Source organism: Caloenas nicobarica, chromosome Z (genome assembly GCF_036013445.1).
Source record: "Caloenas nicobarica isolate bCalNic1 chromosome Z, bCalNic1.hap1, whole genome shotgun sequence".
NCBI lineage: Eukaryota > Metazoa > Chordata > Aves > Columbiformes > Columbidae > Caloenas > Caloenas nicobarica.
The window spans coordinates 67,202,133-67,490,490 of NC_088284.1; the positions used below are offsets into that span (position 1 = coordinate 67,202,133).

General features: G+C 39.8%; 2 protein-coding genes across 3 annotated transcripts in view; one reads left to right on the forward strand and one right to left on the reverse strand.

Moving 5' to 3' along the window:
* Window positions 1-63,154: 63,154 nt before the first annotated feature.
* On the reverse strand, window positions 63,155-183,191 carry MLLT3 (MLLT3 super elongation complex subunit). Its single transcript, XM_065656563.1, has 12 exons — window positions 182,960-183,191; window positions 182,243-182,423; window positions 122,277-122,359; window positions 117,663-117,806; window positions 106,084-106,203; window positions 97,969-98,580; window positions 80,955-81,033; window positions 76,486-76,618; window positions 74,875-74,974; window positions 71,657-71,728; window positions 70,305-70,376; window positions 63,155-63,345 (listed from the first exon to the last, which is right to left on the reverse strand). The coding sequence occupies exons 1-12, from the start codon at window positions 182,969-182,971 to the stop codon at window positions 63,214-63,216; spliced, it is 1,740 nt and encodes a 579-aa protein (XP_065512635.1). The 5' UTR covers window positions 182,972-183,191; the 3' UTR covers window positions 63,155-63,213.
* Window positions 183,192-202,999: 19,808 nt separating this feature from the next.
* FOCAD (focadhesin) overlaps window positions 203,000-288,358 on the forward strand; it is a 109,449-nt gene continuing 24,090 nt past the window's right edge. The window contains exons 1-28 of one of the 2 annotated variants that reach the window (XM_065657889.1): window positions 203,000-203,078; window positions 207,712-207,791; window positions 212,216-212,290; window positions 213,881-214,035; window positions 220,209-220,313; window positions 228,819-228,920; window positions 230,863-231,067; window positions 233,235-233,441; window positions 233,887-233,974; window positions 234,647-234,849; window positions 235,805-236,062; window positions 246,430-246,534; window positions 246,947-247,048; window positions 247,575-247,705; window positions 248,977-249,103; window positions 258,377-258,511; window positions 258,905-258,955; window positions 259,629-259,712; window positions 261,158-261,290; window positions 265,325-265,513; window positions 265,761-265,882; window positions 275,067-275,159; window positions 277,370-277,458; window positions 279,612-279,653; window positions 282,035-282,143; window positions 282,616-282,732; window positions 284,546-284,784; window positions 286,431-286,520. In XM_065657889.1, the coding sequence (XP_065513961.1) occupies window positions 207,735-207,791; window positions 212,216-212,290; window positions 213,881-214,035; window positions 220,209-220,313; window positions 228,819-228,920; window positions 230,863-231,067; window positions 233,235-233,441; window positions 233,887-233,974; window positions 234,647-234,849; window positions 235,805-236,062; window positions 246,430-246,534; window positions 246,947-247,048; window positions 247,575-247,705; window positions 248,977-249,103; window positions 258,377-258,511; window positions 258,905-258,955; window positions 259,629-259,712; window positions 261,158-261,290; window positions 265,325-265,513; window positions 265,761-265,882; window positions 275,067-275,159; window positions 277,370-277,458; window positions 279,612-279,653; window positions 282,035-282,143; window positions 282,616-282,732; window positions 284,546-284,784; window positions 286,431-286,520 (3,413 nt within the window). In that variant the 5' untranslated portion in view covers window positions 203,000-203,078; window positions 207,712-207,734. The remainder of the gene's footprint in view (window positions 203,079-207,711; window positions 207,792-212,215; window positions 212,291-213,880; window positions 214,036-220,208; window positions 220,314-228,818; window positions 228,921-230,862; window positions 231,068-233,234; window positions 233,442-233,886; window positions 233,975-234,646; window positions 234,850-235,804; window positions 236,063-246,429; window positions 246,535-246,946; window positions 247,049-247,574; window positions 247,706-248,976; window positions 249,104-258,376; window positions 258,512-258,904; window positions 258,956-259,628; window positions 259,713-261,157; window positions 261,291-265,324; window positions 265,514-265,760; window positions 265,883-275,066; window positions 275,160-277,369; window positions 277,459-279,611; window positions 279,654-282,034; window positions 282,144-282,615; window positions 282,733-284,545; window positions 284,785-286,430; window positions 286,521-288,358) is intronic. The other variant, XM_065657891.1, reaches the window with a different exon arrangement.

Below are 288,358 nucleotides of genomic sequence, written 5' to 3' on the forward strand. Positions count from 1 at the left end.
AGATGACACCAGCCACCATCTTAGCAGTGAGCTCATCATGGGCAGCTGAGAACTCCAGCTACCTAGAAAGCCAAGGGCATAAAATGGCCTCTTAAGTGATGAGACAATCTACCACCTGCTCTGGGTAAGAAAGCATGGGACAGGAAGAAAATAGGAGTGGCTGCAAAGGAAAGATTGTAAGGAAATTATTTTGTGCATGTTGTAGCTGTGGCACTTAGAGTCTCCCAAGGACACCATAAACCTGCAGATGCAGACAGACCTCTGATTCCACCTGCGTGTCCCCAGGCTGCAGGCACTGGTGTACAGACATTTCTGAGTGGCACCCGGTCATGTTGCTTTCCCAGAGAGGATATGGCAGCTGTCCTCACCGTACTACGGTGTTTAGACTGAAAGCCCTGTCACGCAAGGATTTTGCTGATACAGCACAGGCTGTACAAAGTTATTCAAATCAGACTATTAACATTTTCCATGGACTTCTCTAGCAAACATGCATATATATGCACTTACCTATAAAAACAAAAAAATCACAAGTTAGCCAGAGATACAGATTCATAATAATGACAGGCAGCACACTAATGGAGAGCTAAGTTAGCTGCCTCTAGTAAGACTCAGCAGGTCTCTCTGAAAAATGAATTATTGTTGCTTTAGTGGGTGTTTGTGAGAAAAGCAATGCCATTTATTCCCCACATGTAATAATTTTGGATATTTGTTACGGTTTCATGTTATGAGAATGGCTGCTCTGAAATACCCAGCTGATGTATCTTACAAATTCCTAGTGAAACTAATGGTCCAGACAACAAATAAATCTACTTTTTGTTTGCACTAGGAATAATTTCATCTGATTTGTTGTTTCTTTGCTTTCCCGGGGATGGATGAACACATGCCTGCCAATGGGAAGTAGTGAATGAATTCTGTGTTCTACTTTGCTTGCACTCACAACTTTTGCTTTATCTCATCCCATATGTTTTCTCACTTTTACCCTTCTGATTTTCTTCTCCATCCCACTGGGGAAGTGTGGGTGAGCAGTTGAGTGGGGGTCAGCTGCCAGCTGACAGAACCATGCCCTGCAATGGGTATTCCTTCCTCTGACCCAGAAAGGGCCTATATATCTGGACACAGTTAAGGTAACATGGTGATTTAATTGCCTGAATCCATCTCCAATTCAGGTATACATAGACATGTGGGGCTTAGTGATGCAATTGTACTGCACCTGCACCTATTTGTTTTGGCACCTTCCCAGCATACACAGAAAAAATATGATAATCCAGTCTCTAAAATCTGTCTGTAAAAGAAACACAAAGCAATTAGACACAGAAGACTATTTCTGTTGAACCTCCAGAACATGTAGAACAGACTTTTTATTCACCAGCCAACTATGCTAAATTCAAAAAGTGGGAAACAGAAAAAATCCAGACTTCTGTAATTTGCAGTTATGCTCAGGAAAGGTATTTATTACAAAAACTAGAGGTCAGAAGGTTTAAAGGACCATGGATTTAAAAAATGTCCACTGCAGTTCTGTCTAGCCCAACACATCTTACAAATACATTCCATCCCTCACTAAAGCTATGTAAGTCTCAGTGATTGTTAGAAACTTCAGTAAATGTGTCAACCGCATACATAATCCAACAACTAAGAAATCTGGAAAATAAGGAATTGTCTAAAGGGATAGAAAAACATTTATCTTACATTTTTTTAGATTCCCCTTTCAGAACACAGAAAACTTTCCACTTCCAAAGGATGTTATCGAACATTTTTATATTGAAAATGAAATTTTGATTAGGCTGAAGACGTGGCTGCATGTTTCAGGAAACACTTCAATAACATTTTTATTGTTATAGTCAGTAAATAGTTTGCCGAAAACACTACAAAGTTGTTGAGGAGAAAGGAGAAATACCAAAACACAATTAATTTGTAGTTTTCAAAAAAAGGAAATCAGCACAGTCTCTGCTGCTAGCTGAGTACAAATGAACGTGTTAAAAGTAGGTGCATTTGTTGCATTAAAAACAACTTTTGACAGTTTAAGTCACAAAAGCAGAAAGGGTACTAAGACTGCTGTGGTTGCCAACAAAAAAAGAACAAAAGCACAAAGTATGCTGTCATGCCAGCTCTTTATTAGTCTCCTATTTGTCTTATTATCTGAATGTGCTTTTACATTTCTGTTGTTTTTCAGAGCCATCATCAAGCGAGACTAGCTAAACTCAGCTAATACAAGAACTATTCTGTCCTCAAATAACACATGAGGAAAGATGTAGACTTAAAAAGCTGTATTTGCAAGAGGAAATACAAAAGATAAAAATTCTGGAAAATAAGAGATCATTAACAAGTTATTAGTAAGTTAAAAGACTCTGCTCCCAAATTGCTGATACCAGCTATAATGTGACATCAGTCTGTAAGACAGTGGAAGGCAGTACGTCTGGCACAGTTTGAATAATAATATATCTCCAGTTATTCAAAGTTCCTATATGGATATTTAAGATTTTGGTGTAACTACTTTCTAGAAAAGTGACTCGAGATGAAGTTCTTACTGATTTTTTCCTCTCGTATAATAGTGTTTCGTTCTCGTGTGCATACGAAGAGGAAAAAGAGCTTAATAGAGCTATTCAGTCAAAAGCACAGAGCATAGGATTAGGCTTCCCCAAATGCTATATTGTCTATTTTAGAATCATTTCTTTTCATGCAAATTCAACAAAATATTTCTCTCTCATCCTTTCATTGCCTTTCTCTCCTTGTCTACTAACCTGATCCTTCATTTAGCACATTCAAGTTGTACCAGTAGAAATGTTTGAGGAAGCTCAGTGTAAATTTGTCTTGCTGTCTCCACATAATAGACCCCAGGCAGGTAGCAGAAGTCAACCTTTGGTGTCTACAGAAGTCCAAGTACAGGTCCCTAAAAAGCATCCTGTCTTGAAGAGACAAATTGTTCTTTGGGGCAATAAATTCTTCCATTTGAGACTGAGAAGCAATTGGAAGATAAACAACTGTTATTGACACTACTTAATAAAGCTGAGACTAACCATCTTCATTTTACTTATGCAGCTAAAAGAGCTAGAGAATTTAGCCCAAATGTCTTCTGAAAACATATTCTGGAACAACTCAAAGCACCCCACAGAAAATTCACTTTGAATTTGAGGTCTTGCCCAGTGACCATCGACAATATATATTAAATCTCTACAATTTCAGCTGCACATGCAGAGAAGTAGAAAAAGTGCCAGAGATCCATTCTTTCATTAAAAGCAGCACATGGAGTTGCTTGCCACCACATTTTGTAAGAAGAAATGCAGAGTCATCAATGGAACCTGCAGTAATTTTGATATATCCACCTACATTCAGAATTTTGAGGAGGCTAGCACTGAGTGGTATTGTGAAGTACAGTTTCATATGGATTTGCTGGAAAAAAATTGAAAATGTAATAATTAGAGAGAAGGTAATTTCTGCTCAGCCATATTTTTCAGGTTATCAGTAATTTCACTGTGGGATAGTTTTAGAAGACAAGTACTTCCATGTGTCATATTAGGCTCATTTCTTTTGCCTTTATCTGAAATTTCTGACCTTTAGTTACCTAAATAAATGAGAAGGAGGCCTCAGAGAGAGTAGGAAATAAAACATATAGATTACAAAAATGATGCCTATTGATGAGTCTTCAAAGATTGAAGAATATTTGAGAGGTATTATAAGAAAACTCAGGAAAATCTGAGTATTTAGTCCTTAAAGTTCTTAAACTAGAAGATTTTGCAATGCATAGCCCCCTTATTCTGAACTTTAAGGTTCATTTCTTTTTTTAAAATACCTTACTGTTTGGGACTTGCTTTTGCTTTTCAATGCCATCTTTGTACTCTCAGATCTTGGTTATTCTGTGAAGGTCAAAACTACCATACCAACAATGAAGATGTCATCTGTTGTAATGAAGTAAATCAACAGTTTCAGGCTTCTGGATCTTGGCAACAAAGCTAATCAGTCATAGCAATCCAGGGGAAAAAAAAATCCTAGGGCAAAAATGTTTGAAAAAATAGTGCTTTCAATGAAAAGGAAAAAAAAAAGGTAAAAATACAAAAGTCAATGCCCTCCCATGAGACCTTCAGGACTTCTCATTTGTGCTGGTTTATGGGGAAGCTTTAAAAAGTAATGTTAGATCTATTTCTACCATGAAATTCATTTGACATTATGAATCTTATGGATTGTTTGAGCTACCCATTTTGAAAGATCTCATCAAAAGGAAAGCTTTTAAAGGCTTTACATTTAGCATAGCATGGTACTTCCTTTGGATAGCTAACAATGGGCTTGACCAGAGTCCTGAAGAGTTTAAATACTGCATAGTCTCCTTAGCACCCAAAGCTAAAACCTTTTATCTTCCCAAGTAAAGCTGCTACAGAATTCAGCTTTTGGTACAAGTGACATACTCCTAAAAACTCCTGTTCAGTTTTTGATGCATGTCCTGTGCCCAGTTTTCCCATGAATTTGTGCTTCAAGAAGAATTGATTGACCAGCAAAAGGAGAAAGTATAGAGTTCTTTAAAAGACTATCAAAATTAGCAGTCCTGTCCAGTGGAGCCTCTGTGGGTCTGGAGACGGTTAAGGTCAGAAGAGCTATGGTTTAGAATTAGTGATGGTTGCAAAAGGAGAACTCTAAAACTAACTGGGAGGAATTACAGCTTAATTACAGGCCCTGCTGTGCAGCAGTGATACAGGTTAATTCATTTCACAGCCATGCAGCTTCCCATGAGATCTTCTGATGGCTCACAGCTGCGCTAAACCACAGTATATCCAGCACCAGATCTCATGCAGGGAATGAAATTGACTTATATGTCACTAGTCACTGTGGGCATCATCTTACACTGCTTTAACTCCAATTTTTTTTTTAGTGTGTTTACCCCACTTTACATAAAGGGAGGACAGAATTGGACCCCACCTTTGTCAGGGTCAGTCTCATCCGTGCACATGAACATGATAACATGGAGGAGACACAAGACAAGGATAAACGCCTAGAGCAGCCTCTCTTGAATCACAGCGTGACTGACACAGTGTGGGATAGCAAGGCATTTAGTCTAGAAAGACATGGGAAATCCAGTCCGCCCTCATTTGGTATATTACACTGGCCAACAACTTTCATCATCCTAATTATATGATTCAGACGTACATACACAGAGGAGCAGAAAGCTTTGTTCAACACATGATGCTCGTAAATAGTTTACCTCACCCTTGCTTTTATAACTTGGTTACAGCTCTTGAATACATACCTAGATTGAACTTGTGTGCCTTGCAAATCCTACAAGTGTTATGAATAGGTCAAGCAGCTAGAGAGAGAAGAGTTGGAATATACAGTTTCTGCTCCAGAAGAATGATCATACAAATGGTCTTCCAGTGTATGTATTTGACATTGCTGGTCCAGAAGGGTAGGACAGACTGCAGTGTCCAAATGCAGTGTGCTACCATCCTCTGTCTCCTCAATCTGCTGAGCATCTCCACTGAAGGAAGAAACACAATTTACTGGTAGCACACAACAACCAATAAGCTTGTGGAAGGATGAAGAAAAACTGAATTGATGTTTCTTGATAAATAGGAGAATAAATAAAAAACCAAATAAATATGACAATAAATAATATCTAGGTAGATACTCAAAAATGTTTTCAGAAAGGAAAAGCTATTTGCTCTCTTGTGATTTGGGGAATTTGTATGATATTACACTTCATTGGTTGCCTACTAGACTCTCATTTTGTTTTACTGGGAACTAAAAATACATTTCAAGGAAGACTACAGCACAATCTAGAGCACAAGTCAGCCCTAAAGCTGTGGACTTGGCTTGTAAATTCACATGACAGAAAATAATATTTATAGAATTTTTGTGTCACGACAGCACTGAGGCATGACACTTCTTGTAGAAAGAGTAGTACTTCAATCTTTTGACCAAATCAACATCATTAATTTTTTTTTTTCACATTTCAATGAATAGTTCCCTTTCTTCCTAAAGCATTCTTGAAATTTAACATTTCCCTGTCAGGCTGGAATAACATATAGACAAATTTCTCAAAGATTCCAGTAAAAAAATTGCCAAGGAAGAAATGCAGTTTTTCACATCTAAACTTTCTGTTCATTCTTAGAAGATAAAGCAAACTCTATGTCATTTCCAATCTAAGGGGAAAAAAAAATATATGAGTTTCACAACTCCCCTCTCACCTCAGATCATAATTTGCTCACAGCTGTCTCAGTTTGTGATAAGGCACATATCTGCAGATGGTCTTTGAATCTCACATTTTCCTCCTAGAAAACACAGTTCCTATGGTATGTTTTTCCAATACTGAACCTAAAATTGTAGCTGGAAATCTACAGACACACCAGAAAACAGATTCTTTGTGACAATGTGATGAGTAGAAAGGGGTAGCAGGGGCAGAATGACATTTCAATTGAGGCATTGTAGAAAAATATGAAGATTTGGGCAAAAGCAGTTCCCATCATTCTTGGTAAACATATTAGCATGTCTGTTTCTTCATATGTTTTAAACATAAATCTCTATGATAGGCACACAATTCTAGTGGAAACTAGTAATTTTCATCTGAAAAATACTTAAGCTGAGCTTTTGGCCCTGCATTTAATGGAAAAACAAAAATTTCCTCTTTGAGAAACCATAAGTTTTTTGTCAAAGCTGTGAGAGCAAATAGTGTGTCATTAGTCTAAATTTCACAATATCACTACACACTTTCCCAAGGTGTACCATGTACATAACAACAAAAGCATGGAACTTGCATTTGTATATAAAAAGCAGATCATACTCACTGATTATGTGTGTTTGTGTATGAATTTCTGACACTGCAAACATATACAGGCACCTTATTTAGTTTTAATCTAGCCAGACAGAATTTACATAGAATAACAAAGACATGTACATGTACTGACCAACTTCAAAGCTAAGTGGTTCTTACATTGCTGAAAAAAACTATCAGTGGAGTGTTCTAGCTATGGCACAGAAGGCATACTTAACATGTTGCTTATTAGCACGATAGCAACTGTGACCTTAACCCTGCTTCTAGTATGTCTAAAAAATCCCAGAAATCTAAGACAAAATAGGAATATTTTCAACAGAAATTCCTATAATTTAGACACTTCTGTTCTACTGAATTCAACTGCAACATTATACCATAACTATTTGTCATTTAGACTAACATCTTATAAAACCTAAGACAAGGTACATGCGGTTCACAATCAGACAATGGTGCTCTCAGCATTGAATTTTTCTTTATATGAGGCACTTACTCTTCTTCTTGTAGTTGTAATACCTAAAAACGGACGAGATTCATTCATGAATTCCCTTCAACCCTCAACACTTTGGATCTATTTGTGGAGAGCAGTGAAATAGTATCATAGACAATAGAAATCCCTTCAACGATACCCACTGAAATCTGTTGATGTCCAAATACAGGGTTCTTAGCAAGCATGCAACCCAGAAGTTCCAAGATGACCCATGCTCACATTACAGTTTCATTCTTTCTAAGTAGGGATAGCTATTAGAGACTTGAGGGTTGTGGTTGTATCTATCATTTTTCTGCTTTTTTCAGCAGTATAACAAATGGTCCATAGTATGGGATAAATGAGAAAGAGTAAATTACCCGCCTGGACACCTTCCTGTGTAACCTCACCTAGGTGTTCCTGCCCTGGCAGGAGGATTGGACTAGATGATCTTTCGAGGTCACTTCCAATCCCTAACATTCTGCGATTCTGTGATTCTGTAAATTCTTCCGTGAGCAAAACTTGATGTGACCATTTTCAGCCATTTTGCTTTCACACTTTCAAACAAATCCCGTCTTCACAAATTGAGGGCCCCTTTCTCCACTTAAATTGACAGACTTTTGAGATTAAGGAGCCACAAAGTTATCAGGTGTCCTCTCTTCTCTTTGCACTATTGTTTATCTCACTTATTTTTAGTGCTAATTCTTCGTTCATCTGAAATGCATTAAAGCCAACCCTTTGAAAAGACAAGAGCAGTGAAACAGGGTGGCATTCACAGCTAAATAGATCAACTAATGTGATAATGCTTAAAAGTTCATTCACAAAGAGTCTTCCAAAGGCTGAACTTCTGTGGAAGGTGGCAGCACATTTCCCAAAACAGATGAAGAGGCAGAACCAGGAGAGTTTTTCATTCCTAAGCTTCTACCACAGCTCTCCATGTGCCTCTTTTATCCACTTCTGTATTTTCAGGAGTCAACCTCTACTCCCCAGCTTTGCAGCAGTCTCAGCTGTGAGCTTGTCAGCTTCTCCCACAGGGAGCATTTTTCCAGAACTGTCCACATCTCCACAACTTTTTCCTCAAATCCTGCCACTAAATCCATTTTCATATACTGTAAAAAGAAGGATCTAGCTTGTAGCTGTCATGAATTGCGCTTTCTAGCTGCCTGTTAGCAACGAACGACACACAAGCAGCATTTAAATTTGCAACATGGTTTCTCACTTTCCCTCTCTTGTTCCTTTTCTTTGTCTCCCAGTAAACTTTGGTTCAGCAAAGCCCTGAAACTTGCAGTTGACTTTAAACTCTGGTTTTAATCCTCACTCAAGTGGCCTCCTCCCCACCACAGACACCCACGTGTGTGAATAAACAACAAAACATGTGTTCTGCTGAATTAAGACCTTGCGCCGTTAGTTTTCTGGGGAAGCACCACAGTTCCCATGCATTTGCAAAGTACTTACGACTTAAGCTTGTATGGATACTATAAGGTGCTAATCAGTGAAAGGCAATCAAAGTGAGAGCAGCTGCCAGCTTTCATAATTTGGCAGCCACATGGAAGTATGGAAATCCAATAATGTCTTTATATGTTGAAGAGATTTGCTGGGGAGTCATAGAGACTAATGTGACACATTTGAATGTATATTGGTATATGGCAGAGAGAACGTCCCACGGAAGTCTACCATGTTCCAAACACCAGGGGTTTTATGGTCCCAGCTCATTGTTGAACTTGAAAATCTGTCTCCAAAGGAAGGCAACCATTATGCTTCCAAGGTGAACAAGGTAGCAGTGGCATGGAAATATCTAGATGCACTACTAAGATACCTCAGCCTTCTTTAGAGGACAGATGAGTCCACTAGGGCTGCCAATTTTACCTTACTAATTGAGAGACTCCTTATCACTGTGGCTATGTGTAGGGATCATACAGGTACTTAAAGCAGAGATGGTCACAGCTAGCTGTCAGTAAAATTTGTCTAATGAGCTGATAGTTCCTGAGTTATCTATGTTGATGTCTCCCTCTGTATGTATTTCCCATTAAGTTAATGGATTTGCATGTGCTTGCTGATGTGAGCAAAAGCTGAGGTTCAATTTTAAGGACCTCATTACATATTTTTAAGGCAGCATGTTCCACGTTTCCCATCCTAGGTACAAATACACAGATAGTACCAGATGTTGTCCATTGGGCAGAAAGAAACTAAGCTCCAAGCTGACAGCTGTAGCTGATGAGGTCATCAATACAGTTTAGAGATGGAAAGAGTTCACTGGAAAAAAAATCGTGTCACTTTTTCTCTTGTTTGAAGTCACTGAGCTTCAGGGTTCAGTGGAATTGTGGCTTTGACTTTATTCTTCTGTAGGCGGGTGGCTGCCTGCCAGTGGCAGCTGCATATGGGATCATTTGCATTGCATGCGGAGTCTCTTGTTTAAAGGGAAGCTCTTCCTTCCCTTAGATCATCTGCTTCTTTAGAGTCAGGGCCACTGTTTCACACAGATTGTATTCTTCCTTTAATCTTTTCTCCCTGCTCTGTATTCTTTAACATGTATCCCAAAGCCAGGTCTAGCAGACTCATCTGGGATAGCTGAAAAGGTCAGTCTATGGACAAAGAGGCAATGATTTGATATTCCTGTGGTTACATACTTATATCAGAGGATTTTTGCTGTGCACATATGCTCTTTTACATCACCACGCTACAAACAGGAGTCTAAAAAACTGTCATTTGCTGCAGTAAGTGCACAAAATGGATATTAAACCTGTCTTGGGAACAGTGTTATATATTTGCACCTCATGCAGACAGTGGGATACCCCTCCCAGAGCCCTACATCAAACAACTGAGTGACTTTCATCTCCAAGCGCAATGCAACTCCTTTCTTTTGCACCTGACAAATCAGGGACAATCAACTATTTTAATGGATTTTGTGGGGGACTAAAGAGTGGAGGAGAGAGAAAAACAGTTCCCCTAAAATGACCTTATAAAAGCTGTTACTAACATATTAGCAATTTGGCTTCGTACCCTGCAAACAAGAGAGTGCCCAAAAGTAAAGTAAGATGAAGTGACTATGATATAGCTCAGGCACTCAAGTCCAAACTTGCTGGATGATTGCCTTTTTCAGAGTTGAAGCATACGTTGTAAATGCACTTCTTTCAGTATTTAGGGTGCAAGTTGTCTTTCTATCCCCTTTTGTTTCCTCCACCTCCTCTTACTTCCCTCACAGAACTTTCAATATGCAAGAGTAGGTGCTTTCCTGTTGTCTGACATAGGTTTAAGACTTGTGGTGCATGGCCTCTCTAGTTAAAGACAACCAGCAAGACCCACAGACAAGTAGCTGCTGCCTCTGAATCATGGTCTGTAAAGTAATTTTGCCTTCAAAAGGGAAGAATCTCATAAGCTATAAAAAAACCCCACAAGTGGACAGACCTAATTAAATTGCAATGGCATTTTAATACGCAGCATCTCATAAAGCAGAGCAGACGTGGTTTTAGTAAGATCATTCTTATTGTAATTTGCTGAGCTCATGAGCAAAAGAGGGGAAAAAATAGACTTTTAAAAAGTCTTGTTAGCCTCCCCTCTGTTTTGAAACTCCTTTGCACCCTCCCAAAAGAAAGGAAAAAAAAAAAGAAAAAGAAACAAGAAGAACAAGCATGAGAACATGCTAGACAGTTCGCAAGTTCACTATGTCTTTGCTGGATATACACACATCAGTGACTGACTAGAAAGGGGAAAAGAAGAAAAAAAAAAAAAGGCAAGAGGAAGCATGTCCAGGCGTCTAATCTTTGGGAAGCTAGCCAGACTTCATTTATAGCCAGCTAATTCAGATTTGCCAGCTGAGACTCCCTCTCTGTGTCTGTAAGCTGGTCCAGACATGGTGAGTCAGGGAGTCACTGTGAATTGCTGTGCAATACCAGGCAGAACAAAGTACTGTTAGTGGTGGTTGCAACTCAAACACATATCAAAACTTACTTTTTGATCATGATTTGTTTTAAAAGCAATTTCTGTGTGTCACAGAAAGAAAGAAGAGAGGGTCTGATTACTGCCTGTTTTGTAGGTGGTTTTTTCTCTTTGTTAACAGGAGCTCTGTTAAACCCCTAGTGTATAGTAACTGTAGATTCCACTTGGTTCATTCCCTTTGAAGTCAGTTTGCTTTTGTTCTTTACCTAACTCTATGCCATTTTCCACAAGCTAATTTGTATGCAACCCTGGTCAGAACCTGCCACCCAGAATTCTGTATGAGAGTTGGGGAGTTTACCAGCAGGGAGAATGAATTTACTGTAGGGATAGAGATGGATTTTGTGAACTAGTGTGGCTGGAAAGTTGGGGGTAGAAAGAGAGAGAGAGACACAGAAAGAGAGGAAGGGGAGAAGGAGGAAAGGAGATAAAGAGGAAAGAGAGAGAGAGAAAGAGAGAGAGAGAGAGAGAGAAAGAGAGAGAGAAAGAGAGAGAAAGAGAGAAAGAAAGAAAGAGAGAAAAAGAGACAAAGAAAGAAAAAGAGAGAAAGAGAAAGAGAGAAGAAGAGAGGGAAGGAAGGAAGGAAGGAAGGAAGGAAGGAAGGAAGGAAGGAAGGAAGGAAGGAAGGAAGGAAGGAAGGAAGGAAGGAAGAAAAAGAGAAAAAGAGAAAAAGAGAAAAAAAGAGAAAAAGAGAAAAAGAGAAAAAGAAAGAAGCCCCACGTTGTCAGCTTTGCCAGGTGATTGCAGACACAAACACAGGAGAGCTGAATGTGTTTGGGGAAAGCCTGACAGTAGCATATCACTAATATGGTGGCAGAGCAAAGGCAGAGGGGAAGCAACAAAGTAAAACACCGCCTAAAAACCACTCTTGCCTTAAATGTTCTGTGATTCTGTGATGTTCTGTACTTCTCAAAATGTTCTGTACTTTTCACGCTATGGTATCCACCAACAGGAAATCAAAAAGCCTTGCAGAATCCTGAAACACTCAGGGACTTGGAAAAGCAAAACAACAAAAAAAGTAAGCTATGGCTCGAGACTAGGAACAAAATGTGACCTAGAAATCTGTCTGCATTATGTTGTTAATGAGAGTTATGTTCCCTCTGCTTTGCTGTCACATTTTTGCATTACCTGCAGTCCATAATCTGGATTCAAAATTGATTTGGTGGGGACAGTAGAAAAGTTTCCATGAATACTAGCTATTACTCCTACATCAAGGTCACCTATGGCATTTTGCCAAAAAGCTACCAAAAAAAAAAAAAAAAAAAGAACTTGCCTCTAGGATGATCACTGTGGATTTTGTTTTGAAATCACCTAGAAAAATCTAATTTAGTCTTAAACAGAAGAATGGACTTTTATAAAGAAAGACTAAAAACAGTCAGAGTTATAAACAGTGGAAAATATTTTGGAAGGGAATTTAAAAATCATACTTTAAAGCTCAAGTCAATATTTATTAGGGGCCAACATGCAACCTAATACAGTGGCAGGGAAGGAACGGGGCAGCTTAGTCCACATCTGCTTGCTGTTATTTTCCACCACTGTCTTTGAACAGTTTAATCAATGTGAGAGAGAGGAGTCTGGAATAGATGGACCTGAAGTCTGATCTGTTCAGACAATGCCTGTGTTTTATTAGGTTTATTTTGTTCAGCAGCAGCACTGTTTCTGGCATTGTACCATTCCCAAATACAGAGAACACTGACTAAGCAGAATCATCATGAGCTTGAACTGATGCTGATGGGAAAGCGCAGCACTCTGCACAGCTCATCATTTCTCACATAACAATGCCATGAAAGCTTCTGCCCTCAGCTGGCCCAGTGCACAGGATTAACATGGCCTCCTCACAGCTTCTCTGAGCAAGAAGCACATTTCCCAAGGCTGCTCTTGAGAACACACCACCCCATCTTGTTCTATTTAGCGGTTCATCCTTGGCAACAGAGATGTTAGGCAATTCTGGAGTTGGTTGCTGCATTTCCCCATAAGTAGGTAGGAAATTCCCCCAAGGGTTTAATGATGGTAAGGTTTCTGCTCTGTCGTATGGTCATGTAGAGACCTCCCTGCAGCTCTCGCCTATCCCCCCCCAGCTCAAGCTCAACACACAGAGACTCGCGTGGAAACAGCTCAATTTACCAGCAGACTCTCCTCATCCTGCACCACCTATTGTGCATGCACTGCATATGCAGCCACAACTCTCGTTCCTCCTTATTGAGCCTTCCACGCATGTCACTAAGCTCTCTAAATCAGCCCATTGCACCCTGTTGCTCAGGTCCGGAAAACATGGCTGAGAAGGGGTGTCCAGACTGTGGAACAGCTTCACTGCACCCTAACTGAATAGCCATTTCCCAGCCAAAACCAGAGTCTGACTGTGGCAGCAGTCTTCTCCAAGAATATGGCTTCCCAGTAGACACTTCTCGTCAGAAAATCCATCAGGGAGGAGCACACCTGCCGCTGTCCTGAGGGCTCAGCCGCAGCGTTTGGGATGGCCACAGAGACCGCAATGCCAGTTGCCCACCAGCTTGGCCATTGGCACCAACAGCACCTGCGTGCAGGCAGCTTGGCCTTGCCCACTGGTGATGCCTGAACACCTGCCTGCTGATAGGAAGTAGTGAACAAATTTGTTGTTTTGATTTGCTTATGTATGAGGCTTTTGCTTCACTTATTAAACCACCTTTATCTCAACCCAAGAGTTTTCTTACTTCTACCCTTCAGATTCTCTCTCTCATCCCACCAGGGGGGAGTGAGGGAGTGGCTGCATGGTGCTTAGCTGCCGGCTGGGGCTAAACCACAACACTCCCCAGACAAGCAAGCAAAATGCTGTGCACTGACTCAGTGCAGCAGGAGAAGGCAGGGAAGTGTTTGCTTGCACTGCACTTCAGGTGGTCTATGTCTACCTTCACGTAAGGCTCCGAAACATTGTCTAAAATGCTAACATACGAAGATGACACACAGACCGTGTGGAAATATCTCTATAAGTCATCCACATTGTCTTCAGTTAGAGCCATTAAGAATGTTTGTACATCTGTAAATCATGGTAAAATGACCTTTACTCCCCACAGTACTTATTAGAAATACGTTGCTTAGCTTACATAAATGAGGTTATGCATTGAATGATATTTTTGGAAATGAGTTAGAGTTAAGTTTCATATTGGCAAAATCAAATCTAAAATGTTATTTCAAGAGTTATTTCAAGATACTGCTCTGTGTGTGCCATGCCACAGCCTCTTCTATTTCTAACCATTATACATATCTGCAATAAACCGAAGTGACTAATGCATAATAATATTAATTCAATCTTTCACTGTTTTGAACTGTCATCTATAAGACAACAGTTTCCCCATGGTCATTGTCATATGAAGTTGTTACAATAAGTTATATGCACATACACAGAGTTTTTAACTGCAGCCTATTTGCAAGTTGTTTTTTTCATATATTTAAAGATTTTTCTTGAGGCTGGACTTGCAGGCCGTACAACACACATTCCAGTCTGAACAAAGCAGCTCTCGACATCACACAGCATGCTGATACAAAGTGGGTTACGTGGCTGAATTCAGCAGGATGGGCTGTGTTGGTGGAGGGTCCAGCCACTCGCCTCGTGTACCAGGCCAGGAAGGGCGGTCTTGCAGCAACACGTGCCCAGCCAAGGTGGGTTCCCGAAATTGTTTGCAGTTTCTTGGCCTGGTTCATTAGCGGAGAGGTAGCACTGCTCAGCTGATATGCACATTGGCCCTCGCTGTTTGAAAGCTGGTGCTCAACAGTGCAGTTTGGAATACACCTGTAAGAAATGGTGGCTCTTATCATATGGTGTGAGTGTGTGTGAGAGACAGTGGTTCTTAATATACAGCATAAGTGTGGAAGGCTAAGATATTGTGAATTATTGTCTCAGAGCTTGCTTGCTGAAATAATACGCCCAAGGCCTTCTTGTTCTGAAGAAAGAAGGCAGAAAAATGTTTGCTCATGCTGCTTGCTTAATTAGGCCTGCTGTAAATGCTTAAATACAGTGAGTTAAAGCAGAAAATACATGATCAGTCTGAATTGCTAAAACTCAAGGAATGCTTGAAGCTTGTGTAAGCTCAAGTGAAGCTCTAGTGATGTCAGCCGCCAACATCTGTGACCAGGCCTGCAGCGTGCTCCGGAAATGACCGCCACCAACGGCCATAAAACACCCGGGTTATGACTTGTGAGTGTCGCCATCCACCACCAGGACCAAAGCCTGTCACCTGGGACCAGTGGATCTGAGACCCGAACGCTGCCAGCTGCCAGCAACCGGGACCTGGACTCTGATACCAGCACGACCCGAGACCTGCAAACTGCCAGCGCTACCAGGGCCTGAAACCTGAGAGCTGCCCGACAGAATACAGTGTTTGGATCCCTGGCAGTGACTAACTCTTGCTTATCTTCTTGCATACTTGCTTAACTTTCCTCCTAATTTCCCTCCTCCGCTTACTCTGTTGCTCTAGCTTTAGGAGTAAAAACAAAATAGATCGTTTAGTGGCATCTGACCTCGTTTTTGTCTTAATCGCACTCTTGGGATCATTTTGAAACCTTCCTGAGTCTGAAACCAGACCAGGATCCCACATTACTGCAGGCCCACTGTAGCAGCCTGAGCTTTGCAGCAGGGATGCAGCGGTGCTCACAGTTGCTGCTCTCCCTTGGGCTTCCTCCTGCCCTAGCAGCACCCTCTCAGACCTGCACTTGCAGATAACTCCAGTCTCAGTATTGTGAGCTAGATCAGGGAAATGATGGCTTGAAATAAAACCTGAAACAAAAGATTTCTTAGTTTCAAATCCAGGGAAGGTGCCTGATTGCACTGATAGAGCTGAGGGAGCAGTCGCTAGTAGGAAAGAGGAAATCTTTGTGTTAATATTGCCCCTCTCTACCATCAAGCTACAGCCTCAGTCACTTTCAGTGTTACGCAGAAGTCCCTGGTCAGGTGGTCAGCATGGTTTTGCTAGTTAATCTTTTTTCAGCTGCTCAGTTGCTGGCAAAACACAGCCAGTCTCCAGCTTCTTATTGCGACTGACTGCATTTGGTAGTGGTGTTGTGCTTCACATTCAAGGTTTCAAACAATGGCACTCCTGCACTGGGAAGCATGCAGGTATCCTGTGATGTGGAGGGCACCAGAGTCTGGGCAGGTCCTGAGCACATCTATGACTGGAGAGCTTCACTGCTTGCAGATGTGTGGGCAGAAAACCAAATACAAAAGGTCAAAGCCGGAAGAAATTCTGTTTTGGAATATGTTCAGCTGGTTTATAAATATCTGCCAAATGTGTACCTGACCTATGTTTGTTCTTTGAAAGACCACTATTAATATCAAGCATCTGATGACAACGAAGTAGTGAAAGACTGTGAAAAATATTTATTTAGTCTCCTTCAGTTTTTATTCATTTATAGCAAGGCTAACACTAGAGGTAGCTCACAGCAACAGCTGATCAATTAACTGACAAATTGCTCAAGAGATTTGGAAGGGGTCTATTAGTCCAAAGCCAGTGTACACCAGAACTAGACAAACATTCCCGTATGCCTCTTCCCTTCTAGAAGCAAGTGAGTTTGTTATGGAGGTGAGCCGAAAAGTATCCTGGACAGTGCCAAATATTTTCCAGAGTAAGAAACTGCTGAGAAGAAAGCTCCTTTCTACTGCTGAATATCTGAGGCCACAAGGGAACATGGGTAAATGTAACCGTACTAAAAGAAAGCAGATGTGGAAGAGAGATATTTGGGCCAGAGTTGCCCGATGGGTGCATGATGCCATGTGGAACTGGAGTACCTCCTTCTTTAGGCAAAGTATGGTAAGAAACTACAAAAGAAATCGATTGCAAGTCCAGATTGTTATCTCATTAGTCAACACTCAGGGAGAGAGGTGAGGAAGAAAGAGTTGCTGCAAGTTAGAATTGCTCCAGATTTCAGTTGGCACAAGGAGGACGTACATTATCCATTTGCTAGATTCCAACACACGTGAACACTATTTATCTGAAATTGTGAGTGGATCAGACAACAAATCATTCACAGCACTAACTGGCTTCCTCCTTGGTGGTCTCTCTACAAAAGCCATGGAGTCTCCAAAGACAACCTTATTGTTTCACCACCAATGGGGTTCAAAAGTGCCACTCACAAGCAATTTTGGTCACCTCAGCCTGCCCTTGCCTTGAGTTTGGATTAATTACCGCAGCCCACTGTGCCATGCCTCTTGGTGCCCATGAACCTGGGCTGCTGTCAGGCTAGACGCTTGGAAATGCCACCAGTGCCACCTCTCTCCAGAGGCTGTGAGGAAGCAGTGTTTACTGTATCTTTCACCCTAGCAATCACCATTTCCTGAGTGTTCCTCCTTCCAGCTGGCCACAGCATTACAGCCCCAGTGTGCCAGCTTCATGCATGCCCTTAAGATGCACAGTCATCTGGTGACCCAGCCTGATGCCACAGGTGCTGTCTGTCACAAACTGCCTGCATAAGGCTGCTCAGTAAAATCCTCTGCCTTTTTATTAAAAATACCTAGATTATAAGTTGCATTAGAAATTTAATAATTTTTTTTATTTTTTTTTTTAGAAAGGGAAATGTTTTGTACATATTTTTTATGGTCCATATGATGACACAAAGCCTGTTATTGTGAGAACACCCAGCATCTCTTTGGACACTGTAAATAAAGATGTGAAGTTACAGATGATTATGGGTATGTCGGCCCCAGGTCTTCCCACCAGGTAAGTCATGGCTCTTTGTAGTGAATACTGACATTTGTCCTCTCAATAGCTAATAAACAAGAATTCATGGCAACAGAAAGATAATTACAAGCCAAAGTAATTATATTGTGTAGGTAAAAATATCTAAACCAAATAAAAGCACTGTCATTAATACAAGAACAGTAAATGCAATTCAGCCATCAATAACTTTCTGATTGTACCCTTTTGGGATGACTAGTTACAGGACAAGATAACAGCTCCCTGTGTTAGGCAGTCACAGACCTGAGTCAGCATCAGTTTATGGGAATCAGGTTTTTAAGCACAGAGGTATGGCCTTGCAAGACAGCTGGAAACGTTTAGGCACATACATGGAGAAGTAACTTGCTTGGACAACAGTGAAATATGTACTTAGGCACCCTAGTCTAGCACATAATAGTTCTTTAAGTCAGATGCTAGTGTGCTATTTTGATCTCCTCAGACATCTTCTGAAGAAGTTCACTATTCTTTGCAAGGTAATGAGTTTTAGAGTTAAATGCAGTTTCACTTTACTCATGCCTGACTTTAGAGATCCTCAGATAAGACATTAGTCATAAACTACCCGGAAGCAGCATGAACTTATGAGGACAGGGTTGGTCTGATACTCGGAAAGCTCTTGAGGCACTGTTGATGCTCTGCCATGGGCCTGGCAGGAGGCCTTGAACAGAACAGTTTCACTTCCCTGTGCCTGCTTGTCTCTGGTGGTAGCTGGAGATCAAAAGTACTACACAACACTAGAAAGGTACTATTTCCAACAATTTCTTGTGCAGCAGGGTTTCCCAATGCTCCTTTTTTGTCAGTTTAGAAGAATAAGGCAACTCTTCTGAATAGAAAAGGTCGACATCTAAAAGCCTCTGAAACAAACAGTGATGCCAGAGGTTGGTTTTCTTTGAAGAACAAACAGAAGCAATGAAAACGTAGCACTAAAGTGGTAACTTCCAGCAAATAGGCAAAAAGAGCAGAAAAAGCACGTCTTCTCCCTACACAGGACATTAAAAAACATAACAAAAAGAATCAGATCTAACTCATAGTGATGAGAACTTTTGCTTAAGGTGGCTATTATTGGCACTTCTCACTGCCCAGGCAGAACGGCAGCAGTCAGTCTCACACAAAGGAGACTTCGGGTTGCTGAAATGCATTAGGAAGACATAAGCCTTGCTTTTACGTACTGCAAGTAGAGATACTACCCCTGAAGAGTCCTCGTAGTCCTTCTGTCACCACTTTGCTGGGATTTGTGAACTATGAACTGAAGTGTTCTGGGCAACCTGCAGTCTGGATCTTTGGGTTTGTTTGGCTCCGGAAATCTAGGCTGAGCTTTCCCTCCTAAAGCTTTCATTAAAAAAAAAAAAAAAAAAAAAAATCATGAATTCTTAAAGAGGTAGCCTGGGAGGAAATTTTTTTAAAGGCACAACAGGAGGGTCTCACATATATTTTCCTTATTCATATTGCCTCACTTTACCATCTTTTGAACAACCAACAGAGATGCCACAACCAAGGCAACCTGTCTTCCTTCCCTTATCCCTCTTTCTCCTGTCTGGAAGCCCCTTCTCTCATAGTTCCTTTCGTGCTGGCTCAAGGGGGCACAAGGAGAGTAGAATGAAAGGATCTGAGAAAAAAGTCAACAAATGGCCCTGGAGAGCAGTGGAGACAGAAAGAAAATTCCTCTGACTCACAGTAAGGCAGTCTGAGCAAGGTTAATGAGTAAGGAAACACGGCAAGCCAAGGAAAAAGCAGCTGCAGCAAGGGGAAGAACAAACATGCACTCAGCAGTCTTCTCTTCCCCACCAGCTGGAAAGGCTGGGCAGATATTTCTCCCTCCTTCCCCTGTCTCAACTACTGCCTCTTTCATTCATTTCATATTGCTCCAGCTAATGTTCAGCTCCTGCTTTAGCCTTTCCAAACTGTTTTACAAGGGCATTTGGGCTGCTGATGTTAGAACTGGGATATTTTCAGCTCCTTCTGATGGTTAAGGGCTGACAAAGAGTGCTTCGGAAAAGAACGATGAAACAGAACAAACCAACCAAGGTTGTTTCATATGGAAAAATACTAGGCCTCAGAAACAGAAATATTTTGTGGACATGCCTTCGTTTTTAAAATCTTTCTTCTTGAAGACTTTCCCAGTTCAAGACCGATTTTTGTGTAGAAGCTCGTGGAATAGCTTTAAGACAGGATTCTAACTCTATAAAGCCCTGTCTGTGGTTAGCACATTGAACACATGTCTATATACTGTGAACATGTCCTTGGCCTTTAGCCTTCTCTCTTTCATTTCTTCCAGAAAATTTTCATTATGAATCTGGTTGACATTTTTGAAGAAAGGGAATTGCAGTTCTTTTACCAGTGCTTGTTCTGTTTCAGCATCAAGGACACTAGACTTACAAATCATCATCTGGACATGCAAGTTGCCCACCAGATAGGCATGTCATTGTTCATTGTTGTCAGGAAAAGGAGAAGGCCACATACAGGGAGTACTGGTGTGATCAGAAGAAAGTGCAGGCATTAGAAGTCTACTAGCTTATCCTCATTCCCCAATCTCCTGTCCATTCTCACTTCTTGTTCTACACGGAAACTAAAGTTGTTGTGCTGACTCTAGGTTAGACTGTAGATTTCCTCCTTTCATTTGCTTGACTACCTGCAGTCCCATATGCTTGCTTAGCTGAAGGTATACTAATCTGTGGTGGCCTCTGCACCTAGCCTTGTCCTGAAGTCTTGAAGACAGGCGAAGTTGAAGTGGAGAAGACTGGCCACCAGTGTTTGGTGTGAACAGAAGTTGATGGCAACTGTGAAGGGTTTGCAAGGAGGGGTGCATCCAGCAACCTTAAACAACACGTGCAAGGGTCGATGACATTTGACTGTAATTGAACACCATCAGTTTCTGTACAGTTTTAAGCACACATGCTGGACAGCCTATTTTGGAGACACTCCATGCTATATCTTTTCATACTATCTGCACTGAAGCTTAGAAAGTTACGGTGGGAAATGTTTTATGTCATTGTACCTGGAGGTAAATGCCTACAGCCAGGTCTCTTTGCTGTTGATCATCAGAGAGACAGATTTGCTGAAGCAACACAAAGGAACTGAACTGTATTTTGAGGTGACAGGCTCTGTAAATGTTGAATAATACGTGAGCACGATGATGTGTGCTGCAAATGCCATCACTTTTAGGCTGTTGGTGTTGTAACCTCCATCTCCTCTGGCCACCAGTAAACCCTTGCCCACCAAACCCAGCTTTTTCCAAAAGGAACCGTTTTCTTTGAGCAACAGCTGAATAGAGTCTGGCTGAGCTTTCTGCCAAAGGGGCTGTGAAAAATAAAACTGATGAAGACACAAAAGGATTGCACTTGAGAGACAAGGCTAAATGCCGACAGTGTGTGAGTGTACACCATTCCTGGTGATATGTGTTACTGGGTGTTCCATGTAAGTGCACTGATTTTATAACAAATTTATTTACAAGTAACTGAAATCTAGGCCTGCAAATCCTTTTGGAGACACGTGTTAAGGAATGCTGCACTCAACTATGAATCTTAACGTGAAGGTGGTTTTTAGGTACCCAGTTGCAACCCCTGTCCTCACATATCTTCTGGCAGATTTAGATGCCTCCTTAAAAGCCTGTTGCGGACCAGACTTTCAGTAGTATTGGTCTCCAGATACAGCTGAAGTCAGTAGGTTTGGTAGGACTGTAACATTTTGTAAAGCCTATGTTCTGTAAGAACACCTGTCTGCAAGAAACGCCACTTATCTGCTTCCTTACACAAACCGATGTCCTCAGGACTTGCATGCATATTCTTTTTAAATGGCAGTGGCCTTAATTCTCCTTTATTTTGATGACTAAGCATGTTACAACATCCAGAAACAATCAAGAATACACAAAATGGCTACAAGCAGGAGGAGACCAATTTGGGAGTTTGCAGTGAAAGTAACAAAAGGAACTCTAAAGTCCCAGCTGCACAGTGACCCCACTCATTGCCAAAAAGCCACAGGTGTATAACAGACCAGCAGGTGGATAAATGTGAGTGGATAGAAGGAAAAAAAGGGTGTGAGTGGCAAGCTGGGTATCCATAGCATGTGTGAGCAAATATATTTTAATGTGTATCGTACACATTCAGCTAATGGATCTGCATAAGCTGTATTTTGAGAGATGTAATTAGGAGAATATTTATTACTAAATTGTTGTATGAAGGGCTGTAATGGGAAGAAGGGAACAAGAAGCCCAAAGAGCTGTTCTGAAGCAGACTTGAGAAATGTCTCTGTATGTGCGAAGATAACATTTCAATAAAAGGGTACTGCAATCAAATATACTTTGTCTTTGAAATGGCTCAACCTGCCACTGCCCCTTATCTTAAACAAAAGCTTTCGGACCCAGTAAGCAAATGCCTTAAAAACAAGGATTATCCACAGAGGCAAATTCAGATGTCGGTTGCAAAGTTCCACTTTCTGTATCCAACCTCATCTACAGTGAAGCATGAATCACAAAAACCTATGATCGCTTCAAGTACACACCTGCAGTTGGTTGCCATAGTTTTCCCTTCATGCAGAAAGCTTTCCCCGCTCTCCTCCTCCCCCTTCCCCACTTTTCAGGCTCTGCCATACAAAATACAGCCACTCTCAGAAAGCCCAAGGTTTTGGTGCACTGGAGAGATGTTCCTCATCTGTTCAGAAGACTTACCAGATTGTCATAAACAATGTGGCTGTGCCAACCAGGCAAAAGCCTACTCTCGGAGGTTATTTTTAGATCAGCTACAGTACTTTTGATCAGTCGCACCCCCCTGTTTCTTCACCTCCCCTAAAAGCTTTTCCTTTTGGGCCATATGTTAGGAAATATCTCAAGTCACATCTTTCCTCCACAATATCAAGTGCTGACACGTGAAGAGCCACCCGAAGTGCTGTGTTGTATCAAAGGAGCCATCCTGAAGCTGCACTCCAAATGGCTACAGAGGAAGCATCCTGGTGCTAATTAAAAACAGCATTTAGGAAAAGCGAAAGTAAACATTATCTAACATCTCTCTCCATCATCTGCAAAAACATTCGTTACTTGCTTCATTTGTTTTGCTTTTTACTGTCAGGCCATTACTATCATGTGGTCTGGTTATTGTTACAATATATATGCAAGGTACTTTTTTTGCTAGGCTGACTGGGTATTATTTTACTTTTTTTTCAGTCACACATCACACAAACCACTGTTTTTTCAGTCAATTTTTTCTCTATTGTCTGAAAAGAAAGAGCTCCAGTGAGTGCAGATTTTAACATCTTCTAACCCTTTCTTAATCTTATGAGGCGAAATCTTAATTTTAATAGCATCCCTTCCAGTTTCCCAATGTACACAGACTCTACTTATTTACAGCTCAACGTTACTTTCTGTCAAACATTTAAATTCTTCTGAATTAAAAAAACCCCAACAACAACAAAAACCCCCCACAAAACAAACAAAACCAAACTAAACGAACAAACAAACAAAAAAACCTCACAAAACTAAAGAGCAGACTCTCAGCTAGAATAAATCAACCTAACTTCACTCTCTTCTGCATACTGACATCAGTTCCACCAGCAGGAATCCAGTCCTCAAACATTAAAAAATGTCATTCTCCCCTTTCCCCATTATATTCCAAAAGAGAACAAATAAACCATTCTGTAACTGTAAGGGTATCATCACAAAGGCACTTACAAGACTCATGCTGCTTACAAAACCTTTCCTTTCATTCTGCAAGAAACTCACAGTCTAGTCATTACTTACTATTATTTTTTAAATAAGGAAGTCAGGCTATGCAAAAGTTCATTAAAAATGCAACCAAAACAGAAGAGCAACAGCAGCAGCACTGGGGCTATAGAAATAAGAGGATTTAGACTTGCATTACACCCTTGAGGAAAGTTTTGCACTGAATTAATTCTTAAAAAAAAAAAAAAAAAAAAAGGAAAAAAGAAAAAAGAAAAAAAGAAGAAAGAAAGAAAATAAAAAGAAGGGGAGAACAAGAAGAAAAGAGAACTGAACAAACGGGAGTTTTGGTGGTGGTGGTAGTTTAATGACTTCCCTTTTCGGTGCTCTTTGACTGCTTTCCAGTCGCACCCCTCCTGGGCCCATTTCTGTGGCAGGCTGGGCTTGGCCAGGTGCCAGGGTGACAATCAGCGCCTGAGCAGCCTCTTCAGCCAGAGATTATTCCTTGGGTTCCTTTGTTTTATTAGTGGGGAGGTAGGGGGGCCGCAGGGGTGATTTCTAAACTGAAACAGGATGTCCCGCTGGTGTCCCAGGCTGTGAAAGGCTCCGTTTCATCAGCCGTGCCAGCAACGCAAGATGGCTTAAGTTAATCCAGTGAGACTAGGCTGCAGATTTCTTCTTTAGATTTTTTCCTTTAAGACTCAAAACCCTCAGAGGGATGCCGCCTTAACAGACCGCTCTAGGGAGGTGGTTCATCAGGATAATAAGCCAACTAGAAACTATAACATTAAAACACGTATCTGAATATACCTATTATCCACAGACAGAGATTTACAAACTAATTGTGGTTCAGTCCCCCACACAATTATATAAAATGCTTCATGCAAGTTAGTGATTGTGCAGGTATGCAAAATCACGCAGAAACAGGTCTTAGTCAAATAGTTCTCAGATTCAGGTTTTTAGTATTTCTAATGCCTTGTGCAGTAAATGACACGTCAGGGGGTTAAAAATCATGTAATATTTAGTTTGTCAGAATTAGTCCAGCATCTATTGTTTTTGAACAGTATCACCTCGAATGATGGCATGGTCATTATGCATGAACAGCGGTTGCCAAGTATATTTGTATTGTCCATGGTTTTTGTTAGAGAAAGCAGAGAACAGTGCACTGCATTAGCAAACATTCTATATGCAACATTGTCAAGCTCTTACACATCTTTACAGAAAGCCTTTTCAAATAAATAAGTAATATTTTTCCATATATCTTGCTGATATAAAAAAATCTGATATAAGCAAAAGATATCTTAGGCCCTGTTAGGTAATTATGGTGTCTCTCCTTATCAGTAATTATTTGTAAGCATAGTGTCACCTTTTACAGTTCACCTCTGTTTGCTGAGCTACATTATTAGATGGGCAGTAAAAGCTTAGAAAGATTCATACTTCACAGTCTCCCAGCCATTCTCCAATCCCTCACCAGGAGGAAGAGCAGAACACCAAGCAGAGATTCAACCACTTGCACAGAACTGGCCACACGGAGTCCATAGCAAAACTGATGTTGAGTACCAGCCTTCCTCAGACCCAAATCAGCAGCCACCATCCTGCCCTGGACTATTCTGGATATGCACCCCGAGAGTGACAGCATGTCAAAGAAAGTACACCCTGATAACACACAGGTTCTGCATGCCGCTCCTACAGCCCACCATAACCCATCAGAAGTTTTGTGGTACTGATAATCATCATGCAGCCAGTCAGTTATTGTTATGTGAAACTGCAAGTCCAACATCTGAGAGAGACATAAACTTCAAAAGTAAAATGACGCTTTTCCTGAAGACTTCGCTAAAATCAATGAGTGCTGTCTTGTTTCCTATACTGCCCAGTGGATTTCAAATTGGCTACTACAAGGAAGAGAAAAATGAATGCATGATTTATGTCCATACTTTGTAGAGATTATTGAAGAAATTCAACAACATGGATCAACATAGAATTCTCCGTAGGAAAAGAAAAAAAAAAAAAAAAGAAAAAGAAAAACAACAAACAAAAAACCCCACCAAGTAAGCAATGACTTGACCTCTCTACCCTTACCTCCTGGAAAGTCTGAAAAACAAAAATGAGAATAAAATATAAGGTTCATCATTCCAGAGAGGCTTTATGGGCAGGCTTTGGCCAGTTCCGAAACATGTTGCAAAATGCAGCATGCAGATCCTAATTTCTTGCTTGAAACCTTGCATGCTGCCTACAGTTATTGTAAGACTAGATATTTTCCCCTGCACACACTCACAGAACAGCTGTATTTCACAGTCACAGTTAGGTGAGCAGGCAGGAACAATAATTTCACAGCAAAAGGAGCCTTCTATTAGTCATTAGTTCCTCCCATTCACAGAAAGGAACTCACTGTGTTTTGCGTGCCCATGTGATGTTGGCTGTTCTGGATTTTTCTGCTTCAGCACTAACACAATTGAAAACACTTTAACAGGAATAATTTTTTACCAAATGTATAGCTACTGTAGTTGCCATGAAGACATTGTTAAAGTGTGATTGGGAGAGGAGGGTAGAGATATTGGTACAAATTATGTGAGAGATGGCCCAAGAGGCAGTGCCTGTATTAGAGCATAAGCTGCCCTCAGCCCAGACGTGCTGGTCTCTGAAATCCAGACCTGCTTCCAAGGTAGCTGAACAGCATCACACCCTGTCATAAGGATCTCACACTGAAAAGCTTGGTGAAGAAGAGAAAAAACAAACAGCATCGACGTGAATATCTGCATATTTGAACCACTCTGAGATATTCTTCTTGCTTGACAACAAGGAAGCCATGTGTACCTGCCAGGCAGATGCTTCAGGAGATACCTACAGCTGGGTGTTGGACCAAGAAGAGACCAGAATGAGGCAGCTTCCATGTTCCTTATGGTTTCTTTACACTCTTGTTTTCACACTTCACCAGTTACAGTCTTTTGACCTCCGTTTTTATTTTTGTTTTTAAAAGAGCGCTACAGCCATTAGATGCAATGGCTATAGTTAATTAAACAGCTTGGAAACATACATATATTCCCTTTTCCGCTTGGGAGACTAATGAGGATTTAAGGCAGCACAGAAGAGACCCACTTTCCTTTCACAGTCAGAGTGAAATGAACTGCTTGTCTCAGGATGAAAACTCAAAAGTCATCTCCCTAGGTTCAAGACGCAGCTGACTGCGAAATCTAGGTAGTTAATATCAAGTGTACACAGGCTTCTGACCATGCTATGCTCACTGAGCATGAAATTCTGAGGAATGAAGAATGAGAGATGACGAAAATATTCAGGAAACACACAGCTGGATGTCGCAAACTTTTTTCACCTTCATTGCCATGCAATATATCTGCTATTTATTTCCAGATATCAAGAAATATAATAGATAAACAATTATTGCCTTTATAACCCTACAAATATGGTGATGACCACCCCACTGAGCTGTGGCTACACTCGGAGCTGAAAAGGAAACTTGGATATATTCATGTTTGGCAATGCCACGTTTAGCATCGTTCCCTGTATCCCTGTGGGAAGGCACCACTTCAACCACTAGTAATCACAGAATCACAGAATCACAGAAAGTTAGGGACTGGAAGGGACCTCAAAAGATCATCTAGTCCATACAAAATGCCATTACCATCCTTTCCCTCTTTGGTGGGACTAATTTTCTGTTCGAGAGTAACATGGATGCTCATGCAAGCACAGACGTTTATATGAGCACCAATTTTAGTGGCTGGGTGAAACTGCACACACAGAGTACTTGGGTGAGAGCACACACAAAACCTCTGCTCTGAAAGGCACTGCCTACAGGAGGATAAGAAGTAGGCACTATAGTCAGTCATTCCCAGCATTTGCCTGTAACAACTGACAGTACCCATAGAATAGGTAGGTACAATAGTTTTAAAAATTCTTATGGAAGTGAGCTGCAAATTGCCCATGTGCCCTGGCACACTGGAGTTCCCTGCTATATCTGCATCCGTCATCGGGTATGCCTGTGTCACATACTTCTTGTCCTAGAGCTTTCCAGGTGCTAGTACAGCTTTGCCTCCCTTCCCACCACCACCCACACCGGGCACTCCGTTCTCTGCAGGCTTTTACATATAAGAAATAACTCAGTTTAAATTAATGGAGAAGAAGTCAGTTCCTATACACATCTACACCAACAAAAGACATTGAAAATATCCTGTCTTTCTGTGCTGAGGACACTGACAATCCACAGTGGAAGAACACAGCACAGATTTATTCTTTTCCTTATGATCAACTCATTTTAAAAGTTATTTCAATTCTTAGACCTCAGCAGCCAAGAAAAGAGAGCTCTGCTGTATAATGGAATTTCTTTTGCAGGAATGTGATTATACAGACCAGAACAAATATGCTGACCTATGGGTGTAGAAAAGATAGTTCTGGCTACTAAAAATGGAGCAGAAGTTACTGTGCATTTTAACTTAATATTTTTTGGGACTAATTGGTCTCAAAAGCAGATAGGTTAATTACATGTTATGATATACTGGGATTTTTTTTAAGTTGTTGCAATTCTATCAGTTCAGAATTTGTTCCCATGAATTTGAAGAACCTGATGAAGTTAAACAAGGGCAAGTGTAGGGTCCTGCACCTGTGGAGAAACAACCCCAGGCACCAGTACAGGTCAGGGGAGGACCTGCTGGAAAGCAGCACTGCAAAGAAGGACTTGGGAGTTCTGGTGAACAACAGATGAGGCCAAATCTGGAGTGCTGTGGCCAGTTCTGGGCTCCCCAGTTTAAGAAGGATAAGGAATTACCAGAGGGAGTCCAGCAGTGGGCTACGAATATGATTAGGGGTCTGGAGTACCTTTCTTATGAGGAGAGACTGAGAGAGCTGGGTCTGTTCAGCCTGAAGAAGAGAAGCTGAGAGGGGATCTCATCAATGTTTATAAATATTTCAAGGGCAGATGTCAAGAGGATGGGACCAGACTCCTTTCAGTGGTGCCAAATGAGAGGATGAGGGGCAACGGGCACAGGCTGAAACGTAGGAGGTTCTATCTGAACATGAGGAGAAAATTCTTTACTTTGAGGGTGCCAGAGCACTGGAATAGGCTGCCCAGAGGGGTTGTGGAGTCTCTTTCTCTGGAGACATTCTAGACCCGCCTGGACACATCCCTGTGCGATCTGCTCTGGGTGAACCTGCTTTAGCAGGTGGGTTGGACTAGGTGATCTCCAGAGGTCCCTTCCAACCACAACCATTCTATGATTCTGTATGTATATATGTGTGCATGTCTGAAGATGATTGCAAGCACATCTTTCTCCATTTGTTGCCTAGGATGAGATACAGAGCCCTACAGTAGAGGTTACTATTGGTCTCTGATTTTGACTCAGCTGAAACCCAGCCATGTCAGCCACATCATTTGTAAGAATGTCCCCAGCTCTTGGGTCTTCTTCCTCCCTTGAATTTGAGAAAGCCTCTGGCAAACTTCATTTTCAGCTGGCACCTCCTGCTGTCAGTTAAGCCTGTGCTCCACTGATAGCAGAACGAAATGGCAGTAGGAGTTTAGGGCTCCAAGCTCGGTTTGAGCATTGCAGCTGATTTTAAGATACCTCAGAGACTGTGTGCAGTGAAGGTAGTGGACACTGGTTCTCCACTTCAGGTACCCTGGGGAGAAGGTCCTATTTCAGTGTCCTTGCCTACCGGTCTTTGCTCCCACTTCTTTACAATGTCAACTGCAGCGATGACACGTTGCATCCAACGCAGCCTGCATGCCACTGCTAGTTTGTCATGGCTTTGCAGTGGGCTTTGTAGGCAGCACTCACACTGTGTGTGGGGTGGGAGCAAGGGAAAGACTGAAGAGGAAACGTGAGCTCTCTCCTGTCTTTCGGGATCAGAAAGATCAGATAAGCCAACATTCATGTTGGACAGATATCAGTGCAATGAACTGCATTGAATAGTCTACTCTCACGTCATAGCGAGGAAGGAGACTGTCTGGTGGTGCTGTTCAGTGTGCTTTTCCACAGGTGGGAACACTCACTTTTACAGTCTTACCTGCAACAACAGAAAACAATGGTACACACATCCCATTTTCCCCAGGGAGACCACGATGTCTGAACCAGCTCCAAGCCAGCCATGCCTTAAGTGACAGCATTTGTCACTGCTTCCCACAGGGTGCCTAGAATCAAAGCTAACTACACACTGAGGGTGACAAGGCCTGCACATTTGGAATTGTTGTCTTGTTTGGTTTGGGGTTTTGTTGCTGGGTTGCTTTTTTTTTTCTCCCTTTGGTTCATTTTCAGAGCTCCCCGCATTTCCCAGTGATGGAGCAGAACTGCTGTTGTGTCGGCAGCTGCAGCATGTCTTCCTTCAGCAGTCACTGTGCTGTACCGAAAAACAGCAATGGAAACACCAGTGCTGCTTTGCATAGTAAGTATTGGTGAAGAGAAAATGCAGAGTGCTACTCTGCTAAAGGTGGAGAGAAGTCACAATCAATCTACCAAGCTAATTGTCTTTTCTCAGCTGTGTCACTGCAAAGACTATGTATGTTGAATTCTGCTCATTTGACCCCCAGCTAATTCCATTGGCTTAACAGAGCTAACTCATTAAAATTGTTAAGAGATTTATAGAGACTGATGTTAACCACACTGGTTACAAAGGGATTTGTAAACTTTGTTACCTCAGACATGGCTCTGATTTCTCAGTAATATTATCTCAGATGCTGCTGTTTGAGAAAGTTTGGAAAATGCCTTTTAAAATCACAACTGCTACATGCTTCATAATATGTTTCCATTATATTCCTTAATGCACAGGTGGCATTTACCTACTTCCATATTTCCTGTAGTCACCAACTACTTTGAATTCTGAATATATCAATGACACAACAATCCCTTATTAGCCAGCCTGAACACCCACAAAGCTTTTTCTTTCAACTGCTCTACTGGCCTCTTCTGAAGGATCTTGCTAATGTTTTGTTTCCCTCTCCTGTTGTTGTGCAAGGCTTAAGCTGCTGATTCTAAGGTGGAACCAGGTCTGATGGATGAGGATTTTGTCCTCCCTCCCTAGGAAAAAAATACATGTGAACAAACAAGAACACTCCTCCTAGCTAGAGAGAAGAACATTCCTGTAAAATGCTGCAACTTTTGCCCATAGCCAATGCCTTTCCTTTTCCTCACCACTACCTTAAAGCTCTCATTAGAATTGCTGTAGCAATAAGAATGCAGCAGTCAGATTGCATATGGCCGGAAAAGACACACAACTATCACAGCTACTGCTACAATACTGCGTGTGACACTGGCAAAATGCAGGCGCTCTGCTGCTGCCACACGCAACTGCACTAGTCTGCAGTGAGGTAGAACCCAAGTGGCTGCAGATGAACGGAAAGGATCCCTTTTATTGCCAAAGGCTCAAAATTATCATCTTTCAAGCATGAAGTGGCCTGATACCAGTTGGTACCTCATGAAAATACTTTGTGATATTTAAAAAGACGAGAGAGCGCTAAGGGATGCTTGCAAGGATGATGACTTTCTGTGTTTGAGTCAATGAAAAAGAGAAGAGGAATAACAAGCCTCTATAACTATTTTAAAGGCAAAAAAACCTTGAGATGGATGATTCCAGGGCTTGTTGACTTTTGGGGTTTATTTTGGTTGGCTTGTTTTTTGTTTTGTTTCGTGTGGGTTTGTTTGTTTGTTTGTTTTCCTTTTTTCTTTAATATGATGACTCTCATTCATTTCTTGGGTTTAGGAAGTGGTAAAGATGGCACTGGAAGGCCTAGTCATGAAACCTGCGTTCTGGTTCCTTTTCTGCCACTGACTTTTCACATGACCTGGAGCAAATAATTCTAAATTTGCCTTTTTCTGTACTCAAGAGGGTCGGTTACCAGTCCACCCTCACAGATAATAAATAACTTCAAGATAAAGGGCCTCCCAAGCTTTTAAGATGTTCCTCTGTAATGCAGTAAGGACCAATATTATGGAGGCAAAGTCATGCTTAACCAATCTGATAGCCTTCTGCAAGGTGACTGGCTCAGTGAATGAGGTAGATCAGTACATCTTGTTTACTGATGACTTTAGTAACGCTTTTGACACAGCGATGCCCAGAGAAAAGGCAAAGAGCAATGGGCACAAGCTGAATGCCAGGAAATTCCACCTAAACACCAGAAAATGCTTTGTTGTGATGAGGTGGGTCATGCCCTGAGCCGGGCTTCCCAGTGAGGCTGTGAAGTCTCCATCCCTGAAGATTCTCAAAATGTGACTAGACAACGACCTGTGCAACCTGCTGTGGTTAAACCTGCTCTGAGCAGGGCAGCATGATCTAGATGATCTTAAGAGATCCCTTCCAATCTCAGCTACTCTGTGACTCTGTATATGCTGAGATTAGCCTCACAACGTAGTAACAGAGATGTCCTCCAGTGGTCAGTGGTAAATTTTCTGAAAATTTGTAACAGAAAACTTACAGAAGCAAAAGTCATTTTTGTTGTTGTTCTGGTCTATGGTTTGTGTTTGTTTGATTGTGTTTTTCTGTTTGTGGTAGGGGTTTTTTTGTTTGGTTTTTGGTTTTGTTTTCGTGTTGTTTGTTTTTTTTTTTTTTTTCCAGATGCTTAAAAATGGACCTAAAAAAGGGTGTTTTTTGTAAATGATGAAACAAAAAGAAAATTGCCAAACCTCTGATAGCTAGTACAATTGCATTATTTCTATCACAGATATTCATGTATCATGTACAGGCCTCTGTCTTCCCCTGATGTTGCTTGCTGAGGCTGACTCATCTACACAACTGTGACATTGCCACCTCCAGCTGCCAGGGACATGGGATGATTCTGCCCTTTGGTCATGAAAAGTGCCCATATGTTTTCCCCACTACATAGAACTTGCATGATATAGCTCTCATTTCAAGAGAAAGACAAAAGACTATGCTAAGCAGACTGTTTCTGTTCAGGTGCACCAGCACTAAAATAGGTCCATAATTTCTTGCAGGAAATTTTTCAACATTATTTCAAAAAACAGTAGCCAGTTTAATGGCTCCTCAAGACAAATCTCTCTCAGTATGCCTGTTCCTGTCAGGATGTGGCTGAAGAGGTGTATCCCACATGGATTAAAAACAGTCATCTTCCTTTTCCAGTTGCAAAATACCTAGAAATCAAGATACCGGAGCAAAGGGATTTCCAGCTGTGGCTCACTTCTTAAGTTAGACTATGTTAGTAGGATCTCATGGAAGAGATGAAAGAATTGAGGTGAGTTGAAATAATTCACTTTCTTTGTGTTCTCTTGCTTAATCAGTCAAAATTTAGAGATACTAATTCTTCACTGAAATATGGGAAATCAAAGTATTTCAGTCATGACTGCAAGAGAAGCTCTAAATTCACCCTGAGAGACAAAATAGTACCCTGTTTCTACATGGATTCTTTATTTATTGTTACTACATTGTAGGTATTTGCTTTGGCATAACAACAAAAAAATAAAACATTCCACATTGCTATTGCGATATTTTCAAGGAACATCTATTTGTCCCTGTTCTCTGCAATGACGAGAAAGGTAATGTAATGCATTCTCTGATACAGCAGAAAGTTGGGTTACGACAATCAACTAAGACTTTCTAGCCCTGTTGCATTTGTAGCTTAGGGTAGCTCCATGCAGAAATAAAAGGCAGAGATGTTGTTGTTGGGTTTTTTTCGTGTAACTTTTGACAGTGATGCAGTATAAGAATGACATGCAACATTTAAGTAGTTAAAACTAGTATCAACACTTAGATGTGCTGTGTTTTAAGATAAGCACCTTAAATTAGATTTCAGCTAGGTAAAAATCCCAAGTATACCCATCTGTTGCTGAGGCACACAGCTGTTTCAGTTATTAAGTAAAGCTTCTTGTCTGTTATTTCAAAGAGACAGCTTACAACATATTTTACACTTCGGTTTATTCTGATCATAGCAAAAGTTTAGCCCAAAGGCACCTGCATTTGTAAAATGGTCTGCACAAATTTGTGTGTGCTTCAGCACTGGTCCAGAAGACAGAACCAACCAGGGCAGCTTACCATTCCATTAACAAAACGAAGACATAGGTTCTCAAGGCTGTCTCAACCTTTTCTACTGAGGTTTACCAAGGCCTTTCCAGATTAAGGAGGCAGAACATAATATCAAGGTCAAGACATCTACCCCCACACCAGGAGGCTGGGACTGCAAAAACAGTGGCAACAAAGCAGAAGAAAATTCTTCAGCTAAATTAACAGATGTGACATATAAAAAACTTCACAATTATTAGATTACAGTGTGAAGATGAGTATGATATTAGGGATCCTTTTTTTGAAAGCCAAACACTGCTGGTTAACACTATCAAAATGTTTTGAGTTTAAATAAGGAATCTGGGTGTTTGACTGCCCCCTCTGCATGAATATTCTACCATGAGGGCTGCAGTTGTTTCAGATTTTCTACTTACACCAAGTGGAATTGATGCCAGACAGCAGGTTTGCTTGTACAGCTGAGCTGAGTTTACAGCCCTTCTCACTTTTATGGACCCAAAGAGTTGACTGACTTGCATGCTTCATCCACTTGAAATACAACCAGGGCAGAGTGTGGAGAGGAAAACTGTTGCCAAAGTCAGAAATGATTAGATTTTCATCAGTTCATTTCAGTAAAGCAAATAGTGTTCCCAGACTGTTTTCAATGGACTGCTGTCAGCTCTTTAAAAACATTTATTCAGTTCATCGTGCTGCTTATGCAATAGGTCATGAGTGTTACTAAGTGCAATGCTGATAGCTGGGCAGCTAAAACTAATCAAATTGCTTTTTATAAATTGCTGAATTTCTACATCTGTTTCACAGGAGTTACAGGAACTACATTATCGATGTCACCTTTAATCATATGGCTACTTTTTGAGAAAGACTTAGGTTATAGGAAAAAGCTCATCAAACAAAACCAGCCAGAACTTTTAGCATGAGTCCTGAGGAGTGTTCCAGAGATCACAATGTTGAAGTCTGACCTCTTGAATTTTTAATATTATTTTAAGAAATAATAATAATCATAATCAGTTTTCATAAGGTAACTATAAAACAAAGGTCATACTTTTTTTTAGTTTTAGTAAGGATAACATTGATATGCTCTGAACTGTGATGTCTTTACTTTTAACAAACTAACTCTAGTTTCTAATTTTTCATTGAAAAATCTCAGCTTCTTAAAACAGCAATTATATTCAAAAGATATTGTAAAAACATTGCTACTTATTAAATCCAAATTTGAACACAGTATGCCAACACAGTAGTTTTTTGATCTAAGATTTTCTTCACTGCAGTTCCATTGAAATCCCAGAAGTCATTCTGTGGAAGCTGTAGGCTGCAGTAAAATCAGAACAAGCATAACCAGCATGAGAACCAGAACTCTGTGTGCAGCTGCCAGCCAGTGGCAGCAAGCAGCCTCACAAGGTCTGATGCAGCTCATGACCAAGTCATACTAATCCTACCCGTGTCTTGCTCTGACTCTCTTACTGTCACCAGTTGGTAGGTAATTTATGCAGTCTGGTCTAGTAGTCTCAAAATGCCTTACCAGTTTCTTCCCTTTCCCAAGGCACAGGAGACATCTGAGTAAATGCCAGTAAGAATTCCACTCATTTGCCATTGTCTGGGCAACAGCCAAATTAATGTGCTTTGGCTTAGGATTTTTGAGTAATTTCATCCAGCATTTGAATGTGACCAAGTTCTGATATAGAGGATTTCAGCAGCTGAACAGTGCACAGCATCATGGAAGAACATAGCATATTATTCCCCCTTGAAGTACGATAGGAAATTGTATAGGCAGAACATAGATTATCTGAGACTAGTACTTGACAGAAAGGTCTAAATGCAGCCTTCAGTTATGACAGATGTCTAAGACTAGGTTTCACTGCACATCTCAGCAAATGAAAAAAATAAGTTTACACAGATTGTATATGACAGGAAACCAAGAAGTAAATAAAGCAGCACTTGCTTTTGGCCCATGGTTAAACTGTAGCTGTTTGGCATAGCTCTTTCTAAGGATTATTGCTGCACAAGGATTATACTCTTACATGCAAAAGAGGATGTCCAATTTATTGCTGGATTGTACTGTCTAGGGTATTAGAGGGAAAGGTTTTGATTTGTGGGGTCTGTGTGGGCTGGATGAGCAGCAGAAGACAAGCAAGGGAAGCTTTGCAGAGCCTCTTGCCGGGAAGAGAGGGTATCCAGCAAGGGTCAAAAATGTCACAGGGTGGAGATGATCCATGCTGGGCTTACATATGGACTTTTCCAGTATGTCTAAAGAGACTCAATCTGAATTGCCATCTGGAAAAGCATGTTTGCAGATGATTTTTATAGGAAAAGATATTCAAGGATAACTAAAGGTATGGTGGCTTATCATGCCTGGCCATTTCTACTTGTCATTGGATGGTATCTGATGCATTCTCCCAGTGGCAGCAGCAGCATATACTACCAATCCTATTAAACATATACGGACAGAAATTCACATAGTACAATGTATTTTGCAGGTTGCTGCTGTGCCAAAGAAAGCACTGCACTCATACTAAAGAAAATAGCAGGCAGTGCACTCATTTATAGAAGCACTTTCAGCCAACATAGTCTGTACCTAAGCAGGAAGCAAATGGCAATGGCATAACTTCACAAGTCACCATTAAAAGAGATAAGATTTCAGGAAAAACTTCACGAGCTAAATTGACAAAGATTTTAAAATTATCAAAGGCCTTTCTGAAAATAGCCAAGTTTAGCATTTGTACTTGTTTCATCAATAAGCTTGTGCTTGTTTTTGAAACAGGCTGTATTTATATAAAGTTGCAGAGCACTCATGAAGTCATAGCATTTCACCACGCCTTACTGTCTTTTGTAGAGGACACAGAGTACTCTTGCTTTTCATTTTCACCTTCTAAAACAGATCAACACAACTCAAGAAGTTGAAAGACAGCTCTGTGCTTTGCCAGCAGATGCGGTATTGTGTTCTCTGTTAGATTCAGTTCAGGATTAACTGGATAAAATTTTCATTCCCTGTTCACCAGGAGATCAGCCTCGGAAATTTATAACTCCTTCTGGTTCTGCAAATGGACTGGCAAACCATTCAGCTAGCATTCAAGACCTCTGCTGAGGACAGGGCACTAACCGAAATAGTGAGAGTCATTTATAGACACCACATAGTGTTACCATGTTGAAGAAATAAGCATCACTTTAAACTTGTGAAATGTGTCTGTCTGTACTATAGCAACAGACAATCATCTGGATAGTCATACGGAAAGTAGCTTACCACACAGAAAACATACAAAAAATAGAAATCTTTAATAATGACAAAAAAAGACTCTATCCAAACACTTTTAATTAGTGCCCTCAAATAAAATAAAATTGTTACACAGGCCTTAGATGTTTTAAGGCCAGGGCATCATTTTCGTCTTTGCATTGCAGACTAAATCATAGAATCACAGAAAATACTGAAGAAGTGTGGCTTAAGACGTATTTTTTAACACAGAGCTTGTGGCACAATGTCTGCAAGATACTTAGGATAAGAATACAATAGAAACAGTGTTCATTTGTATTTATTCCTTTAGAAACACAATCAAACTTTAAAGAACTGGTTTTATGATAACAAAAAAGAAATATTTGAAGAATACTGTCTCTCCCAAATTTTGATCTACATTTTTACTACTGTTTGATTATAACATCCACTTGGCCTGCTGAATCCATACTTTATACTTACCATAAGATAGCAGCTCAGTGAATGATAACCCCAAGGATGTCTTCAATGGCAAGTTAAACACTCTGTCAAGGCTATCTTTAAAGCATTTACAGTAGCAGGCTACTGCCTACTAACCTTGATTTATTATATTCTGTTTCATAGCATGAAATTACAAACATTCAGACTGTTCCCACATTTCAGTAAATGTTTATGGGTTTCTTTCTTTCCAAACAGAAAAAGTCTATCAGGGAATGGATTTATCAGGAGGCAGTGAGATCATGAGCCAAGTATTGAGAGAACTTCTCATAGCAGACACTCTTCACACTCTGATTTGCTGGAGATACTTCACAGGGAACAAGTCCCTGGCTTCGCTCCTTGTCACTGCTACCTGTCCACGTGGTCTTCAGTCTGCTATTTTTACAGACACATCAGCTATGTAAAGCTTGATTTTCAGAGATACTGAAAACTTACTAGAGCAACCAATATCAAATGTTCTCTAAGTTCACAAATAATATTGGAAGATTTAGCTCTAGCACAATAGACAGTTACACCTTTACAGTTGCTTGTACCTGTTTAAAACTGAGCTAATGAAATCTATGCCTTGAGCTGAACACTACTTTGCACTCTATCCAAAAGTGCTGGAAAGCCATGAAAATGCTGTAGTTTAACTGAGCTTATGACCAAATTCTTTGTGGCCAATAGTTGTAGTAAAACCACCGAAACTATTCACAAGGGTCTTATTAATCACATAATTCCATGTTTCTTTGCTGAACATTTTCTGTGTTTTTTCTAGGTGAGTTTTTCACAGGCTTTTAAATTTTGTTGCGGGCTGAGGATGATGATTGCCAAGCAACTGTCTAACTGTACCACATGCTCCTCAATGTGCAATTACTTCACAAGATATGATATACTCCATGATAGTCTCAGCTAAATTTTATTATATGGCTATAAAACAGTTCCATGGATGAATTTGTTACTCTTGGGTTATGTATGTATCAGTGCAAAAACACCCACCTAACCTGGTTAGCTCTTGTTTCTATGTGCCATGCTGTCATGACATCATATGACAAACCATAGAAGCGATGTACCATTTAACCATTTTCCTCCTGGGTCTTTGCAGTCTTGGTGTCTGAAAGATGCATCACTTCCCTGTGTACTTAACTGAGTATCATGGCCTTTCTGACAGTATAGGAGCATAAAACCTGCCACACTAGATCACAGTAGCGTTCTGCTTGTAGCAAAAATGTCATGAAGCAAATTTTCTTTCTTTTTTAATGCTCCTTCCAGAATTACAGAATCACAGAATATTAGGAATTGGAAGGGACCTCAAAAGACCACCTAATCCAATCCCCCTGCCGGAGCAGGAACACCCAGATGAGGTTACACAAGAAGGTGTCCAGGCGGGTTTTGAATGTCTCCAGAGAAGGAGAATCCACAACCTCCCTGGGCAGCCTGTTCCAGTGTCCTGTCACCCTGACTGTGAAGAAGTTTCTTCTCAAATTTAAGTGGAACCTCTTGTGTTCCAGCTTGAACCCATTACCCCTTGTCTTACCATTGGTTGTCACTGAGAAGAGCCTGGCTCCATCCTCATTACATCCACCCTTTATATATTTATAAACATTAACAAGGTCACCCCTCAGTCTCCTCTTCTCCAAGCTAAAGAGACCCACCTCCCTCAGCCTTTCCTCATAAGGGAGATGCTCCACTCCCTTAATCATCTTTGTTGCCCTGCGCTGGACTCTCTCCAGCAGGTCCCTGTCCTTCTGGAACTGAGGGGCCCAGAACTGGACACAATATTCCAGATGAGGTCTCACCAGGGCAGAGTAGAGGGGAAGGAGAACCTCTCTCGACCTACTAACCACCCCCCTTCTAATCCACCCCAGGATGCCATTGGCCTTCTTGGCCACAAGGGCACAGTGCTGGCTCATGGTCATCCTGCTGTCCACCAGGAACCCCAGGGCCCTTTCCCCTACACTGCTCTCTAATAGGTCATTCCCCAACTTATACTGGAACCTGGGGTTGTTCCTACCCAGATGCAAGACTCTACACTTGCCCTTGTTATATTTCATTAAATTTTTCCCCGCTCAACTCTCCAGCCTGTCCAGGTCTCGCTGGATGGCAGCACAGCCTTCTGGCGTGTCAGCCACTCCTCCCAGCTTGGTGTCATCAGCAAACTTGCTGACAGTGCACTCTATTCCCTCATCCCAGTCGCTGATGAATATATTGAATAATACTGGCCCCAGAACTGACCCCTGAGGCACTCCACTAGATACAGGCCTCCAACCAGACTCTGTCCCATTGACCTCGACTCTCTGGCTTCTTTCCTTCTTTCCTTCTTTCCTTTCCTGGTGACACTATTAAAACTGTAAAAGCGCTAATAAAATAAACTACATAAATATTTTTTTTAAATATTACACAGAATCTGAGCAAGTTTCCCCAGCATGTCTGCAGCATACAACTCATTTGACATGAAATGTGTTATTTGATGAAATCGCAGAACAAACTAGAGGCTAGCTAAGAAACTTGCGCATTATCAGGGTCTTATGCAAGCTTACATTGTGCCTTTTTACCAGCCCTACAGAAAAAACGTTCAAACCATCGTGCCACCTGTGTAAATACTCTGCCTCACTTCCAGCACATGTAACGTCTGAGATCGTGCTGGGGGGACAAGGAATCATCTGCGAAAAGGTGGCATTTCTGGGACCCTGCTCAGGGAAGCAGAAGCAGCCGAAGGACGACACCTCTGCAGGTGGCCATGGGGAGGCTGTGAGGGCTGGTTGAGTGTGGGGAGCTCCCGGAGGATTGGGGGAAATGCCCCAGGAAAGACTCGGACTGCAGGTCAGACACAGGAGAGGCTTTCTGCAGGACAAATCCATTTCGCTCTTACAAAACAACCACAGTCTGTGTCAGAGAGAAAGAGAGAGACCTTTTCCAACAGCGTAGCGTGGGCACAGGTTTGTGTAACATACACCACAGTGTGCAGTCAGATGGCTTGTGGAAACCCTCCTGGTTTTCAGCACCAAGGGAAAATCATGTATTTCTGAAGCTGTACATTCTGCAGCCTCCAGCTGAGCTTTTGTCTGGCTGACTGACCAATGCTCTTCTGCATTGCCAGTTACAGTTGGCCAGATCCATAAGTGCTCCCACTACTCACTCAGTAGTGCAAACTCTCACTGACAAAAGAAATTTGAGTTCCCCTTGAAACATCTTCTCCTATCATGCCCTGCAGCCTCTGTATCAGTAGCTAACATTTGTGACTCCTGAGACACCCATGAAGCATCTCTTTAGATCTTAGCCACTAACGCTAGAAACATTTGCTTTTAACTCTGAAACAAGAACTGCGTCTGAATACATGGGATTTAAAACTAAGACACACAATTCCCATATCTTTGTGTCAAAAGCTCCATGACTAGTTTAAAAAAAAAAATCTTTAGAAGACAGACTTTAATTAATATTTTATCTTTAGGATCCCCATCTCCTCCTATCCTCCTATTCTAGACATGTAGAACATTCATAAATCAAAGAAGGTGAACACACCCACCAAGGAGGTTTACTTAAAAATAAAAAAAAGTGAATTTTCATAAAGGCAATTGACTCTACATTTCTTTGGGAAAAAAACCTGTTCAGATGTCCGCAATATTCTCCTCCACTTCCATTAAATACAAGGTAGCTGAGAATAAGTCAAGTGGGATTTAAAATCTGAGCAATGTTATTCACTGTGTAGATGTCTACTTTATACAATTACTAGCATTATGATCCATAGCAAAAGAGATTCCTTTGCCTTTAAAAATGGAAAAAATAATAAATGTGAAGTTACATGCTGAACAGAACTAACAACCCAGTGCATCTAATGGGTAACATTGCCAAGAACTTGAGAACCTTGACATTTGGTTTCACAGGAGTGAGGGCCTGACCCATGCAAACTGATCAGCCAGTCCTTTGGCAGAGATGGGAGCCCACTGACTCTTGGCCACAAGAGTGGTCCATGACAGCCAATTTTCATTAGCGTGCGTTGTGTATTTCCTTGCTCTTCACAGACCTCTTTCAATAAAGGAAAGCAGAAACCAAGTAGGCAGAAAGATTTCTCTGTTCATTTTACTCATTCCATCTTGTTCACTAACTACAAGACAATGAAGACAGACTCACTTTCTCTTATTTTCCTCCTTTTAATCTTATTCCCCATTCTCCAAACTAGTCAACAAGTTGCATTGTTAATGGTTGAGGAGAACAACCTCCTTGGCTAGAGAGTAATAAGACAAATTATGTCCTGAAGTCTGGAATTCATAAATCAACAGACTTCCCATAAAAAACAGTTAATACTTATTTGTCAGCTGTGCAGTTTCTTTTACCTTCCTCTCAAGGATTTTCAGTGGCTCCTGTGAGAAACAAGGTATTGGACTATAAACACCTTAGCCTGACAGGGATTTCTTTGTCATACGCAGTTAAAATGAGCAGTAGTATAATAATTATATACTCTCCGTGGTCTCACATATTAGACCTTCTAGCTCCCTTTAAGCAAGAAACGGGGCACTCTTTCACTTCACATTATTTTTAAGATGTTGCGGTGAAAATTAGTATGCAACCAAGCAAACTAAAATGGATGTTTACACATACATATACACAAAAAAATGGTAGCACTGTCTTTCAAGTTTGACATGGGGTCAGCAGCAACTGGCAGTATTTATGTGGTAGTTTTTCTTATTTTAGCATTTCTATGCCAGCATCTCATTGCAGGGCTGACCTAATCAGGAGAAATGCAACTACATGGTGATCAAAAACCACAAAGATATTTTGAAGACTGCAAAGACTTGAAGAAAAGGTTTAATTGAATGTTACCACATTATTCCATTAGTTTGAAGAGAAACATAAACAAACTGCAGGCTTCTAGGTATCTAATTCCATTTTAGGAAACCTAAGACCGTGAACTCTCATTCGCTCTAAAGGAAATAACACAGGAACATAAGACACTTGCTGGCATAAAATTACTCACACTATTCAAACTGCCTACAAGCAGATCAACGTGTTTTGTGCCATTAACTTCAAACATCCTGAATCTCTATATCTCACTGTGTTGATACAATATCCATAGTAAGATTTCCCAGTAAAACGAAGCTAGAAGACAATAAAAAATGTAATCAGATGAGGTAACTTTATTTTATGCCCTGCATATTTATGCATTGTTTGTTTTTAAAATCAAATTTCACCTAACCGACCACCCACCTAGCTTCCTACTGCAATTATATTTTATTGTTCTTTGAAAGCGTGGGGTCATCATTATTAGCCACTAGTAAATTCCTACATCCTTGCCAAACTCAATGGCAGACTAGGAGAGATCTTTCTTCCCCCACCAAACCATCGCATCTCATCTCATTTAAAACTCAGTGTCTATATGTTCTTTCATTTTTTTTAATCCAGGCTTTAATTTGGCCCAGTGTTAGATGAATGTGATGGCCTGGTGGAAACACAGCCCGCGGGGGGTGGGGACCTAGAAAGCCACACATCCTGTTCCACCTCACATTACTCTGCTCCTTGACAGTTTCCATCCTGGGCTTTGAACCAGGGACAAGACATAACAGTAAAGACAAGAATCAAAGGAAAAGGGAGAGGGAAGGAATCAAGACTGAATTCTTAACTTTCTAAAAAGCCAGTACATGATTAACGTTTCAAAGAAATTTTAATGAAAGACAAAAGTCTTGAAACTACTTAATATTCCAAATCAGTAACAGACTCATGTTTGCACATGCATCTGCATAAATGGTATACACATTTACTCATGAGCTCTCACAAAGACATTTAAACATGATTTAATTGTTCCTTTTTTCTTCTTTTTTTCTCTCTCTTTTTTTTAAAAAACTACAAAAACCATCTCCTTTAATTGCATGCCAAGGCCTGAGAGAGTTTAGTGGCACTTGAAAACATTGACCAAATAAGTGAACCAATTAGATTAATTGGCACCAGAGGTACTGTGTGCTTTCAGATAGTACACAGATGGAAAAAACCCTCAACATTTAGTAGTTTTAAAGTTGTGTTTGTAAAGCCTTGTTTTCTTTAAGGATTTTGTCTATTTATCATGCTGCTATTGATTTTCACAGAAGAGGAATGGCACATCCTGTCACAATGTGCGTCCACAAAATATCTTCCAGACGCAGAAATACAGACTCTGAAGAAATATTTATCACTTCCCATTTTCAGTCACAAAATAACTCAGAAAACATACTGTGCATGCTTCTGGAGAAGAGAGGGTAGGGGAAACACACACAAAACAATCCCTCAAACAATTAGCATATACTTTATATTAATATTTCAGCAGTGCCATAAGAAAATAAATGTGCAGGCTTACACAGAGGTTCCAGAAGTTCTCTACTTTTTCAGTCTTCTTTTTGTCAGTCCTCACCTCGCAATACCTTAGGGAATTTCAGTAAGAATTTTCTTTTGGGGTTGGCAACATATAACCTTTAAAGGTAGTCGATGTTTTACAGCACCACATGCCTTCTAAGTTCTTACGTTTCTAATTAGGAATGCAGACTATCTGCATCTTATGCAACAGCCACTCTAGGCAGCTGCGAGTGCTCAGAAGACTTCTGTGGTTGCAGTAAGCGGTTGGGCACCATGGGATGAAACAGCCAGCTCAACGGCTATTGCAGAGTTGGTGGCGTATTTGAGAAGTTCTGTAGCTCTTTTGAGCACACGTAATACTGAGAAAGCAATGGAAGAAAGAACCGACTGACTGTAAATTAATAATAAAACCAGTTTCAGAAGTCCCCTGTGAGGTAAGGGAATATTCCCATTTTAACATACTAAAACTAGTATTGAAAACTCAAGAGTCTGATGACAGCCAGAGAGAGGCACTTTGTAGAAGCAGCGTTATGTTCCAACAATCCTTCCCACCCCGTGCTGCCGTGCATAAATACGTCTCTTCACCAAACTTGCAGCGAGCTGGGAACATGATATAAGCTCAGCAGGACTGGTAACTTGGTGGCAAGCAGTTAGCACAGACAGAGTAGTCGGCAGTCCTAAGGTTTGAAAATCCTTAAGAAAAATAAGCCTGACTACAGAAATGATCCATGCCGTTGGTCCCATATGGCACCATAACAAAAAGGGGAAAAAAAATCCCCAAACCTTCCCATTATAGCTATTTTTTTGCTATAGCATAGGTTTTTAGCATCCAGTTTGTAGTAACTGGATGATGAGATTACTGCATGGGCCCTGAACACTTCAAAACCCAGGCAGATCTCCTGCTCTGATGAGGACTAGCTATGAGACTTGAGAACAGGCTGTGGCCCATTTACAAAAGAAAGGGAATTATTTTGGTCACATGTGATATAGTCCTTCCCCGGGACAAGAGAAGATGTTAGGAAAGACGAGCTGAATTTCTTCATGATAAGATCACTAACTACCCTCAGCTTTCAATCTCAGACGTGAAAACATTTACCTTGCAGACTTTTTCAATGAATGCACTTTTGCATTCATGCATCCAGGCCAAGGTCTGTGATGGTACAACGCTGTCTGGAATCAGACCTGGACTGTCTAGCCAACGAACAATGAGCTAATGGAGACTCACTGAAAGAGAATAGTGTTTGATTATGTTTCAGTTCGGCATTGCTAACTTTCCCTGGTACAACAGTGCTTTTGAAACTGGCACATTGCCTACAACAATTGCAATGCAATTGTTCCTGAGATTTTTTTGGTTTGGGTTTTTGGTTTTGGTGCTTTTTTTTTTTTTTTTGCGTTTACTAGCCCAATTATATCTTATTTAGATGGTAAAATTTTCCATGATGTTCAGACATCTGTGGAGTACTGTGCCTACTCGCAGTGCTGTGTAAGCAATACTTTGATCTCTAAAGTATTATAAAAGTGATTTACAGTGAGTGACAATGAATGATTTAGTAACTGTTTCAGTTAAGGTTGTAGGGTATATAGTAAACATCTTGGCTGCAAAACCTATTTCAGTTACTGTGGTTCTCCGCAGATCAATAAAAACTCATGTGTTTAGTTACTTAAATTTAGAGAATAAACAAATTGGCCTGAAAGTTTCAGATGCTGTAAAGAGACCACACTATATTAGTCATTAATTTAACTACTAACAATAATTAAATTCTCATTTAAAAATGTATTTCTCTGCAACAAACTGTTAATGCTTTCAGCAACAGTAAGAAAATACAGCTCCAAAACCTCAAGCATTCACTAGCAAAGGATATTGGTTGGGCTTTTGTGTGATAAGAAAAATTAATAAAGAAGCCAAACACCCCATGTCTTTATGCAAAAGCAGCAGACAAAACACTTAAATATTTTCAGGTGCATCACATTTCAGATTAGCATTGCAAATCCAGTAAGCAGGCTGTACAGAAGTGCAGCAGATTGAATGAGTCTTGCTATACTCTCACTGTGATACATAAAGAATAAACATTGACATACTCTAGTTGACTTCAGTTTCACAGTTCGTCAAACCTCTCTGGGGACTACTGTGAAGATTATATATCAAATGTACAGAGACCTACTGCCATCTTTGCTGCCTGAGGGTTAGAGCTCATGGTCCAATATTGTTACATAATCAGGCAACATACATTCAATAGGAGGTACATCGGTGTTATTCTGTAGGTCCCAGACAATGTACATGATTTGGGAAATACGGGAGGGTACCCACTACAATGACAAATACATTAAAAATCCATAAAATACCTATGCATGTGAAGAAAAAAAAAAAAAACAGAGTAAAAGCCTCCGTGACTGTGGGACTCTCTTGAAAAGTGATGTTAATATTGCTCATATACCATGGAAAATTTTACCATATTGTTTTGGGAAAAGTCTTCAAATGGTTATTATTCCTGTATACTTCCAGAGATGGCAGAACAGTGAGGTATAAAACCCCTCAAACTTTTCTTTCGTCTCAGAAAACAGAGCACAAACCCTGACTTTGCTGCTTTAAAATCTAATATTCAATACAGACTATGTTAGAATGGTTAAAAAGAAATAACTTCTCTCTCACATTTCAGCACCTGGGTTTGAAATACAAGGCAGAATGGCCTGAGTGCTATGTTTTTGTTTTGTTGTTTTGATAAGAAAAATATAAAGAAAAAAAAAAAAAGAAAAAGGAAAAAGGAGAAAGGAGAAAGGAGAAAGAGAAAAACCCACACAGATAAACTGGGGGGTTACCAACAGACATTAAGTAGGACACAATGAATCAGTACCTCTGCTGAGAGTAACAAAGACATCATTGTTCTGCCATGCAACAGAGGCGAAAGGTTAATCAGAGGTAAGAGCATGCTAAAATTTAGGGACAGGAAAAGATATTAAACCTTCTGAAATATATCAAAAACTCACTTTTGAACTTTTTCACCCTGCTTCTTTGGCATCTTTACCTCCCCTGGAACAAATCAAGATAGCCTGATCTCATTAAATGACTGCTCAACTTGCTTTTCTCAGAAATGTATTCCATACAGCCATCATTCACTAAGTAAAGAAATAGTGTCGGCTTTCTATATTGGCTCAATTTCCTAGGGTACAGGCTGCACTTGTGTTTCAGCTTTTGAACAGCAGAAAAAGTTGTGTTAGTTTCACATTTAAAGCCTTCATACTGGAATTTTGCAAGTGTCTGCAGAACTATGCCTAATATTCTTTGACTTAAAACTGTTCTCTGAAGATTCACCCTAAAAAGCCCCATTGTCTAAATTCACATCTTTCTCTTTCTCCTTTCCACTGGTAAATTAACATACCTTCATCCACACCAGTCCTTTGATTTTTTTTTCTTCTAATGAAAGTAAATTCTAACATTAATGTTAATACCTCATCCTCCCTAATCTCAGTAGCACATCTGTCAACACCCTGCAGTCCTGCCTCTCTATCCCCCTGTCTCCACCCCTAATGCTCTCTTCTGTTATTCCCCTTGAAAACCTTTAGTAGCACCAAAGCTCATTCCCTCCTTCCTATTAAACAGGCAGTACCTTTCTTCTTGGCCCGTTTGCCTGCAGGCAGGACATTTGGGAATATAGTGTTGTGTGGTCTTGTCACAGCTCCTTGGTGAGGGCACTCCATGTGCCCCCTTCCACCCAGGAGACACAGCCAGTAACTGCAAGACTTAATCAGTTTTCATCTTGGTGTTACAAATGTTCACACCTTCAACTAAAGCACCTTCCCCTTCTTCTTCGTGTATGTACCTGTACCCTTCATGCTGCACCGACACCGCAAATGGATATCATCATACCCATTTATTCCACTCTCTCTGATCAGCCATGTATTTGAACAGTATGTGTTAAGTGTTTCACCAGTTTTCTAATGGTTCCATTTCTATTGTCTTCTCCTCCAAATTTAGAGGAAATTAGACATTTATAACTCCTTAATTTAGAACATATTTCAGTTGAGTTCTCAGTGCTCTAAGGCAAGATGTTTTATACTGGTCAAGTTTGAAATGCAGTGACTACTGAGCGCTCTCTAAATGGCTTATACTTGTTTTGGCTTCCATTGAAGTTTAAAGGTCAAATTTGGACACATCTTTTCAGACCTTCTGGACCATTCTGGATGATGCTGATCTCCTTTCTCTGGTGACCAGCAGTAGGACATGTGGAAATGGAATGAAGCTGCATTAGGGGAAGTTCAGACTGGACATTAGGGAATGGTTCTTCACCGGGAAGCTGGTTGGTCACTGGAAGACTCCCCAGGGAAGTGGTCATGTCTCCAAGACTCTCAGAGTTCAAGGAGTGTCTGGATGATGCTCTTATGGTTTAGTGTTAGGTAGTCCTGCAAGGAACAGGGAGTTGGACTCGATGATCCTTATGGGTCCCTTACAACTCAAGATATTCTGTCATTCCTGACAAACTACTTTGGTAAGATAAACAAAAGTCACACTAGGAAAAAGGAGGAAAGAGCATATCCGTACTCTGTACTTTATGCATCTAGATTAAGGACAGAACAGACAGTTAAATTAGAAACTGAAGTTGCAGCTAATGGAAAAAGAAAACCATTCCTGCGGATAGTAGAAGGAAAAGTGGAGTCTCATTTACAGGATAAAAGTCAGGTATTAAAGTAACCAAAAGTATATAGTTTAAATAGCCTAAACTGCACACTTGAAATGAAGGAAAGGTTAGAGATTTTAGGGACAGGGAGCCAGTGACAATTTTCTGCTATTCTCAGGTAAAACAAAATGTGATTTAGACAGGAAGCTGTAGTTCAGCTACTCACAGTTGGAAACAACAGCAAGGAGAAATTCAGCATTATGTTATGGAGATGGTCAAAGTAAATGATCACTGATAACATATGTTGGACATGAAAACTCCTTCACCAGATCTCCTAGAGCCATACAGATACTTCCCTTGGTTTTTAAGTTGGCTATGATGTGTGACCCAGTTTTCTGCTGAAGTCTGTGTCGGGGTGGGGGAATAAAAAACAAGACCACACACCACAAAAGTTCTACAAATAATTTCTGTCTTTATTTATCTTCAGATAAAGGATAAATCCTGAGCTCTCTTCCGGACCCTTTGTGCTGCTCTGGCAAGCAAATGAGCCAGAAAATCCTTGTACCTGGCTATTTGGCATCCACATTCAAGAGAAGAAATCCCCCTGACTGGATGACAGATGCTTTTGCTGCTGCAGAGTGCACAGCAGCCCCAGATCAGACTACATGTGATTGAGCTTTATGGTCTGGTAAATGTTCCACTCTTAATTATCCAGATTCTAATTAGACATGATGGACACTAATAAGGCTGTGAGATGCTCGGTTCCTTCTTCACCTTGGCCTTCATCAAAAAGGTCTCCCAGGCCTCTGTGCCTAGGGACAGAGTTCAAGGAAGAAAGGGGATACTGGGAGTGGATAAACACACAGTGCGGTGGGTGAGCAATTGGCTGATGGGCCGGCCTCAAAGGGTTCTAGCAAATGGGGTTATGTTGGGCTGGTGACCAGTCACTAGTGGGGTTCCACAGGGATCCGTCTTAGGGCCAGCACCCCTCGATGTCTTAATAAATGGCTTAGACACGGGAGCTGAGAGAATACTGAGTAAGTTCACCAATGACACAAAATTGGGAGGAGCTGCCGACACTCTGGAGGGCAGAGAGCCCCTACAGAGGAATCTGGACAAACTGGAGAACTGGGCAATCACCAACTGCATGAAGTTCAACAAGGGCAAGTGCTGGATTTTGCACCTGGGACATGGCAATCCTGGCTGTACATACAGACTGGGGGACGAGAAGCTGGAAAGCAGTTCTGCAGAGAGGGATCTGGGTGTTCTGCAATGACCTCTTCTCTCTGCTGACCAATGATAAAACCTGAGGGAACGTCAGGTAGAGGTTGGACATTAGGAAAAGGTTCTTCCCCCAGAGGGTGGTGGACACTGGAACAGGCTCCCCAGGGAGGTGTCACGGCCCCAAGCCTGGTGGTGTTCAAGAAGAGACTGGACAAGGCCCTCAGACACACGGTGTGAACTGTGGGGTTGTCCTGTGCTGGACTCGATGATCCTTGTGGGTCCCTTCCAAATTAGGACATTCTATGATTTTATGATATTCAGGTTCGGACATTATGGTCTGGGTGGGAAGACAGCTACATGAGTAAAAATCTGGTTGGGTGGTCAGGTTTAAAGCTGATGTTTAATGGTTTGTACTTTACCTGGAAGACACTTATGGGTGGCATTCCTCAGGAGTCTCTCTTCAGACCTGTCTTGTTTTACACCTTTATCAATGACTTGAAGAAGGAGATGGAATACACACGCCTCAGCTTTGCATTTGACACCAAGTTGGGGGGTCTGCAGTCAAATACTTGAGGACAGGTCTGCATGACCCAGACAGGCAGGGGGAAGGAGATGACAGCGACTGTGTGAAATTTAACAAGGATGAATGCTGAGCTCTGCCCTGGGAAGGCAGACCCATGCAGTGATGCAGACTGGGTCCAGGGAGCAGCTTTAGGGGAACCGCCAGGCAGCAAGCTGAGCAGGTGCCAGCCGCGTACTTAGGCAGCAATGAGGGCCAGCAGCACCCTGGGTGGCACGAGCAGTGTGTGGCCCTGAGAGCCAGGGGAGGGATCATCCCCTCTTCTCTGCACTCAGACTACATAAGGCATACTGCCTCAAAAGCAGGAAACACACTGACAGGCTGGTGGGAGTTGAGGGGAGGCCACCAAGATGGTGGGGCTGGAACCCCTTCCCTGGAAGGAGAGCCCGTGGGACCAGGGCTGGTTCATCTGGGAGGAGGAACAGCTTTGCAGGCACCCAAAATCACACCAGGCACTGACAGGAGGGGGTGGAGGGGATGCAGCCATGCTCTTCTCAGCAGTGCGTGGAGGGAGGATGAGAAGCAGCAGCACAAGCTGAAATACAAGAGCTCTGATCAGGCTGGAGATGAGGAGAAACCTTCTTCCTATGAGGACAGCCCAGCAGTGGAGCCGAGGCCCAGAGAGGTGGGGTTGTCTTGATCCTTGGTGTTTTTCACACTCTGAGTAAATTCCTGAGCAGCTTGGTCTGAGCCTTCCAGCTGAGCCTGCTCTGGGCAGGGGCTGGGACTGGACACCTCCCCAGGTCACTTCCTATTTAAAATATTCCTTTCAGTTTTCTGCTAACCTACCTATCATCCCTCTTCTTCTCCACTTAGATTAAAGTCTTGGATTAAAAAGAAATTAAAACCATCAGGCCTTGGTGAAACAAAAAGCGTTCAGGAGATTTCCAGGCAAGTTAACAAGTCTTGTATGACTACTTCAATCCTATTAACTGAAACAGATTCTTAATAAACTCTAGAAGGAACAGTCAGTTCCTCCTATTATATTTCCTAGTTTCCCTTTTAGAAATCACAGATTCATTCTTTATACAAAGCTACCATAACACAAAAGTCAAAAACATTAATTACTCATGCTGTCATGTGATCATTGTGGTAGGAGAGTCAGGTTTTATATTTGCTCTCTTTTAAGAAGTAACCATTGGAAGTTCATCACTGTGTCGGAGAGGCTCACTGTCCAGTCAGCCATGGTGATTTGGCAGCATTATCACCTTAAGTTCCTCCTGTTCTCCATCCACTAGAAGTTTGGTAGGAATCCTGAGGGCTGCCCCATAATTCCACCATTAAGATCCTGATCCTTCAAACAAACACACACCTGACATCCACACAAGTTTCATAACACAGACTGAAACTGACCTGTATCTCTTTTCACAAACTTGGGAGATTACCTAGCATCATCAACACTTTCAATAGATATTTTAAAATCAATAATCACACAATAATGACAGAGACATATGAACTCAGTGCTGCTGAGCTGGGACTGTACAGCCTAGAGAAGAGAATACTCCAAGGCGATATCATGCGTACAAATACATGAAGGGAGGGTGTAAAAACAACAGTCAGGCCCATTCCAGTGATGACCAGCGACAAGAGGCAGCGGACAGAAATGAAAGTACAGGAGGTTCCTTCTGAACGTCAAGAAACATTTTTTCTCCCCATGAGGGTGACCAAGCACTGGCACAGGCTGCCCAGGGAGGTTGTAGACTTTCCATCCTTGCAGATACTCAAAAGCTGTCTGAACATGGTCCTCAGAAACTGGCTCTAGGTGTCCCTGTTTGAGCATGGAGGTTGGACTAGATGACCGCCAGAGGTCACTTCCTACTTCAATCATTCTTTGACTTCCATTCTGCTAGATACCATTTATCTATCAAGTGATATCTTGCAGACATTTACACCTTCTCACCACGAGGAGAAGGTGAAAATTGTGCTAGCCTTTTACTACAGCAAAAGAACTGGAGCAGCAAAATGTCAGAATGCCTCACTGAAGGTCAGACAGAATATATGTGGTGAAACTAGTTGTTTCCTTCATAGTAATGAAGTTCCTTGAGATACGTGGTCCATTCAGACAGCACAGGCATAGATATGCGTTAGAGCAGATTACTCACAATAGCAAGTTTGCTTGCCTCTCAGCTACTTTCTGAGATTGTGTAGCACAGCAGTGAAGGTGCAAGGCAGCCACGCTCTTTTCTGAGTAATAGCACAGGTAGATTATTAAACGTAGATGACTACACCATGGCCATTCTGAGATAATTTCCGCAGTAACATGTTATTTCTGCCAGGAAACACAATAAGGAATGCAGGCATGTACCTTGAAAAGGCCAGATCCTGTCCAGGCTGAAAAAGAAGGCAACCAGCCAGTGACACCCAAGATTTTCACTACATCTGCAGTAGAATGCAGTTCTGCAAAGAAAATCACTAACATCACCAGTGTAAAAATGGGAATTTCTCATCAGATATAAATCTGAGTGAGATCTAAGGACAACTGATTCTCACCAAAAAAAAAAAAAAATCATCATATTTATAAGGAACTCCCTTAACACTGGTCTCTTCAGTCTTTTGTGTGACCACTACCAGAAAGACGCTTTTCACCAAATGAGTCTCTTAAGGGACATCACCAGTTTAGCCACTACTAATGTAAGAGAAACATTTGGTAGATGGTAAGACCGTTCAGTGAATTCCTCTTAGAAATTATGGCTATTATGAGCAGATTATGTCAGCCATAAATTAATCAAATGCTCCTTTTTTCCCCTAAAACACTACAATAAAACTGACCTACAATTCCACAGGTTGTAGGGTTAAGTTTACAAATGGAAACTAAAGAATCCAAGAAAGATGAAAGTATTGCTGGCCAACCACAGTAAAACAAGCTCTTCCAACTTCCCTTCAGAGGTCCTGTCTCTGTCTTGGTGTGTTAGCTTGGTTTTGTCTGGGTTTTGGGTTTTTTTTGGTTTTTTGGGGTTTTTTTGGTTTGGTTTTTTTTTTTTTTTTTTTTTTTTTTTTTGCATCTACCAGCAAGGATGTCCCTTTCAAGGACATTTTGTCCAGGCAGAAGAGAGAAAGATTATTCAGAGATGTCAAAGTTCAAACTCATGATGAGTTCAGTGAACCAAATCAGAGTGCACAATGTCTTTTCTAAAGTACAGAAGAAACCAACAGTAGAATAGGTTATGGAGTGAAGAAAATAGTTTAGTTATCTTTGCCAGAAAAAGATTTTTCTGCTGCTATAACATTGCAAATGGACTAACTGTAAGATACACCTACCAGAAAAATACTGAGTTTAAGACCAGGATAACTCTCTATGAAATTGGCTCTTCAAACTGAGGACAGTTCTGGCACCAACTGAAGGTGACTGACAAAACAACATGAACAAGATTTTCACAAGTTCCAAGGAGAGTTCCAATACTGAAATGGCACCAAGTACTTATTCTGTCAGAGGATGATATAATGGTGGAAGAGGACAGAGCTTTGAGCAACAGAGAAGAGCCAGGGGCTGCTGCTGTATTAGGAACCAACAGGGAAACACCTGTGAAATGCCTCAAAGGAATTAGGGCATGTTCCCCTAAAAAGGTGACAGTCGGCTGCCCAACTGAAGTTCCCCTATACCAATGCGGACAGTATGGTTAACAAACTGGAGGAGTCTCAAGTGACTGTGCAGCTAGAAAGCTGATGTCTTACCATTGTCACTGAAACATGGTGGAATGAACCACATGATGAGCACTGCAGTTGGTGGCTATTAACTGTTTAGAAGGGATAAGGGAAGAAGGGGCCAGGTGGTGGCTCTTTATGTAAAAGAATTGACTGCACAGAGCAGTCTTTGGAAAACACCAATGAACAGGTTGAGAGCTTATGGGTAAAATTTAGGGGCCATACCAGCAAAGGAAGCCTTGTGGTTGGTGTTTATGACTTACCAAGGGGAATCTGTTGACAAAGCATTCTTCAGGAAGCATCATGCTCACAGACTCTCATCCTGCTGGGGGACCTCGGTCACCCTGACATCTGCTGGAAAAGCGGCACAGCAAGCTGCCAGAAGTCCAGGAGAGTCTTGGAGTGCACTGAGGATAATTTCTTAATCCAGGGAACAGCCCAACCGCAAGAGAAGTGTTAGTAGACCTGTCGCTTACAGACATAGATGCACTAATTGAAGATCTCAAGACTAGTGACAGCCTGGGCTCCAGGGATCGTGGCCCTGCTGGAATTCACAATCTTGAGGTATAGGGGCCAGGTGAAGAGCAGACCTCAGGATCCTGAATTGTAGGACAGGAAACGTGCAGTTGTTCAAAGAATTAGTAGATGGGACCTCCTGGGAGACTGCCCTCAGAGACAAAAATGTTGAACAGAACTGTCAGCTCTTTAAGGACATTTTTCTTTAGAGTGCAAAAGCTCTCTATTCTTATGTGTAAGAAATCAGGAAAGGAAGGCAGGAGAGCAGCATGGCTGAGTAAAAGGACCCCCTAGTCAAACTGAAGTGTGAGAAGAAAATGCACATGCAGTGGAACCAGGTACATATATCCTGGGAAGAATATAGGGATGAGGCCTATGTAGGGATGGTATCAAGAAAGCTAAGGTACAGTTGGAGCTGTATTTGGCAAGGGATGTAAAGAATATAAGGGCTCCTGCAGGTACATTGGCCAGGAAAGGAAGATGAAAGAAGATGTACCACCCTCCACCCCTTGCAGACAACATAAAGATATGACAACTGAGAAGGCTGAGGTATTCAACCATTTTTTTTGCCTCAGTTTTCAATAGAAATCTCTCTTCCCACATCTCTGAAGCCTCTGAACCTTTAAGGCACTGACTAAAGGAATGAAGTCCCTCCCATCAGAAGTGAAGATGAGGTGCAGGACCAACTGAGGAACCTGAACAGACTTAAGTCCATGGGACCCAACAAGATTAATTCCAGGTTCCTGAGGGATTTGACTGATGTAGTTGCCTAGCCACAGCCACACTCCACTGTATTTGAAAAGTCATGGCAGTCAGAAGTCCCCAGTGACTGGAAGAAGGGAAACATCACACCTATTTTTAAAAAGGTTAAAAAGGCAGACCATGGGAACCTAAAGCCATTCAGCCACACCTCTGTGCATGGTAAGATCATGGAAGAAATCCTCCTGGAAGAAATATCGATGCACAGGGAAGACTGGGAGGTGATTAGAGACAGCCAACATGGCTTCACCAAGGGCAAATCATGCCTGACTAAGCTAATGGCCTTCTACAATGGAATGACTGCATCAGTGGAGAAGGGAAGAGCTACAGATGTCGTTTACCTAGACTTCTGTAAGACCTTTGCTACAGTTCTGCACAACATTCTTGCCACTAAATCGGAAAGATATGGATTTGGTGGATGGACTGTTAGACGGATAAATAATTGTCTGGAAGGCCACATCTAGAAAGTTATAGTCAGTGGCTCAACGTCCAAGTGGAAACCAGTAATGAATGACGTACCTCAAGGGTCTGTACTGGGACCAATGCTACTTAATATCTACACCAGTGACAGAGGCAGCAGGACTGAGTGCATCCACAGCAAGTTTGCTGTATGGTGCAGTAGATTCCCTAAAGTGAAGAAATGCCATCTAGAGTGACATTGACAGGCTTGAGTGGGCCCATGTGAAGCTCATGAGGTTCAACAAGGCCAAATGCAATGTCCCACACCTGTGTCAGGGCAATCCCCAATATCCATACAGACTGGAGAGTTAATTGGTTGAGAGCTGCCTGTCAAGTAGGACTTGGGGATACTGATAGACAAAAAGCTGGACATGAGCCAGGAACATGCACTTGCAGCCCCAAAGGCCAATCGTATCCTGGACCACATCAAAAGGAGCGTGGCCAGCAGGTCGAGAGAGGTGATTCTGCCCCTCTGCTCGGCTCTGGTGAGACCCCACCTGGAGTCCTGTGTCCAGCTCTGGGCTCCCCAGTATAACAGAGACATGAACCTGTTAGAGGAAGTCCAGAGGAGGGCCATGAAAAAGGTCAGAGGGGTGCAGTACCCCTCCTGTGAAGAAAAGCTGAGAGACTTGGTGGTGTTTATCCTGGAGAAAGCTCCAGAGATACCTTCTTGTGGCATTTCAATAGATAAAAGGGGCTTATGAGAAAGATGGAGAAAGATCTTTTAGCAGGGCCTGTAGTGACAGGACAAGGGTTTTGAGCTGAAAGACAGCAGATTTAGGTTGGATGTAAGGAAGAAAATTTTTTTACACTGAGGGTGGTGAGGCACTGGAACAGGTTGCCCAGCGAAGTTGTGGATGCCCCATCTTCGGAAGTGTTCAAGGTCAGGTTGGATGGCGCTCTCAGCAACCTGATCTAGCGAAAGATGCCCCTGTCCATGGTGGGAGGTGTTGGACAACGTAATCTTGAGAGGTCCTTTCCAACCCAAACCAACCTATGATTCTATGATATAGTATGTGCATTAATAATTATATAAGAAGAAATATTATCGTTAGTGTAAAATCCATAGCCAACTAAGCTCATTTGGACCATAAGGTGACATGTCTAAATTGTTGAAAAGGCTCCTTTAAAATTATTTCCATTTACTGTTAATAGAGGGAGATCTGTACCAGCTTTGGTCCTAGGAGAAAAGCTCCTTATCCAGGAAGAAAAAAAGCCTGTTCTTAAAGGAACAGTGACATAAGTTTTATAAGAGTGTGCCTGGATGCCCAAAGCAACATTAAGTTTGCCTGGACACTCAGTGCATGAGAAGAAATGCTCAATACCAAGAGCTTCCCAAAGGGTCTGACAAAAGCCCAATAGGACTTGTATGGAGAAACCATGGGCTTGGACAAGATGACATCTCAAGGTCCATTCCAAGCTCAATTTCCTGAAACAGAATCAATGTTGCTTTCCTTGCTTCAACTCCTTTTGAAGAAGGCACTGTAGATCCAGTGTTGATTTAGTCCATCAGAGATTTAGCAGATGTCTAATGCATCACATTGTCAAGGGAAGAGCTTGAGTCCTGATGTTTTATTGTTAACTACTTTAAGAATGTGAACCAGGAAGGAACAAAGACATTGCATAGATGGAGAGAGAACAATTCTTAAAAAAAAAAAAAAAATCTGTAACTTCAAAAGAGTAAAGGATAAAGAAAATTTGAGCAACCAGCATTGTTGCTTAAACTGAACATAATTCAACTTAAACAAGGCACTGCAGAATTCTGTTCCATAGCTGCAAGATAGCATCAAGTGCCTATACTAGCCACCCTCTTCTGATACCTGTGGTAATGCAAAGAGAAAGGGCTATTCGACACAGAAAAATCCCAGCAGACACTTGTAATAATTCATTTTCTACATAAGTGGTGTACAAATGTCCAAGGGAGCTTAGGCAAGAGAAAGTAAAAAACTGAGTACCTTCATCACTTACTTAACTTGCTACATAGACTGAGCTGGTCTTATTCACATATTTCTATAATAATAACAAAAATGACATTGCTAGGCTGCCCTGTTTGCAGTGGTCCAACAGACCACCAAACGCTCCATCAAACCACATCCTAATCTTAGCTGTGTCTGCCTTCACAGAAGTTTCATCTTAATTCATCCTTTTATTCTCTTATTATACACTGTGCTAACAGAAAATGACACTAATGAAAGCAGTACTAACTTCTTCCCACACATAAGGGAATTTTTGAGGAAAAACATTTCAGAGGCTTGCTAGACAGAGGTAGAAAATAAAAATAATAATAAAAAAGAAGTCACTATCACATTCCACTTCTATCTTCTCATGCCCTGCCCAAAGAAATACATCAAGATAACACCACCCCAAACCTAAGCAGGACCCTAGCAAGCATGAAACTTCTGAGCAGGGACTAAGAGTCACTAAAAATTTGAATTATTTTTTGATGAATAGGCCAAGTGAAAGCTGTGCATGAAAGCTGAAAGAAAATTGCTTTATCTTGGATGGCCTGTGTGGTGCTGGCTGAGCCTACCCTGAACGAGGTCTCCTCTGCACTGCTCAAAAACGCTCCTGCAGCATTTTGCGCTGTTTTCTAGACCACCCACTCAGACATGGATACACAAACCACATGTGCCAGGAATGTCTGCCCTGCACTGAAAGCAGTATCAGCATTACGACCTTATTACTTGCGCAGCCAGGCTTTTAATACGACTTCCTGGTTTTATCTTTTCAATACCTTTGATTCCTTAATGACTTCTAGGTAGTTTCCCTACTGGCCATTAGATGCTTAAGGATTTGAAAAGGGAATATAACGGTTGGAAAACCCACCACTATCAAAGTGAAAATATTTTTAGCAGATTTTTCCTCCCCTTCTTTTCCTCATACAGAGATGGGCTATATTTGTAGGTCTTACTAAAAAGACGTAACTGACCAATTAACAAACCTACTGTTTCCTAAACAGGACCCAGACTTGGAATTTTGTCTCCCTGTGTGCAATGATAAAAGGCAATAATTTATTCCTCATTGTGATGAGAAGGGTGAAATTTACTAATGAAAATTCCAGCTTTATAGCATCAGTTCTCTGAAAGAACATGGGAAAATGCGTGACTCATTTGACTTAACATTCAGGAAATAGCTACTTCCAGTCAGAATTACACAGAATGATCATGAAAATGTATCTGCTGCTCTATTCACAGACCTATATTTGACTTTGCTCAAATTTTCAGACTGGAAAAATGAAAAGTAAATGAAGAATGGAAAATGCAAGATTATCACTTCGCAGTAGAATCAGTCTGGCTGAGGTAAAACATAATATAAATAAGAGGCAATATTCAAACAAATGTTAAACAAACATCAGCATCTCAAACCATAAGACAGCTTAGGTTTTTGTATGATGCTGCAATACATCACTCATCAAGTCAGCAACAACACAATTTTTACAGCAGTGAACCAAAGAAGCTACCACTCTGAAAGCTGTCACCCTATCTTACAGCTGGCAGAACTGCCTACCAGCAAACTATTCTGTATGCTATTGTAAGGAGCCACATCCAGCTACCAAGGGATCTCTTTTTTCTTTTCCTTTTCTTTCCTTTTGTTCACTGCCCACCTCCCCCCCACCAAGGATATTGTTCTCACTGTGGTAATACTTCTCTTTCCTGTCTAGTCACAGTGGCATTTCTTGCTGTCGAAGTAAATGCAAAGCCCTTACGTGATTGTGCTTTGATGTTAATTTGTCTGCTCACTCAGACACAGAGCTAGCCTTGTAAATGTCATTGGTTTAGCTGTGTTAACACACTGATTAACTCCCAAGCACACACAAAAGCTGTGCAGACATATGAGTTTTAGTCCCCATAATCTATTTTTAAGCCTTTTATGCCCAAGAGTAAAGCTTCTTGGTACAGTATACAGAATCTCTCCTGCTCTACACTACATTCTACTGTATACTGCTTAACAATTAAGAAAGCTATTGAGGCTCATAAAAACACATGCCTTGCACTTAGTAAACTTTGGAACACGTTTTGCACTGCTTATTTTTGCAGTTCCTGCTCACTCCTGCTATGGCTGCAAGTCTGACAAAATTTTCACTGTAATTCTCAATTTCAGTGCATTGCACTACAGCAAACTGGGCAAATGAATGGACCAGTGAGGAAACACAAAAATAACAAGTCCATCTATAGACTGAAACCCAGAATTTGCTAAGAGACTGTTTCCCATTAAACTGCAAGTGGTAAAATAGGAGATATGATGTGTATGAACAAAGACTGTATGAAGCAAATCAAATGTACTAGCATCAGAGCAGTGTCTGGAGCAAGATAATGCATATGACAACTACACAGGGCAATTTTCAGACCATTCTACAGCTTTCCCATTGATTTTGCAAACTAAATAATGAGGTTTGAACGCTATGGGTCATTCAAGAGACCCCAAAACACTGGTATTGCTTCTAAGAAAACAACATGCTACTTACCAAGTAAGGACCAAGGGCCCAAACCAGATTGTGAGAACACTTTATTTCAGTGTGAGAATGGGAAAGAAGGACAATGGGTCAGGCAAAACCCAAGAACTCTCAATTTCCTTCTCCCAGACTAAAAGAAACCTTAATAATAATATACTGGGCTCTTCAAATGCACTGTGCAGTAGTACTCTGCATCCAAAATTGGAAAAATAGACTTAACTTTAAAATATCCAAACATGCAAAAGAAGAGTAAGAGAAATGATCAACCACTTCTTACAATCCTAAGGCTGAAGACTGAGCATGGGTTTTGTGTTACCTTGAAGGACTCTCCTCACTTCAGTGTATGCCCCTTCCTCTTTCTTGCTCATTCTCTTTAGCGTGGACTAATACGGCCTTCAAATCTAGATGATACTGAAATTTTTGTATAGCCTCTCAGTGGATTCAAACATCTAAAAAGATTAAAAATTTTGTACCCAACTGGACATTAACTTTCTGAGATAAAAAGTTAGTGGTGGGATGGAAACTGTCCTTATTATTGGATACAAGTACTGTTCTATTAACAATGACTCACTTATGCTGAAAATATTTTTTAGGTATTGCAACCTACTGCTAAACTCCGTCTGGTCATCTCAGTGAATTAATCCAAATTCTCACAAATAACTTTGTTCTAAATAGCTTGATGTTAAGTAAAACTCCAAAATATTTATTGCCAAAATACTTCAACCCATCCCAAAGATCGATAGTCATACACACTAAAGACTTGGAAGGGTATCTTCTTACTTTTTCTGTAAGAGAAATGTGAATGTCTGATATCAATTGAACAATGATTTATTTTGTTTCTGCATACAAAATTAGTTGAAAATAACTACTTTTTGAATTTAGATCAACACTTAGTAACTTATTCTATGAGAATTTTTTGAAAAAGTTGACACGCGCACACACATACACAACTGCAACCTATTTTCTTCCCTCTGCGCTTGAATCAGAAAATTTAAAAGGTTAAGAACGATCCCCAACTTGCATGAAATTCAGCTCTAAGTTGATACTGTAATTGCTGTCATCTCCCTTTCATGCCTATTTTCGTATTTGATGTTTTATTCCGCTCCTGTTATCAGTGTATAACAAAACTTATCTGATAGTTTAAAGGTAAAATGATTAATTTCACCATTTCTAACAAAACAGTGCAATGTTCACACTATAGGTACAGGATTCCTCCCCTCCTGAAACTCTATTAGTTTTTACCACAAAATTTAGTTAGAAAAGTCAAAATGGACAAAATTCCACCTGTATCTGGTATAAGTAAAAGATAGAAAGTTGAACACACACTAGTAGACCAAAGGTTTTTAAGGTTGCTTTTAGATTTCCAAACATTTTCATATAAAATAATCAATAAAAATTGAAGTTTATCCCCTTCACATGCACCCCTTCCCCCTCCCCACCATCACCTGCCTATGTCAAAAGTAACTTTAAACTTACACTCCTACTTGTCCCCCTGCCTCCTCAATTGCACATTAAGACATTGACTCAAAAGAACAACATAATGCTTCAAGTATGCTTCATGCCAATCATCAAAAAGAGTCATAACATTACTGAAAAAGTACACTTGTTCTTGGGAAGCCTGAGAAGGACTTCCTGCAGAGTATGGTCAGACACCACCTTAAATAAGAAAAAAAGCCCCCCAACCTAATCCATATCCCACCCTCTCAAAAAGAGTAAAGTGTAAAATTTTCTTTGGACTTAAAGAAACAGTATTAAGATTTACCATCTGAATAAGAAATAACCCCAATAGGAATTCAGTTTAACAGTGCTGCACAAACTGTGCACATGAAACAGTAAGTCATACAGCTACTACCGTTCAGCTCTACACATAGAGACTAGAAGTGGCATACAAGCATACACATGACATACTGGCCTGTCCAGAAAAAAAAGATACAGTCTTTAAGGCTGGTAAACCTGAATAAACCCTTGCATCCAGAAGTATGTTTTCAATTCTTTTCTCTTTTCAGAGGATTTGAACTTCTAATAGAAGGGTGATGGTTTCAATAAGAAACCATCAGCAATATGAGAGCATGGAGCTTTGATGTGAAACTGAGTACACATCCTCACATTTGATCATGCCTAAACAAGGATCCTGACTTTAAGGAATAATGGATGCTGTGAAATAATACTCATTTTTCTAGGTAAGAAAACCTTCTGGAAACACAAGCAGGTTATCCAACAGATATCAAAATCTGAAAAGTGTAAAAAGCATATATGTGTGTGTGTGTATATATATATACAGGTGCATGTATATCTGTATATACACACACACATATATAATATATATGTATTTATTCCAACACGTAACTGTATAACAACTTTTTTTTTCCTTTCAAATAAAGCAGTTTAGTTTAACAGTTGTAAAAAAACCCAACAAAACCAGAAACAAAATCCCCAAACAAACTAAGCAGACCATATACTATATGAACAAACAAAAATGTTATGCAAATAGTTTTATGGTAAAAGTGAGTCACATACTGGCAGCAGAGGAGTGTCAAAACTCATAGTAATAAATAGCTCCAAATTAAGAATTTTCTACACCACTTCCTTAGAAGACAGGACCAGTATTTCTTCTTTTGTGATGATCCTGCAGAACAGCTTCACTCATATATATCTAATTTTATAACATTAGAACACACACAAGAATGCAGACTGAAAAAGATGCTGGATTCAGGACAGTATACATAACATTTTTTGTTCAAAGTCCTACTGGTTTATTCACTAAGGCTAAACAGCAAGTCATATGCTCCTATTTGGTGCATTTTCTACCACGGTCAAGATCAATAAACAGATAGAGCCAAGGACCTGCGGTCCAACCTGCTGTGGTCCAACCCACTGTGGCAAATGGGAAACAAAATATAGGACCACTGTTTAATCCCCAACTTTGTGTCTTGTTTCCTGGAACTGCAGAAGTGGAAACAAGACTGTAGTGTTTTAAGTCACTAGAGAAAGACAGCAAGAAGTGGCATTTTAACATGAATAAGGGTACTAGGCCTGTGATAGTACTGCATCAAAAAAGCACACATGGGACCCCACTACTTGCAACATCTGGTAGTGTCATTCAATGACTCGTTGACTTTAGAATGCATGTATGCAGTAATAAATAGATCAGTTATGTAGTAAGGCAGTGTGCTGAACATGCATTCATCTTGTGGACTGGAACACCACAGAGAGATACATGATACCATACACATTCATTAAGACTAAGTATGTTTTCGTTTTCGTGTGTTTGTTTTTCAAGGCTATCCAGGCAAACTCTTCCAGAGCATTTTCTTCTTAAGAACAGAGGTGCTCTGAGTCTTTTCACTTTTCTTCTCCCTTATCAAGAGATGATGACTGGCTTTAAGGAAAAATAAAGCTGAAGGAGGTTGTTTCATTTCCCGCCCCCCGCCCGTTTTGGTTGCATCATTCTGAATGTTTCATTTAAAGAACAGTTTTTGATGCAGCCAGATGCTGAATCCTCAGGAGTTTCCAGATGTTTCCAGGTAACTCTGTAGTTTACGGACTGTGGTTTTGTCCAGTGAGCAAAGATCAAAGTCAAAGGTTGTATTTGTGATATGAAAGTGTCCAGTTTCTTCTATGAGATTTACTATCTGAAAGGAAAGAAAAGATGCAGTTGAAAATTTCAGGAGTTTCACATGCCCACTGAATGTATTAATATGCCACCAAGTATGGCATGAAAGGCATAAAACAAGCCCAATTGCCACAATACTTGCAGGTTAAATTATTATTCTTGTCAACTAACTTTCTTTCTAACAAGAACTATGGTCCAGACCACAGTATCTAGTTTGTTGTTGTTTTTGTTTTGCTTTAGATTATATTCAACCATAATCCCAGCTTACCCATCTGCTGTTCCAGTCAACACTAACATTGTGAATATAGTTTTCAAATGTAACATCCTCTCCCTTCTCCAAGCCCAAACAAATAAAAAAACCCAGGTAGATGTCTGTCTGGAATATTTATCGTGTGGGTAGCTGCTAAGCAGATTACTTTAGAAAACAATTGGCATAAGCCTTTCTGCAAGCAAAGGAAAGAGGTAAATACTTATAGAAAGAAAAAAATGTATTCAAAGCTCTCACATCAACTGTTAGTTCACATACTAGCAGTTATCTCTTGAGTAACGGACTTAAACAATTTTTTTTTTTTTAAACCAGGTCAACCATGAAAGACTCCTACCAATGGCAAAAGAAGACAGAGCCAGGCTCTTTTCATTGGTGCCCAGTGACAGGACAAGAGGCAACGGGCACAAACTGAAACATAGGAGGTTCCCTCTGAAGATCAGAAAACACCTTGTCACTGTGAGGCTGACCCCACTGGCACAAGTTGTCCAGAGGGGTTGTGGGGTCTCCACTCCTGGAGATATTCAAAAGCCATCTGGAGATGGTCCTGTGCAACTAGTTCTAGGTGTCCCTGCTTGAGTGGGTAGGCAGGGGGCTTGAGACATATGACCTCCAGAGATCCCTTCCAACTTCAACCGTTCTACAACTCTGTGAAATCAACAGTACATATCTAGCTTGTGCCTTTTGACATTTTTAGTCTCTGAATGGTAGTCTAAATTTTTTAAGAGTGGTCATACTCAACACTGAATTGCTGTTAACAAGTAACTCCAGATATGTTAAGTTCTAGCATGTGCGGCTACCTAAAAAACCCATTTGGCATCTTGGAAAGCGCAAGCATTATTTGTCAGATACAGCTAATGCAGTGCCAGCACACTGTGCCTATGAATCTCTTATGTGCTGTTTCATTCCAAGAGACATACATCCCAACTGGGCACACAGAAAGGCACCCCATCCTGAAGCTGGCCTCTGAGAAGTGTCATGGACTGACTGAACATTGCTCTTCTGCTTAGTCTTTCCAGTCATCCCTTCTGCGACACTCGGGCTAGGCTCAACGTCCTGTTTGCACCCTTCAGTGCAAAGCCCATTTAGTTGCAGGGCTTCCATATACATCTCCACTGAAATGCTACTGCTAGATATTCCTTGCTTGTTTGAGCTTTATTACTCCAACTGTAATTCCTTTTCCACAGCTGGAGGAGATACAGATGTATGCACACATGGCTTACAGAGCATACCTTAAAATGACAAATCTGTTAGGAATACACCAACTTGTAAAAGAACAATGAATTTAAACTAAATCTTTTGTAATTTTCTGCTCCCCATTTCATTATGTAAGATGTGTTCTCTCCTCAGACCAAAGAAAAGACTATGTTGATGACAAATTAAGTAACTTCATATGTATTGTAAGGCATAGAATGACACAACTCAGGGTGGCTTAAACAGAATGGAAACAAGATAAAATCATGAGAGGGAACTATCCGTTACCATAGAAATCTCCTGTTCCAATCACATTCCATTTTCGAGGTTAGGGAAAAATAAAAGTAAAATCTGTTTAACTTGGTTTGCAGCTCTCCAAAATTCTGAAACTCCTTAGGAATAATCATGCTCTTAGTAACACTTCATTTAAATCTATGCCTCTTAGCATTAATTTTTTTCCATATGGGAATTTTAAATCTAAAATTGCCAACTTCATTTTTCGACTTGTTGATTCACAGATTGTAACACTTTGCCATCTCCTACTGTTTTGCAATTAATAAAAGAGAGGAAAAAAAAATCAAATGGGACAAAACTGATTGTTACCAGAAGGAAACTTTGATACGTTTTATTTGTCATTCTCACTTCTGGCACTCTCTTGAGCCTCATCTAAGACAGAAGCTAAGGAGTCAATCTGGACTCCTTTTGTAAAATTAAGAATATAATCTCAGTCTGGCTCTCTTAATATCCACTGTGTGATAGATAAACGGCTGCACAAGAAGTTTACAGAAGCCAAGGCCAGGAAGACGTAGCTATGCTGAACAACTCTGTAAAGCTTTCTTGTGTTATAGTGAAAGAGTACCACCCCTCATAACACCCATGGCAATATACATGATTTTAGAAACAAAGAATACATGAAAGTGTTAACACAGGTATTTTTAAACAGCACTGTATATTCTAAAAAATTGATAAGCACTTTTATTGATCAGGTTCTGTTTTGGGCTTTCAAGCTCTAGGCCAAGGGAAATATAAACATTTTAAACATATCACTCATTCAGCCCTCAAGAAATATAGCCACTATGTCAGGGCACCTGGTAAATCAGACTGAAATGAATCTCAAAAGTTTTAATGGATGTACAAAAATATATCAAGACAAAGCCAAACAGCTCAATGAAAAACACCTGCCTGTGTGCCAGCCAATGAGGAATTCACGACTTAAAGTATCAGCATGCACATTCTTACGCTATTCAGAAATACTTGAAAAAGAATAAAAGGTTTAGATTAGCTGCCAAGAAGTCTGACAGTTATAATATTAAAAACGCAGCATTAAAATGTTTTATTCCAAGAGCTCAGGCTGCAAAGAACAAAAATACCCCATTTGTTCCTGCTGTAGTAAGCTTTCCTTTTCTGCTATAATGTACATCTTGTTTACATAATGTCTCTCCAGCTCAGTTTCATCATTATCCATCATAGTAGAACTATTTATCTCCTTTTAAACAAGCAAGTGAGTGTGTGTGTTTAAGGAAGTCAAAGTGCAACTAATGACATAGTCATTTTTCAATTTACGGAGGGTTTTAGACCATTTGATAGTTTCCAGACCTGCAAGCTGCCCCTTGCAAAAAATTCTCAGAAGATAGTTGCCATCTGAAGTTAAGCACCTTGTGGACACGAGCAATATGATTTTCAGCAGTGCTACATGCTCTCAATTTCTTCTTTATGCCTGTGCTTTCTAGTGCACTGACTCTAAGGAGATTTTTCACCAGCTGAAGATATGAATTCTGATGCCTCAAAGTAAGAGGCAGCCTTACCAGAAATCTCATTGCATTTCATGGAGTCATGCTAACACCATCTGCACTGAAAATACTGAGTTAGGACTGCAGCTTTAGCCAGCCAAATTTGAATATATGGGACATGCAGCATTAACATCTGATTGCAGATTCAGTTATCCCTACTATTTCGCTGCAAATCACAGAGTAAAAAAGAAAAAAAAAAAGCCTTATCACTGCAAATCCCAAACCCTTTCTTTACAGTGAAAGAGGTGGGAGAGAGATTTCTTTTTAAAATGTGATTTCAGACCAATTTCTGTCTAGCCATGATCAAATATTCACACAAAAAATGCTCAGGTGATTCTGATTCTCACAGGACTTATTTCTTGGTCAAGTGTTCTTTTTCACCTGCCTTCTCCCTTTTGGGCAATACTTAGATATCTATAAGTTTCATTTTACATCAGGATTACTTAGCTACATATCCAGGCACTTGCAGTTCAGTATCACATTTCTCTTGCCTCCTGCTTCTTTTTTGTGGATTTATTTCAGCTTCCTTTAACAAAGTGTCTCGAAGAGAAATGCCACTCTTGGGAAAGAGCCATATTCTCAAACAAAAACATTTTTCTCATGTCCAGCTGGTCCACATTCCTATTTGCTGTCATGCCTATAAGACTTGGTCTTAAACACCGAGATTGCAAAAACCTGCCCTGCCCTTTTCACATCCCTTAGCATAAGTTTCAAAAGCCAGCGCTTTTGAATGATCAATGTCTTCATCCTCTTGCAAGTCCCTTCTTTAAAAATACCCCAGAAGTCTGTGGGCAGCAGACTTTGACATGTGCAAGATATTATTACCTTCCCTGACATAAACTAAAGGGATGACAGTCACCACTCAGGAACACACAACTCTACCACCATTACACTTCCACACCAACATTGCCTTTTAAACTCTTGCAGCTATTTACAATTTTCTGTTGCATATTTTTGCACTCAATCTCTCTTATCATTTAGTAACCAGCATCCCTTTCTGCAGCTTTATCCCTAACCCTCCTGACTTTTGTACTTCCTGTAGTTTCTATATACTTGTATTTCTTGGCCTAGAAGTTTCACATTAATTCTCAAGATCTTTCTCAGCTCTCTACTCTTTTTATTTCTGTGCTCACTGGAAGTTATTTCACAGTAATTACATAGCTGCATAGCAGTAAGGACATTTAGCATGGGATGACAGTTTATTTGTAATGCGGAGAAGCACTGATTCTCTGCAAGTTATCCATTCAGTATTGTGTGAACACATTTCTGTAAACTGATAAAATCACATGAAGTAATGAATTGCAGAATATTGAGGAATTAGAAGACTTTAAAACTAAACTGTTTTATTTGTTTTATAATAGCATAAATCATTTGCTAGTGCAGACTGGCTAACAGACAAGTGGTAAGTAACTTGGCTCTTGCTTTGAATGCTGGTAACCTCCACAGCCAGGACCACAGGGTTACCAGCTACCAGCGCAGAACTGCACCACTGTCCCAGCCTGCACCGTCTGGCCACAAATCCAGCTTTCACCAGGGCTACATTGACAGCCTGCAGATCATAGGACTTACGTGGCTTCATGTGAAATTTTGAAAAAACCAAACTCAAACCCTTTTTACGCAAAGCAAGGGTAAAAACAAGCAAGAAATGTTGGTGGTGTTGACTTTTTTGTGAGGGTGGTCTAGCAGTGGAACACAGTCCTGGAGGCTGTGCTGTCTCCATCCTTGGAGCTTTTAAAATCCTGACTGGATAAGCCCTGAGCAGCCTGATCTGACCCCACAGCTGAGCCTGCTCTGGGACTAGAAAAATCCCTTCCAATCAGAATTCTTACCCTAAGAAATATTTTCCAAGCAGAGAAGATGGTTCAAGTTGAATCCATTATCTACTTTCTCATCTGGTAGCATTTAAGTGTATTTGGTGGGGAAGATATATTTACCTTTGTTAGAAAAATGATGGGTTCATCCACTAAAGCTTCTTCAGTCTGATGTTACAGTACTGTTATAATCTGCTTCATGGGAAGTTACTAACATAAGGAAAAACTGTGAGAAGAAACATAACTGAGCTGGAAAATTAGAGTATCCTATTCTGTGTAAGTGAAAAAAACCAGTATGTTTTTGTGCATTTTAAGCTAAAGACAGACTTTTTCTTTTTCCTTAAGTGTATTTATCAGACAATAGAAAGCATTTGTTCATTGACCTTTGCCTCACAACTTGTGTGAAGAGTATAATTTTAATACTGTAGTCTATGACTTCTCATAGCACAGTGTTTAATTAGCTGTATCATAAAAGTTAGGTTGATGTACAACCGGTGCTGTTTTGTCTCCTGGGAAACTGTTCTTGCAGACTGTTTCCCTTTGTTTGGAGTGTGTGCAGGCTGTCAATACAGCCCCAGTGAAAGCTGGATTTATGGCCAGACCGTGCAGGCTAGGACATCGGCGCAGTTCTGCACTGATAGCTGGTTAACTGGGTAGTCCTGGCCACAGAGGTCTACCAGCAGTGAAACCATTCAACAGCCAAGCCTGGGATAACTGGGGAAGTAAATGCTCAGGAAGCAAAGCCAGGGCATGAATTTATAATACAGTGGCTTTTTCAGATTCACTTTCTATGTGAACTCTCTAAGAGTTAATGAATAATATAAAGTTGAGAGGGTCTTGAAACTCCTATCTTTTAGCCTCCTGCACAAACTATCCAATGCAGGCAAAATTTGCCACCATTCTGAAAGTGTGCTTCGTTTCCCTTTGTGGGCAAAAGGGAACTTGGGAAAGAACAATACATAAAATATGAAGGATAACCAATATGCACCATTACGTATAATAACTCATGAAATCTGACAAAGCTATCAGAATTCCTCTTCAACTAAGAATATCCTCAACTAAGGTCTTCCTTTTCACTGACCTCTCAATTGCTTTCTCATCTTCACCTATATTGAGCTTGAACTAATAAACAGATAAATGCCAGGGCTGACAAAATACTTTTAACACACTTATCCAAGTGCTGACAAACTTGATGAGTGATTGCAATCATTTAGAAGTGATAAAAATTTCCCTCTTTACAACATGTCCACAACTGGCACGTGATTGTGCTAAACATAATAAAACCATCTGTACTACAATTGCATCTGCTTTGTTAGCAGATAATACCTGACAATGTTGCCCAAAACAAAGAATACTACTCTTTGTTCTTATTATTGCATAACCTTTAAATCAATTTGGAGCCTTCCAATACCAAGTTTACGTATTTTCACATTTTACTCCTTCCATGACTTCGATTACTCAATGAATATATTGTGTTTTTCCACAAAGTGAGTTTTGCTTTGAATTCCATGTTTCCTGTTTGCCATAGAAAAATTTCTTTAATTGTTTCTGAGAAAATGCCAGTCATTTTCAGGAAAAAAGCAACAAGATTTTTATCAAGTTATGGTGCATTACTGTATCCATTCTCCCATTCTGTTTTCATAATTATTGATACAGTATGTTGACAAACATAAGAATGAATTAGTGAAAAATTTATCTCAGGGAACTTTTATACATTCTATAAATGCTGTTGTCACATTAAATAACAAATTTTTTAAAAAGCCTAAGCTGCACTGAAAGTGGTAATGGGCTGTATAAGGATTTTACAGGCTTGAATGTTATTAAACCTGATTATAGAGTTTTAGATGAAGGGGAAAAATAGATGTGACTTCACAACTTCAATGAGCACACTGTGATATTGCATGAGAGTGCTCCTCACCTGCTGCAGTATATGTCTCTCTCTCAATGTCATTAATCTTCTGTGGAGCTCTACTAGTTCATCGAGATATGCCTAGAAATAAATCCCCCCCCATAAACAACTTGTTAATTAAGTCATAGCTATGTATTTCAAAAACTTCAGATGTCTTCAAAAACAATACAAATGGAAATTCTATTTTAAATTTTCTTTGAGCTAAATTTTCAGGAGTCTGGCTTTCTCTAGCTTAATCCAACCCAAATATAAGCTTTTGTAGGTTTTCTTAGATACTTCATGCCAACGAAAATCTTATTAGGTGGTCCTTTGCTCTAGAAGATAATACCTATATCTCAACTGTGGCAAAAAGTGTCAAACAGACTGGGGATGCCAAAACAGCATCTTTAAAAAACATCTCCCACCTTTCCCCATTAGATCCAAACCTAAAGGCTCACAATCAAATCTCTCTTTCTCTCTAAAGCTACTTAATTAATTTTCTGTATCAACAAGGAGATATAAGGTGGGAAGATCAAGCATGGTAGATTCCACTGTCCTCCTTCCTGGGATGCCAAACATGTCCCACCTCTCCACTCAATTATCAACTTCGTCCTTCAGCCTGAACCATCAGAAACCTTTTTTCTGTCAAGCAGAGAGAGATATAGCATCCAGCTTAAGAAAACAAAAAGCGTATGGAACAGGCAACTGAAAAACTAGCAACAGACAGTGAAACTTTGGTCTCCCGCCTCACAGGATCACAAAGTTGATGCTAATACCTGTAAAACAGGAATGCTCAGAGGAACTTGTCCATGCTGGGAAATTAGGCTGTGTTCACTCACATGAGAATTTAGACCTCTTACCCATGGCCAGCTGACATGATTTTAAACAAAGGTATCTTTCTCAGTGTTAAAAGGAAACTATCGGTTCATATCATTCTAGTTAACAAGCTGAATCACACTGCCACTTCCTAACACACAGGCCTCAGAAAGGATTCTGGAAAACACATATATTTTTTTTTTTCCATTGACTGACTTATTGGCTAGGAATACAGCTGTGAATTCTGCTCTTCAAAGATTACCACTTCATCTGTGAAGCACAATGCAAATTCTTGGTGGAGAGCAGATAAAATAATAGATGGTAGATTCCCAACTGGTGACATTTGCTGAATCACCACATGTATTGAAGAGAAAGAAAAAGCTTTCAAAATAGTGCAGAAGAAAGAATTACATAAAAAAAAAAAAGAGAAGGATCTGCACCTAGGGGAACACAAAGCAAACATGTACTATTTACTGGGATTTGCATTCTGTAACAAAGGTTGGTGTTTAGTAAATACATTAATATCACATTCTAGGCTAGTTCACTGTTACCTCATTCTCATTTACCTTATCACAATCCCCATTCTTTATTTGTTTATCAGACTTATTTTGCTTTATTGGACTTTTCACTTCTAATATCTGGAAAAGAAAGAAAATACTGTAAAAATTAAATGCATTATTGGATACAATTACATCTGAAAAACTCTGCTATCAGTTAATAATACAAAGAATAAAACACCTGGAGAAAATGTAATCAAAACTCAAAACTGAGCTTTTAATTCTTTAATCCATACCAACCTACTCATTTTTCAGAAAAAAAAGCAGCTTACAGCAGAAAATGCTGAGTTGCTGGAATGAGGTGATATCAGTATTATTAATCCTTAAAAGAATTAATTTCACATTATTTAAAGCCTCCTCAACACTTTTTGTGTCTTTGGCATGCCGGAAGAATAAGAGGTGTGATTTTGTAGGTGCAAAAGGATCCTGAGGTACTCTTCAGTGCCTTTGAAATGTCACGTGACCAGTATATTTCTCCTGTTCTTTCCCCTCAACCCCCCGCAATGCTGTCTCTCTTCTTCCACAGAGATTTTGAGACAGTTTTTGAAATGACTGCATAAGTTGTAGCCAAAAAAAAAAAGGGCGTTTGATGGTAATTTCTCTTGCACTTAAACAGTACCCTTCCTTCAATGCCATACAAAGTCATTTACTACCACATTTATAAACCCTAGAATGCTTTGTCCAGTACTGAACCACAGTCAAGAAGAGCACATCAACAAGCAGCAGAGCACCATACTTAGTATGAAAATTTTAGGATTAAAGGGAGGAATATTTTGAGGAAACAGAACTGTAGATTTTTCTTCTGATTTTTCCCACACACGACACACTTTTTTGGAAGCTGAAAGTAGAGTTAAAAAACCAGCATTCTCATTCCTAATCTAGAATACGATTGGTTCTTCTGAAAAGCAAAGGAAAATAAATGATCGCACATGATGGAAGATTTTGTTTAACCTTTCATTGTAAGTAACACTAACATCACTACCACTATTATCCCCAACACCACACTGCACAGTCACAAGACAGGACAGGACTCAGCAAATAAATAAGGAAATAAGACCTATAAAAGCAGGTCTTCTAGACCAGCAAGAAGTTTCACTGACAGCTTTATGTCCCCTGCCTTTTCTAGTTCCCTTGGTATAAACAACTAAAATTGCATACATGCTTCTCAGGGTGACAAGCACCATAAGAACAGAGCAGACAGGCAGCTACTTCCCTATATACAAAAAGTGACTGCAGATCTGATTTAACCTTACCTAATCAGAACACAATACATGACACTTTCCTGAAGAAAAATCCCAGTTCTTCGATTCAACATCCCCTAAGGTTACTGCTGTGTAGGCCAGTAGAAGAAAAAGTCTTGTTTTGAAAAAAACCCAGACCTCTAGGCATGGATCCAGTACCTTTTAGATGCTTTTCTTGTTTTTAAATGAAAAAATAAATCTTGATTTCAAATAGAATCTTAGCAAGAACTCAGTATATTTGAAAAAGTTGCTTCCTTACAGTGCTCTTCATGTGTAGTTGAAATCTAACATCTTAAGCATTCTTGTTTAGATGAGACAGCAGAATCACATCTGAAGAATCTTATAGAAATAATAACTGTCTTAGCTCTTTAGATCTATGAACGGACTTTGTCAACACAAGCCTGATTTCATCAGTCAAATGCATCATCCTGGCAAGCAGCACTATGCTACCAAACAGAGATTTCAGATGTGGCTATGGTCCACACAATTTGAATTTTCACAATGCTCCCCTAAATTTCTCATTTTCAGCTCAATTATGAAATTCAGCTCAAAATTATATAAAAATAGAAGAAGGTATGTGACATTCAATTTTAGCTGGTATACTGCTATTGTTTGGAGTGTCTAAATGTGCTGGTAGACCTTCTGTTAGATCACTGAAGGAGAAAGGAACATGAAAGATGTGATTGTGTGGGCTGCTGATACTGAGAATACAATTACTTAACAATTACATTGCCTCTGTAGAAGTTATTCTTCGTTAAACAACAAGCCATAGATAGATGTTATTTGTCTTGTGCTGATGTTTCCAGTAAATGCAATATTCTTCACCTTTATAGTTTGCTTTTTCCCCTCAAAAGACTCTCTCTTAAAAACATGTAACTTTGGTACAGATCAGCTTAGAAAAGCCTAGAGAGTTTCTGGTGGATAGTTAGAATGCTTTCTGGACATGGAATCTTTCCTCTCTCCACGCACAAACTACTCCCTAGTGGTTTTTTCCTCCACAGTGTATTTGAACTTAACTGACAGGAATAGCAATGTTTAGTTTTGCACTATCAGTAAGCTTGCATTGGAAGCATTTTTAGAGAAACAATGACAAGTAAATAATTTCTGCCAGATAATGGAAGCAGTTAACCTAAGAGATATAGGAAAGACTCATCGATAAAACTTACCATCTAAACCACAAACTTTCATTAATACATTATGCAGACACTATTCTAACTATATCAATACTGTAAGCAGCCATTTATTGCCAGTCAGTAAGTTTCAGGACTGTTTTATGTATGGTCCACCTGACACTAGGAGTGAATTATGGCTCCCTATAATAAGTGCCAAAAGATGTATTTTATAAATGATGGGGTTTTTTTTAAGCATATCAGCTTTTGTGTTTAATTTTTATATTTAGAGAGCCTTACTTTATTGGTGAGTGGGGATGGTGTCACTCCCAAACTCTAATTCTCATTTGTCCCTGATGTTCGTGCAGCTCTAGGTTGTTTAATTTCTTTCTCTAAAATGCAGAACTACTCTACTTTCCCACCTCAAACATTATGACAATGTTAGCTCTTACAGGTATAGAACAAGTACTCTGACATTGAAGCAAAAAATATTGTGTTATCTAGATAAACACTGGTAGGGGAGGGGGGAAGAGAAGAATGAATAAACTCCTGAGAATGAGCCTATTGACATGAACTGTCTCTACTGCTAGCACAAACTCAAACCTCTATCAGTTTTTCAACTGATACTGTAAAGCCAGTTTGTATTGTGTACCTTACAAAGCTATAATTATTCATACGACAAGGACACGTTTCTTAAAATACTGGTGAAAACATTACTTGGGTCATTAGCATTTGCTAAACCAAATACTACTTCTCCAGAAAAAAAATCAAACCAAACCAAACCTCTTATGTCAGTTTACAGATAATGTCACTGCACTGAAGTAATCAGAATGTCATATCAGCTCCCCAGTACTGTATTTACGAATCCTGAGTTTACCTGGTTGTTGTTTGTTTTCAGTAAAGGTGGCGCTGGTTCATGATGTAGTGGTGAGGAAGCCGAACTGCTGTCACTGTCGCTGCCATCACTCAGACTAACCCTACGGAAAAACAGAGGCAAGAGGTTACATCTGCAGACCAAGGGCTGTCAACAGGGGTGAACTGCACTTGCACTTTGAGGTACGACACTAAGAATGACTCCTCACTAAGCAAGCCATCATTAACCAACCTCACGTGGACGGGAGGCATCTGAGCAGGGCTGTGCTCCAGGAAAAGCTCTGCATAGGAAGGAAAACAAGGGTGTCTGCCTCCACTTGGGTGAGATGCCATGTCTGCGTAACAGCATCTATTGTCACAGAAACGGTTAAATATTTAGAACATTAAACTGCTGTTCCCAGTGTTCCTGGAGCAAGTCCGTATCTCGGTTCATAGCCATGTGTTTTAAATATACTTTTCTGTTCTTCTAAAAGCTTTCTAAACAGCTGTACTTCCCACTTGGACAAGAGTGCTTGGACAATTCCTTGCTCCTTATCATAAATAACACTTTTTTTCCTGGCTAAAATTAAAAACTTAGTGTCTCAGAAGAGGCCCTGTGAAAAAGCTCAGATCCTAGTCAGTCTCACCATTTATTTACTTAGGAACAACCGAGTATACTTATTTGTTAGAAGAAAGTAAAAATGGTTATTTGGGATAAAAAGTAGAGAAACATTAGCCTTAAGATTTTGTTAAAAAACTGAAACAAAATCTCCACACTTAGAGATAAGCTGAGTTTGAGATAATCCTTTATACAATCACCAACACAAACAAACTCTTAAACTACTAGACATCTTGGTCTTTTTCTGCTTAATTCCTGCTGCTAAAGTCCACCAGGGAATCAGCTGACATTTCCTATTACCTTCCCATTTAAGCAGCAGCTGATACTGGTGCTCAGGTGCTGTGCACTCACAGATAAACTCTGTGGATCAGATAAAGATCCCACTACGGAAAGGTTCAAGAGAGACTGTTTCAGGTTTTCAACAGCATTCAGATGGAGCTCCAAGCTGCCTGAAGAACCAATGATTTTTGGAATGCCCTCTTAAGGCTGCAGCTAGGATGCAAAAGCATATTTTAAAAAGTAATTTGTGACAGTTAATTGCTTTACCTTCTGTCCGCACCTTCATATGTTACCTCCTGCATACCACACAGAATTACCTTGAAATTCAAATCTCATTAATTCCAATCCAATTTAACAACCTAATCTAAAACCGGTAAGCAGATCTTGAAAACAAGACACTATATACAGAATAGCTCATCAATCAATTAAAGGACTTAATTTTATATCATTTATGCCAAAGAGTAATTGTGACTACTCCCCTTAAGTCACAATGGCATGAAATCAAGGAAAGTCAAATGAATGAGGAACCACGGGGATTAGTACAGAAGCACTTTGTATTTGGAATGGCTAATCCTGATAGTTTTTAGAAGCAGCAGTTTTATATGCACGTGCTTTAAAAAGAGAGGCTGAATTCCTGCCCATTTGCTACTCAGCACTTTGAGAACATTAGACCTCACCCCATTACTAACAAGCACAATGTTTTGTCTACCAGGTTACCGGCAATCACAAGACGCTCACCTTCGACTCCTGCTTCCTCCTCGTGTATTTACAGGTCGTTCCAACTCAGAATCATTGTCATTCTCATCCACTTCATCTGATTCGTCTTCATTATCATCTGAATGCAGATCTTTCATTATAGACCTCAACGGACCTGAAACAGACACAAAATACACAAATGAAGTTCACTTTGCAGTGTTGCGGGAAACTCACCCAGCTTTGTAGATGATGGAAAACTATTGTCCCCACACAGTGTTGGGAGAAGAGAGCCTTAAACATTAAACAAACGAAGTAATTCACTGGGGGCTCATGCTGCAGGGACTTATCCATGAATCATTTACTCACACAAGCAACTTAGCTTCAGTAGACTTACTCATGACAGTGAAGCAACTCGTATGCTTAAGTATTTGCAGGATTGGCCCTCTGGACCATAGCTGAAGTCAAATACTGTCATGCCAGTAGAAATTGTCTATTACTGTATTATTATTACTATTGTTATTACTGGAAGCAAGATTCTTTTTCATTGCTGGGTTTTTGCATTTTTTGCTTTCTCAAAGAGTATTATAGGTGAGTAAAGATCTACAGGGACATACTGATCAGTACTATTACATTTGTTAGATTAATCCATGTATTGAGAAGCAGAGTCTAACAAATCGTTCTAACTCATACTGGTGTGGGCAGTCTGTCTTCTTGTTTTTATTTATTTAGCTTTATCTGTTCCCTTTATTTCAGGGTCAATTTCAGGTCAAGTAAGCACTTTACCATGTTCATATGTAAAAAGTGCATCAATCCCACATAACACCATGCTATCTCTTTTCCTGAATTGACAGAAGGTACAAAGCTCAACTGGCTCATAAAACTGCATGAAATTCAGTTTGGGATTTTGGTTTGATTTTACTCAATTTATTTTGCTTTAAAAGTTACAGAAAGAGGAATATGTTTAACATATCTGGGAAACATCACACTACAGCTACTTGAAATACAGGGGGACAAAAACAGCTTATAAGAGGGCCGGAAGCAAGACTGATGCCAGAGGAGATTTAACTCTAAAGTAAGAGACATGAAGCAGCAAGTAAAAGCAATGGTGATGGCTGCAGGAACAGTGATTACTACTATGGTTCTGTAATTCCTGCAGCCCAGGAAACGCTAGTGCTAGTGTGAATGAAGTGAGCCTCAGCGTGCTCTTCAAAGGGACCAACTCTTTATTCGCTCATGGGGAAACAGGGTCAAGGTGTATCATCCTTTGTCACTGCCAGAAGCGAAGACAGACCTCTGTCAGAGTCATACTCCTAATGCGGAAGGTGGAGGAATGGCTTCATGGATTATTCCAGACCAAGCAAGGCTCAAGTCACAGGCATTTTGACTCATTTTGTGCAAGTGATTTCAAAGCCAATGTTGAACATGATTTACCACTAAGCTTACACTAGAACTTTCATAAATCGGTACAGCTTGGGCTGGTTCAGATGGTTTCTTTTCTCTGTTTTTACACCTTAGGGTTGGCTGGGAAGAAGCCCAAATGTTACTGATGGGCAAATTCCTGGTGGACCAGACACTTGTACAGGCCACAAGGAAAGTGGAACTATACTGATGTGTTCCACTTTCTGTTACTGTTTGGGTCCCAGGCAGACAATGCTCAGCTACTTGCAAATGGTAACTTGTAGTCTGACTGAATATTTAATCATCTGACCCTTGAAGGAGGGAAAGGACTCCTTCCTTGGCTTTTAATAGGAACAGTAATTAACATATTTCCTTTAAAAAGGAGAAGAGAGGGCACTGTCAACAGCATCAGCACAGGGATGAAGGAAGAATTTGCCCACTTTGATCTTTTGGAAAATGTTCTTACTGGTCTCCTTGACTGTTGAGGTCAGTAAATGAGAGACATGGCATAGGGAACTAAATTATTTGAGGTAAAGGGTTAGAAAATATAATTAAATTATAAATATAGGAAGAAGAATTCCATGTTTCAAGCAAGATGAAAGGGTAGAACACAAGGGTATTTCCACAGGCTAGGTTTAGCCTAGAAAGGCTAGTTTCACCTTACTGGGCAAAGACACTAACAAACTTGATCAAAGTCCTACTGAATACGGCTGTCTTTGTCTGCACTGAGAGCAGATGAATCTCACTCCACTCCATAGGCCAAAGCCCGCTTCTGAGAACGCATTCATCTCCTCTCCCAACATACAAGAGGAAGAAAACGATAAAAAAGACTTGGTAAAGGACAAATGAAAGTATCATCATAGGTTTGATGAAAAAGCAGAGGAAAAGGTCAGTGGGAAGAAAGGTAGAATTATCAACCAAAGCCTAATTTTGTAATTATACTTAGCATGACATATGAAGAGCTCATCTTTCATAAGAGACCAGCACATAACTCCACAACATGGAAACTGGTAGCCATGCTTGTGAGTCACACAAAGCATCAGTCCTTGACTTTATTTTTAAAATGGAAGCAGAAAGTAAACCAGCACAGATTCCTCATGATCCCTACACAGCCTGCTCTCCCAAGCTCAAGCTAACTCATTATTATTGTCTGTGTCCTGTTTTCAAGTATAGCAGAGGGCTATTTTAGACCGTGATACTCTCTTGCTGTGCTCTGGGACAATCAGACAGTCCTGTCTCAAGTTGCCTACAGGCTCATTCCTCTTACTTAGAGAAAAAGGAACATGGACTGCTGAGACACATCCATCACTGACAGGCTCATAGGCATTTAACAACCTGTCATTAAGACAAGTTTTCACTTCATGTAGGACTATGTCTGGGACTCTGAACAGGTATTTTGTACCCAGATAGGAATGTCTGCTGAAAAAGTTAGCTAACAATCAGGAAAACATTGATTTTTAGGTCTTTTGTTTCTAGCACTGATAGCTAACACTTAATTTAAAAGTCCATGACAACCTATTTAAGGATTTGAGAATTTGCTATCTCCTAATGGATCAGAATAGTTAAGGAGTAACTGAAAACTAAAAGCTGCCCAAGAGCAAGTGCTCTTGGTGAGGAAATGGAAATACCAGAGGAAGCCCCAAGGGCCAAAGAACTTGAAGAACCTAAGGTTAGCCCACTGCTTTTGCCAAAAAAAGTGAAAAAAAGTTCATGCTGTGGTTTTCTGACACTTGAGTGACCACTGGAGTTTGAACACCATGGAAAAAAAACCAATGGCCCTGGCAAGTAACTTGTAGTAAGGGAAAAAAGCATGGGTTCTGACCAGAGCATAACATTCTTGAGAAGGTACAAAAACCAGAAAGACAGTCTGTGATATGTCTTCTATTTGACCCAGAAGAGATGGATGGATCCAGTCTGCTCAGAAGTAAATACTAAGTCAAGAGGTTTTTGCCCAGCATAAGATAACACATACCATAATTGGTATCCAAATATTTTGGCTCGTAATGGACAGTTCACACCACTAATGAGGTTTTCATGAGAGCAAAGATGAGGTTTCAGCAAGAAGGGTTTCTGTTTAGCCTCAGGTAAAGAAATCAAATGCCTGAAGCCAGTCATCAACCACAGTTCACTTTAGCTTTTGCTTTCTTTCACCTGGAGTAATGCTGCCAGAACACAATAGAAAATTCATACCAGTCACCTACAAAAAGGTAGTAGGACAGATATGCATCATGTGTAGATCTGTTTAAAAACAAACTGTCTGCCTGAGGGACTAATATTTTCATAACATTAAATCAAGTCTACCATTGAGGAAAATAAATGGATAAAATAAATGTAATTTTAATTAGTCAAAAGCTGCTTTTTCAATGCTTCTGATCTAAAGAACACAACAAAAGCTGATTAAGAATGTTATCAGCTGTACAATCTTATAAATCTAGAGAAAAAGGCCAAGCAGGCCTTTTCTAGTTAAATAGATCATGTAGAGTGAATCCCAACTTATTTACAGAAAACCAGCCTTGGCAAATTCTCTGAGAAAAACAATTTATTTCTTCACTGAGTTCCAAGTAAACTGTAATTATTAGCCAGAACATCGAAATGCAAATTTAAAGTCAACTTGAAGTCCGACCATCATCTTCCTCTGCCGCGTATCTAAAGTAAATATTGTATGCTCTTAAAACTCTCCAATGGCATGGGAGGATCATGGCCCTTTGAAAGGGTCCACACATACACATCCTCGGGCTTCCCACAGGAAGCCACCTGTTCCTTCGCAGGGCTTCAGATGGAGTCAGGTGCCATGTCACCTATCCCTGCAGAAGAATAACCTCAAAAACAGAAGCTTTTCAAGTTTAGCATCTGCTAAGTGACTGGCATATATTGAGTGCTTCAGAACAAGTACCCTTCACAACCTTTTTCCAGACAGACATATTTTTTTCCCTTTTATTTTGCCCTTACAGCCACAACTGAAAACAACCCAAGGAAAAGTCCCTAAAGCAAAGCTGTGTCCAGTTCAGGCCATGAAAAGCAGAAGAAAAGCAGTAATGAGATGCCACCAGTTCTGTTTTTATTAGCCCCTTCATTTCACACACTCCTTTCATTTTATTTTCCTTTGTTGGTACCTTGTTGTCTGCTGTTTTGAGATGGTGTAAAACTGGAACTGGAACTGGAGCTGGAACTGGCAGGGCTGGGCTGTTCAGACTTAAAAGGAAAAAAAAAAGAAAATAAATAACATTGTAAGAAACATTTTTGCCTAAACCCCTTACTGTTAATTACTGCCTAAGGCATGCTGCCAAGAAAAAAGAACTACAGAACAGAATAATAGTCAAAGATCTTGATTTCAGGTGTCAGTGAGACAAACATTGTGGAAATTGCTATGCACTCAACATACATACACACTACTACACCATATCTAGTCCTTTACTAAAGCCAATACCCTAATAAAAAGTTCTCAATGCCTTGTTTGAAAGGCTATACAACATGAGGGCCTAAATGAGTTTATAATAGACCTAGGGCTCCTGTGTCCTGTAGCTACAACATCTTCCAAATTAGTAATGATGAAGTAGAATCAAAAACCAGAGGAAGACCTAAGCAGACCACACTAAATGCCAGAAAACCTCACATAGATTTCTTTCTTCTTCCTTAGAAAATAAATCTTAAGATGAGGATTCAAAATAAAGTTTTCTGCTGTTATAAGATTTATCCTCATCCCAGCACTTTCCATATGTATGAAGTCCCTAGAGATCGTTACAGTGATTGAACCAGAAGGATTGCCTTGCTACACAGGGAAATTATATGGAACACACGGATTACAAAATAGAACTTGATTTTAAAAACAGATTAGTAAAAATCAGTTTACGTTAATGAACAGTTCTCTACATTGTTTTTCTACTATTGATTAAAATGTATACATTTCTCTCAAATTCTATAAGATTGCTAAGAAAGGCCTATTACTTAATCTAAAAATTATGTATCATTTTTCTCATAGTGGTTATAGCTTATGACGGTTGTACTGACAAGTCTTATTTCCTGTCGTCATGTTGCATGTCCCCACATACTTGTTTGCTGTTTCTTAAGCTCAGTGGCTTGAAGCGCACGGTTGTCAGTACACACTTGAACATTCATTTGTGTACATGAGAGAAAGAACAAATCTGATATCTGGGCACAAAGAATGCTAACAGCGAACATAAAACAAGAAAGAAGTGTCTGTACAGAGGAAATGGTGAAAATCAGGTTAGGAAGTAAAGAAAATCTGGTTACACTTTAAATTTTATACAACTGTGTTACCATGACGTGCTATCCAGGCTAATGAAAGTTTTGTGACTCTTCTTGCCTGTACAACATCCCTTGTGATTAAGTTAGAACTAAACTGCTCTCAAAAATAACAGCAGTAATATCCAGTCACTGTAAAACTCAATTTTCACACACACAGGCTACCTAAGCCTAACAGCTGCTTTTTCTCCGTAAATCAATCTATTGTAGCCTTTCATAATGAGCAGGCAGATTTACAGCCTTTTACCGCCTTTTCTCACAATGAGAGATGCCTATTTGGGCAACAGAATGCCTGAGAAAAACACCATTAACATCTGCTCTCCTCAGACCATCACCAGCTCCGATACTCACAGACACACAGGAAAAATACAAACTCTGGACCTGACAGCATGGGCATACACAGCTTGTCCACAGGTCAGTCAGCCCTGTGCAAAGAAACAGTGAACACCACAACCCATTTCTGAGTACCAAGAGAGATTCTCACATGGTCCACATCATCAGACCTTTTTGGAAGACACTGCAGCATCACTTGACGCTGCTCCAAAAATCAAGTAATTCTGAAAAAACTTTTTTCTTTTTTTTAAACTGACCGAACTTCGGCAAAACCATACAAGATTTTCAGCTGTAAAATAATTATGATAATGTGAAACAGACTGTACTGATGAAGAACAAGAGTCAAAGTAAACTTTAGAGACTTCACCATTCTGGAAAATAATTTCAGTCTTCCAGGTTTAGGTTACTCTCAAACATCTGGTTTATCTGTTGCTTTTGCAGCAAAATTACTAGCTGACAATGAATGGACTTCTGTGAACTGTATTTTTCCTTCTATTAATTTTGACATGAGCTTTAACTTATGTAAAATCCATTCTTTAAAAAGTAACAAACACTAAAAGGCTATCATGTTCAGTTCAAAATACTTGAGGAAGTGCTAAAGCTGCAGGGGAAAAAAAAAAAGTCACACAGGTGCAGAGATATTTGTCACTACTAAAACTTCACTACTCTATTTTTACTGGAAATAAAAAAAAAAAAAGGGAAAAGGCCCAATCTCTTTCACATTGTAATGCATGCAAACACCAATGAAATTCCTCCGTGTCAGCATTTTTTCTCCATATTAACTGAGACAGGATCACAAGAAAGAATGGATATGGATACAGATACATATAAAGTTGTTTCTGGTAAAAATTTTGCTCTGCTTTAGCAAGATCGCTTTGAGACACCAAACCACAGAAAGTCCCAATGAAACACAAATCAACATACATACTCTTTTAAAAAGAATTCTTAATGCCTCTTGAAACAATTTACATTATTTCCTTAAACTGTTTTGCCTGAAAATTTTTTCCAAGAAATACAGATTACCATAAATTTTAAAATTGTCAAGTATCGGAAATTAAACATAGTTTTTTTCAACTTTGAGAAATCTGGGATGAGAACACACACAAAGGAAACAGCTGCTTTTAACATAAGAATGAATGTTATTGAAAGACTTGCATTTTAGAAGGAGCTAAAAATATACCTTCCACATATTAATATGGATTAGTGCCTACAGTGCCAACGCCTCGAGTAACCAGAGGCTACCTTTTGTCAATTAAGCAAAGCTTTCTGGCAGTTTTACAGGCTGTTATCCTGAGGACTTAGGTATTTATGGCTTTATTCACTTGGGCTTTCTGCTCTTATCCACTGGTTACTAATCAGTAAACAGATTTTTTTTTTTTTTTTAAATGGGTCTCAAATTAGCTAAAGAGTGTCCTTCAACAATAAAAGCTTAAGATAGTACCAGAAAGGAGCTCCTCTCATATGTCCTTTCCCTGTTTTACTAGTTTTGTCTTCCTGTAGAGAAGCTAACGAGAGTCTGGGCCCAAACTGTTCATTAGTGCAATGACCCGATATGATTTATTGCATTCGTAGACAGTCTATTTCATTTTAGTGCTCTCACACTGATGCACAGGAGACACTGGCTTCTTTATTAGACCTGGTTGAAGGCTTCTGTGCTTTAAAACTGTTCGGCAAGAAAAGGGACTTCGGCTCAAGTTTTCCCTAAAAAGGTACCTTTTTCACCAGCTCTAAACCATTTGGCTTCTGTCATTGCCATACTTTTGTTTGTTTTCACAAGTTGTATAACAACTTATTTTAGATCTGCAAACAATTTTCAGGCAAACTCACCTGTTTATGACACAGGATATAACAAAGCTGTTTCTATAATATTTCATGGTTGCCCAGATTCATATAACTACTTCTAAAAACAAACCACATCATTTCAAGCTCCTTATTTACAATAAAAAATAGAAAACATCTGTATGTGTGCGAGAATGGCTTTTCTTGACATCCCTTGAACCATTTTTAAAGGAAGCTTACATATTGTTTCCTGAAATAAAATTTAAATTATGTAGAAATATCCCATTTCATATCAGCCACTCTACATATTTCTTATTTTTACGCACATAGTCTAAAGATTTATGTTTCCCTGTGCCATACATACTGAAAAGTCTACCCACTCAAAACTGCTTCTAGCTGAGTATTACTTCTTTGTCTGAAGTTAGCTTGTCAGGGAGGAGAAACACTATCCCCCAAGACAAGCCTTCTTCTCTAACAAAATTCCTGTACTTACCACCTCTACTGCCTCCACCTCAGCTTTTAGTAGAGTAATCCAACCCATCTGTACCTCAAAGGACAGAACAATCACACCTCATCCACCAAGTGCCCACATCTGCCATTGCCAAGGGGAGACACCATTTGGGTGCCTGTGATACCATGAGGCTGAACGGAGCTGCCTGCATCCTGCCCAAATTCTGTATCACCACATCTCCTTTCAAGCTGCTATTGATTCATTAGCAATTAGCCTCCATGGCAGGGTAAAACTTCCTTTTTAACCATTCACAGAAGCTAACTTGCAGATTGCAAGCTCAGAGGGAAGATGAAAGAACAGGGCTATGGAGTGGGAAGTGGAATTAATTGTTTTCTTACAGAAATTGAAATATTTATGCATAACTATGATGTTTCGGGAACTAAATATTTAGAGAAGTAATTGAAGATCAAGAAGATATAAAATTTGAACAGTAAATGGCATTATTGATTTTTGAGAAGAGGCAGACACAGTAATTTGTCAGAGAATGTGACCTAAGGTATTGATAAGGATGAAACCAGACTGTTTTCAGTGGTGCCTAACAATAGGATAAGGGGCAATGGGCACAGACTGAAACATAGGAGGTTCCATCTGAACATGAGGAGAAACTTCTTTATTTTGAGGGTGCCAGAGCACTGGACCAGGCTGCCCAGAGCGGTCATGGAGTCTCCTTCTCTGGAGACATTCAAAACGGGCCCAGACACATTCCTGTGTGATCTGCTCTGGGTGAACCTGCTTTAGCAGGTGGGTTGGACTGCATGATCTCCAGAGGTCCCTTCCAACCTCAACCATTCTGTGATACATTTAGCTGCCCTAGTTATTTAGAGTACTTTCAAACAGAAGTTCCTTATCACTGATGGAGGTGAGGTTATTTGATAAGTAAGTTGACTCTATACTTGCTACCTGAGCAAGTCCACAGGTCCTGATGGGATGCACCCATGAGTGCTGAGGGAGCTGGCACATGTCATTGCAAGGCCACTCTCAATAACCTTTGATCAATCATGGTGACTGGAAAAAGCACCCAAAGATTCGAGCAATGGTCAATTCTGTCTTCTTGAAGAGCAAGAAGGAGCATCCAGGGTACTACAGGCCAGTCAGCCTCACCTTGATCCCTAGGAAGGTGATGGACAGCTAATCCTGGAAACCATTTCTAGGCACTTAAGGATGAGAAAATCATCAGGAGTAGTCAGCATGGTTTCACCAAGACAAAGTCACGACTGGCTAACTTCATAAACTTTTGTGATTAAATGACTGGTAGATGCAGAAAAGCAGCAGATATTGTCTACCTGGGCTTCAGTAAGGTTTTTGACACCGTCTCCCCCAGGATGCTCACAGACAAGCTGTTGATGTGCTGGATGAGCAGACAGCGATGTGGACTGAAAACTGGCTGAATGGCTGGGCTCAGAGGGTGGTGATCAACAGTGTAAAGTGTATTTGGAGGCCAGTAGCTAGCACTGTACCCCAAGAGTCAACACTGTGTCCAGTCCTATTTAACATCTTCTCTAACGGTCTGGATGATGAGACAGAGTGTGCCCTCAGCAAGTTTGCTGGTTACACAAGACCGGAGAAGTGGCTGATATGCCAGAGGGTCATCCTGCCACCCAGAGGGACCTTGACAGTCAGGAGAAACAAGGAGACAGGAACCTCACGAAGTTCAACAAGGACAAGTGTGAGCCATGGAAGAACAGCCCCATGCGCCAACATATTCTAGGTGCAACCCAGTTGGAAAGCAGCTTAGCAGGAAAGGACCTGAGGGTCCTCGTGGATCTTATTAATGTACATAAATACCTGAAGGGAGGGTGCAAAAAGGATGGAACCAGGCACTTTTCAGTGGTGTCCAGTGACAGCACCAGAGGCAATGGGCACAAACTGAAACACAGGAGGTTCCCTCTGAACATCAGGAAACACTTTTGTACTATGATGGTGATCAAGCACTGGCACAGGTTTCCCAGAGAGGTTGTGGCGCATCGCTCCTTAGAGATATTTTTAAAAGGTCTAGACAGAGTGCCAGGCAATCAGCTCTAAATGGCCCTGGTTGAGCAAGGAAGTTGGACCAGATGACCATCAGAGGTTCCTTCCAACATCAACCAGTCTATGATTCTGTGAATCTGAAACACAACCTTCATTTAACAAAAAGTATCCAGAAAAGACCTTCAGCCAAACGTTGCAAGTGTTTCATCTGAACAATTGCAATGGATTAATCAGGATTTGCCTTTCTTTAGAGACCCTCCAACTGAAACAGGTATCTACTTTTGAAAGAAAATTATTTTCCTCCTATATTTATGTACACATCCTGTCTTAGCTTTATAAATAAAAAATAAATTTGAGACTCTGCTAACATAAAAACTCAGAAATAGTCAAGCTATTCTAAGACTCGGAGAAGACTCATGCACAGGAGACTGAGCTAACACATGTGGATAAAAAAAATCCTTTTGCAAGTACACAGTACAATACAGTTAAAAAATTAATCACTAGTGAAGGCCATTGCCTGCAGGAATATTTTTTTCTGAAGAAACCTTATTGGTAAGAGCAGAAGACATTCAGTAAAGCAGGCAAAGAAGTATGGGAGAGAAGATTATAATTTCTCATGCAGAATGTGTTTTATGCCTACAAGATAATGAGTAAACTAAAGGTAAAATAAACTAAAAATGTGTATGGTCACACGAGTATGAATATGGTCTTAAACTGAAAAAGGCAGAGTGCAAACTGATGCAAGTTCTCATCAGATTACCCCAACCAAGAAGGATGAAAACTCTGTGCTGAGTATGTAGGTAATGCTGGCAAAGACAGGGTTACGTAAAGTCTTTGGCTTTTCAAAATTGGCACTAAAACCTATGGACCACGTTTCCTCAAAAATGTGGTCAATATTTTTGAGGAACTAATAAGGTATGAGCAGCACAGCATGAGGAAGTTAACAGCTCTGTATTCTATTCTGAGTTATGTGAAAAACCAGAAACGACCACAAAAATGGGGCCTGCTTATGGAAGATGAAGATATCCTAAATAATTCACTTGTTTGAGGAATATTGCTTATCTGGTAAGCTCAGTGGCATGAAAGCCCTGTGATGAGAGAACAGTGACTGTACCGATGTACTCTGGTAGATGTGGAAAGGACAAATTCAGCTGACAAGAACACTCAGATATTGATTTTCTGCGAGTTTGAATTTACAGTTTTTAAACTTTTCCTTTGAGAACCATCACACATTCTATACACAAAGCTCTTATACACAACAAAGGACAGAAATGTGTTTTAGAAAGAAAGTCTAACCCTCAATTTTAGTACCAGATAAAAACTGGACAATTCAGCCTAGGTATTAAAGCCAATGTGAGAGTTTCATACAACCAATCTATTTTTTTTTTTTTCTCCAAAGGGACTAATAGCAATGGTTGAAGACAGGTGGTAGTTATTCTGGCCAGCCCTGACAGCTGCTGTATCAGAAGGCAATGGTTTGTGATTCTCTACTCTTGCCCTGTTTTCTCCCCTGTGCACAACTTCACATTTCAGCACTGAGAAGGATGGATGTTGATGCAGTCCTAGTTTTTGGGAAATGGAACAGACGATTTGCTGTCACTTCTGGTGCAGTAAGAAGGTTGTTCACCTAAATTCTCCCAGATTTGAGGTCCTAATATTACAAATTCATGCACTCCTATTAACAAAAAAAAGCAGCTGGAGAACCATTTCACTACATATAAAACTTCTTTCATGGATGTTATTCTGCACTATGCTACATTTCCACACCATTATAGATCTCGTCCTCTCAGTAGATACTCACGGGGTGTGCAAATTCACCAGTTTCTCTTCTTACGTAGCCCAAACTCTATAAAGCACTCCCAGCATGACCCTACACTAAAACTTTACTGTGCAGAAATCTTGTCAAGGTCATCAAGTAAACACAGATCTAAACATACAAAAAGAGACAGCTTTTCTTCTGAAGTGCTCACACATGGTCCCTATGCACTGTCTTTGCTATTGCAGACTGCTGGCTACTGAAATGATGTCCCAGAAAATTTAAAAAAAAAAGTCCAAAATTTCACCATAGACCATTGAGAGATCTAGAGGAGCTCTTCCATGCCATCTCTGTTGGCCTTGTTAGTTTTACAGCAAACCCCATTATATTTACTTTTTTCCTCAAACTTAACTTCAGGGATTTAAATGACTATGTGAAAATCTCAGCTTTCATTTCTGTACTTTCTGGTTTCAGTGAAAAGCTGTAGAGAAAACAATACAAAAAGCTATGTTGTACCCTAAGGAATTCTCGAGTCCTTAAAATAAAACAAAGACCCTCAATCTATTTTTCAAAGTGTCATAATTTTTAGCCAATCTTGTTATACTGTAGACTGAACAATGATTTTTAGATGTCATGTTAGCAACAGTATGATCTATGCACATTTTTCATTATAGATATTTCTGAGGCATCTGACAGTATGGTTCCTAAGCACTTGCTCTACACTAATATTACCATGTATTTGTCTAGTAGTTTCCACAAAAAATCATGCACATTATATACACACAGAACTATACAATGCTGATGCTCTAGTAAAACAAAACAAACAAACAAAACCCCACATAGAATGATTGCTGGTATTTTACCATTTATGTCTGACACATCCATGTGCTGTAAGTTTGCCTACACATTTACTTTTACTTATAACTACAAAAAATAATACCCATTTAAAGCTCCTTATCCTTGCTTTGGAGACTTAAAATAGGTTTTTGATCCTGTGATCTCAGCTTTATATTAGTAGAAAGAGTTTTGCAGCTGTTTCATGAGGTGTAATAAGATACTAACCCAAGACAATCTCTTTAAAAGGTAAAAATATCTAATACGTGTTTCTATTTAAACGACATTTCACTCAAACTGCTATAATGTCATGTAAAATGTTTGTAATGTAATTGATACAGGTAAAGGTATTAAAAATATTGGCTAATTATTATTATTTAAAATACTGGCTAAATTAAGACCTCAGGTACTACAGTCCTGATCAATCTTGAGTTTTACAGTGTTCAAAGGATCAAAAAGGCTGCATATGGCACAAATAAATCAAGTAAAACCGTCACATCTACAAACTGTTTTCTTTAGCTAAAATTGTAACATTTAACTTGCAAAATTTTGTCCACTCATAATGGACCTCTGCTAAAGCAAATTTAGGTCACCAAGAACACCAATGCACCAAGCGTGGCTTTTTCCTTTTGCCTTGCACTTGACTTTCCCTGCCTTGAGCCTAAGAAAGTTTGCAACTGAACTGTTGTTATGCAGAATATTCAGACCATCAGCTCTTTGCTTGATATTCCTGCCTACTCGTGCTATTTTACTCTTCTTGTGGAAGACGCAATGCAATAAGCAGCACCTCGAAACCACATCCTTTTCATCCATAGAATAAAGTCAGAGTGTATTAACTAAACTGCATTAAAGCAGCATGGGCAATCAAAAAAGATTATTCATATGATGAATGAAATTAAAATTATCACAGCCTATATCTACTCTTTTCTTGTCATAGTTTAAACCATAGTACTTTTGAAGTTCATAATCTGAATAATTAAAAACACACAGGTTCGACTAATGTGTAATCTCCTCCTGCTATTTAGATAATACCTAAAAAGACCTTACGCAAAGCAGCAAAGTTATTTGATCTACTTCTGTCCTTAATTACAACTGCTCACCAACAACAATATTCAAGAGGATAAATTCTGCAATGGTTTTCTGGTCGCAGTAGTCAATGCTGAGGCCACTGACCCAATTACCACTGCCCCTGGTACCTGTTATCCCCAGATACAGGAGCAACCTTTTCTTGGGGCACTCGGGTACCAGTAGAGCTGCCTGTGAACCTCGGCTACAAAACATAGCTCTGCTGGTGATGGGCAGCAGTCACCTTTAAACATTCTCCTCTTAACGTCACCCTGAGGTGACGACAGACTTTTTGTGGATATTTAAACGGATTCTGACATGTGCAAATAGTTCCATTTATCCTTATCTTCTAACTTCGCTGTCTGAAACATTAACTCCTACAACACAGAACACCCTTCACTTTTGCCACGTGGTTGCAGCACAGTTAGTACACAGTAAGCAACTCCTTCATGGAGGTTCTGACATCTACAGCAAGAAAGGGTAACGTGTCTCAAGATAATTTGAAAAATCTTACATACATGTCCTGGAATCAGGCAGCCCTGCCTTGCTACACATGTGCCAGGACTATCGTTTCCAGTAGGATAAAGTCAGCATTAATTAGCAAATTTCTTGGTCCCTTCATAGCCACACAGTCTTACAACAAAGAAGCCTGATCACCAAAGCTATACACACCTACTTGTTTTCAGACCCAAGTGGGAACAAATGGTGTGAGATATTGCTGCTTGGAGAGGAGCATTAGAAACCTCACTAACATGCTCAAGGCCAGAGGAAGTACAAGCCACATCTTTCAGTGGGCAGACAAGGATTTCTGTTTTCAAGGGAAGATGCAAGCCTGCTTAGAGGCTTTTAAAGAAAATGTTAGGTTTTATAGGAATTACTACCAACAGAGCCAAATGTTTTACTCAGAGCTCTTTGTAAAAAAAAAAAAAGTGTGTGGAAAATTCATCTTACAACTTTTTCTAACAAAAATATCAGCTGTACTAAAGTATTGACTAAGCCAAGTAAGACAGCACTACTGTACAATGGACACAGTGAGTTAAATCAAATTCACACCGACACTTTTTAAAGTGAATGATAATTTTTCCGTTGCTGGTGTGGTGGTGTAGGACCATCTGCAGGAAACACCAAATTATTGTTAGATTTAGTTGCAAGCATGAAGCTTTCCCCAAACAGTAATTGCTGCCTGGCATGCCTTGATTTTGCAGTGAAGGAGAGAACACTGTCATGAGGGAAGAGGCAACAAGAGGCTGAGGAAAAGCACCGCTGGATTGCATCTGCTTTCACTTGTTCCCTGCACTGAGGTTACAGGCACATTTCCACACGGGAAAAACAGTGACACATGGGCACTATCACCCTCAAGTTTGGGGCAGGCACACGATCCTCATCAGGTGCATCCCCTGCCCATTCCAAAAGGGCCCCCAGCATCCCCCTGCTGTGTGCCAAGCGCCAAGCACGACCCCCGGGCTCCTGAGCATGGAGAGCTGCACTGCCACCCCTCATCGCAGGCAATGAACCGTCATCAATTCTACACAGGTCCTACACAGGATATACCCATGGCAGTAGTGAGTTCAGGCAGCCTTTTTCCTGCCTTCACAAAATTTAAGCTTCGGGGGATTACTCGGTATTTAAAATGTAAAAATTAACTTGTGTGTTTACAGTGCGTCCTGAAGAAATGACATCAGTCATCACTAGATTACAAGCTTCTGAATGGGAAGCACTACAAAAATGACCTAGTGAGCTTCATGGTGAGTTTGACAGCAAATCTTCAAAAGTAAATGAATAAAATGCGCAATTTTTGCCAAAGGTAACAACTGTAAACTTGATGGTTCTACATAAAAGGTATAAGGGCATAAAAGCCTTGGATAGATCTAACTATTGTAGACATAGTTAAACTATTTCAGCTGATAACTAAGAGGTGTTTGGATTTTATTTTAAACATATGGAGCCATTTCTCTGGGTTACAATAAAGTAGATAAAGCAACTTCAAAGCAATGAAATCCATATCAAGATCTCAGTCGACCACAATTAGAATAAATTATCTTATCTTTAGCATTTTGACTGCAATCATCTTGGCCTCATGAAACTGTCATGACTCTACTGGACCAGGCAAGAAGTCTTTTTTTGCCACAAAAGAAAGAATATGATGAAAATATTGGTATTGCACATACCATGTTAAAATCCTTACTTTCTGCAGGCTAGCAGGTGAATAGAATTTTTCAGGGTTGAAATACAGAAAATAAGGCCATAACCCAGAAACACATTTATGCAAATGATTGAGTTAACCCACACAGGTAGCCCCCACTGAAACAGTTGTAGACAACACTTGTGAATGAAGCAAAATACTGAAACCTGAACCAACAGCCTAATAATGTATTATGTTATTTCTGTGGCCAAAATATGAGGTTGCCTACAACTGAAAACAAAACAAAGCAATACCCATGACATTGTCTCAAGAAGGCAAAATTTCCTGACTCTCACAAGACTACAATTGCAAGCTATACATTTAACCTTATCTACATAGTTTCCCTCCACTGTTATTTCTAAGACCTTACCATTTTTGTAAACCAGTTATTTCCTAACACACCGTGGTAATAAAAATATCTCAGTTTAACATCTGACCTTGCTGTCTCAGACAAATCACTACTATCTGTCAATCTTGCTGCTTCTTCATCCACTAATGGTTCAACTCATCACATAACAGAGCAGTTCAATATGCATCTAAGCTCTTGTGAGCGAAACCAAAGCACTTTTCCCTTCGTAATGACAGCTAATAAAAACAGGTTTAGTATAACGGCAGAAGGGTGCCATACTACAGTAGACGCTGCTGGCCACAGAACACACTTCTGCCTACCACCATTATCTAACAAGGTCTGATTATCTTAGGTCACTACTTCTCTCTGAGCACATACTTGGAAGGAAGCACCTTGGACTGTACATTATTTACATGACCTGCTAACATCTACCTGTTTGCGACTACTGAATTACTTCCATGGATGCAGGAGTACCATGGGCAAACAATTCCACAGGGGTGGCTGTCAGGGTTTTAAGAGCAGGATTCGCAGCGGGACTAAAAGTAACCAAATGCGGAAACAATGCATTAAAATACCAAGCAAAAAGTAAAGATTCTAAGAATACAACAGGTTGCAAACCCATGGTGTCCAGGGTGCAACAAAGGACACCACCACTATCAATCCTCTTCTGCATCATTAAAGATCTATACAGAGTCATAGTTTCACAAGAAAAATTAAAATTTAGCTTTGCCTTCTTTTTTCCCCCCCCGGGTAGCTACACGAACACTCCACACAGAGCTCTATTTCACTACTGTTATTTCTAACTTTAAATGTTATCTGAAAGAGATCTTACTTTGGCTCCCAGCCCTGGAAGAAAGCAGGAATTCTTAGCTAACAAGGGTCTGGAGGTTTTACAAGACCACAGGGGTTTTCAAAATATTATTCCACTTTGTAACAGTCAAATAGATCATGTGCCAGATCCAAAGTGACATTTTATTGATTACTTTTAAAAGGTACTCAAGTTGTAACTTCAAGATTGCTTTAAGATATGCAAGGAGTTATTTAACTACAAGCCCATAGTCCATGTGATGACTACTATATTTTCACTATTCTATAAAGGACTTCCTAAGAAGTTTGCATTTTTTCCAAAGGCAAAAGACCCTTTAAAGTACTCTGCTTTTAACAACTGAAACTCCTCATCCCCTGAGCTGTCACAATTTGCTAGCATACATTTTTGCTCAGTTTGGATTTCCATAGGCTTCGACAAGCTAAAAGGCTGCTATTATTACTAACAGCAATGCTACAATTGCAGGGACATACATACACAGGAAGGAAAAAAAATAAACAGTACACATCATATACAAAATAATCACACCAGGAGCAGAAATTCATCTAATAGAGCCCCATAAATTCTCTTAAAAAAAAAAATCCTTCAACAGAACACTTACATGCACAGCAGATTTTGAGCGTTTTTATTCAGATCACTGCAACAGGAGATGCACTGAGAACACTGTTAACACCTAAACATGTAGGTATGATCTGCCTGATCTCCTTTGCGCCTTTCTGCTGCAGCAGCTTCACTTAGAGCTATGCACCATTTTTTCCTCCCTACTCAGCCTAGCGAAACCTGTAATAATCAAACAAGAAGTAGCAGAGCATCCCTTCTGTGATGGCTCCGCAGCTCAGAATGGGAAGCTCTGGCCGTGGAAAACACCTCACTCAGATCCGAAACTCTGTATTTCCCTGTCTCACAAACCAGTTTGCAGCTGACACAAGTGTTACGAGAACATCATATTTCATGATCAGACAGCAAAATCAGGGTCAAGTATTTGTCTTTTTTAATCATGTTGCTTCACTATACCACATAAGAAGCAAACTGAGTTTTCTTTAACTAAAACATCCTGCCATTGAATTTAAAAGGAAAATCTTTGGAGTTTTCAAGTGAACTACGCTAATAATCCTACACCTCAATAAAACCAAAAATCTGACATGCTTTCACTCATTAACCCACTTCACATGCTTCCTATCAAAGCCAGTAAAAGAATTCCTCAGCCTTTATGTGCCATTTCTAACTGAATATACTCCATGTCACTCCCGACTAGCTCATATGATTCCAAAAAGACCCACACTGTTTTGAACACCAAGTCTACCACTAACACTGGAGTTCAACACACTTTAAATCATTAACATATTTGAAAAGTGATACTCAACAAATGAGCGTGGAGAGAAATGGAGACACACATTTCACTTGCCAGCAGCTCAAAATCAACAGAAAAATAGAGCTAAAATAAATACAGCAGTGCACCACACTACAGCATATGTCAAACAGACCACAAAAAAATGACCATAGCTGGTCTTATTAAATCATGCACAGAAAGACTATTAAACAAGGGCAAATAGTTTATCATTAAGTAACTTAAACTGGAAAAAAACTGCACTTGACTTGAAGTTAATATTTTTGTGGTACCCTACCAATTTTCTATTAGGTATTGATTCGTAATCTGATTTGTTATATTTAACCCCAATTTTCTGGGTTAGGTTTTGTAGTTTTGCTTTTTAAAGCAACTTTAGGAATAAATCCTGGATACTTTACTACTAAATATACTCCTAAACAACAACACATTCTTTGTTCATCAACACTACAATACCCACCACTGTAAGTGTATCACAGTAAGAAACAACATTTGACTGTATTTTATAGCATAGTATTTAGCCAGAACATGCCACTGAAGCGTCTTCCCAGCTTCAGGCAACTGTGTTGGTTAATATCATGAAGCATTTAGAGACCTGAAATAACTGTTCCTTTATAGCAAAAGCATTACCATATTGTCACTTCCGTTACTCTTTATGTATGGCTGTATTTATAGGATATGGCTTTTGTAGCTCTAGATGCAAAAATCTACACCTTTTCCTGAAATATTTAGAAACCCACGAACACATACAAAAAGTTCTGACTATTTTTTCCAACATACAGAATTACAGCTATTACACTGCTCAGTTGCCCCTCATTAGGGTCCCTGGTTAAAACTAATGAAGCGTAGAAGGAATGACTCCATGAAATTCTGTAGACACTCATTAACCAGGCTGCCCAGTTCTGTCCCCCACAGCAATAACAATGGGGTGAATCCACAGGCACATTAGGGAATTATTGCAGGTTTTCTAAATAGCGTCCAGTCACTTATTGGAGCCATACTCAGCCCGATTTATTAATAAGCACAGTCCCAAAGTGGCAGACATCTATTTGCCCATACAGATGTGGACCACACTGGCCCTTCCACTGAAGACCTATCTGTTCCACAATCCAGGATGTCAACATCACCAGCAGGATCTGCTTCTCTTTGAGTGGACTCTGGTGGTGCACCCTCTCAGTAACAGTGGCTCGCAGATCTAGAAAATATTGAATCTGCTTTTTTGCCTTGGTACAGAATTAAGGAAGTCCTTGGGTCCCGCAGGTAAACTGCAGATGGATGATGAACATCAGTGCAAGTGGGTTTGTGTCATCCTGTGTAAAACCTAAGGGTGTACCCATTATACTATTGCTAATAGGTGAGAGGCTGCAAGACAACCAATAGGGAAATGTTTCAACAATTAAAGAGAATCGGTTTTAAAGTACCATCCACACCTTTAACGTACCAGTTATCTGCAAACTGCTATGCAGCACACACCTCTGTAGTGCCTGCATTTGAGAAATTCCAGTTACATTGCAGCTGCTTGTCTCAATTCTTTTGTGTTTAAATAAAAATGGAGAACTGCTGCTGCCAGTAAAAATATATGTGCCAACACATGACACCTATTTGAATGACAGGAAATCTGAAAGCAAAACCTATGCCAATTAGCCAGCTATACTGAGTGTAGGTAGCAAGTCTTACGGGTAGTGACATAAATTAAAATAGAAGATTTAGAATCTTTTGAAGACATTAAAAATTAATTCACATCAAGGCTGAAAAGTGTGAACATTTTCACCTCTAAACACAAATTAGTAAATTCTAAGCCAGAATGAAAATGCTGCCCCAACCACAATATCACCAGTGCCATGCTGTAAAGCAGAGCCTGTCCTGTTCCATACTTTCTAAATTTTACAGCCTTTGCGTGCCCTAAGGGACCAGTCACTAAAAGGTTATTTCAGAAATAAATTACTTTCTCTCCCGTGGCAAGTTTCTATGAAGTAAAAACCTAATGTTGACACCTCCCCACAGCAGGGTATTTATTGTCTGTTCCAGAGAGGGCAAGCAGGGCTATGAATCTGATAGCAGTAACAGAGGCGCACAGCAGAAAACAAAAAATGAGAGAATTGAAAAAGCACAGCTGGGAACACTTCCCCTTTACCACACACACCACCTCTAACCATAAGCACAAATAAAGACACCAAACAAGCCTTCTCCTCCCATTCCTTTCCTTGTCTACTCATCCCCTGTAAAAGATGCTTTTGAAAACTGAATTCTGCTAGAAGAATAATTAAAATCCTAATCATAAAGAGCAAATGATGCTTGAAACAGATGAGCAGGCATAGTAGACAAATATTTTCCAGCAGGCATGGTAGATAAATATTTTCAGGAAAGTAAATATCTATGAAACCAGTCCTCCTTCCTGTGTAAGCCTGTTACTTTGGATAGATTCTCCTCAAAGCATGGATTCTAGCAACTATTCTCTCTTCCACAAAACTGGCATCTTTCACAGAACTGCCCTTTTTAGTAGAAAAATAACAAATAATATCCTAATTTTCTGCAACCCTTTCCTGAACTTACTGAATTCTCTAACACTTGAACACAAAGACTTAGGGTGTGAAATAAAAGCATTTAAATAATTTTCCTTTTCTCTCATAAGTAGTATGAAATTCAAAAGAACAACAAAAGAGCACTATTATTTATAGCCATCTCCTATATCCTTATTCATCATAATGGTGACAGATTTCTAAATTGAGTAGACTTGAATAAGCAATACAATTCAACTAGAACATACATAAGTTGGAACAGCCATCAGTCAATATCCTCCAGTTTAAACAATCTGCCAGTAGACAGGAGAACAGAAGGGGAAAATACAAATATGATGCACAATCCCGCAGACTGGGAATACTTAACACATATTGAGCAAAACCAAACGCCACTTACTTCAGATTTGGAGGACATGTTTTCCTCTATGTCAGAATCATTGGGATCTACAATATCATCAAATGGTGGCAGAGTAGGCGTCTTCCTTTCCAGTGCATCATTTTCAATTTTGACTCTCCCCACCTTGAGCTGAGATCTATCCTTTGTCTGTTTTTTCTCAGCTGAACAAGTAAGAATCAGTGGTGGGGCACTAGAAAAACTTTTAAATAACGGATCTGAGACACTTTTTTTATTTTTTTTTGCAGAAGGTTCATCAGAGTCCAGAACAGAGGGCCTTTTTGTGGGGGTCTTCTTTTCTTGGTGCTGCCCACCTGTTATGGTAAGGATTGGGGTGTTTTCAGATTTTGGCTCCTTGGACATGGGTTTGGGTTCTTTGAAGGCCATCTTAGGAACTATTTTTTCATCTTTCAGTGGTTTGTTTTCTTTGGGTTTCTTAGAGGATTCTTTGGAAGATTTGTTGTGTTCCCTGGAAGGTTCTTTGAAGGCACTTTTATGTTCTTTTGAATCTTTAGAAGTTTTTTCCTTGTGCTCCTTTGTTGACTTGTGGGTCTTTGAAAAACTGTTACTACTGCTGCTGCTGTTACTATTTGTGTTCAGAATCCTAGTTGGGTCCTGCAAAAAGGAGATGAAAAATGTCACTTACCAAAAAAAAAAAAAAAGAACCATTTAAGCCCCAAAAGACAGAGGCAATATGGACAAATTATTCACATTAAAAACTTAAAACTGCAGGCTGAAAACCAGAAATGGCAAATACTTATATACAGACAGACATAAACTCTATCATTTTGGTCAACTTATCTGTTATGATGGGGTGGAACATGAGTAGTTACCACTGCTTGTCAATATCTGCAAGACAAGTTAGTTTTTATCTTAAGAATTAGATATGTCTCTTAATAAACATCGTAAGATGAACACAAGGACAGTTGAGGAAATGTTAACCATGACCATCAGCTATCAGAGAAAAAAAAATCATCATAAGGATAGATCAGGATATGAACCATATACTTTCAGGAGCAGAAGTTGAGTATCAAAGCAAAACATGCTCCTGATGCCATTTCAGGCAGTTTGACTTCTCTACTGTGATCCTCTCTCCAACTTTTGACAGATCCTTTTCCTCATACACAAAACCAACTCTGGCTCCAGCCTGGCTACGGAAGACTTGATTTGACACACAACATCTCAACAGTCAATGTGTTTCTATGGAAAAATATCTTTACAAAAAAATATTTCTTTTTATTTATTGCTGCTGTCTCTGAGTATTTCATTGCGCTTCTTAAAATTCAACTGTTGTAAGTGAGAAGGGATTCCAAAATGGTGATGACTCCGAGGTCCAATAAGATAGGCAAAAGCAGAAAGAGCAGAGCAGTATCATTTCTCACTCAGTTGAATATGAAAAGTCAAAGCGGCAAGGAAAGTGGTGATTTGCAGCCACAACCGGCAATAATGGAACTGAACCATCCAGAATGGGTTGTATGGGACCCTTTCTTCTGAGGATTAACACCCAGGGATTTTTAAAATATGAGGATAGCTCTAGCACTGCCCACTTCCACTGCGACTGCTAACACTGGGTGCTCAGCATCTCAAAAATATCCAGTATCCTAACTGCGCTGTTATAAACACTAAACACATGCAGCACTCTCTTCAGAAACCGGCTTCATTTTTATACTACTTCAAATCTGCAAATGACACTTCAATTTACATGAAGCTCCGGTCAACAAGTTTAGGTTGCTTATTTTCTTCCATGCTGATTCTAAGCATTTCTGTCTATATATTGCCTAGCATCTGAGAAACTTTAGAAAGAAACACATCAACAAATCACAGAATCACAGAATGTTAGGGATTGGAAGGGACCTCGAAAGATCATCTAGTCCAATCCCCCTGCCAGAGCAGGAACACCTAGGTGAGGTTACACAGGAAGGCGTCCAGGCGGGTTTTGAATGTCTCCAGAGAAGGAGAATCCACAACCTCCCTGGGCAGCCTTTCAAATATGTTGCATGTATCCATTGATTTCCATTCCCTTTACCTAGAACAGAGGTATAAATGGTATAAAACTGAAAACAGTAAAACCCTGAAAGAAAAAAAAAAAATCAAGCATGAAATCTGATGTATTGTGAAACTTGTAAAAATCTTAACTCTTACATACAGCCTTATACCGAATATGACTTCATTAGCAATACCAAGCTGAAATAACAAAAAACCCATAGCTACTCAGAAAATATAATAAAAGTATGAGAAGTTTTATTCTCGATGAAAAAATCCTCAGACTGTTAGCCCATAAACCTAGGAAACCAACCCTTCTTGACAGCAGGATATTCCCTAAGTGCTACATGCCATGCCAATACCACACCCTCCAACTCTCAAACTTTCAAACTCACGACTGACAGAATAGGAATAGCTTCAGGGGAGAAAAAAAAAAAAAGGCAGTTCCATATTTTGTTTGATGCAAGATGAGCCCCAAAGGCTGGCATATAAACTAATTATTAATGCTTTTATCTTTATATCTAGTTCTATCATGCCAGAGATGTAAGTGTTGCCCTGGGGACAAATAAAATATGTGCCATTAATAAACTAGATGGAGCCCTTATGTTTCTTTTATTTGTCTCCTTACCACGTATTTTAAATTGCTTCAAAAGGAGAGACTTATTTTAGTGGTTTTCCAATAGATGAGAGCTGTGAAACAGGTTCTAGGATGCAGTAGTATTAAAATGGTTAAGAACTTGAGACTTTTCTTGTCTTTTCAACTTTATAACCAGACTTCTTTCCTACTTCTAGAACACAGAAGCTGATGCTTTGACAAAAATCATAGTACAAGTATAGGACATACTTCTAATAATAGTCATATACATATATACATACATCCCTGCCAGGCTCTCTGAGACCTGCTTTTTCATTAAGATAGCCAACCCATTGCTTTTATATCTGCTTTCACTCTCCAAGTAAAAAAAAAAAGTATATTTTCTTATTTCCCAAGTTTCTGCAATGACCCTAACAGAAGCCAACAATGACTTCAAGGAAACAGCAAGAGGACCATAAAATTCATAAGACAGAAAAAGACCCAAACATGTTAACTGGTAAAATTGTAATCAAACCTAATGATGAATACAGAAGGCTGGTGTGGATGAAATGTGGCTTAATATTCACACCATGTACAGCACAGGTCTCCCTGAAAATCAGAATATACTTCCAACCCATTTTCTTATTTATCAAAATCTAACATTTTGTTCAAATGTTTCTTTTACTTCCCACCTTAAGTGTTGGAAGGAATAAGAGTCAATGATGCATTTCTGCTAAAAGGGACAAATAAACCAGTCTTTTCTCTCAAGTTCATATATAAAATAGAGATTGTGGGGGTTTCCACAGGTAATATATTTACACACAATTTCTTACATTTCTGTATTCATCAAATATTGAAGCAACCCAAGTGAATGTTAGACTTTGATACATTAAGTAACAAACTTCAAAAGAATAATACAGAGGATTATATGCATGTTAAAAATATCTGCAGATGTTTTCTTAAGCCAAGTAACACCATGTACACATAATACTTCAGATATATAATCCCTTTCATAGAGCAGTACTAACAGATCTTTAATAATTAATATTCTAGAAACCAGCATACAAATCTAAGGTTTTGCCAACTGAGAAAAGCTGTACTAGTGTGACTGCTGCACACAACTTCTGCTCAGATTTCGGCTAACACAGCTCATGCTAAGGCCTGGCGTTTGCTGGGAGCATCAGGAGCATCACATAGGCAGGACGGGTGACCAGAAAGAGCAGGGGACACCCACATGGTGACAGAGGAGGAAGGATGAGCACTCTCACCCTTAGTTAAGTGACCGATTTTTTTTTTTCTGCCCTTAAGTGCACCTATTAAGAGTTACAGGTTATAAGTTATGAAACCTTATGACTTGAGTGGTGAGTAAGTGAATTCACATGACAGACCAGTCTGGGCAAAGGGGACTGAGCCCTGTTTGTCATGTTTATTTCTTAATGAGCTTATGAAATAAAGTCTAAAGTGCAGAATATGTTGTCCTATGAATTTGAGAGATCCAAAAGGACTTTGACAGCTGCTCGACAGGTAACACGTGCAGTTTACAATACTTGTATAAACACAAGGCAAAAAATAGTATTGAACTCTCTGTATATCTTGCAGGGTCAGATTCTGACTTCACACCAGAAAATGTAATTCCAAATTTGATTTAACGTGAGTTTGAATAAGCGGAATGCTATGGAAATGATTTCCAACCTCTCCTGTTATTGACAGTCGTTAGGAACCTAATGAGTAAATGAAGTAGTTGGGGAGATGGAGGGGCAGTTCATTAAATTTAATTAAGTCATTAAACTGAGCACATTGATATGGCCGTGGCAGTCTTCTTACTCTGGGGTTAGTCTACAAATTCAGTATTAGTGATCATAAAAACATGCATTATTTTTATTTACAATGAAAAGGCATTTCGTCAAATGTTATGCCTGTTGAACTAATGTGCTGATCTTAAGCAAATGGACTGGAATTAGTCTCAAATATGCCTCCTGCTCTTAAAAGGAAAAGGGGAGGAAGATATCTGAGAGGAGTTACTTGCTCAAGGAAATTCAGATTTCTGTTAAATACAAAAGTTTTTATTATTGAATAAAAACATTAGCTGATTTGGGAAAAACAAAACACTAAATTTTTAAAAGCCTCCACAAAAACTGTGGTATTCTTCCACTTGCTAGCTGTATGCTGGAGAAGAATGCACCTGCCGCTAGTTGTTCTTACATATTACTGCATCACACATTTACAAAGCTTTCCACACTTCAGCTTGTCCAGCCCATCAAACTATTATAACAATGACACCAGGAGAATTAGAAGCAGATAGAGAATTACAATACTCACAGGTTTGACAGAGAAAGCCAGAAAGGGGAGCATAAAACTTTTTATTTTTTCTGATCACACTTGGCAATAAGAGATTTCAGTTTTTTACTTAAAGTAAATCTCATTCCAAAAGACAATCATCTCAACAAAACTAATCAAGCTGTTTCTCTGTATTCTGTGAGTGTAATATTTACATAATACAAACAGGCACAGTAATACAACTGATTTAAGAGCAGCACGAGTATCTGTAGCTAGCTTGCAGCTATTTTTGTATTCTGAAAAAATGCCTAAAGTAAAATTTCATGCACTTCTGCCTGTCCTTTGCATTTCCAAGGCTAAAGCCTTGTTTCAGAATCACCATACTGTGGCTCACTAACACCAGCTCCATTAAATTAAACACAAAAATCATGGAACTTCAGAAGTACAAATATCTAGGTGTTTTTATTACATATTTCAGGAGAGGATGTGACAGTTCTCTCTCATTTCATACTGCATTGTACTTTTTTAGAAATGAATGCTAAACCAACAATACCACTTGGTTGTATGGGTTTTCCTGTCTTGACTGCAATTCTCCTCTAACTAGAAAGTCTATATGGTGCTTTGCAGTGGCAAATGGCTAAGCAAGTATTCTTAGGTTATGGTTTTCCATACTCAGAGTATAAAACTAAACTCAGAGTTTACTTCGGTATTCACAGACAACACAAAACAAAACCAAGCTAAGCACATCAAAGGGCTATTGCTGCAGCAGAAAAATCCTAAAGTCATCCAGTACAGACACCTGGAATACACACCCCCACAGTTTAGGTACAGACAACGTACACCCAAGAACCACCAAGACCTTTCTACAGCTCCTATTCTAGAGACATATCTAAATGAAATTTGGACACAGAAATTGTTCCATCACTGTGGTTATTCCAAGTGACAAAACCAAAAACCTGTTTACACATTGGCTGGAATTCACCTGCCCCTCAACCAAAACAAAAACCCTACAGACAAAAATCCAAGGGTTCTCAGCTCCAGAGACTGGAATTTATAATAAAAACGCAAACTTTTTTGTTACACTAAAACCAACATGATGTCATGTTTCCATTTCTCAAAAACAGCTAATAATCCCCAGTAAGGCAGATGTTTACAAGTCTTTCTTTATGTGATACAAGAAGAGTTGCCTATTAATGTGTGTTTTAAGTTGGACAGGAGGAGACAAGGATTGCTGAGGGGGATGGAAAAATTAAACATTCACACCAACTGGCAAGAAACAGTGTATTGATGTAGCATCTCTTACCACTATTGGTAACCCCAGTGAACAGCATACAAGGTTAAAAAAAATTATTATTTCAAATAGACAGCATTGCTGCTGAAACATCCCTATTTTGAAACCAAATAGTTAAAAAACATTCCTGGGTAATACTTTTACAGACAACTGATTACAATCCCATGACATGATGCACATCTAACCTCTTCCTGGCGCTCATAACATCTTGCTATGGGTCAAACTCACTGCAGATGGTTGGGTTGCTTCAGCAAAAATCCAAGATTTCAAACATTAATTTGTAAGGTTGAGTGCAGCAAACATGCAACACATGCAACACTCCCTTCAACCTGCTTCACCCCAACCACACTACACACTTGTCAAGTTTCTAAACCAGACTAAAGTCCATTGTCTGAATATAGTTAATAAAATTACATCCCAGGTTAGCATTTGCTTATGAAAAAATTCATGCTGGAGATTCAAGACTAACCATGGTCTACAGTTACTAGACAAAGCATTAGTCTAGAACTTGGTATCATATCTGTACCTCCCTGAAGTCCTTCTGCAGAGTTTAGGTTGCTTATTTAGGCCAAGCCTCAGTATGCCTGCTCTGGCACACTAAGCAAAACTTCAGTGAAACAATATTACAGCTGAATCTGAAGAAGTGATTGGAAAATGAACTCTAGAGAGCAACCCACCCTCACAAGAACCCCTATTACAGATGGTAAAGTGTTTAAGTAACTCATCTTCAGTATCTGAGTAAATGTAGATGTCTCCTAGTTTAAAGTTATGTTCAGCACCTTGTTTCAGCACCTGTTGCCTTCCTTCCAGGCATTAAGCAGACATTTTGGCATACTGAAGTAAGTGCCTTCAGTCTAATCCTCAGACTGAATCTACCTCTGCTTTTCATTCGGAAAATAAAAATACTCACACATCCACATATTCTTGACAGGTCTCAAGATCTGCGTTAGAAATTGTGAGGCACTCAGGTAAAATGCAAACCAGGCAGAAACATGTCAAAACTTTTTCTTCCCCCCTCTATGTATCCTCACTGTTGTGACACATTCTTACCAATGGACACACTTTGGCATACCCATAGCACATTACCTGACAGTTGTTACAAGATATAAAGATTTAACACAGCTACAGAACTTGAAGGTTATTCATAACAATTACTATTGCTCCTTACAGTATGTGCACTGCAAGATTAAGTAACATATTTCAAATCGACAAGATGCTAAGAAAGAAAATAAAAACCCTAACGATTTATCAGAATGGAGAAAAGGCATATACGTTAATTCATTAATGAAGCAAGTCATTGTTCTGCATTTCCTATTTGAATAAATAACAACATCCTCCTTACTCTCTCACATGATTAATTAATTTTGTCAAAATGAAGAAATTATTTGCTGTTTTGCAAAGGTCCATTTGTATTACTCAAAAGCTTCACTGGTTTATACCTTTTTACCATGTTCTAGGCTGGAGATTCAATTTGATGTCCTAGAGACTGACACACTGCTGTCTTTGCAACTCCTAGTAAAGAATTAACTCCTAAAATTAAACAAAATTAAAAATCCTAAAGAAAAAAATTCAAGTTTCACTCTACACAATTATCTTTAAAAGTATTAAAAAATACTTAATAAATTAGACAGTTATTATAATATTTTCTCATATTCCTTACATTTCTGTAGTTCACACTTCTATTACCAGAATCCCCTCATACTACAACAAACCATTACAATTCCTTCTGGGAAAGGAGGAAAACAATTGTGTATATACAAAAACCAGAAAAGTGGTACATTCATTGGCACCTCTTCTCAGAGTCACCCTTGTTATTCATTATTTTCACGTGGTGAACAGTAAGTTCACAACAAAGAAATGTCAAGACTTGTTATCATTGGACTATGTCACAAGACTGCAAAAATACCTAGAAGTTTTGTTTTTTTTTTTTTCTCAAGGCAATGCCCAATGAAAGCACCACTCATCGAGTATCTTCTAGCAAAATAAGTCTCACCTTTGGCCCATGAGATGATTTCTTCTTCCCCTCAGAAAAAGAAAGGGAGTTACTGGGAAGGTTGGGGAGATGAAGGCTCTGTCCTGAAGAGAACGATGTGCCATCTGACATTACCATGATCTGTTATAAGAGGGAAAGCACATCAGTCAAACATTAACAGAGAGAGATAGACTCACCTGCCTAAGAACTAGCAAATCACATTGGCAGGAAAATAAGACTTCTTCAACAAACAGAATCCATGTTTCTTCTCAACAGGGGATGGGTTAATGAAACCATGCTGCCATCGTCTATTTAATCAGCAAATCAGATCTTTCAATTTCCATGCAAATACAAGGCAAGCCACTCAAACTTGTTCTATCATGCCTGCTTACACATCATGGTATTTGAGTCCTTTGCAAACTTTCTCTTGTCCTGAGCAATGCCTAGTACACTTGAAAGTTCATCCCACCTGCAGTAAAAGGTTCTGTAGTCCGCTGACATCCCATAAATATGTATGTGCAACAGTCTTCAACTAAAGCCAAGCAAAGGAAGACTATAACGGGTGTAGGTGGCAAGTACTGGGTGGCTACGGTGGCCTCTGTGAGGAGGTGCCAAGGCCTCCTCTACGGTAGGCACAGCTGGATCCAGCTGGCTCAAATGGACCCACTGCAGGACATGTCTGAGCCCCTCAGGCAAGATGGTGGTGCCTCAAAGAAAACAGATTTAAGAAGGGGGAAAAAACTGCACAGGCAGAGGTGAGGAAAAAAAAAAAGTTGCGAGGAACTGCAGCATGAACACCAAAGTCAACAAAGGAAAGGAAGAGGTACTCCAGGTCCTGGAAAAGGTATTTCCCTATATCCCACAGAAAGCCTATGCTGAAGCAGTTCTTGAAGGACCTGGACAAGCTCAAGAAGTCGGCCCATGTGAACCTCATGAGGTCCTGCACCTGGATCAGGGCAACCACTGATATCATCCCAGGCTGAGGGACGAAGGAATTGAGAGCAGCCTTGCAGAGAAGGACTTGGGGGTGCTGGTGGATGAAATATCGGACATGACCCAACAAAGGGAGCTTGCAGGCCAGAGGGCCAATTGTATCTCAGGCTGCATCAAAAGCAGCGTGGCCAGCAGGTCGAGGGAGGTGATTCTGCCCCTCTGCTCTGCTCTGGTGAGACCCCACCTGGAGTCCTGTGTCCAGCTCTGGAGCCCTCAGCACAGAAAGACATGGACCTGTTGGAGAGGGGCCAGAGGAGGTCACTGAGATGATCAGAGGGCTGGAACATCTCTGTGAGGACAAGCGGATAGAGTTGGGATTGTTCAGCCTGGAGAAGAAAAGGCTCCAGAGAGACCTTATTGCGGCCTTTCAGTACTGAAAAGGGGCCTGTAAGAAAGATGGAGACAGACTTTTTAGCAGAGCCTCTTATGATAGGACAAGGGGTAGTGGTTTTGAGCTAAAAGAGGGAAGATTCAGGCTAGATATAAGGAAGAAATTATTTACCATTGTAAATGGTGGTAAAATACTGGCCCAGGTTTCCCAGAGAGGTGGTAGATGCCTCATCCCTGGAAACATTCCAGGCCAGGCTGGACGGGGCTCTGAGCAACCTGATCTGGTTGAAGATGTCCCTGCTCATTGCAGGGGGGTTGGACTGGATGACCTTGAAAGATCTCTTCCAACCCAAACTATTCTATGATTCTATTCTATGACTGCAGCTCATGGAAACGCCTTGTGCTGGAGCAGGGGGAAAGTGTGAGGAGGGAGGAGCAGCTGAGAAGACCTGTTATGGACTGACAGCCAAAGGCATCCCCTGTCCCCCTGCACCCTGGAGGAAATCGACAAGTGTGGAAAGAAGGGAAAGTGTGGAAAGAGGGAAGGTGGTGGTGCTGTTTTATTTTGGTTGTGGTTTTTTTGTTGGTTTTTCATTTCTCATTACTCAAATGTATTTTAATTTGCAACAAGTCAATTTTCCCCATCAAGTCTGTTCTGCCCATGGCATTAACTGGTAAGCAATCTCCCTGTCTTTTTCTTGACCCAGGAGCTTTCTCATCTTCTCCCCCCGCCCTGTTGAGGACACAGAGCGAGTGACCAAAAGCATGTGGGTGATAGCTCAGCCCTTAGCCAAGGTTACCCCCCCGCAAAGACAGACTGTAAAAACAGCCTGATGTTTTAGTGAGAAAGCAGTACAGCTCCAACTTCCAACTTCAGGCTTCTGCTTTATCTGGAGTACAGTAAACTGGATGGCTGTTGAGCAAGCAGCATTTTTGCTATAATAAGGGTCTAGCTGCCTTTCTTGATTTTAAAGACTCTTAAGTACAAACAGATCGTTTCCAGAGACCACAGATAAATCAGCCATCACAGAACAGTTACCAGACCTGTAAAGATTTATGCTTTCCATCTGACAGAAACTCAGCTAGCTCGCATCTTCTGATGCAGTGCTGCTGCGTCCCGCTTTTACTGCTTCCTAGAACAGCTATTCATTTATCTATTGTTTCAAAATCTTAAGTGCTACAGACAGCATACCTGCTGTCTGACAAGCCCTGTGAAGCTGGAGAGAAGTTGCAGAGCCCTGCACTTGCAAGGAAACATCTCTCTTTTCATAGGTTCCCATGCACAAAGTCACACTTGGTTCTGTGGTTGCCCTGCGTGGTCACCTTTGCCTCTTCATGTGACCAAAACATCCTCTGATACTGGAGAGAGGGATAGACTGAACCACCACATGCCTCATGCACATTACGTTAAAGGAGGAATGGGAAGTGCAAAACTGGGATATCTAGGATGTGTATACTCCATATTCCACCTCTCCAAGTCATGATGACATTTACTGCCTACAGCTTCTTCAAGTCACGATTTTTTTTTTTTAATTTAAACACTGCTCCAAATGAATATTGTTACAGACAAATTTGTTCAAAAGATCATGTGATAGCTTGGAGAATATTAAGGGCCATGTGTAGGTAAAAAAATTACTATTCTCGGCCTGTAAGTTGAGCATTACCTTTTAATACTGCTGCTAGAATCCAAATGTGGAGGAAGAAGGCAATAAAGTTGTTCTCCTTCCTTGACTCTCCTGTTCATGTACTAAAAATACCCCAAACTTTAGAAGTTATTTATGTATTCAAACATTTTATGAAGTATGGTTCCACACAGGACATAACACATTTTCTTCCCAGTTCCTCATTTCCATTTCTCAGACAACTGAACCAGAGTCTGCCAGGAGCCAGAACTCTCAAAGAACTTGAGTCAGCTGGGCAAAATCAATGGTAATGTCAGTAGCAGCTACCTATTATGAATCACTGTAAGTGATTTCCTTTAGCCTGACACATTTTCAACCTCAGCTTGCCAAGAGTTTTGTTTGAATTCAGACCAGCTGAATTCAAGAGAAAGCACAAGCTAACAAAGAAAGATCAGCAAAAACAACAGGGAGAATCTGTAGTCACGTGTATACCATAAACCTGTGTAACAAGTAAAGAAAATCCATGTCCATCATTATTTCCTCTCACAGACTAAGTCAAATAGGTAACTTACATTGTTCTCCTTTAAATTAAACTCAATGCAATGTTTTAAACCCACAAACTTCACAGAAAAGAACACAAATCACATGAAAATCAAATCACTTTTCAGAAAAAGTAGACATGAGGTTACCCATTAGTTATAGAGTTTAAGCATGTATTTTATTGACACAAACTAGTTTTGTTCATACACTCATATCACAAAAAGATGCATATCCATGTGGAAGAGAAATAGTCAGGAGGATCAAGGTTTGCCCAACCTTGAAATTAAAGGCAAAGAAACAAAAAAAATCTGCCAAGGATTCTTTCTCCTAGGATTAGAAGCTGGCATTTTCTCCCTGAAGCATGAAAGTTTGACGCACTAAAAGAAACTGAGATTCAACCACTGCATACATTTTCTTTTTAAAACTCAGAAACATTTCAGTTTAGAAACATTTGCATATTCATCGTTATACGCAGATATTCTTAGAAAGCTAACTTTTTTTTAAAAGTGCATGGATTCTGAGATACCTGTTTCTGGGAAAGTATCTGGACCAGTAACAGTCTCAGTATTACTGACTGTGTGTTTAGAAACAGGATTACTGTCTACAGAAAGACCTACAGGGCCCAGATGAACAACACTAGTACCATCTGAGGTCTCGCAGATTTGGCAAATCTAGTTCCAGAAAGGGAGAAAATAAATCCCATACAGTTCTGAGAAGACAAAATCTGGACATTCCAAACTGTGAGCCCTAAAAACTTCAGTGTATTGAATCCTGTATCCTGTTATTTCATTAAAGACTCTTTGAAAATAGCAATTGCAGATTCAGAACTTTAATGTGATCAATAATACATGTAGTAAGACAGAACCTGTGTTCAGATCAGACTTTACTTCCAAAGGAAAACTTAGTTTTGCCTAAGAAACAGTGGGTAGAGGAAATCCATTTGTATTCACAGTATTGGGTAGAAATGATCTCACCTGCTTCATCAACCTGAAGTGACCAGTCTCCATAATACCCCCATAATACCAGCAACTCCTAAAGGCATTCCAATCTGCTACTCAAGACAACTGAGTGCTATGGAAGGAAAAACTGCCATGTGTGTAACTTCAGTAGTTCCATGCACTGCCAAACACAGGAAGGGATGAGAGAACAACTACCATGCACAACCAATTATATTAATATAATCGGGAATGCTGTTCTACTATCTCTTTTCCAGCAATTTGGGAAAAATTATGAAATTATAATACCTCTACATAAACCTACTAACAACTGATTCAGAGGCCTCCTTACAAAAAACTGACCGTAGAAGACAACACTTCTCTACCAACACATGGTAGGTGTGCTTGCTTAACAAACTTAATACCTTTCTATGACAAGGTTAGCCACCCAGTTGACCAAAGGAAACCTGTCGATGTGATCTTTTTGGATTTCAGCAACGTCTTTGATAGTGTCTCTCACAGTCTCCTCCTGGACAAGATGTCCAGCACTCAGCTGGGGGAACACACAGTGCGGTGGGTGAGCAATTGGCTGACGGGCCGGGCTCAAGGGGTTCTAGCAAATGGGGTTATGTCAGGCTGGCGACCAGTCACTAGTGGGGTTCCATAGGGATCCGTCTTAGGGCCAGTGCTCTTCAATGTCTTCATAAATGACTTAGACTCAGGACTTGAGGGAATACTAAGTAAGTTCGCTGATGACACTAAATTGGGAGGAGCTGCCGACACTCTGGAGGGCAGAGAGCCCCTGCAGAGGGATCTGGACCAATTACAGAACTAGGCAATCACCAACCAAATGAAGTTCAACAAGGGCAAGTGCTGGATTTTGCACCTGGGACACGGCAACCCTGGCTGTACATACTTTCTAATTTTCCTGGATGAAAGGAGGCCATCAACAAAGCTGGAATAATCTTGCCTCAAACAGATCCACACCAAGCTACCTGCTGTAGTTATCTAAAAACACCTTCACACAGCAGCCTCCGCACAGGTTGGTGAGCTTCCCCACAATGTGCTGCGGAAAACAAAAAAAAAAATCACATAGTACTTTTAGGAAGAGCTATGAGATATCTGCTAGAATTCTGGGAAAAATGAACTGTTACTACCATGTTTCTACAGCCCTGCAGATGAACTATCCTCATTCAGCACCAGTAGTAGACAAATGGATTTCTTTATGTGGTCCTGGGTTGCTATGACCCATGTTGTTTTACAGCGAAGAAAAAGTTCATTCACCACTAAGAGTAACAATAAAAATTAGTTGTCCTAAACAACTATTATTCCTATTTAAACTGAAACATTCACAATGAAATATAAAACCTTTTAGAATTCCTTTAAGTTACTCACCTGAAAGCAAAGTAATACACAGTTTAAGAAAAATCAATTACTAAATTATGAAAAGCGCAAGATTAAAGATAAACCCTACCCCAGAGCAGCATTATACCTAAAGCTGGCTCTGGGTAGAAGCCAACTATTCCAACTGACACAAAGGAATTGCAAGGAAAGTGGGAGTAGAGAGAAAAGAGGGAAATCCCCATTATTTCATCTTCATTACATGGATTAAGAATGTAAGTTTTAGAACAGGAATTATGCAGGTATCTCAAGTGACTGAAAAGACTGTTAAACAATTAAAAAAACCCCAAACCTACACCAACCAAAACAAAAAACTGCAAACGAACCTGAAACAACGGAATAAGGTTTTGCCAAACACCACTGCAATTTTTATGTTGATTTTTTCCTAAAAATTGCACCCCTCTCGGAATGATCCTTTCTCTCTCTTAATTCATTAATCATTAATATATCAACTGTCTTTAAGCAAAGCATTGACTACAGAAGCGGAGCTGCTTGCATTTCCACATTAATTTTACAGAAAGCAGACAAAAAACTACACCTCTTGCTAAAAAGAATCTTTATTACTTTAAAAGTGACCTATTCCTTGCATCCTTTAAATCTGAACCCTCACACTGTATCATTAACAGCCATGTACAATTGTAATCATGTTATAAATTTTACTATTTTTGTCTGTAGTGCTAACTGCTCTCTAAGGGGCATCTATAATGCTTTTCCTTTTATGAAAAAAAATTCAACTATTAAATATTGTCCATGTACTCCTGGATTGAACAACTAATTTTGAGTCTCCTTCCAAAAAGCTGGGAGCATTACACAGTACTGACATTTTTATTTACGTATTTGCAGCTACAGTAGAAAGGGCTGTATTAAATTGCTGTCTTAACACTGACTGAAAATATTTTAACTACTTTTTCCCACAAGAATCAAAATTAACTTATTCACAATATCATATTCAAACAAGTCATGCCTGAGTAAGTCTATGTTTCCAGAGGCAAGATTCAATTTAAGTCTTACATAGCTACCATTCAGCATCTTCAAAACTAATTTATTTCTACTGGCTCAATAAGCAGATTAGGTGTAAGTTACAATTTTTTCTTGAAATTGAAAAATATGCAAGCCAAAAAGCAACAGAAGCAGCGCTACTGACAACATAAAATCCATCAATGGGGTCAGACCCTGTTTATAAATGGCTTTAGTGGGATTCAACTTTCAAAATCTACTTCAGATTTGAAGATTATTTTTTAATGACTGTAATTTCCTAATCAGTATCACTCCTCTTCCCATATCCATACACAGGAATCACAGTGCCAACTCTTTTCCTTCAGGCTCTTTTATGTTTAGAGTCTAAAACCAATCAGAAAAGGAAACTAACAAATCTAGGAAGCAATGACCACATAAGCATCAATGCTTACCAGTGTTTACCTAATGAAAATTTCAGTCCTATTGTACCTACTTATGCATAATTTCATCTATGTCTAGAGGATAAGCTCTATAGGAGACTACATGTATATAATTCTGTCACCACCAGTAGCTTGACAATTTGCTTGGTAAGAAATGAATTAACAAAGTCATCATTTGTATACAGGGTGCCTTTGGGGATTTCAAGAAACAGGTTGGATTATGGTTTATGCTGGTAATTCACATGAGTCATATCTGTATACACATCAGCTTCACATCATTAGGTACTACATAGAGTAAATAGTCCAAAAGATTCTCAGTGGCATCATTTCCACAGAAAACTTCTCTCAAAGAAATGTCATTTAGAACATATACACAAAGAGATGGAACATAAACAATTACACAGAATGGTTTGATTGAATTTGCTCAGTGTACTCATGAAAATATTTTATTTCCTCTGTAAACACTTCTTTTTACATTTATGAGAACAAGGTCAACTGGAAGTTGGTAAATGGTAGAGATGGACTTCAGTATAACTAAATCTTTTCAGTGAATGGGGCTAAGTTCAGTGTAGAAAATACACTTCTGAAGGTCAAAAACTTAGACAAAAACCTCTGCAAATTGGACATGGCTTTTGTAATATTGAATCATGGGTTCTTATTTACATTCCTGACTACAGAAATACAATCTCTGAAGCGAAATCGGATCCTTCTTCTTATAAGGCAGGGGTGTCAAACTAATTTTCACTGGCAGCTACATCAGCCTCATGGTTGCCTTCAAAGGGCCGAATATAATTTTAGGACTATATAAATGTAGGAGTAGTTACATTTATACAGTCCTAAAATTACATTCAGGCCTTTGTGAGGGCTGAAAAAAGTATTTCTCAACTTGGAAGAGACATCAGCAAGTTCGTGACCTCCTACTAATGAAGACTGACTACACATTAACGCTTCAATTCTGGTGGTATCAAATAAAACACTATGATAGAAATATTCCACAGAGCTAATTTCTGTGACTGGCACCACCCTAAATATCCTGTTTGCCTTAACAGAAGTGGCCAGAGCAGCACTGCAAAGCTCTGCAACAGTTGTGTTCTCGCTTGTTTAATTACCTGAGATACCTGAATATTACACTTACTCTCAGTGACCAGTCAGATCTTTGTGTACGTGAAGAATGGGATGCATATGGGAAAGGGTTACCATGAGAAAGCACTGGCAGACTGCTAGCACGTCATTTTAAAACAACAAAGAATAGGTTCTTAGCTTGAAAGACAAAAGAACATTGGCCGTAGCAAGTATCCCTGACTAGCTCGCATTTGAGATGCCACAAGATGTATGTGTGAGTGAAAACGGGAGTTGTGAGCATCCAAGTGATAATCCAAGGAATCTGTAGCAAGACAAACACACAGACAAGTCTATACCAAACATGGCAGCATGCACGTGCCAGGTGAGCCTTTGGAAGGTCATGCTATTGGTAATAGTTGTATGTTAATGCAAAGGAGAAATAAAGAATCATGTTTAGCAGTTTATATCAGAGATCTGGGTTTCCAGGTGCCCAGAAATCAAGTACTATTTAAAAGCATGTAAGCAACAGTTAGCCATCACAGAGTGCTTTTCTTACAGCTGCCACTCAGTGTTTCACATTAATATGCTACTTCATTAATTTTGAAGGATATGAACTTAATTTTGCATGACTTGTTGCCTGTCAAGGAAATTCAGTTACTTCTTACTTTTACTTTTTCTTGAAAACAGCCATAAGCTAGAAGTATTAATTGTTTTGACTTAAAAGTAATTGCAAAACCCATCTCTTACTTCATTTTCCTGTAAATGCTTTTCTCAGCCTAAACCATGGAAATTACAAGTGAAAAAATGTTTTGTTAATTCATTCAATTTTCCATTCTACTTACATTTGGAAGCAAGAGACAGCTTTCCAGGTCTTCTACCACAGTCAAAGAAAAGCCCGTGTACAGCATTTCATAAAAGTGTAATGGGCCTTTCAATGCTGGGAGATGTAAGCCCTTCATGGACACTTTTAGTAACAAGACAAAATGCTATTACGACATCTCTGCCAAGCTGATCAGATAAACCCCTACGTCTGAAAGCCTATAGAGGGAACTATGAAACACCAATAGCTCCAAAAAGAAGGGACCCACTTCTTAGAAGGAAATGGGGAAAATAGAGGAGAAAGGAAAAAAAAAAAAAGGCAAGCAGTTTGTAGCCTCCAGAAGACAAAAAGGCAATGACGCAAAGCATTTTAAGAATGACAATGCTGATATATTCAGGGAAATAATTTGATCAAAACTTGCCACATTTCATTGTTTACAATTAGGCAACATTTTTGCTTTTGTTAACTCAAGAAACCTAAAATTAGAAGGCACAGAAAATGAGCAGTGGAAGGGGAGCCTTCTATTTTTACCTTTTCAGCCACCCACCACCCCCCAAAATCCCTGCTAGCATCATTTAGATTTATTACACTTGTGGGTAAAACTTGTCCATTGACAACTGACCTGATATGATTAATATTAAAGCAGTGGCTCATGAAGTTTTCCAGAATACAATCTTGATGTTTTATTTGCAAACACACTAAAGAGCCAATACATTGTCCAGACACGATACCCTCTTGCACCTAATAAATGCAAACACAAAACATAGCTCATGCTTCTATTTCAGTACATCTGTAGTGGTAACAGTTCTCTTCTTCAAAAGGGTAACAAGATGTTTCAGACTATACCCACTATTTTGGTTTTTTCCAAAGATCCTCTTCAGCAGGCTGAATATTCTCACACCAGCTCCCTCTTACTTCCAGCCCAGAACCTACTGTTGTCTAACTGTGCCAAACAGGGCTACCCATTTTTGTTATGACTGTTAAAAAATATAGAGATAAGCACTGGCATTTACATTAATAAAACCACAGTATGACAGCTCGCTTAACATCTCTATCAGGGACCTGGAGGAGGAGAAAGAACACACTCTCGATCATGAGGTTTGCAGATGACAACCAACTGGGGAAGAGGAGCACCTGACACTCAAGAACAGAGCTGCCACCAGCAGGGACCCAGACAGCCTGAAGAAACGAGTTAACAGCATACTCACAACATACAATGAGGACAAATGTCAAGCCCTGTCCCAGCAAAGCAGAGCCCTGAGGCAACAAGGCTAGGGCTGGGAAACAGCTCTGGGGGTTGGCCATGGGCACTGGACAGTAGCGAACTGAACCAGGGCCAGCCGTGCGTCTGGGCAGACGAGCGCCAGCAGTGCCTAGGGTCTCGTGGGCAGGTGACATCCCTGAGAGCCAGGGAAGGACAGGGACTGTCCCCTCTGCTAAGTGCTCATCAGACCACATTAGTGTACCCTTTCAGTGTCCAACTTTGTGCTCTCAGTGCAAGAAAAATCTGTGTGAGCTGGCAAGACTTCAGGGGAGTCCACTGAGACAGTGGGGCTGGAGCCCTTGCCCTGCAAGGAGAGGCTGCCAGAAAAGGGCTGGTTCAGTCAAGGGAAGGGACAGCTTGGAGGGCACCCAACAGCATCCCTGGCACCGGCAGGAGGGAATGGAGGAGACAAAGTCAGGCTCTTCACAGCGGTGTGTGGCAGGAGAGCAAGGGGCAGCAGCCCAAGCTGGCACATGAGAGGCTCAGGCTGGAGATCAGGAAAAGCCTTTTCCCTATGAAGACAGCTCAGCAGTGGAACCAGGACTCAGGGAGGTTTCACAGCCCATGGTTGAACTTCTGGCAGTCCCTGCCAGCATGAACGACTCTGCCATCATGTGAAACAAAGCAGAAATTTATCTTAGTGGAAACCATGCAAACCTCAAGGTTTGGCCGTCTCCTCTCTCCAAGTGGACAAACTTCCTTTGGGCTTTTCACATCAATTGATTCTACCAACATGTAAAGACATCTTGGACATTTCTGGTTCAGACTGTGTAACACAAATTATATAAATTTAAGTAGGTTTACTAAGCGTTTCTAACTCGTTCTGCCTTATAACCACTGAATTTATTCTGCTCAATATAAAACCATTTCTCTTTAAATGCGAGACATTTTATTTTCTTATGACTTACATCACAGTAGCTCTCCTGTATTTCATCTCTGGAAAGTCAAGTAAGCAATGCTTCACGTACACAGTCTAAGTTCTGCTTTTGCAGAAGTAACCGTGAATCACTTGGATGTGACGACAGATACCTAATCGTGAATTTAAGGTAGGTACATGCTCATTTACTCACCCATTCCACTTAAGGACAACAAGCACTGAGCTCTTATATGAAGGTAATCACAAAAACACTTCATTTCGTTTCACTGTCAGGTCAATCTTTATTATACTAAACATGCACCAGCAATAAGCAGCAACATCTTTACTGTGATGGCTTTTGACATGGGTGCAGGACTCACCCCTCCTGCCTTTAGCAGCTTCCTTCTGAACTCCTCTGTCGGGTTGTTGAACGTGAGCTTTTCACAGCGGAGGTGATTTACAGGTGGGTGGCCTTCAAGGTGCAGGAATAAGTCATAGTCAAATCGAACTTTCTTAGGTTCTTCCTGAGGGTTGAAAATAACCAGATAGAAACATCTAGCACCAAAACTAAGTTGAAAACAAGGGCTACATACAGACTGTCAATTAAAGTGAAAATTACACCATTTTAACCATTCTCTGTGTTCTCAGACACATGACAGACTTTACCAAGTGTCAGCTGAGCTGCAGTAAATCAGAGAAGCTCCTATCAGCCCATGATAACACATGGTAAAATGCATGATCTCCAAGATGCCATGACAAGGCTCAATTGAAAGTGTTATGTCATGTTTGGCACAGGCTATAGACATACGCATAGGCAAATATCATGGTTGAGCTGACACAAGGTAACTCAGTCACCAACACAATCACACTTCAGAGCCCTAGACAGCACTGAAGACACTGCAGTAAGTTTTGAATGCAAATTCCTCCACTGAAGCCAAACACTATTGTTTTCTTCACAACTTGTAGAAAGGGGGAAGAATGAAACCGCTGCAACCAACTATACTTGATCTCCTATGTATGGGGTCTGCTCATTTATTAATGAAACTTCATTGTCTTGAACAAGTGTGGCCAGCTAGATTACAGTGTTCCACCACAGCTTCCAAGTGATTAAAATTCTCTGCCACTGCAGTGAAAAAATGAAATTGAATGTTCCCTGTACCAATATGGAGTGAGAAAAAACAGGAAAGGCAAATTTTATCTTGGAAGAAACCATCAGAGCTCTACTGCCCTGAGAAAGCCTCAGCAGAAAATGGACACTATTGGCATTGAATAGATTTCAGTTTGTAATACCAGAGGGAAGATACTAAGTACGTTTTGTACTACACATTTACACAGTCTCTTTTAGAAGCTGTATATAAGTGCACATAAGGCAATATTAGTAGCCCTTCCTCCAAAGGTACAGTTGTGCAACAGAAGCCACCAAGCCCAGGTCAGTTTTAAGGCAGAACACAAGTAAAAGGTCAAATTCAGGAAAAGCTTTAGTAAAAAGAGAACTATGAGGGAAGAGGAGGAAGAGATACAGCAAAATGCTAGCACATAATCCAACACTGCACATAATCAAAATGCACGCTCTGTTCAGTGACAAATGCTTAAAAAAATAATACTATAAACATTTAGTTTTGATTCAGGGTTCCATGAATGTGAAGAACAGAAAACACGGAAATCTCAGTTATTCTAAAAGTTAAATCAGAGGTTTCAAATACAGCCAAGTGACATCCTCATTGTCCCATCTCCAGACTTGGAGCAGAGACAAAATAAAGAGACCTGAAATAAATGGCCTGCAGTAGTCTGCTTCTGAAGACAGAGACAGCAGTTCCCTTAGATGAATTATTTTCTTGATGGACCATTTTCAATAGCAATCATGGATGAAGATATTTCATATTGTTAGAAAGATTAACACTTGATTTCTTGCAGAAAAGAAAATGGAAGTGATTTACTCCTCAGTATGCTTAGAAATCTGTGACATCGCTACAGGTAAACACTTGGTACCAGCAGGTTTGCCATAAGAGCAAAGTTATATGCATTTATAAACCGGAGTCTTCAAATAAACTTGGATGAACATAACCAGTGATTTAAAAGCAGATTTTTAAACCACAAAGGACCGCCAGTACCACTGCCATTATTTCAAAATTGTGTGAGAGTGAAGGCAGAATATCCTGTAATTTATGAGCCCCTTTTGGTTTCACCTGGGATAGTTACCTTTCGTCCTAGTAACTGGTATAGTGCTGTGTTTGGGACTTAGTATGTAAAGAATGTTGAAAATACACAGATGTTTTGATCATTGCCAAGCAATGATTATATCAAGAGAAGGGCTTTTCAGCAAGAAGGTACCAGAATTTGGGAGGAGACAGAGCCAGGACAGCTGACACCAAATGACCAAAGGGATATTCCACACCACATGACATCACACTCAGTATATATTTTGGTGAAAGAAGGAAGGGGCAGACTTGAGGACTGATGGCTTTTGCCTTCCCAAGAAGCCATTATGCATGATGTAGCCTGGCTTTGCTGGAGATGGCTGAACACCTGCCTGCTGATTGGAGGTAGTGATGGATTTCTTGTTCTGCTTTGCTTGCATTTGCGGCTTTTGCTTTACCTGTTAAACTGTCTCTATCTCAATCCGCAGGTTCTCTCAGTTTTGCTCTTCTGATTCCCTCTGCACCTTCCCAGGATGGTGGTGGTGATGAGTAAGTGGCTGCATGGTTCTTAGCAACCAGGTGGGGTTAAACCATAACAGAGCCTTATCCTAAATGGACTGCATTTTCCAGAGCAAGTCTTTTGACCTGAAAGCATTTTTTCAAGGACTTTGTCTCAAAGGCTAACAACTACAGCGTGTTGCTGCTGAATTTGAGGGGGATGTGTTTGTCATTTTCCCTTGGAATATTTTCCATCAGGGTTAAATGCCTGTTAGATTTTCTACCAGTTTCTGCTTAGTCCTGGAAAGAGGCACCTTTTAATCCTCCATGGTCCAGGTGGCTTCCTGTACCCTTGCTTTCTCTATTCATTAGGGTACTTTCTGAACAAAAAATTGAAAATTTGTCTACCTTGCATAAGTGATGGTGGTCTGTCTCCTCTTCCTCCTTCTGTCTATCTCCTCTTTTTCTGTACTGGAATACCTGTGAAGTAGCTTAGGGTAGGAAGAGTAGCTGACCAAGGAGAAAGCAGTAATTTGCCTCAGGAATGCCAGCTCAATTTTTGTGCCACTTTTCCTTTGTCTTGTACTGACCCCAAGGGAGAGCATGCTGCTGCAGCTGTGTGAAGAGCTAGCTGACTCACAGTCCAACTGCTGCTGCTTGTATTCCATGGCACCAAAATAGGGGTGAGGGAAGTTTGCAAACGTCCTAATTCCACATGCTGCTTGAGGGTGAGGTGAGTTGTAATGACTGCTGCCCTCTTGATCTCAGGCTAAGCCACAATTCCTGCTGGAGAAGTCCTGAGACTTGCAGGTCTCCACAATCAAAGGCAGCCAAAAGTCTGAGTGGAAAACAAAAAAAGAGATGTCGGGCAGGAAGCTTTCTGTAGAGATGCTTCAGTGATTGACTCTTCTGAGTCACTCTCTCTTCTGAGTCAAACTCAGTCTTCTGAGTTTGTCTGCCCAGTTTTGGGATGAGCTCTTAACAGAGGAGTTTGAGAATGGGCTGGTTTTCATTAGATTTCCTGAACGAAAACTGCTTCCCTAATGGAGACAGAGCTAAAAAGCATATCAAAAAAGCCAGTCAACTCACTTGAGGCAGTTGTTTCTTTTCCAACAGCAAACAAGGTATACTAAGCCTTCCTCTTCACAGATTGATACAGGGAACATTACAGAATTAATTACCTGTTTGAAACCTACAACTTCGAAAGTTCCTGAGCAGAACTATCCACACCTCACACCTTAACAGAACTTTCTGTGAAAGACAAAAGAATACTGGAATATCTACTTGAAGGCATACACAGCTAACAAAGTGGTATTTTAACACAAATTCTAGGTGACTAGGGTTCCAACAAAAGTCTCTTACTATGCATTTCTATTTTCTTTCAGTTTTAGTTTTTCACTAAGCTTGATTAAAATAATTATGTTAAACTGCATCTTGGTAATATAAACTAAACACAAGGGGATCTTACAAGTGCATGCTAAGTATAATAACAGCTCCCCCAAAGCACATGACATACAAAAGCAATGTAAAATATTGCAGATATTAAGGTACTGCACCTTAAACCTTGCAAGCTTTTTGCTCTTTAATTCCACCCAAATCCAATTCTTTTTATCTGAAGGAGTTATTAGTAATACAGACTCCATTACATACATTAAAGGAAATCTCTATATTTGCTATCTAAGAGACCCACAGTAACTGCAGCGTTTACTTAGACTCTGAATTGAAGATACCACAATAACACAATCTTTGTAGAATGGCACTTTTTTTTTTTTAAACTGTGCCCACTCATAATGTTGAGTAGACTCAATGCTCACATGCAATCTAAAAGAATGTTTATGCAGACTGAGGATGCAGGATTAAAAAAAAAGACTGCTTTGAAAGAGCAAAAAATGAACAAATTAAAAAGATCAGCAATACTAAAATAGAACAATGAGTTCATTTTGAAATCAACGTAATCAAGATTGGTTTCCCTTCTTAAAATTTAAGTGGCTCTTGAACTTACTTAAACATTAAAGTCTGTCCACGTCTGACTAGGGCTAGTAATTCTTCTGCATAATTATATTCAACTTGTTTATTTTATCAGGTAATCTTAATTTCATAGAGTTATCTACTAAACACAATTACATATTTCTAAAAGTTACAGTGACTTTCGACTGAGGAACATTATTGACAAAGATAGCTTTAAATCTCATTTTTAACTGAGTTTATGAATTAAACTGTAAATCTCTAAAAAACTCTCACTTGCACATGGGGCTTTTTTCTGGGTTGTTCTTTTTTGGTGGGTTTTTTGTTTGTTTGGTTGGTTTTTGTTGTTGTTGTTGTTGTTTTTTTAAATATGAAAACTATGTAATTCCATACCTTGTTTTTGAAGTAAACCTCAATTGGTAAAATGAAACCAGCGTACCCAGATTCTTCAACTTTGTAGGGTGGATCCTTGCACACTGAAACAAAGAGAAATACCTGTATTTAACACAAAAAATAATGTTTTCAATCCACAAGCAAAATATAGGAGCAAATAACCTGCAACAATAGCTCTATGGCAGCACCATTACAAAACAGCACACACAGAGTAGGACATATCTGTGCACAACTCGACGCGAATTTTGCAAACAAATTGTTCCTGCCTGTATACAACTTACAGTTTAGGGATAAGAAATTTTTAATTTTTCTTTTATTTTCCAGTCCTTTCAGACTACTGCTAAAGCAGAGCAACCAGAGACTTCAACAGCAGGTGGACCCACTGAGTACCCACAACAGCTACATAGGCACTGCAGCCAAGGCTTGTTCTGGGAATGGAAAACATACAGGATTCCATGCAGAAAGAGTTAAACATGTAGAAAGCAGAAGTATTGCCTTTCATGTATTCATAACTTAATACTAATAAAATCCTAGTTTTAGTAAATGTAATTTAGAATAATCAATTGAATTAGAACTAATGCTAATAAATTCGAAATCTGCATTGCTGGGGATAGAAGGGACAGAACACAACATTCCAGTATACAGTGGAGAGCCACATGAAGGTTAACTATTGTATTATGTTAAAACAGTATCCAGGTTTGCCCTATAGGATTCAGACTTTAGGATGACAGTGAACATTACCAGCTCCAATATACAACCTTCTCCTTCAAGTTTTTATTTTAATTCAAGGGCTTTTAGTTACATGAAATCCCCACAGTATTGAACATGAGCTCTCTGAAGAAAGTGGCAATAGCCTACCAACTCCAGCCAGTGACAAAAACCAGGTTGTTATAGAACGTGGAACAGAAGCCACTGCTTTCTTCTCTGGTCTGGTTGCATGGCAACCTCATTACAGAATTCATGCCCATATGACACATAAGCACAAGGTCAAGCTGAGCTTGAGAAACCACATGTCCCCTGCAGCATCAACTCAGATGCTTCCAAATGCTGCATTGATATGTATGACAACTCATGTCATACACGCTACCATCTCTAATGACATCATAAGTCAATAAAAGTTTCTCTACCGTAGAGTGGTAGAATAATGGGAAGGGTTGAGTTATTCAGAAACATTTGCTCAAGCTCTATCAATCTTGCTGACTGAAAAAAAAATTTCAGACTCTCAGATGGATCACTTGTTAAGATGTATGCCCTTTTCAGAATCGCCTGGTGGCTGCTCATGGCACTGTATTGAGTGCAACTTAAACTATGCGTCACAAAAAGTGCGCCTCGCAATCAACTGTGCAGGGCTTAAATACCAAAATTATTCTTTCTAGCAAAGCACCACAGATGGGCACTAACCACCCTCTATCATCTTGAGAACACGGCAAGTCCCATCAGACACATCCAGGAATATGGCTGTGGCGACATTCTCAATAGTTTGATCAGTACATCAGACTTCTTAGGACATGCAAGCTTGGTTAATCCCCAAGTAAATGAACAAAGCAGAATTTTCTCCTAATACCTTGCCATTCTCCTTCTGCTCTGCTAGCACCAAACCCACACAGGGACTTCAAGGATGAGGAAGATTACAAGTCTGTGCTCATCTAATGCTATCGCTACCCGGGTTCACTTCATGTAGTCAGTGGGAAAGGAAAAGGATGACAAAACCAGAGTAAGAATAACCTGCAACACCGTCCTCTTGCAGCTACAGAATATACTTTGTTTTTCTTGGCAGGAAAAAAAAAAAGAGGACATAGAGTTTATGAAGTGGGATTTGAAATATTTTGAAGTGTTACAGTGATAGGTCAAATCTGAGAGGTGGTTTCAGATATGCTAAGCTTTTAAGTTGGAAACTGCGCATTTTGTGTTAGAATCTCCCATAAGTAGTATTTCAGTTTATATTGACACATCTTCCCTTAAGACGACTTACCAGCATTTGAAAAATGTAAATACAATAGTCCTAGTTAAGCACAGTGACAGATTACAGTAATACATACTGACAGCTTTTTCAGTCAAAGACAGAGAAGCCTTCCTGCTCCTCCTCTGCCTTCAGGAGACAACTGGAGAAAGGTTTCCAAGTATTACTTGAATGGCCATGCAGGGTTCATAAGACTGAAATCTAATATATATATATATAACCAGAGAAAGACTAGACAGCAGATATTTATCCAGACAGGAACTTTACAGACTTGTAATAATACATTAACTGTTACAGAGATTCCAGGCTCTGTGACAAGTCACAAATCACCTTTTTTTAAAAAAAAAAATAAATATCATGTCAACTTCTTCCTGAGCACTTAATTGGTACAGAATAAACTGTCAGCATAAATATTTTTCATTCCCTCCCTCGAATCTCTCTTCTTTCAGATTTACACAGCTGTTAGCCACACTGAATAGTACCTTGTCAAAGTTTCACATTACAGTTCTGAAAACAAAGTCAGTTACACTTGCAGGCTTTGTTGAAACTTGGGTGATGGGTTATAAACCACTTAATCACAAGAAAACTGCTGTGGGTGCTGTCCTAAACTGAAAGATGGTCTTTTGATAGAATGAAAATTCTACAACCTTGTGAATGAAACCTTCGGGAGAGGAAAAAAAAAAAGGTGATGGAGCAAAGACACATGCTATTGTATACATGTAGACTGCAACTAAAATGAAAGCTATTATCTTTTCCTCACCTTTCTTGTGGAAGGCACTACTATATGTACTGGCAGAAATGGCATCTCTGTGCACTGTGAACTGACGCCCACTGGTATAAGGTCTTTTTGTTTTAGTGAACTGTCATAAGTAGTAACCAGGGCTGCAGTGACATGTGTGGTTTAGCCAAGCCAACAGACAACCATCCTAGCAAGGTTTGTGGAGTCGAAGGGAGGGAAGTTGCAAGAGAGGTGAACCACAGAAGAGGTAGAAAGGAAAAAAAAATAATGAGAGGAAACAAACTGTAGTAGAGAAGGAAAAGACAAACAAAAGCAAATTACAGGTATAGATCAGAGCTACATCAACAACAGAAACTACGAAGGAGTGATTTTTGAAGGGAACATCTGGAAACTGTAACAGGCTTCTCAAAGCTTGCTAATAAATAAATAAACCACACACAAGCACAGCTACACTAGACCAGGTAGATAAGCAGACAAACAATTTCCTCCTCGTCCAGAGAGACAGAGGCATTTCCCCTGTGACTGCTCCTCTCCTTTGAAGTGGCACCTACAAATGCATTTTGAGCACCAGATAAACAAAGCCTATTGCACAATGTTATCCCTAAGACTTAATTATTTTCGTCTGTTTTTTTTCCTATGAAAGAGCTTGTGTGATCACAACACATTTCCTCCCCCTGCCCTATATCTTTTGACTAGGTAGTCCAACTTCAATACAGTCTCTACAACCATTAGGGCTCTAAGATTCATACATATCCAGTTAAAAATTAGTGCCTGCACTGAGAAGGCAGTTCTAGAGAACATTTTCACCGGCATGCAGGGAAAAGCAGCCAGCACTATGCAGAATTACAAACCAGTTATAACCATGTCTCTTCTCATGAGAACTGTAGGGCCAGAAGAAAATAAGTAAAAACAAAAGCAAAACTGAGCAGATTTCTTTAGGCCCACTGGACACAGAATAAGCTGGGTTTTTTGTTGCCTTTGTAAGGCAAGATAAGAAGCTCATGATACTATACTGTTATCATATCTTTGTCAGAATGCAGAATCATTTCTCTCCCTCCATAAGAGAAAGCTTTAGTCTTAGGTATTTGCAAATGCATTTGCTAAACACAGATATACCAGTCCCTTAAAGCAGTCTTAGGTGCAATTTTGAAATTGAAACAGGAGTTTATGCAACACAATTATGTAGCATCCCTTCTGTTCATCATGTTTCATTATACTTCAGGGTGAACATTGCTGTAACAAGTAGTAACATCGGTATGTTTGAGTCCACAGAAAGGAACTTAAATCAAACACAGCTCTAACTACAGCAAAAATTGTTCAAATCTTGCATAGGAGCTTGAACTTATGTGCCCAAAAAGCCAACAGCATCCTGGCGTGCATCAAGAATGGTGTGGCCAGCAGGCCTAGAGAAATGATCATCCCACTGTACTGGGCACTGCTGAAGCCCCACCTCGAATCCTGTGTTCAGTTTTGGGCCCCTCACTACAGGAAGGACACGGAGGTGCTGGAGAGAGTTCAGAGAAGGACAAGAAAGCTGGTGGAGGGTCTGGAGCACAAGTCTGATGAGGAGCGGCTGAGGGAACTGGGGCTGTTTAGCCTGGACAAAAGGAGGCTGAGGGGAGACCTTGTTGCTGTCTACAACTACCTGAAAGGAGGCTGCAGCATGGAGGGTTCTCCCAAGTCACAAGCAACAGGACGAAGGGAAATGGCCTCAAGTTGCGCCAGGGAAGGTTTAGATTGGACATTAGGAAAAAGGTCTTCACGGAAAGGGTTGTCAGCCATTGGAACAGGCTGTTGAGGGAAGTGGTGGAGTCACCATCCCTGGAGGTGTTTAAAAGACACATAGATGAGGTTCTTAGGGACACAGTTTAGTGCTAGATTTAGGTTATGGTTGGACTCAATCTTAAGGGTCTCTTCCAACCAAAATGATTCCATGATTCTATGAAACTAAAATACTACAAAAGCTGTTAAATGACAGAGGGAAGGGAGAAAGGTGTAGAAGCTAGAGCAAGAAGGCTCAGGTCCTAGGACTAGAAGAAGTTCGCATAGCTTGAATGCCATTTTTCCGTAATACTGGAGGAGCACACACATCTACACACACATGCAGCTAACTGCACAGGTACTGGCTTCCAGTACTGTGCACACCTCAGGTGCTCACCTACAGTATATTGTCACCTAACTTCCCCTGATAAAGGACTATTTAGGCACTCAACTGCAATCCCAGCTGTATTACAAACACTTCACAAACAACAGGAATAGTCAGAAGCATATTGGCTATGATGATCCATTCATTTTGACCAGCCTTCTCATACATGCAAGTACAGTAACTCACAAATGATACAAATTATTGAAATGCTCCTCTAACAAAACATGCCTTCCAGAGACCAACTGCAAGATACCAATGAGTATCTTTAAATGAAAGCTCAGTAACAACATTATCATTACTAATAGATTATTTTATTCAAAAGGATTTCTTCTCCATAGGATCTCAGTAGCTGTTTTGGTAAAATACTCATTTTACATATAAGAGAGAGATGTGAGTCCTCAATTCTCATTCAAGGCACTCTACAACTAAATTATTTTGATAATGTCAGCATGATGAGTTACCCGAGATCACACCAAGTCTGGACAGGAATTTATGAGTAGCAGATTATCTGTCCCCTATTTGTTAGTGGAATATGCTTTCTACACAGGTCACATAAATGCCTTGCATCATTTATTGCAAATGTTTTGCTTCTCTATTTTATAAGTGAAGCACTGATTTTTCTTTTGTTGTGTTCACACATGCATTCCCATGTGTTGCATCAGACAGTAACAGACACTGAGGGAACTGATGCAAATCAAGCCATGATAATGCAACTTCAGTAGCACTGACCACACTGAGGACTTCGGAGATAACAGTAACAAAATTCTAGTAGGACCTTTCCTTTTTAAAAGCTTTAATGTGAGACTCATTTGCCACTCCAACACTGTTAAACACCTCCTTGTGAATAGCTTTTTCATTTCTTAAAAATGCAGTCCGAAGTAGTAAGGAAAGGTTAAAGTTCCCTTTAGGCAGATGCTGACACAACATCAGGATGATGCATAAAAATATGTGAATCATTACAGTCATATTTTGTGCACTCTGCAGGATAAACCAAGTGGGTGCTTGGAGGAAGTAAAGCCTTCTGATAATACTTGGTTTAGTCATAACTTTTTAATACTAGTATTTTATAGATTCTTGCCTATAATTTGCTCACATTGGTCACCCTTCGACCAACTTTTCCTTCTATTCACCACAATGTGCATTAAAAGAAACCTCACAACAAATGGGTGGCATTCACTTTCAGAGGAAGGCAGGTGTGGTAACGAATCCCTCCTTAAGGTCAGCTTTAAATATTCAGCTCTGATTTCTGTAAAAGCTTTTTGACTCCGCTAGTCAGTAGCTCACCTTCACAGCTGGCAGGCTCCAGTACTTGGACTCTACATAAAAAGAGCCAGGAAGAGAACGGGTCCATTATGTCCTACCTTCAGGCCTACCTCAGACATTAGTACCTACAAATTGCTAGGTAGGTTCAAACAAAAGCTAGCAAAAAATACTAAATTGAGTCTGGATTAAACAGTACTTCCTACACTAGGAATAAGGATTTCCCATTTAATTAACACCTTATGCTGACAAGTATTTCATGAAATAGATAAAACACTGAAGCAAAACCACAAAGGGCACTAAGAGAGAACTAAGGCTGAGCTTTCAGCATTGCATTTACAATCATACTGAGCTCCCTGCCCTACATATTGAATACCCAGATTCCCATCACTTCTGCCAGCTAGATAGGATGGCAAGATACAGCTTATAACCCTTCAAATAAAGAGAACACTAACTTTTATAGTGACATTTTCTGTCTATTGTGTCTGCTCCCTGACCATTGAATAAAGACTTCATCAACTGAGATCAAACTCATACACAAGACAAGAGGGCAGGGAAGGGGAAAAAGCCTGTCATGCCCAACAAGGTTGTCCAAATCCAGGTGTTACTGTAGTACTTAACTCTGCACTGATCTATAAACATTGCCGAAAAACCAGCAGAGAGAGTAGTAAACACCCACTCACTCAAATTTCTTATCACAAACAAAAATAGACTAAGAAAGATAAGGGTTCTTTGGATTTTTTTTTTGTTTGGTTTGGGTTTTGGGTTTGTTTGTTTGTTTGGGGGAGGGGCTGCTGCATTTTTTTTTTTTTTAAACACAGTTAAAAGGCCACATATGCCTTCCTAATTCTTCCTCTTAGCACACAAAGATGGCAGTAAACCTTGAACACACAATTTTGAGCTCACAGCAGTGAGCTTCTCAGTAATTGTACATTAGTGTATTTTCATAGCTGTGTAGCAAACAACAGCCCTTAGGGTTTTCTCTTTTACTAAGGAAAACAGGTCCCACCGTTGCAGGATTTGAAGTAATCTCTGTCTTGGTTATTAACCACATATTTCTTCCTGCTCGATAAAAGACTTTGCACAGAAAATATTTTTTCTTAAGTCCCAGACACACACTTGAGAAAGTAAAATACCTAGTTACCTAGTTTTCTATTTTAACTTCATTATCCTATGCAAAGATCAAACTTGGAATAAATATTTTCAGGGCTATAGAAATTACTTCACGTTCCAATGATGTCAAACTTTTTCTGTCGAACTGCAAGCCAAGGCTAAGAACTTTTCCATTATACCTCTCAGTTCTTTGTGGTTATTTTACTTCACTAATGATCAAGTAAATGCAATTTATTTGTAAGGCTTTTAATTCTATGGAACCCATATGGTAACCTAGAAAAACATCAGAACATTTCTCTTGTAAAGAACAGTGTCACATGAAATGTGTGTTTGCATCAGCCTTGAGAAGGTAAGCCTCCCCATCTGGGAGCGCTTAAAAACAGAAAAACTGACTGCTGCCTCATGCTCAAAGTCAGTACAAATCTTTCCATTGTATTAAGATATAAGAGCTGAGAATCCATGTCTGTAGTGTCGTCTGGTAGAACTTCTGTTAAAATTCAGAAGCAAAGAAAAAATCTGCTACAGCACTCACCATTCATCATTATGACTAGTCATCATAAATGCAGCTGACTTTTTAAATGACAGTTAAAAACAAACCCATAAGTACTTCCAGTAACAAAAACAAGTGGATTTCTGCATGGCTAGAACAGCTCCTGGACTGCATCAGCACTCTTCAGCAAAAGCCAAGTAACAGAGAACTTCTCTTCACAGAACATGAAATGAAGTATCTAAAACTAAGAAACTGAGACAGGGGATAAGGGCACATGTCCATGAAAGGTGCATAATTCAGTTACTGTTCACAATAAATACAGAGTTTGTATTTAATATTAACTAGTATTTAGGAGCAAGACAGTAATTCAATGGAGTTAGCACACCCTCATTATCTATCTGTTGCAATAGCATTTTGCACTTGGAGGAACAATATCCGCTATGTAACTTCACTGCCCTTTGAAGCCTGCAGACAGACTGCAGTATATTTTAACTCAGGTCAGCAGGAATTTGCTTCTTACAAAAGTATTGCAATATTAATTACAATTGTTCTTTCTTCACATTTAATGTACTGGAAAACAGAATAGATTCTGCTTCCATAGTCCACTCGATAGTCTTCCTGATGCTGTTCAGAGAAGGTGCACATAAGATCATGAAGGCTAGTCTAAATTTCATGCTTATTTTAGAAACTGGAGAGTGGCACTAAGAGAAGGAAGAGAAAAAGAATATCTTCAAACACATTAATACCATTCATTAGCAAATAGGAAAATACAATAAAGTATGCTATCCTAATTTAAGAAAAACACTGACGTATTGATATGATTTAAGCTTAGAAACTACAGAAGGATACGATTAAGGCTGGAACAATTATTTATACAGTGTGTTTACATTAATGTGCCTGATATTTCTGGCTTTCACTTAGCATTACTTGTGTAACATAGCAATACAAAGCTCTATAACAAGAAATAGCCTGAAGTACAGAGATTTGAAGTCCATGCGCAAACACATGATTAAAATGATGTAAATGTATGCTCCAGGCATAAACACAGCCTAAGAGCACTCTTTGCATGCAGGTAATGCAGATGTCATATATGCTGGCATGCAGGTAATAATCACGAAATTATACTATTCAGCTGTTTGATATTTTGAGGGAAGAGGAGAACAGGTAGCCATGTGAGGCTAATGATGCAAATTCAGAGCAAGCTTCCTCATTCATTTTTCTGTATGCTTTTGGAAAGACATCTTTCCACCAATCAGGTGTTTTAAAAATATCATGCTATATTGAAGACAGGTGATGTTTGTTTTTACATTTAAGATGTTCCTATTAATTTAATTTCAAATAGGTAAGCATGAAATAGGGCCAAACAGCAGGCATGAGTCCGACTGCCTCATTTTTAGAGCATCTGTTTGTCTTGGTCTTTCTTTAAAATTGCCTTTCAACCTAAGCTAAAACTCCCAAGGCAGAAAACATATCAGGAAAATTGCCTTCTAAAACACCCCTCTTCCCTACCTTTTTTTTCTTTTCTCAACATGGTGCTCAGCTGCCATTTACCACAGCTGCACTGCAGGTAGGTTACACAGGAGTTTTAAGGCCCTTTTGGAGACTTAAAAGCAATTGCAGCCTTCTAATGAGAACCTAGACCCAAGGACAGCAACCTGTAAGTGCAGTCATCAAGTTAAGACCACTGCCTCTTCAAACGAAGAGTAAGGAAACTACAACTTGCAGCTGAAAAGCATCTCCTTATTCAGCGCAAACAGAAAAGGAAGATGGAACAATGGCAGAAAAGCCTCATTTGGCCCACAAGTTGACCAAGCAGCATCACAAGGCTGTAGGTTTGTGGCTGCAGACACTGGAAGGGGGTTCTCCTGTGCTAACGCTGCTTTGGTCTGCCCATTCCCTTCAGGAAGCACACTCTGTAACTGCTGTAACCCGCATACACCCTAGTACTTCTTGTTGAAGGCAGAGCTCACAGCACACAAGGGCTGAACCTCTGCCACCCCATGTCCTCTCCGGCAGCAGCAGAAATAGGCAGCCTGCACCTGGCCTGGTCCCGCACCCAGGACCATCTCCTTGCTCCACACCACCCAGAAGCATTCATGAGCTCCCCACCACTTCCTGCAACCAGGTGTACTAAGGGCTGCTTCTAATTACTCTGTCATCTAAGAGAAACAAGCACAACAACAAGAAAACCCCTTTTTCTTCAGTAACAAGGTCACAGTGTCAGCAACATGTCCATCCGCACGCTCATGCTGAATACACTTTCAAGAATCCTCCCCATACACATAACCCAATATAATTCAAAGAAAACACTAACAATAATAAAACTGAAGCTGTGAAGACTCTGTGTTCAGAAGGACAAGAATCTGAAGCAAAGGCAATAACTTGCACCAGTACGAGCCTCAGAGCTGAAAGGTTCAGAGAACCATGAGGCAGAGCAGGGCGAGAAGGCGCCTTTTGCTCCAGTACTCAACTTCGACCTCCACCTTCAGGAGCCAATTGCTGTTAGCAGCAGAACTTCAGCCATGTGCTTCAGAAACTAAGATTACTTCCGTGGCTGTTTGCCAGGATACCACATGTCAACATGCGGTGCCACTGAGATAGACTTGAGATTACAGGAAACGCTGAAGGAGATAATAGAGCAGTCACACAGTTGTCACCTGTAGGAATGGATAAATAGGCTTTCTGCAGGTTTTGAGGTGTGAGACGCACTCGGATCTCTGACTCACTTCTAAGAGTCCTTCAAGCAAAACCTGGTTAACATAATTAAAAGAAGGACTAAGAGAAGCAATGAAAGGACAGATATTGAAAATATACATAGAAAAACTCCCCTATTTTTAGAACTACTACCTTCCAAAACACCCTGATGTTACTTTATTAAGAATATTTACTTATGTACACAAAAGAGAGCATGATAAAAAACAATTAAGCTGGTTTATGGTCCACATAAAAGTAGACACTGAACATTCTTGATTCTCCCCAATTGTTTACGTTTCTCTTAGGTCAGCACAAAAGATAAAACCACCTTCTGCTCCAGGATATACTTTGAGGAAAGAAAAAATTAACAGCATTTTTTCCTTACAGGAAACATTTTGCTTTAGTCAAGAGCAGAAGACAGACAGACTGAAAATAATATTCTGAGCAAGAAGTGCCCTATCTAATTCAATTTTTCTTTCAAGAACAATCACAAGCACCAGACATTCTTAAGCTTTACCACAGATAAAATAAGCTTCAATATTTAAGACAGAGATAAGAGTGAAGGACAGTAGGTATGTCCACTTTACAAGTATATAAATGAGGTACACACAGGAAAAGAACTTCCCAGTTAATACAGAATATACATTATGAAGTCAGTCTAAAAAGAAGTATAAAACTCAAACACAGAGTCATGATGGCACAACCAACTCTTATTTGAACACTTCAGAACTAAGAAGAGCATTAGGATGGCTGGAGAAATAGCACATATATAGACATAATGAACTGCAAGAAAAAAATTCCGTGAAACTGAATGAACACAGAACACTCAAACCAGACAACATCCTTCATTTCATTCATTCGTTTACTGAACAGGCAGATTGTTTTAACTTTCATTATTCTAAATAAGATATTTCTCCATATAGGAGTGTTATTCACAACATTTATTAACAACTAGATTCAAGGAAGGTAGCCTGCTGAGAAGAAAATATCTTGACAAAAGAAAATTAGGTTAAGCTCCAGTTGAGCACAATGAAGAAAAGCAGGTGACTCAACATAACTTTGAATCATAGATTCATTTCAGTTGTAACAGATCCTCATGATCACCCAGTCCCACCATAACCCAACTCTGGCACTAAACCATGTCCCTAAGAACCTCATCTCTAAGTCTTTTACAGACCTCCAGGGATGGTGACTTCACCACTTCCCTGGGCAGCCTGTTCCAACACCTGACAACCCTTTCCATAGAGAAATTTTTCCTAATATACAATCTGAACCTTCCCTGAGGCAACTTCAGGCCATTTCCACTTGTCCTGTCACTTGTTACTTTAGAGACCAACCCCCTCCATGCTACAAGCTCCTTTCAGGTAGTTGCAGACAGCGACAAGGTCTCCCCTCAGCCTCCTTTTCTCCAGGCCGAACAGCCCCAGCTCCCTCAGCCGCTCCTCATCAGACTTGTGCTCCAGACCCCTCACCAGCTTCACTGCCCTTCTCTGAACTTGCTCCAGCACCTCAATGTCTTTCTTGTAGTGAGGGGCCCAAAACTGAACACAGGATTCGAGGTGGGGCCTCACCAGTGCCAGGTACAGGGGGATGATCATTTCTTTAGTCCTGCTGGCCACACTATTCCTGATACAAGCCAGGCTGCTGTTGGCTTTTTGGCCACCTGGGCACGCTGCTGGCTCATGGTCAGCCGGCTGTCAACCAGCACCCCCAGATCCTTTTCCTCCAGGCAGTTTCCAGCCACTCTTCCCTGAGCCTGTAGTGCTGCCTGGGTTTGTTGTGACCCAAGTGCAGGACCCCACACTTGGCCTTGTTGAACCTCATACAATTGGCCTCAGCCCAATGACCCAGCCAGTCCAGATCCCTCTGTATGGCCTTCCTACCCTCCAGCAGATCAACACTCCCACCCAACTTGGTGTTGTCTGCGAACTTACTGAGGATGCACTCAATCCCCTCACCCAGATCATTGATAAAGAGATTGAAGATAACTGCCCCCAACACTGAGCCCTGGGGAACACCACTCATGACCAGCCACCAACTGGATTTGGCTACATTCACCAAAACTCTCTGGGCCTGGCCCTCCAGCCAGTTCTTTATCCAAAGAGTACACCCATCCAGGTCATGAGCTGCCAGCTTCTCCAAGAGAACTTCCTACACTTCAAAAGGTAATAACAAATGGAAATCAACATAGAGAAACATATAATATATATTTTAAAAGGACACCATTTAAACTGCAATTCCATTTTAAGTACCTATCACTTAGTACTATAGCCTATTTATGAATGTAAGAAGTCAAGGCAATCTCTAAACTGGATGACTGGCTGTTTCAGGTAATTATATATCTGCTCTTCTGCAGTGTAACAGTAATTACTCTGTGTAACTGAATTGCTGTTAACACTTATGAAGTTTTATCTTCTCCTCATCCCTTTAAAAACAGAACAGAAAAATCAGGAAGAAGCTGAGAAACCTCAAAGGAGTGTTAAAAAGCAAGAACTGTAACACCACAGAGAAGAGTTAAAGTAAATCCATGACACACTTTGTTCAGATAACATAATCAGGATGCATGAGCACGTGCTTATAAATGTCATTGACACAACCTCAAACACACGAAAAGTAACCAGTTAAGACGCCCTTGAATACACATGCCCTTTCACAATGCCCTAGCTCAAGCCTTACAGCAACAGATGAGAATAATTTATCCCAATTTTTAGCCTGAACTCTCTCTCACACCAGAAGCTTTTCACAACACTTCACAATAGTAAGTACCAATTACTGTGACTTCAGGACACAGTATTTACCTTAAAAGGACACTAAGCAGTAACACCTGAGTACTTCAAACTTGTAATTACTTTCACAGACATAGTAAAGCCCCCATAAATACATACAGTAGCTATAGGAAACAAACAGAAATGCAAGAATATGACAAAGACAATTCAATGCCACTAGAATTACACCACTTTCAGACAGCAGCACATTATCAGCTACAGCATCTTTCTGATTTTAGTCCCATCTTTTAAGATCTTTCACAGCAGCAATCCTGCAAAGCTAGTTGTCTGTGGCACCAAACACACTGCACTTCAGACTTACGACATCCCAGCACGGACTTACAGATTTGAAAATACAGTGGCAGTGGAAGCTTTCTCCTCAGGATTACCTTAAAGCCTCTAGGCAAAAGAGGCTGATTTTCACTGGGATAGAGTTCAATTTCTTCATAGTGGCTTGCACAGGGCTATCAAACAGATTCTTCCTACCTAGCCTCACATTTCGTGCTGGAAACCAACATATTAAATTTGAGAAGAAACTTCTTCTCAGTGAGGGTGATGGAACACTGGAACAGGCTGCCCAGGGAGGTTGTGGATTCTCCTTCTCTGGAGACATTCAAAACCCGCCTGGACACCTTCCTGTGTAACCTCACCTAGGTGTTCCTGCTCTGGCAGGGCGATTGGACTAGATGATCTTTCGAGGTCCCTTCCAATCCCTAACATTCTGTGATATACTACAACGCTGTATGTTTTGTTTCGAGAAAGACTAATAACCTTAACCTTCTTAAGCAACGGATCTCTGGCTACAAAGTAAAGCATAAGTAACAAGAAGAGAAAACTCTGAATATATCCAGGTAATTTCTAATGTAGAGGAATGAAACCAGTCTCACTAGATGAGCCCTTCTAAAAGCACCAGACTCTGCAAGGCAAACTGTCTCCTTTTACTAAGTGTCAGACCAAACATTTAAATCTGTGGTCCCCCTCCACGAGGCAATTTCTTGCTCTTTCTACAAGTTTCCTCCCATGGTCTCATGCAGTAGAGCTCTAAGGAAGAGGAGTTGTCCACATTCCCCTGCAGCAAGGCTGGAGTGACTTTTCTCCTCACTATATTCTGCAGTGCTTTTTCCTAAAGATACTGCAGAAGCTGTTTCTGTTTCTACAAATACCCAACACAAACCAGTATATTTGCTGCTTATTACAAGCTTCTCAACCCACCCCACTCCTTCCCAGATCTATTTCCTAGGTATTTCCCTACAATTAAATCTTGCCACTGTCAGTTTAGGTATTAGCTTTTGGTAAGCCTTATTTTGTTATTTTCACCTTTCCTCCCATGCTTAAACTTCACATCCCTTTCAAGTTACTTTTTCTGCTAATAATACCTCTCTATGTAGCAACATTTAGCTATTTCATTAGCAATCCGCTTACACCTGCAACACAGTTAAAGGAGTTTTAAATAAGATGCTACTCAATATAAAACCCCTTGATATTTCTATTCAACAATACACCAAGCCCAACATATTTCTATATTTAACATCTTCATTTTGCCTGTGAACCTGCAGAAAAGAACTTGTGAAAGTGGTTCTGTTAAAGCCTATTCCTCACTTGTGGAAAACACACATGCTTGCTAAGTTAAAGTGATAGATCTCCTTTGTTATGCTAATGTAAATATTGTAACTATTGAATTATGCAATTTTCAGTTTATCTGTACTGACTGCTTTTACAGTACAAGAGTTTTCCAAGCTTTGTCTGTCAGTGACCTACACATTTGGCAGAGACTTTGAGGTATGGCTTCGACACAGTTAAATAAATGGATCATTTCCATGGAGCTACAGAAAAAAAAACATCCTTACACATCTATGTTGACCTGTACTGAACACTTTCTGCTCTTTTCTCAACTCTCAACCAAGTTCCCTCCCAGAAAAATACACAAGGATGTACAAAAATCCATACTTGTGACTCTAGCACTGCTGTTCCTTGCAAGAACAGCCCAAAAAAAACACAGCTATGACCCTTCTACACGTTCAGAGAACCTTCACCATTCCGCACTGAACACCTCACAGCCACAAATACATCTTATCCTTTGAAAGCACACACAGTTGGGTAGGAAATGTGATGTCTGGACTTCAAGTCAATCCATCCAGCTCATCCAGGACACTAAACCTCCAGTAAGATCCCCAGTCTGTGGCTAAACAACCTTTGGTTTGTCCCACCTATCTTAAAGGGTCCCCTTAAAATAATTTTTTAAATATTTTTTTATATATATATTAATTTTTTCCACATTCTTGGTCCCCCAGTTGGTGGCTGAGAGTTCAGAGGGCACAGAATAAACTCAGTTCTGAATGCCTCTCTTAGAAGAGAGGTAGTGACTAAAAACAATGTTCTTTGGGAAATAGTATAAAAGCTTCACTAATATCTCACTCCCCTGGAAGCAATTTCATTTAACAACTGAAGAAGACAGGAGTTGCTTATTGCAGATTTCTAAACAAACCCTTTATTTTTTACTTTAATGCTTTGAACTAAGATAGGTCATTCATTTCACACTGTCTGCTCCCAGGAGTCACAAAGAAGGATCTCTTCCACTATACTCTTAAGTGAGAACGCTATAAAATAAAAATGGTAGAACCAGTTATAGTTTGACACCCATCAAACTACTGGGAAATCATTCAGATTAAGAGTTATGACCAGGAATCTGTTACCAAATTAAATTCATCCAGGACTTTTTCTGGCTATAATTCTTCTAGATAGTTTTTCATTAGTGAGCAACATGTGGATATGGAGTTACCAATAATTCTTTCTACATCCCAACACTCACCCTATTTCTTTGACTCTGATTTTTCTCACCCTTAGAGAAGTTCTTGCTTTGTATGCTTCCCTCTCGATGTTACTAATATTGAGAGATTTCAAAGATACAACACATGTTGAAGCTGATGTTCTCTAGAAAAGGGGCTTCATTTATCCTCTTACTCCCAGCAGCAGTTAACTGGCTTCATCAGAAAGCCAAAGCAGATAGTCAAACTGTGCTTGCACTTTCATTCCTCACACTTACCACCTGGAGAGCAGAAATTCAAAAGAATGGGATTCAAAATTTACTCTTCTGCCTCTGAGGGAGGCTGGAAAAGGACTATGAGAAAGCATAATCTGTTCATCCTCCTCTCGATCTTCTGAGTTCCACGCTGAGAAAACTAACATTACCATGTGTAGCCTATGTGCCTTGGGCATCCTCACCTGTTCCCAAGAATCCTCTCCAGGTATGTCTTCCAGCTTCTCGCTTGGCAGGATAACCAGTCAGCCTCCCATGTTTCTGACCAGGAGTTACCAACTGCTGATGTGTATCCAGGCTGACAGGTCAAGAAAAGGGCCAGTGAAAAAAGCCAGTATGATCTCTGCATTGCCTGTCCTTCACTGGTGGCACTAGCGTGGGTCTGTCCTCCTCTCCACAAGCTACCAGTTATCATAAAACACGAAAAAACTTAACAGCCTCAAGACTTCCACCTCTTCTGTTGAGTTTGACTGTAACTGGAGGGCTTCAATGGGGATACGTAAAAATGAGAAAAACACCTTCGTCCTTAAAGAGAGCAGTAAGGCTTACATGTTTCTTCTAGTCAGCCATGCTGGTTAAGATTCACGTATGCACTGTCTATAGTATAACCTAAATTTTAATTTATCTGTTCCCACTGAATTTGATCTCCTGCTTGTCTGCTCTTTGCTTACAGTAAAAATTCCTCTAACAAAGCATTTGTACTCTGATCATCTTGTGAATTATGCTGGTTTTCCTTCACATTCTATAAAATACAATTTTCCCACAAGAGCCCCTAATATGTACCATGTGTATCAGGATGAAATTCCCAGAGGCTAGTAGCTTATTCAACTTCTGAGAGTTTCCTTGGCACCTACACATTTTTTTTCTTGGTTGAGTCTGTTGTTGCAGTAAATTAAGTACTAGGAATACATTTTACTCTGTGGACCTTGAAGTTAGGCCACAGCTAGAAAAATGCCTCCCTCTGTAGAAAGGTATGTGGGTAGTGATTATTTTTGTTACTCAAATATCCTTCAAGAGAAAATTTCAGTGACTGGCTAATGTCTTGTACTGCTACTTTGTATGAGTAGTGCAGAAACAGAAGTGATATTAAGACCTATTACATGAAAGAAGATATGTACCTTATTCAGTGTATTGTCCCAGACCACAGTCATTCTGATCTATTTAAAAGTTTAGTCATTTATTCATTCATCCTTTCATCAGCAACATTACTAACAGTAGAAAAAAAGCTTCTTTCCAACTCAAGCTAATAGAAGCTTGAAATAGGAAGCTATGATTTAGAAGCAAATAACAAACTCCCTTTGGGAAACTTTATAAAACTGTTTCCTCCTCTGGTGAAAATATGCTGTTCTACTGAACTCCATGTGTTTTGTTTTCCTAACACAGCACCTTAAGACTACAGTATCCTAGACACTTAAGAATAATACAGTACCTCAAACACTTATTTTTGTGGTAGTGGATCACGAGCAAACTATGAGCAACTCCCTGTGCAGCCTGAGGACATTCTGTGACAGTGTTCACTGCTCCCTATGTTACCATTCTTCTATATAGTACACACATCTTCATCATTTCTCCTTATCTGCAGACATCCCATTGAGTTCAGAGTCATCACTGTCTTATTTTATAGGATCCCAAGTACAGGGTAGCCTCTCTCAGTAAGATTCTCAATATACACAGAACTTATATCTGTGGCTTATTCAAACTAAGTTATTAGCACTAAGGATCCTCACTTTGAAATACTGTAGCTGCAGACATCTACTGTAGAGATCTCTGAAATAAAACAAAGATAGGTAAGTAACTAATTTTGTTTTTCTGAACTGTCTTCTGCAGAAGCATAATTCTCTCTGCCTACTTCATACTAAAGTCAAGCCACCAAAATTAATGCTGGAGGTAAACAGCACAACTCTCCCTTTACATAGTCACATAACACCACTTGTGAAAAACAGCCTAACGATATAACCTACAGCTGGTACATGTCCTGAGCATCTTAATATTGGGGAGGAAAGTATGGAAAGATGGTAGAGAATCAACTTATTAATGAGAAACAACTCTGTAAATTTGTGGTTGAACCTGTAAATCCAACATGTGCTTAAATCACAGCACATGACCTGCAATTATCACCAGACAATTAGCAGCAATGGAATGAGGTCACACTCAAAAGAGATATCACAGTTCGGTATGCTTATACACACATTACACAAGGTTACATGAAAGGGAGCGCTTCACTTTCTCCAAAGTGTGACAGCACCAGAGATTACTAACAGATTTCCTACCTGTTTTGTTTGAGCAATGTATCAAATAGTGACAATTTTGTTTCTAAGCAGAACTTATTTGCAAGTCTTAACACCAGTAAAATATTTTCCTAAAAAGCTATTTGCTCAAATCTTCTTACATTGTAAAGTATGCTTTCCTAGAAGTAAAGAAACTTTCAAGCTTTTCATTCTTAAAGGTAAAGAGAGATCCCTAAGCAATGGCAATAGATGTTTCAGTTATGCCCTTTTCTATTAAATACTTCATTACAAAACTGGAATTCAGCTCAGTGAAGAAACAAAAGCTCAATGCAATTGTTTCAACTCCACTACAATTCGAGAAACTACAGTACTGCTTGGCTGCCATTGATGGGAGCTTAAGGTATTCAAGGGAGAAATAAGATTTTGCATAGTTCTCTTTGCTAGGGTAAATTGCACTTGTACCGGGTAAAGTCATCCCAACTCAACTTTACTTGGCATTACTTCTTAATAACAGATGATAAAGAGATGTGAAAGGAAAAAAGTTTGGGGAAGCAGTCTGTAATCAGGATCTGCAAACAGAAAGCTAATATGATCAAGTGAAAGTATCAGTTAATAATTTTCTGTTGGTCTTGCTTATCTTATAAAGAGAGCAGTCACTCAATAAGCCTTTTATTTCTATTCAAAGCAGTTGTTCTGTACAATTTGCAGAAGTATTCTTTTCAGTGTTTTATAGTTTGACAGGGTTAAAGTGTATTGTCTGTCACAAGGGCAGATCAGACAAGAGAGAAGTTTCACATTTTCCCACCAATATCCACATATTGTACACAACAGGAAAGACAGTTAAGTGGGTCAGTGTAACTGCTTTTAACAGCCTGTTTTACAAGGTGCTGAAAATAGCACAACTGTGCAATGATCCTAAAAGCAAAGCACAGTCACAGTCTGAAAAACATCTCCTTAAGGAAAGGAAGACACACTTTAGTGTCTTCTCTAACAGCTAGGATTATTTCTGCATTCACAGTTTACATGATTATAATGTACTTTCAGAAATTATCCATTTTTTCAATTAAGACACCACTATTGCTAGAGGGTTGAACAAGCTACAACAATACACAGTAAGGTCATGATATATGATATTTTCTCATGCTCAGTTCCAGCCTGTAGTAAAAGGTGGGTAAAAAAAAATAGTAGTTTCCTCCTCACTTCCCATCCTACAGCTTTGCCTATGTCATTCCAAATCTTTAGTTTTCTTGTTGAAAACTGGCTACTCTTCACATGCCATAAACATTATTGTTGCAGATACACCATTGGCTCACTTCTAAAAACATGATTATGTTAGAGCATTCCTAACATTTCCTTCTCTCTCTCACTTTCATTAATACCCCAAACTTTCACTATTTCATCTCAAGCTTCAAAGTAAAGCCAATGTTCAAATGCTTTTTACAATGTTTTCTCAATTTTTGCCACCACATCTGCGCATGCTACTGTCTGCACAGAGACAGAAGGCATTTGCATCTTCGTGGCTCTGGAAGAATAGATTCTCTCTGCCAGACATCCTAAAGGCCCGACATGTAAACAGCATATTTATACTGGAGTAGCAAGTGGATACAAAGTTTGATATTATTTCATGATTGTGCTAGTCTAACTTTATACCCAGAAGCAAGTAGAGAAGAAAAATTGACTGACAGCTTGGGGGTATCTCAAAAAAAAATTTGGTTTTGCCTACCCAAAAGCATTCAGCTATGGCTTTCAAGTTTTTCTTTTGCTCTCTAAAGGTTATACTTGCCATACAATGTAATCCTTGTCTCTTACACAGAGGTGCCAATGCTAATGATCTTTATATGCATCCAAAGCAACCCATTTTCCATTTCTACGGAAGACGGCAGCAGGCAGACTCCCAGGGTCATCATTTGGACCTTGCATATTCTTTCACAGGATGTTTAACAAAAAATGCCAAACACTAATGAGCCATGTTCTCTACATCATGACTAATGCTGATGGAGAATATTCCTGTTTCTCACCCCCTTCCCTTACCACTTATCAACTTAACACCTGCAGATATCTTAAAATCACAGCTTGTATTCCCTGGGTACAATCCAATGCACACGCAGTGGTACCAGTTACTAATATGAGGAATGGCCACTCACTACATCTGCCCAAAATCTTAGCCATTTTTCCCCTAAGAATATCAGTTGATTCTGTGAACCATTGCCCACTGGATGATGTAACACAGTTTTGATATAAATGCTTTCCAAGGCAGAGTGGTGCCACTAAAACAGTAACAAACCACCTCAGCTCACACTGATACTGATGGTAACCAGCTACTAAACTGGAAGTCAGCTTGCAAAGGACACAGTGATGGTAGGAAGTTAGGTCAGACTGGTATCAAATCATTATTTGTGCAGTGACAGCCTGTGGAGGCCCCATAGCATCTCTGTGCAGTACGAGGCACTCTGCAAAAACATAGGAAGATAGATGTTCTGATTAGATGAGCTTACGATACAAACAAAAGCTTCCATGAAATTTTGACACTTAGCCTCCAGTGACATGAAATCTAAGCCAATTCAGTTACAATTTTACTCCAAGTCATTTTGTAACTAAATGGAACCACTGTGACCAGCAACTGCTGGACGAATTTGAAAATCAGTTATCACATAGCCTTCCCAAGTCCAGAATTTTTTGTTCTTTTACCTTCATGTAGAATTTAGCTCATTTCATACCTTTCTACAAAACACCAGTGTTTAGTAAAGGACTGTTCCTTTACCATACATTTGGTGCAAACTGTGTCAACTGGCACTACAGTTTCTGTCCACGAGGCCTCCAAATAAAGAAGAAAATCTCATCTTTCAGAGATACAAAAGAACCACAAGATTAATTAGAAGATAGGAGGCTAACCCCTGCAAGCTCTATAACTAACGCGCTTCTACTAAGTTTCTTTGTTCCTCTAACATGCACACACACACAAGATCAGAAACTGGAATATCTATGCTAATAGGACTCATGATTTGCTCGTTTACACAATTCGGAGTGTGTGCGCAGGCAGGAGAAAGACTTTAATCTATCAGTTTTGTATTTGTGCAACATTTTCCATTTTTTTTCTAGTTAATATTTTACTATTTGTTGTATAACCTATTTATGTCAGAAAAGATGTACATGGTTGAGTTAATGCTTCTCTCCACTCTCAGTTCCAAGCACAAGAAGCTGGTAAATGTAATGGTGCGGTCTTAGCACTGCACTAGTAACTTCTCGCAGTTACTGTAAAACAGAATTAAATGACAGCACCACAAGAGTTTAACACAGATCTGCTGGTGGTTGTTTATGCTGTGGACAAGACAGCACATACACACTGTCCTTCCCCTCATCCCTCCCACACCAACTGCAATCAGTGGGTCAACCTCTAGGAGAACCAGACACTCTCACAGCTAAGGTCTGATATCTGGCAGACAGTCACAGCAGAATGCTATATGCGCTCAGAGCACTATAGTAAACTGGTGAGGATGATTTAATTCGTGTCCCCTTGTTTTTCCAACTTGAATTCATTTCAAGCTCTCTCTATTGTTTTCACATCTCTCTGGCATGATGCTACATTTCCAAATGCTCTTCATTGACAGGATTTTATAAGTGACTTTCCAATATATTCTAGTTCACAGCATCCTGCAAGATATTCCATATTACTTTATTAAGCAGAAACCAGAAGTTAACTAAAGAACAAGGTAAAACTCATCTTTTTAGAACGGGCTATTTTTGTGTGCTTGTGCAGTTGTAACTACCTACTTTACCTTTTGCCAGAAAATGTCAATCATTAGAACATTTTGTTTATTGCATATGAGAGTAACGGTACCCCCCTGTTCAACATCAAAAGGTAAATCCCAGGCCTTCTATAATCTACCTTTGTCTTTGAAACTTTCATATTCTAATAAAAACATTGCTCATTCTGTTCCATTTAGTAAATGGTAATTAAACATTTCCACCTGATCCTCAGTTTTGAATAAAAGGCAAATTTTCCAATCGTTTTCTCCAAGTCACTGATGTGATTATGTCACAAGATGCTGAAAAACTTGAATTTGGGAATATGGTAAACAGTCTAGCCTATTGAGTGGAGGTTTCTGGGAAACATATAACACAACCAAAACGCCTCACAGATTTCTTATGTTTCATCTTTAATAGGATGTTTCTTTCCTCTTTCCTGCCCATAACAGAACACAGATCCTTGCTCACTCCTCTCATGAAGACGCATTTTCTAACTGTCCAAAGCTGCTTCCAGCAATGAGGTTAAATATGAGCTACCAACAGTTCTTGGGATGGTGAGCAAGCAAAGGGGCTCTCAGCATCTTTAAACATCAGCTCTCTTTGTCTGCGAAATTGGAGACATAACCCAAGTACTCAAAAAAACGCCAGTAAACTGAAAAGTAAATGAGGTTCACAACCAAGACTGAGAGCTCAGCCTGTAGGAAAGCTTCATCTCCAGCTGTGACTGCTCAAAACTCTAAATGGAAGGGAGGGAACAAGTAGAAAGGGAGACATTGGTCTATTAGCAACTTCTCTAAAACTACACCACAGCACTTAAGAAACGTCCGTGTATAGAAGCAAGAATATGAAAATGAAGCAACCTTTTCACAGTCATGTGATGAATAAGCAGAGACAAAATCTGAAGACCCCCTTCCTGTTCTGCAACACACTGGGTGCTGAAATGCCTAAGCACGTGCTTCTGCAGTTCTTGTTTCTTCCACATTTTAATAGTATTGCAGTCAACATAAACTGGTAAACAAATCCAATGAAAAATATCCTTCCTCACTACACACTACATACCCAGTTGTATTCTCCTGCCTCTCATATTTCTTCTATGGGTTATACAGTCCATTATGAAATGCTTACTAGCACAGTCATATAAATTATTTTGACGTAAAACAAACTAACAAAAAGGAAGAGTCTCCATAAGGTACCAACAGAGAGGTAGAACATGGTGTAAGCTGTTCTGACTTCCACAGGTATTTTCAGATGCTTAAAAGCACATTTCTCACTGAAGAGAACAACTTTGGCAAACAAGTGACAATGACTTTTGTAGTAAAAAAGTATAGAGAATGTTAAAATAAAAGCGAAAGCTCTGGTTTTCATTCCAGCCATCAAATGTAACTGTAGACTTACTACACATGCTTTTTATTTCTCTGATCTGCAAACCATTCCTGTCAAATCCCCAAAGCAAGTGTTTGGTCCCAAGGTCACTACAAACACATACTTCTCCTCCTCTCTCTGTAAATCAGTTTTGGTACACTTTTGGAGGACTTTCAGTTTTCTTAAAGCAATAATAGGGCTTTTCACCATGTCGGATTGTTATTTTTAATCCCTTACTGGCCTTTATTACAGCCTCATAGGCTTTTGTTTCTGCAGTGCAACTGCTGTCTTCTAAAACTGCTATTTGAAAAACCTTGTTCACAGTCACTTAGAAAGACAAGGCAGGACAAAGCGCTAGCATTGCATCTGGAATGGCACAAAGCATGAGAACATGCCTCTTACCAGACCTGTGCAAGAGCTGGGCAGCAAGTCACGCTCTGACAGTTCATGTTTGAGGAAAACCACAACATACAGTCAAATCACTATAGAAACGTATGTCCTGATTCCTCCTTTCTGTGTACCAGATTTCATATTGCAAGCCATTCAGCCTTAGAGTTAGATACTTATGAGCCTCTCACACTATCTCTCCTCCCAATACACCACCAGCCAATTCATGATGCTTTACAGTGATAAGTTCTTTTCCTTCATTTCAGATTCCCTCCACTTCATAATGAACCTCATTTCTACTCCTGTTCTTACTATTTCCTTCTATTTAATAAAGGCTCGGCTCTCCACTTACTCAAGGTGGTCCCCCAGTTTTACTTCCCATAGCACTTCCATGGCCTCTGTCACAAAGATGTGTTCTCTGCATTCCCCACACATAAAGGAACAGAAAGACAATAGAGGCTACATCTGCAATGTTAGTTTTAAAAGTTACAAGAAATAGTCACCTCTGGCAAGGACAGAAAGCCTCTATTCTGTTACTGTTAAACACAAATTAGCCGGGAGACTTCTCATATAAACAAACACCTATGAAAGACAGTGGGAAAGTCTACCTGCTGTGTGAAGTGCTTTACCTCCAAGTGAAATTGTAAATCCTCTTGTTTTTAGCTAAAGTAGTAGTACAACTGAATTTTCAACTCAGTACATGCTCTCCTCTTGTTTACTTTCCTGGGGTGATCTAACATAGAAATGACAGGATTTACTGTTTCAAAGAGTCTGCTATGTCTGACATTCATCTTGATTTTGAATGGATTTTAATTTCACTTCAGTTTACCACGGTTTAACCAACTTCATTCATGCTTGCCCTACTCTATACTTCCTATGGACACCTTGTGAGCCATCTGTAATTTTTGTAGTTTTATAGATGCAATATCTGTAGTTGAACTGTTCAAACATGACAAAGCATTACTTTGTAAGTATGAGTTTAGACACTGTTTCTAGGGTGCATTTTGGTGTCTTTATGTGACATGTCTGCTCCCCTTACCTGCCCCTCCCCTTAAAACTCAGCCAGACCACTCCTTCCACTCCCTGAAAATTGTTCTGGCTTTGAGAGAACAAGGCCCAAAAAACAAGAGTTCTCATTTTCCCCCAAGATACATTTGTTCTGATGCACTGAAGAATAAAGACAGAGAGAAAAAAAATTAAAGGCTTTAAAAAAATCTGTTTTGAAAACCAAACACCGACTTAAAATTTGATTATACTCAATTCTTTCAGAAGACTAAAGGTGGAAAGAGAAATTCCCTAATAAAAAAAACCAGCTTTTTAAAGAGGCTTTTTTAAAAACAGAAGAGGCTTACTCAAAAGTTTTACCCACTTCTAATGTCAATTTCAAGGTACCTTCAACTCTCTACCAAAGAGTTCAGCATAACAGGACAGCACCTCAACCAACCTTCCACTGACCAAAAAAGGCAAATAAAACCAGAAACAGCCCTCCCCCAACACACAACAGCACATGAAACTTCTTGGGTGGAAAGTGCGTTTTCATCTATAGTGCAAGTCCATCTGCAAGCCAATTCACAATTATGTGATAGACACACACTCTGATTTTAGTAAGATTTTAAAAACAAGTCAACAGTAAGTACAAACCCCACCTTCTTGTGAACAGACTAGAAAACGAAAAGTCATTCTCTAATAACTAAAAAGACTGTGAGGAAGAGACATGCTTTACCACTTCATCCCACTTCTCACAGGCAGCAAGCCCACCTACAAATCCCCTTTCCACCACTGCGCACAACAGCCCTACTGCTGACAGGAGCCCAGAGGTTCATCTGAGACTGAAGATGGTTCCTTAAATACCCCACACACTTCAGAAGTACTAAATTCCACCTTCTCCACTGAGAATGACACACTGAGTGGGGGGAAAGCCAACTACACTTAGAGAGTAATATTTCATGACATTGTTAACAGCGCTTTTGCCTACTATCTTCACCTTTTTTAACAGTCCTATCATATTCAAATATGAAATAGCTGTGCCATATGAGCAAAGCAACATCCAGAAATGTGACCTAGGTAGAATAATTACTAAGTCTGTGTTCTGAATATGAACAGATCTTACTTGCTTGCCATTATTTTAACCCCAAAGCAAAAAAAGAGAAAGGAAAGAGTTTATCTAGAAACTGCAATTAATTTGTGAAGAGTTCACAGATAAGTGAGGGTTACTCCAAGTTGTCTTTATTAATCTAACAATGTAATACTTATAGATACAAGTTTTGAGAGCTAAACATGGTCACTATTTAAAAGGTTTAGTTCAAAATTTATGGGTAAGATGTGTTGAGGGGGAGCAGAAATCAGCACCGTTTATTTTCTGAAATTATGGTGCTTGAGTTCTGTGTACAACGGAAAATTTTGTTTTCCCTGCCACACTCATTTAATAATCACTAAAATTTCTGGACGCATTAGTAAGTACTAAAGGGAACGTAACGAAACAAAAACATCCACACACACCCCTGCAATCCAAAATTTGGCATTTATAACAGTCATTATTTTGACTTACCTTTTAGAATTAAACAAAGAGACTGGTAATACACTAGGGAATTAAGTAGATACTATTGCCAAAGTAGCACCCCAAGAGCAGTACAATAATACCAGGGGGCAGTGAAGTTGAATTGCCACACAGTTTTCTGTCCCAGCAATGCCTGCCACTGGAACTCAGGTCTCCAGCAGAATTTTTTAATAAACACAAAATTCTCCAGGTTTCTATTAAAGGCAACATTATTCAACACATTTACACAAGGCAGTAACTCAATCACCTCATGTTCTCTCAGATGTTGCAATTAATCCCTGCCTCATAAGAAACCTCTAAACCATCCCCTCTGCTTAAGTGCAAGTACTAGCTGCTTGAAATTTCACATTCACATTGTTTAATTGGCACCACATGAAGGACATCACAGCTGCTGAGCAACATTCCTTACAGGCCTCTCATTATAGTGGCATTAATGACCACAATCAGCTCAACCCCACTTCCTTGTACAGGACAGCTTTACTCTTGCCTTTGAAAGCCTCCTCCACCAGGAGGGCACAGCAGCCTTCAGTCCCCTGCAACAACAGGGCTGCTCGTGGCGGCTGCACGGCCAGCCTGCCTGCTGGAACCAGCGACATTACTCGTCACCTTCCGCAACATCCCTGCTGAAACAGAGCTAAAGAAATGCTCGAGTCAACTGCGTCTATTGTCCGGGTTTGCATCGATCAGCCCAACAGTGAGCTATGGAACAACTTCAAAGGGAAGCGCTCAGAGCAAAAATTAAAACTTTTTTTTTTTTAATTAGAGCATCTCAAACAAAATCCCTGTACTGCAAGGCCTACCATCAAAAAGTTGAAAACCAAAATCTGATAAAACAAAAACTTATTTGTTCTGATCAGCTAAACTTTTGCCAGAGTTGCAACACAGGAAAAAGCAACCAAACAGTAAATTCTAAACTACATACTGATGCATAACCTGAAGAAAATCTTAAGTCTTGGCACTGCTCATGTCCAGGATGGGCAACCCTGGCATACATGTCACATGCAAAATAAATTAATGACAGAAGCAAGGTTTTTGATGTTCAGTGTATTAACGGAAAGTGATTATACTTTTAATCTTCCTTGTTTGACTTCACAAACTTTAGTTCTACGCCACTGTCCGAAAAGGTACCCTATCTTAAAGTGTCACAACTCCCAGAAATATCTTGGCTGCAACTACTTAAAACAAAATTTTGGCTGTTGCAAGAAACAAGGGAGAACATGGGGAATAAATGTTATTTGGTGCAACTTGCTTGCCTCTGGCTTCTTGAGCATGACCACGGAAGAATTCTTACAACAGCCAGCTTTTTAGTGATGTAGATTGTTTGAGTCATGATCCCATTTTTCTCTACTGTAAAGAAAGCATCCCATCACTGGCTCCACTTTTGTGAAGTTGTACATTAACATTATAGCTGAGAGTACACCATGGTCTGGACAGCCAGTGAGGAGCTGACCACCTATAAACTAAAAATAATTGACCTTTTCTCATTTCTTTTAGCCAATCTAGGATTGTCACCAAGATACTGAGCCTAACCCCTCTACATGTACGTGGACATTAAGAAAGGTTCCCAAGCAGCCTGAAATGCAAAGTCTGCCTCTCCATCTCATAGTTTGAAAGGCTCATTAACAAAGATGGACCAATGTTCTTTCTCCACTTCAGCCACATGCTGCTGTAGGGTAATAAAACTAGTGGCTGTGCTTTTAAATTTTTCAAGGGATGGGCCTGAACTGTGTATAACACTGCTGAAGTGGCAAAGGCTACCCGCAGTACACAAAGTTAACAAGTGTCTCTCCTAAGGACTCAAAATGTGTTTCAGACCTCTAATTAGGGTTTAGGAAGGAAATATATAGCAGGGGGAGAATGTGGCTTTAGAAACTTGCATTTCAGTGGTTTCAAAGTTATAAACCAAATTGCCGGATGGCCAGCAACTATTACTTTAGTCCTGCAGCTTTAATACATTCTTAGTACCCACTGAAATCAACAGATTCCTTGGATAGGAAGTCTACAATTAACCGCTAAGCCTTTAATAGCCATATCTCAAATACCTTCTGTATAATTAAGATTTATTATAGAACAGCAGCTTCAGTAAGGTTATCATAAAATAAGGCATTCTTAAAAGACACAGTAGGTTTTGGTCATTAGCAACTTGCTATGCTTCTATAAAAACAAGAAAGAAATATACATTAGAGGAATAACTTTCTGCAGCAGTTTAGAATTATCAGACCACTGCTAAGGAAAGTGCCAGATATGGTACAGTCACGACTGATATGCAGTCACTCTTCAAAGAACACTTGAAAAATCTCCCTGCCTGGTACTCCTTGCACTGTGTGAAAAGTGATCCAAACTGGTCACCACAGGTGATCACTGATCAGCAGCAAGGTGATCAGAAAATGCACCCAATCCCTAAAGCTGTTAACAGATTTGTCTGAATGTAGGAAGTAGACTATCAGCATCCTTTTACTAAACTCAGTTAGGCAAGTGACCTCAGTCCATCCTGTCTCTTTGGGACTAAAAAAAAAAAAAGGTACTACAGACAGAGTGGAGACCACACTGTGATTCACCTGTCAGTCTGTAGCACACGCATACTAAGTGACAGATCACCAATTTTTTATGGGACTGGCAGCTTAGAGGGAAACATCATAGTCACTGAATCTGACCTCCAATGAGACACTGTAGCCTTCAATGTCCTGAGAAAAAAAGAGTAAATTTTGCTGCGGTCCAACTGTTAAGAGCACTTTTGGAAGCGGGAGGAATGAAGAGGAAAGAAGATAAATGAATGTCACCTGAGGGGCTAGAACTATAACTGGGGTACCACATAAATCAGCTAAGGCACAAATAAGGATTGCATGCATGTTTTTAGCCCTTGGTAAGCGAGGTAGAACACGTCAGTCTCACTGCACAAGCACATCACAGTGCCGACCTCAACTGACACAGCAGCACACTGAGCCTGCTGGTGTGCAGTATATTATACCTTAAATATCTACTGAGTTGTTGAGGAAAAAAAAAGTTAAATAACTTTCAAAAGAAGAAGAATCAAAATACAGAAAGGGGACAATAAAAGTAGAAAGGAAATTTCTGTCAGGAGGCGATGGGAGAGAAATAGGTTATGCTAGTTCCAGACTCCTTCCCTCATATGGATGGGCAAGTACACAAATACACACACTTGTGCAGAAGAGCTCTGCTGTGCTTAGGAGAACTGGGAGTACACAGTAGGGCCTCTTCAAATATGACTCAGTAATTGTGCAAAAGGGATTAGCTGTAAAAAGGGGGAAAGGAATTTAGATATTACCTGTGGATAGCCCATGAAGGGGTCTAGGCTCAGTTTCAAGAACAAAGAAAGCATATGATTCTCTCTAGGAAATTAGTAAGATTAGCAACTCCTCTTACTAGAAATTTTCATGCTTGCTTCTGTAACAGTTCAACCTCTTGCCTTGAATGATTTCAAAGAGCAGCCATAAATTTTATTACACTACAGCAACATGTAACTGAAGTGAGGAATGGGCTATAGACCTCCTGTCCCACCTGCTCTGGTGGGAGGAACCCTGGACTCAGTGCCAGTGAAGCTGGATGCATCCTGGTTCTGCCACTGGCCTCTCAGGACAAGTTGCCACTGTGTCTTGGGCTCTCCATACCTGTAAATAGAGATATATATATCTCTCCTCTGTGAAATGCTTTGACTTGCACATGTAAAATTAAAGAGCTAAATATTATCATGGCTGAACCCCACAGAATCTTAGCTGAAAAGTGAAATACCTATCAGTGCTGTAACTATCCCATACTGTGCTCAGATAAACACAGAAGTCAAAAAAATTTTCCTGTTCCTAAACTCACAAGCAAACCTCAGTGAGCCCTTCTTTCCAGAACACCACAGTGAAAAAATACTCAAAACCATGAAGGCCAGGAATGAGAAAGGAAAGGTGTATGCCAAGATCACACTACTCCTCCCCTGCTTTCCTCCCAAGAGCCATTAACAGCTAGCAGTAATCATCTGCCAGCAGAGTAGCTGTATTTGCCATGCTAAACACTCTGAATACAAAAGGCTGGATGAGAGCTGCCTGGTAAAGCTGTAAGTGTGCCAAAGGAGCCCTCCATATGTTGGTTTAGAAAAAAAAAAAAAATGAGCTGCACAAGCAATCCCGTATAAATCTGGGGAGCAAATGCTGGTGTTTAATTAACCACACAGCACAAGCAGGTGGGTCTTCCTAACTATAAGAGTGAGACGGGTTGCAAAGGCAAAGCAAACTCCCACACGAAGCAGCCTACAAGCAATTGACTCCACATGAATGAGGAAAGGGAGCACAATGAACAGAGACTGCTCTGTTAGGTACTGCGAAGGAGACGATATGAATGGTCCTGTGAATGATTTCGCGGAAATAGACACTTTGCCGAAATGCTCCACATTTAATTTGTTTGACTAACATAAACGTGTATATTTATGAGGACACGCAATGGCTGTGCATGGCAGAGCTTACTTCTGCATTAGCTTTAGTGTGACAGGCTATGGATTTGTGCATGTGTGCATTTGTGAGCAGATCAAACCTAAATTAAATTTACAATACTATAAGGTGTGATTATTATACAACAGGCAACACTGCTGGATTAAATCAGTTCAGGAAGTTCCAGACATTGTTTTGCTATTTTCACAAATAGCCATATAGTCCACTCAGAAAACAACTAGAGAAAGTCAATTCAGATCAGAGAGTGATAAACATCTCTCTAGTGTGGGAGGGCAATGCTTCAGTAGATATAACTGCACAGATAAGCAAGTGACAGCCCTTCCTTGCCCTTTCAGATTGAATTTAAAAAAAAAGTTATCTTTGTTTAAAACAGTAACAGCAAGCAAAACCAGAAAAGCTTACATTTCCAGCCCTCCCCCTAAGTTGTTGGTTTTTTTGGGGTGTTTTCTCAGGCTGGGTAGAGGGGCACGGAGGGGAGAGAGCCTACTCTACTGCCACTGCCTACGCTACAACTGACAACGTATTGCCAAGACCACATGAAAGGCACTTGAGACTTGGATTTTTAAACTTACCTCTGTAAAGGTTAGTTTTAAGAGTAGTGGTTTACCTGACTTTCTCATTCTATCAGAAGAGAATACCACAAACTTAAAACTCTACCCTTTTATCCTCTAAGATAATGCATCAACTCTTTTTCATCCAGAACTTGAACCATTTTAGATCACCAAAGAAAAATCCTATGAACATAAAGTTTCTTAGCTAGGCAAAAAGATCATAGAATTGTTCACTTTGGAAGGGACCTTCAAAGGTCATCCAGTCCAACCCCCCTGCAATGAGCAGGGACATCTCCAACTAAATCAGGTTGCTCAGAACCCCATCCAGCCTGGCCTGGAATGTCTCCAGGGACGGGACATCTACTACCTCTCTGGACAAAATGTTCTACTCTCATTGTAAAACATTACTTCCCCATGTCTAGCCTGAATTTCCCCTGTTTTAGTTAAAAACCACTACCTCTTGTCCTATCATAACAGGCCCTGCTAAGAAGTCTGTCTTTCTTATAGGCCCTTTTTAAGCACTGAAAGGTGACAATAAGGTCTCCCTAGAGTCTTGTCTTCGAGGCTGAACAACCCCAAGGCTCTCAGCCTTTTCTCACAGCAGAGCTGTTCCATGCTTCTGGTCATCTGAGGGCTCCAGAGCTGGACACAGGACTCCAGGTGGGGTCTCACCAGAGCAGAGCAGAGGGGTAGAATCACCTCCCTCAACCTGCTGGCCATGTTGCTTTTGATGCAGCCCAGGATACCCATTTATATCACAAGAGCCACATAGCAAGACTGGCAGTCCTGCAACTCGGGTAGATCAATAACAAGTCAGTAGCAAAAACTGCTGACAGCAAGTTGACGTGTTTCAGGAATGAGTGTGGACATCTTGGTCTCATTTCTAAACAGTTGTCCAGCTTTTACCAGCTCACTGTATGTTACTAAATAGACCAGAAAGTGTATGTGCAGCCAGGAATTCAGAGTGCAAATCCACTGTGTCCTTAACAGGCTCTGTTCAAATCCCATTTGTTAATGATTGTGTTTCCCTATGATTTTTTTCTCCCTTTCTTAACCCATGATCAACTCCTAAGTTTATGCAGTAAATTTATTTTAACTACTTCCAAGCACTTGCATGCCTTGCCCCTATTGTAGTTCTAAAGAATTCATACTCAAGTTTTCTCGACACAAAGTGAACACAGGAACTGACAAGAAGAACCTGGTCTCTTGATATCTTGACATCAATAACCTGCTGATCACACAACTAAGACTGCATCTCTGCTTCTGTTTCAGTAAAATTTCATACCCGTTTGTCACGTTACCATTTAACTAAGGCAGTCCAGGAAAGCAACACTGAAATATTGCTATTACATTCTCAATACCTCTGGAAGCTCAGAAGATCTACAAAGACCACAAAGCATGCCTGCATACAGCAGTATTATTAATCAACTCACATCTGAACTCAAGTTTCCTCTGAACCGACTCCTTAAGTCTGAAGCTCCCTGTCTTGAACACTTCCCATTGTCTCCAAGTTTCTGGAAGGGTAAAAAGCCTGCTAGTGGTTTTACCTCCCATCCAGCTAGGGCCCCATTTACACCTCCAGCCTGCAGAGGTAAAGAACAGCTGCAAGCAAAAATTACAGATTTTTGTACTTGACTGTCATTCGATAATGAAGATGATAATATCAGCACCAAGTAGTACGCACTGCAGAATGCTCTTCAAAGAAAAGACCTTCTACTCCATTGCATAAAATCTATCCCTAACTTCTGTTGTTTTACTCTTCTAGCCTACCAGACAAAACTTTGCACATTGCACATGCCTCCCACTTTGCTCACTCTCAGCAACAGTATCCAAAATTTAGCATGACAATATTGTACTGACTCATTAACCCCATAATTCCATTAAATACCTCAATGCATTTTCCCTACCAAATGTAAAAAGATTAGATTTGCTTTACAATTAAATAAATTCCAGGATACAGACCAAACCAGAAAAGGGAAGATTATCAGATATTTCTCAAGTCTTGAGCTATGCTTACACTAGTAAATGTACTACTTATCACTAAGCACAAAACGGAACACTGCCATTTTCTTCTTTTTACATATACAATGGTGAAATATAAATTATATATATATATATATATATGTGAGCCTAAAGAGTCTTTGATTTCATTTCTGCCCAGGCTAAGCAGCTCCACTATTCTTACACACCTTCTCTCACCACAAACATTAAGAGACATCTGAAGAAATCGAAGAGCCACTCCACTGCACATATTAGCAGCAGACCATAGCATGCATCTGCAGTACACAAAAACAGTCAAAGAGGGAAGACAACACTGCTTGGCAGCCTCCTTGCATGTTATGTCCTACCAACATCCAAATTTTACTTGCTCCTCTGAGCTTTAATCCTAAATCGAGTCACAACTGGGAAATTTAAGTTGCCCACACTTTCTTCCCTTTGCCCGTCCTGGCTAACAGCACTGCCTGAAGACAAGCAATATCCGTAACAGCTCCCTGCCTTCCAGAGAAAATCCAATATTTTCCCTAACACACAGGCTACATAATAAGAGGTTTGACAAGAACCATTCTTCTTCCTGATTAACAAGTTTGAACACACAAATGTAAACATCACAGTACACAGTCATTTTTCTTGCCATCCAGAGGGACCTAGGGAAGCTCAAGAACTGGGCCCATGTGAACCTCGTGAGGCTCAGCAAGGCCAAGTGCAAGGTCCTGCACACGGGTTGGGGCAACCCCTCGTATCAACACAGGCTGGGGGATGAAAGGATTGAGAGCAGCCCTGCGGAGAAGGGCTTGGGGGTACTGGTGGATGAAAAGCTGGACATGAGCCGGCAATGTGCGTTTGCAGCCCAGAAGGTAAATCGTATCCTGGGCTGCATCAAAAGCAGCGTGGCTGGCAGGTCGGGGGAGGTGATTCTGCCCCTCTGCTCTGCTCTGTTGAGACCCCACCTGGAGTCCTGTGTCCAGCTCTGGAGCCCTCAGCACAGCAAAGACACGGTCCTGTTGGAGAGGGGCAGAGGAGGACATGAAAGTGATCAGAAGGCTGGAGCACATCTCTGGTGATGAAAGGCTGAGAGAGTTGGGGTTGTTCAGCCTGGAGAAGAGAAGGCTCCAGGAGACCTTATTGTGGCCTTTCAGTACTGAAAAGGGGCCTATAAGAAAGATGGAGACAGACTTTTTAGCAGAGCATGTTACAGTAAGACAAGAGGTAACAGTTCTGAACTGAGGGGAGATTCAGGCTAAATATAAGGAAGAAATTATTTACTATTGTGAATGGTGGTGAAACACTAGCACAGGTTGCCCAGAGAGGTGGTAGATGCCCCATCCCTGGAAACATTCCAGGCCAGGCTGGACGGGGCTCTGAGCAACCTGATCTACTTGAAGATGTCCCTGATCATTGCAGGAGGGGTGGGGGTCAGACTAGATGACCTTTGAAGGTCTCTTCCAACCCGAACTGTTCTATGATTCTGTGAAAAATACCAGCCCCTTACTAAGCACATCTGCCGGAGATGAAGTCAAGTTTCATCGTGTGCTTGTGTTTGAAGCACATGAGTCCTGCCAGTTTCCAATGTGTGGGAAACCAGGCCAAGCTTGGTTTTGTTTGTTGACTGAGCTGGGTGAGAAGCAACAAGAGACAAGACCCTCAAACAGAAAGCTCTTAATTTACCAGAGGTGTTCTGGTGTCACTTAACACAGAAACATAAAATCAGAAATTGGGGGTTGATTTATCTTCAGTCCCAAATACATAGAACTGTACCTTACAAGCACAAAATTATATTACTATGCAACTCTGTGTTACTCCCCACAATTATTTGATCCTGCTTTAACATAAAGGGACTCTGAACTTTGAGTGTCATTTGCGTTCTTCAGGGATAAATATTTCAAATCTCTGCAAATCTCAAGGGCAGCCTTTCATATACAGTTAATCACTTATGACAGGCAGGAAGAAAAAACAAATTAGAATTATGAATAAAAGAAAAGAGGATGAGAAGGGTTTGGACCCATTTTGTTGAAATAGTTGGAAAACTCCTTTTCAGACAGGAAATCCTTTCATTCCCTAGAAGATGAATTTCAGCATTAAGCGCAGGATAGAAACAACTCAGGGCTGAAATCTAGTGACTTATAAGGAAGGGAAAAAAAAAAAAAAGAAAACCAGAAATTTTTCCTGAATATCATTAAGGTTCTGTTACATTTCTATCTATTTCCCAAGCATTTTCTGGGCTAGCAGTGCCTATTCATTCATATCTTATAGATGTGAAATTTCAACACGTTCCAGTTTCTCCATGTATTATGTAACTTTGTATCCATCCTTTCTGTATAGAATCTCCCAAAGTCTCTAGTTGTCTAGTACCAGGTTTATCCCCTGTTGCTTTCACAGATAACAAATTCTTCTGTGCCAAGTAGGAGTCTCTTTTGTAAGTTGTAATGGGAAATGCAAATGCTTCAGATTCAGATCCATGACCTGTAAGCACTGTGTGGCTTGTAAGTTAAAATAGCCTAAGCAAATCTGCAAAGCCACAAGGAAGGTAAAATGAGGTTTCTTTTGCGGTCTCTGCTGATGCAGTGAAACACGCCATACAAAAATCTGATAGCTGGTGAAACCAAATTGCCATAAGATCCATTATCCCTTCTCTGGCATCAGCCAAAAATAGACGCCAGGAGAAAACCATAAGAACAAAGCAGCATACAGTCAGGCTTCCCACATACATGGTTTTAATCTTGCTTGAAATCAAGCATCACTGAAAATTACTATGAAATTTAAAAGAGTCAAAATTTGAGCATTTAATGATTTATCATAAAGAGTAACTACTATGCTATAACTCCTTGGTTGCCTTTCCTGACACCAACTTCTGTTACCACTTTCAGAAAACGAGCAATCTTGTGACATTCATAGCATACTGCAGCCATCAGTTTCACAGTACAGCTCTTGACAGTGTGTGAATCAGAAAGACAGCTTTGGATTGTATACATTGTTTTTATGCGAACATCAGGCCTCCTCTACATCTGCTACTTCACAGAAACACAGAACACTGATGGCTGGCGAGCACTTCTGGGTTCCCTTGTTCATCCTGAATCTTTGTTATCTTCCATGGCCCTTCCCCTTAACCACCCCCCACCCCAAAGAGAGCAGGTTTCTCAAGGACTTGGGCAGCTGAGCTTTGAGTGTCTCAAATGATGGAGACTCCATAAACAATCTGAGCAACCTAGTCCAGCATTAGACCATCTGCACAGTTCAGAAAGAAAAAAGGTTCTCTCTGTTCAAATGGATTTTTCTATATTTCGACATGTGCCTATTGCCTTTTGTTCTGTCAGTGGGCACTACTGAGTAAAGCCTGGTTCCATCTGCCTTGCACCTGTTTGTTACCTAAGGTAAGAAAATTGGAAAACTCATCGAAACTCAGTGCTGATCCTACCATTAAAATAAGAAGCTACTCCCAAGTATTTCCCTGTGTTACATTCCCTCACCTTTATTACATTTTTGTAATTAAATTCAAAATACATTGAGTGTTGGTGGTTGTTAAGTTACAATACATACACTGGTAGGTCAACAACTTTGTTTTAAATATGTTAAGCTAATGCCAACACGTTCAGCCATCAAGACTATAAGCTAAAGCTTAACATACAGATATCTCAACTTTCCACGCAGTTACCTCCCATGAGGTCCAGTTATTTGGTAGATTTATAAAAACATATCCATGACATAGTGCACATGGATTTTTTCTTTGTGTTACAATATGACAATGGCAAAGCCTCCATCAATATTATAAGTATTTCATGGTAATTAAATGTCTGGTTTTGGAAAAAACATGAACAAATGAACTGTGGCAGGAACTAAATCAACAATGTAAACTCTAAATATTTCAGTAATAAAAATACATTTATCTCATAATCATCCCAAAACAACTTCCAGGAAGTCAGGCAGCCTGAGGTTGCCTGTTAAATACAAAAGGAAATGTGACACAGTTTCTATGAAAATTTCGCAATAATACATCACTTTTCTCCTGTTAACATCAGCCTATTGGAGGAGGAGGGGAAGAAAGAGAACAATCCCCAAAAAACAGATCTCAGGAAGAGGTTAAAAGGTTTTTTTATGGTAATGGAAAAGGGCTAAGGAAAAAAGCTAAACTATTTCTAAGTATTATATTAAGAACAAACTGCTTTAAATCACAGTAATCAACACCATTTTACATATTTTACAGAAATTAAACAATACAGTAAATTTCTAAATAGAGTATCGTGAGAATAAAGTTAAGTGCCGTTATTGCTAGAATCTCTTTTCTAAGACAAGGCAAGGGGAAAAGAGAGAATGACAGAACTTCTAAAACAAAGGCTTTAGGCCTGCAAACACTTAACCAAGTATGTGGCTTCATGCATGTGCCTTGGAGGGTTTTACTGCTATGTTTAAGAATTTGTAATTTCAGGACCTAAGGTGTTAGGATTTTGTTGGTGTTAAGTTAAAAGAAACCTGATGTTTCAAAGTGAACTATGTGAGTAAAGACACAAGTTTTTGATAAGCTAATAATCTTTTAAAAAATTAATGTATTTTTGCCAATTTCTCAAAACAAGTAAAAAAATAAAAGGCTAATACAGTGAGCTTGTAAGATTGCTGGGGGGGCAGGGGCAGTGGGGCAGAGGGGAAGAGGAGGCTGCTAATTTTTCAAAATAACATCCAGGTGTTAAAGTACAATTCTCATTGAACTCAAACTGCTGTCTACAACAGCTCATAACCTCAGTAAATGCAACACAGACTCCCATTTTACAAAAACTTAAGTATCAGAAAGCAGGATTAGTCACATACACACAATGAACAACTTACGACAAAAAAATGACCAAAAAAATCCTGTTCAAATATTTTTCTGCAAGAGGATTTCTTTGTGACATTTATCTCAAATCTGCTAAACAAGAGTGAATTTGCACCACTTGATTTTGCTGTGGAATGGTTTTCCCTCCTCGGTCCTAGGAACAGGTTCTCTCATTGTTAAGTGTGGTATTTTTACAGCAGGTAAAGGTATGGATTAAGTAACAAGTAGTTGGACCTAATCAAGGAAATCTCCATTCTAGTTTCTCACTTGTTGTCTTTTATAATCTCCTCCTCCTCATGGTTTCAAATTTCTAAAATTTTGCAGAAATTTCTCTTCCCATCAAACTGGAATGTGACAGGAGAATCAAGTCCACAACCATGGCAATGCTTGGAGACAGCCATGGTACTTTCTGCTCTCACAAGAATTAATACAGAGCTGCATCTGCAGAAATTTAAGTCAAAGGACACTCATTAGTCCTTAAACAATGACTTCAGTAAGACTGCTTCACTTAACACAGAACAAGAAAAAATGCTAAGCCTAAAGCTCAGGGTCTCCCTGCACTACTAACGAGTCTGTGCTCACCACTTTTCCCCCACACACACTCCCCCTGACATTCAGCTCTTGACAAATGCCCACAGGACACCTTCCCTCCAGAGAGTGAAGGAGGAAATATAGAGGGCTCACACATTTACTATACACACTTCCATAAAAATGGCTAACCACTACAGACAACCAAGACCCTCTCTACCTCTGTTTGCACTCTTCTGGATTCCAGGGCCATGCCTTCCCAAGTTGACCTGTCTGTTGTTGTACTGACACACCATGTATTTCATTTTTGAACAGTTCAATAGCATATAGCTGAAAACAAATCTATGCTGAAAAGGAATAACTGCAACTCTGCCAGAGAAGGTCAGATACAGTTTTAAGCTTTTTGGTGAAATGCCTTATGGACAGGTGGATTCTAAGGGCTTGTATGATGGAAGTTTAAAACTTCAAGTTACTTTGCTGTAACCTGAGAGGGATTCCATGCAGCATCACACCATTGAGTTCAATTGTTCTCTGAATAAAATCACTTTAAATAGGTCTTTTGAAAAATTGCCAGAAAAATTTTGCATATAGCCCTGTTAATATCACTACGGATGCAAATTAAGCAAACTGACCATTCGGAGAAATTTTAGACATGAGATTTTTTAAAAAAGTTCTCTCCTCCTTCATCTTGCTTAAATGAAACTCTTTGCATTCCATATTTGTACATTAACCCCATCCTTATGTCACCAGAAGTCTCCATCACTCAACTCTGCCCCGATGTCATACATTACTGTCTTTAAAACACTGATAGCCTAGGAGCAAACAAAAAGAGAAGGCAGACTACTATACCTATTCAAATATTTATTGAAAATAACACTTGTCCTTAGTAAACAGAAAATAGTTCCAATACTTGTGCTTACCCTCAGAACAGATGATTTTTCTTCTGTTGCAAGTGAGGCAGAACACAGCAACTAAGAACAGGCCACCACTTTTATAAAAAAATACTATTTTATATGAGCATCAAGTCATACATTCTGCAGCAGACAGAAACATGGGAGAGGCCTCCGGACTGTTAGACACAGAAGCAAATGTAGCAACCAGTTGCTGTTCTGCAATTTTGCAAGAGCACTCAGTTTTTGCCAAGCAATTGGCATGAGTCTTCAGGTTTATGTGAAGCAACAGCATTTGTAGTACTCTGGCCCATCCAAGTCCTACCATTGCCAGAAACATGAAAGACACCACATGATTCCTAACACTGCTGCTCCTTGGCTACAATGCTGTGGAAAGGTCATTAGCTGTCTCCAACATGGTGTAACAAGTACCAAGAGCAGCACTGGAAGCACTATAACTTGATCTCCCACAGATTCAGGACCAACGAATTTGTTTTACTTTCTTGGATCTGGAAGACACTCCTCTGCAGTAGAAGAAAGCAAGTGATTTTTTTTTTTAAGACTTCACAGCAACTAAGAATGTCTCAACTTTAGATTTCCACCAAACTCAGTCTGATCGTACGAGTTAAGAAGTGATAAGTTAACAATAAATATACTCTCTATTCAGAATAAAAAGGTTTGCACAGCTTTTATGAAGCCAGGACTGTTTCCAAGTTAGGTATTTCTGTAATAAAATGAACAGATGTTTTGGCTTCAGTATGGATCAGTTCTCTGTAGAGAGTGGTAAAGTAGTAGTTTTGGTATATAACTGTCAAAACCATGAGAAGCAGACTGTGTCAGTGCTGGTCTCTTCTGTTTATCCTTAGAGACCAACATTTAAAGAAAAATTTAACAGTTTGCATCCAGTGAAATCTATCATAGACACAGCAAATCAAGAGTGCTGTCGCATTTTAATTACATGTCCACCTTCAGCTAAAACATGGTAGGCTTACTGAGCTACGAGCCTGTAGTAGAGACAATTCTTGGGAGTCAGTCAGGACGAGCTCAGCTCCTGCATCCCTGACAGATTGCAGTGTACTCTCCATCACTAGTCAGCCATGCAGTCAATGAGCACTTAGCACTGTGCCACTACGCCAACTGGAAGCCCCTAGAGGAGAGCATCAAAGTAAGCAGTGGATCTTCAAGTATCATTGCAGTAATCTTCAACTCTGGCATCAGAGAGTTTTGTCTCTGGAGACAGAAGAGAAAAACGCTTACTCATTTTGCTCAAATACTGTAGAAAAGAAAAAAAGGCATTGTCAGGTCATTTTGCCTTATCCCCTGCAAAAACCAAACCCAAGAAGAAATATGATTAATTTATTTGCGGGGCTTAGATTACCAGTCAAGAAGTCAGACAATTTGAATGCCCTCATCCAAAAACAAACGCTAAAAATTCAAGGATGTACTTAGACCATAAAAAGCAAGAACAGAGTTGAATGGATATCACAGATATATGAAGAAGCAGGCCTAGCTTTGGCATGAGCACTGTAAATGGTTTCTCTTTACAGCTCTCTCTTAGCTGGATAGTGAAGTTCCCTGGAGTACTACTGCATGCCTTGCCTACTGGTAACCTTGCAAGCATTTAAACAGAGGAAATTCACTGCTCTTCAGAACTGTACAAATCCTAGAAATACAAGACAGACCAGCCTTCCTTATCTTAGGCCACTTCAAGGAAAACAAAATGTATTACTGGAGAAAAAGGGGGAAAAAAAAAGTGGCTTTTTAAAATATTACATTTTTCTTTTTAAGTGAAAAGCAGAGCATTCCGTTATCCTTTTCTTATTACAGTTCCGTATGGTTCCTAGTTGGTAGATAAACTTTTGCCAGCTTTTCTCCAAGCTCTGCAATTTCCTTTAGATCTAAAAAATTAATACCGTAGTGCCCTGTACCTCCCAAACATGCTGCAAAGTCCACAGCACTTACAAATAAATTAAATTCACTAAAAGTACAGTTCTACAGCAAGTTAAAGATTCTCGTACAAATGCACAAGTGTCAGAGTCAAGACCACAATACATCAGCAGCAGTGTCAAATACATACTTCTGTATTAAAAAAAAATCTAAGCATGTGTTCAATTTGTTTTAACACAGTATCTCATCTTATGGGATGGCAAGAGAGAGTCTTCTCCTGCCACTCTTAGCCACGCTTTCCCTGCTTGCACTGGATGACCCTGTAGCTCTAGAGCGAGTCAGTTCAGCCCAGGGATCCAACAGAAAATGAACTCCTCAGAGTTCAGAGTTAGAAATGGTAGAAGAGGCTTGGAAGTTTTTTCTGTTGAATCAGGGTACTGGTCCAGCTCTCACCGACATCACAGGGGAAAATGGGGCAGCCCATAGACAAGAGGAGAGATGAACCATTCATTTTGGCAGCAGGCTGCACCCAGATCTATAAAGGCATACCACATAACTGCATTCTAGTAAGTTGTTTGTTGTCTGTATTAAACTAACTGTATTCACCAGAGCTCTGAAAATAAAAATAGTTACCTAGCAACCGGAAAAACAGTCCTTGAGAAAGAGGAAGAACACACTATTGAAGTGAGGTGCTGAGCAACTCCAGAAGAGCTTACCTTCAGCCTTCACTAGGGCACAGTAAGATTAGCCACACAGGAGTTCAGCTTGGTAGATAAACTCACAAGATGTAAATCCACTTGCTGCAGCTAGACATCTTGTTTTATAGATGTTTAAAATGGATCATGTTCCTCTTTGCTATAAACTTTACACAGGAAATAGTAACATAGCAGCAGCATGTTAAAAAGAGTGGTATAAACAAGATGTCTTGTAAGGATCCGTTACCATTTATCATGGTTTAACCCCAGCTGGCAACTAAGCCCCACGCAACCTCTCATTCATTTCCCCCCTCCGTGGGGTGAGGTAGAGAATCAGAACAGTGAGAAAACCCATGGGTTGAGATAAAAACAGTTTAACAGGTAAAGCAAAAGCTGCACACGCAAGCAAAGCAAAACAAGGAATTCATTCACTGCTTCCCATCAGCAGGCAGGTGTTCAGCCATCTCCAGGACAGCAAGGCTCCTACTTACTTGGGAAGACAAAAACCCCAACTCCAAACATCCTCTCCCCTTCCTCCTTTTTCTCCCAGCTTCATATGCTGAGCATGACATCATATGGCATGGATTATCCCTTTGGTCAGTTGGGGTCAGCTGTCCCAGCTGTGTCCCTTCCCAACTTCTTGTGCACCTCCAACCCACTCGCTGGTGGGGTCATATAAGAAGCAGAAAAGGTCTTGACTGTGTGTAAGCACTGCTCGGCACTAACTAAAACATCCCTAGATTATCAACACTTTTTTCAGCACAAATCCAAAACACTGATCCATGTTAGCTATAATACCATGAAGATAATCAACTCTATCCCAGCCAAAACCAGCACACCATTTAAAGCTTCTCAGGCCCTCTTAGAACTCACAATAAGAATGGATGCACTTCAGATTCTTCCCCAAAAACTACACTGTGTGTGCAACTGCAAGATAACACATACTAGCAAATGGAATATAAACTCCTCTGTGTGCCTCAACTATTGCAGAGAGACCAAACAAACAGGAACACCACATCATTGCTAGTTTTAGAAGCTGAGAATGGGGACAGTACGGAATGGAAAATTCACAAAGGCACTTCACCTACCACATGCTGTGTACAGTTCCTTGGCCACTCTTCACACAAAGAGGGGAAAACTGCAACCACATGAAACCACATGAGCACACAGAGAAGAAGAGGATCTGATTTGTGACCACCTAAGGAATCTGAACATACGTAAGTCCATGGGACCCAACGAGATGCATCCCAGACTCCTGAGAAAATTGACTGATGTAGTTGCCAAGCCACTCTCCATGACGTTTGAGAAGTCATGGCAGTCAGGTGAAGTCCCCAGTGACTGGAAAAAAGGAAACATCACACTCATTTTTTAAAAGGGTTGGGAGGAGGATGTCAGGAACTACCGACCTGTCAGCCTCAACTCTGTGCCTTTGACGGTCTCTTGCAACCCAAACTATTCCATGACTCTAAAGCATTGTAGCAGATGCATCTCCTTTTCTCCAGTAGACTTGCTACAGACCAGAGATGGTCGCAAATCACAATGAACTACATCTTTTAATTGAATTATATTTTAGTACATGACCCAAATGAGATCTCAAACGCATTTATTACTAGGAACTTGTTGAAAGTCAAATGTAGCCATGCTGTTAGAGGAGACACCTGGAGAGTCCCCACTCATGATTTTAGTGTGTCACAAATTTGAAAGCTTCTTGAGATACACACAAAATCTCCACTCTTTCATTGTTCCACAGCTGACACTCTTATCAATTTAGAATGTAACTGAGATGAGAAACAAAACCAACTTCAGCTACAGAATGCTCAAACAATCAACCTCATTGCCAAGTTGTACCCAAGTTACTTCAAGTGATAACCCTCTGAAGACACAGTCTGAATGGCAATCACATTACAACTCAAGCTACACGGTAAGTTTTGCAATTGCTCACATCTCATTACATAGAAGTCACCAGCTATTTGGCCCTCATCTTGATTCAACTGTATGGTTTCAATTTCTGGCAAAGCTTTTCCAAAAGGAAGTCAGCTAAGCATTCAATGCCATATGAAGTTCACAGAATCCAAATCCTCACCAGCTTCTTTTGAATAATCCCATCCCAGCAAGGACATCCGTAGCTCAGTGAGAAGCCAAAGAATTGAAACTCAAGCACTGCTTTGTAAGAGGGAAGAAATTTACCAGCCAGGCCAAATTAGACAGCTCAAGTCAGGAGCTAACATTCAAACAAATATCATAAACTGATAAGAAATAGCTATGTCTTCAAAACAAGATTTAGTTATCGAAAAAACCCACAATCTATACGACAAGCTCAACGACAAATCCTAAGTGTTTCTTCCATTTTTAACACCAGAACATGAAAGCTGGAAACCAGCTAAGGGTATAACCAGACAATCTAAAGCCATTGAGAGCAAGCAGCTGTAAATCAACAGACCTAGAAGTAATTAATTTAAGATAAATCCCACAGCTTATTAAAAAGTTCAATCTTCTCCAGATACCAAAAGACAAAGATAGCTGACATGTTAATAAAGAAACCAATCTTTTTAGTGACAGGAGTGACACTAGGAGCAGGAAGAATGGCACTAATTCTTGAGATAAAGATCTCCTTTCTCAGAGTGAGAGCTAGCAGGAATATCACGAGATTTGCATAGGACAGCCCGGCATTAGAGGTGCCACACCTCATTCACACATTAAGTGAAGGTTCATTGCTTGTTAGACAATATTAATATTCTAACAGACATCCATGCTTTCGAGAACCAGAAGGAGATCAGGGACAAAGAAATCAGGTGTGCCTAATCTATAAAAATAGCTTGGGCACCAGCAGGCTCACCGAGATCAGCAAAAGGAAGAGTGTTGCAGCAAAACTGCTAGCTTCTGCTACGTTCAGTGTGGTGCATTGTATCACTCATTTTTCTGGGCCTCAAATTGCCATTTTTAAGTTGGAGTACTTCTTCCTTTGACCACCTTGAACACACTGGAGTTTCAGGTCTGCACACTTAAATGTTCAGTCATGAATGGTACCTGGACAAGTCACTTGAAGTTAAGACTTCCAGAAGACAGCAAAGGCATCATGCTTATACTCACAACAGAAAAATGAACTACTTCCAATTTTCCAGAACTGAGGTCACTTGGACTACTTACGCATGCTGCTGCATAAGTTTGCATGAATTTTCGTTCTGACTTATTACTAAGTCGTTTTTAATCTGCACATTTTGGACAATGCAATCTTGTACTAAAGGAACAAACAAATGTGTGGTTTCACAGTGCAAGTAGGGTATCAAATATCTTTAAAGTAGACAGGGTCTGTGTTAGCTTTGCTTCAATAAAAAGCTTCCTAAACCCTGTTTCCTTTTTGTTCCTTTGAGAAAACAAAGCAGCACTTTGTATTTACAGCTTAGTTCCTGCTTCCAAAATACCTCTTTAACTTTTTTATTATTTTTATGGTGGATATAAATGGCACCAAATTGTCAAATCACAGCTATTTTCTATGCTACCTATACAAATAGGTCTGATTTCTGGCAAGCCATAAAACAATTATGGCTGAATTCCTGTAGCCCTTTGATATCCCAGCTTGTCTGCAGTTCTTCAAAGCCATCTTAAGGCAATGCTAAAAATCTAGTTTCCAGAAGACACAGAGGGAAAACAAAGCATTTCAATTCCCACACATTTAAACATGAACACACAAAAATCTTTGCACAGGAATGATTATGTTTGAAAGTAAAGTGACTTAGAACGAATGCCGACAGATAAGATACAGCAACAGTTTAAATCAATGCTGCCTCACAGAAGGCAAACGACAGACAACTTCACAAAGCAGAGCAGGGAGCATACAACACCTGCCCCTTGTTCCCCAATACTAATTGCAAGTTGGGAAGCACATTTTCCTGTGTAAGCATTCAGCTCCCAGCTTTCTTGTGTGGATACCAAGCAAAGCAATGGAAAACAATCATAAATACAGGGAAATGGTGAAACTGCCTAAGCATGCAGAGGAAACAAATATATTATCTTCCCCTTTATGGTGCTGATATTGCCAGTAGCAAATTACAAATACATAGAGTATCAACCATCACAGGTACTTTAGGAGTTATGTAGTTATACAATATCTTTGTGTTATTATTTCTATTTTTAAAGGGTCCTCCTCTCATGTAAGCAGGGTGAGCTAGTTTTTCCTGTACCAATACAGTTTCTAATATCCATGAAACATCTTAGAGAGGAAAGGTGACAACACTGTAACTCCTTTAAATAACACCAATAATGCTTTTTCCTCTTAAGTGACCTGGAATTTTAAAAAGATGAAACTAAACAAATTGAAGACTGATAACTATATTTCTTTGCATGAGAGAAACTTCCACATTGGCCAAGGAAGACATTATCAGAGTAATACAATTCATATTGGTTGAAAGACACAGAAAAAAAATCCCAAACACCTTTAAACTCTGCTTATTTTAAGTACCTCCTGGTTTTTCATGGAATGGTAAAAAAAAAATTGCTAGTAATTCCTACTGTGAGCATGTGCACACAAATATACATGCACACAGTCATTATACTATAAATTACAATTATGGACTCTCTATTCTAGAGTTATGATTTGCATAAATGAAGCACATGCCCATAAGTCAGATTTTTTCCTCCTCACAGAATAAAGTCCAGGCTCTAGAGGTGCCACAAAATTATCATCCTAAAAAAAAACACACCACATAATTTTGTTTTAAATGCTTCCTTTGAAAAATAGGCATCAACTTAGTGACCTCAACAATAAAAAGCATCAGTCTATGAAGTGAAAAATCAAAAAAAGATGACTAGCCTTTATTCCATGCCTCTTCCTGATTTCTTTCCTCACCCCATTCTTTTCTGGCACTTTTGAAGAAACACACTTCTCGTGATGGTTTAGAATTTTGCATAATTTTTATGAAGAGTGCTATTCTTAACTTTGGCAAGGAAAAGTTGCAAACACCCTTTTAATCCCATGCCTGGCCACAGCTGCAGGCATTTTGTACTTACTGGATCCCTATCATAATTTGCAGTTAAACCACTAGGCCTCCACACCAGCTTTGTGAAAACTATTATAGAAATGGTTTAGAGACCTTTCTTATGTATGTACAGTACAACAGGCTGCAAAAAATTTATGATGGAAAACCGTCTAGGGAGAGCAGGACAAAGAGGAGGAAAAAGCCTTATCTTCGGTACCCGATTCCACATCAGTCAGCCACCCTTAATTTGCTTCAGTGTTTTTCATACAAAGATACAGATGCCAGTTTTCTTTTATTGAATAGTTGTATTTTCAAATAAAGACCGTTCCAGACATTTTGAGTTTAAGCGACTGAAGCCTCAAGGCAAATACACAGATCTGATCACTGTATTAGATTCCAAAATCACTTACTGTTAAAGCAAAAAAAACCCCAGTACAACACATATAAACACATTTACAGCCTACACACCAGCTAAAATACATAGCTTAAGATTTACATATAAAATGCATAATAAAAAAATGCATTCAAAAACCAAATGTTAGTTCATATTTTAATCAAGGAATTACAATTATCTAGACTTCAGGACAGACCATGAAGGTAGAAACTAAAATGAAAATGTAAAATCTTCCATTGCCTAGACACACAAATTGACAACTTCCCATATTCAAGCTACTCAAACACAAAAAAGAAACCAAAACCATTTAAATATTCTGCCTCAAACACAGATAACTTTGACTGTACACTTAAAACATCCATCTACAAGTAGTTTATTGTTATTTCAACTCCTGTAAAATTGCAGCTTAGGCATTAAAACAGAAATGTAAGGAAATATCCCTGCAGACTAAGATTAGTGGACTAATGAAACTAAACTTTTGTTATAAAACCTTAAAGATCTGCAGTGTTGCTTAACTTTGCCTTTATTGTATTTAAAAAAAAAAAATATATATATATATAAAGGAAATAACCTAATGTAGATCTGCTTCATAAAAACCAGTTTGTTTCCATTTAGTTTCCAGGCAATAGAAAGGATAATGAAAACAAAAATCATTCACAGCTGGACAACCTTACTTTTGTCAAATATTAACTTTTATTCTCATGTACACTCAAATGAAGACATTTAGTCTGTCTGGAGACAATTTTGCAGGTGAAAAACAAAATTTCCAGTGTAGTATGCCTCAACACTTAACAATAAAGCTTTAAGCAAATACTAAAACAATTGATGACTACCATTTTAGGAACAGGCTTTGATTAAGTGCAACAACCAACAGATACTTTTGGTTTTCTAAGGCATGGGTATTCAGAAACAGTAGGTCCACCACACTATCTCAACTAAAAACATTGGACAGCTACAGAATCTGCACACACTCTTGTGCAGGTCTATGAAACACACAATATTAGTAAAAGGTATGTGTGGGTGCATGTGTGCACATGTGGTTTTGTTTGTGATGGGTTTCTGAACTTTACTCTCTCATTATGATCATTTGTTCTTTGCTCCTATGAGCGCTGAGCTACAGCCATGCTGGACCTGGATTCACACAGAACAACCTGCCCACGTGAGGACCACAGGTCACTGGTGCTCCCCTGGAGCTACCCCCAGTGCACCCCAGCAGTGAAGCAGGTTCTACTCCAGGGCATCGCTGCACAGGAGAGACTTGTCACTGTCATCTCCACTGTGCCAAGGACTGACAGAACAACTGGCAGTGTTCCAGCCAGTGCCTGCAGAGGCAAACTGAAGTGTTTTACTATTGCTGGGCCAACTTACTTGGTTTAAGTCTAAGGGCTGGTCTTGGCTTATTTGCACAACACTGCCAAAGGCACCCAAAGAACTCAGATGGAGTTGCTTCACAGTGATTTATACGCTAATACCTTATAGAAAGGATCCAGGGAAGCATCACGGAGAGGAGAGCACTAAATAACACATGTAGGAGACAGAGGAGGCTAAGACCACAAGATAAAGAATACATTTATGTGCTGTAGTTTCCTTCTTATTAAGCAAGGGAGTGCACTGGTTCTCACAATAAGACTAATCTCAAAAAAAACCAGTCTGGGAAGTGAAACTTCCTGAAGTATCCTTATTTTTCAGAAAATAAGGATGTGCAATTGTATTACAATATCACTACTTCAACTAACCTGTTATGAATTATTGAGTAGACTATATGTTATGGGTAAAATACCTTCTTCCTGAGAAGACAACACAGCAATATCCTGCAGAATTAGGCTAAAACCTGGCTCAACCGAAAGGGGCAAAGAAAGCCTCACCAAATCTAAGAAGTTGGACTTCCTGTTGTGGAATATTTGCTAGATGCAAATGGAGGCATTTACAATATTCAGACTCACAGAAGTCACACACTTACTTAAAAGACACTTCAGACAAATTAGTGACAGCCAGGCAAAGAAATATTGACTCCAGTGTCAAAAACCTTTGAAGTCGTAAGAGTACGGGAATTATACCACAGATGAAAACAGACTTTTGTGGCTTTAAGAGGCATAATCTTAACAGCAGTATCAAAACAAATAATGAACCTTCACACATGACAGAGGAATTCACAAGAATATTTTCTGACTCCAGTGTAACATACAGAGAAATTTATTTAAAGATTGTATTTTAAATGAAAGGCTATACAAAACAGTATGGTTACAAAACACACCTGTTGGTTTTTTTCCTCTCAAAACATACGCATATGCTTTCTAGATACTACTCTCATAATTAGATTCTGTCTGATTATTTTTTGAGATGACTGAAATTCACCTTTTGGGGTTTTCTTTGTCTTGTGCATGGCTAGTTAACTACACTAGTAAAACCATACTTCCATCTTCTAGTCAGCTACATCTAGAGAACTATTTGCATAAACATTTTTGGTGTTCAGTCTTCAATGCACCAAAACCCTCCCACAGTGAAGCAAACCTCCCAGCCCTGGGAGAGCACAAACTACATGTGGATGCTGGACCTGAGCTCCACTGTCATGTGCTCCCCTAAAGAAAGTCAACAACTGGATGTTGGCTGGAAAAGGCTGGGCATTAGATCTGGTTAAAAAGAACAAATCCATGCTTATTACCATCCACTTATTTCCCAAAGTTGAAGTTTACCTTTTTATAGGGGCAAAACACCACAACAGTGGCTCAAAAAATATTGCAAGGGCATGCTGTTTGTTTAAATTTGAAAGTTCCTCATTTTCATACATTTATGGGGTATTTAAAGAAATACTTTGGAACAGTTCTAATAAAGCCATTTTCATGAAGATCTTATTGAAACAGATTTGAGACTGATTTCTGTCCCACTAATATGACCATACATGTTTCAAAATACTTTACTCTTTTATGCAGTTTTGTCTCTCCTTGCAGTAATATTAAAACATCTTGAGTTGCCAAGCAAGTCCAGAAAGACAGTGTTGCCCCACATCGGGAAAAAGAAAAAACAAACAAAATCAAAGAGCGAAAAACTCCACAGAAAAAAAAAATCATCAGGCAGTATCCTAGCTAAAAAGCTGCCCTTCGATATTACACCAGACCTGTGCATCTTCATGCTCAGAAAGCACACAAGGTTTCAAGTTCAGTCTACCTCTCTTCTGCTTTTCAATAAAGCATTAGGTTGGTGCTGCAGTGACTTAGAAACAGCTGTTCTGTAAATGGTTTTACCAAATGATTCGATAAAATATTCACTCGGAATTTATACATTTCATCTTGCGTAATGTAAATGTTTTTCTGCCAATTACAGAGACTAGTACGGGATCACAAGGTGAATTCAAATGCTATTTACCCATTTAATACTTATGAAACAAAATTCCTCAAGAAAACTTCTGCCCTCCACTACCAGACAGACTGCTCTGAGTAACAGCAAACATTTTTTGACCAAATCTTTTTCCCCCCACACACAATGCAAACCACCACAGTTCCTGGCCTCCAGCCCACAATATCAAGCACTTCTGTCTCAAGTGAACCTCAGCATTATTCCTCTCTGGATCACTTGCCCTTTAAAGTTAGCACATTAAAGGTAAAATAATGTATACAAAGAAAGTCCTTGATTTCCCTTGCAAGCTTAAAAATGCAGAACACCTTGTCTGTCAGTGCTTGTTTCAAGATATTTTATGTTCACATTACTTCTATCTAGAAAAGCAAAACAGTGTCTCACTGAGTCTGGTGTTTTCCTGTACTAGCTTTAGAATATCAGGCACAAATAGTAAATTTAGAGTTATTGCAAACCACTCAGCATCAAAATCAATTCATCTCACATTTCTTGTCCAGCTCTGCCTTTTTTGTTGTTACATATAATAATGCAGTTTGCACTACAATCTCTGCCATCATAACCATCTGAAAATAGAAATACCTGTCTTTGTATTTACCCACATAAGCAAGATTACATATCAAAAAAACCACACCCTACTGCATAGGTATATGCTTTTTTTACATAGAATTACAGACAAGCTACTGAAGCCATACAAAGGCAATTCATATGCCTCAACTACTGAGAATAGGTCTGAACTGTATGTAAAAGAAATTACATTTGACCTATCGTTTACATGACATTACAGCTATTGAGACCTCTGTCCACATAGTGTGCCACAGATTTTAAAAACAAACTCGTCCAGTGAGCTCAAAGAAACAAACCTGGACTCCAAGAGAGCCAGAGCAGGAGCTCAGTGCAAGATTAGTGGCAGCTGGCAGGCAAGGGAGAGTTGAGCATTGATGCTCTGCTGAGGAGCACCATCACAGGGTACTAATGAGATAACTCTCTGGTGACTGACTACACCTGGTAGTAAGAGGTTCTCATCCACTAACATTGTTTAAACGAATGGCACCTCAGAAAGAATTTAACTGTTTTCATTTTTTAAAGAGGTATTGAACAAGAGGTTTTACCCAGCAGTGTACAGGTTTTTAAATTATTTTCTGCATTGTAAAAATTGGTATTTTAGCTGTATCCTTTAATAGCAGGCAGTATAATACATTTAGTTTTAAAACAAGTTCCCACACAGAGATTTAAGTAAGCATACAAATATTTCAAATACCAGCCTGTTCTTCCTCCCATTTAGGTACTAGGAAGCACAGCAAAAGGCCAATAGTCATACAAAAAGCAAACAACATTTCCATGCACATATGTAGAAATGCTAGAATTTGACTGCTCCTTTGTTTTCATGTATGTCTATCAATCACTACCAGGAAGGGAAGAAACAGAATGATCACACATGAACTAAATTCTGCTGGTTTAAAAGTACAGATGTCCATCATAAGAATCTCACAAAATTTAATACAAACTGCAGCAGTCTACTGACTTAATTCTGGATCAAAACTTCGTAAATTAATCTGTGCTTTCCCCACCTATCACGAGCACTATCAACAGGCTTTACAGGTTGCAAATACAAAGTAGTCAGTCTTTTCCATAGATTCTGCTGGAACAAAGAACTGAATGACTTTGTCCAACATTTCCCCCCAAAACCTGATTAAAAAAAAAAAAAAGAAGACAACCCTAACCATACTGTACAGATTTGCTACAAGAACAGCCTTTATACTTCGAACAGAACCAAAAAAATTACACAAATCAAATTTCCAAGATTTTACAGCTTACTAATACAGCACTGAAAAACCTTAATAGGTGCAATTATACCTGCAGTTCAGATTGTCTAAACTGTAACAGTAAATACGCACTTTAAAGATTTCTGACATATCTGTTTTTCTAAGGATAAAAACTGCACAGAAGTAAACAGAGTAACAACAATTAACAGCAAACAATGCAGCTGTTCTCATTTTTTCAAATAAATGCTAACAAATTTAACTGTCTACTGATTTAAACATTTTGAAGTATCTTCCTCCTCATCTTACTAAAGCAGTGATATAGCTGATCTTACACTCAATCTGCTTTTCTGTACTTCAAGTATTATTCTACAGCTATGCAAAAATCTTGTGTATAATAGGGCTGAAGCTACAGTTTGTTTCCTACCATCTAAAATTGAGAACACTTACAATCATAGAGTATTAATACAGTAGCTTTAGAAAGATGTAACCATAGCTTCTTAAAACTAAAAAAACTATATTAGCAATTAAATGTTGTTCAAAGTTAATATGAAATAAATAATGACTTAAGAAATCAGACTCAGAACTGGCAGGCAGGTCTGACAGAAATCAGCATTTACCCTTGCAGAAACACACTGGCAAGGGGAGGAAATCTGGCCAAAACCAGGCATCCTATGCAGGAGAATGAATAAAGCATGCATTGAACACAGGAACCACACACACACAAAAAATCCAATGTTCAAGTAAACTTTAAAAACTGTAAGTTTGTAACACTGGGGAATGCAGCAGCCTTGTTTTTCAGGTCTTGTCACACTGATACATAGTCACTGGGCAAGTCTAAGAGCCCATCGCCACAGTTCAGTCTGCATTGAACTCCAGTTAAACACAATGCAAGTCTTCAAACACAGCAAATAACTTCTGATGGAAAGGAATCATCAGATCAGATTATACTCACAAAACAAATGTCTACTGCCCAATCTAGGAATCAAGTCCTTATTACACTGTATACACTGCTTCTAAATAAAGCATAAGCATTAACATGGAATGTGATCATTTTTAGAGATACATCAGGGAGGAGAAATTACTTACTAGAAACACGTTTTCTTATACATGGAGTGTCTTACCAAAGCCACCAATTTTTTACTGATGGCACTCGTGCAAAGATCAAAATTTATGGCTTCCTTACATTCAAACTCTTCACCTTCTTTGAAACAGAAAACAAAAATGCCCTTGTGATTTGCATTGGCCTAAATTAGAAAGTGCACTTGAAAACACATATGTACCCTCAAATTTACTCAGTTTCTTATTAAAGTAGTAGCAACATTAAATCTCACAAGTTTCCTGTTAAACATCCGAAATTCTTCACTGAACATCAGAAGTTTCATTTGGCAGCAGCTGAATTCTGTTGATGAGTAAACTGATGCCCAAGAACACAACCTTTTTGCAACTAGAATAGCAACATCTGCCTCAAAAGATGCAGTATCAAACCTGTATTGGTAAGACTGATGGAAAAAGAAATTCCCACATGCCTATCATACATAGAGATTTAGGCCCAGGCAAAATTTAAGAGGGGTTGAAGAGAAAAACAACCACACCAAATCCAAACAGATCTACAATTAGCCTAAATTCTTACACATGTAGCTAAATATCCTACTAAAATATCCTGCAGAAAACTGATTGCCTGCTTATTGTTTTTTGGGGTTTTTTTGGGGTTTTGGTTTGTTTTGTTTTTACACACAGCGTGAAAATCAGCAAAAGGAAAAAAATAATTAAGCAAGAACAGTGAGTGAGATAATATTGTTTGTCAATGTTCTCCAAGACAACATGCAAGCTACTAATGCATTGTGCTCAACACATTGATAAAATCAGGCTAGGAAAGGAAGGAAAAATTACTGATCTTCTTCTTCCCTCTTCCTTTCCAATGTTCCTCCTAACATAGCAAAATATTTGAAAAGCAAATTTAAAAAAAAAAAAAAGGAAGTGGAGAGAACTGCATCATTTTTCCTAATCAAAGTTCATTCTAAGACATGTCATTGATATTCTTTGCCAGCATATTATCAATAAATACTTTTAGGGAGCTTCACGAAGCATTTTTACAGCCAAAACATAGGTCACTAGAGATCGCTTTAAAATATATCATGAGATGTGTTTTCACAAGAGGATTAAGTTGTCACTGTAAAAAATTCTGCCTAAATTTAAACATTCCTTTAAAGCAGCAGACCAAAACATCTCCATGGAGGAGCCTTTTTACATCTTGATACTGCACCAATCTGTCCATCACAAGTTAAGCAACTGATAGTCAACTTAGTTCAGTTTTTGCACAGTGAATCCAAATGTACAGAAGCAGAATGATTGGCATTTTTTTCAACTCATGGTAGTGCACAGTGCACAAAAAAGCCACAAGTTGTTATTTTAAATAAAAAAATAAAATTCTGCATACTATATTAGGGTTTATGTACAAATATGCTTTCCCGGGAAGAGCTTACAAACTAACTGAAGGATGCTCTTAATGCGCCTTGCACTCTGTAGCTGCACTCCTATGCACTGAGGGTGAAAGAGACAGAACCAGGTGCCATTCACACAGCGTGTGTGTGTCAGCACATGTTGTGACACATCGGAACCGAAGCCAGCTCATGGGTCTGTGCGGGCTTGCGGGGCAACCCCTCCCACTCCACACTGGCCCTGACCTTCACACCACGCTAACTGTCCCAAAAGATTCTTACCTCACTGCGGCCCAAAATACTGTGGCCTCTGGGACAAAGTTATCTTAAAAAACAAACAATACAAAAAATGCCAGACATAAAGACTGCATCTTTCTAGAGTTTCTTCCTCCTTGCTGGACTCCTACAACACAATGGATTCAGAAGAGATTTTGTAACGTTTCTAAGCAACACTGTTTGGAAAAATCATCTAGTTGAAATGTGGGACTAAAACTGGAAAACCTTTCATATGAGAGGAGAAATATTGTGTTTACTAGGAAGAAACCATCAGCACCTTTTACAGTACCTAAGTCTATTTAAAAAAATCTTAGGGTCCACTGAAGTTCCATTCTACACTAACAGACAACTTAATGAGAACAATCAATACCAGAAATGTAGACTTTCTAGAAGAATGTTACAGTTTGTTCCATCCTATAGGAGGATCACAAGCAGCTCCACTTCCATCACTTTGTGATATCATTGTATAACTTCTTGAACTACGAGATGCAGTAAGCATTGTTCCCGCTCAGCTCTGCAACACCTCCCGCTTTTTAAGTTACAACATTGTTGTGTCCAAAACATCATTTTCACATTGACTAAGTTATTAGCATAGAAATATTAGCTCACCCGTTCTTTTATAAAAGAAAAATTTAGTTTGTCAAGATGCACCACTGATTAATAGAAACTGAACCACTCAGGCCACATGAGTACGAAGGTAGTTTTTTACGTGTGCTTATAGTGAGTCATTGAAATACAAGAGATGTGTTACCTTCTCCAACTGAAATACCACAAGACAAATAATAAGTCAAACTGCCGTTGCAGGGCACCAGCATTCATTAGGTGAGAAAATATTTCTATATTTCTTATCATACAAAGAAATAATGAAACACACTACCAGATGAGTAACAGCTCATCTTTTGGAGGCAGTATCTCAACTGATCAAAACTAACAATAACCTGGTGATAAATCTTGTTCCACATACATGCTTTAAAATACTGCACTTCTACACACAGAATAAAGCTATAATCTTAGAAATCATCCATGTCTTAGCCCATTTACTTCAGCACCACGAAAGAGAAAAGATTTGAAAACAGCAGTATTTGTGATTGCATTATGCTTTTAGAGAGCTTTTGTCTGGCAAACTCCAAATAGAGCCTAGGCATGAGTCTACTTTCTGTAATGTGACAAGTAGTCCTGTAGCTACCTCCCATTGAACTGCTCATGGAAGTCAGATGGCAGGAGCAGGCCATTAAATAGGAGGTCATACAGGCAACCAGTCACTGTGAATGCCTTTATGCTCCACCGTGCAAGGAAAACTGAAGCACTCAGTCACCATAAGGCAAACACAAAACAATAAAATTGCTGCCAAGCTCAAGTTCTTAAGGTGAGACACTGGGAAAGACGCAGAAGACTATTTTATTAGGTCACTCTAGCTTATCCACACTCTGTTCCCTGTTAGTCACCTGCACCTTCCCATCCTATCTACACACACGAACCCACCTCCTCTGTGCTCCAACGACTGAACACTGTTCCCAGTTATGTTTCCACCTTAAAACTGATGCAACTTCAGGACACAAGACCCTGCTTGCTCTTCAGCAGCTATTAGTAGAACAAACACTCGGACACACCTTTGTAAACTCACCACCAACCTCTAGTTATTTCCAAAAATCCCTGGTATAGCCAGACAGATAAGCAAAGCCAGAGCTGTAGCTGGCAAACTGAAGGTTTACCCAGCTATTCCTCATGAACATGCAAAGCAAATGCATTGAAAATAATTCATCTCCCTTGCCCTCCTCGATGTTTGTAACTATGCCCCTCAAAGTGATTGAGCAACGCAAACACACAATGAGCTAGTAATGCCTATGATAGCCTATTCATTTATTTTTTCTAATTGATCTGTGAGCTCTACAGATGGACTTAATGAATTCAAACTTTTCCTAGCAAGCACACATGCTAGAGCAGCCATTCACAGCATGAATCCACAGATAAAAAAGATCACTTACCAGTGAACTAAGTGTTATTATGGGTTGCCATTATACTATTACTTGCTTTTGATTAATATTGCACACCTACTTCAGGTTCCTAAACCCATGGTTTAGGATCAGTTTGAGAACTTACCAAGTAACTCCAAGTGGTAACTTATTTGATACTAAAATAAAGTATATAACTTGAGACAAAGTGATAGAAAACAGATAGTTTGATTAACACTACAAGCAAGCATATCATTGCTATGAAATATGCAATGCTTGAGATACCACCCTGAAGGCCACCTGAGGTCAAATAAAACTAACAGCACAGATTAACAAAGCCAATAAAGCCTATAATACTTTTGTCAAAAATTTCAACTGTAAGTTAGAAAGACAAACAAAATGCTCCCATTTACAAGGCACACTTCACCGCCACTCTTGAACACCAGTAAACATGCTAGATAATTCATACATGGATTGATCTCGGCAGCACAATGCTTCTCTTTTCCACTGTGATTTCAGGGGCCTCGAATTTCTTCAGCATCTTTTTTTTTTTTGCTCATTGCTGTAGTTCTAGGAGGATAAGCAAAGCCCAGAAGTGAATGGAGTGTTTTCCATCTGAGCTTAAACTCTGTTGGATGGGAGCGGCTGTGGTGTTCTCCTACAATCCAAGTCATGTGCAATCACAGTACGACAAGTCCCCTCCCGGGCTATGTAAACTGGCATCTTTCCCAGCAGTTGCCACATCATGAAAATGATGCATACAAATAAAACCCCAAAATAAACACTTTAAAACAATGGCTTAAATGACTGCATAACTAAACTCAGCAGCTGGAGACACAAAGCACTCCCAGCAGCAAACCATGCACCTTTCACTGGCAAAAGTCCTAAAAGATATTCTTATTAGCAAGCTCCACATCACACCTAGCAACCAACCCCAAGTCTGGGTTGCAGAGTCATGTTCCCTGAGGTCGGACAACAAATAAATAAATAAAACATGGATAATAAAAGCAGAGAGCATCACAAACACCCCCTATGGAGAGAGAGAGCTTCAAAGTATTATATGTACTTTCTACCACTGATTTCAACACATCATCTAATTCACTGAGTATGGATCATGCTGTCTCACCTATTTAGACTACTCAGACCTGTTCTCAGGAGTTTCTTTGCCAAACTATTTAGACTGACTTGAAGTCATGGTTTTCTGTAAAAGAAATAGAATAAAACAGTAGGAAGACTCTACAGTGCAATCTGGACAACTTAATTAATCAGAAATCATATTACATATGATCCACTGAAAACTGCTTTGTGGAGTACTGCACTGGTTTACAACAGATTTTAAAATTTATCTACACCATGATAAAAGAGAATTAATAGGTTATACTTCAGAAGATAATCTCAGCAGTCAAAATACTGCAATTCTTACACTCCATTACTCAAGGGAAGGAAAATATTCTAGAAGAAACACAATAATTGATATAAAAAGGAAGCCACAGCTTTATATCTTCAAACTGGGAAACACTACATCAAAATCCCTGTTTTTACCTCACCACAAAAAAAAACACCCAACCCTTTTAACTCAACCCTGAAAAATTTCCTGTCTTTTGCTCCCTGAACATTCAATTTTTCTCCACCTAGCTCTAAGCAGACAGGATTTACGATGATGTTGTTCTAAGGAACTGCAGGAGTTCCAGATGCCAATAAAGATTACAGACCAAATGAAAGATAACTACTAACCATTGTGCCTGCATAGATAAATAAATCTGGTCAGTTCTTTTATTTGTACTGTTACCTCCACTAATCCAACCACAATAATCAGGACAGTAAGGGCTCATGAATGAGATTTGAAAACAAAAGGCTTCCTATACCTCTCTCAGCCCAACTTATGTGGGTACATATGCACAACACACACACCTTTTGAGAAGTTTTCACGTACTTAGGAAAGAGTGAGGCCCTTACAATGAACCAGAGAACTAAGCAGAAAACGAAGTGTTGAGGAAGTCCAAACACAAGTACCAAAATCAGAGCAGGAACACATTTCCAGACATCCCTGTCCCAGACAGACATTTGGTACACCGGGAGAAATTAACCCTGGCCAGAAGAAAGCAACACGTGGGCAAAAACCTCCGGTGCACACTGACCCCGAGGCAGAAACCAGTCCCGTGCCACCGACAAGTTGAGAGACCGGGAGGTGCCAGGACCCAGACCCACGGCCAGCCCGGGAGTCGGGACCGCGGGCAGCCGTGCGGAGATCCCCGCGACAGCAAGAGCGGCAGACGAGCAGGGGCAGAAAGGGGCCCCCCCATCCCGACCCCGGGCAGCCCCAAGCGGGGTGGGAGAAGGGCCACCGGCAGCCCACCACCGCACTGACGGCAGCTTTTGTTCTTCCACGGAGATCGCCACAGAACCATCAGCTGCTCCCGCTCCGAGACGGCTGGGAAACGCTCGTCTGGGGGGAGACCCCGCTACGGGCGACTCTGTTAGAAAGCCGGTCCCGTCGGGGCGGCCCGCAGCGGGCCCCACCTACCTCTTTTCGGCCTGGGGAAGCTCTCGTGTAGGTGAAAAACGACCTTCTCCACAAAGTGCTGAATGTTGCTGTGCTCGGGCCCTCTGACAAACACCATCCAGTCGTGGGTGAAGCCCTCCACGGTGGGTTTCTTCCTGACCTGGGCTCGGTGCCCCAGCTCCAGCTTCACCTGGACGGCGCACTGCGGGGGGAGAGGCGCGGAGCGGCCGGTGAGCGCCCGCGGAAGCGAGGATTCGGGGACGACCGAGGGGCAACCGGCCTCACCGCAGGCGGGGCGGGGGACACGGACAAAACGGTAGCATATACCCGCCGAGAGAAAAAAAAAAATAGAAAGGCATCACCGCAACCCTGCAACAAAAAAAACGGCCCCACAGGCGAGGGCGTAAAAGAGCTCTCGCTGCCACCGGGAGGACGCGGGGAGGTGCGGCCGCTGGCCCGCGGTGCCGTCCTGCGGGAGCGGGCAGCCGGGGGCCGCTGTCAGGGACGCGCTGTCCCTCTCCCCGGCGCCTCCGCGCCCGGTGCCCCCGGTGCGGCAGCGGGAACGTGGCTGAGGCGACACCCGCCGCCTCCCTCCGGCTGCGTGCGTGCCCAGTGCCGGGAGCGGCGGGCGGCACGGAAAGCCGCACGCAAAGACGAACTCCCCGTCACGCCGACCCCTTCCCGGCGGCGAGCACGCGGCAGCGCGGGCAGAGGCGCGGGCGGCTCCGCGGTACTCACCGAGCTGGCCATGCCTGGGGCGCCGGTTCCGCTGGGGCGCTCGCTCCTGTCCCCCGCCCCCACCCCGCAGCGCTAGTTCATGAAGACGTGGAGGCGACGGCGGGCGCGCAGAGGAGCGGCGGGCGGGCAGCGGACATCCTCTGCCTCGCCGCTACCGCTGTCTGCCTCCGCCTCCTCCCCTCCCTCGCACCACACCGAGCCCGCGGCGGCCCCGGCCTCCGCGCTCCGCCCGGCCCCGCCGGCTGGAGGAGCGCCCGCCACGCATGCGCGCCACCCGCCGACCTGGCACCGAGACACAGACATAACAGTGTGCGGAGGTGGGCGGGGCCTGGCGGCGCGGTCGGCCAATGGCGCGCGGCGGCGCGGCCGCGAATCGCTCCGCCCGGCCCCGCCCCGCCCCGCCGGCCCTTAAAGTAACAGGTTGTGCGGGACGGGACGTGCGCCCGGCGGGGCGGGGCGGGGGCCGTGCCTCCGGCAGCGACACACCCGGGCGGGGCGGGGCGGAGCGGAGCGGAGGCAGGCGGCGGAGCACCGGAGCGGGCTTAGCGAAAGCGGCCACGAACAAAAGATAAACGGGGTAGCGGTCTTCTCGGCAGAGCGCGGGCAAGCGGCGGCAGAGCTGCCGCCCTCCCCTCCTGTCCCCTCCTCACGCCAGCGGGCGGGCGGGATCCCCAGCTGTCAGCGGCAGCCTGGATCGCGGTGCTTTGGATCCGCCCGTACCAACGGCGAGTAACTCCTCACGGCCGGGAAACGGCGACGCCGCCGTCCGCTGCCGGGACCTGCCGGCCTCAGCCTGTGGGAGATCTCCGGCCAGAATTAAGTACGAGGACTCCCTGTGCCACAGTACGCCAAAAGAGGCACCTTCCTCCCCAAACCTCAGCCTCTGCCTCGTGTAACGTCACAAACAGACGTTTCTGAAAAGCCCTCAGTAAATCCTCTTGCAAAACCAAGGGGAGGAAGCCGCGGAGGGAACGCCGTGTCTGCACAGGTACGAGGGGCAGGAAACCACACTCTTATTATTTACGGCATATTGGTGGCGCTGCTATTTCTACCATTAACGGGCTGATAACGCTTTTAAAACAACAGTTAGTTCCTCGACAATGTCTATATCCCTTCCCCACTGTATAGCATGCTGATTCATGGCACAGGTGCTGGTGAGGATCTGGAACGGACCTGCTGCGAATGTCCGAATCACGGTACTGACGCTCCTGAAATGAGTATATTCTGACAGCCACAAAATTGTCCAAAATTTTCTGTAGCAACTTTCGCCACACTGAAAACTATTTTCGTCTGTCCGATAATTCTATTTTTGATAACGTTTCTGGTGACAATTACAAGTCAATGGTTCGACAATCATCACAGCAATCCTTTCCAGCAGAAGTACACATAGACACGAGTGAAAACACCCGCCCTGGACGTTCCAGATTTCACCAAGAGATGGCGCACGGAGTCCTTTCGCTAATGTCCTTATTTGACCTCTCCAGCAGTCTCTTAACTATTCACGGCTCCTACATTCTCTCTTTTCACTTCGGAATGAAAAACTCACATTATCGAAATTCTAGCATAATTTAATAATTCCTTCAAAACTACTGGGATGTGTCTGATTTTTCTTACAGATGTTGTAAGCCTTAATTAATAAAATCAGTGCTAACAACTCAAAAGGATTAATACGATTTGTAAAAATTCCACAAGCTGCAATGTGACTTGAAATTTATTAACATTAACCTCTCAAGTATATGAATATCCATGCTTTAAAATTGCAACGTGCAGATCTGATAGTTCACATATCTTCTATTAATCTTCTGTTGGGCTAGCCAGCGAGGCAGCATGGGTAAGAACTGCTAAGTCCATAAACCCACCAAAGCTAATTCCAGTAACTTTAAAACTTTGTACATGCAAGATAAATTAAACAAACAAACAAAAAACAACAAAAAAACAAACGCACAAACTTAAGCTATTTACTGGAGTGAGGATTATGCACATGAGCAGGGACAGCCAGACTGGACCGCTACTGCACTTAATGCAGTGGGCTTCCAGGTGTCAGGACCCACCTGAACAGAGGATCTGCAGGCTGGAGATCCCCGGCATTTCTCCTAGAAACGTTCCATTTGTGCTGTGGCTGACCTGCTCTTCTCAAGTGTTCAGTCGCTTAAGGGACTTGACTGAGAATGGACTGCCAAGTGGATTTAGCTGCCTAGATCCCTTTGGTTTCATTGGAAATCAGACTCTTCAGCATTTTTTAGTCAGTGAGGGGCTTCACTGTTCAGAATACGCTCATTTTTTGGTGCTTCATCGCAACTTACTCTTTCACGTTAGTGCAGAGTTGAGTATGTAACACATTCCTAATAATAACAATAAAATATACACTAAAAGTATTTTGCATTTAATTATTGGCACAGATTTACTCTGAAAACATACGTGACCTTTTGTTATAGAGTAATGCAACTCCTGGCAATACTGTTTGATTCTTACTTCAACAATAAATTTGAGGTACTGATGATTTTACAATAATAACTGGGCATGATTATTTGAAGCGTTAACAAACCACCTCTCTCCAACCCCATCACCCACATTCCAACTTCATGTTACACTGCCAATCTAAGCATGAAGTTCACAGTGAACAAATGGAAGATGTGCTTCTCTGCTATCCAAACAGTGCTACCACTCCATCGTTAGTGTGGCAGATACATATGTTTTATGACAATTACAATGCATATTCCTGCTTCGTTACTATTGCCTTTAAAAATTGGAAAAATGTACTTAAATTAGTACTTAATTGTACTTAAATGTACTTAAATTAGTAATAGGCAAACCTTACTTTAGTCCACAAAGATCATATGATTTTTAAAAATAGGCAGATAAAATTATATATCTCAGTGGGTATTTGAGCTTGTATGTATATAGTTTCATAGATCTTTTGAATGCATTGAACATATCTTACTGACAGCAATTATGCAGAAAGCAGAAAAATGCTCTGTGACACAGATTCACTACTGAAACAGGTCTATGGAATTATTTCCATACTCAGTGACTGCAGTATCAGCCCTAAGAGTCTTTTTTCAATCTGTGTACCCACAACTTTTAAGACTTGAGGAGTACAGAATACTGTCCTGAAGTATTTAGGTACAGACATTATTTTATTAAGGAAATGTATATTGGAATCACTGCTGTTCAAAATGCTATTATGTATAAATTCCTGTCTTCAATACATCTTGCTAGGCAGAAACTAAAGTCTTTAATAGTATCTCTCTACATTTCTGGACAACTCTTTGAAGATCTTGACTGCCTGTTTGTGTTTTCCTTACTTATTTGCATGATAGTTTGGCATCGTGAAGAATATATTTGTTTCCTATTCTGGGGCAGAAGTCAGGGACACCATCTTTATGTGTAATAAATTATTATTCTGTTATGGGGGTTCTATATAAGGATACAACTTTTTTTTCAATTCAGGTTGAAGAAATAGTCTGGACAATTTTTATGTATGAGTCATCTCATAGGGTTTTTTGGATCAGTAGGAAAAAGGCAGGCAATCAAAGCAGTCAAATGCAAAAATAAAAGCATCACTCTAAGCTAGAATATTTCTACTTCTTGTCCACCTCCTTCCAGCTTTTCTTCTTGTACAAAGATTTTAATGAGTCTTCCCAAGTTTGTTCTGGAAATCATCATTACTTAATATAATTATAACCTTTCTGCCTATGTAAATGTATTTCTCCGATGTATAACAACACAAATGATTCATAGCTATAGCTGGGGAGAAGTCACAGTGAGCCTGATCCTGAATGCACGTTCACTTGCCAGGACGCACAGTAGGGATGAAAGCATGTACTTCCATCCTAAAGGTCTGCAAAAATGATTACTTTCTTGTAAGCTACGAGCAGTGATGATGTATTTTTATACAATATATACACAGATTTATTTATTTGCCCTGCTCTTCTCAGAAGGCTGTAAAGATAAGATTTTATTTCTTTCCTTCTGGTACACTACTTTCTGAGAAAGGAAGGGTCCTTTTAGGACTGGCAGCATCAAATTTACATGCTGCTGTAAATTCTCTTTGAGAGAAGAAATCAGATGAGGAAAAGAACTGTCTTTAGTCTCCACAAAGTTTGTTTCTCTGTGTTCCTTCTAGCTTTCATACCAAATACAAGAAACCAAAGTCACTTTTGAATCTTTGGGGATTTTTGAAAGCCACAGAACTATAATCACTTTAATGGCTGTGTTGTTACGCTGTGGTATCTTTGGTATTTTTCTTTTATCAGAATTAGGGTGTAGATGAGCAGAACAACTTTTATAATCAGGCTAGGTCAAAAGAGAACTTCCGGCAACAGTGTAGGCAAACAGAGTAGCTATTAGGCTTTTAATAGTAGCTCTAATACAGGTGGGGATATCTGAACCTGCTTAGCAAGAGGGAAGGTGTCCAAGAAGTAAAGAGTCCATGCTACACTGTATGATCAGGGTACCTGGATTTTTAATTTTCATCCGTAGAGGAAACAGGGAAGAAGATTTAAAATAAAAAAAAACCACTGAAAGGAGATGTTTTGTCTTCAATAGTTCTAGTTTGTGTCACAGTTGAGAATAAGATGAAATAAGGTTGTCCGTAACCAGAAAATTCATTTATTCTTAACAGGTACCAATGAGACAATTCTGTTTTCCAGAATTCCTTAAATGGCTGAGTTTTCTGGCACAGACTCACATTTTGTATTCATCTCCCTAACACAGGATTCTGCAGGAAGGAATGGAGCTGGATAATCCTCCAGAGTCCTTCTATGCAGATTTCTATTTCTTCTGTATTCGGAGAAAAATATTTTCCCCTTGACTTAGAACAGTACTCAATCAATACAAGCTGTTTTCCTCTATTGTGCATCAGTGTAACAGTGGAAATGCTTCTATTACCTAACATTATTCATCCTATTAATCTTTTTAACTACTTAACAGAGGCCACTCAGTGAAGTAATGATTACTTAGAAATACCTGCAGACTCAGGGTCAAATTTGGAAAAGAAAAGGGAGTTGTTTAATATATGTCGCTTGTGAAGCAATGTTGAATTTTAATCCACCCAAAAGTTTAAAAATAGCGTTTGTATTCAAGCTGAAGGGGTTGTGATGTAATTAGAGCCATTTAAAAATCTATCAGTTTCACAAACTCCAAATATAATCTTCGGCTGACAGGAGCAGAATCAAAGAATGATTTTGAGCTGGTTAAATGACAACCTGGTGCAACTATTTTCTTCATTTTGGATTAACAGTTAAAATAAACATTCTTTGATCTCATTACAGCAGATGGATGCAATTAGGTGCATATGGAAGTGCAAAGACCCTGTCTCAATCAACTACAGAGTTATAAAGGTGAAGGTAATTTTCTAGTAGTACTATCCAGTACTGCTAAAACAGGGTTTACCATGGAATAGTTACACAGCTGCTGGAAAATTGGAGACATTTGGGTCATGTTCTTAAAGGTATTTAACTACCTAAATGTTAATATAATCAGCTAATGCAATGCTAAAAATGCTTGCACGTTTTGTGTCTGCTGAAACAACTAATGTAGCTATAGGCTTCCCAGTTCAGAAACCTTTAGACATACCTACATAGAATCATAGAATATTTTGGGTTGGATCTTTAAAGGTCATCTGGTCCAACCCCCCTGCAGTGAGCAGGGACATATTCAACTTGATCAGGTTGCTCAGAGCCCCATCCAGCCTGGCCTGGAATGTCTCCAGGGATGGGGCATCTACCACCCATGAACAGTGATGCACAGATCCCAGATCCCTGGATTAGATGGAACATGAGTCAACCTTTCCACTCAACAGGCAGCTAACACTGGAAGAAGCATCACTCTGCTAGTGCAGCATTGCACCTGATCTAACAAGAACTGTATTTCATAGCTATACTGTTGGTGATTACACACACAGCTGAAAGGTATTGCTGCCTTTCTGTATTATTTTCTTACACAAGGCAGATATGTCTTATGTCACAAAAGGAGACCATTTCCCGGCTCACCTAGACACACTGAATTGTTTGCAGAGTTTCAAACACAGCTGTATTAAACTTCCACTTGAAGTTCAAATTTTGAGACCCAAATATATGGACTGACTTTTACAAGGGCCTTGTTTTTAAATGTTTAAAAAAGGAAAGTAGCCAAAACAGCTAATATTACTGGCTACAAAGGAAACCACAGTGTATTTTAAATATATCATGTCTGAATTTCTCTGTATATGAGATCTTTTAATTTCCTTATGCAGACAATTTATAAAATCATAGCCCATTCCTGATCCAAGCCAGATACTTTGATTACAATGTTAAGATGCTGGTCTGAACCAGAGCCAAAACTTAAAATGAGCCTACAGCTGATCTTACATATACAGCAAGGAATATGTATAAGTTGCTTTGTAATGTCACTCTGGCTGCCAGGAGCTAATGGCAAAATACTCTCTCTGATTGGCTTTTTTTTTTTCAGTTAGCTACATAGGCTGAACAAATGCCAGGCAGTGTGTGCCAAATGTGCTCCTGTTTTGAGGTTTTATTGGCTTACCTATTTCTAATCACAAATCAAATAGAAAATAAGCACTTCAGCTGGTAACATATTACCCTTAGTCAGCAAAAAGATCTTCAAGAGCAAGGGCTGCATGTTTAGAAAACAATATAGTTTATAACTCAACAACAACAACAACCTAAAAGGGGCATAGTAATGACAAAAGATAAATGCAAAAAGTGAGTCTTGGCTATGTACAGTATTACAGTATAGGAGGTTAAAAAAATGTTTAAAGATCTCTAGGGACACATAAGGAAACCTGTTCAGAGTGAAAAGTCTTATTGAGAGACCTGCAAGGGAGTACTTAGGTTTTTATTTCTTTACAATGCTGTAGCCCCTAGAGGAAATATACAGGAGTAAGACAAAGAAACACAGTCAAATTCTTTACTCAGTTTAGGCCTGTGTAATGACCAAGGTCAGAGAACCTGTTCTGGATTTCCACAACCATAGGCAGGACAGAGTCTGATCATGCATGCACAGGAGCTATTAAGGAGTAACTTCAATGAAATCAGTGTTCTTGGTTCTTGGCCTGATGGGAGATCTACCCGCTGGAAATCAGCCACAGAGTGTAGAGGAATTATGTGACTGTCGTCACTCTGCACCTGGTTCTTGTGCTGGCCACTGTATTAGTTATGTAAGTTGACCATTATGCAAGATAAGAGTTTATGAATAAGATGACCGGTATGTCGCGGTCATAGACTTGTCTTATGCTATGGCTTGGTTATAGGAGTATCAAAAAGGCTGAGTACACTACCTTCACACTTTTTGTTGCAAGAACCATGAACCAGACAAACTTTCCTTTTTCCCAGTATCACTGGAAAGTTAATGAAAAGCTGGAATGGCTTAGCATTACCGTGGTGAGAAACTCATGGGGAAAAGCAGAATTCTTTATCAGTGACAAGTACTCATATAACCATAGGGTCTTAGTAATCCTCGTCCTTAATTAACTCATGATTACACCCTCATTGTGACTCAGAAAGTAGTTTTAGCCTGACTTTATGGATGGGCAACTGAAACAAAAAGAGATTAAATGACTGGAACAAACCCAACAAAATAAGGCATGAAGTGGGGCAAGCAGTTGAACCCAGTGAGGACAAAGCTTGGCCCTTAAAAAAAATGCAAAAATCAAAGAAATACAAAAAACCCAAACCAAAACAAAACACAACAGTGTAAACAAAGGTAGTATGGGAGAACAGAGAGACTGAAATTCACAGCTTGCTCAAAAAATAATAAATTATTTGTTAAATATGGAATTTGAAAGAACATTGCAAAGTTTGAGGAATATATTACGTATGTATTTGCAGAAGGCTGGGCTTAGGGAGTAGATAGGTGAATTTCAGAAATCTAAACAGAAATCATATGAATGAGAAATAGCTACTTTTACACATGACAAAGTTGTAAAGCCAGACTGCTCAACATATGGGTGTCTGGGAGCCAGCTAGTATTATAGCATCGCAAGGAAGCTGGAGGTAATTTTTCGTGAAGGCACAGAGGGGAGCAAAGCAGAATTAATATGGGTGGAAAAGCTTTGCCAGCTGCTGGAGTAGGACAATGGAGCTGCAGCCTGTATGTTCTGACTTGCCATGCAGATTTCAAAAGGCCTTGCATATATGTTCTGTGTGGTCCACTGAATTCAATAGGTTTTAATAGCAGAGCAGCTGCAGTCCATTTACACTACTCCTAATAGTAGGCATCCCTCAATGCACAATGAATTTCCTATCAGAATACTTTCCAACACCATATGACATTAATTCCAGATACTTTTCCATACATTTACAATGTCAAATAAACTTCCAAGCTCTCCAAAAGATAGAAATGCAAAAAACATGGTGTTCTGATCTACTGCAATATCCACTTTGCAATACTCTGCTGCCTCTTTTTTACCCATTCCCCATTTATCTATTCTCCCATATAGCATATTTCTAACTGACGAAAACTGTCAATTTCATCTGCTTCAAATGGCAAGTATATAAGTGTGAGAGATATATACTATATATAAAAAAATCGAGAGCACAATAATTTCCCAGTGCATCATTCATCTATGTTCTGCATTTGCACCCCCATCTCAAGAAAATCCTTCAGAGACTAGGGTAAAAAGGGGCACCACTTCCTACATAAATTGATGCCAGGAGGCCTGCAAGTCTTTTGGGAGAGTACCTGAATCATAAATAATTTGCTTTCAGAGTTCGGGTCTTGAGGCGACGGGGTCAAAATCTACTTGTTCCAAAAGCCACTCTTCAGCAGGAGTTTCACAGACACTTCATAGGGCCAACAAAAGATGGAAAGTTTGGGTCAATTAAGTGTTTAAACTGCTACAATTGATCTTACTGCAAACACTGGAAATTGTTTCAATACAAGTGATTGCATTAATAATGAGATCAAAATCTCGAGGCTTCCAGAATGCAGTGTCAAATGCAACCAAAGGAACTTTAACTCCAGTGACCACAGGAAACCTAAGCCATCAGAAACACACATCTAAAAGATCCCTGAGGAATGCAACTGGCAGTAAAAAAAATATCAGATGGAAAGACAGCAAAAAGAAAAAAATAAATTACCAAGCAAAAGACAGAAATGCAAAGGCACCTTAAGCAGTCAGAAAAAATAGTTTGTTTCACTGAACATTTTTTCAACAACGATTTCACTCATGTCATTAGTCCTCCCTCATACTGCTAGTGCCTTTCACATCACTAGCATTGCCTATGTGAAAAGAAGTATAAATACTTGAAGAACTTGCCAAAAAAGGCTCAAACCAACTTTGAGTTTTAATTTTTGCATTGATGGTTCAGGTGAAGTTCAATGGACTTCAATGAGAACATTAAAATTAAAGCTTTGTCTTGCAAGCACACACTGAGTAAATCTAAACAAACAAGTAGTCTTATTAACCTGAATGGTAATGATTGGAATGCTTTTCTGTTTTAAATTACTCCTGAACAGTCTTCTCACAGGTTTATGACATTAACTAATGTCCATTTAGACAGAGTCTAACAGGCTTGTGTTTCTGACCAAAAATTTAAAATAACAAAAACAAACAAACAAACAAAACCAAAATCCAGCAACAAAATCCTAAATAGAAAGTTAGTCTGTCAGCAAGGATTAATTAGCTGGAAGGACTAAGGAGACCTTAATCACTGCCATTGATCCATGTTTCCCTGTGCCCCATAAGCACCACCCACATTCTCGTCTTCACTATGGTTTCCTGATTTTAACTGCACAGAAAAAGAAAACTGGTGGCACAGCACCCAGGAAGTCTGCATTTAAAGATCTATGTCACTTTTCTGCCTTTGGTATAAAACCTGAGCCAGGGGCTTGTCCTCATCATAGGAACTCCAAGTGGTGTTCTTTACCCCAAGTTGGAAGCTACCCACAAAACTAATCCAGCTAACAAAGCTTTTCAAACACACAGGAACAAAAGCCATTCTTTACATGTTTTGTAAAACAAGCTTTTTCCCCCTAATACTCAATAATACTTCACCCTTGGCCACAGAAACCAATTAGATTGTGCTGCTCTTGGAAAACAATCACAGAGCATGATTCCAATAATGGAAATGCCTACTCTTGCAAACAAAATACAGTCCTTCTCTCTGACACACCTACACAGTTGCAATTGGCAGAATTGTTCAGGCATATTGCTCTGAGACGAGCTACCCAAGAACCGAAGGTTATCAGGTGACTACTAGGCATTCAGGCAAGGGGATCATGAAGACAGTAATTTTAATCTCATGTAGCCTGAAATGTGCTAAATAGACACTTCTATGTTTTGAGAGTGGAGCTGAGGCATAAAATAATCTAAATCACATTCTCAGTTGCATTCCTTGAATCCTCCTCAAGTTTTTCTGTGCTTCATAGTGTAAATGAAAGTAGAATGCAATTTGTTGCTTTGAACTCACTCATATCCCAGTCTCATGGCTTGCTTTGCTGCACCTCGTAATTTTTATCTTGGATGCAGAATCTAGATCATTACTCATTAAGGTGGTGCCATAATATGAAATATCATTTCAAAATAACAGCTTTGAGGGACTTCATAAACTGATAGGAATAGAAAAGTAGACAGTGAGATGACCTCAAGGATTTGCAGAAATATATTCAAAACACTTGACGGTTTAAAGCTGTAGTATGTTTTTGAAAGTCACTTATCAAGTTTGATTTTCACACCTGGATTCTGATGTTCAAATAAAGACTTTCCATAATTATTAATCACCTCAGAGAAAAACGAGTATCTGGAAGACATGTCATCTTGTTACATTGATCATCCCGTGTTACGGAAACACCAATGAGATTCTAACTTTATGTTTGAGTAAGTATATGTATGAAACATCTATTTACTTCAAAGTAGAATTCTTGCTTTCTAGAAAGATATCAAATATTGTTTCTAAAAACCTGATCCAAAAAATCATCTTTGAGACTGTAACTGAGGTTATCTGAACCACTCCTGAAGACATTAGGCAGTACTGACCTTACTGCCAGCCCCTAGTGTACACCACTAGTAGTGAGTGGTCTCCAGCTAGGCGTTGTGCTGCAGATCACCAACCTTTGAGCCTGGCAGTGCAATGCAATGGTATCAGTTTCTTACACATTTGTATATGTACAGGGTGTTCATACCTATAAATTAAAACTATGCTAATGGAATACAGTCTAGATAATACTAAGTGGAGCTGGAAATCATGTGTATATTTTGGAATATTTTGAATATCCTTTCAAGCTTAAAATTCTTATTGTCAGTTGGAATCACCCAGTCAGTGCTCTCCTTTCACGAAAATGTACTAGGAACTCTTAGTATAGTTGCAAGTCTGCCCACTCCATCTTAGCCACTCACTAAGTGCAAAACTACTCATTGGAGCAAAGCCAATTTTTTGGTTTTGAATGTGAATTTCAGATAAATTTATTTTGCTTATACATACTAAGTCCTGGTTAAAATTATGCACATTTCTTCACCCTCTCCACACCTAAATATCCCAAAACAAAAGTGCTGCTAATCATAGCGGGATAGAGCCTCAAGAGGTCATCTAATACAACCCTCTGCACACAGGCAGGATCAAACTTATGTGGAACTAACCCAGAACTCTGACCTTCACTTTATCTTGCTTTAGTTTCATTGTGAAGCTATGGACAAATCTTTTTATCACCTTTCTTTGAGTTTCCTACTTGTGAATGAGATAAAAATATTGGAATTAATATCTGAACGGTGCTCTGAAATATAGCATTAAATATTACTTCCCCATCTTAGTTATGAACCATAACCATGCTTTTGATCTCACATATTTGAGGGATTCAATATAAACAGAATATAACACATGGGAAGAGTCCAGCTATTTTCTGTCAGGTCATAGACAATAGTTCTCATGACACAATACACAAATGCATTTCTAAGATTACAGAGAAAGACACAGATTTTCCACATACTTCAGGAGTACCTTTATTTGCAGTAGCTGAAAATTAGTTTGACAGCTTTATGTAATCATTAATCAGCAAGTTTGAGCAACTACTTAAAGACATTTATTGAAATTAACAGCAGAATGACCTATGCAAGTTTGGTTCAAAAAGCAATTCAGTATCAGGATATTTGAAATGTGGCCTACAAGATGGCAAGTACATTGCATTGCGACCAAACTCTTCACAGATGCAACTGTGTGCTTCTGAAGCCAATAAGAGCTTTACAGAAAGGAAAACTGGAAGCAAATGAGAGTTCTTCAAGAACAGCGGACCTTAAGATGCAGAAAGGAAATATACACAGCGAACTTGCACAACATTAAAAGCTTCCTGGGATCCCTTTATTTTAACTACAGTCACACCCCGACAATCCAAATCTGTTTGCGATTTTCATTTTTACGTGTTTAAAACCAAAATCAGACTAACAAATCAGCAAAGGTATTATATAAACAACAGGAGACTGCTCAGACAGATAAACGACTTAACAATGCCCAGGCACACTCAGATCTAAGGGCAAATGACAAGAATAAAGGAGTAGACACCCACGTAGAACAAGCCCCTCCCCAGGGGTTAGACTGTTCGCAAGCCCCACCATGGGGTCCAACCGGTGGGAACAAGCTGTGTGAGAAAAGGCCTCAGTGAGGGCCCCACCACTTTGTTCAGGAGCTGCATTTAAGCCCAGCCCTCACCCAGGGCCTTCCTGAGCTAGAGCGCAGCCAGGCCTATGCCTGGCCTTGCTAGTCCAGAGCTTGACTCACAGGCTCAACTTCCTGGCTGGGTCATATGCAAAGCCTTCTTTCAACTGATTCAGCTGTTGCCTCTGAACTGCGAAGTACCCTCAGCTCCATCCAGGTAACAGCGCTCAGGATCTCAGGGTCAGATTCTAGGGGGTTTTAATTTTTTTCTGTTGCTGTAAACCTAGTCACAGACACACTGCTGGTCTTCTAGCAAACAGAAACTATTTAATGTTGACTATCTGAATATCCATTTCAGTTTGCATGTAAGAATTCCAAAAAGGTTTTATTTGATTGAGTGATTGATTGATTTTATTTAAATCAGTCTACACAAAATAGAAGCTTTTTTCTTCTGTTGTTAACTAAAGCAGCTGCAGTTGTGGGATACCCTTAACTACAATAAGAAAGGTGTGGGTCTGCACGCAGCACGTGACACAGAACTGTGTTGGTACAGAACATTTCAGCATCTAGTAAATGCAGACAGGGTGCTGTGGCAAGACAGGATGGGTGAGTGCATGACCCAGCCACCAGACACTCCACAACTGGGGAAGGCTGGACAGCTCAAGGTAAACAAGCTGCTGCCTCCCACCACTTCCCATCTGGCCACTTGTGTCCATGAGCCAAAATGTCAAATAAAACAATGCTTACAAATCTGAAGCCGGTTTACTCTGCATGCAAAGTATATGCATTTGGAGGCCAGTTTCCCTATCTTGTCATGCAGTCTGGATATACAACCCTGGAACTCTCTGCTGAACATTTCGCACTTCATCCTCCATGTAAAATAATCATTATGTTAACATAGGACACAGCTACTTAACTACTGTTACTGAAATCTACACAGAAATGTACCCAGTCTGAATTTTGCCCCAGATTTGCTTCAATAATGGTCTGAAAGTCCACCAGCAGAAAGTACTCCACTGGCTCTAGCTCTACTTGACCAGTCAAGCCCTTTGGCAATGCTGCAGCACCTTACAACCTCCCTTAACAAAACCAGAAGGAAAACAGTACCTCATCCAGGAATGCAGGAGACGTGTTTGGAAATGTAGCAAGCTCGACATAAAACGTGCCAATGGTCCTAAGCAGCCTCCACTTGTAGTTCATCCAGTTATTTTGTTTCAGTTACAAAAAATTGATCTTTAATATAGTAAATACCGGGAAAACTATATTAGTAGTTCAGTTGTAGATGGTAATTTTCAGTCATTGCCCAAGTAAGATTAAATAATGACTGGATGGATGAAGAAAACGTGCTGGTAAGCATGAAGGGGGACTTCAAAATGAAGAAATATCACTTCTTTGCCCACAAGACCATGAAACATGCTCCTACACATAACTATCTGGAGGTTTTATTAGATTTTGTTGGAGAAACTAACCAACAGGTATGCATGTAATAATATAATTTGGCATTCACTTCATAGACATGTCTAAACCAAAAATAAAAATCATAAATGCATGTATTTTGATTCATAATGGTTAAGCCAAGTGAGGAAAATCAGGTAAAATAACAAAGAATAAAAGGCGCGCTTTTTTTTTTTTTAAAAAAAAAGCATATTTAGGGTTTCGTACCTCAGTGTCTTGGAGCTCTCTGCCACTCACTACTATCAGTGGGAAACTGAAATGCTCCAACAGTGATAGCAATGAGTCTTTGCCAGGAATATGTCTCAAACTTTCTACATTACCCTTCAGCAGAGCAAGTGCTGTACAGTCACAGGCAGCCTGGATATTCTGTGGGCCTTGCTGGCACTAACGCAAAGAGCGTTTTTGTCTTTGAACGGCTGCAGGATAAGGTTCAGTAAGGCATTTCAAGACTTATCTTGTGAGTTGCAGCGCACACCCTGGCAAGTGTTAAGCAACCTCAGCTGCCATTAATCTCAACAGGCTTTGAGGATACAAATTAGAGAGTTTTTGCTCAATTCCACTCTCATGCTGAATTTCCACTGAAGTCCATTGAATCTCTGTGTGGAGCGGTGGCCCTCCACCCCTGACTACTGTTTGCAGTAAAAGGAGCTGCATCTAAAAGTTTAATGCATTTTAAACAAGCCTTAATCTTAGTAATAAAGGCTAAAGACATAGCTGACTAGGCCCATTTCCTAAACCTATATTTTATTATCAGGCCTAAGAGATTTTAAATAAATAAAATTTCATAGTGGCAGGCTTTGCTGCTATTGATTTCTGCAATATATTCGAAACGTTGACTTTCCTTATTCCTTTCTTTCATTTGTAAAGCTAGAATTGCTTTCTGGCTTGGGTAAGATTCCATATAAGAAATGAAATGAGCAGATTAGGCTATTATCAGTGCTGTTACTGTATGATTTTCATTTGGATCATAACCTTCACTGGGAGATCTCATAGCACATTACAAAAGCTGCCAAGAGAACCTTCTGGCATTTCTTGGAGAGCACTAGAAGCACATCACCCCTCACGGGATGACAGTCCTCTGATAAAACAATTCCAAATGTCCTAGAAAAAAGTGTGACTGAATCCAAGGACTCCTGTCTAGTTTCTCTCCTGGAAGAGAATTCACAGGCCAGTGAACAGGGCCATTTTAATAGATTTACTGACCTTTGCAAAAAGTCTTGTCACAGAAACTAGAAGGTGGTAAAGCCTATTTGGCAACCCAATCCAAGCTAACTGAATTCTACTTTTATTGTTTTCTGTACAAGTAATAAGTAATAAGCCACATTAAGGCCAGCAGGAAATTATGTGGGAGACACCTCTCACAGGTGTCACGTTTCTTTTGAATTTGACTAGCAAAAGCAGATTTTGCAGCATAATCTGCAGCTGGTATGAACTGCTTTGAATAAAACCCATTTATGATTTTGGCACTGATGCTGCCTTCGTAACTCCCAAGTATTTATTTTACTTTAACGGAAGACCTTGGAAGCTGGGAACACCGCTTTGGGGAACTACAGTTTCCCAGTCAGGCTCTAGAAGGCCTGCAAGTTGAAAGGCAATCAAAACCAATATCTGTGAATTTAAGCACATCCATTAAGAGGTATCTAATGTGCTTTTCCTGCTTCCGAGATCTGGGTAAAAAAAAAAAAAAAGAAGAAGAAAAAAAGGTATTAAAACATATCGAGACCATAAGACAGTAAATGGTTTCGTACAGATAAGATAGTTTCCTTTTGTCTCAAGTCAGGACTGAGTCTCTGGACTTTGTGAGAGTGTTTGAGTTATGTACGCTTAATGCCCTCATACATCAATGTCCTTAGATGACCTGCATGAAAGTCAGGGTTTTGAAACGGTGCTGGGAATTCGGCACCTGAGTCAATTAATCCAGAGAATGGATGTGATATCCCTGATATCCCAATGTCAAGCACGAAGCCACTCTGGTGAGGTGCTTCTCAAAGTAAGGTGCCCAACAGTATAAACAGGATCAGAACTGCCAGCATCAAAATATTTCAAAAGTCTATATGCTTCTTTCCCCTTGAGAGACCTCATTGCCATTTTCAACTAATTGAAAACCTTTTGGCTAATGCTCACTTGGGCAACAGCAGACTTAGCACCGTACTCAGAGACCAGGGGTCTCCTCTCTTGGGTGTGACATGGAGCTGACACATGGCTGGAGAAGTTTCCTTGGTTAACTACTACTGAGACACACTTCATCTGCCTAGGCAAGCTCTGCAACATGGCAGCTTCACAAAGAAAAAGCTGGTTGGCTAAAAGGCTATGTGGCAAGAAACAAAAATAGCCTCTGTCGAGGTGGAGGAAAAAAGGAAAAAGAACAAGAAGGAAGCATACTAAATGCATGCACGCCCTCCACATCCACCTACTGCAACAGTGGATGTGGTGGCAGTGGGGACTGACTCACTTTCTGCCCCAGCAGCATGTGAGGCAGGGACCTGACAAGCTGTATTGGGAGTCTTGTGGAAGATTGTATGCCAGGAGTCAGGGAACTTGAAAAGACCAAGTCTGTTCTCTTGGGCCTTACATTTTGGGCCAGAGAAGCCCATATGTTATAAACGTAATCTCTAATATTTAGTATCTTTGGGAAAGGTAATGTGTATGTGGATCAAGGGGTGGAATGTACTGATCCTGACCAGGAGACCACCGTACATTGAGAAGTCAGAGACGCACACTATGGCTGCCCTGAGCAGGGGCAGGACTGTGCTGTGCTGCATGTCCAGCGTGGCCTTCAGGCCTGTGTTATGCTGCACGGGTCCAATGGCACAGGGGCATTGTAACTGAGGAGCCTGCAGGCAGCTCCCACTCGCTACTGGCAAATACACTACTTGTGTGGCCTTGCCATAGTATAGTAGCTCAACCAACCAGAAAGGAGGAACTTTTTTCTACATACGGGATCTGTGCGGTGTGCCATAGGAAATGGGTCTCTTTAGCTTGGGGAAGAGGAGACTGAGGGGTGACCTCATTAATGTTTATAAACATGAAAAGGGTGAGTGTCACGAGGATGGAGCCAGGCTCTTCTCAGTGACAAACAATGATAGGACAAGGGGCAATGGGTGCAAACTGAAACATACGAGCTTCCACTTAAATATGAGAAGAAACTTCTTCTCAGTGAGGGTGCCAGAACACTGGAACAGGCTGCCCAGGGAGGTTGTGGAGTCTCCTTCTCTGGAGACATTCAAAACCGCCTGGACGCCTTCCTGTGTAACCTCATCTGGATGTTCCTGCTCCGGCAGGGGGATTGGACTAGATGATCTTTCAAGGTCCCTTCCAATCCCTCACATTCTGTGATTGTGTGAAAATCCATCTGGGGTCCACTTCATGCTGCATGAATGCAGGATTCCCACTGTCTGAAGGGACACAAGATTTATTTGCTATCTACATTCCTCTTTCTATTCTATTAGCTATTTTATTAAGCCATTTGCTGCCAGGCATTTCTTACTGAGATACAGAAATATCCCCGCACCGCTTCTCTCTGCCACCTTGCCCCCCACTCGCTGGTACAGAAGGTGGGCACCCCACTCTCACCCTCCACTACCAGGAAAATGCTCAGCTGTGCAGCCCTTCCACCAAAACAAACTTACTGTGATAGGGGAAACCCACACTAAAATGCCCACAACAAATACCCTGTCTTCCCTTAATCTAGTCAGCATGTAAGTCCACTAAAACTTTTCTTTTTCTGTTTCCAAGTAAAACTAGCAATGGTCAAAATTATTACTTGGTTTACTGCACAGACTCTTGCCTCTCCATTCAGCTTTTATTTCTCTAGCCTCAGTAAAAAATAAATTATAAAGAGTTCCTAACTATTCAAATGTATAGCTGTCTTACTTATTTATAAAACACCAGAAAAGATTATTAAACAGAGTTAAGATTCAGTGATTTCATAGACCAATTCAGCAGGTTTTGGGGCTAGTTGTTACTTAGATTACTGATAGAACAGGGTACCAAGCAGCATAAATCAGGTCCAAGCCACTTCACACAGCAGTGTATATCCTACTGTGTCTTCAGAACTAAATGGAGAATATGAGGCCCAAAGTATCGTACAGCATGGCAATAACAAACCAACCAACAGCGAGATGCTCTAAGATGAGGCAGAAAGGATGGAATGGGAAAAGGAGACTGAACACTGCATTTTGATTCGTGCCATTGCCTATGGTCACCTAGACATAGATTGAAATACATCAGTGTGAAAGTCCTCCAGGTCCTTTTAGCTCATCTTGGGATACTGCAGCTCTAGCAACAAGCAGGCTTGTGAGCCCATCTTGGGCTCGGTGTACTGACCCAATAGCCACATCACAAATACTCATACGTGCTGTTTGCAAAAAGTTACTGTGGAGAAGTCATGTGGAGAAAACAAGCAGTGTACATGATCTGTGGGATCTGACTGGTCTTCACTTTGCAATGACTTAACAAGACTTAACAAGAGTCACACTGGTGTAAAAGATCAACACTTCCTTCCTCAGAAAGTAGTTCATAGTCCTACTGTGGTGAGACCCTGGTTTGTCAAGACTTCTAAAGACTGACACTTAAGAAAACCATGTCTCTTGTTCTGGCCAACTACCACCCTGTTTTGCTTTGGTATGATGTAGTTTTGAAACATTCAGGACTTCTTTTCTCTTATGCTTTTTATGAATGCTTACATTTAAAAAGTAAAAACACTAGAAACCGACAGGATATTACTTAGCAATATATATATTTGTTCTGTGAATAACACATGATTTGGTATTGTTAACAACAGGAACTTTTTTTGCTCTTTGAGTAATCAACTTAGGAGAAGCAGCAGCTCTTAGCAAGTCAACTTATTTTAAATATCCTCAGCATGTACACATATAGGCAGCTCAAGCTAATACAGTTTTGTTCTCTGAGTCACTTTCAGGCTTCTTCTGGCTCTTGAAGTGACAGTGTGTGCTTTACCACCAATTCAGCGGAAGAAGGGACAGAACCCTTTGAACGCCATAAACTGTGGCTTTAGTTGGTGAATCTGGAAGCATATATTAAGGTACTAAAAAATTCCCTAAGTGTTTCACTTCTTTCAGCTCAAACCAACTCACAGTGTACACCTTCAAGTTACATTACAGATTACTGTAGCCCTTTTCAAACAAATTCCTTTCAAAATATTTGTGACTTTTTCTGAAGATATTTTTAGTGAGACCTGTTCTGATGTTACACGTCTTATAGAAGTTGCCTGTTGCTTCTGTGTTCAGGAACAGAAGTGCTGTTTTGTGTTACGATAGCAATCTTAATTGAGAATACGATCTCTTAGCCTCTGCTGTGTGGAGCTTTCAAGCTGTTGGTAACACAGTGGTCATCAAAACACATCAGAGCTGATCTTAGGCTGTTCTTCTGCCTTTGAGAAAGCTGCACAACGTGCAGCACACTGTGTCATTCATTCTTCGTGCCCAGAGTCTTCCTGATCTGCCTTCAGCTTGCTGATCACTGCCTGTCAAAATGTTTGGAAGACTGAGGAGACACACTCTGCAGCAATTTAGAAGCTGATAAACATTCCGGTTTTTCATGGTTTTGGAATATATAACTAATTAGCGTACCCGTTTCAACACCGTTATGTTGCTTCTGTTTAAGGCTTCGGATTTAAGTCTGCATTTCAGTTCTGATGCAAGGAGGCACCCACACCTGGCCAGCACTACAAGACTAGCTCATGGCCTGCATCTAGCACCAAAGCCTGGGCCCAAAGCGCCCGGCGAGCCCTGCTCCGCGGGAGGGCCGGCAGCCTCGGCGGGCAGGGCGGCGGGGAGCCGCGGGGACTCACGGTGCGCTCACGCGGGCTGGCTCAGGCCCGTCTCGCTGTGACGGCACCGTTTAAAAAAACCGCCGGATTTGCGTGACCGCGGACAGCGCCGGGCAGTGAGAGCGCCGGGCAGTGACAGCCGCGGCTCCCCCAGCGCCGCGAACCCGCAGCCGCCCGGCAGCCCGTGCGCATGCGCCATTCGCTGCGCAGGCGCCTTGGCCCATGGGGCTAGCCGAGGCTGCGGCCGGTGCACGCGTCCGTTTCCTGCCGGGGAGCGCCCGGCGAGGTGAGGGGCGCGGGGCGGAGCGGCGGGAGGCGGCTGCGCTGGCGGGCCGGGGAGCCGCTAGCGCCGAGGAGAAGTGCGCAGGGCCGCGGGGCGGGCGCTGGGCTCTGGCCGCGCCGGGGCGGGCGCGGGAAGCGGGCGACGGCTGGGTGGTGGCGGTGGTGGTGGTGGCGGGGCCGCCTCTGGCCCGGGACCGCTCTTCGGGGGCTGCCGGCGCCTGGCCCTGCGGGGCCGGGCCGCGCCGTGCGCGCAGCGGGGCGGGCGGGCGGGCGGCCCAGGGCGAGGCCCGGCCGGCGGGGATGTCAGCGCGGCGGAGGCTCGGCACGGCGACAGGCCGGCAGCCACACGGCAGCGACTGTTGCCGTTACTCGGCTGTAGGGCTTTTGGTTTTGTTTAATTTAAACCCGGTTATTTAGAGGAGCTGCGAAGCGCTGCACATGTGACACCCAAGCAGCGGGAGCGTTTGCGGGTATTCTCACTCTGCTGCCTTGGTAGGAACACGGGTTTGAGTCGAGTCCTTTAAAACGAGCAAAAGGCAATAAATGTAGGAAGTGTGATCTCAGTGCTCTCAGCGATCATCTTCTGTTATTTAACTTAGTTTGCCTTGTTGTAATTACTTCTGATAAACTGGTGTGGACCAGATCTATGATTCTATGTGATCTGAAGGTGTAAAGCTGCAACAACCCCTCTCTGCTTCAGCTGTCTTAGCTTGTCCTTATCAGCATTAGGATGCTGTACTTGCACTGGGTTTATGTGGCAAGGTTTTGGCAGTGTGAGGGCAACAGGGATGGCTTCTATGAGAAGATACCAGAAGCTTCCCCCATGTTGGATGGAGCCACTGCCAGCTGGCTCCAAGATGGACCTGCCCGCTGGTCAATGCTGAGCCCATCAATGACGATGGTAGCCCCTCTCAGATAATGTATGTAAGAAGCAGTAGAAACTGCTATACATTAGCAGCTGGGAGACAGGAATGAGAATATGTGAGCCAAACAGTTGTGCAGGCACCAAGGTAAGTGGAGAAGGAGGGGACAAGGTGCTCCATGCACCAGAGGAGAGATTCCGCTGCAGCCCGTGGCGCAGACCATGGTGAAGCCAGCTGTCCTCTGCAGGCCATAGAGGACCCCACACCAGAGGATTTGGATGTGCCCAAAGAAGTCTGTGACCCCGTGGAGAGCCCATGCTGGAGCAGGCTTCTGGCAGGACCTGTGGAGGACCCACACTGGAGCAGTCTATTCCTGAAGGACTGTTCCCTGTAGAAGGGACCCATGCTGGAGCAGTTCGTGAAGAACTTTGGCCCGTGGGAAAGACTCATGTTGGAAAAGTTCATGAAGGACTGTTGCCCGTGGCAGGGACCGCATGTTGGAACAGGGGAAGAGTATGACTGCAACCCTTATTCCCTGTCCCCCTGCTCCACTTGAGGGGAAGAGGTAGGCAAGTTGAGAGTGAGTCAAGTTGATGCCAGGAGGAGGATAGAGGTGGGGGGAAGGTGGTTTTATATTTGTTATTATCCTACTCTGACTTGATTGACAATCAATTAGATTAATTTACCTGTTTGTTTTGCCCATGATGGTAACTGGTGAGTGATCTCCCTGTCCTTATCTTGACCCACGAGTCTTTTGTTATATTTTCTCCCCTTGCCTAGTTGAGGAGCGTGAGTGATACAGCAGCTTTGGTGGGCACCTGGCAGCTAGCTAAAGTCAACCCACCACAGATGCTTACCATTCACGGTAATTATACTGGAAAACAGGAAATGGACCCTCGCTTATACCTTATGTGTTGTTTGTTTGTTTGTTTGTTTCCTCTCGTTTGCATTAAGGAATTGTTTGTTTAGGGTGGATGTTTTTTGTCTGTATGGTTGATGGTGTAGAGTACCTCTTCGGCAATGAGAATAGGAAAAATACATATTAGGATAAACAAACAAAGAAAGGTGTCAGGAGAAGTGAGATGTAATTAGTTACGGCTTAACAAGATAGCCTGCTGATGCTGTACATGGGATAAGTTTGGGGATGTTTAATAGCCAGTGTATACCTGCTGAGACTGGTTATTTTGGCAGTGATCTTTGCAATGTGTTAGGAGAGGACTACAGTAAGAATCTGCAGGATAATTATTCCCTGTCATAGTATTCATATATTATTTTTTTATTTCTGGAGTCGAGGAAAGGGAAAGCTCCTGTGGAGCTTGTTTTGGATATGGATGGATTTGTTTCATGGTAATGCTGCTTCCTTTGCAAGAATTGTATTCTGTAAAACACTAATATCTGTCAGCTGCAATGTGAAAATAAATTACACAATGCTCTAAGTTGTTAATGTTTAAGAAGATTCTGCTAAATGTTTTGGGTGTGAGTTGTTTGTTGTTTTGGATTTTGGTTTTGGGGTTTTTTTTGGTGACAGAGTACTGGGGTAGAGCTTGTCAGTAGTTTTCAAGGCTGTTGTTGATAGACTGTAGAGACCCTCACCAGCTCTCAGGAGCCTGGCCCTTCTTGTTTTCATGGTAAAAGACAGTCAAAACCAGGAAATGCTGTTCTGCTATTGCTTTTCCAATTCTTGGGATTACTGTGTGGAAATTGTCCCATTCATGGGAAAGAAACAAGAGTCTGTAAGAAATACTGATGCATATACCTATTTATAGAAGGGCATTGGCATACTGATAAGAGCGGGCCGTAACCATGGTTCCTAAAGGTGACAAAGCAGTTGCTCAGAATTATTTTTTTATTAAATTAATAGAAAGTGGTCTCCAAATTAACTGAAGCTCCCTAAACTGAAGAAGAGAAAAATGCCCTCACCTTTTTGTTTTATTTTCTTCCTTTCACAGTGTGTAAGTCTTAACCTAATCTTGATAGCTTTCATGTCTTCAGTGCCAAAAAGGAAGACACTGGGTTAAGACAAGGATTTATGGGGTTTTTTGGGTGTGGGTTGGGCTTTTTTTGGTGGTTTGTTTGTTGTTTTGGATTTTTGTTTGGTTTGGGGTTTTTTTTGGGGGGGGAGGATGTTTTTTGGTTGTTTCGTGGTTTTTGTTTTGGTTTTTTTACTACTTCCACATTTAGGTGGTGTTGATGTTCCCTTTTATAAATCATACTTGAAATTTTCTACGATTATTTTTCATCATCTTTTGGCTCTGCAGTTAATATTAACTACAGCTGTGCTTCTCCTAAACATTTTCTTGTTACAGTCTTTGTCTCATCGTATCATTGCTCTCAGACTGGACAAATGATTGTATGATGTTTCTGTAGATGTTATTTGCTATTGGGAAGACTGGAAACGATGCTTTGAGAAGGGGGATATAAATGAATAAGTAGCATCATGAGGAGATGTGCTCAGCTCAAGAATGCATTTAGCATTTTATGACTGAGGTCTTGAACTGCAAAGTTCAGTTGACCTCCAGATTCCAACATGAATGTTAAGTGAAAGCATCTCTCTTCAAAGCTTTAAAAGAACTTTAGCCACCACCTTTTGACTGGGTACTGCTTCCTTAAAGTTTTCCTTTCGGATGTTTTTAAATTTGCTAAATGTTGTATGTGAACTTCTTACCTCTTCTCAGAAGTAAGAACTGTTAATGGTGCTCTGACAACACTGCCAGTAATCATCTTCCATTGTCTGTAGAGAGAAAGTAAGTGTTCCAAATAATATATAGTAAGAAGGAAGACTTATTTTTGCACAGATGAATAACTGTGAAATCGTATGCATAAATTGGGAGAACTACAAAATACCACTTAATGTTTGTATTTTACTAGTGTGAAATAATAGCATTCAACAGTTAGGTTGAATAGCATTCAACAGTTAGTTATGAAGATATATTGTATCAAGTATGTATTCGAGATAAAAAACTTTCTGCACCTTGTACATGTGCAAAATTTGTGTGGGAAACAGATAATGAAACAATGTATTAAAAGTAAGCTGTGTTCTCTTTTCTTTTCGCAGTATTAAATGTTTTCACTTACCTATATTTTATAGCTTCTAATTCTTTTATGTGATTTCTAAAGAAAGAGAACCCTTGATTAATATTAAGCATGTAGGCAAATAGATGCTCTACTTAGCAGACTCCTTTAGTATGGACAGAAGTGCTTTGTTGAATGATGCTTGGAAGTTCTTTTTGTAGTTAAGGGTGACAGAGTTGGATTTCTAGCTTGTCAAGTTTCCAGTACTATGTGTTTTTAATGTGCTCTTTAAAAATGCAACTAGAGTTGGGTGCAGTGGATTCCTGCATTTTTCACGAAGTTTTGCAATTGCATTGCCATCTAAGCTTTGCAGGAATGTGCAGGGTGGCATCCTTATTTTTGATTCGTCTAGTTCCCAATTCTAAAATTCAGATCAGAAACTATGCAAGTGCCTGTTCAACTGAGGATGCCCTCTTTCTACAGTGAGTACAGACCCTGGACGTCAGGGGAGCAGATTTTGATGTATTCGGGGACATGTTGGTAGGACCCTATGAGAAGTAGCTTTGAAGGGTGAAGGAGCTTAGGAGAGCTGGCAGTGCGGTAAGCACAGCATAAAGTGCAAGAAAAGACCATCCCAGTACTCAGGAAACTTTAACGCTTTAATGCTATTATCTGCTGTTAAGTTCAACATAAATCTTGTGTATTTTTTTCTGGTGAATAACACACTTTCTTTCCTAAATATATTTTTTGTCTCTCTTGCAGAGTGATCATATAACAGAGGCAAAATGTTGGATGACATCAAGAAGCGGTTTGAATTTCCTAATGCACTTATTCAGTCACAGGTAATTTTTTTAAAATTGAATTGTCTGTGGAAACTGTTATCCCAAGGCCTGCTGCCTGACAGTAAAAAGGTGATAAGGAAGACTTTTTGTTTGGTTGTTTTTTTGCTCCAAAGGCAGAAAACCATAGAAGTATAGTATTCTTAAGTTGCAAACAAATGCTAATTGCACTCTCTGTGTAATCCAAACGTTGGACATAGTTGCTCATCACTCTGAAGTCTCTGCAGGAAAATAAGAAACTTTCTAGCACTAGAAGGTTTAAGTGATGCCAAGTGGTTTTTAGTGGCCCTATGATCTCGAGGGATGCCAGGAGTTACCAGATGTCATGTGTGGGGTCAAAATACTTGACAATGCTTTATAGAACTGTCTTTAGGACTGATCTGTTCTCTTCCTGTGTGGCGAGAGCTGATGAACTACTGCAGCCTTGTCTGTCATCAGAGAATAACTGTACACAGCTCTGCTGTCATCAGCAGACCAGACCCCTTCATTTTCAGATCCATGTGCTGGTTCCTGATCACAATCACCTGAAACTTTCTCATATGCATAAAGTGTTTATCATAGTATTCTTAATACTATGAGAGGAAAGAAGAAAGTAATAGACTCTGTTTTAGAAATACACTTCCCTTGCTTTGGAGATTTCTCATTTCTGTATTAGAAATGTTATCTCTCCAGCTGTAAGATCATTGCTAACTTTACTGTTTTGAATTCAGGATTAAATATGTAGCCGTTTGTTTGATGGAGTAAGTTGATGTGAATGCAGTCTGTGCAACCTGCTTTCTCTGTTGCCTTTTCAGTTCAGTCTGCATTGGTTTACAATAATTTAGTTTGAAAGACACACACAGAAGTCCTCTTGTGATCAGGCTGGTGTTTTGGAGCGGCAGTCATGTTCCTGAAAGCTGAAGTTCATCTGAAGTCTCGCAAAGTGTCTCATACTGCAAATGAGTTCACATTATTACCAGCCTTGATGAGTAGGACTCAGCATCTTTGAACCAGTTCATTTTTCTTCAGTGCAGAATGTCCCCATATTACAAGTATTGTTGAAATGTCTTGGTTCATCACTACAGCTGCATATCATTAAGGGCTACTGGTGTGCTTTGGTTGATTTTGTGCTGTGTTTGGTTGTTTTGCTTGTTTCGGCTTAAATTCTGTGACCCCCGTGTCATAGGAGAGTAATTTAAGGTTCTGCTTGCTGCGGAACAATGTTTAGATTTCTTAAAGAGAAGTGCGACTTAAAAGAGTTCAGTGGTAGCTTTACTCTGTTGTTTACTGCATGAGGGAGATATACCAAGCCAAATGCTGCTTACCTTCTTTCCAGGCGCGTGTATCCATTCACGAAGCAAACCTTCGGGCATCTTCCCTCCCTGATCACTGTTAGCTCTGAGGGCTGTGTCTTGTAGCTCTGGAAGCAAACTTTCAGGTGAGGCCTGTATTTGTCACGGTGCAAATGTTCAGGATTCTTCTCTCCTTGATAACCGTTGGCTCTGGAGCCTGTATTTAGGGCTCCAAAGGCAAACTTTCAGGGGTGGCCTGTAGCTGTTTGCAAAAGCAAACTTTCAGGCATTCCCTCCCTGATAGCCGTTTGCTCTGGAGCCTGTATTTAGAACTCCAGTGGCAAACTTTCAGGCGAGGCCTGTGACCATATGCAAAGCAGACTTTCAGGAAACAAAATTCTCAGAAAATAAAAAATTTAATGGAGTAGAATAGCAGAAGAGCTGGCTCAAGCTGGGTACCTGCACAGAGGTCCCCCCAAGCATAGAAAACTACAAACTTTTATATCTTTACAGACCATTCACACCAGAATTCAATCCAATAGCAAAATTTCACCACCAGGTCCCTTGCTCCCCATTGGACCTCTTTTCTCTGACTCCACGTGGGTGTCTGTTTTGTTCAATTGTAGACATTGTTTTTGGTCCATAGCCTTGCAGGTGCCGTTTTGTCTGGACAAATCGTTTCTTCTCAGTGAAGTGAAAAATAGGCCCCACTTTGCGGATGTCTGTAATGTCTCCACGTTAGCCGTGGATCGTTGTTTTCCCAGTCAGTTCCATTTTTCCCAGCAAAATGCAAGCTAGACTTTATCTTGCAAGCATTTAGTGTAGTCTGCAGTTGCCCTTGGTAAATACGAGGAGGACTTTACAGCTTAAAATTTTAGCAAATCTAGTCTACCAAGTAACATGAATCCAAGAGTCTATTAAAAATCATACAACCTTATATCTCTAAATAATCCATTACATTTGGTGTGCATCTACTTAAGCTAAATGATTAATATTGAACTTGAATTGGGCTCATCCACTGACCTGTGAGTAGTAAAACCATTGCCATACAGCTCACTTATTTAGCAGGGAGAGTTCAAAGTGGGCTCATCCAGGCTGTCGTATTTATAGAAAAAAGTGGTTGACTTGTAGTCAAATCTCATACAGTAGGAAAAGCATCGACGAGACTCCCTGCGCCCACAGGTTACCAGCATTCAGTGTGCCGTTCTGCTTCCTTGTGGGTCTCCTTGAGGGAGTTCTTGGCCTGGCTACAGCTCAGGCCCTTCCCTCCTCTGGAGCCTGAACCAAACTGCTGCTCGTTTGGCTGGGGGGGGGTCAAGTGCATCTGCCACACCCTGAAAAGTGGTCTGTAATCTTCCATGTCGTGAGGCCAGGATTCAGCTTTGTGACAGGTGTCCTCTTTGTCGGACCAACCAAGATGTCTACTCTGCAGAGCATGTGACCTACACAGACAAGGATCAGAGAAGTGAGGAAGTTGAGCATAACTTTCTAGGTCAAAAAGTGTTACTGGGAAATCAAGTTCTTGGAATGCAATGGGCTAGTCTGCATTTTGACTTTCTTGTATAGTTCACTGCAAAAGCCACTTTCTATTGATAAGCCACTTTTCCGTTGCAATGAAAGTGTTTTAAGGATGTGGGTGTGAATTAATTTCTGAAATTCCTTAGAAGCGGGAAAAAGAAAAAATAAGAAGATTAACTTGCTAAGTGTAAGAAGAAAGATTTAACCTGCCTAGGGAGCGTGTCGTTGCTCTTGCAGTGGGATAGCTGCTGAGCAGCATAGATAAATATCTGACTTTGTTCCATTTTTCTCATTCTTTTTTTCACAAGAGTAAGATTCCCGGATAATAAACTGTTTTTTAAAGTGTATTAGACTACATAGACAAACCTTTTAAGGGCATAATCTGTGTTGTCTAGAAAGGTGTAAAGTGTAGTCTTTCCTGGAAGTGTGAACAGTTATCTCACAGTGCTACTGTTTGTCCTGTCAGGCTAGCAACTAGTATCTAAATGAAGTGTGAATAAATCCTGAAAGAAGGAACCTGAAAACATTTTAAATAATCTGTTTCTGTCTTTTTATACACTAACAAAACAGAAATCTTACTATCGTGTTGTATTTTTTTTTTCTTGCTGGATTCCTCATTTACTTTTGCCAAAAGTAAGGATCTGTCCTTACCATAGGAGAGTAGATGCAGCTGCTGCTCTACAATGATAATCTGAAACATTTTTGTGTGAAAACATGTCATTCTGTCTCTCCTGGAAAGGATTTTCTGTGTATCAGAGTTTAGGGCTATGAAAGAAGATGGAGTAAGGCATTAGAGCTGAATCAGAAAACAAAAAGCCTGTATCCAAACACCTTGAAGCCAGTGAGGGTTATTTCAGTCCACATTTAGATTTTTAAAAGCAGTTTGAGGAAATCAGACATTCCTTCTACTAAAATAGAACAAAGTGCTTAACTTTAAATGTCAAATGAACAAATATTTGCTGTTCTTTAGAACAGAAGCATTTTTTGGAGGACCTTGAAAATTTAAATCTTCTTCATCATCTCTACTACGGAAGAGCTTTATGAAAAATACCGTTAACTTCAAATGCTTTGTTTAAAATAAATGAAACACTTCTGGCAGTGAGTATGCTATGTAAAGTGCTTAAGGTATCACAATATGTTTGTTATCAGTGTTTAGCAAAACTTGCGATGCAAAAATGTGGGCAAGTTGCTTAGATCTGCTGTGTTCTACTTCTTCTCTTGCTTCCACTGCCCTATATAGCGAAGAATTTAATAATTACCTGTACTTTTCAGTACACTGCGATCTGTACAGCAGTGGAGCTGTAAATGTCTATTAGAGCTGATGCATTTAAAATATCTGCAATTCCTAAGTATATACCTGATTCTAATCTTTTAAGTGGTTGTGTTCAAAGAGACCCTTGGATCTATGTGGAGCCCTGTGGAAGTTTTTCTTCTCTTCTGCCTCAGGGTAATAGAAAAAGTAGTATACTGGCATTATGGAGATTTTTGGCCCTAAAATATATTTCGGCTTTCATACCAGTGTCTCATACTTCAAATAACCATAAAATGATTGTATGCAACTGTAATGTAAATTCTTCCTAATGTAGAATTGAAAAATAACACCTGATCTGCATGAGTTTCTTTCTTTTTCTCTTTTAGGCAGTGGGCCATCTGATTGCTGCAGTACTGAAAGAAAAAGTTTCTTCGGAGAAGATCAAACAGTCGTCTGACCAGGTCTGTGGCACTCTTTCCTTTTTGTCTCCTCTCCTGTCCACATGTGCTTATGTTTTTTTGTAGTTTCTCATTCCACATTGTGTAATTTCAATAAATCTTAGAAGTGAGGTAGTTAGCAATATGTGTCTGGGTGTACAGGTAGAAATGGTAAATCTCTGGGATCAGAAGAGCAGTTTTACTTCCATGAGAAGTCTTAATGGTGAAAGTCTTAATTCTGCAGTATACCAACATGTAGCTATGCTCAGTTTGAGAGAGTTTTACTTGAGTTTATGTACATTACTGTAAGTGAACTGCCATATGGTGAGACATTGTCACTTGAGTAGGGAAGGCTTTTACATCACTATAAAAATTTCAAAAAGTATTGCATTTCGCATACCTGTATTGCTGTTACATTTCATATTAGCTGAGTAGAGATTATATTCCTCTAAGAGAGAGTGCAGTGCAAAGGCATACTTTGCCTTTTAGTTGAATGAAGCTCACTTAAATTCAGGTCTGTCTCGTTAACTGAGAGGCATATAAATGCTGGCATTTGCAAAGTGTCACAGCAACATAGGAGAGGTGTTAGGATTTGCGCCATTGTTTTTCCTTCCCAAAAGATGACTTGTACAGAAATGAGAAGAGAATAATTTGTGAATTTTTCTTCCCAGCCTGAAGTCTTAAAAAAACCAAACCAACCAACAAAAAAAAAAACCAACAAAACAAAACCCAAACAAAACCAAAAAACAACTTACACAAATCCAAACTAACAAACCCACACCTGAAAAGTGCTGAGTGAGGTGATGTTGGAGGTTTGTAGTTTTTCTAGCAGTAGCTCCTCCAACAGTCCTGATCATAATCATGTTACCAAACGACCTTCTGTTTTGAGCTACAAGCTGACTCTTCCCATTTGCTGCCTCACTAAGGTATTAAACTGAAATACAGTAACACTTTCTAAAATGCTAAGAAGCAGAAGATTGTGCTACTTAGACATTACAGGCTCCCTTTTTACTCAAGAGCACTTTTCAGTCTTTGGTTTTTTAAAAATGTTCCTTGTTTTGCCATTTGGAAGCTACAAAGCCAGCACACTAACCCGTGAATGCAAATTTAGCGTGAAAACAAACAGCAGTTTTGATGGATATTGCCAAGTCTTTGTGCTTGCTAGCAAATGGAGAGAACTGAGGACTTTATGTGGTGAGCAAAGATATCTTACCTCTGGATAGCCCTTTGTATGCCTGCCTCTAGTTGGCTGCACTGTACCTTGCTGTAGGTACCACTTGACATAGCAGTTCCCAATTACATGTTCATCTTTTTAAGGAAAGAGGAATTGATGATAGCCTACCTGCATAGGCACAGCTGAAAAATTCATCTGCTTTAACCTTTTCCTAGAGACTCCTGTCCCTGCTGAGGGCATAGGTGGTAAGGAAAGTGGGAGCTGGACTGGGAGAGGCCTTTTTCAGGTGTAGAGTCTGTAGACCAGCTTCCTGTCTTGCACTCTACAAGACTTGAGGAGAAGCTGTTGAGCATTTTTTTATTTAAAAGTGTGTTCGAGAAGGATGAAGAGAAATTAGCATTGGCCTTCTCATTGCTTGTGTCTCATGCTTTTGACTTCAGACTCCTGCTCTGAACTTGCTTTGGGAGAAGTGCTGCAGTGAGAGTGTTGCCTTGCGAACAGCCTGTTCTGAGGGGTTGGTGGCACTTGTTGCAGAGAAACATGCTGAGCTCGACTATGTTCTTCATGGAGCTCTGAATCTAATTCCCTCAGCAAGGTAGGTTTGGTTGTCTGATTTTGTGTCTTTTGTCAACTGGTTATCAGTGATTGCTTTACCCTTGTTTTTACAGAGGTTCTGTAAAGACAGTGACTTCAAATAAGCTGTGGCTTTAGGGACTGATATGGTCCTGCCACTCTGATGAAGGCCGTTCATCTTAGCAGTGTGACAGTATGGTTCTGACTTAAGAACTCACAGAATATCCTGTGCATCTAAGCGGAAATTGTTTGCAATTCAGACTAATGCTCTGAATTTTGAACTGTGGAACCTCAGAAATCAATTCATTGGCTAGTTTTGTTGCCTGTGTCATGGAGAAGTGGAAAGAAAATGGCCACAACCTTCATTATGGGGGCCAGAAATAACTTCCTAATCAAAATAACTAGTTGCTCGAATAGGATAACCACAAGACTGTAGGTGGGGTTTAGGAATGCTGGGGTTTGTTTCCTTGTCTGTGAAGGAAGAAATCGTTTTACCTAATTCTGCAGCTACTTCCTCTTAGAAAATTCTGCAGATATAATGCCATAATGGTGTTTTGAGCTAGACTGCCCGTGCAACTTACTGAGAGAATGCAGTTGTGGGGGAAAAAGACACTGTGCACAAAATTTATAAATGGGAAGTCAAATGATGATTTGGAAGATGTCTCCATTCAACACACCCACCTTATACTTGTGTTATCTTTATCTCTTCTGATTTTTGGCAGCTAACTGGATTTCTGCACTAAGCCACATCATTCTCTCCCTAGAGCAAGAGCGTCAAACTCATTTTCACTGGGGGCCACATCAGCCTCGAGGTTGCCCTCCAAGGGCCGAATGTAATTTTAGGACTGTATATGTGTAGGAGTACTTCCATTTATACAGTCCTAAAATTACATTTGGCCCTTGGAAGGCAACCGAAAGGCTGATGTGGCCCCCGGTGAAAATGAGTTTGATCCCCCTGCCCTAGAGAGTGCTAGAGTTGTTTTCAGCTGAGCCAGCTAATCGATACAACACCTGTGATGTATTATGCTGGTGGGCTCAGCATAAAGGTTGTGAGAAACATGCTGTTCAAGACATGTTTTTCACCCTTTCAAGTCTTCACATAATCAGTTTTAGGCTGAGGCTTCTTGTGGTCAGTGTGAGCCAAAGGTGAGTTTAGGTTTGAGTAAACTAGTGAAATGCTTAAGAAATCAGATATTTTTTAAAAGACTGTTTCTCTCCTTGTGGCTTGCTTGTTTATAGCTAGGATCTTGCTGTGATGATGTGGATACTATGCTGAGTTTACAGTAGGTGGTTATAGATCTCTAGGAAAGGTTTTGCAAATACAGGGTGTTTCAAAAAGATGGACCCAATTTCAAAGCAGTATACTTCACGATGGCAATGTGTTTACAATTAGTTAGGCTGGGTGAGGCATCTAGTGGTAATTGTTTGAAACTCTATGACCCACCTGTTGAAGTGGTAAGAGTTTCACTCATTGGTGGTTTGTGGTTGCAGAGATCTAGTGATTTCATATTTGGTCCATCTTTGAAATTTGGTCCATCTTTTTGAAACGCCCTATGTATTTTTATAATACAAGTAATTTCTGGTAACTGCTGTCCTCCAAATGACAAAATTTTACTAGTTCACTTTGGGGTTAAGGGAAGAATCTGCATTGTTAATAAAGAAGTAGATGCGCACGTGCTTAGACTATGGGAACCTGTGTCCTGTGAGGTAGGGTGGAGAGAAAGTTTCATTAGCTCTGGCTTGCAGACTAAGAAATGTGAAATTCCTGTTCACCTAAGGGTTGCAGTATCTGTGGTTTATAAGGAAATGACATGTTAATGTGGTTTTCTACTTCAGAAATAAAAAGTGTAAAATGGGATATTTAGGGTTGAGTTAACCTTAAATGCAAAATCAGAGTTATATATTGAAAGGGCTTGGGTCTGCCCCATTTGTGCACTGTTCTTAGGTTTTTCTGTGTGTGAAACCAACACGAATGATGGCTATAGTAAGTGCTGGCAAAATCCTCAGTAAACTTTTATGTATTTTTGGCTGCTTTTTTTTTGCCCTGCCCCAGGCTGCCTCAATTCAAACCATATCCACTATGTATTGCAAAGCAGGGTTTATATAGCCTAACCACAGAAGTCTGGCTTTAAAACGTCTGTAGCCTCCAGAGCTTATTAAACTTAAAATTCAGATTGGTTCATTTCAGTGCTGATACTTCTTGACTCTTTTTAAAATTGTAGTTTGCTGCTCAGCATCCTGTTCCCTGCCAAATTTTCACCCAGGTTTGCTCTGTGGCTCTGCATTGCTGTGTGCACAGTGTCTCTAAAATAAATATGAAATTAGCAGCCAGCAGAAAGGTGCTTGCAACTGCAGAGCAGCTTTCAGTGCTGAAAGGAGTTAGGTGAATCTTCTATTGGCAAAGACTACCCATCTTCTGGTTTTGCTTAATTTCCTTCTGTTATGATGAATTTATCAGGGGCTTAGTGCACCTGGTAGGTTTTGTCAGGTGTATCAAATTCTGCATGCTAGGAAAGACATTTTGCTTTGTCAGAGGTGAACATCCAGTGCTTATCTGAGTTGACTTGTTATGCAGTTCACATTATCTGCTCATTATACAAATGGGAATCTATTTTAACCTCTCTGGTGTATTGTTGTACCATAACTGTCTCTTACACTCAGTGTCGAGTTTGCTCTGATGCCCCAAGAGTTTAAACTTCATTGAAGATCATATTTGTGTGTTTGCTTATGTATGCATGTATACAAAACATGTATACATATGTAAATACACACATGCACATTTTTACATGTTTTTAATGCTGGTCTCCAGCTTTCTGCGTAGAAGATAATGGGAAAACTCTGTGGCCTGTTGTGGTTTAACCCGAGCTAGCAATACAACCACAATAGCTGCTTGCTCACCTCTTCCCCGCCCACCTCCAACAGGGGAGAGAATCAAAAGGGAAGGGAGAAACTTGGATTGAGATAAACACAGTTAATAAAATAACAAAATACTAATACACTACTAGTAAATATATATATAAAAAAAATAGAAATAAAAGATACTCAAGGCAATTCCTCACGAACTCTGTCTACAACTGAGGAGCCAGTCCCAGCAAGCCACACCTGGTCCTAAAGCCAATCCTAGAGGGAGAAGAGAGAGGAAAAAGGCAGAAAAGCCCAGAGGCTTCTGCAAAATGGCAAAAGGCCGAGTTAAACATCTCGACCAAAACACTCCCCCCATCTGCCCCCGAGAGAGAGATAGTGGAAGAAGGTCAACTGGAAGGCCCTGACTTCTTAAATAATTAGCATGATGCTAATGGGATGGAATACTCTTGTTGATCAGTCTGAGTGTCAGTCAAGCTCTGCCCCAGTGGGCAGAATGCTCAGAGTGTCCTTGGCTCTCAGACCAGAGCAATTAAAAACATTAACTCTGTGCTGGGCTGTTATCTCTTGTTCTCAAACTAAGTCCAAATAATGACCGTGCTAGCTATGAAAAAGAAAGGTTTCTAATTGCATGAAGAAAATTAACCCATTTTCAGTCAAACCAGCACACCTGTATTGAATAATGAATGAGCTTAAATAATCTCATCAATCTGTTAAAAGCCTGTGAAACATCGGGTTGTTGTTATCTTTGAGAAATTGTCAGAAGGATTTCTGTGTGTTTGTATGTTTTCAGAATGTTTTTGTCACCTGAGTATCCGTGCCTGTAGGAGGTGAGGAAATCTTTGCACTATGCCATGCTGTTGCGCTGCTTGTGTTCAGGAGCTGAGTGCAAAGCTTAAAGCAGCCATTCCCCCCACCTCCGGCCTGGGAATGAGGAACAGCAACACAGGGGTTTCAGAACACAGAAGCCTGTTTTCTTAGGGAGTGTTTTATGGTTTGTTTTTACCCCCACTGCACAGTTACCCAGCTGAAGCTGGGGAATGTGCTAGCAAATTCCCATTTAATTGACTCTCGCTAGCTGCGAAGTATATAAAGGATTGTTCTCTTTCCCTCCTGTACCAATCCGAAAGGCTCTCCTTCCTCTGTATGTTACATTGACTGTGCTGGGATTTGGAAACCTGCTGTATGCCTTCCTGTTGGTTGCTTTGCAGCAGAGTTCTGTCAAGCCTCATGGTCTCTTTTATAGTCAGATTTCAATATTTGAAGAGCCACGTGTCAGGAGAGAGACCCATTTTAAAGATTACAGGCACATCTTATATATAACTGGTCCATTTTTGGAAGAAAGAAAGAAAACAGAAGCATATTCTGTCAGTTTTGATATTGGTCAGTGTTTTCCAGCCCTGTTGGCAAAAGTGTGAAAGGCACGGAAGACAGAACATGCTATTCTGCCTGTATCTGGAATATGAATCGAAGCATTTATTGGTGGGGAGATCCACTGTGGGAATCTGTGTACCATACCGGCTTGTGGAAAAGTCTTTCTGCAAGTGGTGATACGTATGGTGCAGGTCTGGCAGTTCTAAGTGGTATTTGCTGGTGTGTTCCTGTTTTCTTTTATGGATGACATGAGGGTTTTTTAGTTTATGATTCTGTGGTCATATGATCCTTTGCCTTTGCAATTTTTGAATCTTCAGTGAAGTGTTTGTAAATATCAAGTCCTGGTATTTCTTTGTGATTACATGTTGTTACCACACATTGTTGTGCTGGTATTGCTCCAGCCTATGTGTGTAAACATCTGTCTTCTAACAGTGTTCACATAAAGTCTCTCTGTTCTTTGATAAAAATTGCTTAAATTTCTTCAGACTTTTTGTTCCAGCCTAAGTCTAAATGTATCTATATCCGTTAACAGTTTAGGAAGATGTTTGAGGAGCCTACTGCACTCTGTGCCAAACAGTTAATATTGCTGTATCTCAGTTTGCTCATATGCTAAATGAAGATGATGGTTTGTTTGTCCCATGAGAGAGTTACATAAATTCTGTATAATTTCTTGTTTTCCAGCTCACTTCAGTTTTCCATTCGCTGATGGAGAAGTGGAATTACAGATAAAATAGATTTATCAGATATTTTTTCCTACTAGGAAGGAGGAGGAGGAACAGTAAAAAAATAAAACCAAAAATCCCCAGCATCCAATTCTGTTTTTCCTCCCTTATCTTGCCCTGTATGATAGAAGTTACTTTTTGTCAGGTGATAATCCCTTATAATTGTGTGTTTTGTTAGCTCTTTTTGTTCATTATGTGAATAAAGTGAGGAGTAATGGTAGTTTATTAACATGAGTAGTAAACTATCTCTAAAAGATCATTAGGAGTTAATGATGCAATTGTGTATAGCATGTTCTAGATAAAATGTCAAAGAATCCACCATGACTTTTTTTTTTTTTGCTCTGCTTCTACATTTGCACCTTGTGAAAGAATGTTTCATTATAGAGTCCAGCCTATTTTTTTTGAGAAGGGATTGGGTTGGATATGGTATGGTCTAGCTGAAAAGGTGTGGAAAGGTTGGAAAGGTGTAGAAAGCACTTAATTGTGAAGAGGAAAACCAAATCTTGAAAGTTAGCCTTAAAAGCTCAGCCAAGCAGTAATAAACTCTGTACTTCTTGAGCTCTACTGCATGGTCACAGGGCTTTTTTTCCTGCCTTATGGTGGACTTCATTAATTTCATTAGTGTCTCTCCAGGAGAATATGTGAAATCTTATAAAAATTCCAGAAATACTGTTATTTCATGATTCTTCTAAATGATAAATTAAACAACATAGGGAAAGGGAGAAAGAATAGCTGTATGTACCTATTTTATGTAGTCCTTGGCTCCTGAGATCAAAAGTCAGCACAAACTAGATGTCTCAAGTGCCTTTTCTGACAATGTGGTTTCTCTTGTTTTCTCTTGCTAGACAGTGACATGGTTGAAATTTGTGTACCATGCTGGACGTTCACCTATACCCTTGCATTCAGAGAAGAGCTAATTTTCTGGTTTTAACATTAAAAGCATCGGTTTCAGTTAAGCTAGGGACAGCAAATGTAAGAGATGTTACAAGCAAACAAACAAAAGTTTGAACTGAAGCATTAATTACTCTCTCTGCTGTTTTGCTTATTATGTGAAAAAGAAAACAAAGACACATGGATGCACCACGTGCCCAAAATTGTGTAGGCAGAGTTGAGACGGTCCTTAAGGAGACCTCAAAGCTTTCTGAGTGTCAGTTTTGTTCCTGGGTTTCTCGTCTTATAGAAAAATCAACTAACATAACTACATATCTGACAGTAATGTATTTCTTTTTGGCAACAGAAATGTGCATGGTTTAGTAAAGACTGTTCGGAAATTACTACGAATTCAAGCTATTCAACTGGGAAAAGATGGAGACGAGGCTGTTTGGAATCTGTATGGAATCAGGTCAGTTTCACATAGGTTTTATTTATATATCATAATAACTTTACATCTGATTTCCAGGAAAAGCATAGATTAAGTGTTAATGCTGGTTTTCAGTCAGTCATTCTCTCTTTTTTTTTTTTCTTTTACTGCACAGGTAATCAGTCATTGGCACAAGTTGCCCACAAAGGTTGTGGAATCTCCATCCTTTGAGCTTTCTAAACAATACAGGGATAAGGTTGCTACCATAAGCTCGAAAGGGACAGTGGTGACACATGAAGGCTGTGTATGAGAAAGAACAAATAAACACCGGCACTTGTCCAAATACAGTGGCTGGATGATTGCTAATAGTCCTTTTAATAAGTCTTTTATTTTAAGAATGTGGACCACTTCCCTCTCACTTGTTTTTCCCTGCGTTATTCCTGTTGTCAAAGTAAGGTTTCTGAATGCTTTTACTGTTGAAGTGGTTGCCATGTGATAATAAATGTTTTAAAGATGCATCCAGAGCTACTCATCTAAAGCTGCTTGTCATGCTATAGCAGCCTTCCGAAGAAGGCATCTTAGTGACTTCGTCCAGCTCTTGAGAAGCCGTGAGTCAGTGCTGACATTAACAGCCCCTATTGTGCGTTTTCTGGAGACACCCCAGCTTGGGACCTTTTCAGGTTGCTTTTTATGCCGTTAAGAGGTATCATTGTAGCAAGCTGTAGCTATAATGCTTTAAGGATATAAAGGCACCTTTTGGTAGAAAGGAATCATGTCTTAAGCAAAATGAAATAGTGAAGAAAAGTGAAACACACTTCGGAGTGCTGGATGTGCTTGCATTCCTGAAATCCTGTGCGCCTTTATTTTTCTAGCTATATCAGTTCTTTCTACAAAGTCCACGTTCTTATAGAACAGATTTAATTGAAAAGGCAGGCAATGAAGGATAGTAAGATGGAACGTTTTTTGAAACTTTCTCTTTAGTAGTAAATAAATGTATTTAAAGTCTGTGGTCGAAAACACTAAGTTAAAGCAATTTAATCCAAGCTCTGTGTGAGAAAAGGGTAGTAGAATGTGGCTGGAATAAAGAAGTAGCCTCTCCCCAGCAGGGTGAAGAAAGATTATTACTTTCCCCTACATCCCCACTTACCAAAAGAAAAGTTGCTGTTAACATACAAGAAAGGTGAAATTTGATCACTCAGAATGGTTTAAGGTACAATAATAGAGAACTGAAAATAAGCAGCAGACTTGTATTTAACCAATGTGGTGTTTGTTTTTCCTTTTTCTTCCAGTTGACTTTCATGAAGAGAGATTTCAGGTTGTTTGACTTAGTTTTGAATATCTAGTAGGTCAAGGCCCTGTGACTGAGATCTGACTTGTGGTTTCTAGTGTACAGGAAGGCCCATCTTTATTCAATGACTTCTTACATAACAATTTTGCATAGTTACGTTCTATAAAGTGGCATTAAAACTTGATTTCTGAAAGAAATAATGTATACAATACTTCAGCAACAGTAACTTCCTGTTACAATGTCCATATATTATGCTGCCAACTATGCGAAAGTATTCCATGTGGAAATCATCAACGAAGAATCAAAAAACACTAGTATGTTCTCAAGTAGTTTGCTATTGTCATCTCTCCTCGGACATTTTAAAGTCAGTATTACAGAGTAATTAATAAATTTGGTTTAGACCCATGTTAATTCTGGACAATAGAATTACTTTTATAATATGATTCTTGTGATTGTGTAGTATCATGAGCAGTTCCTGAAAATAAATGGGAGAAAATCATGTCTTGCAGTTTGGGGTTCTTGTCTGGTTATGCTGTATTGGGTTTGTCTGGGATGGAGTTAGCTTTCCCATAGCAGCCATCGTAGTGCTGTGCTTTGTATTGACAGCTAGAACTGTGTTGAGAATGTGACACGCCAGTGTTTTGGGTACTACTGAGCAGGGTTATCTCTCCGTCCCATTCCCATCCCTTCAAAGGCCAGTAGGGTGGAGGTGGGCAAGGCTTTGGGAGAGGACATAGCCTGGGCATCTGACCCAAGCTGACCAAAGGGATATTTCATACCATATGATGTTGTGCTCAGCACTAAAACCTAAGAGAAAGGAGTTGGGAGGAGGGTATTCATTATTAAGGCATTTTTCTTCCAAAGTGACCGCTACTGCTACTGAAGCCCTGCTTCCCAGCAGGTGATTGGACATTGCCTGATGATGGAAAGTAGAGAATAAATCTGTTTTCTGTGGCTTTCACGTACAATCCTTGCATTTCTTTATTAAATTGCCCTTATGTTGACCCACGAGTTCTCCATCTCATTTTCTCCCTGTCCTACTGAGGAGGAGGAGAAGGAGAGCAGCTTAGTGGGCACCTTGCAGCCAGGCAAGGTCAACCCACCAGACAGGTTTTCTGATTTCATCTGGGGAAGCCTCTGTAGCTTTAATGCTAGGGTTCTCCATTTTCTGTAAGAAAATTAAACTTGGAAAATAGAGAAGGGATTACCTCTGTTCATACAGAAAGTGGGAAATCTTCCTTTTAACCTAGTAGGTTGGTAGAAAACTGCCTCATAGATCACTGGATTTTGGGATTCCTAATTGATTCTGTAAGCTGTGCAAGTACCACTGGTTGTGTTTGGTTTTAGTAACTGGTATTCCAATGGTGGATAAATACCAAAACAAATGTGCTGGGTGGGGTTTTTTTTAAGGATGTGTGAAAAAAGAGTTAGGTGAATTTTAAATTCACAGGTGGGATGATCCGTACTTTTTGTTATGAATTTAAGACCAGCCATAGCAGAAACAGAAGTAGTCTGCAAGCTGGTCTCACTGTGAACTAGAGCTGAGCATTCCCAGTGCATTTATTATGTCTCGTCTGGCATAAAGTTGTCTGTTTCCTTTGTGTATTAATATAGCTGTCCAGTAATCTAAGCTCGAGATGAATTGAGTAGGAGGGCAGGAAAGAGGGGTTTTTGAGGAGTACTTGTCAGCGTTCTCAGTACAGGTGGGTTATACATGTACAGAACTTTGGCTATACATTTTTGCTGAAAGCGATGAATCTTTTTTTTAAATGAACTGGTATTTTACATTCTTCTTAATAATTCACCATGCATGGGTTTTATTGTCGTAAAATTCTGGAGAGCTGCCAACTTTCTGAAATCAAAATTCAAAGCAGGTAGAAAAATGCTTTGAAGATCATATTTGATGAAGTCAAGAGCTATTCCATCTTTCTGAAAGGGCCAGGGTCACAGCTGCATACACAGAAAAGTATCTTGACTGCAGACGTTGTTTCCTCATACAGAAAAAGCAATCTGTCACTGAATTTATGCGCTTAATCAGATTGGAGCTCTCTTGTGTTCAGAGCTGTAACAAAAAGGTTGAGATGACCTAAAAGTTAAAATAATTTTTGTTTTACTGTTGCCCCTCACATAAGATTTCTCTTTGTTTCCCTAGACACATGTGTTTACAGGTGGATAGCTGCTGTGTCTTGTTGTGTATTTTGCTTTATCCTGAACCCACTGGCAATAATTTAGGGTAGTAGCACTGTGATGCCGTTTAAAGATATGTGTTTTACAGTGCTATGTTAGCAATTCTTCAGTTAGTGTTGATGATAAATTGCATCTACGCACCTCATTTTTCCTGCTACTAATAGCAATATCAAATGAACTTTTTCAGGCTGCACATTTTGGTGTTTCATTGTTAATCACTGTTCGCTATAGAGCTTAGCTGATTTCTTTCATCATCGAATTCAGTACAGTTACATTAGTTTCAGAACACATGAAATCTGTCATAAAAGGCTTGCATTTTTTCTGGATAATAAGCCATTTTAATTTTGGTGTGTCACATGTGCTGACTTTATGAAAGTTCCAATGACTTCAGTGTCATAGCAGACACTGTTGGAGAAATATCCTGGAGATGACTGGAGAAATATCCTTCTCATTAGGAAAGGTAATTAATTCTTAAAATACGACAAAGGTATTGAAATAAGCAGCTCCTATAATTCTGTATGTCCATGCAGGGCTATGTACTTTCAAGGCCCTGGCGTGGTATGTGAACAGTATTTCTAGTTTCCTGCCTGATAAATGATCCTGTCTGATGTTGCTGGATTCAAGTGCTAGACAGGCAACAGGTTTTTTCCTCTTGAATGCTGTCATCTTGGAAACCTGCAATGAGGCAATAATCTTAGCCTTTCTAGTCTTCATACACAATTGTAAAAGACTCTTTAATTTCAGTAAAATATTTATAGAATCAAGCAAGGCGGACATACGAAGACCATATATGTAAATTGACGAATTATAGATAAATAAATGTGGGAAGTGCCAGGCTTCTAGCCCCAAATATGAAGGGCAGAACTGTAATATTTGCATATTTGTGACCATGGTGCCTGTTTACTGAACATGTTTCAAGTAGTCCGTCACATCAGCCAGCTTTCTGATCTGTATGTCTTCAAATTATGTATTTGCCTGAATAGAAACACAGATCTTTGGAAGAAGAGACTAACTGGTCTGTAGTTTGCTGGGTCTTCCCTCTTCCCCTTTTTGTAGATTGGAAGAACATTGGCTAGCTTCCAGTCAGCGGAGACCTCCCCAGACTACCAAAGCCTTTGATAGATGAAGAAGAAAGGTTACCAAGAATGCAGAGCCTGGTTCTTGGTGGAAGAACAATAGGCAATGAGCATAAGCTTTAAAACCAGGAGTTTCTGACTGGATATAAGTAAAAATGTTCCTCTGTGAGCGCTGGAGCACATTGCACAGAGAGGTGAGGTAAATTTTCTCTACACTGGATACAACACTGAAGTGAGATGGCTCCTGCAGCCCTTGGAATTATGCCAGTCGTAGGCTGCGAAAGACTTAAGTGATGAGACTGAACTTTACTGTGACTGGTGCCCCACTCCTCCCGGCCCCACCCATTCCCATTAGACTACTGTACTTATCCTGCTTTCCAAAGTAATTTTTTGGCAAGTCCTAATAGAATCTCATCTAATGTTCTTTGTGTCAAAATATGGATCAGTAAGCGTGCAAAACTATATGCTTTCATGCTGCCGTGTGTTTCGGAAGCAGAGTTTGTTATATTTTCTCCTCCCTTTTTGTTCATGTGATTTTTCTAAATGCTAAAACAGCGCTAGCTTGAAAGCTATTCAGTTAATCCAGGCAGAACGCTAAATATCTGCTCCTGAAGAGTTTGTCCACCTACTTTATTTTTAATTCTTCTTCCTGGGTGTGTATATGGTCTTATTATTTTAGCACAAGATCACCTCCAAATTTAACTCGCTTTTTTCTAACAGAGTAACCAGATACTAATTATTCTTTTATAAAGACTTAAATACAATGTGTTAAATTTCCTCTCTTTTAAGCTTCATTTAAGATGTGCCAGACGTAAGATGTCAGAGCCCGTTGATAAATTTCCTTTTGTCTTTAGATACACGAGCCTTGTAATTACTCTCAGTTCCATTAGCCCATATGAGTGGTGATCTTCCTTGATTTTATTACTCAGACAGTACTTGTAGTTTTTCAGCTTTAGTATTGATTTTTGTAATTACTTCCACAATTTAGGTCACCTTACTAAGAATGTTTACTTCCTCATATTTACATATTATGACAATAAATTAGGGTTATTCGCTGTGTTCATGGCAAACAGCTTTTGAAGATGGATTTGGGGTCATACTTGCGAGTCTTGGTAGTGTACAGGCTGCGTCTGTATATGGAGATGACTTAGCAGCAGTGTTCTTTGTCTCACTTTATTGCATTCCTGTGGATTTCTGCTCTTTTCTTAAGGGCACAGTTATCTTCATGTCTAAATAGAAATTACCTGAATCAGGTTTAACCTCTTGCTGACAAAGTATATTCTAAATACTGTCTTAATTTAGACCAACTGCCTCTAGCGTGATGTTCTGAGCAGTGCAGTTAAGTCTTTCACTGTAAATAAAAGCTTTTGCTTGATACTTAACGGCATATTAACAACACTTTTTGCTTTATGAATATCCCTCCGTGGCAAGAAGTGTTTTGTCAGCTGGAGCAAACTTCCTACATGCTTCTACCTTAGGATCCAAAGTAATTTGAAGCTTTTGAAGAGAGGCAGTTGACCAAAACTTATTGTTTTATAATAATATTTTCTCTTCAAGTATTTCAGAATTCTAATTTGTTTTGTAGCATGTAGGGGCACTGCAGTTATGTGCTGATACCTGAGCTGCGCAGCTGCAGGGTTCAGTGGGTCGTATAGTTGACTGTTGTCTTCTATTGAAGTAGATATTCCCAGTTTCCTTGGGTGTTAGCTCTATTCTGACAACACTGAGAAGAAAATGAGCCATTAGGTATGTACAATATTCTGTAACCTGCTTTTGTAACTTGGCAGGTCTTTCATTCAGGTAATGGTGATGTTAATTACTCTCTAATTATCCTCGAAACGAGTCGATTGCCCAGAATTCAAACAATGTTGACATTAAGAATGTAAAAATAACATAATAAGGGACACCTCTTTAAGGATATGTCCGCTAGATTATATTTTTTCAGAAATAGTATCTTACTAGGCATAGCATAACTCTAAGCATTCCTCTTTATGGCAGTAAGTATTACCTCTTCAGGTCACTTAGAGGAAGCCTTAATAGACCGCCATGTTATGCAATTCAAATTTGCTATGTAGTGGAAAAAATCAGATACACATTTCTAATTTTTTCATGGGATTCCTGCAGATCTCATTCACTACACCTGGAGCTGGGGTTGGTTTGGTGCTACTGAAGGTGAAGCCTGTGTCATAGCACCATGCTATTGAATATGAGTGTGTCTCAATGCATGTTGTCTTCTGTAATAAAAAGACTGCCTCAGATCTTAGGCTTTCTGCTATTAACAGGTTTTTAAAACAACAATAACAAACCAACCAAATGCCATTATAAATCTTTTCTAAAAGGATTATTTGACTGTATCACTTATTGTAGTAAAATTAACAGTATATCAAGAAAACGAAGAGTTTCTTCACTGCAGTGTGCCATACCTTCTACCCTTTAAGTGAGACAGCTCACATACATGAAAGTCAATTGGCCTTTAAACACATGCAAGAAGCCTTAATGTTCTAATAGAAGTGTGGGGGTGTGTGCTGTCCTTCTGTCTTCTCTCCTTTTTTTTTTTTTTAAATTCTTTCTCACTCTTGTTTCTTAGAGGTATGGTAAGGGTCAGAAACTGAGGCAGTTGCTCTTGAGATGTGCCATTCCAGTTGGTGGGTCTCATATCACCTAGTGTTGTACAGGTAAAATTGACGGGAAGTCTCTCTGGTGCGTAGCACAGATTTGTTGGAAAGATGGTTACCCAAACTGAAGGCGGTGGTCTGCAGCATCTGCAGTTCCTAGGTGTATGCTGCCCTACTCTGTGGCTGCTAGCCGTGTGCAGTGTGTGTGCATTTGTTGCCTTTCCATTTATTTGTGTGGCCCTGCTCTCCTCCATGTGTCTAGCAGATCCCTGGTAATTGGCAAGACTCTTCCAACTTATCTGTCTTGCTATTAGGAAAGTTACTTCCCTGCGCTCGGAGCAGAAATATCTGGTTGTCTGCTGTTAAGCTGTTGATATGTGCTTGTAGTTGGCTGAAGCAGGAAACAAAACTGGGGGAAATATGGACACTTAGCAGGCAGGTGGGCACAAGGAGGCCAGTCACAGCAAGGGCAGTGGGTAAACTCTAGCAGGAGGTGATGGAGGTAGTGATGAACTTGCCTTCACATCACCAGTTCTTTCCAATTTCCCACCTCTCTAGGCTATTTAATGTTCAGACTCTCATATTCAGTCCTTTCATATGCCGACTTACTCTAGTCAAATGACTTTTGCATTTTGCTTCTGACAGAACAAAGTATACACCTGAGGCTGCCCTCCTGCCCAGCTTTTCCTCCACCTGCTACTGTACAAGGGTAGTCGCTGTTTGATGCAAGCATTGCACTTCTAGGTAGTGTAGATGGCCTTCAGTCCTTTACTTCAGAGGTCGGGAAGCTGTTGGTGATAGATTCATCTGAGAAGAACCAGTGACTACCAGGCCTCAGTGACATTTTGAAATGCAACCATTGTCAGAGGGTTGGCAGTAAAGTGGACGTTTCTAGGCTGGTGGTATGACCAGTCTTCTCCTTTCCGCTTTCTTTCACTGAAAAAAAAAAAAAATTGGAGCACATTTAAACCAGTAAGTGGGATGATGGTTTGTACCTATGCTTGAAAGACTGGACTGGTGTATGACATATAGTTCAGATTTTTCTGTGGCCATTTCTTGGAGCCTGCTGCTAGAGGCTAGTGCTGCTACCAATGACTCAAATCAGGCCACACGTTTGAACAGTGATCCTTAGACATTTATTTTTTAAAAAATAAATTCAAAAATATTTTTCTGATAGAGATTTTTTAAAAATTTTATTTCCCAAAGTTCCTATAAAATGGCCTCTTTTGACAGTATAGCAGTCTTGGCAAAGTTGGTAAGGGAGCTGTTACCAGAGGCTCAAACTGTCTATTTCTACAGCTGCTTTTACTTTGAAGATAGTTATTTTGCACACTTGCTTTCTGCGTTATAGATCCGAATGTTTTTTTTCTTTGTGTTTCAGGAACACTCCTCATCCATTTGTCAATGTCCTTGAAAACAGACCTGATTGCTGGCCAGTTCTACTACAGCAGATAACAGTATTTTTCCATGAGTGTCCAGAAAGGTAAATGAATAAATAATTAAAAAATATCAAATGTAGATAACTGAATCATATCAATGTAACTTTTTTCTTGAAGGCAGCTGCAATAAGCAGTGAGAATTCTGTCTTTTGAAAAGGATAATTATAGAACTTAAGGACACCATTTATGGTTAAAAATAGAATATTAATGAAATACTAGCATAATCCACTAAAAGTTGATTTTTATAGGTTTTCTTCAACTCTTTTATATTGATATAATCTTTATGGATGTTGAAAAATTGGTGCAAATTTGATAGCACCTTTGGAATTTTTTTTTTTAAATAAGCAATTTATATTATTTGCTTTGTCAAGATTTTGCTTGCTTGGTCAGAAAAGATGACTAGTATGCAGGTATAACTCATCTATACAAAATGGCGACACGATAAAAGGAAAGCACAGACAGTTTTCTCTCACAGTAAAGAATGAGGTCTTTAAAAATGATGTAGTGGCACAACCTTATTATAAAGCCTCTTTAGCAATGAAAAAATATCCAATCTACCAACAATTTAGACATTTCTTCATGCTTACCTCCAGGGAGTTTGTCCAATAAAGACTCAGTGTAAGATACCAAATGCTATAGCAGCTGTAGAGCTGAATGTGTTCAGTGATTTTTGCACCTATATGTGTGCTTTTCAGATAAAAAGTACCTCTTCTGTGTTCTGGAAGACTCATACAAATCCAAGAGAGTAATTTTACAGTGAAATTGACTTCTGTATCCTGCTGCTCTGAGTGAACAATTAAGTGTATTAATCTGTTAAATTTCTAGTGGACCTAGATCAACCGTAAGACTTCGAAGCAAAAGTGTGTTTTATTCAATTTAGTTCATAGAATATTTTTAAAATACTGTTCGCAGACCTGTTCTTCCACTGTGCTGCTAAATCTGGGACTTGTGAAGCATCTCATCAGATGTCTGAATGGTCTAATCAACTGTGGATTTTTTGCCCGTGGCTTGTTTTGTATAAAAATAGGAGTTATTCTTGCTCAAAAAGAAAATGTTGTAAACTTCCTTTGCTGCTTTTTGTGTGCAGGCTTCTGTGGAATGAAGTTCTAGACTGAGAATATAGAGTCATAGAATCATTTAGTTTGGAGAAGACCATTAAGAACATAGAGACCAACCATTAACCTAACACTGCCAAGTCCTATACCAAACCATGTCCCAAAGTGCGAGGTCAATGAGCGCCACATATGTTGATGTAGATCTATCAGTGAGTTCTTTGTAAAGTTCTATATCAGTTCTGAGTCCTGTTGAAAGCTGACTTCAAATTTTGATTCCCTGTATATTTGTTAATGCATTGATCATTAGCTTTATTTGGTTGTTTTAATAGTGTCAAGAACAGCTGGTATTCCTAACATGGTCAAACTGAAATAATTGTTCTGAGATAATCTTTTTTACTGGGAAACCATGTTGGTTAAATCAGATCCTGTTCCATGTTATCGTTTAAGACCATTGGGCAACAACTGGCAAGGAATAGATGCCTCTTCTTAATTGAAATTGGGTTTATGTGTTTTAAAAAGCTATTTTTTATTAGTCTTGTCTGAATGCTACTTCAGAACAGCACACTAGTCTCTGATGTTATTCAGAGATGATATTCAGCAAGGAAAGCCACTTTATTGAATTGCTGAGGAAAAAAAATGTATAATTAAGAGTGTCATGATCTGCAAGTACATATTGAATGGTATTCATGCTTAAATATTGAGTCGTTTCATGATTGCGTTTCATTGTATAGCTGCTATATAAGGTCTCTTGACAATGCTTCATGCAAATTAGTCAAAGGTTTTTTGTGAGATTAGTAATGCCTTTAATACCTTTCTGCTAATTGCGTCCTGTAAATTATTGCAGGGAGTGTCACATTGCTTGGGTTTTCCTTGTTGTTTGTTAAGTTTTCAGTAGAAAGCAGTCTTGACAAACTTTTTTCTTGAACTGCAGGGCACAGAGTTCATGTGTTGGCATAATGGCCCCATTCTTAAGATACCTGTATTGTGAACCATCTCAGCTACGGGAATATGCTGAACTGCGAATGGGTTTACTTAAGGTCTTACTTCAGCCTCATGGACCAAAGCACAAAGAAACACCTTCTGTGCTGGAATGCCAGATTCTTCAGCTTCTGTGTGATTTGATTACACACCTTCAGGTACAGTTGTTACCTGACCCCACCTTTTACAAATAAATGCTAACAAAGCAATGATAACATTATTATTATTATTGCCTTTCAAGTGTGCAAATATAGCATTCTCTTCCATTTCTTATAGAGCTGATTTGTTGGTAGTACAAAAATCTACAAAAAAGTCTCTTTCTGGTAGAAGGTGAAACTTTTTAGTTGTTCAAATCTGATACATCTGGTATGGTGTTAATTAAAACACGTGTTTGCCATAATTATTTGCTGGTACTTGCCTCAGTAAACATACAATAAACTTGCAGAGATACTCATGAAAGAATGTTGTTAAATGGTAAGATATTTGTCAAAAACATGCAATTTTTAACTTAACATGATAATATTAAAATGAGACAAACTATATGAGAAGCATGATTTAAGTACTCCTGGATTATTCCTTTTTCACTTTTTGTAACGGATTAGTCTATATAAAGACAAAACTTAAGCCCTCTGGAATATGCTCGAGTTTTTTAATCTATTTTTAACTTGCACAGTGGTACTTGGCTAGGAGCTAAGGATTTAATCTTTCTATCCCTTTTGGTTAGAGGTCTAGGGTGTTTGTTAAAGTTAATGGCTCTGCTTTGCCTCATGCTTTACTGCGACATTGGTTAAGCTTTTTTTGTGCCTATGTTATCTTTTCCTTCTTTAATATCAGAGCAGAATCTTCGGTTTCATATATATTCGGTTAAACATGAGGTACTATGGTATTGTTACCATAGAGAGACAGTTTTATAATATGGATAATGTAAAGCTAAATAGGCATGATATGAGGATATTTGGTAGCATCTTCTGAGGAATTTTACTAGTAAAGTCTACTTTCTACTGGTAGCTACTTTTCACAATCTTTTGGACAAATAATGACTTGTATTATATACATTTATCTTGACTCAGGTCTATTTTTTGTGATGACAAGTACACATTGACTCTTTCTAGTCACAGGGACATTTCTGATTTTGTCTTGATTCTACCTGAATGTCAGTATAACATTGTGTCCTTGAATGTGTGACCAAGCATCTGACTAGGTAACATTTGGCCGTAAACATGGCACTGAAGAAGACTTACGAAATTAGTTATGAACCTTTCTTTTCTCTGTGCCTATTGGCACTTTCTTTTTTTTAACTAGAAGTCTGTTGCATTTTTTTAAAACTCAGATTAATACTTGAATGTTTTTCTCTTGCCTGAGATACAACTTTCACAATGGGAAGATAAATACTTCCTTCAAGAAGCTGGTTTGAACTGTTTCATAACCCGTCATTCCTCCTCCTTTCTCTGAATCTTGAGTTCTTCTTATCCTTCCTTTAAGCTTAGCCTTTAATTCTTTGTATTGTATAAATGCTGAAATACTTCCTAGTCATTTTGTCTGACAATATCAACCAAGCTGTCAAAAGGTACAGCTCATCATCTGCAGATTTTTCTGCTGAAAAATTCAGTGGACATGAGGCTTCTGATAAAAGCAGATTATTAATAGATTTTGTTCCAAAAGACTAAAAGTCGGGATATTATCCTTAATGCTGGCTTCCAGAGTTTGGATTGGAATAGCAGAGTTTGTCTGGAACTAGAATTTAAGAGCACAAATGCTCTTGTCTAAAACATTAGGATTTCAAGGCAACCTGCTTCGTGAAATGTCTTTACTTGGCTTCCAAGTATGGAGATACTGCTTTTGGCTATTGCACTTCAGGTTTTTATTTTTATAGTAGATAGATTACGTGGTGCTTTAGAAGCAGGTAACACCACTGTATTCATCTTTTGAGATGTTTTCATTACAAGACTATTTACCTGCTATATGAAAGCACCGCACGATTTGTTTATGTTGCTGAGAGAACCCTGAGAGATGAATTAATTTGCTGCTGTTTTTGAGGAAAAAGGGATTTTTCTCATCAGCTACAAGAAATCTTTTTATTCTTTCACATGTTTCTAATTTTACTTCAAAACATTAAATAGCAGTTCATCAATTGTTTTTTCAGGGAAGTTGGATAGGAGATTCTTAGGTTTAGTTTATAAATGTGTTTCTTCAAAGTCTTAGTAATATTTGCAGTGGAAACATTGCAGAGCTAATAAAACTAATTCTGAACTTGGGGAATTCTGCATAGAAAAGGAAGGGGAACTAAACCAGAATGTGTTTTGGTTTTTAATTACCTCTCTACAGGTTAAAGACTTACTGCAAGTTACAGAAGCCTTGTTTTTTCTGCAAGAGCTATTCCTCAGGCTACTGCATCATCCGGTGTTTTGGAAAGTTCAGTTATCTCAGTTTTGCCTGCAACTGTTATGCTTCTGTGAAGTGTGTTTAAATCTAACAGGAGAATGCTCGTCTTTGATCTCCTTAATAGAGGGCAACTTTGAGCTCTTAAAGGAGGTAAGAGTTCATGGGGAAAAAATAAAATAGTTGTATTAAACTTAAAGAATGTCATGTTTAAGGCATTATTTAGAAGCACTCTTGCATGGCATTCATCTGCAAGTGACCAGTGTTGTTTCAAAAGCTTCTAATTTGCTTTTTCTGGTCGAAGACCTTCAAAAGGCAAAAACTTAACTGAATCTGTATATATCAGTTAACCTTTCAGTATGGGAGTTGTTTTAAACTGAGCTAAAGTGGTTTGAATGAATTAAAATGTTGTAGCTACTCAGTTCAAATACTAGTTTTATGCTATTCATATTCTTCATTGCATGTACTGTATCACTGTACGTGCATTCACTGTGATTCATGGAGAAACCCTTGCAGAGTTTTGTTTGTTGCCCATTTGTACTGTTTAATGCTACTGAAAAACAAAGAAGACTTGAACCTCTTTCTTTTTTCCTTATAGGGATTTCCGGTGGAACAGTGTATAATTGGGCTAGCACTTCTACTGCTGCAAACACCAGAAAGTCAGCAAAAGTCTGTCTTGAGTCTAGGTAAAGCTCTTCTTGTGAAAGAGGAATCGACACACTTCAGACTTTGTCGTTGTTTCTTCATATTTATGAAAATAAGCACTGCATCCCTCTGAAGTTGGATTGGGTGGTGAAATTTCTTCTGAATTTAAAAACTAACATTTGATCTAATAGCAATAAAGATAAATTTTCCTGCTTCACTGGTTTTCTCCGTGGACGTTACTGAATTCTAAGCTCCCTCCTATCTTGGAGCTTACCTGTTTCATTTTTGAGTCAACAACAGGATATTCTCAGCTGAGATTTGTGCATCCTGAATGGTTTCCTCTGACAGATCTTAAGAGAGCAGGCCTGATGGTCATGGCAATGTCTGGCTGAGCTTTGGACTTTGTGGTTGCAGTTAGTGGAGTTATTCCAGTAAAAGCGAGGGACTGTGCTAGGTTCTATTATTGTATTTCTTGCTGCCATGAGGTACTTTGCTGCAAACAACAGAAGTGTGTGGGTATCTAAATAGAATTGGAGTTTTACCAAAAAATCTTTTGCACAGTAACTCTTGTACGCACGTACTGTAATTCTGGAGATCATGACTCTGCTTGACCAGAGTGTTTCCTAGAAATGTGTCATGCCTAAAAGTACGAATTATGTTAGTTCTTTTTACCCTGCGTGATCTTTGTTTTTTCTCCACCTTGTCTTAAATAGCCTACAAGCTCCTTTCCTGTTGGGAAACCCAGAACATCTCAACCACAGCCCTTACTTTGGTGATGCCTGTGCTACAGATCTTATCTTCTACAACAGTTGGCGACTGCCTATCTGAGGATGACTCTGGAACTACCAGGCACCAGCTGGCTGTAAATATTTTGGAAATATTACAGGAAGAAGGTGTGAAGGATAAAAAGGAACTGGTAAAGTTATAAGGTTTTCTCCTTCTTTTGGGTCAGGTGGGGGGATGCATTTAACAATTTTGCTGCATTTCGCCTAGGTGCTTGAGAAGGACTTTATATGTGACACCTCTGCTGGCGTCTGGATTCCATTTTTAATGTTCATTTGGAGACCTCTTTTCAAATACTTTCTTAATATAATTTTTATAGAATCTTCTTCATATAATTACTGCCTGCCAATGAATGTCTTGATAATGGAAAGACATTTCTGAAAATATTGCATTTTCTAAGGGAAGAATTAATAGGGAAGAGACAGTTTGTCTTGGATTAAGCTTTGTTTTCATGAAAAACTTTGAACTTCTGCATTAATTTGCAGGAGCTTTAGAATACATATTTTTACATGCATAAAAACCTGAGTTAGGAGGATTCTGCTTTTATATTTTACTACTTTCCTGCTTCTAAATGTTATCTTCCATGACTGCATCTATAGAACATTTTGTTATGAGAAGTGAAACAGTTGAACAAAAAATGTGAAATCAGATTAACTTAAACTGTGGCGTTTTATTAAGTACTATCAAAAATTAAGAGGATTTCCTTAAACTAATTTAGATGATACTTAAACTTTTGTGATGCACCTGTCATTGTCAGGAATGGAAGATTTTAATGTATTCCAGTTTTATTGTGTCCATTTTAGTGAGGAAGTAACACTGCGCTTACCAGCAGGAACAGGAATGGTGGATGCCAAATAAAGGGGGGACTCCTGAAGAGGGAGTTAGCAACCCATTCAAACATTGTTAGTGCAATCATTCGTATAAAGGACTGTAAAGAAGTGTATTGCAATTTATTCTTTACATTATTGCATTGGGACCCTAAAGAAAGATTTGTTTAGGATGACAGAACTGGATTAGTTATGTTTTTAATTTGTTCTTTCATGGTACCATATTTGTTTGAGAATTTTGTTTGTTTCACTTGTTTTCAGGTGTCCTGCAAACTCCTTTTCCCTATAACAAGCTCTTACAGCTCATTGTATACAACCTGGAAGATCATAGAGCTCATGAAAGAGAAGTCTGCAGTTACTAACTGGTTATCTTCAGTGAAGTCACTGCTGCCTGTGACAACTCAAGTCCCTGCCCATGTTTTTCTTCTGCTGGCATATCTACTGATCCAAGAGAATGGAGAGAGTCTTCGTGATGTACTCCAGGCTACTACAGAAATAGCCAAGGTGGATTGTTCTCAGGTAAAAGCTTACTGTTAGTGGATTTTGTTAGAGGACTTGGGCTGAGTTCTGCAGCTCGAGAGAGGGAAGGCTGCCACAGCTTCATGACCCCAGGTCCGGTAAGTGGAAAGGCTGTGCCTGTGGTCCCAGAAAGTACATGCACATGCCTGTGCTTATATGTATATAATGCAGGCACACAGAACATTCAGAAGGACACAAAACAGCAGCAGGGGCCCCATCCTGCTCCGCTTTCTGGCTGAGCAGGGGAGAGTTCTACTGGTGGGAATGTATGTACAATGTATGGATATGTACAGTATGGATCCCTCCAGCAATGGGGCGTAGACAATCAGTGTGCAGAGTGGGTGGCCCCTGGAAGCCAGTCTTGCCAGTTACTGGCATCAGCCTGTAGGAGCTCCTGAGGCACACATGCACGTGCATATACCCCAAGCTGTCTGGAACTCACCTTTTGTGTGTCACTTACAGCAAAATACGTATTATGTCTGGTTTTTAATATTTTTTAGTTGTTTAGGCTTAGGAAAAAAGACTGGCTTATTTGTTGCTATTATCTAATAAGTTTGAATATACTACATGAGGAAGTTGAAAAGAGGCTACTAAACCGTTTCTGACTTTGACCTCATAAATTATTCTCTGTTCTTTTGTGGTTACTGGAACACTGCCAAGTCTCTTGTGATGTCTTTATTCTTGCTTCTTAAAAATATGTGCATAGTCTTTGTCTGCCTCAGTACTGACTTCAAGCCAGAATTACGCAGTATGGTGAGACTTATCTGCATCACCTGGAAAGATAAATGGGGATATCTAGAAAAAATAATAGGTAATGCAGGAGGTGTTATACAGAAACAATCATATCTTGATGGTAAAATAATAAAAAAATGTAGGGAAGGGAGAAGTCTTGCTCCAAATTTCAGATGTGCCCTGAAGACAAGCTTTATTTGCTTCAGGTTTTTTTAAATTGCTTTTTGTCTCAAAGAGTTGTCATACTCTGCAGCAAAGAGTTGGAAAAGGATACAGCTTACGGGATATGTGCTTGATGACTTATGGTGCTGAGCATTGTAGTTGTGATCCAGGGAAGCAGTCCAGAGTGTGCTTGCTGTTGAACACATACTGAAATGCTGTGCTGAACCAGGCCTGTCATACAGTGGTTTGGGAGATAACTATTTATAAAGCCAGAGAAGTTTTTAAAACAAGTGACAGCTTCATCTTTTCCAGGTTGCCTGCTGTTAACCTTTTGTGTCTATTCTCAAATCTCTTTCAGGCTGACCTTTTGTTTTGTTTTTTTCTTGCATGAGTCTGTTTCATAATGCACTCAAATTGATACAGATTTGGGAGCATATGATTTCTTTAAAGTTTTTTTTCCTCAGGTTGACAGGTTGTTTTTTTTTTTTAATTTTAACTTTACTGTATTTCTAGCATTATATTTAGTCATACTTTTGCATAGTAATTAGGTTTTGTGGGGATTAATTATGTTATATTTCTTGAATTAAATTATGCTACTTCAAGGTTTTTTGTTTTCTGTCTTTAAATTTGTTAACCTCTGTATTGAAGATAAGAGTTTGATTTTTGGATGATATGTGGAAAAAGTAATTCTGAGTGCTGTTCAGACACACAGTAGCAGATTGAAAAATCCAGTTTTCAGTCTGGAGAAAATTGCAGGGTTTTGCTGTAGAATTACTGATCAGGACTGTGAGTAATTTATGTGAACTGTAGGATCACTGCTCTGGAAAGAACGAATTAATTGTATTATTTACATCTTAACCAAACCAACTGTAGCTGGGTTTCTAAGAAGTATGTAACCTGCAAACACATTTAACTCATGGTGTTTCTCCTGCAGCTTGAGGAAATAGACACATACAATACTTTGGAGGGAGGAATAAAAAAGGGAAGCTTTTGTTGGTCTTAAAGGATTTTCATTGTGTCACCTTGTAGCATAGCATTGTGGGTATATTTGTTGTTTGTCTAAAAGAATCTTCGAATAGTTTGGGTTGGAAGGGACCTTCAAAGGTCAATGAGCAGGGACATCTTCAACCAGATCAGGTTGCTCAGAGCTCTGTCCAGCCTGGCCTGGAATGTCTCCAGCGATGGGGCATCTACCACCTCCCTGGACAACCTGTTCAGTGTTTTACCACCCTCATTGTAAAAACTTTCTTCTTTATATCTTGTCTAGATATTGCCTCTTTTAGTTTAAAACTGTTACCCCTTGTCCTATCGTAACAGGCCCTGCTAAAAAATCTCTCCCCATCCTTCTTATAGGACTCCCTTAAGTACTGAAAGGCCACAATAAGGCTCTGTGGAGCCTTCTCTTCTCCAGGCTGAATAACCCCAAGTCTGCAGCACATCTGTAGCACACTTCAAACCACGAGTAGTCATCAGCTGAACTGAAAAAAGTTACCGGGCAGGCAGTTCACTGTTATAGTACATCTATGCCTCTATGTGAACTGAATACAGAAGTGTTGTCGTTTGCTCATTTTATTATATCTTGAAGTTCCTGTTTTGTCCTGTTCACACTGCTATCACTATGCTAATGTTAGTATGGTATTTCATTTTAGTGAATACACAGGTGGTTGCAGAGTCACCATGACAGTGTTTATACAAAGCCTGAACTGCAATGTTGATATTTGCTTTAGGAAGAATTTGCAATTCTGCACAGCTTATTTACAGTTCAAAGTAAGACCAAGTTCTAGTTCCTGCATAGTTTTTTTTGAAGTATTTATTCAATGTCCTTGGGTATACTCCTTGTTGAATTGTATGTCGAATAGCTGCTCTGGGGTGTTACAGGTCTTACATCAGTGGAAATACTGAGGTGTTGGAAGTTAGAACTGACTCCTCAAAGCATATGGTGGAGATGTGCAAAATTAAGTGCTCTTGTTTTTTTCCTCTTCTTACATTGTCAATTCAGTGGTTCATTCTTGTTTTCTTAGAATGACTGTTACTTTCTTGCACACGGATGAATTCTTTCTCTTAAACTACAGGTTTAAAATTCTTCCATTCTGTTATAGCCTTGTACCTCCTTTAGAGGATTGTTGGATGACACAAAACAAGAGAGCATTAAAAAGCAGGAAGAAATCATAGCATGTGAGCAAGTTGTAACCTCTCAGTACTCTTCTTGGAGCAAAAGATTCTTTCTCAAACAGCTGTAGCAAGAGGGCACTTGAAGCTGCTTTTGCTGCTTCATGCGATATTTGGCTTCCTTTTAATTTGTCACCTGCTTCTTGTCACTTCATTTAACTTAAGATACCAATGCTACGTGTTGTTTAAAACCCTACAGTGAAAAATACTGGATCACGATGGCTCTGGTGGTCTGTGGCAGGGAGAAATAAACATATTCACTGTAATTTCCTGACATGGTAAAACTCGAAACAATCTATGCTAGGAGAGTCATTTACCAAATGGTGGTGGTATTGCTGCTGACAACCCGGTACAATGGCACGCTCTAATATTTTTGAATGCACATGGTGTAGAGTTCATTCAAAAAGTTCTTACTTAACTGTTCTGTAAGAAGTGGAAGCCTTGAGCATTTAACATGCAGGTTAGTCTTCGGAACTCAGGATATAGGTTTACCTTGGTCATGCAATTCACAGCTAGAAAATGTTTTTCTGCATTACCGACAATGCTAAGGTTTCTGTTAAGAAGTGTTTCATTCGTGAGTTTATCATCACCAGACATCTGGGATTTTGGATTATATGCACTATGATGGATTTGAGGGGGCATTGTATGAAGTACATCACCAGTTAAGACCTTTATTTTTTTTTTACCAACTCTGGTGTAGAAGTGGCCTTACCATATGCTGTTTTAGCCCATACTAAAAAGTTTATTTATTGTGCTGGGTACAAAGCTTTAGGTGCATGAAATATTGACCATATTATTTAAGTACGAGTTGGAGAGCTGGTAGCATGAAAGTAAGCAATCTTGGTGTCTTATCTCCAGGAAACAAAGAGGAATACTTTAGTAAGCAGGCATGTTAGGCATAGGATAGGATAGTATGGTATTTCTGGCAAATAACACTTTATTTCTTACATGCCATTTAGAGCTCTGGTTGAGAGGGAAGGTGCGGAGCTGATCAGTGACAAGGGGAAGAATGTAAATTCACTTCTGCATTTCGTTGGAGTAATCTGGAATAGCTCCACTGACTTCACAGAAACAGTTTTAGAGACAAATTTAGATGCAAGTCGGCAGAGGTAACAAGCTTTACACAGATATAGGGAGAGGAGGAATTTAACCCAAAGTTCTTGATGTTTAGCATGAGGTGAGTGGGTTTACCTGTTTTGTTTGTTCTGCTTACTTTAAGACAAAGCTTTTGTTAACCAATGCAGTCAATAAATTTGGTGGACACAGCCTCTTGAGCTAACCATGGTGATCTGACTACTTCAGAATTAAAAAGTGCTTCAAGCTGGTGAGAAGTCCTCCTGCCATTGGGAAAAATGTCTCATGCCCAAATGCAATGAGAAGGTTAAGTTCAAACTGCGTTGTATTTTCTATTTCCCTAATGATCAGTGGAAGTCCATGTGAATTAGCAAATGGCGTTTAAAATGCAGAATTGTTGATATTGTCTAACTGGCTCATGTTTCATTCTGTAACAGGGACTGCAAATGGTGAGCTTGTAGTCTTTTAAATTACCGTGGCCTTTAAAATACCTTTCTGCAAAACAATGCAAAGAATTTGGGTGTCTTTTAGGTAGGATCACAAAAATCAATCAGAGTGATAAGTAATAGAGCAGGTGTTCTGCTGGGTAGTATTTGGAAATTTGGCATGAGAAGAATATTGTGTCTAATTGGAGTGATATTTCCCTTCTCAGTCCTTAGTTAAATGCAACCATGGACATTGGTTAGCAATATGTCTTTTAAATTAGATTTTTAGATTTTTTTTTTAATTCTGAAAGATCTCAATGCTTTAAAACTGGGACTTACTGTCTGGCGTAGTTGAACTTGGGATCACCTGGCATTTGTTTTGACTCTGACAAGTTTATTTCAGTTCTGGGTCTGCTTAATGGGTCCACAGAGATTATTACAGGGGCGCACAGCACTGCACTGAAAGATAACCACATTGTTTCTTGTAGATGCAATGCTCTCCATAAGGCAGGAAGAATTACCTGGGACTTGTCTGGTCTTGCAGTTAAAGTAGTTAGTACAGGGGGAGAGAGCATTCGAAGCTCACGGATGGGGGAAACAACCGACTACTTTAATAAACTCGATGGGCAGTGTGATGGCAACAACCACTAACGTATTGATGGCAGAGTTCTACTTTGGGAATTGCTTTACTTGGTTCTGTGTTGTATTCAGTTCCACATAAATAAATGGTGCTGTATAAAGTTGGGGAAAGTAAGTGCTAAAACCATGATCAGAATGTCCTTTAAGAAAATGAAAACTCATCACAACAAACTTGTTAAACATTCTGAGTCTGTAGGGCACTTTCTGAAGGATGCAGTGGAAGGTGGTGTGCAGCATAGTAATTACAAGACTGTTCTGAAGAAGAGAAGAAGAAACTTAGAGGTTTGATGTGGAAAGAAGAGAACAAAAAAACGCTGTTAATCCCAAATTTATTTTTAAACAGGCACCTATATTAACTTGAATCTGTTCCTTTGGCATTAGCAGCACTTGAACACTCAGTTTAGACCCAGGTGCTTGTAATGGAAAGAAGGGCTAACCAGGTAAATACAGGTACATTCTGAATTCCATGTCTTGGATTCGTGTTTAAATCCAAGTAAACTTGAGCTAGCAGACCTCAGAGTTTAGGCTTGCAAGAGGTAAATACAGTGTCCACGGGGCAAAATGAAAAAGTGTCAACTCTACAGCCACACTGTGGACTGCCTGTACTACAGTAGAGTATATGGAAGTGCTGAGATGTCATGGTGAGGGTCATAGCATAAATAAATTGTGTGATGCCTTTTTCCGGCCCCCCCCCACCCCCAAAGTGAGCAAGACAATCAGTAATTCTGCCGCTAGTGAAATTCTGTTTTATTGTGGTTCAGATGATTAGTGTTTGTAGCTGAGGATATTGAATTGAAAAGCCAGGAGTTACTGCCATACAAAATCTGAGTTGAAGAACTGTGTTTCAAAATACAACAGGGTCAGAAAGACAGAATGTGCATCGAGAGTGCTGTCCTCATTGCTCTCATGTTTATTACAACTCCACAAGGGGTTTCACAAACAGGATCTCCCATTTCCACACTGTTGTTTATATAAGGTGTCTGTTGTCTTTGCAGTAAATAAATGGAGCAATTAAAAAACCTTGCTAGATTTAAAAATAATTACTTTAATTATTTTGCAGACAATATTCTTGTTTTGTTGTCTTACCCTTTCCATGAAGAAAGCCTACAGAGGACTTCTGTGTATGTACCTCCTCCTTTCTCACTGAGTAAAAGCCTTTTTATGATGCAAGTTTAGTGATTATATTAGATTTGGCTTTTGGCTGAGGCATTTTAGAGTAACGGTCTGAAACAATATGGAAGAAAATCCAGAAATCTTTTTGAAAGGCTGACAAATGAAGAGTAGTACATGGACTTTTAGGCTGTCTTAAATCACTGCAGAGGCTGCACTGACACATGCTGTTCATGAAAGGCTTAATACAGTCCTTCTAATCGGATTAATTTTCCTGTTGTGCAAAAACTGTTATTACACTCTGTGTGAAAACAGCTGTGCTGCAAGGGGAAGAAATTAAATCGTCTGACTGAAAGGCCACTGGTGAATAGTAGCACAAGATCTATTACCATTATTAGAGGATTATGAGGCTCTAGAGAACACCCATTCTTTTATGGTCTTTCAACTGCTAGAATGAAGTATTTTAGTGGTAAACGACGCCCTTCTGGGAAATCTAACTGAAGAGGCATTGTTTTGTGTGCCTTGGGGGCTGGGAGTGCATTAAAAAAAAGTAAAATACATTTTTATTTGGGAAAAAACATGTTTAAGGATATGTTGAACTGGATTTGGCTTGCTGAGGTGGTGCATGATGATATTGTTCTATGTCTGATTGTGTGAACTTTGGAGAGTAGCTGTAGTGAAACAGTCATATTACAGTCAGATCTTGTGGACAGATTGTTCACAGGTGAAGCTTATTGGTTAGGATCCTGCTGTAACAGGAAACTTTTGAAAACCTAGCTTATGTTCTCTAGAAAGTGCTTCTGATTATTGAGCACAGTTAATTTTATAGCTTTTATAAAGAGAAACTTATCTTCATTTGTGCACATATCTGAAAAGCTGGTTCCTTCATTTGTGTGAATTGTTCAGTACTTTTATCTTGCTCACTAGAGTACAGAATGCTTTTGAAAACCCCATTTCACTGCCTTGCCTACTGGAGAACTGCAGGGTGTTTCAAAAAGATGGACCGAATTTGAAATACTTACTGCTTTGAAACTGGGTCCATATTTTTGAAGCACCCTGTAGATTGATGCTATTACCTAACACTCTCTTCCAAAATTCAGCCTGACATTTCCCAGAAATAAAAGCTGTAACTTTGCTGTGACGTTTATTTCCTGCCTTTTGGTTGACTTTTGAGGAGGAGGAGGGGCATGGAATGGTGTCTTAGTGTTAAAACTGACCCAAGATAACCCTCCAGGATAGGCATCCAAGCAAATAAAGTGTGGTGGAAATAATATGAAGTGATATCCTGCATTTAGAATTTGAAATGGGGACAGCATATGTTAATATGTATCTGGATTATATTTTTTTGAAACCAGTTTTTCCTTTTGAACATGACTTTGCTTACTGTTTTCTGGCTGTCTCTATTTTTTGTTCTGACACAAGGGCTGCATGATGACAATTTATCTTCAGTAAAATGTAAGGAAATGTGAGGGAACAGAAGAGGAGGATTATCTTCCTGCCCAGCTATCCTCCCTTAGCTTGTGCTTTTGAAGAAGAATAACTGTCCTGTAGCTTAGAAAAAATAAATCAGACCAGCAAATTGCAGAGAGTGGGAATGGTTCTCAGACCTATTTATTAAATGAAAGCATTTTGTCTCACATGTTTAATCTTACTTTAAAAAGAAGAGTTATTGACATACCTTGGCATCATTTTTGAGAGGCAAATTAATTTTAAAAACGAAAAACATGATATTGAAACCCTTCTTGAGGTTGTTAATGACAGGCTTGACCTAACCATCGCATCCTCCGAGGGCGCGGGTGGTGCAGAAGGCAGTGTTGTCAGGCAGCGCGTCTCTCTCCCTCCCTCTCTGAAGCTGCTTCCTGCCTACTGGGAGCTAATGAACCATCACATCAGCTTTTTTGGAGCTGTTCAGCTCTTGATGAAGATTTAGCGTAAATTTAATATTTAAATTAGTCCCAGCATTGTTTATCCATTAAAAGAGGGACACGGAGAGAGGAGCGGCTTTGCCGTACTAGGACGTTTTGTGTTTTTTGTAATCTTATAGATTGAATATACAGTTCAAAACAAGTATGCTTTAAAGGACAACACCTTTAAGGAAATATGTAACTGGCCTTATAATAACACGTGCTTAGTCTCTTCCTGAGAATTTAGTAAATCAAATCTAGCATCTGTTTACTAGGTGTGAATATGAAAGTCTTTGTAGTACTTTCATTTATATACCTGTTTAGTGTAGAATAAACTTTGTAACTAGAAAATTAATGAAGACACAGGACTTGTAATGAATTTCTCATCAGAGCCGATGAAGGCTAGGCCTGAGCAGACTGACTTTACGTTGTTTGAATGCTTTTATAACTAAGGATTATGAATATAATTTATTTTTATTGTAACTTATTTTGAATGTCATTCAGTCTGATTGCCATATGCATAGTCCAATATAGCCACGACTGAGAAAAGTGCAGGAAGTGGCCCATTGAATAGAGAACTCGCTAAAGACCAAATGGAGTTAGGGTCGCTAAGACCTTGTGTCTGGCAAAAGGAAGAGGTACAATGGGGTGAGATCAGGAGGAGGGAACTTAGGTAGGGAGTTTGGTCATTTTAATTACATCTGTGACATCACTACTGATGATTTGTGTAGCCTTTTTGCCCAGCGCAGGGTAATGACAGCATTTGTCAGGGCTTGGTATGATTTAAAGAATTAACAAAATCCTCTTATCCTCAGAGCTGAGAGTCTTCCAACCATGCTGCTGTTAACAGTGTGTGGAAAACATATGTATCCCAGTGGAGGAGCACACGTGACCTCCTTGATAATTTTTGGACTTAAAATGGTGATGCCGGTAGCTGTGTTAGTGGTAATGATTGTCCACCAGAAGTACGGAATGTCCATTGTTTGCTCATGGCCCTGCGATTTACCTTGTATCATTCAAAGATTTAGGTAACAGTAAATCAGGTGATTAATTTTTTTCTCAACACTCAAGGTACAACAGGTGCCCAGAAATAAAGCTGCTTTCATCCTGCAAGTCTCCTAACTTCAAGGGGATTTTTTTTTTCTTCCTGTATTATTTGATTTCTGTGTAAGCTTGCCTTTTCGTAAGGCGTGATTTAACCAAAACAGATTCTTGCTTTGAGGATGCTGAGCCTTTGGTTCTCAACTCTTCTTTTGGTTTCTATTTAATTTAATCAGGAAGTTAATTTTAGTTTTCCTTCTGTGTACTAATGAACATAATTTTCTCTTAGGCAGTGCTGTTGTCTCTTTGGCCTGGGTAAAACTTTTCTGTTCTTGGTAATGATATTGCCTTTTAACACAAGTTTTTATCTATGGAAGATTAACCCATGTGGCTAAGTGAAAATCATTACTACTGTATAAAGGCAGAATGTAAATTAGTGCTGTGTAATTACTTTTAAGTATCCATAAAATCAAGTGGGGAAAAAAACCAAGGCCATCATGAGTAGATTTGATTTTACAACATACTGATATGAACATACACAAGAAAAAAACCGAAGAACCTGCAGGTATGAAAATACTGAAAAACTGATCTAAGTAAAAGGGGAGTAGAGGTAAATAAGTCTCCTTTCTTTCATTGTCACTTCAAGGACAGATCTCTGCAAGTTTTGTACCATATATCAAATAATGCAGTAAATTAAATTGTATTATATGACAAGTTTGTGGGAAATTATAGTAGCATCATCAGAATGCCTCTGTAACGACCAAACTGAATTGGAATAGTTTCTTCATTGATTTGGTATGTATTTTAATGTACCACCTTCAATTACATGTTACTTTCACTGTGCCTATAATAGAATTTCAAGTATTTCAGTTTATTGTGGAAATTAGATTATTGCAGTGCTTACAGCTGAACCTGCACAACAAGATGTTTTTCAGCTGATAAATTAAAAAGAAACAGATTGTGAGTCCTATGAAATTCCAGACTTCAGAATTTTCCTTTCTCTTAAAAAATAAAGCAAAAAAGTAGGAGTTTCTAACATGTTCTGAGAAGTTTGTTGTCCATGTTGGCAACCTAGTTCCATATTTATTTTCTGCTTTTTGTTTTATTTTAGGTCCCAAATCTGATCCCAGTTCTCATATTTAAATTGGGAAGACCTTTAGCGCCTGCACTTTACAGGGATATATTGTATACATTGCCTACACTGGGTGTACACAAGGTCAGAATGAAAATTTTTATTTAAACAAACTTTATCAATAAAAGGTTGTTTATTTATAGAAAATTATTTAAACTGAGCAATGCATAGCTTGCTTAAAATAATTGATTTGTAAGCTTCAGCGTAACTTTCCAATATTTTGGATGGGATATGGCATTTGTTTTAAATAGTGAAATGCACATTGTGCTTTGTTGTCTGCACTGTATCTTCATTATATATAGATCATAAGATGCTCTTGGACTCATTATGCACTAAAATTTTTCAGAATATGACTCCCAGTTTCTTCCTGACATTGAAGCTGGACAATTACCTCGTTTACAACCAAGTACTGGTTGTAAAATAATGATTTGTAGATTAGTCTTTGTTCTTTGATATAGAAAATAACAGTGACATTTGGTTAAAAAATTTCTTTCAGGTTTGTGTAGCTCAGATTCTACGTGTGATACACATGTTGGGGAGCACACCAAAGCTTAGAGCAATTGCTTTGCGGCTGATGACATCCTTATGGGAGAGACAGGTTTGAAAATTCTTGTAGTATCACTACGATAATGTGTAGTTGAAAAACTTCACTACCTCTAACCAAGGAAGGAAATTAATTTTGCAATATTTGCTATACTAGTACCTCATTATCAGCAGTATAAAGTAAAGGGTGGAAGTTGTGCCAATATAGATCCTGTTTTAGTAAAAATCTCAATAGTATGTATATCACGTAACCTGCTTTTCATTTCATCAGGTCTCAGACTGGAATTAAGAAAGAAATTTGTTTGAAGGACTGCATTCTACTTTTTATAGTGTGCAGTAAGAACAAGACCTGAGTTACATGGCAATAGTTTGCCTCTCTGTTTACAAATCAGCAATAGAGATTTGATCTGCAAAAGCCAGTTAAATCTCAATGTAACATTAAATTTCAATAATAAAGGAAAGTGAAGTATGATATGCAATAAAAGTGGTATTTAGAAGTCATGTAAAAGTACTAGCAGTTGAAAATCCTGTCACTAACTTTTGAAGGTGTGATGATAATTGTTAAATTGTATCTTTTCTAGGATCGAATTTATCCAGAATTGCAGAAGTTCTTGGCAACGTCTGATATGCCCTCTTTGTCTATTGACAAAGATGCTCAATGGGAAAAGCTGATTGCTAGAGCGGCTTGTATAAGAGATATATGTAGGCAGAGGTAAGCACACATGCTATGTCCATCTAATATCTTTGTAATGGAAAATCATCTTTTTCAGAAAAGCTTCATAATTATTTTTACCTGCTTTGTTATATTAAATGTGGGTAATATTTTTCTAGTTGTATGAGATACTGACAAAGGCATTGCTAATCTCAGCAGCTAGTAAATTTTGGGTATTATATTGTAACTAAGAGAAAGCATCTATAAATAATGTTAAAATGAAAATGGCTTCATTTTGAAACAAAACATGCATCCTGTACTGATCCAGAGTAGAAACTTAAAGCATACTGCTTCCAAATTATAAAAAAAGAGAGAGGAAACATTAGACAGATCATGGGTTGTTTATTCTGTCTTTTGATTTACTCAAATAGAGGTGGGTGCCTTTCTGAAAAGTTCATTTTGTCACATGCAAATTACTGATCCTTATTCAGTACAATACTGACCACAGAACACAGTTGTAAAAGTCTCACTGGATGAAATATTGATCCTTTCCAGCTCTAACTATCCATGAATATCAGTACTTAATAATAATATACAGTTGCTATAAAGATGATTTTTTAAACAAATTATCAAGTACTTCCTGGTTTTATGTGCACAATACCTTCGTTTGTCACCTATCTTTTGGGTTCCACTTTTCACTTTCGTACTTGAAGGTCAATTACTAACAGCTGGAAAGATTCACGTATCTTTCAATCATCAACTAAAAAAAAAAGTTCTTAAACACTTTTTCCTTTACCTCTTCAACATTCTTTAATTTTGCCGAACAGTGTTTTTCGATAAATTAAAAAAAAAAAAAAAGTTAAAACATGAGGTAAACATCAATGCAGCTGTAATATTTTTTTTTTACCAGGTAAGTGATGTAGTTAAATTTCAGGTGTATGCATGTTCTTCATGCATTTAGAAAGTACTGGAAGAAGGTGAGAGCAAAGCTTGAATTTTCCATGCAAATAAATCACCTAGCTAGGTGGTATTTACCCCAAGTTCTTCCAGAAAGAGTATGAGGAACTGCTGAATAAGCAGTTGACACCCCCCCATCAATGCCCAATAAAACCAAATGGATCCTAAAAGACTGCAAAGCAAATAAGCAGCCCAGGCAGTCATTGAAGGAGAGACAAATGACATTGCAACAGCACCAAATTTGGAAAAATATTCTTATCTGATATAAGAGGGCCAAAAGTCTTCTGCTGCCGGAATCTCCACCAATATACAGTAGTGAATTTTTTGTTTGTATGCATGAGTATTGCCTTGTATTGTCATGTTTTTTCATTTAGGCCATACCAGCATGGAGCAGACATGTTGGCCGCGATTTCCCAGGTATTAAATGAATGCACAAGACCTGATCAAGCTTCACCTGCTGCCATAGTGTTACAGGGTCTTCAGGCACTTTGTGAGGCTGAGGTAAGATTAAAGTGGCTTGTCCCTGTGTTTCATGTTTTGCTTGTGGATCACGGACTTTTTTTCTTAGTTGGCTTTTTTTTTTTTAAGAGTACCTTGGATTGTTACAGCATTTTATTTCTTCTGAGAAATTTAATTCCTCTCTTCCAACATCAGTTAGTTGTTCCTGGGAAATTATACTGTGAACTTCAATTTTAACAGGTCGTGCCTTCAGTGCATGGACAGCTTTGCTGTCTGTTGAAAAGACATCCTTTCATGCAGTTTTCCTTGAAATTTGAAAATAATGGCTGTTTGGCGCATAATTCTGATTGGCTGAAAAGTATGTAGATAAACTCATTTTTTATACCTTTTTGCTGGCCTGTCCTGCTGGGTCTCATTCACATAATCTACCTGATAGAGAGTGGAATCACTTGTAATGGTGTTATTGGGTAAGTAACAAATTCATTTGTTACTTACTGATGAAGAGGACAAGCAAGCATTGGAACGTGCTGCACAGAGAGGTTGTGCTGTGTCCATCGGAGGTTTTCATGTTCATTTTTGATACAACCCTGAGCAACTGGGCCTGAATTCATAGTGACCCTGCTTTGAGCGAGACTTTGGACTAGAAATATCCTGAGGTCTCACATGGTATCGCCAAGTTAGGAACCAAGGCTCTTTGTTTCTGCAGTGACAGGCCAGATGTGGTGATGCAGAGGCAGACATGCTGTGAATCACACTGTAGATAAACTGGACTGTGCAGGCCATCTGAGTTAGTGGAATAGCCTGCAGGAATATTTGGTTACCCATTCTCTGCAATTTTAAGTTTATCGACTTCTTCACTTTCAGTGCAGTGTTTACTGCATGAGGCCAATCCAACAAAATCCAGCCCTTGCCACCTAATATGTTTGAAATCATGTCAGCAGTTCAAGAACAAAATAGTAAATGGTTAGCAGGTCATAGACGTTAGTATTCAGTAGAGTTAAAAAGCTTCAGACAATGGCTACTAAGAAGCAGCTTATTCAAGGTAGTTGCTGTGTTTGCTTTTGGTATGAAGTTTGGCTGCTCTTAAGGTCACAGAGGTTCTTTGATTGCTGGCCTCAGTATTTAAGCAGTGTTTTCCCAGGCTGGATTAAATTTAGACTTTGTTGCCTGCAAAGAAGCAGGAGCTAGGCCTATGACATATGTCACATCCTACTATAAAAACCTTATTTGAGAACAGATGACCACTGTAGAGAAGTGTCAGGGTGGAACAGCTTTAACTACTTAGGATAGAAGAAAGAAACAAAAGAATCACTTCATGGACAGGCACCAGTTTTTGCTGTCCTAGTTCTTACAGGCTCTGCCCTCAGTTGCACTTTCAAGTCAGCTACCAAAATCAATTTCAGTGCATCTTCATTACTCATGCAATTCTTGGTTTTTGAAAGTGGGATATGTCAAAGATATTGTGGAAATGTAAACTTAATTTTTCATCTTATGAATGCATTAAATTTTATCTTAGAACCATAGAACAGTGTGGCTTGGAAGAGACTTTTGAAGGTCACCTAGTCATAAACAGTTCCTCCTTCTGTACCTGCCTCTGCACCCAACCTGTTTTTGTCTTCGAAACATTCACTATGGTGGTAACTTCATTTTCTGTCTCTTGATTAGCAAGTGTGGCATACTAGTGTAGTCTAGCTGGTGTTACCATGTTGTTCCCTTCTCTTCCTCCATGTATTTTTGCTCTACCAAGCATGTTATTTTTTTTTTTTGACACTTCATTTGCAGTTTTTCTCAAGGCTGGAACAGAATTCTAATCCCTTGTCTTCTGGTTTTGCTAATAAGGTAGCTAATACACTTTTTGTAAGAAATGGTGTATAGCAGTAGCTTGAGCAACACCGAATAGCTTCAGGAAGACTAAATTCATCAGTGTATTTTAGGTGAAGTTACTGCTGTTCTTAAGCTTAGGAAGATTTTATTTTCTTCAGAGCACACAGTATGACTTATAATTTTAATAAATGTTATCTTAAACTTCGCAATTTAAAACATTAACAGTGACTTTTGACTTGCGTGTTACTTCTCCTGTGTGGTCTTCATGTTGGGCTTGTTGCAGGCACAAAATAAATTAAGGAAACTTGTGCTCCAAGTACTTAAAATCCGGTAGGAGAAACTGGAAAACTGTGTGTTTAATCAACAAAAATAATTCCCTTATTGTAGCTGAAATTTCAATGTAAGCATTTTGCATTTGAATGTGGACATACCCTGTAGACAGAACGATCATTGCCAAATTTTTTACTATGGAAATGGCATTGAGGAGCGATTTGGCTGTTAATCCTGAGGATTAATAGTAGCGCATCTACCTCTGCAACACCATCGTGTTGTGAAGTCAGCTGGTTTTGGACTATTGTGCAAAATTTGTTTTGAAAAGAAGATGGTTTTATTTACTCAAATTTATTCCTAGATCATGTTTGTCCACAAATGTCACAGGGCAGATAGGGTCACTTTTCATTGTCACAGTGTGTACTAGAGTCCAATACTCAAGGACAAGGTTATTTTAGATATTCCATGCGTGGGTGTAAAGCGTAGTATTAAATTTACTTATTTGAAGATAGTTGTTATGCAGGATTTCTGATTCAGCAGAGGGATACAAAATATACTGAGATCACAATACAAATGTAAGTTACACTTAACAAAATAGCGCAATTGCAGTATACAGTTCAATCACAATACCAGTGTGATTCCCGTTAGTAGTCTCTGTAATATGCTCACTGTCACGACGCTGAGTGTCCCCAGTTGCCAGGAAGTAATATGGGGGTTGAAGCCAGCTCAAGCCTGTTGCTCTCTTCAAAATTCTTTTGTTGGCTGTCTGGTTTTAAACTCTATGTAGGGCCGAGCCACATATTCACTCCTCCATATGCTGATCTGACTGACGCAGGGACATGTTCACACTCTTTTAATGAACTGGGGAGAAACATTGACACCCTGGGTTAATCCACTGAACTGTTTATAACAGCAGGGCAGGTGAGTAAGAAGTTATCAAAAATGAGTTCATCTACATATTTTCAGCCCCACCCTGCATTAATCTCTGAGCTTCATGGGCCCGTTGCCTTTGCCCATCTGAGCCTTCTTCCATTGTAGGGGACAATGTGCCAGTCACAGCGTGTAGCACATAGGCAAAGCAGTGGTATACCCTTCACTCTTTCTAGTTGCAGGTATTTCTGTAGCTGGCTGTTAAGTGTAAAGCTTTGCAGTAGAGGATGTGTCTGGTAGTTTTTGCTGGAATTACATGTTCTGGAAAGATTCTGATAGGTTTTATCCTAATTGTAGGTTAGAGGAGATTCTGGAGTGATCAGCTATGCCAACCACAACCAAAAGGCTTGAGAGCCTTTGTTACACAAGTGTTGTGGTCCATGATCCACCTAAAAGAGTTTACAGATCATGGAAGGAGGGGCTGGCCACTTGGGAAGAATATAAGGCTGTTGTTAGAGGATGTAGGGAGGCAACTAGGAAAGCTAAGGCCTCCTTAGAATTAAACCTTGCGAGAGGGGTCAAGGACAACAGGAAGAGCTTCTTCAAATACATGGCAGATAAAACTAACACCAGAGGCAATGTAGGCCCACTGATGAATGGGGTGGGTGCCCTGGTGACAGAAGATCCAGAGAAGGCAGAGGTACTGAATGCCTTCTTTGTCTCTGTCTACTCTGCCGGAGGCTGTCCTGAGGAGCCCTGTACCCCTGAGGCCCCAGAGGAAGGCAGGGCAATGGAGGAGTTTGCCTCGGTTGATGAGGACTGGGTTAGGGTGCAATTAAGCAATCTGGACATCCATAAATCCATGGGTCCAGATGGAATGCACCCGCAGGTGCTGAGGGAGCTGGCTGAAGTCACTGCTGGACCACTCTCCATCATCTTTGCCAAGTCTTGGGAAATGGGAGAGGTGCCTGAGGACTGGAGGAAAGCAAATGTCACTCTGGTCTTCAAAAAGGGCCAGAAGGAGGACCCGGGTAACTATAGACCAGTCAGCCTCACCTCCATCCCTGGGAAAGTGATGGAACACCTTATCCTTGGGGCCATCTTAAGGCACATCAAGGATAAGAGGGTCATCAGGGACAGTCAACATGGCTTCACCAGGGGGAAGTCGTGCTTGACCAACCTCATAGCCTTTTATGAAGACATAACAAGGTGGACTGATGATGGCAGAGCGGTGGATGTGGTCTACCTTGACTTCAGCAAAGCATTTGACACTGTCTCCCACAGCATCCTCATGGCAAAACTGAGGAAGTGTGGACTGGATGATTGGGTAGTGAGGTGGACTGTGAACTGGCTGAAGGAAAGAAGCCAGAGAGTCGTGGTCAATGGGACAGAGTCTAGTTGGAGGCCTGTATCTAGTGGAGTGCCTCAGGGGTCAGTACTGGGGCCAGTATTATTCAATATATTCATCAATGACTTGGATGAGGGAATAGAGTGCACTGTCAGCAAGTCTGCTGATGACACCAAACTGGGAGGAGTGGCTGATGTGCCAGAAGGTTGTGCTGCCATCCAGCGAGATCTGGACAGGCTGGAGAGTTGGGCAGGGAAAAATTCAATGAAATATAACAAGGGCAAGTGTAGAGTCTTACATTTGGGTAGGAACAACCCCAGGTTCCAGTATAGGTTGGGGAATGACCTATAAGAGAGCAGTGTAGGGGAAAGAGACCTGGGGGTCCTGGTGGACAGCAGGATGACCATGAGCCAGCACTGTGCCCTTATGGCCAGGAAGGCCAGTGGCATCCTGGGGTGTATTAGAAGGGGGGTGGTTAGTAGGCCAAGAGAGGTTCTCCTCCCCCTCTACTCTGCCCTGGTGAGACCACATCTGGAATATTGTGTCCATTTCTGGGCCCCTCAGCTCAAGAAGGATAGGGAGCTGCTGGAGACAGTCCAGCACAAGATGGTTAAGGGAGTGGAGCATCTCCCTTATGAGGAAAGGCTGAGAGAGCTGGGTCTCTTTAGCTTGGAGAAGAGGAGACTGAGGGGTGACCTCATTAATGTTTATAAATATGTAGAGGGTGAGTGTCACGAGGATGGAGCCAGGCTCTTCTTGGTGACAACCAATGGTAAGACAAGGGGTAATGGGTTCAAGCTGGAACACAAGAGGTTCCACTTAAATTTGAGAAGGAACTTCTTCTCAGTGAGGGTGATGGAACACTGGAACAGGCTTCCCAGGGAGGTTGTGGATTCTCCTTCTCTGGAGACATTCAAAACCCGCCTGGACGCCTTCCTGTGTAACCTCACCTGGGTGTTCCTGTTCCGGCGGGGGGATTGGACTAGATGATCTTTCGAGGTCCCTTCCAATCCCTAACATTCTGTGATTCTGTGAAAAGGGGACGAATCTTGTAATTTACTTTCACTGAAAGAGGTCGTGGTACCTTCGGATACCAAAGGGTGAAACCAAACAACCATGAAGAGCTAAGAAATGTCACAAGCAATTTTTGCACGTATCTTTTTGCAGCTATTAAAGCCACCATTTCTCCTTATAAAGCAAGTGAAAAAGTCCCTGCATAACGTAACCCAGTTGGCCCTCCTTTGTGGGGTAGGTTAGGCTAGGTGACCCCTAGCGGTCCCTTCTAACCTAAGTTAATCTCTGAATGAAAGGTTCTGTGATAGACTTGAACCTTGCTGAGGTTTGGTGTGAATGGATATTTGTCTCAGAGGAAATACTGCTTAAAATGATGTGCTTCTCTGACTTGCTCCCCATCAGAAGTGAAATTTGATTTAAATATTGTTGTTTCCTATTTTTTCCCATGACTTCCTGCCCTCTTAGTGCAGTAGATCGCCTGAAGCAAGAGTGCTTCAGTAAACAGAGATCGGTAAAACCTGACCTTTAGTTTTTCCCCTCTAGCAAATATGTTTTCAGTTAGTGCTTTGTTCACCAATAAGCTTGCTATTTTAAAACAAATTTTTAGCATAACAAAAGAACACAGATGTAAACCAAAATATACTGTACCAGAAGCACTGAGAGCTTATAAGTTATGTGGTTTATAGTGTCTCAAGGTGACAGTGATATGTCAATTGGAACAAACACGGAAGTGGGGGGAAACACACAAAAACATAAAGATGAAAACAGACTTAGAAAGAACTTTTAATGAAGTATGACACTCGTGTGTCTAGATCTATCAACATGCAATTTCTGATTATCACTGGTTCTTTTTCTGCAGATAGTAATTGGCACATCAGTGTCATAAAGTTCTCCTATATTGCTAGTTTCCTAGATTGTATTGTGTTTTCAGAGGACAGCTTTGTTTAGCTGAGCAGTGACTCCAGAATCACAGGGCTTTTCCTTGGGAATTCATGACTAGTAGAGAGAGTTCATCATAAGATGCTTATCACAGTGACTTGTTCCTCCAGAACTGCTTTTATAACATTTTTGTTTATTTGTGTGTAAAGCACCACTCTCCTATCTTCCCTGCTGTTCCTGTTCCCGTGCTCCACTAGTTCACAGTACTTCATTTGGTAAGAGGTTTTTCTGTAGGACTACCGTTATGAGTCTAGAAAATTCCTTCTCAAAGGAGCCAAAAGAATTCTACAGTCTTAACCTTTTAAGAGTTTGTTTGCCTGTTGTTGTTTTGTTTGTGTGTGTGGTTTTTTGGGGGTTTTTTTTTGAGAAAATTCAGTGTTCTAGCAGATGAGGATAATGTCTGTTAATGACAGGCTGGAATGCGCAGCCATGCTCAGTGGTGGCTTGAATATCCTCTTGTTTCTACATTTATTGTGTACCAGATGATGTTTAGCCAGGTTATTATAAATCATGTTCCTTCAGATCAACTCACCACGTTTATTTAGGTTATTACCCAATCTGAAGTTGTACAAGATCCACTTCACAAACAAGTATTTAGTTGTCAGTAGTATTAGAACAGGTGAAACATACTGTAAATTCTCCTTTATCACAGAATGCAGCAAAATCTTTAAAATTGTGGCATATTCCAAGCTGTAGCTAAGACAAAACAGACACACGTGCCCTTCTTAGCAAATCTCTCCTTCCAAACATGTCATTGGCTATTTTTAATGCATTTCGTTCTGTCCTAATTAAAAATTGAAGTATAGTTTAACAACCTGAATTAACTCATATTGGTTCTGTTATCCTTTTGTTACAACAACAATGAAATTTCTTCCTCTTCTAATACCAGCAGTGTTTGAAATGAGAAAAAAGTTATTCTACTTCCAGCAAGCTCCTGTGCTATTAACTGGACAGATGTAATGTGTTGGTTTTGGTGGGGAAGCATGCAAAGTAAACATGCCTTACCTTGTGGTAGAAGAGAATGTAATCATTTGAAGGATGTGTGTTTGTTTTAAAAACATCCGATGATAAATGAAACACACAAACGTAACACCTGCACTATTTTAAAGTTCTTTTTGATATTTAGAAAACTTTCCCTTTTGCATTTTTAAAGAGTTACAGTTTCCAAAATGCTAGTGTTCTATGATTTCTGGATGCAGCAATGCAATTTTTCAAACATCCCCACCTTAACTGCAAAGAACCAGAGTTTGTCTGAGACTTTTTTAGATCTGACACTTGAGTGATGGATTATTGAACTAAGTTTTCATGTTTAAGCTGGCAGCTATCAGTGGCATCTTATAGGACCAACTGCTCTGGACTGGGAGCTCTGTTTCAAGTGTTCTTTGCAAAAGCAGAAACATACTGGGTGTTAAGTTTCTAGATTTCCATCAAATCAAAGGTGCTCCTAAAAGGTGAGAACCATCATACAGTAGGAGAGTTTTAATTTTGCCAGAAATGCCAAAGGAACCTTTCTCAGTGGGTCTAAAGTGTGAGTATCTAATTGAACACCACTGGACTGAAAATATTATTGCTCAAACTACGATAATATCTTTGCAGTTTTGTGGTTTCATTGAATAAAGAGTTTGATATAAGCTGACAGTGTTCAAGAAGAGACTGGACAATGCCCTCAGAAACATGGTGTGAACTGTGGGGTTGTCATATGCAGGGACAGGAGTTGGACTCGATGATCCCTGTGGATCCCTTCCAACTCAGGACATTCTATGGTTCTACGATTTATGCATGTTCAGGTTCCTCAAGTGGTCACACACTTGATCTTCACTTTCAGTAGGAAAGACCTTTGCTCCCTCAATTTCTGTCTTGCAGTTCATCCACTCGAGAGGTGTGGGAAGAGAGCTTGCCAGTGAAGACTGAGGCAAAAAGATTGAGTACCTCAGCCTTCTCCTTGTCCATTGTTACTAGTTTACCAGTCTTGCTCCTCACCGCGGTTACACTTTCTTTGACCTTCCTTTTCTGGCTAACGTACCTGTAGAATCCCTTCTTGTTATTTTTTGCATCCCTTGCCAAGTTCAGCTCCAGCTGTGCCTTGGCCTTCCTGACCCCATCCCTGCACAACCGGGCAGTGTCCCTGTGCTCTTCCCAGGTATCTGTCCCTGCTGCCACCGCCTGTGCATGTCCTTCTTGCCCTTCACATTGACCAGCAGGTCTCAACTCATGCACAGCAACGTTCTGGTTTCTAGTATAACTGCAGAGACAGGTTTAAAAGGCTGAAGCTGCTATGTTCTAAGGACTTGGAAAGCAAATGACTCCAAATTCATTATTAACAGAATAAAAATAAATTACACATTTTTCAAACCAGTTTTACTGTTTTTGTAAGTTAACAGTTAGAAGTATGATGTTACTATAGTCTGTGGTTTCCTGACTGAATTATTTTTTTTTATGTTTCTGGTTTGTTGAATTGATCTCTCTCACTGTAAAATGTTAAGAACTGACCTGCTTAATATAAGGCTAATGAAGCCGTGGCATTAGTGTTTATTTTAGTTTGACATTTTCCCAGCTATTTCTGGATTCCTGCAGTTCTATGTTCTTTTGTTCAACAAATTTGTTTGGATTTGGTTGTGTTTAAAGATTAAGGGCATTTTGTTTCGGAGGACTCCCAGGGAACAGAGCTTCCTTCACTTTTCTCCTGTTTAACTCCCAGACAGCTGCTTTTAAGCTAGTTGGAAAAAGTGAAGTAGAGCAGTAGTGTTACATGAAGATACAGTTATAGCTTTATGTGTATTGCTAACAGTGTCCTACTTATTCCTACTGGTAGCTGGTTTTTATCTGGTAAAGTGTCGTGCAGTATTATTGCAGGATGTCAATTAATGTACTGGAGACTCTTAATACAAGTGAATTTTTAACGTGCTTGCCTTTTTTTTTTTTTTTTTTTCTTAACCCTTTATCAAATCCTGTTCACAAGTAGGAAGAAAGAAGGCAAGTGCTGGAAAGAAGTGTCGTTTAAGTCAGGTTTTGATTGCTGTTGGTAATGGTGCCTCCTACTTTCCATCCAGGTTGTTTGCATCCGTTCTACATGGAATGCTCTGTCACCACAGCTGAGTTGTGATACCAGACCCCTCATTTTAAAAGCACTGAATGAATTGTTTGCCCTGGTTCCCTCATTAACAGTGAATACAAATGAATATGAGGTATGTACTCACGGACTAAGGTGATTCTCTTTTTTTAGTGTATCTTTGTATGAGTTTTAAACATGCCTGCTTGTTTTTAATCTTTCTAAATTGTACTTACTGCCTAATTCAGGCTAATCATAATGCACATATCCATACAGTTTCACGATTTTAGCTTGCGTTTGTGAAACCTGGGAGATATGTGAGAAATTCCAGTGCAAGGTTGATCAGAGATTTCCCTCTCCTAGAATGTGAACACATGTGAATGTGTCTACAGCTCAAACTTGCGCACCTTCCACCTTCCTAGCTCAGTGCATGTTGATGTGGCAGCAGTTTCTTTTGTGTAACTGCCTCTCTTTCAACTGCTTATTTGGTTAAAGAAAATCTGAATACCTGTTTTGTTTGCTTTTATAGAAATTCAAAGCTCAAGTTATCAGCTTCCTTTGGAACAACACACAAAACAAGGTAGGTGATACAACCGAAAATGTTAATTCCTGGTGTCAGCAATTGGCTATTAAGTTTTATACCTTTCTTTCAAGACAAGGTTCTCAGCGTCAGCAGTCTCATTTTCTAATAGCGATTTCTTCTTGTCATTGACTGTATAACACTGTTTTTGAAGCAATGTAATGCAGATGAAAAGTGGTAACTGATGGTTCTAGCATCTGCCAATCTTAAGGAGAACTGTAGCGCAAACTATTTTGACTCCACTGGTAGATTTCAGCCTAAACATGGTGAATCATTCTTGGCAAAGCTGCAGCTGTGACAACTGACCCAGTTATTTGGTGGGGTATTGTAACACGGTGGGAATGTTGGACCATCATTACGGTGGGACTGGTGGAACCAAAGTATTTGAGTTTAAATATAGCTCAAATATTTCTATGTAAACTACACTCACAGCAGTAAAGGAGTGTAGCAATCAGAATGTTTGCTATCAAGCCTAGATAATTGGTCTTGCTAGTTTGCATTGTTAATATAAAGTAATAAATTGAGAGTGCATGCCTCAGGAAAACATTGTTATTTTAAAGTTTTTTTCAGCATTCAGTGCTTAGCGACTAGGCTCTTTCTGTGGAGTGTCCAGTAGGCAGCAATACCATATTCTGTGCTTGTGATTTTCTTTTTCTTCCTGTTAATTTTCTAGGATGCTGTTGTAGCCATTTCAGCCTATAAATCACTCTCATCATTTCGTCCTGAAGAACATAAAATTATTCATCTTCCTGAACAGGTAGCAATGTTGTATGTTTAATAGTAAGGACATCTGACATGGGTTGTAAACTCCTGGAAGGGAAGGAAGGCCTTTTGCCATCTCTACCAGACAACCGTCAGAGCCTCATAGAAGGGATATGAGATCCTGCTGGTGGAATGGGATTATATTATGTATGATGAGCATAACCAAGGCTTATGAGAGGGGAAGGGCACAAATAGAGCCTGAGTGAGGTCTAAGCAGTCACAAGGTAGCTTTACTTCTTTCTTTAGTTAAATCAGCAGGTTATTTTTGGACACTCAGTTTGCATTTTATGCTCTTTTGTTAATGCTTGTAGTTGAGTCTTAACACTAAGCAGCTCTTGTGATTACTGCTTCATCCATTGCAGTCACACTCATGCTTAGTGCTTATTTTCCTGAAATGGGCAAGTCAAGTTGAAAAGTAGGTCCTATTTTTGGAATTAATCTGAAAACACTTCCCATGTTTCTGTTCTGAACTTTTACAGCATAACCTTTTGCTTTTTTGTTGATAAAGGCAGACAGAGAGAAATCACGATGCTTGTTGGAAAGCTCTTCAAGTATGTAGAGGGCTGTTAAAGTCAAACTTCACTCTGATTAGTTGACTCTCAAGAACCTTACAAAAAGAAATAGTGCAAGAAAGTGAACGTATAAGGTCATCCATGTGACTTTTTTTTTTTTTAGAATAACCTTTTAAGTGAGAATAGGCAACAATCAGTAGTCCATTGGTACTTTATGGCATAGTAAATACTTCTGTAAGTTTTTATTTACTGCATTTTTACAAGATTAGCTCCATTTTTGTGTTGTAATTGGCTATTATGAAAAGGTTGGAATAAGCTACTTTAAAATTCAAAGATTTACTTGCTTTATATAAGTTGTTGAGAAGAGTTCAGCATAAACCTTATACATGAAAAATGTGTTTTGCATAGAAGAGCACAAGGTAGAATAAGGGAAATCTCTAAATGCTGTTGCAATACTAAATCTTTCACAGTAATACGTAGCTTTATATTATTAGTGCTCTTACTTTACAGTCATTAGAAAATGAGTACGTTTTCATTGAAAGCATTGTAAATATGTTGCAGTTTTTAAAATTCTGAAAATGAATGTGTGTATATTGAAGTACCAGTACAAAACTTTTTTTTACTCTAATTGAAGAGGAATCAGAGTGAAAAGTAAGTTTTAGTAATATAAGTTCGATCTGTAAGTGTCAAGATTGATTTTAATATTAGAGATATGGATTTAAACAGCCATGTGATTTTTTTTTATCAAGCAGTTTTGCCTTTCATTCAGGTAGAAGAAAAGCTTATATTCTTTCAACTTCACATTAATGAAATGGAGAACTTACCATATTTAGTTAGTATTTTTGACACTTGGTTGACCCTTAGAATCATGAAAAATAATGAGGATTTGGAATTTCGTGCTGACATTTCCTTTTTTTCAATCTTTCAGGCACGACCAGTAGTTGACCCACTGGAGGAGGCAGACATGAATGAAGAGGAAGAAGAGAAGGAGGCAGATCATTTTGTTCCAGGCTCTTCATATATCAAGCTGTTGTCTCTAACACCAGCTTATGTTTTAGGAGGTATGATATACTCAGTGTTTGAGGTTACTGTGCAAATTTGTAATCACAGTGACTGCACATACATGCAGCTTTCTTATTATGGAGTGTCATGTTAAAGTGCAGCATTTTTCTTCTTCCTCTGGGAAAATATCTTACCAAATTACAGGAAAAAATGTAAAGTAAAAGTTCAGAAGAAAATAAAACCCCCAACCCGTTTTTAGGTGGACAGTGTGTCAGAGGTCATGATGGTAGAAAAAATGCTTACAACATAAATTAAAAATCTTCATCTGTCCTATAGGAAAAGCTAGTTGCTTATTTTTTACTTCAAATACCCATTGTTTCATCACAGTGCAACTTCAATAGGGAGGACTGAGCAGATGTTTTTCAAGGCAGCTCTGTATTTTAGCCCAGCACAGACTCAAGAGAGAGAGAGAAAAAAAACAAAACCAAAAAACCCCCACCAAAACCAAAAACAAAGAACCCCACAACAACCGAAAAAAAACCCCAACAACACACCCCACACACACAAAAAAAACCAACCACAAAACCAAACATAACCAATACCTTAGTGTTTCATAAACAGAGTATTAATAGTATTGAAACAATGCTGTATACAAAATCTACTTAATCTATACAGATATTAGTTGCTATGCTTAATGCTTAATTTTAGTGATGCATATTGATACTGAAGTATGCTTCAACATACGGTCTCTGGTTGCTGCACTTTTTTTGACACCTGTACAGTTGAATCACTTTTAGTGTTTGGGATTTTTAGTGTTTGTTTGGTTACTCTCATTAATGCTACTTTTCACCTCCTGTGAGAAGACTGTGACGTTGGTGCATGGACACAGGCATTGTTATTTCACTATTTGTAGCATGCCTGGGATCTTGATGTGTGATTACAACCTGTAAACATTGCCATGAGATAGTAGTAGTGGTATTTCATAGTATTCTCCTGCAGTGAGGGCTCTTCGAAAGATCCATTTGTTAAATACTCCATGCATTGGAGGCTGGAGTATGTGCAGCCTCTCCTAGAGAATCTCTGTGCACTAACCAGTAAGTTCTAGCAGCTTTGTGGAGAAGAGTGCCATAACCTACTTCAAAGAGTGATATATCTGGGCAGAAAACTCAAGCTGTGTAATGGATGCTGAGACAGGCAACTTAACAAGAAGATGGCAAACCAAAATGGACTTCAGAGACAACAGCTGGAATAAAAAGATGTAGCTACCACAAACTGCTATAAAAACAAATGTGCAAATAGCTTTTCCAACTCTAACATTCACTGAACAGATTTTCCCTCAGGGGAGTCTTCATCTTCTAACACTGTTAGTTAACACAGAATACATAACAGTTGAGCAAAAACTTTAGTGACTGGCAGAGGTGATGATTGTGAGTTGATTGCTCCACTGAAAGGGTGCAAAACTGCTTTCACAAGACAACATCCAAGACAGACCAAAAGCCACAAAGTTCTGTTGAAGCTGAATTTGTGCCATCTCACCTGCTGGAATCCTGCTGTTGTACGTTATTCAGATTAATTCACTACTTCTTTACTAATTAGAAGGAGAAGGACCAAGGTGCTTTTTAAGAAGACAGTTTTTGTTTCTCAGAGTTTCCCCCAAAGTCCTTGTTGATGCACACCAAATCAGCTGAAGCTTCTAAGGGAAGTTTAGCTTGCTGCTTGTGAGATCTCCCTTCTTCTTGCTTTTCCTTGCTGATTCTTTAAACTCTGAATTGCTGCTGCTTTTTCTTCCCTCCTTCTCCTTAAATCCTTGCAGGAGGAGGAAACTCTTCTTCCTGAAGAGCTGAACACTTAATGCTATGGCAGCTGCAGTTAGAAGGTTCCAGCCAGAAAGCGGCCTTGGTGCTGGCATTACTGTTGAATTGTGGTGGTTTGTTTTTTTTTTTTCTTTTCCAAGTGTCTTCTCCAAATCTGTGGGAAGAAAATGTCCAAGCTTACAAACAAATCTATAGGGTCTATTTCTGCAACAGAGCTGAGGAAAAATAAGGAAACAGGTAAAAGTAGACTTCCCATGGCAGTTGGTTGGAACATGCTGCAATTCCAATTTACCATAGCTGTCTGCTTATTTGAAAGTTAAGTTTTAGGCAATATTTTCTATCAAACTCCTTTAAAACTGATTTGTCATTTCAGTTTCCATATTGTTTCAGAGCATTAGAGTCCACAGTCTATCAGGAAGAGTATGACAGCCGTATTATTTTTTGTTTTAGTAGTTTTTCATTCTCAATGTCTTAGATTTCCCTGAATCCTGGTAGACAGAGAATTAAAAACAATCCCATATAACAAACAGTAATAGCTGTTGTCTGAGCATTATAATTATTATTAAGAAGTATATCTCTGCAGGAAGGATGCTAAGAATTTTTTTTCCTGTGTTGTTGTTGTTGTTGTTGGGGTTTTTTTTTAGCCTTCAAACTGATTGGTAGAATTAAACTATGATATTCTAGCACTTGCTGCACAGCTAGGTGTTTCATTAAATTTATCCACATTGTCTAGTTTGAGTTATATCTGTCAACCTAGAACATTGGGCTGTATCTCTTGCCTGAAAAATTGCTTTTGAGTGGCTTGTAAGCATTAAGTCCTTCGACATAACTAGCAAGTGCAGTAATATGACAGCAGTGGCATTACTTGTGCTAGGGTATCTCTGTCAATGTGGATGGCAGAGAAGGAGCTGTTCTCTTTCAGAGGATTTCTTTTCTATTACTGCAGCCACCATACACAAAAAAACTCTTATAAAATCCTATGGCAGGTGGGTGGATAGTGTTTTCATGTCAAACTTAGTTTTGTTGAAAGAGTATGTCACGTTGAAGACTGGGGACAAAAACTTCTGGTTTCTGATTGAATCACTGTAGTGAAAATTGCTAGCTGCGTTCTGAAGTTTTTGAAGAATATTGACATTACAGGTAGAGAAAAAAATGCCCAGATGTAGGTGCCCTTCCTGCTATGCTACAAAAACCTGTCACATTTAGACTGCCCTCCACTATGAAGTTGAATGAGGAAAGAATATTGCTGAAAATCATGGAAACTTGCTGAAAAGGAAATGTGAGGAAGTTCCAGTGTAAAACTGTTTTATTCTGAGCTGCCATATGTATTTCTTGGACCCAGAAAGGATGAGCAAGTGCCTGTTTGTCTCCTTTGTCCTGTAGTTCCGAGTCAAAGCAGGCCTGTATGCGATTTGGAAGCTTGTACGCCAAAGTTTCAAGCCTGGTGTGAAACAGTTGTTATAAGTCCCCTTAACTCATTTGTATAACAAAAGCACTATAGGCTTTTAAACATATCAGGTTTGCAAGGTGCTGGTACAATGCTGGCACTCTGTGATGTGGTAACCAATGCCATGCAGTCATATATATGTATGTACAGAAATACAGCCCTTTTTTCCAACACGTGCCTGTAAAGGCTTCTCAGATTGACTTCACAAATGAACAATAACTTTATAGCAATTCTGTGTAACTTTAAAGCTGGTTAGACTATAAAATGCATAGCTTGAGAGCACAGAACTTAATAAACAATTTGTACTGCTATGGTAACAGAAATCAAGGTAATACTTTCTGTATCCCCGGTTTGCATATAGGCGCGCTCTCTCCCATCTACTCTCTTTGCATTGTACATTTTTAAATGTCTTTAAGGACAACCTGGTTTTAGAGACAATATTTTTCACAATGTTGGTAAACATCTGTTTTATTTTTCATTGTTCTCTGTCAGTATGTGCTAGTGTTATTATCATAGCAGTCAAATAATGCAATCAACAGCTCATGGAATAGTTAAGGCCACTGCTCCTCTCAGCCTTAGTATCTGACATGACTTCCTCAGAGCCTCTTGAATTTGCATTGGCAGCATGTATGGTGTCAGGGAGACTTAGGAAGAGTTCTCAGTGCTTTGACCTTGAGCTTTCATCTGAGTGTGTCATCACTAGTTTATCTAAGCATATCTCCTCTGAAGCACAGGTGTCATTTTGGGTTTTATGGGGGTTTTTTTTGGTCTCTTAGTCATCAGGCTCTGACATTCCCTTTCCTCTGTCGTCATTTTCCTGCACTTCATCCAGCATTTGAAGAGTTTGCAACATCACTTGTGAAACAGGAGATGACCAACATGCCCCGTGGTGTGTATCATTCTGCTTTGAGAGGAGGGACCACACGCTCAGATCAGGGGAAGACTGTGGCAGGTGTTCCAAACTTCTTGCTAAAAATGTATGAGAGGAACAAACAACCAGGAATGACACCAGGCCTTGCAGGTAAGCTGTCACTTTCATGAAGTTAGACAAGTCTACATGCTTTGACCCAAAGATTTCTATGAGTCTGAGAGTAAATCAGTGTAAGAAACACAGATGTGTCAGTTGCATATGCTTACAGATGCTTTTAAGGTATTGGCTTTATTAAGTTATCTTTGTTTTCGGTTCTCCACTGAATTGCGGAGGACTTCTGAACTATTAGCATTCATATTGATATTGACCTATTTTTCTCCTTCCCTCCCTTTTTAAGCTGGCATGTTGTTGTGTTATGACCTTCCAGTCCATATGGGCAAAGATGGAAAGCCTATTCCTCGGTTTCTGGCCAGCAGAGGACGCAATTTCCAGCAAATGTTGGTAGCCCTTATTCACGAGGTAATCTGCTGGCTTTTCTTCCCTTCTCGGAAGCGCTATGCTTCCTTCCCTGCCTTACTACCTAATTTGTTTATGCCAATTAGGAATTAGAATCAACTGGCAATAGCTTGTATGAATGTATCATAATTAACTTAGTTTCTGTGTGGGACAAGTAGCTTGAATTGAACGTGTGAATATCTCTTTTTAAGTGTTCACTGCTGAAGTACCTCTGCTGAAAATCAGTAGAACAAACAGAAGCTGACCTTTGCCTTTATCTGCCTTGCAGACTACAATACCTGCCTTATAGCTGATATGTGTAGGTGACTAGTAGGTTGGAACAGTGATTGGACTCTGTGACAGCTTCACCTTGCCAAGACTTGGTATTTTATTCTCTCTTAAATGTTTCAGCTCCCTGCCCTATTAGGGTTATACCACTGAAACCATGCAGTTACCTTTGTGGTAGCTTTGGAAAAAGGGTATGAACTAAACTCCCACTTAATCATTACAGAAAATAAAGTGCTTGTAACAAAATCTTTCAGAGTTGAGAATTAAAGTACTTTTATGGTTGATATGAAAGTCGATATTTGAAAATTTTGGAAAGCAGTGAAACAAAATAAGTAGTTAAACTGGATCTAGGGAAATAACTCTTCCTTTCCCAACTTTATGCCAATGAGAGCAGTTAATAAAAGTAGTAGTGTATTAATCTCTTTAAAAGTTAAAAAAAATCTGTTAATATGATAATTTTGTATTGCTGCAGAGGTTAATTACATGCATCTAAGGGTGAAGTTTCTGCTCACAGGACATAAATAAGAATGTATGAATTATATCAGTCTGATAGGAGCAAGAGAGCATAGATGACAATTTTAAAAGTTCTATAAAATTTAGATAGACTCTTCGGCAGTATGTCAGGAAATAAAAACAATGAATGAATATCTGGACATTTTAAAGATGATTTTTTTTTTCCCTGCCCCACAGCAATACCAATTCTTGTTCTACTTTTCAAGGACAGAAAAGTTTAAACAGTCCCATTATTCCTCCTTTCTCTGTCCCATGACAGCACTTTGATGCTAATGAAGATAACATGATTATATGCTGTTGTGTACTGAGGAGCCTTTTCTTCAGAGCACAGGATGGATCCTGTGTTGACAGTGAACCACAACTGCATAATAAAAGCAAGTGTTTTATCTAACACTCATACTATACTTGTTGAAGAAGTTGGAAGAGATAGAATGGGACATGGGCTGCAGATGGAGTGTGTCGGGGTCCTGATTTTGGTTTGTGAATCATGCCCTATAGACCTGGAGCCTCCCTGCTGCAAAATTCCTTTATGATTCTAATAAAATCACTGACACCAAACACTTTCTGTTACAAAAGAAGTACAGCACAGGATTTGAGTGGGAATGTCGTGTGCACAGGCTTTGGAGAGTTTTCTGTTTACAAACTGAAAGCCTGACAAGTAACACAGGTGTCTGCAGTGGAAAGTCCATGGGGGGCTACGTTCTGAACCTGGGATGCACCCACGTGGCTCCCTCCTGGCTTTGTTCACACTGCATTTGTACTGATTCACTCCCTCAGTCTCTTTGGAGCAAAGAAGTTAGTTCCCTCTCTAGGAAACCTGTCTGCAGGATAGTTTGCCTGAGGTTTCCAGTCAAGCGATGTGAATGTGTCCCATGCTGAAAGTGGCTACTTCTACCTAGTGCAGGCTTCCAGCTCTGTACCATCTCTCAAATGCTTCCGTGTGCTGTCGTACACATAAAAATTTTACCTGTCATACAACATCTTATTATTTTGGTCTTTCTGAACTCAGAAGCCACAAAAAGTAATAATCATGTCTTGTGGCCACAGAGACACCACATGGATCCCAGCAGAGGTGAGACCAAGTGGTGCAAGGACAAAAGGCAGTTTGCAGCAGTTGGACTGAGGTGTAGAAATCTCTCCTGGGGCTGTGTTATGAAGGCAGAGTCAACAGGGTTATGAAGTACTTCAGTTGGAAAGTTCCTCTCTCAAACTAGTAAAAATTATAAAATAAAATACCAAATCAATACCCTTAAACACAAGTCTTAAGATATCTAAACAATTTAACGAGTATTTTCTATCTTGACATCTTTACTGCTAAAGAATGAAACCAGAAATTGGAGATAATACCCCTCATCATCACAGGAGTATGCAAGTAAATTAGTGAATGTTTTCTAACTACTTGGATGCTTCAGTAGAGAGCACCAGGGGAAGTCCACAAGGATATTGTATAACATGTCAGAGGAGCAGATTTAGAGTAAGGAGTTATGAATGAAGTGTGACCTTGCGCAGCATCCAGACAGAAAAGCTCTGCCTTCTATGTAGATGTTTCATTCAGTAGCACCTGGGTTTAGTGGCAGAGGTTCTGGAGGAAAATATATTTAATTATATTATAATAAAAGGCATCTTTTAGAGTGTTACATAAACCGAATTACAGTGGGACTAAGATCAATTCTAAAACACTATGTTGTATATACACTTACATGTTCCCTTACTAAAGCACCAAATACAATCTCTGGTAAAAAAAAATTAAAAATAATCATTTGTGTGTGCTAGCAGTGATTATAATATCCAGCAGCACATCAAAAATTGACTTGTGCTAACAAGCTACCTTCATAGTAATACAACCTTAAAATGGTTTGGTTGACGAAGCGTGGGTTTTTCATTGGATGTAGTGAATGCATACCAATGGCTGGAGAATGAAATATTATTAAGTATCTCAGTATTTTACAAAGTCAATTGATTCAAAGTGTAGTAAAACTAAAAAAAACCAAAAAAAAATCCATGTTTGAAAGATAAACCTAAACACAAGACATCTTCACACAATCCTAACTGCACCTTTCAGTGAAAATTCACAATAGCTATAAACTTTTGATGAAAATATATCAGTATTTCTGGTCTCAGCTTACACAGCTTTAAAAGACAAAAAAAAGCTTTTTCTTGCTCTTTTTTTTTCCTTTGTACATAGATGCAATTTGAGTTAAGCTTGTCAGGAAAAAAGTATTTGGGCCTTTGGCTAGAAGAGAAGCAAGTCCCTGTGCTCATCTAACTTAATTTCATGGCTTGGTGTTTATTTAGTCCTCAGTGTTCTTCTGCTGAGCAGAGTTTAACAATGAAAACAAGGAGCTTAAGCTATAAAGCTGTCAAATAGCAGTACTGGTCTAAGAAAATTGAGTTAGTAGGACCTAGGCTCATCTTCTCCCTGCAGTGGATGTAGAAATTAATGAGATTTTGGAAAGTCATTGCTTCAGAGTTCAACACAGCACATCAAGAAGTTTTTTTAGGGGTTTTGAACTACCATAACGACACTTCTTTTCTACTGCTTTGACTCCTTTTTATTTTGAGGAGGGGTTATCTCTTTTTGTGACTTTTTAGGAAGCATTTCGTGCAAAAGAAGACTAAAAGTTGCCCTTGAACCATTGCAGTCAGCATAAAGCTCTGAGAAAACTGTGGAGTGAATGTAAGCACCGAGAAATTACAATTAATTGGAAGATAAAAAGCATCCATTTATTTTATCTCTAAAATTCCTCAGCATTTGTCATATCTTTAGTTAGGGATTAGCAGTCATCAATATAATTGCCCTGCTGGCATAAAAATGTTTTTATCTCTTCAGTGATTTTGATCTATGCTCACATCTGTAGAATATGAACTTACAGGTTGCATATCTGTCTGTATCTGCATATGTTTAGCTGCTATAATTATGCTTAGTTTTCTGAAATTTGAGGCATTGGAGAGGGCCTTGAGGCAATCAGTTTCATTTTCGTGAGATTCTTTATGTTTAAATGTGATACCTGAGATTCTGCTACCAAAAAAAAAAACAACCAAAAAGGTGCTACATGAGTTTTGTATGGAGAGGAAATTATTTCTTCTTGTGTGTTTAAAAGGCTATAAAACATACAAATAACAAATACCTGGGCTTAGCTGCCATTCAAATCTAACTAACAACAACAGTAAAAAGGTAATTTACTGTTAAACCATAATGGGCCAAATTTACTCTATCTCCTATGTTGTATTCCAGCTGAGGGATTGGATGCAGCTGTTAATACCTGTCAGCAGGATCAGATTAAGATGCAGAAAGGTTTTTGGATATTGTTTGAACTGGTATCTCATGGGAGGCAGAACATATGTTCAGAAAGCAGTGGTGCATTTGAAATACTGTATTGCTGGTCACTGGTTACTTGAAAGCAGAAGATCATCTTTCCCCCAGAAATGAGGATATGCTGTTTGATTTATTGTTAAACAGAGCTTGTTAATCTCTCTTTTGAGAGGACATGTAAGTTACTGTATTCACAGTGTTCAGAAGTAATGTAGACCATGGGTTTTCTTCGTTTTCTCTGCAGCTGCCTGGATCATACCGTACATCCCTGAGGTTTATCACAGTGACCTCTACTAGATTAGTTAATAATTACCTGTGACTGTTTCAGTTTTTGGAGTAATTCTTCCTAGGACTTCATAGGAATAATCTCTTACCAGCTTCACTTATGTCTGTTGTGAAGATGAGTGAGGATGAGTAGTCACGTATGTTCACATCATGTACCATATGTTTTGATACTTCTGTAAAAGTATGTTTTGAGTTAAAGCTATTGGGCTTTCAGCTAGCTACTCATCTTTCTTTAGTGGAGGTGAAGGGAACAGTTCATGCTACATGCAAAAAGCACAGAGGCACTCTGGTTTTGGCACACAGATGTGATAGATGGTGTCTTTGACAGTCTGAAACCGTGCAGTGTTTTTAAAATAAAGGAGGGTGGCCTTGGCTTTGTGTGCTTCTCAATATTCATGTGCTGTCTTTGTGTTGGAAATAGCACAGTTATTTTGCTCCAGTAATTAGTAATATTTAAAGGCACAATTGAAAAGTTGGGTGCCAGTGGTGAGTTGTACAGTATTAAATACTGCTCTACAAATAATAATCACGTTAGCCACTCTGAATAATCATGGAAGAGGCATCCCCTACTTTTATTTTAAGTGTGTTCAGTAGATGTGCTGTGATAGCATGCATCTTTGAGCACTAAAGGGGAAAGCCCCTTCTGTACGTTTCTTTCATGGTTTGATTTTGATGTACCGAAGAAATTCAAAGGCTTATTCAAACTTTGTGCATGAAGCTGGATTTTCTAGAACAGAATTCACCGTAGTGTGTTCTTCTGTGCCTAGGTATTTCAATGGATGTACTTCAGGTTATGAACTACTTTGTGCTGGTTTCCACTACTGAATTTGCTTAATGTGTCTTCTCCAGGGATAAAACAGTACGTAGGAAATAAGTTTCTTGGCAGATTTTTGCTTTTTTCCTCAGTCTAATGTTCCTCAGAGAAAGGCATTTTTTTTTTTTCTCACAAAGGAGTGCTGGGCGGAGGATTTGGAAGTTTATGGATGCAAGTATGTTAAAAAGAGCCTCTAAGCAAAATTTGAGCTGAAAAGAGATGATATTTCACTATTTGATTGACACAGATATTGTAATACTAGCCTTATTTATGAGGTCACTGAAGCTGCAGTTACATCCCATCTGTGAGAAGGACATTAAATACATGCCTAAACGTTTCACTGACATACAGTTATTGTCTAATACATGTTTTCACAGCCACACAATTGTTAGAGATGAGCTGAATTTAGGGACCATGTGAGTTGGCAGGGCTATTGAGGTGTAAACCTGTTTATATTTAGTAAAAGAATTTACTGGGATTCCCAGTCTTTCTGCTCTACAGCAGATTTTAAGACAGACCATAAATATTAGTGATATCATCGTTCCTACATTCTGTAAACAGTATTATCTCAAATACCCAGGGAAGTGATGAAATATTCTCAGTTTCACTGTTCCCTAAGTTTTTGTGTGCCCTCTGCTGGCTATGTATCAGTGCAAAACGAGTGAGTGATATACAAAGATCTGCCGCAGCACAAAGGCACCAGTGCTGAAAGAAAGCTCATCCAGATGTTGTCATTGTGTTTGATTTTTATTGAAGAGTGCACTGTAGAGGAGAAATGACCTTCTGATTTCATTTGAAATTATTTTCCAGTCTTGTAGAAGCAGGCAAAACTTGTGCCATGTATATTCAGAAGTGCTGAAGTACAGGAGTGGTGTCTTCTGTGGTTTGCCAGCATTCCCTGTGTTGGGTTTTGGCCAACACAGCCTGTGCTTGTGTGTTTTCAGGGAGACGTGTCCTTCTTAACCATCGATCAACAGGCTCAGATTACTAGCTCCTAGCTCATGGTGTTTCTTATTGCCTCAGATGTCAGGCTGCAGCTCTTCCCTTGAGAACCACCTGGCAGCCTGGTCTGGCTATGCTGCCTCTTAAGAACATCCCAGGACCTTTGTGGCAGGGCTTCACAACCACTTGTCATTGGTTCAGAAGTCCCTTTAGCCTCTCTCTGTGTGCTTCTCACCTGCCCAACATCTTCTCACACATAGATTGCACACCCAAAATAATCTGAACTTCACTTACTGTCAGCTTTGTCTGTGCTTGCTAGTATCAGTTCACTAATGCTTAATGTAGTTGTTATTCTCGTCTATCCAGTGATAGAGAAGTAAAAATTGCTGGTTTCCTCTGCTGAAATAGCAGGTATCAGTGCTGCTTATGTGATCATCCTCAGCACTACGTCCAATCGTTTTCGGTCATAGATGAATTTTACTTGAGTGTTCTGTCTTATGTGAGGATGTTCTGTTCCCTCTTGCTTTCTCTCATTCCACCTATCTGCAAAACATTCACTGCCATGAAGAAAATTGAAAGCTGCTCAGCAGTTCTGCTGGTTATCAAGAACATCTGCAAATTTTAGGTAAGACATGCAAGGCGCTAATAATACATTTCTGATTAGACCATGTTGTCTGGTTGCTTTAAATGCTACAGTATACCTCAAGCTTTATATTTCCTACATGAGGTCCTGAAGTGTTTTGAAGGTCTGCTTTTGCACTGGTGCACAAGTGTGGATTGCGTGGTGAATTTCATAGATCACCATGAGACCAGACTATTCTAAATGCACGAGTCTAAAATAGTTTCAGAGTAGAGGCAAAGGGGAAGACTGGAGTTGCTGCAGATGCCTTGGGAACCTGAGGCAAACTATTCTGACTGGAGGCTTGGCTGTTTGTTGACTCGTTGGAAGAATTCATGAGCAGAGATGAGAGGGGTATGGGAATAAAATTTTGGTGAAAAAGGAAGGACTAGTGCTATTGAGTCATTTAAAGATGGGATTTCTTGGGGTTTTTTTGCAGGGTGTATTTATATTGGCTGTGAGCTGGAGTAGGTGATCCCTTTTTGTTGATTTTTAGATTTTTTTTATCTGTATAGAGGTATTAGTACTTACTTAAAACTGTTTTAAGTTCACCACAGACTGTGGGCATGAAGCTTTAGCACAATCCTTTGTTATGAAATCCCTGTAAAGAAATTATATTGACTGCTTTATTTAGGGGCATAAAATAGAGGCGATGACGCAGGAAGACTTAGGAGGATAATTAACAGGCAAGGGAGTTTAGTTGTTTATCTTGGTTAACCATTCTGTACGGAGGAGGCCAGTGGAGCACTTGGTGGAGAAAGGAGGTTTTTGCATTCCTTGAGACACAGAGTGTTTTACATGTTAACAGTCACTGGTCTCCATGATAAAATAGGAGGAATAAAAAGGAAGAATAGTAACCTTCTGGGATTAAGCCTGGCAAGACTAGTTATTCCAGGTGGGCTTTGCACAATTTTTAATCATAGCTCAAGGGATTTTTCCGTAACTCAAGGAGTCTGGCGTGTTCTTTTAATTTAGAAATCGAAAGTGTAGACCGTAAACAGCAGATACTGAGGTATATCCCATCTCTCCTCAATCTGACGTTTGACTTTCCTTTATTAAAAACTGATTACCCTGGAAACTGCTGAGATTAAATAACTTATTTCCAATGGAGTCCAAAAGGTTGTGATGATGCTTTTTCATCTTTTTGGTAGAGGCAGACAGTGGAAATAATTGGACGGTAGCAAGAAAAATCAGTTCTGTATGTCCACCATGGAATATGATGAGTTATAACAATACACATCCATCATTTTAATTACAGACCTTATGTTGTTTGTGGGTCTGAAAACACAGCCGTTTAAAAGGAGGGGACACCTGAACTATCTTACTTTACTAAAATGTTGCTGCAATTAAGACAGTCATGGACACAGGGGAAACAGAGACTCTGTTAATTAGTTATGATACACATTTTTTTGTGAAATAATATATTTTGATTTATAAATTGCATAACACACAAATTGTGGGGGAAGAGGTATATATATCATGTAGGACCCTGATGCCTGGAAAAATTTTTTTGATGGCCTTGAAATTGTGACAAATTCTGTTTAAGTTACTCCTGTTATTCCTTCATTTAACTACGAAGGGCTAGAAAATGGGTTGTTACTGAGATCACTTCATTTTTGTTTTCCAACATGCTCTGAAAGAGTCAGTTTGCTGTGGTGCTTACTGAAGAGAGCAGTGTTGGACTCCTGAGAAAAGTCTGTGCCTGTACATCAGATTGTGTAGTTGACTGAGTTATTCTTCTGTTTTGAAGCTGGGACTGTCATACCTGAGCAAGACTAGGAGGCAGGAGGGGAGAGCCATTGCATATTTCTTTAAACTATTGGAGGTGGTTTTGTTTGCTTCCTGTTATATACTGGTGCTTCCTAGAAAAAAGCTTTGTGATTCCTTCCTTTTTTTTAACAATTCCTTTCCTTAAAGGAGATCTGAACTATGTACTTGAATGTAGTTGTGTATACCCCAGCTGTGGATACTAACTCTTTTTGAACAATCTGCTTTATATTTAGATAGTCATCTACTTGTATATATTTTAAGTGTCTGTTTAAAACTTTTGGAAGCACCTAAGATTTACAAAAACTATGACAAACCTAAACTGCACACATCTTTGTTATGTATATATTTTTGTCTATTGGTGCTACTAAGTGTTGGGTTCATTGCCACATAGAATTCCAGTGCTCTCTCTGGGATCAATTATCTGTTGAACTACGTCAAGAAGCCAATTTTGTCTGGCCTGGGTAATGAAGTTGAAAGTAACTTGCAGTGGGTAAAACCAGAAAGGAGAGCAAAGTACATTATCATTTTAGTTTCCTGTAGCCATGGGTAATATCCTGTGGGTGTGATGAAATGATTGCATGCAAATCACAGGCTGGAGAACATACATTCTGCATATGTTAGACTTAATGTAAAGCACTTCTACCCTTTCTGGTATATTGAACAGGTTAACATTCAACCTTCTGAATGGCACCGCTCCATACTGCTGCCGCAGTCCTGGTTAGGATTTATGAGTCGAACCTACAGTGCAGTCCTACAGGTAATTTCAAGATGCATAATATTGTGCACATTAATGCTCAGTCAAGTGGTGTGAGTTTTATTTTTACCAGCAAGAGCATCCATGTGAGATACAATATTTAAAAAATAAAGCTCGAGGTATTTAATAATAAAAGATATGAAAAGGAAATAAAAACAAGTCTTTAGTTAATGGCACCGCAATCTGGGATACTTGTAGAAGTATAACTTCTGCTTACAGTTCAGGTTCTTGCAGTCTTGTTCTTGTGTCAAGTTGCAGAATGTGTCACTTAGAATTTTTTGAATGTTAAATTTTAGCTAGAGGTCTAACCTATCGATTTGAGTAGGAATTTCATAATAATAGTATCACAAAAGAGACAGAAGCTATCAAGGAATGATTCATTAAACAGAAGTTGTCTTAATCGGATATAATACTCTCACACTGTGAGAGACTCATCTTTTGATTTTTCCACCCTATCTAATGATTAGGAGACATCTTAAAACCTCTCTTTCATTAGGTTGGCTGTCCTGGTATCTAGAGCAATGTAGTGTCATTTTTTTTTTTTCCAACAGCAAAATGATCTAAAAAACTTTTTAACAAGTGACTACCTTCTAGAAGGCTCTCTTTGTGCTACTAGAAGGGCTTATTTATTTCTGTTTCCAGGCCACATCAGCTGTTTTTAGCATGAGCAGCTCAGGTTGCTAAGTGAATTCTGGAAGCTTTGACTGCTCTGTGTTTTGCTGTTCAGCAAACATGTGCTTCTCTAACATTTTTAAAACAAATTTTATCTTGGCCACGAGCAAAATATCAGATTCTAAGCCAAGCCAACCCCATTACAAGCAGGCAGCAGCTATTCAAATTGTAATTTTAGGTCATAACTACAGAGGGGGCCATTGTTGCTTGCATGTAATTACTTTGCTATTTTGCTTCCCCTCTAAGGCAAGAATTCACAAGAAGCTTGGCATTTACCAGACTTGTTTCTGAAAGGCTCTCTAGGATTTCATGCCATTTTACAGGGCAATAGAGCCCGGTTTTGTTGCTTCTGAAGTCCCTCACTGGAGGCTTAGTATCTTTACTTATTCCGTGTGCTTCTGTAGTGCATTTCATCTCAGATGACCTAAAGAGACTACAGTAGGAGATGATTGGTGTGGGTAATACGTAATTCTGTATTTCTGAACAGCTAGTAGTGTAATAATTTCTACAGTTTGGAGGCAGATACTCATGGAGTCCAGTTCACCAAAACACTTGTGTGAGGATTTTTTTCCCCTTTGGACAGCTGAAAGTCCTCTCGTCTTTTATTATGTCTCCTGACTTGCTCAAGCACTTCTGCCAATTTGTGATTTCAGCATGTTTTTGAGACTGAAATCAACCCCATCATTGTGATCCTGCAGGTCTTGATTTAGTACAGAAATTAAGCCAATATTTATGTGTTTGGGAATTTGCAATAGGTTTGTGCATAATTTTTATGAAGCCTTCTCTTTTGTCAGTGTATTATATATTCTCCTTTAATCTCTATAGAGAGTTACCTTTTGAGTGACATCTGGATTTACAGGATTGACTGTCCTGTATTCTCAGGTTTTTATGCAAACCCAAACTATAAGCATTCAATACCTGAAAAACAGTTTATGTGCCTATATTTTTCGCGTAAGGCTTAATAACCTACTAAGGAGCAGCAACTGACAACGTAAATAAGTTGACATGTAGTTGTCCCACTGTTGGAGACTGAACATTAAAGTAAAGCTGCTTAGTATGTTTAGATAACAATTGTTAGAGGCCAGAATCCATATCATCTCCTTTAAGGTACAGAAAGAATTGTTGTAGGAGGTCACAGGAAGGTTGGGATCATAGAAAGGAAAAGGATGAGGAATTCTGCTTTAACTAGTGAATCAAGAAACTGACGTTTCCCCATTAGAATCCATTTTAGCAAGAAGGCTTCTAAATCTCATTCCCTGCTTGTTGTACCCCTTCCCAAGGGAACTTGGCTCTTTGCATGGACTAGGAGATATGTCTTAGTATCTGTGGCCATTTGTGCCATCTGCAGCTTGTTTTCCTCACTCCAATAAAAAAAATTATGAATTCTTAATATATTGTGTATCACAGTGGGGAATGCATATGAAAAGCAGTCAAGCTCACTTATGAACTAGCCCTCTGGTGAAAGGCTACATCTGCTATCTAAGTGTTCTCTGAAGAAGTCTTATCATGATCCATGTCTGACTTATTCTGTAATTCTGCAGGGGAGGCAGGCAGAGCTGGAGTTGCAGTTAAAACAAAGAAAAGAGGATCCTGAAGAGGTGCAGTACAAACAATTTACAGCCTGGCTCTGGTAAGGAAGTGCCTGTCTGCTCCTGATAACATGTAATGGCAAGGGAGGGGACAGAGGAGGGCAAGTCTTCAAAGCCTTTAGTTTTGCAGGTTTAAAGACTGTATCAGCACTAATGAAGGTTGGGGGGGGGGGGGAAAGAAAAAAGGAAAGTACCACACCAGTTACAATGGCCAAGGTGAGGGGAAGCCTGAAGAAAGAGACTATGGGGTAACTGTAAGGATTTCTATATGCATAGGGTAACAGGTACCTTCCCCTCTACAGAGTCTGAAAGTTGTGGGGTGAGCAACTGGAAGGAATGGAAAACTATTTTTGTGTCATGGTTAAGCAGGATTATACAAAGAGCAAAATGTACATGTACTCACTAAGTGAGCTGTCTCACTGAAAACGGATTGATTAAAGAAATGTTAGCCATGGTATGATGTATGTGGTAGTGAACTGAGACACACCTCAGTTTGTACAGTAAGTTGGCAGTGTTGAGCCTGAGGATGTTCTTTAAAGCCAAGCGCATGATGCACACCCTGATGCACATCCTCAGCTACTTCTGTTTCAGTCAACTGAGGAGTGTCTCCATCATGATTTAGCCATATATATGAATGGCCAGGGGGACAAGGTGGGAAGTGGGAGGCTTTATTGAGGGAAAGAACTACGTATCCGTGGACAGTATAACCTGTTTCTGTGCTTGTGCATAACTGCATTGGAAACAAAGTATGTACAAACAAAACCAAAATGCTCTTTGCCCATTTCAGTCAAGAAGGTGTAACTAAGTCCCACTTGACAGGAATTTGTGTCTGTTGTTTTATTCCAACTAAGTCTAGATTAGAGAGTTTCATAGTAAGATCCCGAGTGACATTGTATTGTGGAAGAGATTCTTTATGTAGTAGCAGCACAATTTTCTGTTGTTGCTCCGCTCCTTCCCTTTATGATAGGCTATGAAGGAAAAACATTTTCCAGGTGAGAAGAATGCCTAAAGCAGTGGTCCTTTTTGTAGATTTACCCTGAACCTATTCCTGCTCTGTATTTCCTATATAGTGTTAATGTAAGCTATGTAAAAAATGAACAGAATTCCCTATAACAGTAGAGAAATCAAAGCAGTAAGTGAACTGGGGGCTCGGTATTAGCTTTCATGCCTTTTCCTATTCCCCCTTGAGTCCTTGGTGCTTCAGGGCTCTAACTTCAGTACCCATTAAGCACTTGTGTTGCCGTCTGACAACCTGGTTGTGGACAGCTCGATGTAAACTTTAGTGTTAATGCTTTCTTGCATAAGTGCTGCACAATTTTGCATTGGTATTTGCCAACCTGGTGCGTTTTCAGTGTAGGTAGGTTTGAAACTGTGTGCAAAAACAATGTGGTTGTGAAGGAAAGCCTGAGTAGGTTTCTTTTAAAGCCTAAGTATAACTCAGTCTTATAACATATGGCCCTATTTTACAAGGCATACGTTTTTAATCTTTTAATCACATGCTGTGGACCTGTGATTGGAGTGTATTTTTTTTCCGTAGGATGGCAGTCATGGGCAGGGTGGTATTGTATGTTGTAGTATAGAGGATCGCTTTCCTCACCCAAACCTGGCCCTGTAGAAGATTCATTGCATTTCTGCTTCTGTCTTGGTATGAATGCAGAACTAAACAAGTGCAGAGAAGTAGCCTATTATAAATCAATTACAGTAATGTGTAAGAAATTGTAACTACCCCTATGGCTTTCATTTAAATGGATTCGGGTTACTATACTGTGTAGTAGCATAACATCCCATAGTGGTTTCCAGGAGTATAGTAACTATTGGACAGATTGTTATGATTGTCCATTCTCTTTTATTATGCTAAGACATAGCACAGTGATATGGAAACTTACGTGTAACAGCTCAAAGGACAGATTTATGGCTATTGCATGAACCTACATTTTACAATAAGTGGATGAAGTCAAATAATAGCTCTTTATAATAAAACATTGGTAGTGCACATGAGCATAGGGAAATATGGGGTGGAATACAAGCCCTTTTACAGTTTAATGCTTGTGGTTCATTTGTGCTAAGAATTCTGATAGCTGGGTGAGATAGGTGTTAACCTAGAACGGACATGTGTAAGCTGTAAGGGGAAATTAACTGAGTTTGTGTTTTAGTATAATGAACATGGTGTAAATTCTTTCTGTTTCGGTTGCAGGGTCAGAGATATGTTGACTGATGTCATCAAAAGTGCTTCCAAGTAAGAACTGCTGATTTATTTCAGATGAGAATGACTTATCTTTTGTCACAGAAGGTATAAGATAGTATTTTCTGCAATTGGTTGTCTGCCCATTCCATGATTTCACATGACTACTGTTCAGGAAAGGAACTCTTCTGCACCTTATGCTTCGAGATTTTTACCACTGACTGTGTCTATTAGAAAGGCTGATGTCTAATGTTTTGATTAAAGCCTGGTTAGTGCTATATGCGCTATCAGTCTGTTCCTTTTTTAACTAGCAGACTGTTTGCCTCAAGAAGCATCATTTATCTGGAAGCTAGTTTGTCTTTAGTGGAGTATTGGCTCTTCAGAACTGTCCCACTTTGTGTTAAGGTGTCTTCCTTGTGCCAGTGTGCCCCCAAAGGCAGGAAATAACATGTTTTCAGATTGTGACAGGCATGCTCATTTGCTACTAGAATTAGCACTTGGCTTTTGGGAAGCCATAGGTGTCTTAACCTTCCTTCATAGCCTGCTAAAGTGGTTTGACTTCTTTCCTTTCGCTGTCCACTGGCAGCTAGCTTCCTGTTATGCTTTGCCCTTGGTTAATCTGAAATTGGCCACTTGCACCAGGTTCAGCAAAAGTGTCAGAAATAGTGAATCCTCATAAGAACAGATACTTATAAAATCTTAAATCATAAAGATGTTGTCAGTGAAAGAGTTACAGTGAAATCTCATGGACTGTTTCAACATTGGTATTCTTGTAAATGTATAAAAAACTAATTTGAAATACTTTGTGAGTTGAGAGTTCTGGAGATTTTAACTAAGACTTTCCATAAAGTTTTGAACTTCTTCCTTTAACTTATCATTGTTCAGATATTTAAAAATATTCCCAGCTGTTCCACTTCCTTGCATGTTAGTCTGTCTTGAAGGAGTTGGTTAAAGACGGATGAAACTGGAAGATCTGTTTGATATTTTAGCTATTCAATTAATACCAGTGTTAAGGTAAGGTAGTAGAAAGAGATAAATAAAGCAGGAACAGAATAATAAAATTTATCATATTCTGTGTCTCAGAATTAAATTTATGATTTTTGTTATAGAAGTTCGTTAGAAAAACTAGTTGAGGTAGAAGCATTGCTTAACTTGAGAAGGAGTGGTGAATTTTCTTTAGGTAACAGCAGAAGGATTTTCTGTTAGGATGGTGATTTTTACCTTCATTAAATTTAAAGCATCCAGCTATCACGAGTGTGCAGATTTAGAAGTTTCTCTCTGAGATACATAATGAAATGTAGCCTTTCAGAACAGATGTTCTATACATAGATTAGGAAATTGCTTAAGGCAAGAAATACAGAGAGATTTCAAATAACTTAACTAAGCACCAAGTTGTAATTATTTGTAGGTGTCCCTTATCTGAAAGGAAATCGTTTCAGTGTTCCAAACAGGAGAGGTCAATGACATTCTGCTAAGAACTGTGTGTCTTATTACATTTTAAAAAACAAACCAGAAACCCAGAAAATGTTTTTATTGTGAAAAAGAGATCTTTGTATCTGGAACAAATGCCTAAATTTGCAGTGTAGGTGTATTGTTACAGCACGGTTGGGGAAGTTTTTAGAAGTGGAAGACTGATGCAAAAAGTGTAGTATATTGTGTTAGACTGTAAGTGGTCTAGTATTGTTCAGCTGCTATTATAGAACAACCAAGAGAGTTCCAGCAGGATTAAATTGCTGTAAGTTTTTCTGGGAAGGACTGGGATACCAACATCTATCTTTTCATGAAACGAAACACAGCTATATTCTCTCTTATTTGTAGATGACGGATTTTTTTTAATTTAGTTCTTTTAAAGTAAAGGTTTTCATTGTGGTAGAAGTTAGTACTCCTTGAAACCTGTCATTTACCATGATGTTAAAGTTTTCATAGCATAGGGGACTAATTCAAAACCTTTTTTTTTTAAGATGAGATTTCAATGATGGCTGCTTTTCTAAATCTCCTGAACAGATGCTGTTGCAGTGAAGTGGCACCTGCCTGTCTAGTATTCTTTGAGGAGATTTTTGTGTTATCCTGTGTAGAGATGGTACTAGCTAAGACCAACTGGTGCATTTTTGAGTGCTCCTTGCTCTGCAGGGTGGCAGTCCCCATTATAGTGGAAGCAAGCTTCTGTTTTTGTACAACTTTCTGTGTGCTACACTTTATATAAAAGACAAACAAGAAAAAAAGTCTGAAATGCTTTTCTCTCCTGTTCTTTCTCTAATTCCTGAAGATGTAATGCAATACATTTTTTCTAAGCTAGAAGACAGCCAAATAAAGTTGCTTGGTGCAAAGGCCTTCCCTCCTGGACCACCGTAGCATAACTTTCCTGTGCTGAGGATACAGGTTTTGTTGCCTGCGTCTCTATTACACTTCTTAACTGTTTGCCTTTTTCCATCCAGAGACAGCCCAGTGGTGAAAGGCAACTCTATTTTTGCCTTAACTGGTCTTGCAGTTGCTGTAGCCAAATACGAAAGCAGCCTTTCCTCAGACACTGAAGAGATGCCAGAGGTGAGTCCATCTGGGAAAGAGATTCTCTACTCTTAGTGGAGTATAGTGAAGCAATACAACTAGGTGTTTGGGGGCCTGGTGAGTGAATATGAAGTATTTCATGTTTTGAAGTTCAACTTTCACCCTGCTCAGTGAAGGCCATCTGGTAGCTGCTGTGTGATCTATATAGAAGCAGCCAGTGTGTAGGCACCTTCTCACAAGAATCATAATGACTAAGACGTTTATTTGTTGGCTTTGACAGATGAGATAGAGTTCTAGTGGACACTGAAACCCAGCCATCCTCTTTTCTGATCATTTTTGCTTTCACTGACTAGTATCTGATCACAATGATGCTACTTCTTGTACATAAGAATGACAAAATAATCTCATTCCTGATGCATCATAGGTGGAACATCAGCTGCTGAGCTTCTGTTCAGGTAGGACCTGATTTAAGAAAAATATAACAATGAATACTTGGGTTTGATTTTTGCAGACTGAACCTGATTTTCTTCCCACAAAACACTGGATTTCTATGGTCACAGAGACCCTCTTTAGTATCGTGAACAGCCGCTATCACCCTAAAGGTCAAGTCTTCCCGTGGTTCTACCAGGTAGGTGTTGTGGTGTTAAAGGCAAAAGGATGTATCTGTATTTCATACCTTGAGTTCTTAGTGTGGACTTTCCTGGTTCTGTTTGCCTTTTAGTAGTTGTGAGACAGGACAATCAAAACTTCCCTTGCTTTGTTCTTTTTGTTTCCTTGCGGTTTCTGCTTATATCTTGGTTTGCCTTGAGTTTTTATTACCAAAAATATTAAAAATCACATGTGAGGATATATGAATGGAGGAAATTTTAAAAACAAAAGTAAACCTTCAAAACCTAGAATATTCTGCATATATGTACAAAACAAAATCTTCTAATATGGACAGACTCCTCAGACCACACTATCAAACTCGTGGGTGATTCTGACACCATTCTGTAGGGCTCTGAAATGTGCACTTTCTCACAATTTGATAGTTATGGAGCCAGTGGTTCTCATTTTACAGTATCTCTTGGATCCCTGAGGGCTAGAAGTTGTACGATATGTGCTTGAGGTGTGATAACCAGCCTGAAAGTATCAAGCAATTTTTATGGCTGGAGAGAGCCTGAAAGCGCAGTATAGACCTTAAGGAATAGGTATTGCTAACTTTTGACTGTCTGCAGCCAAAACAACCAGGCTGGAGATTCTTTGTGTCATGGATGCAGAAGGGAACTTGGGTCCTACAAGACCAAATACCAACTTGCTAATGTATCGTAATGTTTTCTAACTGGAACTTCATTAACTGCATTCATGAACTGAGTTTAGTCCCGTAGTGAGATGTTAGCATCCAAAAGCTGGAAATTATTGATGGACCTGAGTCAACTCTAGCATGTGACCCCTGTCATCACTGGTAGGTGACACAGATCATCAAACCAAACGTGTTAAATAAACGCTAGACTGGTTGGACGTTAGGAGATTAAGCTATGTCCTTGGCACTACCAGTTCTTGCTGAATGGTTCTGTGAATCTTGCCTTTGAAAATAATGATGATTAAAAAAGGTGGCTTTGAGATGGAACAATGTGACAATGTTTCATTTCTAAAATCCACTCTGTTTGAAAAAATATATTTAAAAAAAAAATCTCATGCTTGTGAAATTCTGAGGCACACTGTAGAAATCACTGTCTTGCAGACTGCCTTGCATCCTGATGGGATTTATTTTCAGAGTTGCATGTGGAAGTTGATAAATATACTTTAGGCTATTACTTACAATCAGTCCATTGCTTTACAAGTAGAGGTAGCTATATGTATTTTACCTTTCAAAACTGGAAGGAACTGAAAAACTTTGAAAGGGATCTTTCTTCTAGAAAGCATTTCTACTGGTTATCTTGCAAGATCTCATGATGTTTGTCATCCTAGGTGTGATCCTTTAAAGGTAGTGCTTTTTCCAACTCACTAAATTCTTGGTGTGTTATAATTACAGAAGTATATTCACATCATGGCTGATTTCTGTTTGCACTTCTGATCACACTGCTGGATATTTTAACAAGGAAGGTGAAAACTAAAATAGACCATTATATTTCTGTGCAGACTAGCTGTTAAATTCTAGTTGTATCCTGTTTTGTCCCTTATTTACAGTTTCATACTTAATAATCTTATTTACACTTAGAAATTATGTTTGGAATTACCCTAGTTTTAAGCTCCTTACCAGGTAAGGCAAATGGAAAAGTTACCATAGACAACTACATGCAATACTATTCAATACCAGATTGCAATACTTCTGTGCTTCTGTTTTCTGTATAGGTGTTTATTTTAAATTCCTTAAGTGATGAGTTTTACTACCTGGAAAGGAATTTTATTTCGCTCCCCCAAGAGGAAAAGAAAAAAAAATCTTTTTTATGTTTTTCTAGAAATCCTATTCAGGTGAAAATACTGCTAGTATTATAGCTCGTTCCTGTGCGGCCACTGCTCTGTCTCTCCTGGTGCCAGTTTTCATTGTATCATGCAAGGAGAAGATTGAGGAGGTCCTGAATATGCTGACTGATAGGTTGCCTGGGAAACCAAATGCTGATGAGTCTCAAGCTGTTCAAATCCACATGGGCCTTGGTTTGGGGATGTTTATCTCACGTTTGTATGAAGAAAAAGTCAGGTAAGGATTAGCATATATAATGTAGGTCTGCAAATAAATGCCTTTTTCCTGCATGTGGCCTTAAGTTCTGAGGAATTAAAGTATTTACAGGTCATAGGCAAATGATTCTTGAGGGGCTTCACAACATTTCTTAAAAGGTTGGTTTTTTTAATGATCAGTCTTTACCACCTACCCCTCCAATACTATCCTGGATATTTTGCTAGTCTTTCAGGATGAATGATTAATTTTCATAATATCTTAAGGTACATGGGCAAATCAGTTCGCTAGAAGAGCCACACATATGCTTTTAAGGGGGACTCTCTGCCCTATGAGACTTAAAGTAATTCACAGTTCTCATCAGTTCCTTTCTAAGTGGTGCTCTGGACACTGGATAGTGTCCATTTACATCACGTGAGTTACTGGTATGGGGATGGAGCTACAACAGAAGTAGTGTGATGGGCTGTCTTTGAGGAATGCTGTTACAGCTATGTTGGCAGCTAAGAGATGTGCTGAAGTTGGTAGTATATACCTCAGTTGCAGATTTGCAAGGATTCCAGAGAAATTAAGTAGGCTTAGCTTTGGACTCCTCTATCTTAACTATTGGGGATTCTGTCTGCCTATATACCCATAATAAATGTTTGATTGGTGCACAAGCACATGTATTGAACAGATTTGACTGTCAGTTGTTAACTTGATCAGTGAAGCTAAAGTTTCCAATGCACCTGTCTTTGTTAAAACACTGTGCACCATTGCTCTGTTCTAACATTCATGCTTTGGTGTCTTGATGCATTGCTGTCTCTGACTCAGCCACAATATTTGGGGATGGACTGTCTCTGGATGATTAGACAATGGTGACAGCTGAGCTACACACAAGTGTTAAAAGTCTCTTAAAGAGAATGATGTTAGATCAGCTTGGTATTTTGGAGTATATGAATCTTTATTTGGGGTTTAGGGGTTTTTTAATTTGGCAATGGGTATTGAAATAATTTATCTAAAAATTCCTTATGGATACCAGTTTTTACTCTGCCACTCCCCTGTGTAGTGTCAAATCTTAATCTCACACATTCTTCCAGCCATTGACATGCAAGAACAGCAAAATTTGTAGGGATGTAGCTATAGCTAATATCAAATCGTAGAGTTAGTTTGCATGAAAGATATCCTGTTCATTAAGAAAACTGTGTATGTGTTTTGTAAAAAGGTAGTTCTTATGACACCTTTGGAGTAAGATGTAAATGCTTCCTTTTTTATCAATAAGTTAGGCAAAGGAGATGGAGAGAGAGACTTACGGAGCTAATATCTTAAAATGTCGCAAATTTTCAGTTTATGAATAGTTACAGGTCTAGCTGAGATCATGTTCTATCAGTATCCTACTGTCAAGCATGTTTTACGAATCCTGAGTGTTTGCTTTCTTTCAGAGTGTTGTGATAATAATGGTTGCCAGTTAAGGACCGAGTGTGTTTTTATTATTTGTTTATGAGTATGTATATACAAATGTGATACAATGACCAGTCATGGTGCTTACAGACTAGTAGGAGAACCTGTTACATCAAGAAAAGAACTCTATTTACTGGCATGTGCAGTCTTTACAGGAGCTTTAATATCATGTGATTTAAAGAGCAGAGCTGTGTGTTGGATTTTTTTTTTTTCTTTCTGTTTTGGTTTTGTAGTGATGTACCTGGTCAACAGATGAACTTAGTTCTAATGAAGTCCCTGGATGCACTGGAAGACTGCTGCTTTGACACTAGTCTGGAGTACAAGTGAGTTTCCTTCATTACTGATGATATTTTGTTTTATTTTGAGCTCTTTTATTCCTTAATTCAACATAAAAGAGTATAGGTGTAGGGTAAGGAGATAGCCTGTTCTGAGTACTTCCGTAGAATCACCAACTTGTGCAGACTGGCAAGAACCTTTGGAGGTCCATGTCCTTCCCCAAAACATACTCTGTCACAGACTTGGACTACATTGCCCAAGGCTTACCAGTGAGGATTTGAAACTCCCAAGACTGGGGTCAGCACAATGTCTCTGGGCCCTGGCTCCATTTTGGGGCGGTCCCTTATCAGGCTCCCACCATGCAAGATCCCAGCCACATCTCCTCAGTCCCTTCTTGTCGGTGCCACACATGCTGTTGGGTGCCCCCAAAGCCATCCGTTCTCACAGATGAACCAACTGGGGTCCCACAGCCTCAGCTCTCAAGGCAAGGGCTCCAGCATTGGTGACTTGGCAGCCTCCCATAAACTTCTTCCAGTTTTGTCAGTGTCTTTTTGCAGTTCAGAGCACTATTCCAGGAGTGTTGGTGACCACGGAGCAGAGGGCTGATCCTTCCCCCGGCTCTCATGTCTGTGTCCGACTCTTGCTGTCCATGCACTGCTGGCCATCATCGCTGCCTGGGTGCGTGGCTGGTCCCAGCCTAGCTTGCTGCCCACCAACGCCCAGGGCTGTCCCCAGAAGCTGATGCCCAGCCCCTCTGGTCCCAGCCTGTCTGTTGCCTGCTGCCAGACTATGAGTTGGTACTTGTTGAATTTCAGGATGTTCCTCGTGGTTTATTCCTCTGTCTACTATCTCCTCTGAGTGAGTGTGTCCATAAATATACATGTAATACTTCATATATGAACATATATAAGTATATGCCTCTGTATCTAACATACACACACAGGCTTTTTTTCCATACAACGCCCAGTGCAAAGTGAAAAGAAGCGATGACCTCCATTTCTAATCCCTGGTAAGCCCCAAGTAAAAACCGTGGGAATGTACAGAGAACCACATAGTCTTGCTCACAGGTAGGCGGAAGACACCAGCAATTCTAGGAGCAGAGTTGTTCATCTTACCTGCACATGCTCATTAATGAAGATAGTTTTGAATGCCCTTCCTTGGTGTTCTTGGGTGGTTGCCAAGGTGTTCAATGAAGTCTAGCTGCTTCTGCGTTGGAGCCTGTTACTGGAAGGTGTGTGTGCGTGCAATACAGCGTAAGCTCAGGGAGCAGCTGTCTCAGGAGGCTTATTTATCTGGTAGAGCCGGGCTGTTAATTTAACAGCTCTGGATGTCATGTTGAATACTGAGTAAAGCAAATGTATTTCATTTAACCAACTGAAGTTATGCCTCAGGTGTTCCAAAAAGATGAGGAGCCCACCAGCAGGGCAAGAAATTATTGAAAGGTATTGCACAATTACTAGCATTGGCAAACCTGGAATAATTGAACAATAAAACACGTCAGTTGCCATTAAACAGCTAACAAAACAGTAGTATGTATCTTCCACAGTAGTCATTTCCCTTTTAAATCAGGGAAGGAACTGCAGTATCTTGAGTGCCTCGGTGCAGGTGTGTCGGATTTTGTTTGAGTTTGAACATTATTCTGCCCATCTCTTCACTGTTCAAAGGAAACACAGCAGCAATTCCTGTTTGCCTTTGCCCTCTCCTTCTCCAGTGGACCTTTTGAAGAACTGTGGGGGTGTCACAGCTGCACACCATTGGGCTGCCAACCTGTGCAAGTTTAGCGGGGATTTGGGTTGCCTCCGGGGTTGCACAGGGGGCTGTGTCAGGTCTGTCACCTTGTCACACCTGTTGCTGCTCATTTACGTGACCTGTTAGCTGTGGATAA

What these genes read in the sequence shown, in the direction of transcription:
- MLLT3 (XM_065656563.1), bottom strand. An exon ending in GGAGGAAGCAGGAGTCGAAG is followed by an intron (nt 74,975 to 76,485) that starts GTGAGCGTCTTG and finishes GTTTTTCCGTAG; the next exon opens with GGTTAGTCTGAGTGATGGCA. An exon ending in AGAGACATATACTGCAGCAG is followed by an intron (nt 63,346 to 70,304) that starts GTGAGGAGCACT and finishes CTTTCCTTTCAG; the next exon opens with ATAGTAAATCTCATAGAAGA.